A 288358-nucleotide genomic window follows, 5' to 3' on the forward strand; every position below is an offset into this window, starting at 1 on the left:
GCATATCAAGAGTGTGTTCTTACATAGCAGTCAAATTTCATAATGAAAGCTTTTAGAGTGGAAAGGAATATGTGTCGAGGGATAATCAGAAAGATGTTAAAACTTTTATTTTCATTAATCATATCGAAAATGGTCGGTGTCGGGCTACGACGCGGTTTGTATTCAAGGGCTTGTGCCTGATTGGTTTCATCCATGGAATGGTGCCAGTAACAAAAGCTTAACTCAAGTCCAGAAACAAAAGCATATTCATTTAAACCTTGTTGCAATCCATCCAGGTATTCTCAGAAAGAGTTGGCCACATTGCAACAGTGGTTTGGATAAATGCCCTGCGAAGAGTTTTATTACCTCCGCCACCGAAGGTGAAGGAGGTTATGTTTTCACCCCTTTCTCTGACTGTCTGTCTGTCTGTCTGTCTGTCTGTCTGTCTGTATGCAGAATGTCTCAAAAAGTTGGGGACGGATTCGGATGAAATTTTGTGGACAGGTTCAATGTGTGACGAGGAAGAATTTATTCAATTTGGGTGAAACTAGGTGGACAGGTTGGGTGTGTGACCACGACGAATTGATTCGATTTTGGTGAAAATCCGAATCTGTGTCTGGTAACGAGAATTATTTAATTTTTTAAGTGATTCTTCACCATTGAGAGATCGGGCCAAAAACGATAAAGTACCGTATAGCATGATATTTCAAAAATGTATTTGGCCCGATACGTTCTCATGGATCAGGCATTACGTGGTGGATGGATGTGCTCTACCGAGTGCCCTTCTAGTTTAAATATGGATATGAAAGATATTTGAATAGAATCAAGGAAGGTAGAGACATAGATGTTTGAAGCCTGGTCGTGGCTCAACGTTAACATTAAAGTGCTTGGCTTAAGATCTTCAAGTCCTGAGTTTAAACCCCAGCAGTGGCAATATAACACCAGGTAGGTTGTCTCAGCCTGTCATCATTCCGAGGTCACCAAAATGAGCACCAGCTTACCAGGAAAAAGGGAGCCGGTCAAGTATCCGATGTCGGTGTGGTGACCAGTCGAGTATTGTGCCACCAGCCATTGAAACTGTTTAGGCAGTCCAGTGTGGCTGATGATGCAAAAAGGATCAGATATTCTTACAGATGTTTAATTAAATAACTCTGACATGCAATTCCTTCAATTTACACCGACATGTTAGAGTCAACATGACCCTCATAAATTGCTTGAACACTGGTTTCAAATTACAAAAAAAAACAAACAAAAAAAAACAATGAGAACCGAACTCAATCATGGTCCTTATTTTTCGTAATTTGGAGGAAATGTAAAAAAAAAAAAATTGCCAAAATTACGATGTTAAATCCACATTTGAGGACCTGTTGCACATCGCAGCACCATATTCATTGCAAACATCACTTCCACACAATTGGTACAGACTGTTGCACCATCGATGCATACTTTTTCTGCACATTCTTTGTGGGCATATTGGAGACCAATCCTAAAGAGTCCCTACCAATCTGCTTGAATGAAATGCCAGATTTGCCGGCGTTGAAGCAGCTCTCTCGCAATAGCCAGAGAGATGTTGATTTTCACAAGCATATGATCAGATGAACCAATTGGATCAGAGGAAGAGCAGGAGGCATTTTTTTTTTTTGGGGGGGGGGGTGAGAGTTCGTCATCTCATAAGTCCAGAAAGGAGGATTTGCCATTTGGAGAAATCTGGGTCAGAAAGTTCACAGATTGATTCAGTCCCATGGAGTTATAGAAGTGCTTTGTTGAAGTGCCATTGCTGGTGAGAGAGAGAGGTACCAGCAGTCAGTCAATTTGCATGGTTACAATTGAAATCACCACATATGAGGAAGAGAGAGTTGGGATGAGTGGTTAAAAGTTTGTCCATGCTGTCTGAGAGAGATGTATATTAGAAGTCTTCACTGTTAGGAGGATGGTACAACAATGTATGAACAAGAGGAGGGAGCAGAGGAGAAGTCGCAGCCAGAGGAACTAATACTCCTGGAAGTTGGGAAGTTTAAAATCAGTACAAGGACAGTGAGAAATTGAGTTTTTGATGTAAAGTTAAACTCTGCCACATGGGCATAGTTCAGGCCTATCAAATTGGAGGAGACAATAACTGGAGACAGGCACGAAGGAGTCAGGGACATCCTTTGGGAGGAAGGATTCCGTTAAACAGATGATGTCTGGTTTATCGGCAGTGGCCTGGATTGAGAGATCTGTCAGGTTGGAGCGGAGACAAGGCAAAGCTTTGGGTGGGTGGGGTAAGGGGAAGGTTCGAGTTTGTGGGAGTGTGGGGGAAAGTTTGAGCATGTGGGGTCTGGGGGAATGTTTTAGAGGGTAGTGTGGGCTGAGAAGGGATGCAGAAAGGGGGACATGAAGCTTTGAGGGGGTGGATGCTTTTTCTGATTCCAAATTCCCAACTTTGACAAACGGAGATAAAGATCACGGGATGGGAGATACGATGGCTTCTTAAATGCATACATGAGCGGCGTGAGGACAGGGAGTGGGTGTGGGGGGGGGGGGTGAGTGGATGAGGCTCAGAGCAGACAAACACCTCAGAAAAATAATCCTTTTGAAGAAGGAGGGACATAAGTTGATGTTGTGGTGAAGAATAATATGTCACCTTTGTGAATAAGATACAAGGCTTTAAATACATTCTTAAAATTGTGTTTAAAACAAGAAGCATTTATATTTAATGGAGATCAAGTTTGGAGAGAAGAGGGGGTTGGGGGGGGGGGGTTGTGCATTCAGTACAATTTCGAGGAAAGGTGTGCATTCAGTACACCCAATATCCATGATATTGTTCCACATGATGCCCATCATCTCCTCCTCTAGTTTGATTGTCATGAAGCTTGATATCTGGTTTCTCTTTGCGTGTTGCACGCTCAATTGCTGGAGCACCTGTTGTTTTGGGACTCTCCTTCCAGTCCTCCAAGAGTGCTCTGTATCATCACCTCAAGATTTCTCTCAGTCCTGTGGGTGGAGACGTGTTTGTCATGGGACTACCGGTGGACGAGGAACTCCTGATGAGGAAGACCCCTGGCACTGCAAACCTCCTTCGATTTCCCCAGTCTTCGGACTATGGCCTCACGGGCTGACTGTCAATGGCCATTTCTCTCGTCCCCCACACAACAAAAACATTTTAGTCGATCTCTGGGGGGAATTGAGTCTAAGTGGGATGATGATGATGATGATGATGATGATGATGATGATGATGATGATGATGATGATGATGATGATGATGATGATGATGATGATGATGATGATGATGATGATGATGATGATGATGATGATGATGATGATGATGACAGATTTCTCTCATACCCACCCCTGCTATCTTCCATTCCAAATGACTCCGACCACCTACCCCCTACTTTCTTCTCTGCCACTTAACTACTCTTGTGCAATATCTTGGTCTCCCTGGTCCTCTTTGATCCGCCGTCAGCCGATGAACCCGCTGTCCTGTCATTTAATTCCTTCATGAGCCTCGATTTCTGTCCAGGAAAAACAACGATGCAGTGACATTTTCCCACAATAAATTCCTCCATCCAAGGAACACCTGTTGTTACATTGATGACAAAGCCCAAAATCGTTTTGTACAAGGTTATCACAAACAATGCAGCCGATGGATGTCTGCACAGGCCGACACACCTTATCACCGAACGACATTGACACCAACAGGTATTCCATTCATTCCAACAGCTGCTGAGCCACATTCCTTTTCTGCTCACGCTGCCAAAAATAATATTCCTAGTAGGAAAATATTTTCTTGAAACAAAATAAACAAAAAAAACATTATATTACCAGCATTATTATTATTATTATTATTATTATTATTATTATGATTATTTCGTATGCAGCCGATGGCTGCTGGTTGCGTTGCTGGGAACATAGCTGTACCGCTGATGCAGTGCCCCATGTTTCCAGTAAGCTGGTATTCATTCTGCCGACCTCGGAAGGATGACAGGCTGAGTCAACCCACCTGGTGTTATTCAACGGCACAACAGGGGCTTAAACCCAAGACCCTAAGATCTTAAGTCAACCATATTGGCTGTTAAGGCAACACCAAGCTTCTTTGAAAGAAAACAAAACAACCAGGGGGGGGGGTACAAAATGACCCCTATCCATGTGGCATAGGTTTAAGTTAATGGAAAGAAAAGGTCACAAAAGAGTTGGACAAGTTGGGTTATTCAGTTAATGTGATGTCGAAAAAGCAAGTAAAGGGCCAAATGGCAGGCCTACAGTACTGGGGTTGGAGACACAGACTCCTCTAATCGGATGTGTCACGGTTTAACGATACGAGTCCACTTGAAACGTGAAAGACTCGATGGGACCAGGAGGGACTCAATCCTTTGCACCTGCGTTTAAAACTATGGCTAGATCAAATCTTTCTCAAGTCATTGGAAATTAAATTGTACACATTAAATAACATATCCAAAGAAAAGGGGGGAGGGGGGGCTAATGGGAATAAAAAGGGGAGAAAGATCCTCGTTTCCCCTTCTCCCTTCCTGGATGTCACACAAGCTCAGTCACATTTCCACATGCAGGTAATGAGCAGCCTTCCTGAAACCATTCAATAACCCGAATTTTAACCTCGGTTGTAATATGTGACCGAATTGAAAATTTTGTTCTTATAAAGTAAACAACCTTACGAAATGGAAACGCATGGGTCCACCCTTCTCTCTCAATCCCAAGTCACCTCCTCCTGCCTCCTCTGCTCCGACCCCTGGCCATGCCCCGACCATCTCTTCTTGTGTTCCCACCCACCCAGCCCATGGTCCAAACCACACACACCCTCCTCACTCCACTATCCATCAACCCAGATGCCCTCAGCTCACCAACCTGGTGCCCAAACAAACCATTTCCATATTTCCATGTGGGAGCAATGAATATCAGGGGCTAATGCTTCCATCTCATGAATTTCTCCCTCGTACAGGTTGCTGCCTCATCCCCAGATGTTACTGCATCTGTTTAACAGAAACTTTTCATTCACTGGATATCTCAAACCCTCATCTCCATCCCTGGTTTCTCCTTGCACTTATTTGATAGACCAAATGCTGGCAGTGGTGTTGCAGTCAATATCAGATGAGAAGTGACCTTTCCAGTCGTTTCTGCCACTCTCCCTTCTCCCAACTCTAATTCCTACAGAAAATCTCTGGTTCTGCATCACTCTCCATAGCACTGTTATATTTATGTGCGTGGTACACCAACTTCTCAACTGTAAAGAGTTTGTGTACAAGGCTCTATCAGCAAACTTCAACTGCATCCTGTTCTCCCAGCGCAAACCCCCATATTCCCTCTCTGACAACATAATCTGCCACTTCTTTAGTTGGCTTGGCATTGGTCTTTACATCACTGATCACTAAAAGATAAGAGCAAGGACAAAATCCCTATAGGTTTGGCATCCATGGGGAGGAGGAAATCCTTAAAAGTGTCGCCATTGTTGTGACGTCACTGGTACCCAGAGTACCCTGGGAATTGAGGGCACTTCCCGCAAGCTCAGTGGCCGTCTTGTGTTGTGTCGCGTATGTTCATCTGTATGTCCATGGGTTTGTAGGATCGCTTCACTATGAGCCTCAGAAAAAATAAAAAAAAATGCATCAAAAAAGTGATTCTTCACCATTGATATGACCAAAAACGCAAGAGAGCACGCTATTTCAAAAAGTCATGGAGGGATTCAGACGAAACTTGGTGGACAGGTTTTGGGTGTGTGACAAGGACTAATTGATTTGATGTTGGTGAAGATTGGAATCCAGATAGAGTGGGTTTTAAGGGATTCTTCACCATTGAGAGATTGGGCCAAAAAGGACAAATAGCATGATATCTCAAAAAGTTATGGATGGATTATAGCAAAACTTGGTGGATGAGTTGGTTAGATGACAAGAACAAGCTGATTGGATAATGGTTCATGTCCGAATCCAGATGTGGCCGATGAGTGGGATACAAAATGTAAACTGCTCAGTCCAGAGGAGGTATGTGCTCCGCCGAGTGCCGTTCTAGTTTACTATGAAAAGTGCTTTTTATATCAGGGGACAATGAGGCACTGAAAGTCCGGTCTTGGCATTACGGTTAAGGTGGCTGGCTTCAGATCTAAGAGTCTTGAGTTTGAGCCACTATCGCGCCGTTAAATAACACCAGGTGGGTTGACTCAGCCTATCATCCTTCCGAGGTAGGCAAAATGAGTACCGGCTTAGTGGAAACAAGGGGCACTACATCAGCGGCACAGCCAAGCTTCAAGAAAATGATGCAACCATCAGCCACAGGTTACATTTGAAACTAGAGGACTGATGAGGGACTGAGTTGACAATATAACTCGGAGGTCATGCACGCAGTGTGCTACATCAATGGGTGCACCATCCATTGGATGGGGCGTTAAGCCGAGATCCCATCTGCCAGCAGTGGTTGTTGTTGTTGGACATGAAAGATCTCACGCCGTCTTTCACAATGAGTTAGCCATTGCCACCGGCATCCTGGCCAAATTCCTCCCCTATCCTGCAGGGAATACTGCATAAGTGGCATAGTTTTCCTATTACAAAATGATGTAACAAACAGCTAAAGGTTCTGTACAAAAAAAAAATGAAAGAATTGAGATTTTAAAAGAAGATGGTATTCAGAATAAAAAGACAAGAGGTAGTGGAGACAGCAGTTAGAGGCAAAAGAGTTGTCCAGTTGTGGGTGGACTTTCCCATAGACCAATCACAGTCTTCAGCCTGAGTCTTGGTAAGGTGAGTAGAAAAATATTTGGTGAGGGAAGAGAATGAGAGGGTGAGTTCCAGGAAATCAGGACATCAAATTACACAGGAACCTATCTATAAAAGTTCTTACAAAGATCATTATAACATTAAATGAGCTAGAGCTGGTGGAATAGGATCATGCTTACTCACACAGTGCATGAAACCAAGATCTGAGATAAATCCCATTATATTTCACAAATCTACCGGGGTCAGTGGCAGACTTTTGGGTGTACATACACCCATGTATGTAGAAGGCGATGTAGAACATACCAATGATAGATTACGCAAGATGAGATAGTGCACGTGAGTGATGAAAATGATTCATGAAGGATATGACTACTAATTAAATCAACATGGTGAAGTTGTTCACAAATTTGCTTCCGAAGGCGGTCAAAAAAGCCAAAAAGCCAGGAAATAATCGTGATTATAAAATGTGTACATAAAACAGGCTTTGTTAAAAATGACGTCATAATCTTTCTCCAATGTGGATGCATAAATAGATGTGATAGTGTGTGCAATTTTAGTGACCGGTGCAGCGATGTCGAGTGCGACGAGTCTCCGTTGTGCTGAAAAAGACGAAACGGATTCCAAACCTTGCGATGCAAGCGTTTGACAAAGGACTCGGTTGATTTCGATACAGGAATACTAAAAGGTTCATGGATGAAATATTCCGACTTAACACGAGATCATTCCCTCATTAAAACTAGCAAATACAGACTATCTTTAAAAACATCAACTCTTCTTGGCTTTATGTGGGCTGACAAAGACCTTTGTCAATAGGGAATGGAGTACTGCTCTCCACTATGTGGTGGAACCCCAGCATCACATCTCCCCTGGAATTTGTGGAATGTAATGTGAGCACCATTTTGTTTTTGTATCCGGTCAAGGATCATGAAAAAGCTAGAACACAGATCGGATCAGGGTGCAACAGAACAAAATCAATAGCAGAAAGTGAAGGGGGGGAAATGCCACCAGCAGGGTTGAGGGAGAAAATAAACAGACACAGACAAACAAGGGATGCGTCGGTAAGGTTGAAGCGGAAGGAAGAATGCAGGAAGGGGATGGATAAGATGGATGCAGAAGCAAAATTTGGTGGGAGTGGGGTGGGGTGGGATGGGTTTAACGGGTGTCGAAAAGATCATGGTTTTGGATGGGGGATGACCTGAAATGATGGTGGTGAACAGCTGTCTTCAAGACATTATTGGCATCTCCCATGAAAATGCCGAAGCACAAGGCCTGCTGCTATCACATCACTGACTGGTCGGTGGCATGTTTTACCGCCTCTCCTCTGGTCTTGGTTATTTTGTTCTCACAGCTCTCTAACCATTGCCAGCTCCTCCAAGACACTTGTTCTTCCAGTCTCCCCTTTCTAGTTCAACTTAAAAAAATCCCACCCACATTACTTTCTACCATTCCAGAGGTGGTTCAATCCCCCTTTGCCCTTCAGGACTGGAGGTCGGTGGTGTACTACTATAGCAATCAAGTCTCAATCTTTCCCGCCACCCTCTCTGAACCTCACCGAACCCAACACTTGGCAGGTTACTGTATTTCTTTCACTCTTTTCCTGTTCATCAATTCCCTTGTTTCATGTATACATGGGAAAAATTGCATGCCCAGACCAGGAATCAAGCCCATGTCCTCTGGTAAACCATATCAGTGCTTTGCCATCTGAGCTATCTGGGCAACCCACAGGTTTGAAACGCAATTCTCCCACCTATCGATGCCACTCTCTTTCCCCCGCTGCTTCCGGGGCACTCACTGCCAACCATAGGAGCAGCAAGGACCTGTCCATGAGAGGGTCTTCCCCCTGTGGGGGGGGGGGCAATTCCAAAACCACTATTATTCCCTACACTAACACAATTACAAATGAAAAGGAAACAAAGATTATATGGATTTACATGCCCATGCCTAGACCAGGAATCGAACCCCAGATAGCTCAGATGGCAGCGCACTGGTACAGTTTACCAAAGGACCTGTGTTTGATTCCTGTTCTGGGGATGTAATTTTTCCTACATATACGTATAATTTTTGTTTCTGGCTTCCCATGTTAATAAGTCTATGAGTTGTTTGTGAGCTTGAACTCCAAGCCCTGAATCCATATTGTAAGTAAATTTGAAAGGGTGTCATCGAATAGCCAAACTCAGTGAACGACTTCCTTAATGACCACCACTGATCCTCCCTTATTGTGGGGTCGCCCGGTGAAAGTTTTGGGCCCAAGTCCTCCAGGAACTGACTGGCTATGCCCGACGTCCCACTGGAGCTCATTTGCATAGGAAGGTGGAATATGTTGAGGGTGCCAGTGATAACTCGCATACTTTTCGCAAAAGACCAGTGGGACCTTTAACATCACTGAACTTTCGCTTGCGGATAGGACACTGGGCTCAACGTCCGTCGAGTGGGACAGCGCAACCTGCCTTTAGTGCCCCGATCCGAGTTGATAGTCTGGACAGGAATCGAATTCAGTGAGACTCGACAGCTCAAAAGGTAAGTTTACCTTACATATGCACCAAGCTGTATCAGCGAGTTTCAGTTACCCAAGTGCGATGTCAGGAGAACATGAACCAGAGTTTCAGGAGTCCTCCGATTTAAGCAAGAACAAATGTGAGCAATAATGTGTAGTATGGAAGGAAATTGATTTACAGATTTTTAGTAATGTGTGCAATATAGAAATTGCTGGGTTCATAGTGACGCGGTGAATTAAAACCGGGGAAGCAGAGAGATCAAGTGGTGATCAGCAAGTCACAAACTGGTGTTGAAGTTTTTTTTTTTTAAAAAGAAAGAACAGATTAGGTTTTGTTTTCAAAGCAAAGTTTTTGGACAAATAAAACTGGGTTAAAAAAACACAAACAAAAGAGCAAAACGAAGAAATAAGTTCATAGACCTGCGATGTCGAGAGCGAGTGACCGCCAGGTTGCTGCGACAGCCACGCATTGCGGGCATTCATTCTCCGGAGCTCGCAGAAGTAGTAGCCACGCGCTAGATGAGTTCAGGAGCGCAGCCCGAGCAGTCCTGACTCCTGGATCCTCGCCCCAACTTCGTTCGGCTGTGGAACCCACATTCAGCATGACGCGCAAGACCAGCAAGGCAGGTACACAGGCATTTGTGAATCCGAGAAATCGTGCCATGCGGATGAACGACGAGAAGACGGAGGTACGTTGGAGAATCGACGCGTCAGCAGTCCACTGTGCTGAGCGATTCGTGCAACACCGCGTACAGTGCGTGCTACCCAGGCTTTACGCTTGGACCATCACGCCCCCTTGGTGACCACTTGTGAGATGCAATGGATGGAGACATTTTGCACGGCATTTGCAAAGGAAATCAACGCACAAGTATATTATTGTACAAACCACAACACACATGCACAATATAGCAAAACTTGACAGTCGCTACTTGTTTAAAAACAATGTTTGGAGGAATTATGAAGTTGCATTCACGCCATATAATTATGGGGTGTTAGAGTTGTTTGATTTCATTTTTGAATGTATTCTGCAGCGCATTCGCATCTTGCACCTCGTGTATTTGTTCCAGAATGTTCTGCAATTTCCTAGCGACAGATCCTAAAAGGTGTTACCCATTTATTAAGGATGCAAATATGGCTGAAATTTTTGACCTCTCCCAATACACCCTCACCCCTCACCCCCCTGTGCATACCATGCAGGCATCGGCCTGAATCCCCACCCTGTTTCAAGTAGCCATTGAAACATGTAAATAGCTCACCGAAGTAAAAAGGGGAACATCGAAGAGTTGTGAAATAGCAACAACACTTAAGAAGGGTATGAAGGAAGCATGGGAGAAATATCGGTGTGTTCATTTGGCCGAGGTCGTTTATTCCTGATACCTGAAACACCCTGCAACCCATGCGTACAGAGAACAGACTTTTTGGAACGCCGACTGTACTGTTAGACTGTAACTGTACGAGAACAGACTGTAACTGTTAAAAAATAATTATCCATGGATATGCATTCCTATGTTGAAAGTTTTGTGTCAATCACTCAAGCGGTTGCAGAGAAAACTAGAAGGGCACTTGGTGGAGCGCATCCCTACACCACGTAATGCCTGATCCACGAGAACATATCAGCCCAATACATTTTTGAAATATCATGATATACGGTACTCTATCGTTTTTAGCCCTCTCAATGGTGAAGAATCAATTCGAAAATTAAATAATTTTCGTATCCAGATCCATATTCGGATCTTCACCAAAATCTAATCAATTCGTCCTTGCCACACCCCCAGGCTCTCCACCAAGTTTCATCCGAATCCGTACACAACTTTTTGAGATATCCTGTACACAGACAGACAGAGACAGACAGAAAGGGGAGAAAAGATCACCTCGTTCACTCTCGGTGGTGGAGGTAATGAATTAAAAAGCCAATAAAAGGTGAAAAAGTGAGGGTGGAAGGAAAAAAGTGAGGGCATCCGCCGACATTCCACAACATGTCATTGGTCAAGGATGGTTATGGACGCCCTGTTACTAGTTTATCTTCAGTAGTGGGAAGGTATCGGAAACCTTGATTCAAAGGAATCAGAGGAACCATTTAGAATTTAGATGAATGAACATTTGTTAAACATACAATAGTCGGATGTCATTTACTAAAAGGAGATAGTGCTTTAGAAACTCGTTGGAATTCCATGAGGGAATGACTGCATGATTGGACAGGTGAAGGGAATGCTGTAGAGGTAGCACACCGTCACATGCTGCACAGGATGCGAAGCCACACTCCACAGCAAGTATTGCAGTCGTTCTGAAATGTGTCTCCAATCCGGATGGGGTCATGTGTATGAACTCATTGCTGGAGGCCACCAGTCAGGTCATGGACATGGCAGAGACGGAATTGTTGATAAACCTGCAATGAAAACTCATTATGTCGATAGTAACGTAATTTGTAGATGGTTGCAGACGAATATGGTGAAATTGCCCTCAGAGCTCCCACTTGTGATGCATACGTATTATGTCGATGCATTACCATTAGTATTATTATAATTCAGACGCATGTCATTAAATTAAACGGTCCACGAGAGTGGGTTCTTTGCAAGTTAACGGCAGAAAAAAATAAAAAATAAACCAATGTCACCCGCAGGGTGACCCGTATCTTGCCAAAAGGTGACCACGTGTGACTTCTTTAAGGTCACACTGAGGTGAACAGAGCTGCTATCCACCAGGAGCGACTCCTTGAGGAATATCTGCCTACGAGAGATTCCGATGAGAATCGTTCTACAGAGTAACCATGAAAAATATGCGTTTGCCTCATAACGTCACCAAAGACGTCATAATGTCTCAAGCTTGACATATCTAGAAAGCACTCATCGAGGTGTTCAATTTGAGGTACTACACGATATGGTTCCTAAAACTTGAAAATTTGACCTTGGGGTCAAATATGTTTGACCGTAGGCGCTAACCATGAAGGTCACGGCCAATCGCCACCAAAAATTAATCAGCTGAGCGCCAGACCATGAACTATATTCCCATGAAGTTTGAAGACGATCCGATCAAAATTACTCAAAAAATAAGGGTTTCGTCGACACCTCTGATTTGCGACAAAGTGACCTTGACCTTTGACCTTGACCTTCAAAATTTTATGCGCTGAAAGGGACCTCTATACGCCTCTGATATGCGAAGTTACAAAAATTTCCAATGATAAATGTGCTCTGCAGAATTTTTTATACGTGATTACAGACAAACAAAAAAAACAAACATACAAGCTGACTAACATATCTTGCAAAAACTTCGTTTTGGCAAGATAATAATAATAATAATAATAATAATAATAATAATAATAATAAAATAATAATAATAATATTTTAAAAAACATGTTGGGGTGGAATCCCCAAAAAACAACCAAACAAGGTGGGAATGACATCACAATCCTTTTACGAATTGCAATTACATCTTTTGACATTTTCCCCTTATAATCCCAAAACAAATAAAATACAATTACACCAACTGACACTACAAAACCACAACTACCTCTCATATAGATATTGTTACGGCCAAGGGCACCGAGTGTATTATTAAGGGGCTAATCCTCGTTTCCCCTTGGAAGAACCGGACATGGGGCCACTGCTCACAATTAACTTTGTGGTGCAGTGGGTTGTTTTACAACTACGAACACCAATCAGTTAACCACGAGTTCCAGTGTTCACCGGCTAATTTTCCATTTAACGAGGTCATGTGGCCTCCTGATTGGGGAACGCGCCCTCGGCGATGCACCAATCTTATCTTGATGAGATCTTAAGTAGGGTGGCTGAGCGTTTACCGCTCCTGCACGCCGACTATGACAGACTGGGAGGTAATTACCAAAGTAATTAACCTATCTAGGTTCGGACAATGCTGCATCAATGGAAGGAAAGGACAAGCATGGACGGGTTGAAACATCAACAAGGAATTTATTAATAAGAAAAATAAAGAAACTGAAAAACTTTTTATTTCCTTGTGATGTAAATGGATGAATACAAATCAATCAAAATAATCTCAAACAAATAAGGAATTGATAGAAAAATAGACAAAGAGCAGATGCTTATCACTATGCCTTACTTAACAATTAAACACTAGACAAGGGTACCCAGCAGATTATTCAGGGGGGGGGCGGGGGGAAAGAAATCCGGTCTCGGCTTCCCAAGGCAGAATTCGTGCGTCCAATAAAACAACCCAAAAGGTGTGAGCATGCCTTGGTCCGCTGCTAGGGCCCTCCCTACCTTGCCGTGCACACACCCGCAAGTAGGCTCGAACACCAATCGATGTCACATCGTCACAACTAGGAACCAGGTACGCCAAGAGCAGGTAGCAAGCAGAACCAGCAGGAACGGTCCAACCGTCACCGACTGTCAGGAGCTATCAGGAGCCGTAACCAATGGGCAGCAGTAAGGAGCTGAAACTAATGGGCAGGAGCTGTAAGGAACCGTCACCAATGGTCAGGAGCTGTAAGGAACCGTCACTGTCAGGATCTATCATGAGCCGTAACCAAAAGACAGCTGTAAGCAACGGCCAGGAACCGTCAGGAGCTGTCAGCAACCATCAGGAGCTATCACCAACCACCAGGAGCTATCACAAACCATCAGGAAGGCCTATTTCCCATTCTTTTTAGAGGCGACCAGTGTGGGCGGAGCCTCAAACAGACTTCAGCCAAATACAGCTTGCCTATTGGCGCATTGCTGCAGGTGACCTCGAACCATCAATCTCGTGAGCATCCCTTCCTCACCATCGAGCGAGATGCAACCCCCAATCAACACAGGCCCGGCCCATGACATCATGTTCAGGGCGCTGGACGAGCGCCAGAAAGCGACCATATGCTGCTGAGCTGAGCGGGATGTGAAGCCCCCACAAAACGCCTTCGGCGGCAACTGCTACCCACCCCCCTCCCCGCCCCCCACCAAATGCAGCGCAACACAGATAGGGGCCAGCCAGCATCAATGGAGCTGCCGAGTAGAGTACCAAACGTCGACGGATGTAATCGAGTGTAACTATTCAAGGACATACCGGCAAGAAAAACAGATCGTTGGGGCATAACGTCCCGGCTAGGCTCGAGTACGAACCATGCTGGTCCAATGACGGAAAGGACGAAAATGAGCTGGGAACATTTCTATCCAAGCTTTCATTTACAATGGTGAGGAAATGTATGTGGCACAGTGAATTGGGTTTATTGCTATGTACAGCAGGGATAGCAGGGACAGCAAGGAATTTGTGGGGGTGCGGCAAAAGGCAAGCAACTTACAAAAGCAGACACAGAGCAGTGTTATCCCGTGAGAACTTCTACAATCTCAAGTTAGACTAGGACAGGTGCCATCAAGTACAGACACACAAACCCGAGGAAGATTAGACATAGCCCAGAGAGAAAAAGAGAAGATGAGGCCTTGCAATACCTGGCACAGTTGACGGACCAACGGAACCCATTACGCATAGGGAGGTAGGAGGGAGGAATACTGGTGTCTAAGGTGTGGGAGGTGTGCTGTGGTGCAATGTGGGGGTGCAGTGTCATGCCAGAGGAAAATAGGATTGCGAGTCAGTAATGATGCTCTTTTGAGTGTCCAAAGGAGATGTGATAGAGGGGTGGAAAGAGACAGAGGAGAGATGTGTGAGGCAAAATATCCTTAACCTAGTTGTGTATAGGTCTGTTAGTGTAGCGTGTACTTCCATGGAACGCTCCGCCTCAGCGTTCCCACCTCAAGATATGGCGCGTTATATCCGGCTTAGTCACTTTTCCGGGGCTCCTGGCAACGTGCGCTCCACACTGGTCCTCAAGAAGAAGCACATCCCACAGTCGCACACCAACAGCAAGCGAAGGGCAGAGACAACGAAGAGCCGAGAGGAGCAGAGAAGAAGGGGGTGAAGAAGAGAGCGAGCGGCTCCGCGCTCTGGCTTTTATAAGCCCTGGACGAAGGGTTGGGTGACGACCCAAGAGTGATGTGCTGTGACCTGAATCATGCTTCTCTATTGCGCCACAGCGGCCCGAGCCATGCCCTGTCAGGCTCCCAGGGCCGAAATCAGTCTCAATTGCCCATCCGGCTCGGCAAGGCTCGGAGCTCCTGACTCAACATAGGGTATGAGCTGACACCCTGGCCCTGAACGTGCTCCGAATGCAGTCTGAATGCCGAATAGCAATGCACACCCACCACCCACGGGCCCCCTCTCATGAGCCAAAATGCACACCGGCCACGCACAGGTTCCCTCTCATGAGGGAATTGTAGCGATGCAGAGGTACGAGGGGGGTGCGGAAATATATTTCCCGTGTGCGGGAGGCATTTGTGGTCGAAGTGGTGAAGTTTGGTGAGCAAGGTGTGAAACAAGGTGAGATGCTCAATCGAAATTGGTGAGCAGATTTCAATGAAATAATGGCGCACGCTGCAAGTGCGTTTTCGTGTGTGGTGTGCTTATTACTCATCGCAATTTGCATGTCGTGTGTGCTTGCTTGTGTGATTTGTACCATGGCTAAAAAGGAAAGGGTTGGAATATAAGTCAGAATTGGAGACAGAGATATAGTTAATGGACATAACTAGTAGACCCATGCAATGCACTTCGTCCCATTAGCCCACGAGACATGAGGGGAAGGTCCAACTGCACAAAGACTGAATAAATAAATGCCTGGGGATCACTATGTGTTGGGTGCCATTGCCTACGAGGCATGCGGTTTTGTCGAACCACAGCAATACTAAATGGATTTCCCGCTCTTTCAAAAATCTCATAACTGCCTTGCAGAGTCAGGAATTAATCCGGTTCGAATGGACGAAAACGTTTGGCAGATCTAACATGCCAATCACCACCTCTTTAATACTTTGAAGTAGACACAATCTGGCTCTGTCACGTAGAGGGCATTTAAAAAACAGGTTGTTCAAAACTTTGGGTTTCCTACAAGTATCACAGGTCCCAATGGAGTGACACCCTATCCCATGGAGGAATGATTTAAGACAACAGCGCAGAAGGGGGATGCCAGCTTTTCAGAAACACACACACACACACACACACACACACACACACACACACACACACACACACACACACACACACACACACACACACACACACACACACACACACACACACACACACACACACCTAAATGCCATTGTGGTAATACAGTTTATGTACATACACATGTGTAAATGTCCAGTCATCAAGTAAATAAAAACGACCGACACAGATTTTCCTTGAAACAGCATTCTTTGAAAGAGGATTTAAAGTGGATAATTAGCAAAATTCAATTCAAAAATGTGCCAAGCCAGAGAACTCAAAATGTCGATCTTCACTCCAGGCCTTCATAGCAGGAACAAACATGGTGAACACCTCGTCAGATGGACCTCATTGTTTTTTTTTAATACGTGTCGATGCCGAAGTGAGAGGTGGATTACAAATGGAGATCACACAAAACCATCCTTGCACATTTTCAATGGATGACACCCTCTGAGGCACCCACCGCACGGCACTGTGGGACCCAACAAAGGTGGAAACGTACGTCAAATCGATGTGAGATTGAAAGCACGTGTACTTTTTCCTGAAACGAACAACCAAGCTGCTTGAGAGTGCTCACCAAGTGGCTTAAGCATTCAAGCAAGCACTCCAATGAAATGGTCAACATGAAACGGCTCCCTTGGCACACAATTGGCAATCACTGAACCGTCATATTCAACCCACACCTCCCAGAGACGCCCAAAATGTCATGTTTGTCTGAATTGGACAAATTAACACTTTTCTTGGAGTCAGAACTACATGCAAGTTTGATTCTGGAGCTTAAATTTTATAATTCGTGGCGAACACATATGCAGAAATGAAATAAAACAACGAACACTGACGTTTCCCGGTGTTTGTAAGCATTGCATTATATCCAGTGATTTGTAGCTATGATGAACAGCTTGTTCCAAGTTGCAGTCTATTCCAAGTCAAGGAAAGGTTGAGCATTCCAAAAAACATGGTGGCTTCAGACCTCAGCGAGGTTACTTGGGACACCAGACAGCGAGGTGGCCGAGGATCGCCTGATAAAGGATATCATTAAATAAGGCCATTAATTATCTACAAAAGGGGTGTTTTAATTAACCCAAACACAATTTTCACTCTTGCACTTCCTTGGAGTTTTCTTTGTGTGCATGCAAAGTTTCAGGCTACTAGGTTTTATAGTTTTGGAGTTATGCAGGAGAGACACACCTTTTAGTTATGTCTTTTATTTGTGTAGATGAATTTTTATTCACTATTTCACATACAAAACCCGACGCTGTTTAGTTAGTATGCACGTCAGATCAATGATGCCACCAGGAAGTTTATCGGGGTAACTCTGCACCGTCTTCTTTTGTGAACATTTGCATTTCTTTTTCCGCACTCACAAACTCCTTGCTTTACCCTGCTGTACATAATTTGTGAATAAACCCTGTTATTGTGCCACATAAGTTTCCTCACCTAATAAACTGCTTTGTTATAAATGCACCCAGCTCGTTTTCGTCTTTTCCTTCATTCATCAAGCATGATCCGCACATTAGCCTCACCGGGAAGTTATACCCCAATAATCTTATTAGCCAGTGCTTACTTGGCAGCTCCGCTCGTTAAAATCTGACACGGTAAGTTTAACGCAAGTACGCATCGAGGGAGCGATTTCCCGATAAGGCGACTGTGTGTACCAGAGTTAAACAGTATTCAGACGGAGGACACTGTGTCATGTGGACTCGCCGTGACACAAACTTATTCGTGCGTCATCATCACACCATTTGAAAGCCTTTATCCCTGAGCAGGGGTCAGCTTTTTGCAGGCTCCAATCATGGTACCCTTTTTCTTGGGGCAATGTTTTTCAGCCGGATGCCCTTCCTGATGCCAACCCTTTAGTCGCCTTCGACCCTGCAGGGATAATTACCAATAGACTGGTGCTCATTTTGCTGACCTTCAGAAGGATGACAGGCTGAGTTAACCCCCCTGATGCTAACTCAGTGGCCAGCGGGGCTCGAAATCAGGACCCCGAGGATGCCAAACCACCGCCTTAACCACTGAGCCACACCAGGCTCATCACAAACGTATTTGTGTGTGACGGCCTCAATTATCGGTGAGTCCGGGGAGAAACCAGGGATATCCCCCACCCTCGTAGTGACCCCGTGTCCGCAAGAATATCTTTGTAGTAAACCCTGTGTATTTACTGCCCACATATAGTCCATGGGCTGGGGTGGTTTCTGTGTGACTTTTATGTGCCCTAAGTTTCTCTTCATATTATTGAAGTAGACCATGTGGGACATCAAAAAAGTGAGGGTGGATATTTGGGAGCCTGGTCGGATTTGAGAAAATGACGTCACAATATCAAGCTTTTGCGTTCATGAGGCGACCAAAAATTTGGGGTTGGGGAAACTAAAATGCTTATAACGCCACAACCATACATGATATAACTGCAAACTACCATTCAAAATATTTGTTTTTATTCACTCTACATGTGACAATATGTAATTATCTGATTATCATGCAAATTTTCTGTCCAGAGGTCAAAAGGTCATGGAAATCGGGGGTTGCTTAAAATCTGACCCACCGGAAGAAAAATGTGAGTTATAGGCTGCCTGTACTACTTGAGAATGTTTGCTGGCTGTCAGAAGTTGCCAAGACATCTCTCTATCATATGATATGCATTGTATAAGAATTAACCCTTTTGTAATGTAAACATCAACTTTTATAAATGGTGCTATTTCAGAAAAGCTGATTTTCCTTTGCGGCGGAAGACACATGCCACAAAATAAAGTAATCAAACATTTTCATCAGTATGAATATGATCTATCACCAACTACTTATTTCTTTAAGCCAAAATATCACTTAATTTACTAAGTTCTTACAATATTCCCATGTCGTTAACCCACTAAGTCCTAAAACAACCACCTGTCGAGGAGGGGGGGGGGGGGTTCAGAACATCCTCAGTCCATTCAGCAAAAATAAACTGCTGAATTTGCTCAGTTTTAGTAATAGTCTAGGTTTTTATATCCAAATGAAGGTATACTGCTGACTGCAGTCACTATTCCAAATCATGCCTATTTGATAATGGGATAAGGAATGCATGTAGATGCCAGGAGTACATTTCCACGCAGTAAGTGTCACATATGAGTTCTATTCGGTTTTAGATACAACCAGCTGGATTTTTACAGCAAACATTCTCGTCTCCCATACCTTGGCACTTGCAGAACTGGCAACAAGGCAGGTCACTCTTTCGACATGCACATCTCTCTGTCGCACATTTCAAGCAAGTACAGTGCACAGCATATTCCTCGGGAATGGGTCTGATGGCCTTACCTGGATGAAGAAGTTCATCTTCCTCTTCAAATCCGTATAGGAGAGGATTCAACTCTGCATTTCGATGATGACACATCAGACTCTGCTTCGCTTGTCTCCTCTGCATTATCCCCCACACCTACTACCTTACATGAAGAAGCAAATGACTCAGCATCAAAATTATACAAAATAGAAAAGAAACTTAACAGCGGTTCAGGGATCTTTATACTCTCTCAAGCAGTTTTCAAGTCATTCATATCGCAAAACCGATCCTGAAGATCAGTCATACTCTAAAAGACAGTCTTATGCTTTCTGCACACTGACGGATAGGGTCATTAGCGTGAATTGTCTCAGCCATATTATGCTGGACATTGACATCTTTGCCAAAAAACATCACAGATTTATTGGCCTCTTTAGGCACAGAGAATCTAATTCTATCTCCAAAGTGATTAAGTAAGAGTACATTTACTTCCTTGTTAGTTACTCTTTTACAGAGATGCCAACTTTTGGAAATCAGAATTAGGGAGGATTTGCAACCGACACCAAATAATGTGCGCAAAGCGCACATCTCGAGCGCGGAGCGCTCGACCCTTGCGGCGGGGTCCAGGGCCCTAAGGCGGGCCCTGGAAGCTCTGGGGTTCTAGACGCTCTCTAGTGCCCTCTGAGCCCTATTTTGGAGCATTTAACATGTTAAGAATTCCCACTTTTTGAACAAAAAAAGGGGAAAATTGTGCACTTTTTAATGTTACATGTATGTTAATATTAGTAAGTTAGGGGACAATCAAAGATTAACAAAAAGGACAAAAGAAGCAATATTTTTCTTACCTTACTGGCTGGTACTACTGCTGCTTGCTTTTTCCATGGCAGCTTTGCTGAGTGACAGCTGTGTGGCTCTTTTAGCCCTTCTGATTATGTCTTTGCTGTATTCTCTCTGGTAGCAAGGGGTGCTATGAGCTAGTTTTTCAATTAAGAGAGCTTCCAGGGTTTTGACACTCAAATTGGGACGAAATTCAGTACGATTCTTCCGTACAAGACTGAGTGCCCACTCACATGATGCGTTCGAATGAGGAATGACCAAGATTCCCTTCATCACTTTGCTCAAATTAGGATACTTCTTGGCACCAGTGCAGGGATCTGTGAGCTGTGAAATCCGATGCCACTGCTCATCCACTCTCACTGTCTCAGTAGCAATTGTAGCTATGGAGGCGTCTGCCTGGTAGTGAGCAAATTCACTCTCAAGACTGTCTATGTCACTATCACCGCCACTGAACAGACAGGGGAATTTCTTGATGAAAAACTCCACACAGTCAAACCCCACTTCTTGGTGTAGCTTAACATCCAGCACCTGAGCATGCTTGGCTAATTCATCATCTAGCGGCCAGGTTTTGAAGATGTAATTGCAGGCTTTCACATAATATGAGCGAACTGCACTGAAGAAACCTTGGATGTCTGACTCACTCAGAGTGAAGGTGGATTTCTTGAGACTCCTTTGTTCCCTTATATACAGTTTGGCATCGTTCCCAATCATGAGGTCCTCATCATTCTTCTGATGATTTCTGTCAGAGAAGGGTACATTTACCAGAGCAACCGATGACACCGATGGTTTCAAAAACCGTACGAAGATATATTTCAGAAGACCATTCAATTCTCCGTGCAGGAGATGAATACAGGGTTCGTCTCTTTGGAGCAGAAGATTCCCCTTCTCAAAAAGCTTGTTAGCATATCGAAGGAAGAAACAATAGAGTTTTGTTTGTGGAGACAAGAACATCCTGTTGACACGTTTTTCTCTAGATTCCTGCACAGTGTTTGAGGAAGATGCGCTTTTAGTTGTAGAACTCGTAGTACACTTAGCCGCAGGGTGTTCACACTTGCGTTTACTGCCAGCAAAAGAGGTCAGACTCGTAGTACCAGATCCAATTTTACGTTTGAGGAGAGAGCTTGAGGTAGGTGCAGCCAAGGAAGAAGACCTCTGATTCGAAGGTTTTGCTGAGCTTCTATCAAGTGATTTGGCAAAAGCAGAACTTAACTTGGGTCCTTCTTTGCCTGTAGATGGGACTATCACAGTCTTTCTCGACTCTGAAGGGATCTGCTTTGTAGATGAACGTGATGAAGGGCCGGTGATGCTACCTGCTCTCAGCATTGGTTTTGGTGCTGTCCCTGCTGTCTTCTTCGCAGCAGATACTGCAGTGGTAGTGGTGAATGCTGCTCCACTAGTGCTTGATCCTGCAGTGCCAGTACTGGCAGTAGATACAGTGCCGTCCTTCTTGCTCGTTGTTAGAGTCTTGGCTACAGTTGGTTGCATTTTTCTTCGTACTTCTTCTTTGAAGAAGAGGCGAAGTGGCTCCCACTGTTCAATCAGCCTGTCTAGGCACTGACCAAGGGACAGCCACCTTGTTGCGACATGCTTCAGAATCTTGTGTGTCGGGGCATCACAGAGTTCTTGCAGTGCTTTCCACTCCTTTGACGCGTTTACTACTTTTGTCCAAGTAGTAGTAAATATCGATGAGAAAGTCATCTAATTCAATGGGTAAGGCCTGAGCCGCCTTCTTGGCCGTATTGTGCATCATATGGCAAGGGCATCCCATGATGTAGCACTCTGGATTTTGTTTGTGGATATAAGCAGCGACTCCTTTGTGCTTGCCCACCATGACAGAGGCATTATCAGCACAAAAGGAAACACAATTTCCCCACGGAATTTTCCTGTCACTGAACTCATGATCAAGCAGTTTGAAAATGTTTTCTCCAGTGGAATCTTGTTTGCACGCAGGCAAACTTAGCAAACCTTGCTTCACAATCCCAGCACTGTTGTCATAGTACGAAATCAGGACAGGATATAGCTGGGCCTCACCACTGTCATTGCTACCGTCTGTAGCTAGGCTAAATGGAGCTCGTCTAGCAATATCGGCAATAGATGAAGCAGTAACATTTGACAACTCACCAATTATTGCTGAAGTTTTTGTTCTTGCACATCCATACTTTGAAGCAACTTTTGAATCTGGAAACATCTTTTGAAATAGAGGTCCAGCATGATCTGAGACTGATATGGGCAAGTTATGTTCCACAATAAATCCACTAAAGAGAAGTTCCGCTCGGGTAACATCCTCTTCCTCGCTTGTCCCTTGTTTGGTGAAATAATTCAGAAGTGTACCGGTACTTGTGCTCGAAGATCTCTCCTTTGCAATGTCTGTGTGCCGTTTGCTTCCAACGTGCTTCCGAATATCATCGCGACCTCCGTGCTCAACTGAAATATCAACGCTGCATACTGTACAATACGCATGATGAATTCCTCTTTCAGACTTTCGAATACACGGGTATTGGAGACTGTATTCGGTCTTGTACTTCTGAGACCATTTCTTGGTCTTCGTAAGCTTCTTTTCTGCCATTTCGTAATCAACATCGAGGGCTTGAAGCATCGGTAACTTCGAAGTCGATGTTCCACAGCTGCAGCGCGACTCGTAGAACTCTAGCGGCTGTTAAACACCGCACGGTGGTCGCGACCGCCGGGCTGGTACGGGGCCCAGCTGCATGCAGTGAGCATATCGCATGCATATACACTGTGCATACATACCGCATGCACTGTATTGCACACATACCGCATGCACTAAATCTCAGTGCATGATCGCATAAGCGAGATCCAGACCCAATGTTTCGCTGCTCCTCATTTGAATTTGCATTTTTTTACGTACAATTTGGTAGCAGCGAACGTTATGGAGTTACCACATGCTATACGTAGCAGACGATGCTTTTCATTCAATTCTCATACTAGTACATTCTGATTAGTGAACAGTGCAAAAATATCAAAATTTCGGGAGGATAAGGATAGTGATCGTAAGGGCGGGAGTTTGGGTGAATTTTCGGAAGCCTCCCGATGAAATCGGGAGGGTTGGCATCTGTGCTTTTACATGACGTAATTTCACGGTTCACACAGTCTCTTACAAAGCTTAGTTCATAACCAAAGCCTTGATTTATCCCAATCTCTATGTCCTTCACTACTTGTTCCCATGCTTGTTGCTTGTGAGTCGCAGGTTTTTCTGTTTGTCCTTTCTAAAATATACGCTCATAGTTCAGCAAATAACTTTTAATACACAAATTGTGGCAATATAAGTCGGCACCAAATACTGCACTAACACTTTGTATGTAACAAGTGTGAGTGTAAACATCATCCTGAAAGCTTACGGTTGCCTCCAAGAATTTACTGGCCCTGTCGCACTCTGAATATGCGGTATTTCTGATGCACCCCATGGCGCTTCTTGTATCCACAGATGACACATGATAACTCCCTCATGTCCAGTACATTGGAAGGTCCAGTTCTCAGCGAGATGCTTGAGCGAGAGCGGCATGATGATGCCTCATGACTGACTTCTTCACTGGCACTAGAAGTGGAGGCAGAAGCTTTACTGATATTTTCCAACGATTTTTTGTGAGTGTAAGCTTTGTAACACAGATTCTCCATATGATAGACAAATTCTTCATCTTCAAGGGTGCGAAGTCTTTTGGCAACATGGTCATTTCGTTCTGCAGCAGCCTCGCGTATTCGTTTCCGCCCATGTTCAGTGCTTGTGGGTTTTTTTTTCTTTCGAAGATTGGCAAATGATGCAATTATCAAGATCAAGGTATTCACTGTCTCCAGCTCCACCAACCAAGCTGACACTAGTGTTCTGCATCTCATCTGAAACAAACCAGAAACCAGAAGGGCATTTCATGAACATGGGAGATGGCAGCATTATTTTAAGTTATAACACACCTGAAAGGCATACATAATCTGACATCTTGGCAGGATAAATCAACGTTCAGCCCTCTGAAAGCTGTCTGGTGAGAAACATGCAATTGGGATAATGAAGATCGGACAGACGTTTAGTTAGTCTTGCGTTGGGCAGGCGGCGTTACTGCTCGACCATTTGCGAGCCTGTTTACATTCCTGTACTTGATGGGGTATGCATGTGTGCACTGGTGTGTAGTGAAGGCTGATTATACTACTGATTTTGTTTAAGCCTTTTTGTAGTTAAAAACACCTACCACAAGTAGTCTGTGCATTAAAACATGAGAACTGTCTGTCAAATTGAAGATTGTAATGTTGATTCAATTTTTACTTTCACTTTCACCCATCAGGAAATGCACTTATACAGTGCTACCACCAAGCTGTCAATACTAGAATCAGTAGTAGTGCCCTCTAACAGAACCACGTGGAACTACTCTATTGTGGGAATCCAAAGAAGCCTCAAATGACTGGAGATAATGAGAACTGACTAGAAATAGAGGAATCAACCTCTGCCAATTTTAAAACAACTGAAATAAAAGGGTTAAATGGTTCATCGTTGTCACAAATAGCAAGAAGTCTTCTGCTGATATGTATAGTAATAATCTAAAAGAGGTTTACAAAACAATCACCAACCTGTATGGTATGAATAATGTACACTTAGACGATGGAAAAACTGGAATTTCTGACATGTCTGAAATAGCACCATTTATCAAAGTTGATGTTCTCGTTACAAAAGGGTTAATTCTTATACAATGCATATCATGTGATAGAGATATGTCTTGGCAACCTCTGACAGCCAGCAAACATTCTCAAGTAGTACAGGCAGCCTGTAACTCACATTTTTCTTCCAGTGGGTCAGATTTTAAGCAACCCCCGATTTCCATGACCTTTTGACCTCTGGACAGCAAATTTGCAAAATAATCAGATAATTACATATTGTCACATGTAGAGTGTATAAAAACAAATATTTTGAATGGTAGGTTGCAGTTATGTCATGTATGGTTGTGGCGTTATAAGCATTTTAGTTTCCCCAACCCTAAATTTTTGGTCGCCTCATGAACGCAAAGGCTTGATATTGCGACGTCATTTTCTCAAATCTGACCAGGCTCCCAGATGTCCACCCTCACTTTTTTGATGTCCCACATGGTCTACTTCAATAATATGAAGAGAAACTTGGGGCACATAAAAGTCACACAGAAACCACCCCAGCCCATGGACTAATACCATTCCTCACCACTTTTTGTAATAAATGTGCTTTGTTATAGAAATTCACCCAGCTCATAGCATCCTTTCCTCCATTGGTCCAGCATAGTCTGCAGTTTGTTAGCGGGACGTCTCACCCTACCGATTGGCTGTACACGTTAGCTGGTGTCTGTGTGTGTACTTGGCAGCATCGCTCGGCTGCCCATGATCAAGTAAAGATAAGGCAAGTACATATCAAGGGCACAAGCCCCCTTGATGCTGTCAATGCACTGGAAATGGGAACACACAAAGTAGTGAGAATCCTGCCAGGATTGGCAGTACCAATCGGTGTTTGTAGTTGACGAGCAACCCACCGAGCCATGGATTCATCAGCGGCTGGTGGCCTCAGGACCGGGCCTTCCCCTCGTGGCAAACCTCGAACCCGGATCCGCAACAATATGCATAGATAAATGAGAAAACCCGCATTTGTAATACCAATGAACACACAAAGTTACATAAAAGTTTTTATTATTCTGAACACTTCAAATTTTCATCCCATATTTTGGTTCCGATTAACTGCATATGCAGAACCAACCCATTGCATAGGAAGGTAAGGTCACTATTACAATAAAAAAGAAAAAACTCAATTACTCTTAAATAAGCATTAATATGAACCATATGTTAGCTGAACTTGGATTGTACACAATTACAAAAAAATAATAATAATAATTTTGGAAGCGAACACCGGAATCTCGCACCGTGTGTTTGCTAACAAGGCATAAGGGGCAGAGACGTAGCCAAATGACTAAACTTGATTGTAGATAAATTATTCTATTTACAATAATCTTTTGTTTACATATGATTTAGGATAGTTTGAAAAAAATATCTGGAGTTTAACTGATCCTAAATTTACATTGTGCTTTAATCCTGCATGTATAGGCATGTATATACACATGTACATATACATAAACATATAAGCCTCTACACAAATCAATAAACATCTGTACATTATCAATATATTTCACAGTCAATTTATGTATAATCCAAGCCACCAGCCTTTCAAACTAACGAGTATGTGAAGTACGTACAGACTTGATGCCACAAGATAGTTGACAAAAGCAGTTGAGATCCCATTGTTCCTTTCTCTCTTTAAGGCAATATCTTAGGATGACAATCAAGTGTGAGACAATGTGCAACAATTACGAACCCGTTTTAAGATCCCAACTTACTTCTTATGCCAATCATTATGCCAAAGTAACGAGTTGAAAGAGCTGTGACTGCAGCCTGCGTGCTGAGTGGGTAAAAAAGCAGAATAGATCGTATTTTTGTTTTCCTCTTATTAGAGAACATCCAACAAGCTTTACAAATTTGACTTGGGCTTGGTGCATCAGCAGCAGGATGCAAAACCATCTGCTCCTCATTGCTTTACCCATGGACACTCCAGACCACAAAGTTACAAAAACAAACAAACCAACAAAAAAAAAACTATAACGAACAAAATGTGCAAATCCACAGCAAGTCACAAAATGCCCCAATTCTGCACTATTCAGAGCATACATTAACATCCCATCATTAATGCAAAATGAAACATGCCAATTCCTGATGAAAAGAAACATGATAGAAGAGTTGTGACATGTTATCAACCTGTCCTATTACAGTGCAATTGAGGTATGGTGCAACAGCAGCAGCAGAAAATTAACAGTCATGCAGAAATAGTGGCATTATTCGACTTAAATGTGTAAAATAAACAACTTCATGACAAAATGCCAAAATACCCAAAATGGACTAATGCATACAAGTTAGTTGCTTCGTTTTGAAAGGATAATGCAGTAACAGGCATGCAAAAGTATCCCTGCTACATTATTTATTTATTTTTAACTGTCAAAGTTCATCCTCCAAAAATGAAGGAAATACAATCCAAGTTCACACCTACGATACATGTCCAGGAAGGACATAGATCCTGTTAGAGCAGAGCAAGATTCTTCACTTGGAAATACAAGAACGCCACAAGAGGGTGCCAAACGTAGGACACTGTTCCGAAGTAGAAGAAGAAGTGAGGAAAGTGAAAAAAGGGTCATCAGATGCAGCTGGTGGGAAGGCGGCCAGGTTGAGCACACTTGTCCGGCAGACTGTTCAGCAGCACAGCTGTGTCATCCAAAAGGGCTTCAAAGATTGCATCTGCTGTTTGCATCTTCACTTCAACTTCATCAATGTCATAAGTTACCCATTCTGGCTCCTCTGAATGCAGGTCACGTGCCTGTGCAAACAGCACAGAAAGACATATTTACCAAGTCATTTTACTGTGGATTAACCAACATTGTCAATATTAATTATGAAAGACAAATACGAGGCACAATAAATTAATTAAACTGACAATTTTTTTTTTAATCCCCAACAATTGTGACATCAGTATATAAATTATAAGAGTTGTATTCATCACCCACTCAGAGCTTACCAATATTATATCGACTTGATCGCGCAATTTCTTGCCCCATTTGACTGCTCGAGGCAAGTTTGGAGCACCTGAGATACGGTTTATGTCCTCATCACATTCTCCATCTGCCCTTTTACAATCGATATCAGCATCCCCACCTTGCAGACCCAAAGATGTCAGGACCTCATCCAGGATCAACACCTGCCAGGAAGAGGGAATAAGAAAGGTATAAGTTTCTGTACTTTCGCTATGCCATGATGGTAAAGAATAACAAATAAGGGAAGATAATGATTGGTTTTATTCAAGGAACATTGCCTGCCATGCAAGACACTAAACGTTGTGATGGATCTGCTTGGCCCCAATGGTGAAATCTCATTTTTCTTGTAGGCATGTGACCTTCATACGTACCTTTAACTTCACTGCAAAAGTTTTCGTGAGGTTTTAAAAAATTTGTTTATTGCCACTTAAACGTTGCATTTCGAGGAATGCTGGTTATAAAAAATATGGGGTGGTATTCTACAGCTCACAGAGAGGAAGGGTTATCACACTACACTGCTACACTACCTGTAAAAAGTCTACACCCCTACAAATTTTCACCTTTTGGTGCCTTATAGTCTGGAATTAAATTACATTAAACCAGACTTTTCCACCTTTATTTACACATCGTAACCTACAAGTTCCGAGTGAAAAACAAATTCCACAAATTTCAGAAAATTAATTAAAAATACAAAACTAGAATGTCTTGGTTGGATCAGTGTCCACCCAGCCCCGAGTTAATACTTGGTGGAAGCACGTTTGCGGTAATTACAGCTGAGTGGTGGGATAGGTCTCCATCAACTTTGCACACCTTGAATGTGCAATATTTTCCCATTCTTTTGTACAAAACCATTCAAGCTCAGTCAAATTGCGTGGAGAGCGTTGATGAACAGCAATCTTCATGTCATGCCACATATTTTTGATTGGATTTAGGTCGGGGCTCTGATTGGGCCACTTGGACATTTATCTTTTTGTTCCTTCACCACTCCAGTGTAGCTTCGGCTGTGCTGACAGGTGAACTTCCATCCCAATTTCAGCTTTCTTGCACAGAACAGCAGGTTTTCCTCTCAGACATTTCTGTATTTTGCTCCATCCATTTTTTTCCCTTCTATCCTGGCAAGTGCCCCAGCCCCTGCTGATGAGAAACATCCCCATAACATGATGCTGCCACCACCACGCTTCACAATAGGGATGGTGTTCTTTGGGTGATGTGCTGTGTTGGGTTTGCGCCAAATGTAACGTTTTGCATTTCGGCCAAAAAGTTCCATCCTGGTTACGTCAGACCACAAAACTTTTTGCCACATGACTTTAGAATGTCCGGAATGTTTTTTTTTGCATACCTCAAATCGGACTCAAGATGGACATTTTTTGAGTAATGGCTTCCTTCTTGCCACCCTACCATACAGGCCATACTTGTGGAGTGCTTGGGATTTGTCACATGCACAGTGACCAGTCTTTGAAAGAGCTACATGTCCTTATGGCAAAGTTGCCATTGGCTTTTTGGTGGCCTCTCTGATCAATCTCCTCCTTACTTGTTCATCCAGTTTGGAGGAACAGCCTGATATATATGATGGCTCTTGGTGGTACCATATGCCTTCCACTTCTTAATGATTGTCTTGACTGTGCTCCAAGGGATATCCAAGGCCTTTGAAATATCTACTCATCCCCTGATCTGCACCTGTCCACAACTTTAACCCAGCATTCTTTTGAAAGGTCCTTGGGACATATAGTTGAGTCCTTGCTGTGAAATGCATACCCAGCAGAGGAAACCTACAGGAACAGTTGATTTTATTCTGAAAAAAATCATAATCACAACAATTTAACACAGGTGGAGGCAAATTAACTTGGTGTGTGATTTTGAGGGTGATTGGTTACACTTCAGCTAATTTACAATTGCTGTTATAAGGGGGAGGGGGGATGGTGAACACTTACCCAACCAAGATATTCCAGTTTTGTATTTTTAATTACTTTTCTAAAAGTTTTAGAATTTATTTTTCACTCAGAAGTTGTGGGTTACGATGTGTAAATAAAGGTGGAAAAAGTCTGAGTCAATGCAATTTAATAATTCCAGGCCATAAAGCAACAAAAGATGAAATTTTGAAAGGGGGTGTAGACTTTCTGTCGGTACTGCAAATCAAATTTGAGAAATGTCTTTTTGTGTTTTTTGTTTTCTTGACTTCTATAACTCCTGAACTATTGGAAAGAAAACTGCTGGTTGCACTTGGGGTGGGAGGGGGTGGAGAAAGGGTGGAAGATGCACAGGACAATTTTAAGGGGGTGAAAATAAAAAAAATCATAATCCCAGGGGTTCAAGATGGGGTTAGGTGGGGGTTCAGTTCTCAATTTAAACATGTATCGTATAGTGCCAGTTCCGATGCGAGGGGGTATGTTATGCTAACTCGGGGAGGGGGAGGGGAAATCACCCCGTCCGTCACTCTGGTGGGGAAATCGCCCCGTCCGTCACTCTGGTGGGGAAATCGCCCCGTCCGTAACTCTGGTGGGGAAATCGCCCCGTCCGTAACTCTGGTGGGGAAATCGCCCCGTCCGTAACTCTGGTGGGGAAATCGCCCCGTCCGTAACTCTGGTGGGGAAATCGCCCCGTCCGTAACTCTGGTGGGGAAATCGCCCCGTCCGTAACTCTGGTGGGGAAATCGCCCCGTCCGTAACTCTGGTGGGGAAATCGCCCCGTCCGTAACTCTGGTGGGGAAATCGCCCGTCCGTAACTCTGGTGGGGAAATCGCCCGTCCGTAACTCTGGTGGGGAAATCGCCCCGTCCGTAACTCTGGTGGGGAAATCGCCCCGTCCGTAACTCTGGTGGGGAAATCGCCCCGTCCGTAACTCTGGTGGGGAAATCGCCCCGTCCGTAACTCTGGTGGGGAAATCGCCCCGTCCGCAACTCTGGTGGGGAAATCGCCCCGTCCGCAACTCTGGTGGGGAAATCGCCCCGTCCGCAACTCTGGTGGGGAAATCGCCCCGTCCGCAACTCTGGTGGGGAAATCGCCCCGTCCGTAACTCTGGTGGGGAAATCGCCCCGTCCGTAACTCTGGTGGGGAAATCGCCCCGTCCGTAACTCTGGTGGGGAAATCGCCCCGTCCGTAACTCTGGTGGGAAAATCGCCCCGTCCGTAACTCTGGTAGGGAAATCGTCCCGTCCGTAACTCAAGGGGGGGGGGACATCCCGTCTACAACTTGCCAGGGGGGAGGAGGGAATTAACCTCTTCGGAAGGTTCTTCTTCTATTGCAACTGGTCTTATTCATGTCAAGGAAAAAAAATCACTTCTGTTCCTTTATATCTGACTGGCTTTTCCAAACCTTGTGTGTTCTGCACTTGGGTGTGGTTGTTCCTTTTTGTGTGCATGTGTTTAAAATCACTTCTGTTCCTTTATATCTGACTGGCTTTTCCAAACTTTATGTGTGTTCTGCACGTGGGTGTGTTTGTTCCTTTTTGTGTGCATGTGTGTTTCATTAAAAAAAAAATCCCTTCTATGAAACTCAAAACAACAACATGATGTCCCCCACAAACACACAATCTCACATCCACAGCTTGGTTCGTTGCTGAGCATTCTAGGCGTTTCAGATATATTGAAGATCCACACTGAGGTTTCATCCATGGAAGATTATCAATATTAGGGTCTTCAACAAACACCTCCATATAGATCTCCTTTGTGAGATCAAATACAGCCTGAAAAAGGAAGAATAAAAGATGATAAAAGAAAACAGTGATGAGGTAAATAAATAAATGCATGATAATTTTATCAAGGTAAGCATTAAAAAAACAACAACAATAATAATAAAACTCAAAATTTATTGGTTTAAAATATTTCGTACAGAATGTTTTTTTCAGCAAAATTACCACCATCCAAAAATGACAATCATAATAATAACAAGCCGGTAGGTGGACATGGGTAGTCGACTACCCAATAGAACCTGACGTGATGGGCCCGTTCGATGGGGAATGACCTGAGGATTAAGCACAAGAAAATTCATGATTCCAGCTTCAAGGGTTAATGCTGCAGATTGTTTTTTTCGTTAAAATACCCCCACATTGAGGTTTTTCGGCCGTTGCGAGGCAACGAAGGGGTCCATAGCAACGGTTCTTTCTCACACATAACTAGGACATCCCATGAACCTACCATACCAGTTTCATGTATATCTGACTCATAGTCTCTGAGATATAACGAACTTCATTTTTTTATTGTTTTCGACCAGGGTTCATTCAGTCTATCTTCTCCGACAGTTTTCATAGGATCCGGCTGGAAATTTTTGGCAATATGGCTGAATGTACTGCCCAGTCAGTCGTGGCCCGATTTTTGATTTTCGAAAAAATAAATTTTTTATGATTTTTCAAAAATTTCAAAGTCCCGTTGCTAGGCAACCAGAGGGGCGTTAGCAACCAGTACCTACGTGGCACAACGAGGTCATAAACTGGTCCTACCACCCAAATTTCATCAAAATCGAACAACTGCAAGGAGGTCAAAAACCCCCGACGAACACACACACGGACAGACCGACACCATGACCAACAAATAAGGTAGATCAAAAAAAATTTTTAATGGAAAAAAAAATTCGAATTTATTTTTTCGACTCGATCGACGACCCAACAGACCTACACCACGACCAACAAATAAAGGTAGATAGATTAATATATCAAAAAAAAAGTTTTTAATCGGAAAAAAAATTTTCGAATTTTTTTTGACTCGATCGACTACCCAATAATAATAATAATAATAATAATAATAATAATAACAACAACTAGAGGGGGAGCACTCGGTAGAGTGCAAAACCTCCGCCGCCAATACTGCTGGGTCACTTAAGTGAACATGATATCCCATTCATTGTCGGTCAAAACGGATCAGACTCGACTGAACCATGATTAAATAAACTAAACGAGATCAACGCGCATGTGGAAATGCCCAAAAAAAAAAAAAAATCGAAGTTTTTTGAAAAAAAAGTTGCAAATTTTTTTTTTCTCTAACAAATTTTTTTGGGTTGGAAATCACTTAAAACATGTGGAAATGCAAAAAAAAAAATAATCAAATATGTTTCAAATAAAATCGAAATTTTTTTGAAAAAAAAAATTTTTTTGGACCAAGTCCAAAATCTAAAGGCATGATCCTTGGACCATTCCTAATCCCCCACCAAGTTTCGTCGAAATCCGTCCAGGAGTTTTTCAGTAATACTGTTCACAAACAAACAGACAGGGGTGAAAACAGTAACCTCCATCCATCTTCGATGGCGGAGGTTAATAATAATAACAACAACGATAAAGCATCTCAAAATGCAAAGCCCATCCGCTGTGTGCTTTTTTTTGTATACCTTGTCGAGGCTCGTGTGAGAGCTAACACACAAGGCACAGCAAGGGGGGCATGAGACAAGAGGGGAGGGAGTGGGAAGGACAAAACAGTGGGGAACAGAGACATTAGGAGATCTGTGGAAGGGAGAGGGATGGGACAGGGAATAGAAGATGGACATTACATGGACTTTCAGGAAAGGCCCGGTCACACCTTGACGTTTTAGCCAGCGATGGCAACGTATTAAAATGTATCTAAAATGCTGGCTTACGTTGAACTTTTGATGCTTTTTTAAAAAGATTCGGACATATTCATAGCGACTTGGTCTTATGTATAACGCATTGGTAACGGACACAGAACGTTTCGTTGTGTTATAGATAACTTATACCAACGAATGCTGAACCTGTTGTCGGCCTACACAACCGATGCCCAACGATAGTCTAACTTAGGCATAGCGCGTTGCACGCATCGCCGACGATGTCGTGACGTAGCCTATTAAAAGGCTGATGCACAACGATTCGAATCATAACTGCCGTAGAAATGGAAGTGACAACATCGCGGTCACACCTTGGCGATCTTGCCAGCGCATGCCGACCTAAGAAAAATGTGTCTAAAACGTTGGAGCACGTCAAATACTGTATGAGTAAGTTTGGTATACGTGAGTACAACGCTAAAGTACGCTATCATACGTCGTAGTAAGTAGAGTACGTCAAGAAATTTTAAACATGTTCAAAATTTTACGACGTACTCGGCGTATGACACACGTTCCGCATGCGATGGGGATAAGTTTTACACACGATATGTGGACGCTTACACACGTCCACAAAGGCTACTTATAAGCTACTCATAAGTCGAAACACGTCGCCGTAATGTCTTTTTTACGCGAAACTTATTTCTAACTTATGTTTGACGTGCTTTGAACCAATTCTTTACGTAGTCCCAACACACATCGACGTATGTAGACGTATTCCAACGACGTCTTCAGGTCGACAAAAAAAAAAAAATGAACGTGTTTCTAGCTTACAACTGCCATATAAAGACGTGTTCCCAGCGGTTTTGGGAATTGGTATATAAAAATGCTGCTCATAAAAGGGGAACCCAACAGTGTTTGAGTCCTTTTTGAGTCGATGTCCATGTCAGCAGTAACAGCATCAGTATCAGTATTAGTATTAGTAGTAGTTTGTTCATGTTGGCAGTAGTAGGTGAGTGTGAGGGGGAGGGTGTGGGTTATGATGGATCGTCCTTGCGTTTAACGATTTAAATGATAAACTCAACGATTTAAATGGCTGTATCTCCACTATTGAAAGTCGATGCTTGCACTCAACAATTGGATTTTTTTTTACACTCAACGACCTTTAAACGGTACCACTCAGCTATTTTCATTGTTTACAATGAACGATTTAAATTGCTGTCACTCGCCTTTGTTTTTTGACGCTGGCGCTCAGAAATTTTAATAGTTTCTATTGAACGTGCTAAATCGCTCAAACCCCACTATTGAAAGTCGACGCTTGCACTCAACAATTGGATTTTTTTTACACTCAACGACTTTTAAACGGTACCACTCAGCTATTTTCATTGTTTACAATGAACGATTTAAATTGCTGTCACTCGCCTTTGTTTTTTGACGGTGGGGTTTGGAAATTTGAAGCGTTTCTTCTGAACGTGTTAAAACGCTCAAACTCGACTATTTTAAATAGACGCTACCGATGGACAATTGGAATCATAGCCAAGCTAGACATCGAAGTGTGAACATCCTCATCATGCCGAAGAAAAGTTTGAAGAATGCTGCAAATAAGTGTCCTGGCCATGGCCGTGGACGATGATGCAAGGACGATCCATTATACCGACGTCTTTCAGCCTATGAGTAACTTAAAAGTAACGTCTGTCGACGTGTGGCAACGATCGCGTAACGTGCCAACAACACGTTAATCATAGGTTAGAAATAAGTTTCGGGAACGCTAAACATTACCTCGGCGTGTCTCAACTTATGATTAACTTACAAGTATCATGTGTTGACGTCTGTCAATAATCGCAGACCGTGCATACAACTTGTGGCCAGCGTAGCGGAACGTGTGAGTCATACGCCGGCATACGTCGCGAAATTTCAAGCATGAAAAAATTTGAGGACAACCAAAAAGTACAACGTTTAAAGCCAACGTACAACGACGTATGGCAATGTTTTTCAGCGTGCTCTCAATGTTATCAAAACTTACCCATAACGTATTCAATGTGTGCCAGCGTTTTAGAAAAAAAATTCAAAAATCGGCATACGTTGGCTAAAACGTCAAGGTGTGACCGGGCCTGAAGGAAAGCAAGGAATTTGAAAGAGGTGGGCTTGGGTGGATTATCGGGGGGGGGGAATATCGAGGATTTGGATGGGGGATTGGTGGTGAGGTGGTGGTGGTGGTGGTGGTGATGAACAGCTGTTTTGAAGGCCTGGAGGGAAGAATGGGAATGAATAGAGTGAGGGAGTTTATTCCAAAGGCGGGAAAAAAGAGGAATGAAAGAGTGAAGGTGAGCAGTGATTCGTGATTTTGGTAGTGTTACCAGAAGATGGTTGTTGGCGGACCTTGAGCGCCCTGTGGAAATGTGGTGGGGACAAATCGCAGAGAGAGCAGGGGGGCGAGGCTGGAGAGAAGTTTGAAGACAGAAAGACCACCGACCAACCTGCGGTGATTAAGTGAGAGGCCCAAAGACTCAGCCTCATTGCGGGAGATGCTAATGATCCGAAATGCCTTGGTTTCTACAGCGTGAAGCCAAGAAAGGTGGGAGGCGGGAGCACCAGCCCAGAGGGGAGAGCAGTACTCCACCAGGCTGCGGACAAAAGCTTTGTTAGTCGTCAGAAGCTCAGGTGGGCCGAGGAAGGACTTTGCATGACGGAGGATTCCCAGTCGGCGACTGGCTTTGGAGGCGAGGTTTGAAATGTGGCTTTCCCAGGAAACGTCATGGCAGATCGTGAGACCCAGAAGCTTGAAAGAAAGGACTTCTTCCAGAGGATTGTTGAGAAAGTGGATGGGGGGGGGTTTCTAAACGGTTCTTTCGAAGAGACATAGTGAGATTGTGAGATTTGTCTGGATTGAAAGACATGTTCCATGTGTTGGACCAGTTTGTGATTTTATCCAGATCTGCAGTGAGCGAAGAAGCTGCAGCTTGCCGGTCTGAGGGATGACCGATGAGGGTGGAGTCATCAGCAAAGAGATATAGAGGATTAGTCAGAGAGTCGGAGAAATCGTTGATAAAAACCAGAAAAAGAACAAGGCGCAGAACGCTACCTTGAGGAACTCCAGCCTAGACAGGAAGAGGGGATGAAAGAACTCCATTTAGGGCCACACATTGACTGCGACAAGAGAGGAAGTCTGCGAGCCAAGAGTGGAGATGGCCTTGGATACCATAGGAAGAGAGTTTGGTGAGCAGGGCAGGGTGCCAGACCGTATCAAAAGCACGTGATATGTCCAGGGATACGGCTCGGATTTCCTGTCTGGCATTGAGGACCTCCATCCATTGTTGGGAGAGCAGAAGCAGCATATCCAGGGTAGAGTGACCTGGTGTGAAACCAAATTGATGATCGGAAATCAAGCCATTGGAGAAGAGGAAGGATTCAATGTCTGAAGCGATGATGGATTCCATAACCTTGCTGATGATTGGGAGAAGGCTGATTGGTCTGTAGTTGCAGGGATCTGTTTTTGCACCTGTTTATGCAGGGCAGTGATGTTCGCTGATTTCCAAGCAGATGGCAGATGACCTTGAGCAAATGAGAGGGTGAATCGAACAGAGAGAGGGTGAGCAAGTGCAGAAGAGCAGGCTTTGAGGACACGTGGGCTGATGCCGTCTGGACCGGTTGCAGAATCTGAGTCGAGGTTTGACAGCAAGCTCTCCACCTAGTCAGGAGAAAAGGACACAGAGTCCAGGGACAGTTAGTTGTGACTGGGTAAGGTGGGTTGAGAAAGTGATAGGTTTTGGACACAAGATTTAACCGCAAACACCGAGTGTAGGCATTCATCTTTTTCTCGTGCGGTATCAGCAGTGCAGCCATTTGAGGTAAGGGAGGGGATGGAGGGGGAACATACACCAGAAAGATTTGATTTGATGCCACCAGGATTTTGAGGAGGGAGAGAGGCTTGAGAGTTCAGACTTGAGATTAGAAAGATGTTGTTTTCTGGCTCTCCTGAGGGTAGATACACACTTGTTCTGAGCTTTATGGAAGGAACTGAGATTGCCCTCAGTTGGGTTTGCTTTCCATGAGGCAAAGGCAAGTTGTTTCAGGACAACTGCCTCACCACAAGCTTCAGTGAACCAAGGGCGGGAGGAAGAGTAGGACAACTGAAAACGAGAGGGGATAAATCTGTGCATGAGGGAGAGCAAGTTTCTTTGAAAGAATTCCCAGGATGAGTTGATGTTGGAGAAAGTAGCGATCGGAGACCAGTCCATAAGTTTGATGGCTGCTTGAAGACCCTGCCAGTCGGCTTGGATGAAATGCCAGACTCGACGGTGGTGAGGTGGTTCTCTGATAATAGCCAGAGAGATGTCCACTTTGACAAGGACGTGGTCAGAAGAACCGATTGGAGCGGAGGAAGAGCGGCAGATATTGTCAGGGAAAATTTGTCCAAATCAGATCCAGAAGAGATAGAGTACCATTAGTTGAGATCCGGGTAGGGAAGTTGACTGATTGAGTCAGTCCCAATGAGTCGCAGAAAGCTTTTGCTGAGGTGCCATGACAGGTGAGAGAGGTACCCACACCTAGCCAACTGGCATGATGACAATTGAAGTCATCACATATGAGGAAGAGAGAGTTTGGATGAGAAGATAAAGAGAAGATAAGAAGATGAGATGATACTTGAACGAAGTTTGACGAAAACGACAGTTAAAAAAATAAATTTAAAAAATGGACATTTGATGCATGTGTTCTCCACGATCTGATAATAAAGGTTTGTTGAATATTTGATGACGAAAGCTTAATTGGTAAAAATGTTATGGCCTGGACAAACACTGAATTACAATGGTAAAGAAGGATTTTTATTAAAGCATTTATGGCTGGTCTACCACTTCACCGATGACGTCATCCTTACAATCTTCCATTCCCCATTGGGAGTAGAATGACATGTGCCAAATTTCAATTTTTTCTGATCAGCTATTTCAGAGATCTAATGTTTTAATTTTTTTTTTTTGGAAACCTTGTCAAGGCTCATATGAGAGCTAACACACAACGCACAGCAAGGGAAGGGGGGTGGGGGGGGGGGAGGAGACAAGAGGGGCGGGAGAGGGAAGGACAAAACAATGGAGAACAGAGACATGAAGAGATCTGTGGAAGGGAGAGGGATGGGCGGGGGACATTGGATATACAAATTAGACACGACAGGGACTTTCCGGAAGGAAAGCGGGGAATTTGAAGGAGGTGGGTTTGGGGTGGATTAACGGGGGTAGAAAAGATCGAGGATTTGGATGGGGTACGATAAGAGGTGGTGGTGAAGAGCTGTTTTGAAGGCCTGATGGGAAGTATGGGATTGAACAGAGTGAGGGAATTTATTCCAAAGGCAGGAAAAAAGAAGAATGAAAGAGTGAAGGTGAGCAGTGATTCGTGATTTTGGCAGTTTTACCAGAAGGGGGTTGTTAGCGGACCTTGAGCATCCCGCAGAAATATGGTGGGGACAAATCGCAGAAAGAGCGAGGGGGGGCAGGCCGGAGAGGAGACTGTAGAAGACAGAAAGACCACTGACCTGCTTGTGGTGAGAGAGTGAGAGGCCCAAAGACTTAGCCTCATCGCGGGAGATGCCAATGATCCAAAATGCCTTGGTTTCCACTATGTGAAGCCGAGAAAGGTGAGAGGCAGGAGCACCAGCCCAGAGGAGAGAGCAGTACATCAGGCTGTGGACTAAAGCATTGTATGTGGTCAGGAGCTCAGGTGAGCCGAGGAAGGACTTTGCACAATGGAGGATTCCCAGTCAGCAACTGGCTTTGGAGGCCAGGTTGGAAATGTGGCTTTCCCAGGAAAGATCATGGCAGAAATAAGACGCAGAAGCTTGAAAGAAAAGACTTCTTCCAGAGGATTGTTGAGAAAGTAGATTGGGGGGGGGGAGCGGGGGTCCAAACGGTCCTTTCGGAGAGACATAATGAGAGTGAGATTTGTCAGGATTGAAAGACATGTTCCACGTGTTGGATCAGTTTGTGATTTTATCCAGATCTGCAGAGAGCGAAGAAGCTGCTGCATGCCGGTCTGAGGGATGACAGATGGTACAGTAGAGGGTGGAGTCATTAGCAAAGAGATAAAGAGGATTTTCCAGAGAGTCGGAGAGATCATTGATGAAGACCAGAAAAAGAACAGGGCCGAGAACGCTGCCTTGAGGAACTCCAGCCTGGACAGGAAGAGGGGATGAAAGAACTCCATTTAGGGTCACACGTTGGCTGCGACAGGAGAGGAAGTCTGCAAGCCATGAGTGGAAATGGCCTTGGATACTATAGGAAGAGAGTTTGGTGAGCAAGGCAGGGTGTCAGACAGTAAAAAGCGTGTGATGTGTCTATGGATATGGCTCTGATTTCATATCTTGCATTGAGGACCTCCATCCATTGTTGGGAGAGCAGAAGCAGCATATCCAGGGCAGAGTGACCTGGTCTGAAACCAAATTGATGATTGGAAAATTAAAAATGGCTGCCATACCACATGACCTGTGACATCACAACTATCATTAAAATGTTATTCATTTGGGGGGGAGGGGGGGTTGGGTCACTCCTACCCTGAGAAATTGTCACTCAGACAAGTGTTAGCGGGGGAAAAAAAAGAAGAACAACAAAAAAAGGCCAAAAAGGGTCGAATAACACCAATAATAATAATAATAATAATAATATTAATCACAATAATATTTTAACAAAATTATTAATTTGCCTTCTCCATATTCTCATAATAGAGATTCATTGAAAATTTGATGACAAAAGCTCAAATGGTAAAATTACAGCCCAGACAGACACAGGCACATAGAAGTGGTTGCAAAACCCCGTTATCCACTGCGTGGAGGATGGGCCAGTATCATCATCAAGCCTTAATTTTAGGCATCACTATGCAAAGTAAATACATTTACACATCATGTCAACAATGTGTACATGTCATGAAGAGATTTGCTGAACTTCTCAGATCCTACAAGGCTTTTAATGCACATCACAGTGGAATAAGCTTACTCCTGCATAGGTTGTTGGCCAGTTTTCTACCACCTCTCCACTCGAGCCTGCTCCCTCTGCTCTTTCATCCCTACATCCCACCCCAACCCCTGCAGGTTTCACCAGCTCTTCTCAGAATCCCTTCCTTGCAAAACCATAAAATTCAGGTTGACTTAAGCAGGAGAAAAGATGACAAAGGAGTGACGATTGTGTTGTGGAACTGCCTTCACGAGTCACTTCAATCTCCACTCTTCCTTCCCGGGCTTCGAGTTCATTTTCAGTATACCACCAGCTCAAGTCATCCTCCAATCCAACTCGCGATTTTGTATTCCTCATCAACTCCACTCACCCAACATGCTGTTGCAGTTTTTGAAAGACCCCAGCGAGTTACATTCAACACATAAGGAATCCTTGGCGTAGTTATATCCATCATAATTGTGTTCAGTGAAAACACCCCTCCCCCTCGTATCAGTGAAAAGAGGAAGATGCATTGTGAATGCAGTTGGAACTATCGCCTTTGTGCTCTTCCTCATTCTCAGATGCTCACTCCCTAACTTTATGCTCTTCCTCACACTCAAATTTCATTCCCAAACCCTCATTCACCACTATGCAGTTCCCCTCCCCTCCTCCCACCCCCCCTTCTCAAACATTCACAGCTCTATTCTCAAAACAGTGCATTTCACTTCACCTCACTAGAAAAATCACATACCCGTCACCAAGGTGCCACCGTCATGTTTCTGGCACCACCGTCGCCTTTCCGGTGCTGGAAAGGCGACGTTGGTGCTGTCGCCTTTCGGGCGTAAATGTCCGAATAGTCAGCTTTTCCTCCCTTTCATCAATGATTAACATACCCCAATCAATATCCTGTTGATTTCATCAATTGCTCCTTCACAAGCCCAGAGATTATATACAAAAAAGAAAGAAAGAAAAATCTCTCATCTCCAAATTTTCCATTGGACTGCTGTTTTTCGTATTTTTTCCACACACAGGATACACAACATGAAATGACAGATAAAACATCAATGTTATACTGCACGTTATACACACAACAGTCCTATTGCTGATCATGCAAGAAATGAAACAATAAGAAAAACAACAGCAATGTCTACCATCATCTTAATGTGCCCAATACATAATGCAAGCAAGTGGGAGGGGACCATAACTGTCACACGTACATACATACAGGCAGCCCCACCTTCAACACATTAAGTATGAAGAGCACAATGGACACATTTATGCTATACACGTAATCTCTCGGAGAAAGAAGATTTAATGCAAGTGCAAGCAAGTTCCCCACCTGCTTATAGACTCGACGGCTGACACTTTCGACATCATGACCCCGGCAGTCCAACCCCAGGAAGCTGCGTGGTGCCACCACTCCACCTGCACTCTCTCCAAGCTCCTCTAATTTATGTAGCTCCCGAAGAGCTGCGTGCACTAGCGCCTGCACTTCGACTGCTGAGTGTGGCACAAAGAACTGCTGCTCCTCAGACTCGAGATCAGCCTTGGACTCTAAATATATTGGAAGGTCAGCAGAACCTAAGCCAGTTTCCTTAAACATCTCATCTGGCATTGACTGTGTCTTCATAGACTGTATGGACTGGAGAGGAGATATGCAATGACATTACCAACATTACCACAATGAATTAACCTTCAATTTAGAAAATGTTTAAATTCTTCCTGAAAATAATAATCATAAGTGAGATAAATCATGTATTTGCTTAACTGTGTCTCAGGCTCATAAAGCAGCCTGTGCATATAATGACATGCTGGCCAAGGATATTAGAAGTGCACTTTTTGCATGAATTGAGCACCACGAGATATAAAATAATTTTTTATAAAAAAAGGACAAACAAACATTGTATATCATTTTTAAATTGGGATTCCAGCAACATGAGTTCAAGAGGAGAGAAGCTATATTTTCGAATGGGAATACCAAACAGGCCAACACACACTGATGTAAAGAGAGCATTAATTTCAACAGGTGACCCAATGCCTTCATCAAGTAAAACACCAATGTATTGTCCACATATGCCACTCATCTCAAGAGAATGTAGAGCATACATACCAAGATAATAAACAAACAAAACATTGATATATTTTAAAGTTTAGAAAAATGCAATGTCAAAGGTTCAATGCAATGTGAAATACAGTGTCTTCAGAAAATATTCACACCTTTGACTTTTGTCACAGTTTGTTGCATTACAGCCTGAATATAAAATGGATTAAATTTGGATTTTTTTGTCACTGATATACATACATATATATATATATATATATATATATATATATATATATATATATATATATATATATATATATATATATATCACAAAATAACATCAAAGTGGAATTTTAATTAATTTTATTTTCAAATTTAAAAATAATTAATTAAAAATGAAAAACTGAAATGTCTTGAGTCAATAATAGTCCATGAGGCCGACCACTTTGTCGGTACCAAATTAGTGCCCGGTTGTGTTTGGTATCATTGGAAAGCTTATGACCTCTATGTTGTGGAAATGCATGATAGCAAGCAAAACAGAGTTGCTGAAGCGTTTACTTAGTCAAATTCAAAATGACCGACGCTGAATTCATGTTGTTTTTCAATATTTGAGAAATTTTAATCCACATGGCAGAATATGCATATGTAGCTGCATATTTCATTACTATGATGTTATATACACTACTTGAAATAGATAAAGTAAATTGAAACTCTTTCAAAATGTAAAATCCAACATTCCGCAAATACAAAAATTGTCATAACTTTGGAAATAGTCCACATAAAGGAGTGATTTTGTTGTCTACATATATGTTTTCATATATATGAGGATTCCATTAAAACCATACTTGATGTAATCAAACCCTTCCTTGTCAGGCAGCAAAACAAGTGGAATACATCAAAATGAAAAAGCGATATTAGTGTCTTGTGTTATGTTTAAGAATATTTAGTATAGGTGTTAGTATTCAGTGGCTGATCCATCTATTGATGAAATTTGATACTCAATAGGCCTACCAGGACTCAGCCATCACTTGTCTGGTAATCTATACAGGGAATTCCTTTCAGTTTGGAGTATAAGTGATGATTCACTCCATCGTTTTGAGTTGTGGCCTTATCCCTGAACATTTTGAAAAAATTGTACTGGTGGTCGATAGAAATAGATTACGTGTTTTTCTAACATATCTAATCATATTATAGCATATATTCAAAATCGTTCATTCCTTAGTCTGTCTGTAGGCTTGAAATGCAAAAATCTGTACTGTTGCAATGCACTTTTTTGCTTCATGTAGTAATTTGAGACTGCACTCATGCAATAAGTTGCGTTTGTTTTCATTATAACAAATGATTGTTTTTGCTTTATTTCAGGTATCCCAATCAAGCATAAAGAATAATAGCCATGCAATCCTCTAACAGTGGTGAAGGGCCCTCACAGACCGCTTTTCAAACAGATTCGCCCCCAAGCAAAAGATCTAAACCTTTTTGTGTTATCCATTATCCAGAGGAAGATTCCCAAGCTCCGCTCACTTCACCAAAAGATGTTTCATCATGGCAGACATTGCTAAATGCTGCATGTGTACGTCAGCATGCCCCATTGCTGGAGAAAGCTCAAAATCTATCAGAAGGACAGGTGCCTGACATAGTTTACCATAGACAGTGTCAGTCACGCTTTACATTGAAACGCGACCTTCAGCTCTTAGAAAAACATCGAGAAAGGCGTGATGATGGTGAAACCACAGTATTTGGTAGCAGTAAACATCTTCCCAGGTCAAAGCCTTCAACAGCAAGGGTTTACGAAACAAAATGCATATTCTGTGAAAGAGAAAAGTATATAAAAAACATCAAGAACAAGAGAATCAATTGTACAGTGCACAGAGCTGCGATGCGATAAGAGAATACGGGAGTGCGCAATGCAAAAGAGCGACCCGAAGATATTAGCAGTTGCGTCAAGAGACTTAGTTGCCGCTGAGGCACATTACCACCACTCATGCGACCGCATGTACACTAATAAAGGCGGTGAAACTGCAACAACTGATGTGTCTCCTGATGCCGAAGAAGACTGCCTGTACAACGAGGCTGAAAGACATGCGAACGAATCGCTCTACACATTTATCCGTGATGATTTATTCACGAATCCTCGTGTATTAAAGATGATTGATCTCACAGCAATCGTCGTTGAGGTGATGTCAAACACAGGGATCACCATGACCAAAGAATCCAGCAAGAAGTTCCAGCAATCCAGCAATCTTCCAGAAGAAGAATCCAGCAATTCGACGAAATATTGAAAAGGAATTTGCAGATACTTTAGATTTCTGTAAAGATGATAAAGGGAAAACTCGTATTCCCTCACACTCTCACAATCTACGAACTTGTGAAAGAGAACCAGAAGCTCAAGGACAAGATAAAAACCCTTACAGCAGTAACATCTGGTGATTCTTCTGTCGTTATCAAAGCTGGCCAAATAATTCGATCTTCCATAAAAGAGATCCGCCAGGATCAAGTGTGGCCTTTCACGCCCGCTTTGGTGAACTGGAGTGGCTTACGACTACCAGAACTTCTGCAAATCTTCATAACGTGTCCTTTCAGGTGAACCAAGCTATCACAGTTCCTCGCAGAAAATTCAACTGTTCGTGGATTCATATGGCCAAGATCTGGTCTACAGTGTCACCTGTGGTCATGTGAAACCACCGAAGCACATCTTGCTATCAAATGCAATGAAAACACTGACAGGAAACTCGGAAATCATCCAGATAATGAACAAACTAGGGCATGAAGTTTCATATACTGTTCTCGAGGAAATCGACACTGCCTTGAGCCTTCAGAAAATAGCCTCATCCTCAGATGATTCTGTCCCACTTCCTGATTGTGTTAACCCCTACATATATTCCGCTCTCGTTTGGAACAATATAGATTTCCTCGAGGAAACTGCAACAGGAGCAGGAACAAGCCACAGGGTCAATGGCATCATAGTCCAACAAAAGGTGAATGGTCCTAAGCTGGAATCGGCCCGACCTGTAATAGAAAAGAAAAAGCAACGTTCCATTAAATATGAAGAACAGCTTCCAATTTATAACACTGGGAAAAGAGAAGGACCTGGAAGCAAAACAGTTGCTGAAGAATACCACGCTCTTCCTCAAAAATCCATCCGCAGAAAGGACTTGATCTGGATTCTTCTACGGCAAATGCACCCGGAAAACAAAATTATTCCAGAATGGACAGGAATCAACATCATTATGAGACAGGACCAGACAGTTCATCAGCACAACATAGGCTATCTTAACCCAATCAATTTTCCAGCAACCAGCATGGCAACAGCAGCTGAGATTTTGAACAGGTCAATGAAGGTAAAAGAAAGCCTACACCTTCAAGAGGTTGTACTGGTATTCGACCAGGCCCTTTATTCCAAAGTGGCAGAAGTTCTGTGGAAACACAGATGTCAATATCCCGGAGTAATTCTTCGCCTCGGCTCTTTTCATATGGTCTGCAACTTTCTGGGAATACTTGGAAAACGTTTTGAGGATGCAGGCCTGCGTGACCTTTGCATTGAGGCAGGAATAGTGGCAGAGGGGTCTGTTACGAGTGTCATGGCAGGCAGATAGTACAACAGGTCTCTCCGAACGCACAAATACATATATGAAGCCCTTTTCAGATTGCTATGGGCGGGATTTCTGCTATGGCTGAAGGAACAACAACCTACACAGATGAACCAGATCGATCAGTTATTGGAATTACTGAGTGATCAGGTCAGGTCAGGTATGGGAGCATGTGCCAGAACAGCGCGTCGCTGCGTCCACTTTCCGCCGGTACTCCAGGGGCCTCCGTCTGGCCATCCCCCAGGCAGATGCCAGGCCCATCCCCATCTCCTTGAGATGATGGTCAACCTGTTGCAACCATGAGGCATGTGGTCGGCCCACTGGCCTCCTCCACTCACGAGACTCCCTCGCTGAGAGAATCTGGTGAGCAGGATCAGTCAGGAAAACGAGCCACATGTCCATACAGCTGCAACTGACGCTCACGGACTATGCAGGTAACAAATCTCATCCGAGTCTCTCTCAGCAACCGCTCGTTGGACACAAAATCCGACCAGCGATAGCCAAGGATTCTCCGAAGAGACCTGGTACCAAAGGAATTAAGTCTCCGTCTCAGATCCTTGGTCAGAGTCCAAGTCTCGCACCCATAGAGCAAGACTGGAAGTACCAAGGACCTGAAGACTCGGACTTTCGTCCTCCCGCACAGGTACCGGCAGCGCCACACCCCATGATCCAGTGAATCCATGACTCCCCAGGCCCGACCCAGACGTCTATTGACCTCTGACTCGCAGCCAGCAGAGACATGAATATCACTGTCAAGGTAAGTGAATCTCTCCATGACCTCAACATCCTCACCACAAACAGACACAGACAGGACAGCAGCATCCAAGATGTCACCGAAAGCCTGGATCTTAGTTTTGACCCAAGAAACCCGTAATCCCAACGGATCCGACTCCTCATTCAGCACCTCGAGGGCCCCCAAGAGGCTGTCCAAAGTCTCCGCAAAGATGACTGCATCATCTGCAAAATCAAGGTCCGAGATCTTGACATTCCCAAATGATGCACCGCAACTTGATCTCTCCGACATCCTCCCTAAAATCCAGTCCATACAAGTGCTGAAAAGTGTGGGGGCAAGTACACATCCCTGACGAACTCCAGTAACAACTGGAAATAAGTCAGAGATGGTACCACCACACTTCACAGCACTCTCAGTACCAGAGTAGAGTTCAGACATCAGATCGATCAGTTTTGGTGGCACCCCACGAAGACCAAGAATCCTCCAGAGGACATCCCGATTCACTGAATCGAACGTTTTACAGAGATCAACATAGGCTGCAAGCAGCCCCTGCCGAAACTCTTGTCTGCGTTCGGTGAGGACACGAAGTGCAAGGATACGGTCAATCGTTGACCTCTTCGGTGTAAAGCCTGACTGCTCTGGACGCTGGTGCTCAAGCAGATGGTGGCGAACCCTATCAAGTATTATCCGAGCAAAGACCTTGCCCGGCACTGAGAGCAGCGTCACCCCTCGGTAGTTGTTGCAGTCTTGGCGATCACCCTTCCCTTTCCAGAGAGGGACAACAAGGCCCCTCTTCCAGTCAGTTGGGATGATGCCTGTGTTCCAGGCAGAGCACAAAACTGCATGCAACGACATGAGTGCAGCATTTCCACCAGCCTTGAGAAGTTCGGCATGGATGCCACAGATCCCTGGAGCTTTGCCCCGTTTCAACTGGTTCACCGCAGCCTGTGTTTCCACAAGCGAAGGTGGACCACAGTTGATGCGAGGGTCAGCAACAGGGATTGTAACACCCTTGCGTCCAACTCGACAGTTGAGGGATCAGCCTGGTAAAACCGCTCAAAGTAACCAGCCCAGCGGGCCTTCACTTCAGACTCCTCTGTCAAGAGCCTACCACTCTCTGCTCGAACTGTAGTGCTCCGAGGGATGGGCTTGGATGAACGTAATGCGCGAATTCCCCTGTAAGCAGGACGAGAATCACCTGTCCACAGGTGATGCTCTACCCCCTCACAGATTCCTCGCACATAGGCCTCCTTGTCCACCCTCAGTGCACGTAACGTTTTACGCCTCAGCTCCCTGAACAGCTCAGCTCTGCCATTCAGCCTGGCCCTGCGACTCTGGTCAATGGTATCCAGTGTCCCTTGAGAGACAAAATTCTTCTTTGCCCTGCGGTGAGCTCCAAGGCATCCACCGGCAACATCAAGGACGGTGGTCTTGAAGGCGCTCCACAACTCTTCAGGACCCCCCAAAGCACCCAGACCCCCCCAAGTGTCCACTCAGCCTGTTCGCAAACTCCTCAGCTACTCTCTCATCCCTGAGCTTGGCAACATCCAGCCGAGGCTGGGATGGTACCATTCTCCAGGATTTAAGGTGCAGCTTTAGAGTTGCTACAACAAGCCTGTGGTCAGTATTGAGGAACTGAGCACTCCGGTAGACCCTGCAGTTCTGGATCATCCTCCAACGACCGTCAATGAGGACATGGTCAATCTCCTTTGCCACACCGCCAGCGTTGGAATACCAAGTCCAGTGATGAGCTTGTGGGCGCTGAAACCATGAACCAGCCACCCGAAGTCCATGACTTCTTGCAAAGTCAAGGAACTTAGTGCCATTCTGGTTCATAGTTCCTGACCCATGGGGACCAACACACACCTCATAACCATCCCTATCAGTTCCAGTCGATGCATTGAAATTCCCCAAGACTAGAAGTGAATCTCGTCTGGGGCACTGATCAACCACAGACTCGAGTGTGGCGTAGAATGCATCCTTCACGGTGAGATCACTCGCCTCAGTCGGAGCATAAACAGAGACCAGAGAAATGACACCAAAGGAGTGACGAATCCTTAATCTCATAATACGCTCGCTGACTGGTGTTACCTCAATTATCATTGGGGTCAGCTTATTGGACACAGCTACAGCAACTCCTTGGGTATGGTAACCATCAGAGCGACCAGACCAATAGTAGGTGTAACCACCCATCATTATCTCGCCGCAATCCGGTCTCCGAACCTCAGAGAGAGCTGCAATCCCGATGTCCAAACGCTTGAGCTCAGATGATAACAGAGACAGGTGATCATCCTCTCTTAGGGATAGGACATTCCAGGCACCCACCCGAAGGGACTGCCTCAGGTTAACCCAAGGAGACCGCCGTCTGGTGGACGACACCTCAGCACCACTCCGACACACTCTCCCGCAATCTGACCCAGGGATGTTACCCCGTGGTTTCCCTCCTATCATCAAAGATTGGGGGTCCCGAAGGCTTTGCCCCAATCCCGTCATCCGGTGAGCTGCCCTGCGAAGGGAAGCTGCACAGGAGGTACTCCCACGGAGTGGGTTTTCATATTTTTTTGCGTTTTTGCGTTTTGCGGAATGAAGGGTTTTACGGTGGCCGAAGTGCAAATCCTGCCACCAACCTCCTAATAAGAAGTGACCAACTGCAGGAGGACGTCCGCAGACACAGTTGGGCACTAGATATGGATGGCCGTTGGCTCACAAGGAGCTCCTCCGCCCTTTGACAGGTTTTGTTTTTAATCCTGCTGGGTGTCCATATCCAAACACCCTCCTCACCAGAAAACCTGGTGGGGGAGACGGTTTAGTCGCCGACAACCCGACCATGGAACAGGTTAGTACAGGTTTACATGGTACCTGTAGCAGGTCACAGATCAAACCTGACCTGACAGATCACTGAGTGATCTTCTGGACACTTCTCGTCAAAGTTCCAAATATGAAGAGACGCTGAACCATGATTTGTTCTTGCAGATGCTGGAACACTGAGAATATTGTGAACATCGACGGCACACCAATGGACCTCTTTCAGCGTTATGGATGTCATACTTTAACATGGTTGGGGGAGTATTGCTGGCCCTAATTCACTCTTCCAGAGAAGGTGATTGGAATTTGCACATGGCTGCAGTTCGTGGCATGATTGTCTGGTGCTTCGCCTATGACCAACAGAATTATGCCCGGTACCTTCCAGTATACTACGCTGAAATGTCCCAGCTCAGAAATGACCATCCAGAAGTGCTTCAACACTTCCTTGAAGGAGAGTTTTCTGTCCAACTAGGAGAAAAGAACCCCTTTGCTAAGATACCCTTGGACCAGACAATTGAAGAGACAGCCAATCGTGACACAAAAGTTGCGGGAGGAGTGCGCAAGTATAGTCTCAAACCTGGTGCAGTGAGTCGGTTCTTCCTGACAGCAGAATACCAGTCATCCTTCTTGCATCATCTCCGAGACGTGTTAGTCACAGGCAAATCTGATCATGGACATGTAGAGTTACAGAACAGCAGAATTAAAAAGGATGAACTGGCTTTCAATGCTGTTGTAGAAACCCTGCAAAACTGGGTTAATCCCTTTTAAGAAAATCAACAAGAACTAGTCAGTCTGTCTATAGCTGCTGCTGCAACAAGGCAGATTGCCACACAGTTGCTCGAAGCAGAAAAGCATGGTGAGGCAGCTTATCAGAGCTTTAAGTCTGAAAGACTCAAATCAAGTCCACCAGTCGTGAAATTTCATGATCCATTGCCTAAGCTGAGGCTCAAGACCTTTTCAGATATGACCAAGAAGGAGAAGAAAGTTTCTTCAAATGGAAAAGAAATGATTCTGAAAACAGACCGAAAGTTGTTTGGGCAAATGGTACTCATTGCACAAACAAGAAAGAACCTGGATATGAAAGATGTCCTGGCACATCCCCTAGGTCCACTGCCATGGTCGCTAGCCTGTGAAGATGGGAGTATCAGGAAGACAAACAAAGCTGTGTTGGCCAGAGCATTACAAAAAGATGCACAAGCAGAGAACATTCCCACACCATCAGCCACGATTATTGATGGCATGGCTTTGGTTCAAAAGATGAAGGGGGACCAGAAAACATTTGGAGACATTTCAAACACCTTGCTTCTTTCTGCAATTAGAGAAGATGCACACAGTACGAGGATTGACATCGTGTTTGATGTGTATCAACCACACAGCATAAAACACCATGAAAGAGCGAGACGAAGCAAGAATCCAGGCATGCAGTTCAAGAATATAACTTCCCAACAAATTGTCCGTCAGTAGAGAAGTTACCTGCAGAGTAGTGACAACAAGACTGAACTCATTGAATTTCTGTTTCAGGAATGGCAACAACCACATTCAAGGTCATTATTGCAGTCAAAGCATATGTTTGTAACCTCAAAATTACTGACTCAGTAGTTGAAGATGTACCAGAGCTTTGCTGCCAGCAAGAAGAAGCAGACACGAGGGTACTGCTTCATGGAAAACACGCAAGTGACACCGGAAGTGCAGCTGTAATCTTTGTGGTGGACGACAGAGATGTCTTCCTTTTGAGCATGGCGTTCTGTACACAAATTACTGCTCCTCTTTATCAGAAATGTGGGACTAAAACTTGCACACATTACATAGACATCACAGTTGTTGTCAACATGAATGGATCTGATGTCTCAGAGGCAGTTATCGGATTGCACGCTTTCACTGGTTGCGACTCCGTCAGTGCCTTCGCAGGTTGTGGGAAAATGAAAGCATTCAAACTGGTCAAAGCAAATCAGAATTTCCAGAGTCTCTTTAAGGAGCTTGGCCAACAGTGGAGTCTTTCGTCTTTTCTTCAAGCTCGATTGGAACGTTTTGTTTTTGCAATGTATGATGCTACATCTGGAGATGCTTCAGTCAACGAGTTTCGGTATAAACTATTTTGTGCAAAGAAAGGTGAGAAAGAGTCCTACCAGTTACCGCCATGTGCAGATTGTCTTGGAAAACATGCACGGCGAGCAAATTATCAAACCGCAATTTGGAGACAGAGTTTGATGAATGATCCCAAGACACCCAATCCTGCAGGCTATGGCTGGAAATTCGTTGGCGATGGTGATGACAAACACTTAGCCGTAGACTGGATGGATGGTGCACCGGCCCCGACGCTGTTCTTGAGATGCTGTCCTGCAAATGTCGGAAGTCTTGTCGAGTTCCTCAATGTCCCGGTGCTGCAAATGGATTGAAGTGTTCTGACATTTGTAGTTTGAGCCCATGTGAAAACCAACCAATGAACGATGGGTACAGACAGCAAAATGGAGTTGAGCAGCAAAGACGATTATGAAACTGAAGACTATTAGTTCAAATATTCCAAGATTGTGTACTTTCATTATTGTGTTTGAATAACAATAATAATGTGTTTGTCTTATAACATGCCTTATATTTTATTTCTGTGTTGCTGCTACAGCTGCGACATTTGAAATATGGACCAAATGATCAAGTTGATGTCGAAAGTACATAATTACATATTTTCTATGATAGAATTTGTTTCCTATATATGTAAGGTGTCATTTATTGACAAGGTTCAAATTATATTAAGATGTATTCAGGGTACTGTTATTATAGTGCCTGAGTTGAAGTTTTTAATGTCATTCTACATGTTGGAAGACACATTTTTTTCTAAGTGAAGAAAAACATTTGTTTCGCATCAAGGGGTCCGCAGTATTTCATGTCGGGTGTCTGTGAGTGTTTTTATTTTCTTCTTATGTTTATACGACTATAAACTGTACTCCATGAGCTTTCTTTTGATATATAGATTATACACATTAAAGTATATTAACAGTATAAAACGCTCCCAACTCAAATCCATGGTGTATAAAAATTATCGAAAATCTTCGATTTTGTGCAAGAGGGGGTCGCGTATAAACAGTGCCATTACACGATATAAGCTACTGATATTTCCTTGCTACCAAGTGATTTTGATACCTCAGGGGACGTCTTTACAAAAAAAAAAAAAAATAATAAAAAAAAACGACGAGAACAGGGCACTTTGTTTGGTACCAATGACCAAAATTTTGGGCTCGGCCTCATGGACTATAAGTATTCAACCCCTTTGCAATGATACTCCAATTGAGCTCAGGTGTATCCAATTTCCATTGATCATCCTTGATTGGAGTCTACCTGTGGCCAAATCAATTGATTGCACATGTTTTTATAAAGAAACACACCTTTCTCTACGAGGTCCCACAGTTGACAGTGCGGGTCAGAGCAGAAACTCCAACATGAAGTCCAAGGAAATGTCCGTAGCACTACGAGATAGAATTGCGAGGAGACATAGATCTGGGGTATGGTATAAAACAATTTCTAGAGTGTTGAAAGTTTCCAAGAGCATTAGGAAACGGAAATAATATGGAACTACCCAGACTCTTCCTCGAGCTGACCGTCCGATCAAACTAAGTAACCGGGCAAGAGAGACCTTGGTCAGGGAGGTGACCAAGAACCAAATTACCACTCTGACAGAACTACAGAGTTCCTTGGCTGAGATGGGAGAACCTGCCGGAAGGACAACAGTTTCTGCAGCATTTCACAAATCTTGGTTTTATGGTAGAGTGGTCAGACAGAAGCAACTCCTGAGAAAAAGGCACATGACAGCATGCCTGGAGTTTATGAAAAGGTACGTGAAAGACTCTGAGACCATGAAGCAAAATATTATGTGGTCTGAGGAGATGAAAATTGAACTCTTTGGCCTGAATGCAAAGCACTACGTCTGGCAGAAAGTGAGCACAGCTCTTCACCCATCCAATACCAACCCGACCGTAAAACATGCTGGTAGCAGCATCATGCTGTGGGGATGCTTTTTCAGCGGCAGGGACTGGGAGACTTGCAAGGATCGAGGGAACAATGAATGGAGCCAAATACAGGCAAATCCTTGAGGATAACCTGCTTCAGAGTGCAAAAGACCTTAGATTACAATGAAGGTTTATGTTCCAACAGGACAATGACCCCAAGCATGGAGCCAAATCAACACTGGAATGGCTTCAGAACAAGAATGTGAAAGTCCTTGAATGGCCCAGCCAAAGCTCAGACTTTTTTTTTTTTTTTTTTTTTTTTGTATACCTTGGTCGAGGCTCGTATGAGAGCGAACACACAACTCACAGCAAGGAGGCATGAGACAAGAGGGGCGGGAGTGGAAGGGACAAAACATTGGGGAACAGACACAGGTGAACTGTGGAAGGGAGAGGGATGGGGATGGGATGGGGAACATGGCGAGGAGAAGATGGACATTACAGGGACTTTCAGGAAGGAAAGCAGGAGAATTGAAGGAAGTGGGCTTGGGTGGATTATCGGGGTAGAAAAGATCGAGGATTTGGATGGGGGAAGATAAGAGGTGGTGGTGAACAGCTGTTTTGAAAGCCTGGAGGGAAGAATGGGAAAGAATAGAGTGAGGAAGTTTATTCCAAAGGCGGGAAAAAAGAGGAATGAAAGAGTGAAGATGAGCAGTGATTCGTGATTTTGGTAGTTTTACCAGAAGGGGGTTGTTGGCGGACCTTGAGCGCCCTGTGGAAATGTGGTTGGGACAAATCGCAGAGAGAGCAGGGGGGGCAAGGCTGGAGAGGAGTCGGTAGAAGACAGAAAGACCACCGACCAACCTGCGGTGATTGAGTGAGAGGCCCGAAGACTCAGCTTCATTGCGGGAGATGCCAATGATCTTAAAAGCCCTGGTTTCGACAGTGTGAAGTCGAGAGAGGTGGGAGGCAGGAGCACCAGCCCAGAGGGGAGAGCAGTACTCCATCAGGCTACGGACAAAAGCTTTGTAAGTAGTCAGGAGCTCAAGAGGGCCGAGGAAGGACTTTGCACGACGGAGGATTCCCAGTCGGCGACTGGCTTTTGAGGCAAGGTTGGAAATGTGACTTTCCCAGGAAAGGTCATGGCAGATAGTGAGACCCAGAAGCTTGAAAGAAAAGACTTCTTCCAGAGGATTGTTGAGAAAGTGGATGGGGGGGTTTTGTAAACGGTCCTTTCGAAGAGACATAGTGAGAGTGTGAGATTTGTGTGGATTGAAAGACATGTTCCACGTGTTGGACCAGTTTGTGATTTTATCCAGATCTGCAGTGAGCGAAGAAGCTGCTGCTTGCCGGTCTGAGGGATGACAGATGGTACGGCAGAGGGTGGAGTCATCGGCAAAGAGAAATAGAGGATTTTCCAGAGAGTCCGAGAGATCATTGATGAAAACCAGAAAAAGAACAGGGCCCAGAACGCTACCTTGAGGAACTCCAGCCTGCACAGGAAGAGGGGATGAAAGAACTCCATTTAGGGCCACACGTTGACTGCGACAGGAGAGGAAGTCTGCGAGCCATGAGTGGAGATGGCCTTGAATACCATGGGAAGAGAGTTTGGTGAGTAGGGCAGGGTGCCAGACTGTGTCAAAAGCACGTGATATGTCCAGGGATACGGCTCGGATTTCCTGTCTGGCATTGAGGACCTCCATCCATTGATGGGAGAGCAGTAGCAGCATATCCAGGGTAGAGTGACCTGGTCTGAAACCAGACTTGAATCCCATTGAGAATCTGTGGAAAGACTTGAGATTGCGGTTCACCAACGCTACCCATCCAACTTGACAGAGCTTGAGCAAATCTGCAAGAATGGGAGAAAATTCCCAAATCTAGATGTACAAAGCTGATGCAGATATACCCAAGAAGACTCAAAGCTGTAAATCGCTGCTCAAGACGCTTCTACAAAGTATTGACTCAGGGGGTTGAATACTTATGTGCAGTAAATTAGATATTTCTATATTTCATTTTCAATAAATTTGTAAACATTTCTAAAAACATGTTTTCACTTTGTCATTGAAGGATATTTTCTGTAGATCAGTGAGAAAAAAATTAAATTTAATCAATTTCAAATTTCGGCTGTAAAACAACAAAATATGAAAAGAAAAAAAAAAATCAAGGGATTTGAATACTTTCTGAAGGCACTATACATATATGATGCCCATTTTACTTGAAACGTGTACAAGCTCTTCATTGAGCTTGTAGATACAGTAAGTGGCCATTTAGATATTTGGCACTGTGAAACCTTTATGGGTCATTATGGTTCTCGGAGGGAGGCATTAAGTTTTTCGTTTTGGTGTCCGTGGTGTCCTGCTTTTTTAAGAATAATTCCCCCCCCCCAATATCTAATTACAGTATTGAATTTTTAATATTTTTGGCTACATTGGTGTAGCTACACAACACAACATTTTGGCTACACAACCATCAGAAATCTCTGAACGTATGTTAATTTCAGGTAGGTGCATGTCATTTTGAGTTGGACTCGTAAAGCCCTCTCGTTTAAATTAGTAAATGTCATCAGATTCGTTTAAACTAGTCACGTCAAAAGCAGCCATGGTTGACAATGATACTTGGAGAGGACATCATCATGACAGCAATGCACTTTTGCAGAGTTGGTCATTGGATGAGCACAAAACTAAAGTCATTAAACAAAACGATTAATAGCTATTGTACCATGCAAATAATGTTTAACTTGACCTGTGCTACGTCTTCGAGTTACTTTACCATTTTCTTCTTGCTCCACATGAAGCAAACTTCGAGGTATGAAAGCAAACAGGGACAAATCTTTCACAATGGAAACGACACATTTATATCTTACGACATTCACTTAATCAAGGATAAGTACATCATCGTTCAGATAGCTGCAACAAAAATGCATATGGGCCTAAAATGTATAAATCAGATCTGACGACCTTCATACCTTGGTAAGGAAATGGTCAATCAATCCAAAAAGGGCAAACTGCAACCAAGATCAAGTACAATTTGGCAATGAAAATGAGGAATGAAAAATTGGGGAGGTGTGGGGAGGGGGAGGAATGGGGGTATTTCAAGAATCAACATTTGAATGAGGAATGAAATAACTAAAGTTATTCATGGCGGTGCCGCAGTTCGATGTATCACGAACTCTTCACTCCTATTGTATTGTCTGTATCAAATTGGTATTTAAAAAAAAACACTTTTCTTACATTTACTCCTGGCATTAAATAAATTCAGAGTTTGTAAATATGAGCAGTAAAGTCTCAATAATATTTACACTAGTACAAACAGTGTTAGGCTCTTCCCACTTGGCTAGTGTGTAGCTTGGCTCCCCTCAGCTCTGTAGATCCTTTATTGACCTTTGGGATCAGAGTGTAGTTACTCCTCCTCCGGTTCACCCAAATACACACACTTCTTTTATTAAAGGATTCCTTCAATATTGAATGGCATCTCAGTTGACCTGTTAAATCTATATTCACCAGCCTTTGCTCCAAATGATGCATTTGGTTTGATGAGAGAAAATCTGCTCAAGGTGCTTCTACAAAAACGCTCAAGGTGTTTTTTGATGGTTTAGCCATGCCTTGGGTCAATCAATGTCTGTGCCATTTTTGGATGCATAGTGCAACCTTTACAACAAATACCCCCATTTTAACATATTAACAGAAGGCACACTGAACATAATTTAGTATGCCAAATACTGTGATGGTTATAAGGGAAGGGGGCAGTTACTGGTTTAAGGCCTTAATCACCACATGTGATGGCAATGATTTTAGGATTTTTTTTTTATATCCTTGTGGAGGATCTCTCAGTTTTACTCATGTTGTTGTTCTCCATCTTCTTCTTGTGGACTTTTTTGTTTCACAGCCTACAGTTTTCATCGAAACTTCCTGAAACTTGGCATATATATGTAAAAATACCCTGCGCAGACAGTAACCATCTCCGATTTTGAAAATTCCTCCGAGAAAAAAAGTTACGACGTCAAAATATCTCCGCTAATGGCAATCGCCTATACCGTTATCTCCGAAACTAGGCAAGCTGTTTGAATTTTGTTTGCTGGAATCAAGCCGGGCATTAACACAGATAATTTGTCGCAAACCTGATGCATCACAATGATGTCATATTCGTTTTTATGACGTCAGCATTAGGAGGATGAGGATCTGAGCTCATTTGAGCTTGTTATGTACCAAGTACATGTGGATAGGAATAAGATGCCCATTGCTGCATTACTCAGGGTGACAGCGAGGTCAAAAATAATGGTTAGAGAGATTGTGGCCTTGTATTTTCATCACATAATAATGTTAAAGCCTCAGTGGTAATGGTTAGAGCATCCACTCTGAGTCAGAGGTCAGTGGTTAGAACCCCAGCAGAGTCACACCAAATACTTTTTTAAATGGTATGTGCTACTTCCTTGCTTGATGCTCAGGATATTTTTTTTTTTTTTAAGGACAGAGCATGGACAAGCCTGATGTTGACAATCATGGCACAGGCTTTGATGGGACTAATGGCCTCCTGAATTGAAGTTCCTTGTTAGGATAATATATTATTATTATTATTATTGGTTTTGAAAAGGATATTACCATAAAATAAAATATTTGAATGACAAGTTCACAAATCCTTAATACCTGCTGCTGTTGTCGTGCACGGAGCTTGCTACTCAAGCCAAAATCCTCATCGAACCAGTCCTGATCATCCAGTAGTTGCCCAGCATCGAATGGGGCATGACTCAGGCTCAAATAACCGAACGGGCTTGTGGGCTCCTCCTGATTACATGAACCATTCAATATCTGCTCTGGTTGGCAAGACCCAGGACTTTCCTACATGCCAGAAGGGAGGAATTGTAACACATAGATGGATATGATAAGATAAAAGAGCATTTTACAAAAGCAGGCCTGAACTCAAAATAAAACATTATAGAAAGGATGGACACAGTATATGAAAGTAGTTAAAGACCAACAATAATTTACCGGTCTTGGGGAAGTAAGAGGAGATGTACACATTTCTGGGTCAACTTCAATTTCAGGTAGGTGCATGTCATCTTCTTGAGTTGGACTCTTTATGAAATGCTCTTCATCAATTGTGGTACAGTTAACAAGCACATGCTCAGATTCTACAACTTCACCAGGAAGCACCACACCTTCAAATTTATTTTCACCACTTTTCTGCAATTCACAGAATTGTTCCAAAGCCTCGGACAGAAAATTGGACAATAGGCCGTTAGTAATAGCGCAAGCCAGATAATCCTTTTTCTCTGTCTTCTCAGCAGTTTCAGCCTTTGTCAAAGCATCACTACGGTCCATCTGCTCTTTCAACTGGCCCTTCTGGCGGGTTAGCATATCTAAAAGTGGGGTGTAAGGCTTAGATTGGTCAGCCACAGCTATGAACGTTCCATTGAGGGTGGTGTACTGTGCCTTTTGATCATATATTTTCAAACAAGGAGGAATGTCTTTTGAGGACGAGGTCTCAAGGCAAGTTGCAGCATTTGCAAAGGCATCCTGAGACTCTTCACCATTGGTAGATGCTTGTTCAGCACTTTCTTCAGTCACCAATGCTGATGGAACGCCTTCCTTTTTCACATCTGTGGACATCACTTGAGGAATTGTAATTTCTGCAAGTACATTATCCATTTGAGGCTTCTTATCCAAATTGCACACAGTACGAGAGGAATTGTGAAGAACCGCATGTCCATTGCAAATCCCTGAAACCTCTTTTGCTGCTTCATTAATGAGACAACCGACAAACCTTTCAATGTGCTCCTCAAAAGCCAAGTTGGAAATGTCTTTCTTGATACACAGTGATGGTGAACCAAAAGCAACTGAAAAATCCTCTTCTAAACCAACTTCGGCTCTTTGGTCTGGTTTAACTTGCTTGTTCATTTGCATTATGTGGCTTGAGGAGTTGTTGTAGTTTTCATTTACTATTTGACAGTCAACATTCTCAGATGTTAAAGGCTGAATGCAATTGGATGAAGCGTTTTCAACTACAGACTTTCTCAAATCACAATCCTGTGGCAACGATGACGGGACAATGGCAGTCGCTTGTGAAAAATGGTTTCCCCCAACAATCGGTAATGATAATGGTGCTTTCCTAGCAGTATTATCTTGCTCAGAAGCATCATTAGACACCTTTTCTTCAGGTTGTACACTTCTGGATGAATGGTTTTCCAGAACATCTTTAGATGCATTGTCTTTGCACAACTCATTATCCAACAGGGCTTCATTTGATTGTTGCCCAGTTTGAGTGTCCACATTTAACAGTGAGCTGCAATTTTGGTTTGGAGGTGTAATTGAACATGGATATGATGCTTCATCCAAAGGCTTCTCAGAACAGATAGTCTTATCAAATGCCACAAGAGATGCTTCCCTACCAGTATTTTCAGGCAGGAAAGAAAGGGCTGAAGTAAATGCAGAATTATCCTGCATGTTCCTTGTAAAACCAGGATGTTCCTTTGGAGTAGATGTATTTAACTCAAAGTCATATGATGGCAAGACAGAAGTCCCATTCTTTAGGTTAACAGGTGTCTCATGATCCTGATGACCAGTGACAATCAATTCACTATTATTACTCGCTGTGACAAAAGAAGACACACCATTGCTCATGAATGAAGACGCATTAACATTTGTGTCGTCAAGTCTATTTTCAACAGCAATGTTTTTCACAACCATATCACAATTAGAGAAAGGTTCAAGCACTTGTCCTGAAATCTCAACTTCCCTATTTTCACAGAGTTCATTATTTGTGTAGCTATGACCATTTTTTGTGTCTTGTGCTGAATACCCAACATCGAAAATTTCTGATAATGAAGAAATGACAGTGTGATAAGCATCTGACGTAATATTTGTGGTGTCCACAACTCCCAGTGGTTTATCAGACAGCAATGTCTCCAAAGGTCCATTGCATGGCAACAGAGGGAGAATTTCTCTTGGCTCTTTCTCTGCTTCATCACGTTCAATGCTTGTCGATGAAGGGCCCAAAGAAACTTTTCCTCGTTTGGTCATTTGTGTAACAGAAACTGTATGCTGTTCTGGATTCTGCTGTTGCTTGTTAAAATGAGGTTCACGAGCTGCATAGTGAGGTGGAAAATTTAGTGCAGACTCTTCAGTCTTGGCTGGTGCTGCCTCTTCCTCCAATGGCAAAATCTCACTGCGGAATGCCTTGGTGACAGCAATGTCTGCTTCTGTCTGGAAGTCCAAGGTATCATGCTTCTGGAAAAAACAAACAACAATATAGTTTCACAAAGAGTGGTTCCCTCTTAAAAAAAAAAGCAGTGTACTCAAAATCAGTTATATAAAAGTAGAATGGTGACAGAGGCAAATTAAAAGCACACCTCAAGAACCCTCTGTCGCTCATGGCTCCTGCGCTGTTGGTCATCACACAGTTGTTCCACAGTATGAAGCCGATGTTTAAGCTCTGACCTCAGCGCCACTATCCGATCAACCACACCAGCCGGTCCTGTATAGACACATTCCTGAGCTATCGAACACCACTTTAAAAACCCGATGCTGTCATATTATTTTCCAAAAGATCAAAGCTTTAGTACAGAAGTATGTCTGCAATCCTCAAAATTGAAGAAAAAAAACAAACCTAGAGCTAAAAAGCCAGAATCATCCAAGATAATGACTACAATTAAAAAAAAAATAACTGCACTAAAAAGACCTATACAAGGAAAACAGACACAGATGGGGGCCATTCAGCCCATCATGCCTGTGTGAACACCATACTAATTCATTAACACAAGATCCAAAGAAGAAAATGCAAATTTTGAATATATATATATATATATATATATATATATATATATATATATATATATATATATATATATACATATATATATATATATATATATATATATATATATATATATATATATATATATATATATATATACATATACATACATACATACATCTTCTTCTTGTATACTTAACACAGTATGCCACATTAGACCTCTACAAAACAACCAATATTATATAGAAGTTGCTTGCTCGGGTTTAGTTGAAGCATCAACCATCAAAATAATTGGGTGTGAATGTGATGTGGCAAGGTAGGGTGGAGAAGGGTGAGGGGGGTGGGGTGGTGTATGAGGATGGAATTCTCATTTACCATTAGAGTCATGCAATGTGGATGAAGCACCACTCGGTTGTGGTATCGTATATTGGTCAGGAGAGTGAATCTTCCTACAAGATGAAGAAGGACACTCAACCCTCCATGCTGCCAAAGCCTGATCCTCCAGCTTTAATATCTGCCCTTCCTCTTTGTCCAGGCGCTCCCGCCACACAAGTAACTGTTCGACACGGTGCCTTCGGCGTTTCAGCTGCTGCTCCCGCTGTTGCAAGTAACTGCAAAATAAAGCCAGTAATATGTCCGATCAGTTACCTCAAATTAAAAGCAGCCTTAGGTTTTACATAGAAGCACAGAAAAAGAAATAATAACAACTAGAACTGCCACTTTACAACTGCTGGCCGTGATGACCGGGTACCCAGACCTCCGCTTTTGATACGACGTGAGACTTAAATGATAGTCGCAAAGTTTTACGTCGATAGGATAAGTGGTTAAAGAGAAAACAACATTTAATATTGTTCTTGAATCCAACATGGCTGCAAAACCATGTGACCTATCAATTAGAAATTAACAAACTTATATTCCCGACTCGTGCGCAATACGTACGTGAAGTTTCCCCTTGATCTGACCGGCCGTTCTGGAGAAGAAGATGTTTGAAGGTTGCAGGGTAAATTCGAGAATTTCAGGCCGCCAAACCGTATGACCAATCAATAAGAAATTAACAAACTTGAGAAAGGACCTCATGGGGAATGTGCGTATAAAGTTTCGCCTCAATCTGTCTCGCCGTTCTGGAGAAGATTTTTAAAATTTATTAATTTTCAATCCAAGATGGCTGACGAACCATATGACTTTTGACATCATAAGTTAACATCCTGCCTCCTATCCCGGAGTGGAATACGTGTGTGAAGTTTCGTGTTAATCAGATAAGATGCGTTTTTCTATCCAAGATGGCCACCAAACCTTGTGACTTGTGACGTCATAATTTTTACTTTGAACGCAGACATCATGGAGGATGATAGTTGCAAATTTTCGCTTCGATAGGTTATGTGATTCCAGAGAAAACATTATTTAATATTTTTCATGAATCCAACATGGCTGCCAAACCATGTGACCTATTAATTAGAAATTAACAAACTTATATACCCTACTCGCGTGCAATACGTTTGTGAAGTTTTCCCTTGATCTGACGAGCCGTTCTGGAGAAGAAGATGTTTGAAGGTTTACGGTAAATTCAAGATTGCCGCCAAACCGTATGACCGATCAATAAGAAATTAACAAACTTGATAAAGGACCTCATGGGGAATATGTGTGTAAAGTTTCGCCTGAATGTGTTTAGCCGTTCTGGAGAAGAAGATTAAAAAAAAAATTCCCAAAACAAAATGGCTGCCGAATTTCCCTGTAAACGGGACGAGAATCACCTGTCCACAGGTGATGCTCTACCCCCTCACAGATTCCTCGCACATCGGCCTCCTTGTCCACCCTCAGTGCACGTACAGTTTTACACCTCAGCTCCCTGAACAGCTCAGCTCTGCCATTCAGCCTGGCCCTGCGACTCTGGTCAATGGTATCCAGTGTCCCTTGAGAGACAAAATTCTTCTTTGCCCTGCGGTGAGCTCCAAGACATCCACCGGCAACATCAAGGACGGTGGGCTTGAAGGCGCTCCACAACTCTTCAGGACCCCCCAAAGCACCCAGACCCCCCAAGTGTCCACTCAGCCTGTTCGCAAACTCCTCAGCTACTCTCTCATCCCTGAGCTTGCCAACATCCAGCCGAGGCTGGGATGGTACCATTCTCCAGGATTTAAGGTGCAGCTTTAGAGTTGCTACAACAAGCCTGTGGTCAGTATTGAGGAACTGAGCACTCCGGTAGACCCTGCAGTTCTGGATCATCCTCCAACGACCGTCAATGAGGACATGGTCAATCTCCTTTGCCACACCGCCAGCGTTGGAATACCAAGTCCAGCGATGAGCTTGTGGGCGCTGAAACCATGAACCAGCCACCCTAAGTCCATGACTTCTTGCAAAGTCAAGGAACTTAGTGCTATTCTGGTTCATAGTTCCTGACCCATGGGGACCAACACACACCTCATAACCATTCCTATCAGTTCCAGTCGATGCATTGAAATCCCCCAAGACTAGAAGTGTATCTCGTCTGGGGCACCGATCAACCACAGACTCGAGCGTGGCGTAGAATGCATCCTTCTCTGTGAGATCACTCGCCTCAGTCGGAGTATAAACAGAGATCAGGGAAATGACACCGAAGGAGTGACGAATCCTTAATCTCATAATACGCTCGTTGACCGGTGTTACCTCAATTATCATTGGGGTCAGCTTATTGGACACAGCTACAGCAACTCCTTGGGTATGGTAACCATCAGAGCGACCAGACCAATAGTAGGTGTAACCACCCACCATTATCTCGCCGCAATCCGGTCTCCGAACCTCAGAGAGAGCTGCAATCCCGATGTCCAAACGCTTGAGTTCAGATGATAACAGAGACAGGTGATCATCCTCTCTTAGGGATAGGACATTCCAGGCACCCACCCGAAGGAACTGCCTCAGGTTAACCCAAGGAGACCGCCGTCTGGTGGACGACACCTCAGCACCACTCCGACACACTCTCCCGCAATCTGACCCAGGGATGTTACCCCGTGGTTTCCCTCCTATCATCAAAGATTGGGGGTCCCGAAGGCTTTGCCCCAATCCCGTCATCCGTTGAGCTGCCCTGCGAAGGGAAGCTGCACAGGAGGTACTCCCACGGAGTGGGTTTTCAGATTTTTTTGCGTTTTTGCGAAATGAAGGGTTTTACGGTGGCCAGAGTGCCGGAGTGCAAATCCTGCCACCAACCTCCTAATAAGAAGTGACCCAACTGCAGGAGGACGTCCGCAGACACAGTTGGGCACTTGATATGGATGGCCATTGGCTCACAAGGAGCTCCTCCGTCAGTCAGCTGGAGTCACACGGTTTGAAAGTTTTTTTTTTGTTTTTTTTTTTTGGCACGTACGGGTATGCATGTACGGGCCCGCACTAGTAATAAAAATAGGGGCAATACAGCTGACCGCTCACCAGGTAGAACAATGATACTGAAGAGGAAGTCAACGTGTGATGGAGTCAGCAAAATGTACCAATGAATCAATGTTGTGGCCCCGGGTTTTTTTTTTTTTAAAGTTGTGAACAAACTTTGGTGCATCAAGCGTGATGAAGGTTGTGGTCAAGTTCCATTGGAATTGTGTGTGTAGTTTCTGAGAAGAAAGCAAATATCTCTTTTGGGGGCTAACCATCCCACCCACAAAACCCCTCCATCGACCCCCTCAGACCCCGATTTTTTATGCCATGAACAAACTTTGGTACATCACGGGTGATGAAGGTTGTGATCAAGTTTCATTGAAATCGTGTGTGTAGTTTCTGAGAATAAGTTGCAAGTGTTCATGGACGGACGAACTGACGACGCGCCATCCCATAAGCTCCCCGGAACTACGTTTCAGGTGATCGAATAATAACACACAAAATTTGGAAATTAGGATCACCTTTCTTCAAGATTGTACTGGAGAGCCCGAATTCTTTCCAAAAGGAAAGCAACTCCATCCACACCACTTTCGACAGATGTATCAGAAGATGCTGTTCTTTCCTCCACAAGTACTTCTGACAGACGTTTCCCAGCATCACCATCCATAGACAGAGGGCTCCTGTGCAATGGCCTGCAGGAATTGAGGGAGAAGCAAATTATCTCTGCCAATTGGAATATACAACTGGGCAAAAACAGATTTCAAAACAATAATAACGAGAACGGGCACTCAGTAGAGCGCATACCTTCGCCAACGCTACATTTTGCCCCTCCCCCCCCAGAAACCGTTGATTGTGAGGGTATTTAATCCCATACCACATCTGCCATCTCATATGTGTTATGATGGCTTAAAAACATTAAATTTCCTGCCGTTTGACACCGATTCACGTACATTGTACAATTTCTGGATGAACTCCATGACCTTTTTGGGTGTCGGTGTCAAGTCAATCTGATGACAACTGGTCACATTATAAGAAATTATTTTCTGGAATTTTAGGGGAATTTAGCACACACGAGTTTCTGTTTTTCTAAATAAGTTATTTATTGTGAACAAACAAACATTCATTGTACAAAAATGACGATTTTGACCTTTTCATGACCTCGACCTTGACCTTTGTACTCTTAATTTTGTAATTGGTATTAGAGTGTGGGGAACAGAACAGTCAACATTTTGGTGTTGGTTTCATGCAAATCGGATAAGAATTGACCATGTTATGACTAAAACCGCACATTTTGCAATGTTGTGACCCCCCCCCCGACCTTTGACTCCCAACCGCTAAGAAGGGTTATTACATCATTGTGTCAATGTCATACATCACAAGATGGGGCATTGAATTCTGAACATTTTGGCATTAGTTGCATGCAAATTGGATACAAATTGACCGCGCTATGGTAAAAAGACGATTTTGACCTTTTCATGACCTTGATCTTTGACCCGATCGCTCCCAAAATCTAATCAAATGGTCCTCGGATAATAACCAATCATCCCACCAAATTTGCTGCAATTCAGTTCAATACTTTTGGAGTTATGCGAATAACAAACAAACAAGCACACATATTCACAAATAAATAAATAAATAAATAAATACACAGCGATCAAAACATAACCTTCGCAACAAAGTTTGCGAAGGTAAAAATAGGACCACTGGACCTGCAGCTTATCTGTGCCCTGGCCTAATGTTGTCACTCAAATTTGGTAGCATTGTCCCTGGTGGCAGGGGGAGGAACAAAGTTTGGGGGGGGGGGTTGCAAAGAGGGGGAGGTGTGATGAGAGGAAAGAGAGAGAGAGCAAGTTTCTGATATTGTGGAATCTACTGAATGAGAGAGTTAGACATTTGTTAGGTTGGAACGGAGCACATGGATGTTTGAAAACAATACAGTTTGTGATACCAGAGGGGAGCCATTATTAAAGAAGTGGGCAATGGAGAGGAGCGACGAGAGGAGGTAGCTATGGGGGGTCAACATGGGAAGAGTAAAGAGGAGGTATGACAGGGGAGGAGTTCGGAGGAGGTATATTTTAGGAGTTGGGATGAATTTGCACTGAATTTGAAAAAAAAATAACGAATGGAAGACGACCTAACATTGCAAAATGGGGTTTTATTTAATTTGTCGGTCAGAGATTCGATTAAATACATTGAAGGATGGATGGAGTTCAGAATTGAGAGAATGAAGGAAGGAAGCGTTGTAATGATGAAAGATGAACGAAAGGTCAAAAATAACTCAAATGTTTGAAGAAGAGGAAGAGCACAGCAGAGACAGGAAGTCAAAACATTTTGAGACTGTTTTTTTTTTGTAGGTTAGGGAAGAGGGGGGCAGAGCAAAGGAAGAGTTTGAAGAACAAAAAATTGTGAAGGTGAATGGTGAATACCCTCACGATCAAAGTGGGATTGCAAATGTGAAAGGGAAAGAAGAAGGAAGAGGAAGAGTCCATAGGGGATGCCACATGCTTACGGGGCAAAGGTGAGAAGGGGGGGAATTCTTTTTTTTTAATATTTTAAGACATGCAACAGAGGATATAGTTGGGAGGAAATGAGGGAGTGATGGAGGGATAGGGGGGGAAGAAAAAAAAACTGAAGGTGGTAAGAAGAAAAAAAACAAACAGATCGTGCACACAGACGGGACGAAGAGTCGGCTTCAAGGAAACCGGATATAAAAAGATGACGAAAACTCAACAATTAACACAGGTTTTAACACAAGACCAAACAAGAAACACACAGTAAACACAGAGATAACAAAATAACAGTAAAAGCACGACAAAGAGGACTGAAAAAACCTGAAAAGGAACTTATATTTGACATCAATTAAATGTCATGAAAAATTTAAGGTTATATGCTTCCTTTTTCCAGGTTGCTTCTCTTGGTTCTCCGAGTGGAAGTGCAACTCGTGGAGGATCAAGGATGGTCCTCTTGGTCCTTCCAAAAAGTTAAGGAATCATTCCATTTTCATCTGTGCTGCCGTCGATTTTGTGTTCTCTGTTTGCGTCGATTGCTTTTCATATTGAGCGCAAACGCTGTGTATTTTTTAATGCTCATTCTATTTATTTTGATCCTGCGTCTTAGGCTCGGGTAGTTATTTTTTGTCCAACTGTTTCTCATACTAGCTCACCATGTCTCCATCCCCTCTGTCTCATTATTCACCACCCTCGCTTTAATTACTCCTGCATACTCCAATTCCCAAGTTATTATGATATATCTCTATCTCTCTATCTCTCTATCTCTCTATATCTCTATATCTCTATATCTCTATATCTCTATATCTCTATATCTCTATATCTCTATATCTCTATATCTCTATATCTCTATATCTCTATATCTCTATATCTCTATATCTCTATATCTCTATATCTCTATATCTCTATATCTCTATATCTCTATATCTCTATATCTCTATATCTCTATATCTCTATATCTCTATATCTCTATATCTCTATATCTCTATATCTCTATATCTCTATATCTCTATATCTCTATATCTCTATATCTCTATATCTCTATATCTCTATATCTCTATATCTCTATATCTCTATATCTCTATATCTCTATATCTCTATATCTCTATATCTCTATATCTCTATATCTCTCACTCTCACTCTCACTCTCTCTCTCTCTCTCTCTCTCTCTCTCTCTCTCTCTCTCTCTCTCTCTCTCTCTCTCTCTCTCTCTATCTCCACCTCTCTCTCTCTCTCTCTCTCTACTCTATTTTTATTTATTTTTTTAATTGTCGATTGCTTTGTTCCTTTCCTGTTTCACCCCCGCATTCCTCTTCCTCTTCTTGCTGTGTATAAACTTGTTCACCCCATGTGTCCTTCTCCCTCTACCTTTGATCTCTCTAACTTCTACTCTGCTGTTGGTGTTCTCCCCCCCCCCCTTTCCATTTCATACCACTATAGCTCTTCCAGGAGCCTCGACAGTTTATAGAAACAAAAAAAATCATGAAATATTAAAGGTCACATGAGAGAGACAGCATGAGAGGAATAATGAGATAAGTAGGAGAGAACAACAAATGTTTCCAACATGAGTTATGGTCTACAAAATTATTTTAAAGGGTGTGTGACCTTTTACCTTTCACCTGATAATCCAAAATTGCATCAGTTCATCTTTGTATTACAGTCCACGCTTGCGCCAAATGTAGTTGAAATCGCTTCAGTGGTTCATAAGTTATCATGGTAACAAAATGATTTTCAATTAGGGAGCACATGCACTTGATCTTTTGAACCCAAAATGTAATCGGTTAGTCTTTGTATTACAGTCCATACTTAACTTGTGCTAAGTTTGGTTGAAATTCCTTCAGTGGTTCACAAGCTATCATGGTAACAAAAAAGGACAAGAAAAAGAGCAATCAGAGATCGCAGACCCTTGCCAGGACTTGTTTTGTGTGGTGTATTTTGTGTGGCGTTTGTGTACGGGAGTGTTACGTAATTAATGAGACAATTAGAACTGCCACTTTATAACTGCTGGCAGGATGACCGGGTACCAAGACGTCCCTCTTTGATTGGACACCTAATCCTGACCCATAATGTTTTATATTATTGTTCAATTGAATTCAGAATGAGATTAAAATAAATTCAATTCAAATCAAATGGAAGACCAAATAGGAACAGTCCTGCATTGGAGTAATCAGAAGGAATTCAAACAAGCAAAAAGAAAAGATGAAGTCATCAGGAGGAACCTGGATAGGACTCACATTTCAGCTGCTACTCCTCTACCCTCAAACCCATCCAGGCACAGCCAAGTGAGTGGTATTCAAAATAAATAAATCAATAAAAACAAAAAAAAACCCAAATCAAAAAAAATCAAATAATCCTGGCTGCCAGATCATGTCTGATCACGTTGAAATTTAAAACATGCATTCCCCACCACTACGAGATCACATTTGTGAAGTTTCACATCAATTGATTTAGCAGTTCCAGAGAAAACATTATTTAATATTTTCTTAAATCCAATATGGCTGCCAAACCATGTGACATCAATTATTTCTTAACAACCTTGCACAGGCATGCCTTGGGGAACATGTGTGATGTGTCCCCTCGATCTGTCCAGCTGTTCTGGAGAAGATTTATATATGTTTTAGGGTAAATCCCATATGGCTGCCAAACCATGTGACCAAACCATGCCATATGTGTCAACCTTTTGTTCCTCGTGGATAGGCTGTCATGTGTAAAGCTTCACCTCGATCTATTCAGCCATTTTGGAGAAGATGATTTTTGAAGATTAAAAAAAAACAATAAGGCTGCCGAATCACGTGACCAATGACTTCATCAAAAAAAAAATTATGGACCATTGTATCCCAAGATAACCCTGAAAATTTTTCACACTGATCGGATGTAGAGTTCTACATATGCAATTATGACATCATAAAGAAGGTACCGATCACATCATAAAAAAAAATTATACTCATTCCCCATGACAACTGCTTTCCGTGTGTGCCGTTTCTATTTTTTCCTTGGTGGGGTTTCAGAGATATAGAGGTCAAAAGTTTTTTTCGTTTTTACAAAACTGGCTGCCACACTAGGTGACCTATGACATCATAATTATCATTAAAACATTCTGCATGAGTAGTTGCACTAATGATGAAAATTTCATCTCAATCTGACAAGTGGTTGCGGAGAAAAACACAAAAGTTCTGAGCGGCAACCAAACAAAGAAAGATAGACAGACAAACAGAACAAATGGACCCAAATGCAATACCCTCTCCTTCGGCGTGGGCAACTATAAAGGACAGACAACCCAAAAACATAATGCCTCTGACCTTCAACTGCATAGGCACAGAAACAATGCACTAAACACGATTCAGATGACTGCATTATCACAAGTTATTCTTGTTATAGAAAAGAAAGAAACATGTCTCCCTTAACACACCTACCCCAACCTTCCTTCCGAAGTTCTCACCTGTCTTCCTGTAGACACTCTCTCCCAAGTTGATGTACACACTCAGCATCATATGACTGCCCGGAATCTTTATCGAGAGCAACGCAGGCTGGGTTTCCACACTCAGCACCCACGGTGCAACCTGCAGCCATGCAGGTAGAACGTTGCTTGCTCTTGCGTGGTATATGCTTCCCCGATCTCTGCCAGTGACTACGTGTTTGCCACTCTGGTGGCTCAGCTTTGCCCACTTTATCCTTATGCTCTTGCAAAGAGGAATTCTCACCACCTGCAAATCAAAAAATTCCTGTTGCTTGGTCAAATAAATGTCCATCATTTAACAAGCACTTTTTTTTTTGGAGATCAAAATGAAGTCATGGCCGATTGTGCATAAAATGCAAGAGCCTCAGGGGCGTTCAAAGCTATTATAAAAATTTCTAACTTGTACATGAAGGATGAGCAGAGAAATTAAACCGAATATCAGTACTGTATTACAAAAATGACAAACTGATGAAAAACGAAGTGGACAAAAATGTCTAAGAGGCTATTCCTATGCACTTAGTTTTCGATATCTCCATATTAGATGTGCAAAGACAGGTGGGGGGTTTGAAAAAAAATTACATGGTAGGAAGATATGGAAAAGGCAGGGTAGGGAGGCTGAAAAAAAAAGAACATTAAAATGAAGATGGGATTGGGAGGACCGTAAAGGAAGTGAAGGGAATGTGTGGGGAGGCTGGCGCGGCAGGAGAGGAGGACATCAGAATGCCTCCATCTTTGACTATGTAATATCTAAATGGCCATTAATTTGTTGTCCTCGAGATAAGAAAAGGGACCATCAGGGCTCCAGGGTGGGGTTTTATATTTGGCATCACAACATAACACGCTGCAACAAAAACTGCACAGCAATAAGAACGAGAACGGCACTCTTCGAAATAGCGACGTCGACAGATATGCATCTGCCCACATTATTACATCATTGTAAAATTTGTTCCAAATTTGATTTAAATCCCTTCAGCTGTTCTCAGGTATAACATTTTGACCTGACATGACCTCTGAACTCTTGATGCCAAAATTTAATCAGTCCGTCTTTACATTATTATACATACGGAGACGTTAACTTCCTTGAGGGATATCGATGGAGGAAATCTGCTCCTCAGCTTGTTCTTGAGAATTGACCACAATGGCTCAATAACAATTCAATCTGATGATCGAGCAGACCATGGAAGACTTTTACTTTACTCTCAGGTTCTTTGAACGAGAATTTTATATTTACAGCAGTGTGTATTGTAAGCTCATTTACCTCTTAGCTGTCAAGCCTGATCTTTATTCCTGACCCAGATATAAACTCTCAGTCTAGTGCTTCATCAATGTATGTGCCGTCCCTCGGATGGACGTTAAAATGGCATCCCATCTGCCGGCATTCATTGGTGGATGTGAAAGATCTCGCTGTGTCCTTCGCGAAGAGTAGGCGAGCTATCGCCGGCACCATGACCAAATTCCAAATTCCTGCCCTAACTAGTCGAATGTCAGTCCTGGCCAGCCGGTTCATGAAGACTTGGGGCAAGCTTCCCCCAGCCGACCCCCACCCCCTAATAAAGGTGGGATAATAGTGGCCGTTAAAGAAGAAGAAGATACATACATGTATCAAGTTTGGTCAAAATCCAATCACTGGTTCACAGGTTGGCATGGTAACAGAATTTTTACCAAACATGACCTCTAACCTTTTGTCTCCAAAATCTAATCAGTTCATCATTGCATCATTATACATACTTGTGCCAAGTTTGACTTTGATCCCTTTAGCCGTTCTTAAGTTATTTCAGGAACGAAAACCCATCACAGATGGACAGACGCACAGACAGATGGACGGAGGCACGGATAGCTGGACGGATAACCTGAAAACATAATGCCTGCGGCGACTTGGTCGGCGGAGGCATAAAAACACTAGATCAATATAAAAATGTGAAAAATCCCAATGGTTTATGTTGAAAAACACACAAACTTTGGAAGAAAACCTCCACCCTATCCCTCCTTTCATTATGTATGTGTCACTCAACTTTACCTGCAAAGTGTTCAGGTTGTCCTTGTAACAGCAGAGGCGGCGAGATAGAAGACAGGGTTGAAGTTGAAGAAGAAGAGGAGCAATCTGAAGAAGGCTTGACGACATGCTCTTGAGAAACACTATTCTGAAGATTGGAAGAGTATGACTCCTCCAGATACAGGTCCATATCGCTATACAAAGACAAAGACAATCTTAAAACTCCATGCACTTTATACTTGGATGAAACTGCATTAACCTTGCAAAAAACACATGTGCATGTGTGCACGTGACAAAATTTTGCTTTAAAAGGCAGCAAATTGAGTTCTACAGTGTTTAAGTGTGTAATTCAATTGAAATAAAATTAAGGTTTTAACAACTGGAGGAAAAAATATATTTTTCAGAAATATACCACTGTTAATGCAGCATCTTTTACGCCACACTGTCAAACACGTTACATTAGTTATTTATACCTGTTGAGTGTGTGCTTTATGACACCTTTAAAAACAATGTTTCCTGTTTGAAATGATTTTCAATTTTGTACAACTGCTGGACAGACAGATGGAGTAAAATAAATATCTTACTCCTCTTTGCACACGTGCGATCGAGACAAATTCAGAGACAAAGTACTGTAAACTGGCAGGTTTGTTTTCCAATTCATGTTGAAAATATAACATTCAATTTAAATAAGTTGTTACTCGATCATAAACTGACATTTCAAGACAAACAGACGGAGATGAACCAATTGCTTAACCCCACTTTTCGCTTCATGTGCATGGGGTAAAAAAAAGTAAAATAAATATATAATAATAATAATAATAATAATAATAATAATAATAATAATAATAATAATAATAATAAAAAATGGTTTATTCAATTCCACATATCGCAACATTTAAATTTAATGTCGATTTTATCATTAAATGAGAAGAACATGAGGTAGAGCACATACTTCACCTGGATCCAGATCCGGATCCACACCAAAATCAAATCAATTCATCATCGTCACACACACTGGTGTATGTTAAAGAAACATACTTGACAAGATCATCGTCGTCACGCACTCAATCTGTCCACCAACTTTCGTCAAAATCTGTACACAAATTTTTTTTTTGAGATATCGTGATGTATATCATTTCTGGTGCTCTCTCTCATTGGTGAAGACTCAGTAAAAAAACATAATAATAAATAAAAATCGTATTCGGATCTGGAACTTCAAAATTGATTCAAATCATCCTTGTCACATACCCAACCTGTCCATTAAATTTCATCTGAATCCGTCCACAACTTTTTGAGACATCCTGCACACAAACAAACAAACATATAAGAAATAATAATAATAATAATAATTGGAACTATACTCTGTACATAGAGTGTTGGTGCCGCCAAAGCAGTTTCCTGGGCTATTGGGCACAATCCTGGACAGGTCGCCACTCCGACGCAGGATACTCGAATGGCTCAATTATCCCAGCAAGCTGGGACTCAATTTGCCGACCTCAGAAGGATGACAGGCTGAGTCAACCCCCTGGTGTATTAATTCAGCGGCCAACGGGGGTTGAACTCAGGACCCTAGGATCCCAAGCCGCCACCCTAACCGCTAAGCCAACACCAGGCTTAAACATATAAGAAAGATGTCATGCAAAGCACGATACTTGTGAAATCCCGAAAACAAATATGACCAAAAATAATAATAATAATAATGATAATAATAATAATAATAATAATAATAATAATAATAATCGGTGGTTGAATTCAGTGACCTGATATGCAAATTCTCTTCAAATTTCAAGTCAATCAGATGAAAATTGATGATTTTAGAAATTTGACAAAGCTGTTAACCTTTTGACCTCAAAATGGATAGGCTTTTTCCTTATGACCAACTCTACCATTTCGTGAAGATCGGTTTAAAATTGTGACCTGTAGGCAATTGACATACAAACAAACAAATTGACAGGTAACACATGCGACCAACCAATACACTTGAAAACTTCAATTTTCACAATTAACAAACAGATAGACAGGGTGAAAACATAACCTACCTCTATGCACCTTCGATGGACGGAGGTAAAAATAAGATAATAAGACCATAAGAAATGGATCATTGTTAAAAGAAAATAATAAATTAGTAAAATAAAAACAAAAACATTTTATCTGTGAAGATACTGCCAGAAGTGAGTGCTGTTGACAGTCTTTGGTCTTTTTATAGACTCTTCTGGTTCGGAGTTATCTGATCCACAACCGTCATAGTCGTGAGGCGTGGGATTTGGAGCACTCCACCGGACGACCATCGCAATATTTTAAAGGGGTGTATAATTATCACGGTTAACTTTGAAATTGTATTATTATGACCAAAAATTTTTTTTTAAGTGGGTGTTTTTTTAAATACTGGGTAACAGGAATTACACGTGGACACGAGACAAATAAACAAGTGTTGAGACAGTAAAATAATCATGCACTGGATAAATAAGTGCCATCTTGGTTGAAGGTCACACATTTTTTGGTGAAAAACTGATTTTCTTTGTTTATTTTTCTCTATATCCATGCATGCTTGCAGGTGGCGTTTTATCACTTTTTTTGTATTGCACCTTACAGTACAGCATTGCCTCTTTCAGGTAGTTATTGCAGGCCTTTTCTACAAGCTGATTAAATTTATTTTGTAATGGTCTACACTGTAAGGTATATTCCACTATCAGAAAACTTCTCATCCCATAAAGAGTTTCACTTTTTTAACCCAATGACAAGATGATTGATGATCCAGGTCTATATGTTGTGTAACTTGGAGGTGGCTTTTTTTAGGATGACATCACAAACTACTATAGATAAGATGCTACACAGTGAAATTTTAGACAAATAGTGAGAAAGGAGGTGTTTTGTTTTGTTTTTTAAAACAATTATGCACATTAAAGATTCTTGTAAACCGATCAAGTGAGATTTCTTCTGGACAAAATGCAGCTTCTTGGAGCTAGTGTAAATAAGGCTAAGGCCAATTAAGCAACTCATGGAGGATGGCCAATGAAATGTGGAGTTTCACATTGTATTAACTGAGGAGCTGAAAGGAGCAGATAGATACAATATATATTGTAATAAAGTTTCACATTGCTTGATCAATCAGGGATAGTAAACCTGTTGGTGAGATCCAGGTTGAAAATCTGGCTGACTGGGTGACAGTGGCAGTCCCGTAGGTTTTGGCCGCTATGCCAAGCATGTATATCACAGGTAACATACCCAGCCATTCAATATGATGAGAGTTAAAATCACCATAAACGAGAAACAAAGTGAGGATCAGTGCCATTTTCCCCCCACTAGTCCCTCCAGGGCTTCAAGCAGGCAGTGCAATTTCACCTAATGTCATCCTCCATCCTGACCCATGATCTTCATTACCCCCATGAATCATTCCTAACCCAACCCTTTCCACTTGCTCATTTCAATCTTTCCTCCACTCCATCTCTTCCTTTCCTGTTCGTGCCCATTTGTTGCCCCACTACCCCACAAGCATCGCTCTTGCAGAGAAAAGAAGACTGGAAAGAAGAGTGAAATCATAAAGGGGATTACAAACACACAGCGATTTCACATACAGTGAGTGCATGGAAAATGGTGGTATAATAGACATATCCATGAAGATAAAAAAGGGAATCTGGTACATCACTTGTGAGGAAGGTTTAACAAAAACAAATTACATCAGGTAATGATGAAATGACCACTTCAAATTGGCATTGGCTTATATAGTCTGGAACAGCCTGGTTGGTATTCCCATCAAATAAGTGGCACTGATGCAAGAATCCCAAGATTTAAACCACGATCAAAAAAAGTGTTGATTAGACTTTTCACTCATAAAATTCTTGTCTGCGTACGATTGCTTGGTCCTCGATTCGTTTTTCAAATCATTCTCCATGACCCAACTAAGCACATTAGTCACTGAAGGTTGGTGGCAGTAGAGTGCAGTCATGCATTGGCATGACTTGGATGCTCCTTTGGCATTGTGATTCCTTTGTGCATTATTTGGATACACCGTTAACCTTGAGACAAAAACCTCACGATGACAACCCCAATTCACGTAAACAGGCAATTCCAGCACCAGGAATAACATTTGAATCAAAACAGGTTTCTGGCTTTGACAGATATTTCAGGTTATAGTCAGTTGGTACTGGCTTCCTGAACAATTTGGATCCAAACAAAATAAATTCAAAATCAATGCAGCACTGGAAGAAAAAATAAATTCTATGTATTTTATTTCTATACAAGATCGAGGTTCATGGTGAAGTGAGTTGATTTAAATTCAGCTTGTGACCGTTTCATAATAAACATGCACAAACTCTCTACATGCACTGAATAAATACATTTTGGGGTACCATGCTCATGTGTGTGATATTATTACAGTCTCTCTTAAACTGTTTATGTTATGTATTTTGTATACATTGTCGAGGCTCGTATGAGAGCTAACACACAACACACAAGGGGGGAGGGGGCAGGAGACAAGAGAAGAGGGAGAGGGAAGGACAAAACAGTGGGGAACAGAGACATGAGATCTGTGGATGGGAGAGGGATGGGGCGAGGAACACGGGGTATACAAGATGGACATTACATCTGTTAATAGATTTAACAGTTTTCATGTTTAGGCAAAAAGCCAATTTTTGGGATTGGTGTCGTATATATATATATATATATATATATATATATATATATATATATATATATATATATATATATATATATATATATATATATATATATATATATATATATATATATTTCTTCTTTTGGCTGCTCCCGTTAGGGGTCGCCACAGCGGATCATCCGTTATGATCCGCATAATGATTTGGCACAGGTTTTACGCCGGATGCCCTTCCTGACGCAACCCTGGTCGCCTCTTACGACACAGGGATCTGGTACACCTATTCTATCCGGGGTCTACACCGGCCCAGTACACATGTACTCACTTCGCCGACCTCGGAAGGATGACAGGCTGAGTCAACCCCCTGATGTATTAATTCAGTAGCCCAACGGGGCTTGAACTCAGGACCTTTTGGATCCCAAGCTGCTGCCCAATCCACTGCGCCAACACCAGGCTAATATATATATATATATATATATATATATATATATATATATATATATATATATATATATATATATATATATATATATACATATATATAGATAGGAGAACAAGTATTTGATACACTGTCGATTTTGCAGGTTTTCCCACTTACAAAGCACGTAGAGGTCTGTAATTTTTATCATCGGTACACTTCAACTGTGAAAGACGGAATCTAAAACAAAAATCCTGAAAATCACATTGTATGATTTTTAAATAATTAATTTACATTTTATTGCATGAAATAAGTATTTGATCACCCACCAACCAGTAAGAATTCCGGCTCTCACAGACCTGTTAGTTTTGTCTTTAAGAAGCCCTCCCATTCTCCACTCATTACCTGTATTAACTGCACCTGTTTGAACTTGTTATCTGCATAAAAGACAGCTGTCCACACTCAATCAATCAGACTCCAACCTCTCCACAATGGGCAAGACCAGAGAGCTGTCTAAGGACATCAGGGACAAAATTGTAGACTTGCACAAGGCTGGGATGGGCTACAGGACAATAGGCAAGCAGCTTGGTGAGAAGGCAAACTGTTGGCGCAATTATTAGACAATGGAAGAAGTTCAAGATAACAGTCAATCTCGCTCGGTTTGGTGCTCCATGCAAGATCTCACCTCGTAGAGCCTCAATGATCATGAGAAAGGTGAGGGACCAGCCCAGAACTACACAGCAGGACCTAGTCAATGACCTGAAGAGAGCTGGGACCACAGTATCAAAGAAAACCATAAGTAACACACTACGCTGTCATGGATTAAAATCCCGCAGCGCACGCAAGGTCCCTATGCTCAAGCCAGCGCATGTCCAGGCCCGTCTGAAGTTTGCCAATGACCATCTGGATGATCTAGAAGAGGAATGGGAGAAGGTCATGTGGTCTGATGAGACCAAAATAAAGCCTTTTGGTTTAAACTCCACTCGCCGTGTTTGGAGGAAGAAGGATGAGTGCAACACCAAGAACACCATCCCAACCGTGAAGCATGGAGGTGGAAACATCATTTTTTGGGGATGCTTTTCTGCAAAGGGGACAGGATGACTGCACCGTATTGAGGGGAGGATGGATGTGGCCATGTATCGCGAGATCTTGGCCAACAACCTCCTTCCCTCAACAAGAACATTGAAGATAGGGCGTGGCTGGGTCTTCCAGCATGACAACGACCCGAAACACACAGCCAGGGCAACTAAGGAGTGGCTCCGTAAGAAGTATCTCAAGGTCCTGCAGTGGCCTCGCCAGTCTCCAGACCTGAACCCAATAGAAAATCTTTGGAGGGAGCTGAAAGTCTGTGTTGCTCAGCGACAGCCCCGAAATCTGAAGGATCTGGAGAAGGTCTGTATGGAGGAGTGGGCCAAAATCCCTGCTGCAGTCTATGCAAACCTGGTTTAGAACTATAGGAAACGTCTGATCTTTGTAATTGCAAACAAAGGTTTCTGTACCAAATATTAAGTTGTTTTTCTGATGTATCAAATACTTATTTCATGCAATAAAATGCAAATTAATTATTTAAAAATCATACAATGTGATTTTCAGGATTTTTATTTTAGATTCCGTCTTTCACAGTTGAAGTGTACCTATGATAAAAAAAAATTACAGACCTCTACGTGCTTTGTAAGTGGGAAAACCTGCAAAATCGGCAGTGTATCAAATACTTGTTCTCCCCACTGTATAACCTCTCCTCTGGTCTAGCTCCTCCTGCTTTCTCAGCACTTTTCAACATATGTACAGTGATTCCAGCATGTATAGGTTATTCCAGTAACTTCTAAAATCCTGGAGGTTAAACTTCCAAAAACCAGGTTGACTGCACACCTTAACTCTTATTCTTCACTTCTCATATTTGTGAAACCACCTTCCTCAGGTTGTTCTATCCTGCCCATTCCTAAAGAAAGCAGGCAGTGCACTGCCACTTCATATAGTCCCCTATTTTTGACCACAATCATTTTTTAAACCCATTGATCCTGCCTCATCCATCCTTACTGGAAGGTTTCCGTGTTTCCACCCAGCCCATTGGATAAATTATTTTTGGCCACGATTATTCAAATGGTGATATAAGAAGCAAATTTGGGAAGTGTATTCTTTTTGGGTCACTTTCTCAAAAAAAAAATAATAATAATAATAATTAAAAAACAGCCACCAATATATCCAAGATGGCCACCATTTTTTCAAGATGACTGCCAATAAGAGCCTTAAATTACACTTTTTTTGTTTTTACATAAAAATTGATAATTGTCAATAGTAGTAGAGGTCATACTTTTGCTTCAGCAGTTCGCCACATCTCTAAGATTTCTGATGGCATTAGTCCTCACTGCTTAACTGGCTCTCACCTCTGGCTCCAAGAATTTGCTAGTGGAGAGCAACTGTCATACACCCCAGTAAACCTCAATGGCTCACAGGTTAAACTAGGTGAAGGTAGCATGCAGAGGGACTCTGTTTGTGAAAGAGCATGTCCAGCTCCAACATAATGTGCATGAAGTCAGCAAAAAGATATGGATATTTGGAGATAATGATTAACATAAAAGTCATCAGAACAGTAGCCACATTCAGAACTATGCTATGAAGGAATGAATGCGAGTGCACTCCCACGGCACACTGATGACATCCCTGCTATGCAACCTATTTTTCATGAACAAATAACCATAATTTATTGTCCCAAATATTATCAAATTAGCCCCATAACAGTAGGATAACCATACCTGAATCAACAAGATGTGCCAGCGCAGCAGATCTGAGACAGGGATGATGGAGCTTTAGTCATCTGGGTTGTGTACAGATTGCTTGGGACTTAAATTACACTGGATGAATGATCAGACTAAGTGTAAGAAAACCGCATGGACCGAGTTGAATCCCATATCAGAAAGTGCATATGGTTAAAGGTAGTAAAAGGATAACCCCTCAGCCTAAAACCATTTATCTTCGGATTCTGTAAGATGACCACACAGTCAAAATAGAAAACTGAATGGAGAAAATGTTGCCTTTGTCAGGACAACAAAATAAATGAATAAATATCAATAAACACCTGAAGTCAATCCCAAGCTCTTTCGTCCAAATTCTGATGGGTACAATAATATTGCAACAATTTTTCCTACATTTCAAGCCATAAATGCTCTAGTAATCGTGTTGGATCCAGCAAGACTAGATTAAGGTGATGGGATAAAAGAAACTTTGATCAGGGACAAAACAAAATACTACAAAAGTTGTCAACTGATGTTCAACAATTCTAAGCTCAAAAGATGTAGAATGCCAGACATGCAGCAGTAGAGGGAAACAAGGTCCTTGTGATCAAAGCAAATGATACAGACATTATAGCCATAGCAATTGCTGTACCGTCATCCCAACAACAGCTAGGACTGTCCAATAAATGGATTACGTTCGGCAGGGATCCAGTCTGAAATGGATTTCAACACGCGACATCACATCTGCAATTGGCCCACACAAGATGAGCGGAATTCTCTTCTTTCATGCCTTCACTGGTTGCGACAAAATACCCTGTAGTGATGATCTACTTTTCATGGCAAGGGAAAAAAAGTCTGCATGGCTGATATGGGATTTTGTATGTGCAGAGGCATCAGATATCTTCACTAATCTCAGCCAATATACACCAACAGTTAGAGATAATGACCTGCAGATTCTGGAGAAGTTTCTCATCGCAATGTATGATGACATGTCCAGTACAACTACTAACGTTAATGATTCACAGCTGGACCTATTTTGTCAAAAAGTGGAGGTCTTATAAATCAATCCCACACACTCAGTTTGCCCTTCTGCAGCATTCCAGGAATGATGCATAAGGAGTCGGTTAACAGTGTGTCAGCCAGAAGCTCAAAGCCCTGCCAATTAGGGAAGGATTCAACAAAATTAAATGTGGCAGATCAGCTGGACCCCTGTTGCGGAATGTTGCCAGGAACTCACAAAATGTGAATACAAAATAGAATGCCATGGGAGGTGCAAGTGTTATCGATTTGGCCTCATATGTACAGCACTATGTCGTTGCACATATCAAAACTAATTTTGTACAATAATCATGGACATTAAGTAGGTTTTAGATATAATTGTTGAATCAGCATTGGCACACTCCATAGTCATGCTCCTACTTTCACAAGATGGGCATTTTTGTTGCACCAGTTACATGCATGATACCTGTTGAAAATACACATTCATGTAGAAATAAACCTTCATCTTGAGGTCATTGCTTCTTAATCTGGATTTAAATTTTACTTCAGACATTACTGAAACTGCAACTTTATTTGTAATCTGAAGTATAATCAAGATTAATGTCACAATACCAGTCATAGTTGCATGAGTGAACAAATGTTACATTGGAAGTTGCAAAATTTCCATCAAAGGGACCAAAAATATGGTGAAAAGAAGTATCAGAGAGCTCTGAAAGGTTTAAAATCAAATTCAGCATCATTAAAATCATGTGGATCGATACCAAGATAATTAAAATTGAACTCTGTCAAATATTATGCACAAAACCATAATTCAAGTATCATTGGCAGCCACCTTGAAAAATGGCAGGCATCTTATAATTTTAGGTGGATGACTTTACCCCCCCCCCCCAAAAAAAGTGACCAAAGAAGAAAACCTGAAAAATTTGGTGCTGACATCATCATTTGAATGATAGTTTCAGTTATCTGAGTGGGTTACCCCTTTATTTTTTTTTTCCTGTTCAATCATTCCCTTATTGTCAAACTACTGCTCTACTGTCAGATCATATCTTGCTCTTCCACGAGCCTCAATAATGTGTTATGTATATATATATATATATATATATATATATATATATATATATATATATATATATATATATATATATATATATATATATATATATAATCATTTTTCTTGTTATAATGCTTAAGGTAAGTGTTGAGTGAGTGAAAAAGGCATTCTGTTGGAATATATGTGTTAAAGTGAAAGTGAATCTTCATTATATGGATCAAAATACCCTGCAGGGATGTGCAAAGTTAGATCAATGCAAAAAACGCAAACTTTAATGGCGATCCCCACTGATGTGTGCAGACCGAGAAGGTATATAAATAATTTAACTTATAGGAATAAATGATTGCATGAAACTAGTGTAAGAAAAAAAAAAATCCTGCCTCAACCCTAGTTCCAACCCCAAGGACTTCATCGCTGATGCAGCGACAGACCACTGAGCTGTTGAGTCTTCGGGACAACCTCAGGAATTGCTGACACAAAGCAAATATAATATTATATATATATATATATATATATATATATATATATATATATATATATATATATATATATATATATATATATATATATATATATATATATATATTGTTGCAGTTCAGCAAAACCGCATGCCTCTAAGGCAATGGCAACCAACATACAGTGATCCCCAGGCAGTTATTTTGTTCATCTTCGTTAATAAATAATCACTACAAACCAAAAGCAGACATTCACCCAAGACAGTGATGTGATCAATACACAAATACACAAGCTCGGTTTTTAATGAAGGAACAATCTAATGAAAAGATGAAATGTTTTATGTGTAAACTTTTGGCTAGCAAACAATCGGGACAAATTTTCATCGGGCCAACTGTACATTTGGGATGAACTTGAACAGGCTCTGCTTCCATTTCTAAAAACAAAAACGAAACTCAATGGCGTGCTCAAAAGAGCCAGGAATGCAAGCAAAGCTTCAAAATTGTTCCTTGGATTTGCTTCTTTATGTCATGCAACATCAGGAATTCCAATTAAATGAGACATGGATTATTTTAGTTCCAAGGCACTCTCAGTTCCAATGAAAGAGCCTTTTTACATGTTGCCAACAAAATGGATCCAAAAAATAATTCCTTCAAGAGACAGCACAAACATCTTTGCGTGATATAGTCACAGATAATTAATGCTTCTTCAATGTGAATACGAAATGTGCCCTCTAGTGGGCTTAAACTCAACTTGCAGGTCAAACTCAATGCAAGGAAAACTATATGTTTTAGCAGAATTGATGGTTAAGTTGTTTTTCCTGAAAAATTACATTTTTTTTACTTCATATTATATGTTGTAACATATACACAATGTCTGTATTGCAACATATACACAACATCCTCCAGTTTGTCATTCACTCATTAAAAACTTACATGAAGGCTTGTTTAATATGGCATTAGTCTCATTTTTTCTGACATTGCTTCATTAGTGTTTCTGACATTGCTTAATTTCTGACATTGCTTCATTAATATGGCATTAGTTGTTTCGGACGATAATCTAGACGTTTGCCAACTTAAAATTGAGCAACTGTGTGTCATCACATTTTTATGCAAATAAGGTGCCAGCTCAAAATAAATCAACAAATACAGTGGAAAACCTATTTACTTTTAGCAAGCAGTTGATTTAATGCATTCACTGATTGAACCCTGTCCCCCAGAGGGACTGCTTATCCATAGCGTCTGCCCAATCTGTGCCGAGATCTTCGGAGATTTTGCGAGGAGTTATGCGAGGAGTTAAAGCAAATCTGGTGAAAAACGGACGTTTTAAAATAAAGTTATAACGTTTGTGCAGACCATGAACCGATGTACCATGTGACGCGTGCACAGACGAGCAGGTAACATGGCGGATTATCTGCAACCTTCATTTCACAGGCGATTAAAAACTTTGCGGTCTCCAGGGTTGTTCCACATTACATCCCCTAGTTCATCTCCGGAAGTGTCCGGGCAGTGTTCCTCTCCGGGCGGTATTTATAGTATGACTGGTAGAAAATGGATTTCAGGCATTATTTTGTTTCCATCTTCACTGTTATTCTATGCAGAATCATTTTGATGAGACTGTATGAATCGTAATTGACGCTCCACCACACGTCTGCCTTGCTTTCCCCAACCCCTCCTCACTCCCCCACCCCTCCTCACTCTCTTTCCCCCACCCGTCTCCCCCCCCCTCTTCTGCTCCCCTTCCCTCCTCTTGTATTTCCATCAGCGAAGCGATGGGTGGTATTTGTTAGTAAATAAATACAGCAGGCCATCAATGACAAATTCTGAAGGAATGTTGACCGAAGGTGTGTTCACCCTTCACGTAAAAATGCCTCTGAATAAGGCCTGTGTGCTCCAACTGATGCAACTACAAAAAAAATTAAGGTATTGAAACAATTTTCTTTATCAACATAAACAACATTCCTAAGATGGCCAATGCTCTGGGTGCCATCATTGTATACATACAGCATGCCACACTCACTTGTGACATACACAACCATTTTGTCTTATTGCACAGAGTACTGCCTAATATCAAAAGGCTTCCAAAATATTTTAAAATCGACAATTGATGAAAATAAAATGTTTTAAAACAAAAGTTTGGAGAAAAAGATACAAATATTTGCATGTCCCATTATTTTTGGTGCAAAATGGATGGTTTATAGCTCAGACTTGGACCCAATTGTTAAAGCTATCGGATGTTGTCAACTTGTTTGCATTTAAAACAACTCCATATGACCGCCATTTATCAGTTGAGGTACTCCTCCATCCAAGTCATCCACAGTAGTTTGTAAGCACTCCCATGGAATTGTCTGGACAGCAGCTGTGACATCTGTGCCGGGAAAGGTCAAGTGACGGTTTCGTTCTGTCGTAAGTGATGTCGCTTTGGTTCATCACACTCGAACTGACAAGAATACTCAGCCACTTTTTGGGGGTGAAGTGGAATGTCCCCATGAGAACAAATCATCAAAAGACCGTAGTCCCAGAATGGATAAATTTGTTGCAACGAGACAACTGCCTCTCACTACTTTCATTGGTCTGTCCAAAGTGCTATGAAGCAGTCTGTCTGACAGCACGGTGCAGGTGCAGAGGTAGCACACTTGCCTTTGAGCTGTTTAGTCCAAGGTTTCACTGTTGGCCTGACTACACACAATCTCAATGATGCTCCACAAGCGGGGCATTGCATCACCAAGTATTCCAACACTCGAATGGACGCGAAGCTTGCGACCCATCTGCCGACATTAACTGGTGATGATAACCCACGTGTTTTTCGCAAATGTTAGGCAAGTTTTCACTCGAATCCTGTACAAATTAAAAATTCTTGCCCCAACGCCAAGGGGGAAATGCATCAACGGCACAACTGCAGGCCTTAGAAAATGGTCAACATCTGCGGGTCTAACTCGCAAATGATTTTCAGTCCAATGTGCATATGAACCAACAACGAAAATCAATGTACACGTTGGGTGGTTTGTGTCACCTTACCTGAGGTAATAATTGCAGTCGACTGGAATTTTGGATTTACAGGTAACCTCCAGCGCACCTTGAAGCAAAAACAGCTGCTCGATGTCTGTGTGGTGACGAAACAACATTTGTTGAGTCGTGCATGATTTGCGTTTGTTGTATTTTTCTCTCTCAATTTTCAGAAACAAGACACAATTTGGTTCTTAACTCTGCATGATGAAGTTTAAGCACAGCTCTGCCTCGTGATTTAAACCATCTGAGAGTGGAATCTTTAACGTCTATAAGCAGAAAGTTAATGCTGGCAGGCAGACTCCAAGTATAGCGTCTTGTCTGACTGAGTGCACACCTATTAATGCAATGGCCTGCGTGTGAAACATCAATGACAGAATATAGTCAGGTTGGGAATCAAACCCAAACAGGACAGCTGAAAGGCAAGTGACCTCCCTCTCATCTGTCCTACCAGCATTTCAATACTAAATACAATACGAAGAATAATGCTGAAATCCAATGCTCGTACATCAATTAGTGAGAGGGGTTGGTGTGGATGGTTGGGGGATTTGGTGAGTGGAAGGGGGGACGGGGCAGAATATACCAGGAATTACAGGTCCGAGCTCATTAATCAATTAATGACAACATATTTCATGGATTTGTAATTTCTCACTGGGGAATTTTCCTACAGGTCGAATCACAATTTTCGTGCCACTGCTCAGGTCACAAGTTTGGCAAAGATTTTTTTGCCAGCTTGTGACAACAAATAGCATTGCTCGGGAAAGGTTATCAAAAGATAAGATAACGATTTTTGGCAAAGTGCAAAACAAAGCAGTTGTTCAATTCCATCAATTGCACAAAGTTTTTCTGACTGAGACCTGCCTTTCCCCTCCAACTCCCTCTCCCAAATACGTATGTCCAATGATTTTTCATTACGAGTAAAACAACATTTGGGCAAATTATTTCACAACTCGAAAATAGAATTTGATGAAATACAACAATGGATATGCTTCTGCTCATGGTAGATGTAAACCCACTGTTACATTTGATCTCAATTAAAGGTCACATGAGAGAGGGGGGGTGGGAAAGATAGAGGGGAAAAGGGGGGGGGGACGGGGGAAGAAGAGAGACAATGTCAGATGCTTTGAAGTCGAGTTATGTCTGCAAAATTATTTTCAAAGGGAAAATGGCCTTTGACCTGTTCACTAAAATTTAACTCGTTCATCTTTGTATTGTTGTCCAGTCATGCATCAAGTTTTGTTGAAATCTTGAATGGTTCATAAGTTATTTCAGCAACAGTAACACAGATTTTTCATTCAAGGATACCTAATCATAGGCCTTTGACCTTTTCAACACAAAACATAATAAGTTCATCTTCGTGTTACAGTCCATTTCAGTTATGCCAAGTTTGAAAAAACAAACAAAAAAACAACCCTTCAGCGCTTTACAAGTTGTCGTTAGCAACGGTATCATCATGGAGAGACGGACAAACCGAAAATATAATACCTTCGGCGTCTTTGAAAAGGGAGGCATAAAATAAAAATAAATAAAATATATATATATATATATATATATATATATATATATATATATATATATATATATATATATATATATATATATATATATATATATATATATATATTGTGCTACAGGGCTGGCAGGATGGCCGAGAGGTACACACACTCGCCTCTAGGCTGTCTTGCCTGGGTCCGATTACCAGCCAGGCTATAAACTGTCAGCCTGATGTGTCACAGGCAGGGTGATTCATCAATGTGTGCGCCGTCCCCCGGATGGACGTTAAACAGGCATCCTGTCTGCCAGCATTTGTTGGTGGACATTAAAGATCCCATGGTGTCCTTCACGAAAAGTAGGCGAGCTATCACCAGCCCAATTCCCAATTCCCAAATTCCTGCCCTAACTAGTAGAATGTCAGGTTTGTGAAGACTTGGGCAAAGCTTCCCCCAGCCAACCCCACAACAAAGGTGGGATAATGGTGGAAGAGCAGGAAGAAGATTATGCAACAATATTTTTGACATATCATTTTCACCGATTGAGGTACCATTGTCCAAGAGTAAAAATGCGTACAAAACAATTAGGCAGGTCGACTAACCATTGGGAGCATCATGGGATGCCCTTCCTTTCCTCGGAATAAGTGGATAAGTTTACTGGCAGGAAATGTGGTACTCCTGCATACAAGTAGCTGCTATAGCTCAAGAGTCCAATCTGCAACACACCTTGCTTCCAACCTTTCTCTCTCTCACTCAACTGGAGGAAATGCATCAAAAGTTGAAGTGAGATTGTGAATAAATTTCTTTCTGAGCAAGCAGTGCAGTGATCGATTGGCCAAGTTTTTAACTACACAGAAATATCTGCCCACAAAAGAAAACCGAGATCAAGCAACTTTGAAGACTGAAAATTGCAATCAAAAGAAACATTTGGCTAAATCACTCAATCTGGCCATAAATTTGACTCAGGTGGTTTAAATCATGAGGTAGAGCTTTGCTTAGACTTCAGCCTGCAGATTTAAGAACCAAATTGTGTTGTCTTGTTACTGAAATTGAGAAAAGAAAACAACAAAAGCAAATCGTGCACGACTCAACGAAGTGTCGTTTCATCACCAGACAGACATCGAGCAGCTGTTTTTGCTTCAAGTTGTGACAGAGATTACCTTCACTTTTCGTTGCATTTTGCAGCAACTTTACAAACCAGGCCAAGGAGCGATGAAGTGCACTTAGCACAACACAAAAGTGGCTGCTGGCACAGGATTAATCACAACCCAATGAGAAAGAACATACTGTACTTTTATCAACAAGCTTTCGACACGCTATGCATGAAAAGTACGGCAAAAGATAAAATGGCAATCAGAATAATAGGCAAAAAGGACACAACATATTTTTCAAAATGGGCAGACAAAATACTTCCTTAACGCTCGGATTGTAAACTTTTTTAAATTTTGTAATGAAGTTTTAACTTTAGCCTTTTTGGTTGAGTTATGGCACCAATTTCTCCTTCCCTAAAGGTTCACCCTTTTAAGGCAAAAATCTCAGTTCAAGAATACAGAAAATACAATGGCAATTGCAGACACAAAAACGAACATATTAACAGAGGTCTACAGTGTGTGTACCTGTGCTGGGTGTGGTTCCTGAAAAGCTGGTGAGATTTTGAGGAGCATGGTGAACATCTTGCAGAGCAACAAGGCTTCTGGGAATGAAAGAGGACAGAACGTTCTTCAAATTCAATGCTGCGGTTGCTTTCGGTGCATGGGGATGCTGTGTGGCTGACTGGAAGTGAAATGGATGACTCGTCAGAACAGTCCAACGACGAGGAGAAATCGTGAAAATTTGGTTTCCACTTCTGTGCACGCAGGCGCTCCACTGACCGCTCCACACCATCCCTTGCATGTCTGTAGCATTCTCTCTTTCGACCCTCATTCCCTGGACCACAAGAGTCTCTTTCAGAATCCATTTCTTGTTTACGGCAGTGCTTTTTGCTATTCTGTTGACAAATAGTCATCAGCCCCTTTGAACATTGAGACTGTGGGCCCTTCCGGAGCCTGCCTTTGTAATTTTCATCCTCACAAGCATCTACAATTTCATCTTCTTTCACTTTTCCATCCGACTTGACAAATCTTTCCATGGTTGCACGAGCTTTCTTCAAATTATTAGCCTCGACTTGTAATCTCCTCGTCAGTTCAGTGGCCGTTGCTCGCACCGTTTCTATCCTGTCCTCTTCACCTCCACAACAATTTCTTGATGGTCTCCTTGCAGATCCAGCACCTTGAGCCCCAAGTTTAGATTTAGAATCAGAAATTTGTGACAATGAGGTGTGGGATACATCTCTCTGAGGTGTCCCTGTGTCGTTCTGACGAAGCTGAATGCCATGCTGCGAGTGAGAGTGAACAAATGCACTTCCTGGAAGGTGCCCATTCAATGTCCCAGGAGCTTCTACAAACATTGATTCAGGACAACTGCCAAAAATAAAAAATAAAATATATTTTACTCCACACCATGTTAATGCACTTTTCACTGCAGCAAATCACCAACAGAACTTCAAAAGAATGAAAAAAGCCCAAATTGAAGACAACATGGAAACAATCTACAGGATTTATTTTTAACAAAGCAATTACCTACATCTTATCTGAAGTTTCATCATTGTACAAAGAATCAAGTGCCTGGATTTTAAAACATCAAACTATACCTGTGCAGTAGTTGCCGTACAGAGTCCTTGTCAGTCGCTCTCTGTGCACATTGCTGGTGGTAAGGAATCTCCATCTCCAATTCTTTTGAACACAGGAATGCAGGTTTCGTCTGACTCTGCAAGCACATTATATCCAGGGAAGGAGCATCATAAGTATATGCTGTTGACATGTGCCTGGCTAAAAAAAAACACCATTCTGGAGCTGAGCAATCACATAATTCCAATGAACTCTGGAACTGGTGCCTTGAACCATCAGAACAGCATCTCATGGCTGAGTACTTAAAGGTGACATTTAATTAGCATAATGGTAAAATATTGTTGCGGTATTCGCGCCCGCCGGCGTGCTGACGGCCACGTAACTCGAATCGCGGCACGTCGCCCACCGGACGGACAATCCGGTCGTGACCCTCTCGGACTAACGCCGGGAACCAGTCACGGGTGGACCTTTCGGTCTCACCGCGATCGAGCCAATCAGCCCCCGCGTGGGATAGGGTTGCTCGCCAAATTCGACCTACCTAAGTACCCACGCGGAGGGTAGACCGGGCGATCGCACCTCGCCGCAGGTCGACTTCGGACACGGGCCACTTAAGCGACCCGTTCCGTACTATCAGAATAACCGAGCGGTGTTATCGTCGACCTCGACGGTTCGATTAATTATCGGGCGTATTCAGCCCACTACCAACCCTTTACGTGAAGCAAGATGAGGATTCAATGGGAGAAATGACGAAGCGAAGCGGGAAACAGTTCAACACAAAAGCACATTTATTCGCGGCACACGGGAAGCACACATATACAATTCCACCAAATGCACACAGAAAAGACACAATGCAATTTACACAACAAGCAAATGTAAAAGTGAAAACACAATGCAGAGCTAATACCGACTACCGAGCACACGGCAACACTTATACAATTCTACCTCACAGACGGCGCCGACAACACATACCCAAAACCAAGGAAAAGAATACCCCCAAGAATGAGGCGGGCCTGAGGCCGAGACCGGGTCGCGCCTACCCGTCTGGTGATGAGACGCGGAGCGGCGATGGCGCCCCAACCCCGCGGGCCTCGCGGGCAGTGTCTGGTAGGGGGTGGGAAAGGGGCCCCCTTGGTCGCACTATCTCAGCGCGGGGGGAAACAGGAGGGGGTTGCTGATGCTCGGGGTATAGAGGATCTTTATTATCCCTGGTGTGCGTCTCCACCTCGGCCAGGTCGCGCTGTCGGCCTCCCTCGGGTGCAGCTCCCTGCACGACGCGAGCACCCCCTCGTCTGGTGTCGCCGCCTTTCCACAGCTCGTCCCCTCCGTTCCGACTCCAACGCACACGACGAGCAGCTCCACCGCCCGCGAAGTCTTGACCCTCTGCTTCCGACTCTCCTACTCTCCGCCTCTGGACTCTCCGACTCTCCACTCTCCTGACTGACGAACACGGTCCTTTTATCCCCCCGTAGCTTCGCCTTTGACCCCCTCCCTTTGACCTTTCACCTCGCTCCCCATTGGCCCGAGAAAAAGTGGGCGTGAAGGCTTTTTGATCCACAAATTTGCATATATCGATCGTCCTGGAGGTGGGGCCAAATCGCCCCTCGCTCACCGATTGGACGGCAAAAAGTGGGCGTGTCGTTTTTGATCCGTTTTTGAAGCACAAAATCCGTGATTTTGTACACGCTGTTCGACGCGCGCCCTGCACGAGTCCAACACCGGTACCCACAGCGGGGCAAGAACGGTGGCGATGCTACGGTTGCGAGGTGTGACGGGAAGGTCGTGGCGGTTGTGGTGAAGCGGCGTTGTGGTTGGTGGTTGATGTTGTGGTTGTGGTGGTAATCATGGCGGTTGGTCCAAAATAAAGATAGTAAAAGAAAAACGGCTATCCTGAAGAGTCGCAGCTCGCATAAATGACATGTATTCCCACTAGACAACGGGTTTGGGCCTAACTACACATGTACTTACCGAGATACCTCACCTAAGGGACCTGAATGGTGGTTTGCGAATTTGGTAACCACAACACTACCCCCTCCCCTTTTTACAGACTCGTCCCGAGTCGTCAAATTTTCGTGTGCCATCATGTGTAGTTTTCCCCTAGTACAGGGGTCAGGAACGTTTTTGACTCAGAGAGCCATTAAAGCAAAATATTTGGAAATCTATTTCAGTGAGAGCCATATAACATATTTTAAGACTGAATTCAACTAAATGTGAGTATAATAAGCCTCTGAATTTATTCTTTTAAATAATGTTGTTATAATACTCACCATTAATGGGACTTCTGGTGCTGCATGGATTTGCTGATGGCTTTGTAGTCTGGTTGGTACTTGGTGAGGTTAAGCTTCATGCAAGCGTTGAGGCTTTCATCCATTAGACGTGATGTTTTTAAGATGTGAGAATGACTGCTCACATGCATACGTAGATCCAAACAAGGTCAATACAGCAATACTCACACGCTGCAGTGTGTGGTATGTGACAGGAAGCGCGTTCCAAGTTTTGATAATCAGCTCGTCTTCGGGTTGAAGTTTTTTTCATTTCTGTCTACATGTGCTTGCTCGCCAACTCCGCTTTCTGTCGTGCGATTCTTTCCAAATCTTCATTCAGTGACTTGAACTTATTCACCCACATGTCTGAGGCCTTCAGGTCAGCCACTTCTGCTTCAAAATCTCTGACGGAGACACCAGGAATGTAACTCAGGTCGGCTGTGTTCAGTGAACACTCGTTTGGATGGGTGATGAACTTAAAAAGACGAGTGTGCTCACGAAATTCTCCAAAGCATGCTTTGAATGACTGTAGGAGACTGGATGTGAAGCCAGCTAACTGGTGGAGATCAAAGTTTTGAGTGGGCTCACTTGCTGTGCATGCATCTTTAAATTGTCAGTTTTTCAAAATGTAGTAAACGACCTGTTTCAAGATCCATGATAAAGAGCTCCAGCTTGTTTTCAAAAGCAAACACGGCTTGTTGAAGGGATAACACTGTATTTCCAATGCCTTGCATTTTCACGTTGACCTGGTTCAGATGTTCAGTCATATCCACGAGATAGTAAAACTTGAGGAGCCACTCAGTTTCGGCAAGCTCAGGATGCTCAATCCCTTTCATTTCAAGGAAAGTCCGGATTTCGTTCAGGCAAGCCGCAAAATGGCTAAGCACCTTCCCTCTTGACAACCAACGCACATTGCTGTGCAAAAGCAGACCGTGATAGTTATTTCCAACTTCATCCAGCAGTGTTTTAAACTGGCGACCATTTAAGGCTCGGGCAACAATAAAGTTGATCACACGAATGACCAGCGACATCACTTCGCCAAGCTGCCCATCACACATCTGAGCACAAAGTGCCTCCTGGTGTAGAATGCAATGGAAACTTAGGATGGGTCTATTTTCATGTTCACGGAGAAGCGCCACAAATCCTTTGTTTTTCCCCACCATACACGAAGCACCATCAGTACACACTGAGATAAGTTTATCCATAGATAGATTTTTTTTCTTGAGCAAACTCCATGAAAGACTTGAATACTCACCTCTTGTGGACCCTTTTATTGGCAGAACAGCAAGACTTTCTTCGTGCAGTGTATCACCAGCAGCATATCTTGCAATCACACTGAACTGCGACAAATGGCTTACGTCTGTTGACTCATCCAAAGCCAGGGAAAAGAACGGCGCTGTATTTATGTCCTTCACTTGCGTTTCCTCCACTTGGTTTGCCATCATGATGGTACGATCATGAACAGCTCTTGCCGACCGAGGCATGTCTTGTATCTGTTTGATTATCTTGTCTTTGTTCGGAAGATCATCAAAAAGTTCATTGGCGACATCCAGCATGAACGTTTTTGCATACTCGACATCTGTGAATGGTTTTCCGTTCCTCACTATTGCTAAAGATCCAGCAAAGCTGGCGGAATTATAGTCACCTTGCCGGGTCCATACGCGGATTGGCTGCTGGCTGGCTTGTACCCTGCTCAGTAGCTCTTGGTACCCTTTCTTTCTGCTGTCTCCCGCAGGGTATTTTGATGCAAAGGTGGCATGGCGCGTGTCGAAGTGCCGCTTTATATTCGACCATTTCATCGATGCAATTTTGTCATTGCAAATTAGACACACCACAGAACCTGCTCTCTCCACAAAGGCGAATTCTTCGGCCCATTCGTCCTGAAATGTACGATACTCCTCATCTTTTTTATTTTCGCCATCTTCTTCGTCGAAGGGTTAGCTTTGAGCAAATGAGAGAGAGGGAGATGTTGACCCAAGTTAGTCTGGCTGGCCTGTGCACGGGCTGACATACTCGAGAGGTGCGGCGCGGCCGGCCGACTCTGGGATGCTGTCGCCTCAGCGGTGGCGCGTGATTGGTCGAGATGAATTCCGTGACGCGTCTCGGCGGCGGCACGTCATTGGAGGAACCGAAATCACTACTCGCGTCGGCCGCATGACTGGACGAAACAAAAACCGCTTCAGACAATTCGGAGGCATTTTTTCTTCTCTCCTTCTGCCAAGTTCAGCCCTGCACGTGAATGAAGCACGACACCATTCAAACTATAGGTAAAGCTTCCGCGAGAAATATTGGGCTTTGAAAGTTTCAAATTCCAATTTTATCTGCGAGCCAGATGCAATCATCAAAAGAGCCACACCTGGCTCGCGAGCCACACGTTCCCGACCCCTGCCCTAGTACATTTTACCTACGGATCCCTGAGTGCGACATTCATGGTATTCGTGTCCCCAAAATAAATAACCTGAGGGCTGCGTAACTATCTAAACAAACTCACTCACACGGACGACTTAAATAAAATTGCCGGCGCTAAGACAAACATGCCGGGGGCGCACTCATATTTACAGTACATCTTAACCTTAACTTACAAATTTTACACTAAACCATGGCCCAGGATCACTGAACTCTGCAAAAGAAAAGCAGTTAACAGGCAGCCAGGCTGCCCGCATGCAGTCTCTGGCTCAAACAATGCAGGTGACAGGGAACGTGGCTGGCTGCTCACACGCAGTCCAAGGCCTTCCCTTTTGAACTGAACGCAGTGAACCACAACGGTGCATGGGCTGCACAAACGCAGTCTCCGTGCCAGCTCAAGCGGCACACGCAATGAGCACAACGAATGGATGCATGAATGGATGGACGCAAACACGGTGCACGGGCCGCCACTGCAGGCCCGTGTTGTAGCTGCCAACAGGGCAGTTCTCGCAGCTTGCAAACTGCTGCCTTGCGGATCCTGGCGCACATGGAAATGAACAGGGGGGGGCAAAGCAAAAATTGAACGGGGCTGGTGAACGTGGGCAGTGGGCATGGCATGGCAAAGGTGAGCAGGCAAACAGCCCGCAGAAGAAGGCCGCTGCAGGCAAACATAGCGGGCAGATGAACTGGCCGGCACAGGCCTTGAAGCAAACACGGCCAGCCGATGGCACAGGCCTTGCAGCAAAACAACAGCTGCCGATGAAGTTGGCCGGCCTCCGCCTTGAAGCAAAACACGGCCAGCCGATGAAGTTGGCCAGCTCTTGCCGTTCAGTGGAGGTTGGTGGAGGGAGTGCGGTGGTGCTGGCCACTTGGAGGGCGGGCTCGGACCTACCTACCTGTCTCCCTCCCAACCTATCGCCTTTGCCTGTCACTGTACATACCCACTCCCTTAGTTTGTCAAACCCCAATTTAGCCCCAACTTATTTTTTTGTTGTTTTTATTTTTACTTCCCCTCTATAAATCGTCCCCTAACCCCCTTTATCGTCTTTGTTCGGCTAACCTATCCTGTCACCTAGCCTACTCCCAACCCCTACGTTCCCTTCCCGGAGGGGAATAAGGGAGAGCTAACGTCCTGTGTCGAGGCCCAACGAAGCCTCAGGATGGCCTCCCCAGAGTTCAGCGATCTATAACCAAAGTGGGTCCAGCGGCCCACAACGACAGCGAGGGGATGGATGGTGCGGAGGGGTACATCTCCTAATCTACCCTAACCATTTAACTGTTAAACTACCCCGGGGCTTTCAACAAGCGCCTCTCGCTTAAACTATTGGTTCTAACAACCCAGATTCCCGTCGCCTGTGTTGGTGTCCTCACAATTTCGGGCCTCGCCCCCCAATTTTCTCTCCGTGCCCTCACACGGTCTCATGGCTGGGACACGTGGCTCCCTTTGGCAGGCACGACCCTCTGCCAATTCTCCGACGATGGCACCCCCGGGCACTACACTGCCTCCGAGCCTACCAGCTCCCTAACACTGGGGAGTGCCCCCCATGGCACCTCCCCTGAAACGCACACGTGGCAGGCTGGCTTCCCAGGCCCCTTTCCGAGGGTCACCCTTGCCCACAACACTGCCCACGTGGCTAATGGCGCCCCGGGCCCCCGCCCCGGGCCCCCGCACCAAGCAGGCGCACCCGTGCCCACTACGCTATCCCGGCCCCCCATGGGCCCTTGGCCTACCACGGCCGACTAGCCTGGTGCCCGGGGTACCCACTCAGCGATACTCACCTTTCGCAGCCACGTTCCCAAGCCCGTCAACAGGGCTCCTGCACCCCTCCAAATGGGTTTCGAGCCTACTTCCCCACCAACAACAAAACGACTTCCATTTTTCAATTTGACTAACCCCCTAACTCACTTTATACTGACCCCGGGGTCCCTTGGGCGGGAGTCACTCCTCCCCCCAATCACTCATCGCACCATGCATTCCCCATTCGCTCCACTCACACAGACCCGCTGGCCTCACTCACTCACCAAGTACTCACCTCACAACTCACCAACTCTTCAACACACACACCGCTGAACTCTGCCATCCTCCTAACTACCTCCCCTAACTAACTCGTGCTCCCACGTCGTCCCTTAAACTAGTAGCACGTTCCTTTTAACACTACGTAGCTAAACTACGTCAACTCTCCACATTCACAAGTCTGTCACTGTCTCCTAATAATCTCATTTTATTTCCCAACCTAAATCTGGCTACAATCCCTCCAACTAATCCATTCCACGGACTCCATGAGGAGTTACCCCTGCCCCATGGAGTCGGTCTAACTAAGCTGACCCTTCCCCCTAACTAGTTTCCATCCTGTGCCCAGGATAAGGGGGTCTTTCACCCCTTGCCCAGGAATCCTGTGCACCCGAAAGTGAGGCTTGCTTCTTTTTTTTTTTTCTTTTTTTTTTTCATGCGCAGCACCTGCGCGGCAACTCGCGCACTTCGCACCTGCCCGTGACGTCATGCAGCTGCACGTGTACCTCGTCCCTCCTTGGACGGTACCATCCGGCCGAGATACCCCTCCTGCCGGATTCCAACCACACGTGCAGCCATGACGTCACCGTGCGCATAAAAAAAAAACAAGCCCCACGTCTCGAGGGGTTCCCCACGCGAACACATGTGCTTTGCCCGTTGGAGCTTAACACACACGATCGCGTGGAGAACCCGTCCGGTCCAAATCCATTTCCTGCCTAAACTTTGTCCGTCCGCGGGATCGGCAAATCCACCGCTGGCGTTTCCGGACCGGGACTTCACTCTCGCAAGCGAGCACGTGGCGGTCTCGTGCGTTGCACAGCACGGACCGCGTGCTCACTGCTGGGTGAACCCGGCACGGTCCCCGAAATAGCTACAGCCGCTACTCGGCTTTCTCTCCTCTGTCGCCGTCTCCGTCTCCATTCCACACACGCATACCTGCGTGTTACGACGCACACAGTCCACTCCATCACATTCACACCGGGAGACGCGGCTGCGTGCTCCCGCATGCCAACCGACATCTCCCTCACATACCGCTCTCTCACACACACGGTCTCCCTTGCACACAGCGACCTTGCACACGGCCGTTCACTCACGCGTGCGGGGGCACTCACCCGCGGTGCCTCACTCACACTCCGTGCCTCATCCACACACGCGGGGGCACTCACCCGCGGTTCCTCATCCACACACGCGGGGGCACTCAACCGCGGTGTCTCATCCATACTCCGTGCCTCACTCACACACGCGGGGGCACACACCCGCGGTGCCTCACTCACACTCCGTGCCTCATCCACACACGGCGTGCTGGGAAGCACGTACTCCGGCACCATCGCCACCACACCACTCACACACGGGGTCGCTTCCACACACGGGGACGCACTCACACCTTGCACCACACACACAGGGACAACCACACTGGGGATTCGTGTCCCCACAAGGGTCTCCGGGGCCTCTATACCCCCCAAGCTCTCCAAGCACCTGTCCACAGCACCCGTCCTCTCAACCTCGCAAAGCACGACCGAACTCACCTGGTCGTGACTCGCCTCAAGGGGGCAGACTCCCTCCCCTCGTTCCTGGAGGAGGTCATCCAGGTGCTCGCACTGGGTCTCTACCCAGTCCGCCAGCTCACCCCCATTATCCTCCACTACCTCTGTGTGTGTGTGTGCGTCACTTACCCCGTCTTCCTCGTGTAGTCTTTCCTCTATTTTTTCTATCTCCCGTGTCTCTGCCAACTCTTCACCCTTTACCTCCCTTGTCTCAACTATTATTTCCTTTGTCACGGCCTTCATGCCCGCCTGCAGGCATCGGCCCATGTTCTGCGTCTCACCCCGGAACTTTTTCATTTCTTCCTTCATGTTTGCTTCCATTCCGTTTATTTGCTTGTTCATTTCGTTTTTCATTTCATTTGTATTTGTATCCATCTTTTCGTTCATGCCTTTCATTTCGTTTGTATTTGTATCCATCTTTTCGTTTATTTGTTGTGTATTCGCATCCATCGTCGTTTTCACTTCATTCATTTGCTTGTTCATGTCTTTCATTTCGTTTTTTATTTCATTTGTCATTGCCGCCAGCATGGCGCATAGCTGGGCCACGTCGGGTGCGCTTGAGTGAGCCGTTTCGGCAGGGGTTGGGGAAGGGTCTTGGTGGAGAGGGGGGGGGAGGTGTCATACACCGCGGCCGCTGCCGCACCCACCTCGGGCCCTGGGTTCAGTTGGGCGAGTCCGTGTTCCTGCACAATCAACATTTCCTGCTCGGGGATTCCATCCTGAACCATGGACTCTACATTATTACACATATACATTTCTAATACCCCCGGCTCCCGCTCGCCTTGAGACGCCATCTTGCTTCTCTTAAAGGGTTAATTTCGCTCGCTCGTAATTTGGAGGGAATCGGTGGTCGCTTCTCTCACCCCTGGACCGATTCCCGTGAATTTAATTGGAGACAGGACAGCCCGTTTTCCTGTTCTCCGATTCCAGTGCCGCGAGGAGGGCGATGAATTTGTATCCCACGACCTGACACCAGTGTTGCGGTATTCGCGCCCGCCGGCGTGCTGACGGCCACGTAACTCGAATCGCGGCACGTCGCCCACCGGACGGACAATCCAGTCGTGACCCTCTCGGACTAACGCCGGGAACCAGTCACGGGTGGACCTTTCGGTCTCACCGCGATCGAGCCAATCAGCCCCCGCGTGGGATAGGGTTGCTCACCAAATTCGACCTACCTAAGTACCCACGCGGAGGGTAGACCGGGCGATCGCACCTCGCCGCAGGTCGACTTCGGACACGGGCCACTTAAGCGACCCGTTCCGTACTATCAGAATAACCGAGCGGTGTTATCGTCGACCTCGACGGTTCGATTAATTATCGGGCGTATTCAGCCCACTACCAACCCTTTACGTGAAGCAAGATGGGGATTCAATGGGAGAAATGACGAAGCGAAGCGGGAAACAGTTCAACACAAAAGCACATTTATTCGCGGCACACGGGAAGCACACATATACAATTCCACCAAATGCACACAGAAAAGACACAATGCAATTTACACAAAAAGCAAATGTAAAAGTGAAAACACAATGCAGAGCTAATACCGACTACCGAGCACACGGCAACACTTATACAATTCTACCTCACAGACGGCGCCGACAACACATACCCAAAACCAAGGAAAAGAATACCCCCAAGAATGAGGCGGGCCTGAGGCCGAGACCGGGTCGCGCCTACCCGTCTGGTGATGAGACGCGGAGCGGCGATGGCGCCCCAACCCCGCGGGCAGTGTCTGGTAGGGGGTGGGAAAGGGGCCCCCTTGGTCGCACTATCTCAGCGCGGGGGGAAACAGGAGGGGGTTGCTGATGCTCGGGGTATAGAGGATCTTTATTATCCCTGGTGTGCGTCTCCACCTCGGCCAGGTCGCGCTGTCGGCCTCCCTCGGGTGCAGCTCCCTGCACGACGCGAGCACCCCCTCGTCTGGTGTCGCCGCCTTTCCACAGCTCGTCCCCTCCGTTCCGACTCCAACGCACACGACGAGCAGCTCCACCGCCCGCGAAGTCTTGACCCTCTGCTTCCGACTCTCCTACTCTCCGCCTCTGGACTCTCCGACTCTCCATTCTCCTGACTGACGAACACGGTCCTTTTATCCCCCCGTAGCTTCGCCTTTGACCCCCTCCCTTTGACCTTTCACCTCGCTCCCCATTGGCCCGAGAAAAAGTGGGCGTGACGGCTTTTTGATCCACAAATTTGCATATATCGATCGTCCTGGAGGCGGGGCCAAATCGCCCCTCGCTCACCGATTGGACGGCAAAAAGTGGGCGTGTGTCGTTTTTGATCCGTTTTTGAAGCACAAAATCCGTGATTTTGTACACGCTGTTCGACGCGCGCCCTGCACGAGTCCAACACCGGTACCCACAGCGGGGCAAGAACGGTGGCGATGCTACGGTTGCGAGGTGTGACGGGAAGGTCGTGGCGGTTGTGGTGAAGCGGCGTTGTGGTTGGTGGTTGATGTTGTGGTTGTGGTGGTAATCATGGCGGTTGGTCCAAAATAAAGATAGTAAAAGAAAAACGGCTATCCTGAAGAGTCGCAGCTCGCATAAATGACATGTATTCCCACTAGACAACGGGTTTGGGCCTAACTACACATGTACTTACCGAGATACCTCACCTAAGGGACCTGAATGGTGGTTTGCGAATTTGGTAACCACAACAATATATAATCGACCTTATGACAAAATCAGCAGAGGTTTCCACTAGTCCATTAACAATGAGGCAGCTCTAAACCTTGGAAGCCATTCCATCATCAGTGAGCAACTCTATATCATGGAGGTACTATGGTACATCATGCCATTGTTAAAAAAAAATAAAAAAACTGGTGCTCAGATGCTATGCCTACAGAAAGACGGCATGATTTATTGGAAGAACATCTTGATAAATCAAATTATTCATTCAAAAAAATGTTCAGATAAGTGCTAAGTTGTAAAGCTTATAAAATATTTTAGTACAGTTGTTCAAAAACACTTCAACTGCTAGGGGTAGTACACTGTCTTTCATTGTTATCTGAGAAAAGATGCATTTGAATGCTGAGCACAAGTTGGAGGTTGTGGCCTCTCCTTTTAAGGAAAAATATAAAAGGTGGGATAAGTTTGGCAGGTTTTTTTGTTTATTTTCCATTTCCATGCCTGTGTGACAAACACTCGAGAAAGGCAAAGAGAACTGGTCAGCCAAAGGAACACACTGGTGAAACTTTAAACCTTGTGCTGATAATAATGGTACTATAATAATATTCTATAACCAGCAGACATAATATTTTTGTATATCGACGAGACGAGTAGAAAAAGTGAATGTTCATTTCCTTTGCTGTGCCAGGCAAGCAGTCAAATGATGTCACCAAGTCAAACCACCATCTGAAGGCAGCTCAGCATCTATCGCAGAAGATCAGCAAATATAACAGACAATGCCGCCTCAAGCTGTTGCAAAAGGTAATGACTTAAGGTGGCCTGACCTGCACTGCTCCTTTCACACAGATGAGCTCCAGTAGCAAGAATCGATATGAGTACCGAGCATAAAAGCCCTGAAAGCAAACACTACGGATGTGCTTGAACCATAATGGGAAGGAAATGGCTAAGACGTGGCCTACTTACACCCACTCTGGTTTCCCATAACAAGAGGCAACAGTAAGATGTGGCCTACTTACTCACACCCACTCGGGTTTCCCATAACAAGAGGCAACAGTAAGATGTGGCCTACTTACTCACACCCACTCGGGTTTCCCATAACAAAAGGCAACAGCGAGATGAATGCAAACTCCATTAATAGTTCCACATATAGCTGATGGGTCCTGGGTAAATGAGAAGGAGCAAACACATTCGATAGAAAAATCCATTTAAAACTAAAGTTCGTGGAACACCTTACCTCTTGCAGTGTTCAAATATATAATTCAATTGAAATAAAATAATGTTTTCAAAAGGCCGTATAAAAAATATTCGGAAGGTTTAGCACCTTTGATGCCGTCTTATACACCACTTTATTTAAAATGTCCAAGTGCTGTTAAATGGAAGAGTTTTGAAAGTGGCAAGAAGGCAATTTGTGTTCTTCAGTGTTCAAGTATATAATTCAATTGAAATGAGAGACTTTAAAGATTGTAGAAAAAAAAAAATCCAGAAAGTTTACAGCTGTAAATGCAGTGCTTTATACACCACCTTATTTAACACACTACAACCGTTATTTGTGCCTGTTGTATGTGTCCTTTTAGGCTGTGGCCATTCCCCATAAGGGCCTCAAAAAGCAGGGTAACCCCTCCCCAAGGTAGAACAAACCACAACCATAATTTTTTGGTTTATTGGGATGTCTGAAGTAGGAAATGGATGGTTGTGAAAAAATATATTGTGGATAGCATGTATTTTGGTCATGATTTGTGTTCGTAGTCTCCAATAATTTGGTGAATGTTGCGAAATCACGAAAATGACTGTTAAACCTGCAATTTTCAACCGATTTGCACAAATAAGGTGTCATTTTGTAGGAAATCTGAAAGGGCAGTACATAATTAGGTTGTGACAGTATTGTTTTGCCTAAAAAAAAAAAATAAGAGTGTGTATGTGTCAAATCCAATTCCGAGGAACATGTTTTTAGTCCCTGTTATTTTACCATTCCTTCTTTGTCTTTGTAGGGCAGATAAACTTTCATCATTGAATGCAGTACAAGAAAAGCATAATGGACGGTGAACCTCCTGAAAAGAAACCTCATTTGAACACTAAACAATGTATATTGTGCTTCAAATCCCTTACAAAAGGAGGTGCTGTTGTCAAGAATCCAACCCAGGATGGCCTTAGGACTATCATGAATGTATGTAAGAAACGCAAAGATGATGTCTATGAATTATTTTCCCCCTTAGAAGACCAAATTCTCTCCAGCGAGATTCATGCGAGCTTCCACAAACTTTGCCGTGCAAAATATACATGTTCCTCAAACAATTACATGTATGATGATGCCGCAGGTCCATCTACAAGTAGTCCCTCATTGTGGCAAAGCAGTACATCACATTCCTCCAATTTCAATATCCGTACTCAATGTTTTGTTTGTGGCAAAGGAGACAAGAAATCAGAAAAATTGACTTGAATTACAACTGGAAGTGGTAAATCCACCAGACAGAGTTCTGGAAGCAGCCGCCAAACGAAATGATGAATAGATTCATACTCGAATGCTTACACATTCAGACCTCTTTGCCTTTGATGCAAAGTATCATCGGAGTTGTTATGGACATTATATCAGTGATCGCAACATTGAAGCAGCATGTTCGAAGGCAGCCACATCTGACAAAGAACAGACTTGTCACGAGAAAGTATTCCACGTTGTTCAGAATGAGCTTGAGAAATCAGAGCGATCCCAAAAATTGACTGACAAGCCTCTCTCTCCTGAAAGAAAAGTATGTCCAAGCATTGGTTGACATAGGGGTCAGTGTGACCACTCCTTGGCTTTTTTCACAAGATCTTGGCTATTTGTTGTTCACCTTGGCGTCTTGGTTTTCAATAGGTTTTCTTGGCGTATAGGTTTTCTATTATCATCGCTTTTCTGAAACCTTGTGAATTCTTGGCTTTTTTCATTTGCTCACCTTGGCATTTATGAAAATGAGGAGTGGTCACACTGATAGGGGTGACTGATGCACAACAATATTAGTCCTAGAAGTTAAAGACAAAGCTAAAAAATTATTATGGAAACAGACTAATCTTCGTGCAATGCCGTGGAAAATCAGACTTGGTCTGTTCAGGCAACATGACAATTGGTGATGCATTCCAACAAGCATCACACATGGAAACTGATGATGACATTGAGTTTTCTGATTTACATTCAGCAAAATATCAGCTTGATGAATATCAGATCTTGCATATGGCAGCAGCAATCCTGAGAAGCCATATGAGTAATATAACTGAAAGTGACAACTACATATCTAGTTTTGGTCTGGAGCTAGAGGAGTGTGGAAAATTTGTGCCAGATTGTCTGTATGATTTTCTATCATGGTGTGTGAGCAAACAAGCATTTGACTCTGTATCTTGCTTTGCCAATGGTGACTCTCAAACTTGGGAGCTGAAGATCATTGCTATATGCCAAAATATCATTGCTCAGAGTCGGCGAATATGGACACCAATAAGTCTAGTTTAGGAATCTCTGTGCATCATTTGTTTGGGAGTAAGAAACTGGTTGATTATCTTCATGACTTGGGCTACTCTGTGTCCTACGATGAAGTATGGAGGTTTCTTACATCAGTTGCACTTAACCAAAAAGGGACAGACGTGTACATACCTAGTGGACTTCAAAGTGTGAATGACCTTGTTATGGTGGATGCTGCCATTTATAATTTTGACCAAAATGAAGAGACCCTTGATGGCAAATCCACAGCCCATGCTATGGCTGCAGTCCTGTACAAGTGCTGCCTGATAGATGCTTCAAAATGTCAAGTAAAACGAGTCAAGGAAAAGTCACTCTCTTCTGCCAATGCATAAACACTCGATGATGACATACGAAGGTAATAATATGTATTTCATCCAAAAGCATCCAGCAGTGTGTTGCTGGGGGTGCTAAATTTACATAATTTTGCTTGGTTATTATAACAATAGAGTGACATAATCTTAGAATGTGTTAGTGCAATGCTTTTCTTAATGCTATTTAACCAATTAGTGTAAGGTGTTGGTTTGCTCTACCAATGTATTTATCATGTCATGTAGTAATGAATGTAATGCATACATGTTCATCTAGTGATCTTGTAGAATATGGTGGTGGGTTGCATGCTTGTCTTTACTGTTTTTAGGTATGTAAAACCTGCACGCAGACCTGAGCCATCAGAGGCCCACGTAACAGTTACCGATGTTCGCCAGAATGCGGACAGTTACAGAAAAGCAAATCAGAAAGACCTCCTATGGCAACTCGCTCGTCTACAGGAACGAGATGCAGAACAGTCAATACCAGCCTGGAATGGGTTTAACTCCATCATCTGTGAGAAGACCATGCCAGTGACTACTATTAGATACATGCCCTTCCTAAGGGCCCTGTCACACATTGACGTTTTAGCCAAACGATGCACCGCAGCTTGATCTCTCTGACATCCTCCCTAAAATCCAGTCCATACTCTTCTTCTTCTTCTTCTTCTTTCGGCTGCTCCCGTTAGGGGTCGCCACAGCGGATCATCCGTATGATCCGCATAGTGATTTGGCACATGTTTTACGCCGAATGCCCTTCCTGACGCAACCCTGGTCGCCTCTTACGACACAGGGATATGGTACACCTATTTTAACCGGGGTATACACCGGCCCAGTATACTGGTACTCATTTCGCTGACTTCGGAAGGATGACAGGCAGAGTCAACCCCCTGGTGTATTAATTCAGTGGCCCAACGGGGCTTGAACTCAGGACCTTTTGGATCCCAAGCCGCTGCCCTAACCACTGCACCAACACCAGGCTTAAAATCCAGTTCATACAAGTGCTGAAAAGTGTGGGGGCCAGTACACACCCCTGACGAACTCCAGTAACAACTGGAAATAAGTCAGAGATGGTACCACCACACTTCACAGCACTCTCAGTACCAGAGTAGAGTTCAGACATCAGATCGATCAGTTTTGGTGGCACCCCACAAAGACCAAGAATCCTCCAGAGGACATCCCGATTCACTGAATCGAACGCTTTACAGAGATCAACATAGGCTGCAAGCAGCGCTTGCCGAAACTCTCGTTTGCGTTTGGTGAGGACACGAAGAGCAAGGATACGGTCAATCGTTGACCTCTTTGGTGTAAAGCCTGACTGCTCTGGACGCTGGTGCTCAAGCAGATGGTGGCGAACCCTATCAAGAATTATCCGAGCAAAGACTTTGCCCGGCACTGAGAGCAGCGTCACCCCTCGGTAGTTGTTGCAGTCTTGGCGATCACCCTTCCCTTTCCAAAGAGGAACAACAAGGCCCCTCTCCCAATCAGTTTGGATGATGCCCGTGTTCCAGGCAGAGCACATAACTGCATGCAACGACACGAGTGCAGCATTTCCACCAGCCTTGAGAAGTTCATCATGGATGCCACAGATCCCTGGAGCTTTGCCCCTTTTCAACCGGTTCACCGCAGCCCGTGTTTCCACAAGCGAAGGTGGACCACAGTTGATTCGAGGGTCAGCAACAGGGATTGTAACACCCTTGACGTCCAACTCGACAGCTGGGGGATCAGCCTGGTACAAGCGCTCACAGTAACTGGCCCAGCAGGCCTTCACTTCAGACTCCTCTGTCAAGAGCCTACCACTCTCTGCTCTAACTGCAGTGCTCCGAGGGATGGGCTTGGTTGAACGCAATGCGCGAATTCCCCTGTAAGCCGGACGAGAATCACCTGTCCACAGGTGATGCTCTACCCCCTCACAGATTCCTCGCACATAGGCCTCCTTGTCCACCCTCAGTGCACGTACAGTTTTACGCCTCAGCTCCCTGAACAGCTCAGCTCTGCCATTCAGCCTGGCCCTGTGACTCTGGGCAATGGTATCCAGTGTCCCTTGAGACAAAATTCTTCTTTGTCCTGCGGTGAGTTCCAAGACATCCACTGGCAACATCAAGGAAGGTGGTCTTGAAGGCACTCCACAACTCTTCAGGACCCCCCCAAAGCACCCAGACCCCCCAAGTGTCCACTCAGCCTGTTCACAAACTCCTCAGCTACTCTCTCATCCCTGAACTTGCCAACATCCAGCCAATGCTGGATGGTAGAATTCTCCTGGATTTAAGCTGCAACTTCAGAGTTGCTACAACAAGCCTGTGGTCGGTATTGAGGAACTGAGCACTCCAATAGACTGGAGTTCTGAATAATCCTCCAGTGGCCATCAACGAGCACATGATTAATCTCCTTTGCCACACCACCAGCGTTGGAATGACAAGTCCAGTGATGAGCCTGTGGGCGCTGAAACCATGAAACAGCCACTCTAAGTCCACGACCTCTTGCAAAGTCAAGGAACTTAGTGTTAATCTGGTTCACAGTTCCAGATTAATGGGGACCAACACGTCTCATAACCATCCCCGTCAATGCCAGTCGATGCACTGAAATCCCCCAAGACGAGAAGAGTATTTCACCTGAGGCACGAATATAGCACAGACTTGAGCATGGCATACAATGTATCCTTCACAGTGAGATCACTCGCTTCAGCAGGAGCATATACAGAGACCAGGGAAATGACACCCAAGGAGTGATGAATCCTCAGTTTCATAATACTGTTACGGATCTGGAAACCATATGTATTCAAACATACAGATGTCCCAAAAGTCAGTTATTCCATGAAGTACATGTGAAGACAGGTCCCTTCCTTTTGTCTAGTGGGAGAATCAAAGATGTGCATTGCAATGATTTTTTAGGTAGGTTATTGAATATTTACATCCAACAACCATCCCATCCCCCATCACCATCCACGACCCACCCGCTGTCTACTCGCACTCTGACATGCCGAGGCAAGATCTTGCAGCCGTTCCTTGCCGCTTCCACAAACGTTCCTTTTCAATGTTGTAACTCTTGCTCGACGAGTGCAAACACGCGTGGAGGGGGGAAGGGGTTCCCCCAACAAGGCCGAGACCCCGCCCAGAAGGGGCGGATCCATGGAGGCCCTGTCCAATCAGGGCGGACAGTGACGTCTGTTCCATCAAGCCCCCGCCACGTTCGGGGAGGTCCATAAAAAGACGACACCATCCTCAGTCTTGAGGGGAGTTCTTTGGAGGAGTGAGTTGGTTGGTGTGTGTCGTGTGTTCTGAGCTGAAGTCCAAGTTCAGTTCACTTCAGGAGTTCAGCTCTGCGTGGGGCATTCGAGGGCGTTCGTCGGAGGTTTATTGGAGACGGGGCGTTCGTTGCTGGAGTCTGGGGCATTCGTTGAAGTTTTGTTGAGTCCTCTCCACGACCCTGACCCCCGCCCTGGGACTCCGACTACTCCTCTCAAGTTCCTCCGCGGACACAAGCCCCACGCGTGTGACTGTGGCCCGGGCTTCACGGCAATTGGCAGGTGCCGCACCATGGAGCACCCCACCCCTCCAACGTGCAGGTACCCTGCCGAACCGTGACCCCAGCTCGTCTCTCTCCCAGGCTGCGGGTGTCCTAAAAAAACACCTGGGTTTTATTTTCGTGTGTGTGCGTGTGTGTGTGCGTGTGTGTCTGCGTGTGTGTCTGCGTGTGTGTCTGCGTGTGTGTCTGCGTGTGTGTCTGCGTGTGTGTCTGCGTGTGTGTCTGCGTGTGTGTCTGCGTGTGTGTCTGCGTGTGTGTCTGCGTGTGTGTCTGCGTGTGTGTCTGCGTGTGTGTCTGCGTGTGTGTCTGCGTGTGTGTCTGCGTGTGTGTCTGCGTGTGTGTCTGCGTGTGTGTCTGCGTGTGTGTCTGCGTGTGTGTCTGCGTGTGTGTCTGCGTGTGTGTCTGCGTGTGTGTCTGCGTGTGTGTCTGCGTGTGTGTCTGCGTGTGTGTCTGCGTGTGTGTCTGCGTGTGTGGCGCCGTCTCTTAAGTAGAACTGCTTCAGTGTTTATTTCTGATCATTGTGAATTCTTTCTTGCGTATTCCACGATAAGTCTTGATCTGTGACTTTATTGTAAATAAACCATTATTAGAAATGTTCCCAGTTCGTTTCCGTCCTTTCTTTCATTGGTCCAGCATGGTTCGGATCTGAGTTTTAGCCGGGTCTTTGTTCCCGTTAATCTGCTCATCCTAGCCGGGACGGCTTTGGCAGCTCCGCTCGACTGCAGCCGAACCGGAGTTGGTAGTTGGAACTCTACCGCAGTCGGTAGAGTGATCCGGTTTGAGCAAGACATGCCGAGGGCGTGGATCCCCGGTAGCCGAGACAGCGTGGTTACTTAGGTGAATTGGTTCCAGACAAAAAGACCCTACGCCACGCGGTCGAGATATTGGCGTTCCACTGTCGGTTCAGTGACCCGCCGGCTCACGGAATTATCCGAGAGCGACGGCCTACAATTCCGGGGAGTCTGGTGGGAGACGACGTAACCTCCTCCACCTCGTGGTCGTTCTCGCCACTGGTCGCCGGCCCACAACAATACGTTCAGTGACCGGTGTTACCTCAACTATCATGGGAGTTAGCCTATGGGACACAATTACAGCAACTTCTTCGGCATGGTAAACATCAGAGCGACCAGACCAGTAGTAGGTGTAGCCATCCACCATGATATCACCACTGTCTGGTCTCAAGAAGCTCAGACAGGGCTGCAACACCGATGTTCAAATGCTGGAGCTCAGATGATAACAGAGAGAAGTGATCATCCTCTCCTCAAGATAAGACATTCCAGGCACTCACCCGAAGGGTGAGTGACATGAAGAAGAAAAACAAATCTATCCCAATCAAAACCTCAGGTTACCCCGAGGAGACTGCTGTCCGGTGGATGACATCTCAGTAGGACCCCGACACACCACTGCAATCCGACCCAGGAAGGTTACCCCGTGTTTTTCTCCCATCATCAAAAAATGGGGATCCCGAAGGCTTTGCTCCAAACCTGTCACCCGGTGAGCTGCCCTGTGAAAGGCAGCTGAACAGGAGGTACTCCCACAGCATGTGGTTATGACAATAGTATGTGGTTATGATCCAGTATGTGGTTACTCTCACATTCCTGACTATTTAATCTGCAACTAAACCATAAAAGAGCTTTTTTGGAACGTTTTTGTCAAAGAAAGGCATTCCTGAATGGGTGCGCCCTGACTGTCTGCTGAGGTATGCTGTTGATCTTTCCCCTTATTTCCATACATAAAATGTAAACAACCGTTTGTAGTTATGTTGTTGAGGGGAGGGGGGGGGAGGAGTTATTAAATAAATGACATATTTTAGAGCGCTGGAAAGACGGCCTAGATGTACACACATTCACCTCTGATCTCTTTACTCTGTGTTCGAACAACGACCCAGCTATAACTATAAACACATCCCGATGTTTCACAGACAGGGTGATTAATCAATGTGTTAAGATGGACATTTGGATGTTAGGATGGACATCATTTGGATGGACATTAAACTGGGCTGTCTGCCGGCATTAGTTGGTGGCTGTTAAAGATTCCCACGGTGTTCTTCACGAAGAGGAGACGGGCAATCACTATCACCACAAATTCCAAAATCCTGCTCTGGGTCGAAGTGGTGACTCGTCCAGGATTGGAAACCTCGCCAAGAAACTGCTTCGACCGAACAGACGGTCTTGACCCCAAAGCACGGTAAAATCATGATGGCATATTTTAGCACAGCCTTCAGCACAGCAAAATAATTTTGAAGCATGAATTCGGGCCAGAATTTTTTTTAAGAAAACATTTTAAGAACCCCCCCCCCCCCATTCCATCCCCAAAGATTCAACTACTAGTTGCACCCTCTCAGCTCGATCAACAGAAGATGGAGAGAAGGTGAATCAGAACTTTTAAAATAACTGTTGAAGCATCTGCACAAAAGCAGACCAGTGGCAGAGAGAAAACACAGGACATGGGCTGCACAGACACCACAACAGAAGCAACAATAAACGCAAAGCAGACACCTACAACCTACCAGATTTACAAAACTTGATTCAGGCCAACACGCCATTTTGAAGAGAGAATGTTGATGCTGTCAATGTAGGATCGATGACAAACCAGCACACTGCTAATAAAACAATTATCCTCATGATAAGACTATTCTTGAACAATTGTGTTTCAATGCTACTTTCGCACTCTGCTCTTTTTTAAGAAGGCTAGCAGGATGCCTTGGAGGTATGCACCCCCCCCCCCTTGGAGATAATGTTGTGAACCCGGGGTCGGGGGTGAGAAGACTACGAGGGGTGAGCTACCTCGGGATCCCACGAGGCTCTCCGGAATCGCAGGCAGTCACACACAAATAACTTTGTGATGCACCAGGTCGCTCATTGACCGTGAACGCCAATAACTCGACCACGTGACTTTGCGTCCGCCGTCTGATACCGTTTACCTCAAGGTCACATGATCTTGTTACCCGGGACAAACCCTTGCTAAAACCGGATCACCTTACCAGATAAGATGCAGCTGAGCATAACTGCCAAGACCGTACCGGCAGGGGAACAGATCGTTGGGGGATAAGATCCCGGTTAAATTAGAGTGGGAACCATGCTGGACCAATGAAGGAAAAGACAAAAATGAGCTGGGAACATTTCTATACAAAGCATTTTTTTACAATGGCAAGGAAAAGTACGTGGCACAGTGAATTGGATTTATTTGTATGTTAAGCAGGGAAAGCAAGGAATTTGTGGGGTATGGCAAAAGGCAAGCAATCTTACAAAAGCAGGCACAGAGCAGACCTATCCCATTATAACTTCAACAATCTTAACTTAAACAAGGACAGGCGCCATCACGCATGCACGCACTTAGATATAGCCCAGAGAGAAAGAGAGCAGATGAGGATAAACGGCCAGAAAATACCTGTCACGGTCGGCGGACCAACGCAACCCAGTACGCTTCGGGAGAGAGAGGGAGGAATACTGGTGGTGTATAAGGTGTGGGAGTGGGAGGTGTGGTGAAGTGTAGTACAATGTGGGGGGGGGGGTGCGGTATCATGCCAGAGGAAAATGGGATTGCGAGTCAGTAATGATGCTCTTTGTGTGTCCAAAGAAGACGGGATTAGATCGGGAGGTGGATAGAGAGAGACAGAGACAGAGACAGAGACAGAGACAGAGACAGAGACAGAGACAGAGACAGAGACAGAGACAGAGACAGAGACAGAGACAGAGACAGAGACAGAGACAGAGACAGAGACAGAGACAGAGACAGAGACAGAGACAGAGACAGAGACAGAGACAGAGACAGAGACAGAGACAGAGAGAGAGAGAGAGAGAGAGAGAGAGAGAGAGAGAGAGAGAGAGAGAGAGAGAGAAGATTCATGAGGCGAAAGATCCTCAACCGAGCCATGCATAGGTCTGTTTGTGTAACGTAAACCTCCTTAGAACGCTCCGTCTGAGCGTTCCCACCTCGAGATGTGGCTCGTGATCTTCGGATTAGTCACTTTGCTGGGGCTCATGGCAAGGCGCTCAGAACTGGTCCGTCTGGCTGCACGGGGGTGGCGAAACGCTACAGCACGGCAAGGAGTCTTGGCAGTCGCCTCGGATCAGGCTCTCAAGAAGAAGCACGTCCTGGCAATCGCACATAAACAGCAAACGAAGAGCCAGCGAAGGGGAGGTAGCAAAGAGCAGGCAACAAAGAGAAGCCAACGAAGAGTCAAGAGGAGCAGAAAGGAAGAGTGAACGGCTCCACGCTCCGCCTTTTATAAGCCTGGGGCGAAGGACGGGGCGAAGACCCGCAAGCGACACGCAGTTACCTGAATCCTGCTCCTCTATTGGGCCAAAGTGGCCCTGGCCATGTCCTGCCAGGCTCCAGGGCCAGAAACTGTCTCAGTTGCCCATCCGGTTTGACACGGTTCGGAGCTCCTGACTCAACATAGGGTATGGTCCTTGAGCCAGCACCCTGGCCCTGAACGTACTCAGAGTGGAACCTAAATGCCGAATCGCAACGGACTTTCCCCGTCACCCACAGGACACTCTCACGAGCCAAAATGCACACCCGAGCCCCGTACCAAACTCCCGGATCGCCCTTCCCGCGACCCCTCCCCACCACCCGTCTTGCCGTGGTCTGGTGACTGGATGAGGGTCGTATCAATTCCACGTGCTCACCATGGACAACTCCGGAGAGATGCGGTCGACTTATTCACGTCTGTTGCTTGGCCCCACATTGTGCGGTCCCGAGGACAGTCCGAGTCGTGCAGCACTCATCAATATAAAGTGACGAATTGTAGCGATGCAAAGGTACGAGGAGGTGTAGGAATATTTTTTCCCATGTGCGGGAAGTGTTTGTGGTCGAAGTGGTGAGGTTTGGTGAGCGAGGTGTGAAGTAAGGTAAGATGCCGGTTGGAAATTGGCATGCAGAATTGAATGAAATAATGGTGTGCGATGTCTGTGTGGTGTCGGTGTAATGGCTTTTGGTGGTTCCAACCCAAGGGGGCATCGTGGTGTGCTTATTATTCAATCACAGATTGAATGGCGTGTGTGCCTTCTTGCTTATTTTGAACTACGGCTGAAAGGAAAGGGTTGGAGTTGAAATCAGAATACGAGTTAATAGACCGACCTGTGAGACCCACGCAATGCACTTCATCCCGTTAACCCACTAGACATGAGCGGAGGTCTAACTGCACGAAGACAAACAAAATAACTGCCTGGGGATCACTGTATGTTGGGTGCCATTGCCTTAGAGGCATGCGGTTTTGTAGAACCACAACAATATGCTTAGAGGTCTGCAATGAGCACTCGCTTCTGAGTCGTTTAGCCTGGATTTGAATCACAGACGAGCTATAAATGGTCACCTGGTGTTTCACAGGCAGAGCAATTCATCAAATGAAAGAAATTTGGAGGAAACCCGACATCCCTGAAGCATTCTGTGCATATCGCTTCCATCACAGACTCATGGATCTGAGCTTCCTCGACGAGTGGGACGCAATGATCTTTAGCTCATAAAGGTGCTTAAATGAGGCTTTACGAATGAATGATGTATCCCATTGCCTGACCAATTTTTCTAGCCATGGGATTATATGTGCACTATATATATATATATATATATATATATATATATATATATATATATATATATATATATATATATTGTTTATAACATATAGTATCTTGGGGCCTCGTATGTGATTTCTCCCAGTCATGGCTTCAAGTGTGACGTGTGATATTGACCCAGACACCCTTACGGCCAAATTGTGACCTTTACTCGATACTTCACCCCATTCCTACAGTCAATAGCATTGTTCAATCATTGCCCGAGCGAAATTTGGACGTACATACACATGGGAGGTGTTTAGGCTGAGTCACAGGTCTGCCAACATACCAAAATAAAAGTTATTATAGCCAGTTATCATGGTTTCATGCAGGAAGGGGCATGATAGAGGCAATTGCAGGAAAAATATCTGGAGAAGAAAAAAACAACAGCACTTTATATTTGTGGATTTGGAGAAGGCGTTTGATAGGGTGCCTCGGGAAGTGGTGCAATGGTCCATGAGAAAGTTACGTTGGAAGATTGGTTAGTTGGGGGTATTCATGGCAATGTATGATGGCGCAAAAACCTCTGTGAGGGTAAATGGAGTGCAGAGTGAGGATTGTGAAGTGAAAGTGGATGTTCATCAGGGTTCACTCTTGAGCCCAATCCTGTTCATTATGGTTATTGAGGCTATATCAGAGGAATTTAGAGGAGGCTCACCTTGAGAACTCCTGTATGCTGATGACCTAGTGCTGATAGCTGTCACTGTGGAAGAATTAATGGGTATATATGCAGTATAGAAGGAGCGTATGGAGGACAGAGGACTGAAAGTGGATTCAGGGAACACGAAAGTATGGTATGGGAAAAGGAAGTGTGGGGGGGGGGGGAAGAAAAATAGGGAGGTGACCCTGTGATGTCTGGAGAAAAGGTGTAGGTGGCAATTCAATATTGTATAAATCCAGCAACTGCTGGGTGCATAAGAGGTGTAGTGGCATCAGGGGTGGACTGCAGGTGGTACCAGACTTCAAATGTGCTGTTTGCACAGGTTAACAAGTGACTCCAGTTAAAGTGGAAAGGTTAGTTTATGGGGATATATCTCTGGAATGTGTAGATAAATTCTGTTACCTTGGTGATATGATTAGTGCAGGTGGTGGTGTGGAGACAGCAGTGACTGCAAGACTTAGAAGTGGCTGGAGGAAGTTCAGGGAGTTGTTACCCCTGTTGACATTGAAAGGGACCTCTCTCCAATTAAAGGGAAAACTTTATGCAGCTTGTGTGAGAAGCATGATGTTGTATGTCAGCGAAACATGGGTGATTAAAAAGCAGGATGAAAGGAGGTGTGAACAAAATTAAATGAGAATGGTGAGGTGGATGTGTGATGTGACACTGAAGGATAGGAAATCAAATGTGGAATTAAGAAATAGGTTAGGTGTAGAAAGCATTAGTGAGGTTATGCATAGGGGTAAGTTGAGATGGTTCAGACATGTGGAAAGGATGGGGGTGGGCAGCTGTGTGAAGAGGTGCATAAATATGAATGTGAATGGAAGGAGAGCTGGACGCTGTCAGAGGAAAACATGGGATGTGTTGCTGAGAGATGATCTTAGAGTTAAAGGCTGAACAAGAAGGCTAGCAAGGGATCATGCAGCCTGGAAAGCAGCCATTAGGTGAACCACAGCTTACACATGCAAGCATGGAAATGGCCATAAAATGACGATGAGGATGATGATGATCCAGCTCCGTCAAGTCGTGACCAACTTCTTGTGACATTCATGATCAGATTTCTCCAAACATTCCAGCACTTTCTATCAAGCAGCTCTGAAATTTTTATCAGATATTCGTGGATAAACGATCAATCATCAAACTTTTCACAGCAGCCATTGTCAGACAAAACACATTTTAGTGAGGTTGGTGAGACTTACAAAAATCTCAAATATATGTATTCGAAAGCGAGTAGCCCTCAGGTTTCTCCATGTTGTGATGATGGACAGAGGAGCTAACAGAATGTACAGTGAAAATCTGAAGATAAAACATTTCAAAAGCAAATATAATTGGGAACATGAACAACTCACTTCCAACAGAAACATTTAGATCTCAACTCAAAGAGCAATGACAGGAAGTTAAAATGACTGCTGCCCAATTTCCATGAACAACAAATACATTTTTACTACAGCAAAACAATAAGTCAACAAATCAAAGTTAAAAAGCCACACACACACACACACACACACACACACACACACACACACACACACACACACACACACACACACACACACACACACACACACACACACACACACACACACACACACACACACACACACACACACACACACACACACACACACACCTGTGAATAATTAAAGTAACATAATTTAGAATGTACCTTTGATGACAGTGGGCTGCAAGACCCATTCGTAGAAGGTTCAAGTTGAAGATCATCCAGAATATTAAGCAAATGAGTTGGTAGTCCACAATAATCCATGGAAGAAACTTCATACACTGCGTCAGCACAACACTCGCTCAGACGACTCACACCCGGAACAGGTGACTTCACTCCGACACCTAGAAAAACAGGTAGGGTTAAAACGTCATGAAGAAAAAAAAAAAACCAGTTTGAGAAAAATATGCCTGATTCTCAGCAATACAAGCATTCCATTCACCTAGCAAGTATTGCATTACAGTTTGGCACAGAATTCACACACAGGGTATGCTGTATACATAGTAGGATTTTTAAAAGCACAACTAATTTATACTCATTCCCAAAAAACACCAACAACCTCAAACCTATAACACTCCATGCCTATGCAAAGATCAGTGATCAGCACAGTTAAGATACAAGCTTGCCTGCAGGCAGGGTGGCATGCTAAGCATACCATAACCCCACGTGGAGTGACTTGTCTATTTATAAAGCAAAGTGAAGGAACGAAATGCCTGCATCCTTTCCACACTATGTATTACGAGCCAACAATTACGATTAGTCCAACCATGACTCGAGAATGAGTGCATTAACAATTTATGTCAAATGAAGGAATGTTTCATTTTATGCTATGTTCAATACGTAATTGAAATAGGACAATATCAGACACAGCAAACACACACACCAGCTAAAAGACAATTCGTACTTTCCTGATTATTTAGGGTAATTGTTTATCAATCAGGACTATGCACATTTGGGTTCATTAAAAATTGAATTTTTTTTTTTTTTTAAGGATGAGCTTTTGTCACAAGAGCAATATGAAATCCAACAAATTGCCCATACCTTTGCAATTCAGATCTGGAGTCGTTTCCATTTTCTTTTGGTGTGTACTTGACCTATTACCCTGTTCATGATACCAGCTGCCACAAAAAGAAGGGTCAACCACAACTTGGCCCTTCATTTTCGGCTGAAGTGCCTTATGAATGGGAGCAATATCTCTCTGGCACGCAAAACTATCTTGGTTCCAAAGATGGCCTCGAGACTGGCTGGCATGTGATTTGCTGAGTCGGGATGGCCTTTTATCCTGACACGTGTCCTGCACATGAAGGGGAGATGATTCATCACTACTGCCAACTTTATGTTGAGGTGACCCATTACAGGTCAATAATCGAAAAGCCTCTGCTGCAGCAGGATGGTCAGAGCGAAGCTGAGGGGTCATATTAATTTGGCTGTCATGGCCACTCCCTATTTCTAGATGGTGCATACTGCATTTCCCTTCCTTCCCAACAGCAAGAGTTTGTGCACATTTTCCAAGTCCACAGCAAATGGTTGACACAAAACCATTGCAAGCCACTTCAGCATGTCCAGTTGGGTGCAACCCCATCTCCTCATTCAGGTACTGAACTTGTGCTTCTCCCGTTTCAGGAGAAGCAGCATCTTTACAGGTATAGGTCTTCGCATGCCTTCTATGTCTCACACTTTTCAACCTATCCTGTTCTGACATCAGCTGGAATGCCTTGAGCCGAGTTGCATCCATGTCACTCCAAATGTCTTGGCACCTGGGAAATATAAATAAATTGTAAATGATTCATTTCTATCCACAACAGCAACATTATGTGTGTATATGTGTGTATATGTGTGTATATGTGTGTATATGTGTGTATATGTGTGTATATGTGTGTATATGTGTGTATATGTGTGTATATGTGTGTATATGTGTGTATGTGTGTATGTGTGTATGTGTGTATGTGTGTATGTGTGTATGTGTGTATGTGTGTGTATGTGTGTGTATGTGTGTGTATGTGTGTGTATGTGTGTGTATGTGTGTATATGTGTGTGTATGTGTGTGTATGTGTGTGTATGTGTGTGTATGTGTGTGTATGTGTGTGTATGTGTGTGTATGTGTGTGTATGTGTGTGTATGTGTGTATGTGTGTATGTGTGTATGTGTGTATGTGTGTATGTGTGTATGTGTGTATGTGTGTATGTGTGTATGTGTGTATGTGTGTATGTGTGTATGTGTGTATGTGTGTATGTGTGTATGTGTGTATGTGTGTATGTGTGTATGTGTGTATGTGTGTATGTGTGTGTGTGTGTGTGTGTGTGTGTGTGTGTGTGTGTGTGTGTGTGTTTTGGAATATTTGCAGCCCAGAATTCATATTAGTAAAATGATAAAATGATGGCTCACACTCAGACACACCCAAAGAAATGGACCCCGTCAGGTCTTTTATTGCCCCCTTCAGCTCGGAGGGAAGACGAGCTGAGGGGAGAGAACGTGCTAGTTACATGGCTGCGTTCGCGTGGCTCGACGTCCACACCTTCCCAGACCTCCAGTCGCCAAAAAACACAGACCAGCGCAGCCGAACCCAAAGGAGGCGAGACGAGGTGGTCTCCCTTGATGAGATGGTCAACTGCTATCGCCATGATCCACGATCCTCCAGAACGCACTCTTGTCGACAACCACTCACTGGCTTTGGATGCCAGGTTGGAAATGTCTAAATTGAAATGTCCTTTCCCACAAGAAATATGTCTCACACACGATGACAGGCTGCTCGGCAAAAACCACGATCTCCGTCTCTCGAACGCTGGTCCCGACAACCACTCATCCTCTTTAGGAGGGAGGGGCTTCTTCTCAAGGCCACTCGCCTCCTGATTGGTCGGACCCATCGCACGATTCCCTGGCTGTCTCCCATTGGTCAGGCCCACGATGGACGGGGCAACTCCCACCATTATGGGTGGAGTCCCAATCGGAGGCGTTTGTAGCTCCGCCTACCTCCTCACCTCCGACCACGTGCGTAACGGCGATAGTGTTGAGTGGGGGACGGGGCAGGTGAGATGCCCGCTCCTTGCCGATTGGCCAAAGAGGGACGCCATGCCCATGTTAAACTCCACCCACGCACGCGCTCGCTCACCGGGGAGCAAAGAGCGTGGACAATGCCAAAAGCAGAGTTGTTGGGAGTCATTGGTTGGAACGTAAAATCCTAACTATAAAATAATTGCGCAGCGCACGTACACTTAATCACCCATTAAACATAGGACGGGACCCTACCTAGAAACACTTACTTACCAATATAACTGATCTATAGGACCTGGCTGTTGTGTGCAGTCAGCTTCCAAATTCGTAACAAAATAAATCGTACACACCTCTGCAGAAACTTGCACGGAAAATCCAAAAGTTACATACTTCGTATTAAATAATGATCACTGAAAATAATCTTCAGCATGACAAAAATATTTTGAATGCGACCGCAGTTTGACCCCAGAAAAACTTGAACCTGGCCACACCAAAGCTACCACTCCCCAAGATGTCCAAACACAATTACGAATCTACTAGAGCGTGCCGAATCGGGCTCAGGGTTACAGTTACACAAGGATACATGAAGAACTTTGGAGCAGAAAGAGGATTCGGCCAATCATGCCTGTGTTGCACCAATTCCAGTATCATCCCACATCCCACACAAGCCAATATGTAACCCCATATCCCTCTATCTCCATGCATCCAGGTACCTATCTAAATCCCATTTAAACTTATCCACCCCCTCCGCTGCCACTACCTTTTCAGGGAGGCCATTCCACACATTAACCACTCTCCGATTGAAAGAACCCTGCCTTAAAACTGTTCTGTCATCTTCTTTACCCACAAGCTATGACCACTGTCCACTCTGCTGAAACACATCACTGCACCTATCTTGTCCACACCCTTCGTTATCTTAAGCATCTCCATTAACTGTTCCTCATAATCAATCAAACGGAAAATTAAATACTGCATTCGTGTCATCAGAAGGAACCCGAAGAAGTAAAGAGCAAAGATGGAGCCATCAGGAGGAACCTGGATAGGATTCGAGTTTCAGCTGCTACTCCTCTACCCTCAAACACATCCAGGCACAACCAAGGGAGGCTTCACAAAAAAAAAAAAAAAAAAAAAAAAAAAAAAAAAAAACTTTCTGCAATAATTCACTTGTCCAAAGAGAGATAGATAAAGAAAGACAGAAATAAAGTGTAAAATATATAAAAGCAAAGAAAAACCAAGAATTGGAACCAACAAAGAAAAATGTGAAAAAGCAGAAGTCGAGCTGGCCCTGGAATCGATGTAGTAGTTCAAAACTGTACCCTCTCTATGACAGCTATGTCCTTCCCCAGATGTGGTTCATTGAAGATTCCAGATGAGGCCTCAGTAAATTCTGATATAGTACAATGTTAACACAACCACTTGATTAAATATTTATCCCCCCCCCCGATAAATACAACCTAAAACCCTGTTTGCTTTACCTATAACTGCCTGACACTGTGCTGTTTGCTTAAGGGGCTGTCACACCTTGACGTTTTAGCCAGCATATGCCGACGTGTGAAAAATTTGGCGAATACGCTGGCACACGTCGAATAAGTTATGGGTAAATTTTGTATACGTTAAGAGCATGCTGAAGCACGCTGGCATATGTCGTAGTATGCCGAGCTCGTCGACAAATTTTGTGCATGCTCAAAATTTTTCAACGTATGCCAGCGTATGACTCACACGTTCCACATACGCTGGCCATAAGTTGTAGGCACGTTATGCGATCGTTGACACACGTTACTTGTAAGTTCCTCATAAGTCGGAATACGTCGAGGTAATGTCTAGCATACCCAAAACTTATTTCTAACCTATGAGTAACGTGCTTTGAACCCATGTGTAACGTATCTCGACGTATTTGACGTCTTCCGGATGACCACAGAACTTACTGAACGTTTCTAACTTACAGCTACCTGTTATGACGTATTGGCAGTGTTTAGGGGAATTGGCATATAAAAAATGGGCTTCACAGGAAGAACCTGTCAGTGTTCCAGACTCCATGTTTTGTTTTTTTTTTATTATCATTATTTTTTTCTTCGGCATGACGGTGATGTTGACACTTAGATGTCTAGTGCGGTTATGATTTGAATCGTCGAGAGGCAGCCTTTTAATAGGCTACGCCACGTGATCGTCAGCGATACTCTGCCGCATGCTATGCATAAGTTAGACTATCGTTGGGCATAAGTTGTGAACGCCGACAACACGCTAAGCATTCGTTGGTATAAGTTATCTATAAGTTATCGAAACGTTCTGTGTACGTTACTAATACGTTATGCATACGTCCAACTCGTTAATATCTGCCCAAAACTGAAAAAAACATCAATAGTTCAAGGTATTAGATCAATTTTGATACGTTGCCATAGGCTGGCTAAATCGTCAAGGCGTGACAGGCGCAATACCTCCAATATCTATAACCATCCCCATATCCTTCTCCTGTGTGACATGCCCCAAGACTGCCCCCCCTGCATCATGTAATCTCTATTTTCATCATTCCTACCTATCCCCAGCACCTTAAATTTCTTTGTTAAACTACATCTGCCAATCCATTAAAGAATCCACACTTTCCTGAATCTGATAACAACCCTGCCATCGACAGAGTGTGTATAAAAAAAGAAAAAAGAAAAAGGAAACACCTATGTCAAGTCAAGTAATATGATGTTGGGCCACCACATGCGGCCATTATGAGTAGGGTAAGAATACTGATTCTGGCTCACTTTTCCCCATGTAAATGAATGGGGGATTTTCAGCGATTTATATTTTTTTTTCCCTAAAAATAAATCCCCTTTTTATCCCAAGGTATATTTATTTGTCCCCCCTTTTAACTTGGAGGTTGAACCTCATTGAATTGAACACCTGGGGGTTGAACAGCTCACTCATTGAACCTATAAAGATTTGTTCATTCTCAAATTCCTTCAATAGTTTAATTTTCTTTGCACAATAATCCCCATCTAAAATATTGACAAACAAAACATTTGAATCTTTATATTTTTTAAGATACCCCATTTGTGCCATTACGAAATGATAAACTTCTCTTAATGCTCTCATCTGACCACCTGCTGAGCCACAGGTTATTTTTTGTTAAGCCCCGCCCACTTTTCTTTAAGCCCCGCCCACTTTTGCTAAGCCCCGCCCACTTTTGCTAAGCTCCGCCCACTTTTCATGAGGTATTTTTTCTAAGCCACGCCCACTTTTCCTAAGCCCCGCCCACTTTTGCTAAGCTCCGCCCACTTTTCATGAGGTATTTTTTCTAAGCCACGCCCACTTTTCCTAAGCCCCGCCCACTTTTGCTAAGCTCCGCCCACTTTTCATAAGGTATTTTTTCTAAGCCACGCCCACTTTTCCTAAGCTCCGCCTACTTTTGCTAAGCCCCGCCCACTCTTACATCATTTTCCAGTTCATCTCTGACTCACAAAGAAATCACTAGAAAATTACAGGATGTTATGGTTTTTGAAAAATTTCCCAATGAAGGCTTGCCTAGGCTTGCCCAGGGAATTTCCAAAGGAAACCACACCCACCAGTCTTTCTCTATAAAAGCTTCAAACCCAGGCTCCATTTTAAACATTTGTTCTTGCTGGCAATGGTGTTCTGTGTGCTTGTCTCGAACTGTCTGTCTTCTATGGAACTAAACCTTCAAGTTGATGAACTGGATTCAAACCTCTTATCTATTGAGGTAAGATTTTTTATTTTCCTATTTTCAAACTTTGATTGAAGCATACTCATTTAATAATTAAATAACTTAATTAATACATTATTATTTTCTCTCACAGGAAATTGTGTCTGAAATACGAAATGAAAATACTGCTTTTGCTACAACTTTGGGGAAATTGTTGGCTTGGTTGAAGACCTTGAGTGGGATGACTTTGGTGTTCCTTGGAACTCTCTGTCTTGTATGGAACTAAACCTTCAAGTTGATGAACTGGATTCAAACCTCTTATCTATTGAGGTAAGATTTTTTATTTTCCTATTTTCAAACTTTGATTGAAGCATACTCATTTAATAATTAAATAACTTAATTAATACATTATTATTTTCTCTCACAGGAAATTGTGTCTGAAATACGAAATGAAAATACTGCTTTTGCTACAACTTGGGGCGAAATTGTTGGCTTGGTTGAAGACCTTATGAGCGACCAAGACCCACAGAACGAGTTTGTCCTTGATGACCCAACCAAAGAGTTATACCTTGGAGACCAGCAAAATCCTGAAAAAGAGTTTTACAGCAATAGTACTCATTGTGAGTTATCAAGACAATACCCACTGAACAAGTTATACCTTGATGAGCCAGAATACAAGTTTTACCTTGGAGACTCACAAATTTTGAAAAAATCAGTAAATGAGTTCTGCCTTGATGGTTTAAATAACTACCTTGGAGACTCAGGAAAAGGGTTCTGCCAAGATGGTTCTAAATATGGGGCCTACCTTGGAGACTCACAAATTTTGAAAAAATCAGTAAATGAGTTCTGCCTTGATGGTTTAAATAACTACCTTGGAGACTCAGGAAAAGGGTTCTGCCAAGATGGTTCTAAATATGGGGCCTACCTTGGAGACTCACAAATTTTGAAAAAATCAGTAAATGAGTTCTGCCTTGATGGTTTAAATAACTACCTTGGAGACTCAGGAAAAGGGTTCTGCCAAGATGGTTCTAAATATGGGGCCTACCTTGGAGACTCACAAATTTTGAAAAAATCAGTAAATGAGTTATCCTTAAGAGACTTTGTAAGTTGGTTTTACTTTGAATACTTGAAATGTGGGTTCTGAATTGATAACTCACAATGTGATACATATCTTGGAAACTCAACGGGAATGTGGTTATACCTTGAAGACTTGGAAAGTTGGGTTTATGTTGGACACTTGAAACTTTTTTGGGGGCTTTTATTTATTTATTTATTTATTTATTATTATTATTATTTTATTTATTTATATTTTGGAGACTTTTGGAGTTGCTATCACTCTTTGGGATCTAAACCTATCGATGTAGTTCTTTGTCGGATGGTGCTTGATGGGAGCAAGATCAAGAAAGTTCTGGGAAGAAAGTGCAGGCTTACTCCCCCTTTCTACGTCATCAAACCTGAAAGCCTTAAAAGACAGAATTGGAAGAAGAAAAAAAAAACGTAAAAATATATATATATATAGGTGGAAATCTCATTTTGAAAAAGACATTGTGTTGGGCGAGGATTGAGTTGGGGTTGAGATTTTGAATGTGAGGGTTGGTGTTGAGATTTTGAATGTGAGGGTTGGGACACACACACATACACATCAACAAACAAAAGTTAAGCCTTGACTATTCAGTTGAGGATTCTGTGTTTGGGGTTCACAGATCTAAGAACGTCCCCCTTGACACACATTATATACTGTTATACACCTCGGACTTGGCCCTCGAGTGTCCACAACGGTGTATAGTAGGAGGGAGTGAAGCGCCAACCTATTGCTCCCATTACACACACACACACAAACAAAAGTTAAGCCTTGACTATTCAGTTGAGGATTCTGTGTTTGGGGTTCACAGATCTAAGAACGTCCCCCTTGACACACATTATATACTTGTCCCTCTAGTGTCCACAAAGGTGTATTATCTGCTTAGTTTTGTCTTTTGTAATTCCTGTGAATAAAATGAACCTAAAATCTCTTCCCCTTCCAAATCATATATTTTATAAGTCCAAGGAACTGTATCTATTACATCAACAATTTTAAAAAGTTCTTTCGTCCATTGTTCAGTAAAACCCTTTTCAAAATGAGATTTCCACCTATATATTCTTACGATATCACCAACTTTGAACTTAGGTTTTCTGACATTAATCTCTTTTTCATATTTTAATTTTGTAAATGTTTCTGATGGCTTCATATTCGTTGATGTGTGAATCGTGTCATTATACTTATCCACAATATCCTGAATAAAAGATGACCATTGTTGTGAACCGAGTTGTGTGAATTTTTTATATAGTCTCTCTTTTAAGGTACGATTAAAACGTTCAACAACAACTGCCTTCCCTTCATTAAAGGTACTGTATAATGTAATACTGTTATTTTTAGAAAATTCATAAATGTCTTGTTATAAAACTCTCTACCCTCATCAGTCCACAATTTCTTAGGTTTTCTCTTACTTTTATTAAATATCTGTTGAAAAGCTAACATAAGAGTATTTGCTGTTTTGTTTTCTAAAGCGACACGCCACCCATATCTACTCCTCAAATCAATAACGGTTAAAGCATACTTGTACCCCTTATCATTATTGAGTTCAATCAAATCAGCAGACCAGATATAATCAACTTCCTTGGAATAAACTTTCCTTCTCTGAAACTTTGTGAATATTGGTTTATGTAATTCATCAGCTAATTGCTCTTCAGTCTTAATGGCATCATTAGAGCCTATAAGTTTTTTGAATTTCCAAGTCCAAGTTTCAATTTAGCACTAATCATCTTCTTCACGATGAACCTATCAACTTTTTCTCTCAAGGTTGGATTTTGTATCAGAGACAAATTATATAACATTTCTCTATCGGCTTCATGCTTTTCTTCCAACGTTGTGGTATTCCCATAATCAATATCGTGTCTCATGCACACTTCATCAACTCTATTGATTGGTTTACTCCAGGATTTAGGATTGTCTGCCTCATCTAATCTTTTATCTAAGTTTGTGCCTGGACCACAGAAAGAATAACCTGGAAGATGTAATTCCCCTGGTATTCCAGTAGTTGTAAATTTACTTCCTGATAAAAACTTTTGTATATCTCCTCCGAGTTTGTGTTTGGAGATAAATTGATTTTTTTGAACCACACACCAAACATATACCTTTTTGTATAACCCTGTTATTTTTACTTTTAATATATGAAATATTTTTAGTATTAGTTTTCTTTTTACATTTGAGACAATAACTCATTTATTTATGAGAAAAATTTCTGCAGAGTGCAAAAACCTTTTTAGTTTCCAACATGCACATTTGAATCTTAATTTTTAAAACATAAAGAATCCTTAGAAATGCCTTCACTCTCTCCTCCATTTATTTAAGAAAAAACTTGAATTAAAATCTATATCTTGTCGATGCTAATAGTCTTGTCGAAAGTATTGCAAATAGACTTGTCAATTCTTTGTTTTCCTCCTCGGTGGGTTGAGTTATTTTCTGTAATACCTCTATTCTTTTTTGAATCTCACTGGTTTCCATATTTTGATATTTATTCATTCTCTCTCTTTCCTCCCTCTCTCTCTTCTCCTTTTCCTCCTTCTCTCTCTTCTCTCTTTCCTCCTTCTCTCTCTTCTCCTTTTCCTCCTTCTCTTTCTTCTCCCTCTCTTCTCTCTTTCCTCCCTCTCTCTATTCTCTCTCTCCTCCTTCTCCTTTTCCTCCTCTTCCCTCTCTTCTTCAACTCCTTCCTCATCCCTTACTATACTTGAATCGTTTACACCCCATAGAATATTATACATATATTCATCAGGATTTCTTGTTATTCCTGTATCCAAAATAATTTTTTACAACAGGATACCAATAAAATTTCTTTTGAATTTCTAAAGAGCCTTACCTTTTCTTAACCTTATAATTTTTTCATTATTTAACATTCTAATTAAATCTAAAGTTGTTGGTTTATCAACATCAGCATAATGCCAATCTTTTATTGAAAATACCTCATTCTTATGTTGTAGAACATATTTATTAAAATACCGAATACCCTTTTCTTGAAGGTATGCTTGAACACAGAAATGATAATTTTCTTGAAGCCTTCTTGCTGTCATTTATGTATTAGAAATATATGTTAGAATAATATTATGGCACGAAACACCTCCCCATCTTCCCATAGTTAAATCATTTTGTATTTCCTTACTTATTATATATAATCCTGTTTTTTCTGTTTTCATGAGATAAACAAGGGCAAAACCATTATTATATTTACCCTTATTAAATTCTTTTATTTGTTGTTTACTAATCGTGGCTCCACAAAACTCATTCTCGATACCAAGTGGATAATATTCTTCCTTACGAGACTGATTTAATTGTTCCAGGTCTTCGAGGTTAATTTTAAATGACCAATTATACCCTAAATCATTCATATCATACCCGCATTGTTCTATTCTCATACAAACGATACGCCCTTCTTTATAAAAATTTATTTTAATTCGAACTGTGAATTCTGTATGACCTGGAGATAATATCAACACTTCTGTATCTTTAGAATACACAGCCGTTTTATTTAAGTATATATATTGTGATAAATCGCTTAATCTCACCAAGTCATTCGCGTCAGTCGGGCTTGGATAATTTTTTAATTTATAAGCATTTTTCATGTTAATATTTTTGTTTATATTATATTTATGTCGTTCAGCCTGTGCCTTTGTGTAATAATTTGATAAATCAATATCCAGTTCTTGAGATACACCAAAGATAGAACCATCTTTACCAACATAAGTCATTTATATTAGATTAAAAATAATATCATAAAATTTTTTATTTTTGTTGAGTTGAAATAACACATATAGACATAATTGACCACAACACTTGGAATTTAATTCTTGGACTTGAAATGTTTGATAAACACCATTCTGTAAGAATTTTATGACTTCAACAGGTGGTGGAAGACCAAAACTATCAAAATAATATTTGTCTTGACTATTAAAAATACAAACCCAATGAGAACCGTTCCCATCATTATCTTCTAAGTTCATAATAATATTCTTTGTATGTTTCGACACATTTGTTAATTCATCTCTCATACAAATAACCACATTATGAATTTTTAATTTCTTACAATATTTGGCAAGTTGTAAATTTGATGTTGTATTCTTTCCAAATTCTTTCAACCACTCATCAATGCTCATTTATTTATTAGAAAGATATAATCCATTACCTCTTTTCGTTAATTTTACACCTGCTTGTGCTATAGAAGAAAGCATATCTCCAACTAACAATCTCGCTTTATCAGGCAGACCTTCAAGTTTTTCAGCAAAATCTACAATTACACCACTTCCACTAATTTGTTTCTCCAACTCTTTGTTATGTCTTTCCAATTCTTTTTGAGCCTGGAGTTGAGCCTTCCTTTCGTTGGCAGTTTTGACCGCTGTTGAAATACCACCCGTCAATGCTCCAACCGCACTTAAACCAGCAAATAAAGGAATTAGAAATGGGAGAAATCCTCCACTCGTCTCTCTTATTGAATATTTTTTCAACATTGGTTTTGTCATTTTAATTTTAAGTGAGCCAGTGTCATTCAAGATTTTAACCTGTTCTCTTGTGAGCAAAACATCAATTCTTACTGCTCCTTTTCTCTGAATTGTATTAACGTTAATCGTACAAGGCTTTTGATTTTGAACACAAGATGATAGTTTATGAAGATTGATTTGATTAACATATACCCCAGTTGGTACTTTGCCACTCATTTATTTAACAAAAAAATTATGTGAGACTAATCATCACACCATTATCTGTATTAATCTGCAATTCTGTTTCTTCCAAAAGCAAACAATATGTATCAACTTCTTCACTCTCTCCTCTTTCAATGTATAGGGAAGTATCCACTCGATTAGACTTTATAGTTTCTTTTTGATCGCTCAGGTCAAACGTATAGATTGTATACAAACTTTTAAATGCTGTCATATCCAAAATAGGTTCTTTATTTCCATTACTTTCACACACCTTTTGGTAAGACTTGTATGCTTCAGCAAAATCATTTTTTTCCCAATTAATTTCCAATCTATCTCGTGGATAAAATGTTCCATCTAGAGAAACGCGAAGTTGTTTCACCTTAGCATTATCACTCAATGCATTATTCTTATCAGTCGCAGTATCACCATCTGGCTTTTTAAAAATCATCCACAGATATCGTGGCTTTCCTTCCAGAACACCCAAATTCCACGTGTAAGTAGTTTGATTGAGTTTAACGTGTTGACATCTTCTTTTGAGGTATGATACACTGAGTGGTTTTTTTGAGTTAAGTCTTCGATTCAACATCTCTTCTGTTTTAAGATTAGGAGTATATTCACTGATATACCAACTCATCTCCTCAATTACAAATTTATTCTGATCACCAAAAGCATTACCAACACCAAAAAGCAATCTATTTTCATTATCATTCCTTTGTAGTTGAAATCTAATTTTAAGACCATACAGAACTTTATCATAATCACAAAATCCAAATATACCTTTAAGAGGAACTGCCACAGTAAAACTATTTTCTGCTTTTGTATCATCATTATACATTCCTTTCCTTTGAATATATCCAGGGTCTGTGTTTGTTCCGTTGACATATCAGGAATAAAACCTTCGACAGACCCCTTTCCCATTCTATCACTGAATGTATAGAGTGTAAATTTCATCATTTCAGATACAGCAGAGACATAATCAACCGCTTCAACTTCTTGTGTTCCAATATACAATCGCACACTATCAAACATTTTCCAGAAGAAATCATTTACAAGTGTAGCGTTTGTGTTATTCCCAGCCTTAGTGAATTTAAATTTACACAACAAGAAACTTTCGGAGAGATTCAAATAGGTTTGTTGATTATTTATTTCAAAACTTTTTGTACCATTTGTATTCCAGTCTGTTCCAGTTATTGCATTTACCTTGAAGTAATCTTCTTTTTTAGTGGAGTTTGAGATAATAATAGTATCATCCAAATCATAGATACTATCAATTGCTTCCATACTTGTATTTATTTAGGAAAAAGATGTTAAAACTTTTGAAACCCTGATCCAAGTATTTGAATTATTTTCTGTCGTTCTTGGGGGGACAACTGAGTTTTACCTTTCTTAATTTCTTTTATTGCTTGTAATTTATGAGATTCTTTCTGAGCATCTTTTATACTCTTTACAGCACCTGCTACATTTCCCACAGCAGAAGCAGTTGAACCAATTAGGTCTTTATGTTTAAGAATAGTTGAACCAATACCCATGAGAGTATCAATTATCCCATCTCCTCTAAATTGATGTCCAACACCCCTTTGTCTCTTAGGTTTATAGTATCCTCTACCAAGATACATACCTTCACCCTTGTAGTACGGGGAAAGGAACATCCCATCCCCTGTAATTATTTTATATTTTCCCAACTCGTGCTTCCTCACAATAACCATCGTATTTATTTATTGAAAAACTTCACGTAGGTGAATTCTGATGGATATAACTTCTCCATTAAAAGAGATCACACGATTATCTTGGTCGGTTATCCTAAAATTTACTCTGTGTATGGTTTTTCCTGACACAGGTAGATAAACCAAATTTTTAGGCTCCATATTGAATTTATAACCAATTGGGGTTGAGTATGCGCTGAATGAAAATATTGTATTTGTTTTTAATCCATCATTATAAGCACCATCAATCAAATCACAGTGAATTAACACCGAATTTATTCCTGAGGATATTTGAATGACATTATCACTGTAAAACGTCCCATTAGTTTCAATCTTTTTTGAGGAGAAACCTAATAACTCTCTAAATGAATTATCAATTGTGAAATCAACCTTGTAGTTATTTTTAACTTTAATCGTTGATTTTGAAGTATGTTTTTGAATGTTTATAATAATATTTTTTGGTTCATCACCCTGTTCTTTCATAAGACGAGCAATTTCGGAAGATATTTGAGAAATCTCGTATGCTCCGGAGTGAGACTGTTATCGTTTTGTATCCACTTCCCGGATTATAACTAAACTTGTCATTTTTCTCGGTTATATTAAATAAGGTATTATAAGTCTCCATGGACAATAAAGATGCCTCATATTCTTTTGTTGTGTCAAGTTGTAGTGGGTATGGGAATGAAGATGTGTGGTCGCTTGTTGTGAAATTAAAACTCAGGATTGTGCTTCTCATCTTATTTAATATGAGATAAAATGTCTTTATATTGATATTTCTTAATTATTTTCATGTTCATCAACTGGTCTAAAATGGCTGATGCTTCATTAAAACAATTGTTATTTCCACCTTCTTACTGCCAAACAACAATAACAGTCTATTAACTAATTGCGATGGGTCATTTTGGAAGAAAACTAATACCTGAACCAAGGATACTTAAAGCCTGAATAATGTGTTTCTCCTTCTCATTCTTCCTACTTTTACCAGAAAGAATAACCTTATAATTTAGAGTGTTCAGCAAATCAATATATACTCTATCATCATTATTTTCCATATCCAATGGTTTATCAATATACTTTGATTCATCCCTCACAGTTGAACCTTGCCTTCCATCTTTTGTGAGAAGAAACATTAATCTCGGAGTTAGTTTAACAGGGGGTTGAGCAGAACTTAAGAACCTTAATTCATCATTAAATATCAATACCTTTTCTTGAACAAGAAGAAATATTGCTGGTTGTTCTGTTGGAATGAGTCCTGCTTTGGTTTTTGAATCCGCTGAATATTCATTGTTTTGAACAGCATTCACAATATAATCAGGGGGTTGATTAATCTCTTCCAGTTGTTGAAATAAACCTTCATCATCATATTCTAATTCTCCTAAATGCTCTAATTCTTCCTCCGTCATTTGACTGAAATCTTTTAACATTTGAAGCTTTCTAGGAGTATATTCTACTGTGGGAACTGTGGAAACATCTTTCATTTTTCTTGGGAAGTTTTTAAAAGTGGTTTAAAAATTTCTCTTGTTTTTTTTCAAATGCTTCTTCGCCCGTTAGTTTCTGTCTGCGTTTCTTCTTTATGTCTTCCTGTTGTTTTACAACTTTTGAAACCAACTCTTGATGTTCCTTAAATCTTCTTGCTCTTTCTTTTGTATCCATTTATTTATTGTAAAATATCATTTAATGAATTGTAAAGATCAACAGGGAAATTTTCCTTTTCTTCATCATTCAAGTAGATGTGTTCAAATAAATCCTTTTCTTTAAATATTTCATCAAATTCTTTATTAACATTAATGCGAGTTGTAATTTCTTCTTCACTAATCCTTGCATCTCTGCTTTTCATACGTTTGTGTTGAGTTTCTTCATCAACATCAAAACCGAATGATAAAATCTTCACTCCGCTCAGATATTTAATAATTTGTCTCGTTCCTTCTGGATTAGTTTCTAATATCCCAACACCACCAGATTTTAGTTTCTTTAACTCACTCTTACAATGTGAATATTTTGTTGTACCAAGAGAAACCTCCTCAAATATTTGTCCTTCATTCCTCAATCGCATATGTTCCTCCACTGAAATATAGTGATAATCTTCACCTTTTACTTCTCCAGGTCTTATTGCTCTAGTTGTTGTTGATACAATGCGTATCACGGGGTGTTTTTTAAGTAAATTTACAATATTCTCATTTGTACTACAAAGAACCTTGATTTATGAAAGTTTTTTCCAGAAGCAGATTTACCCACAAGATTTATAATAATAGTTGTCATTTATATATGTAGTTGTTTATAAAACAAAAAATATATCCCTTAATATCTCATCTTGTTTCACAACAATATATTTATATTTTTCAGTCGTGTGCTTCATATAATCCTCAAATTTCTTTTACTACATAATGTAGAACAATTATCTCTCCAAAAATTATTGATATCTATTGAATTTAACTTGAATAAAATAAAAGTATTAGCATTGTTTCTGATGGAACGACGAGGAAGTTGAAAGTACGATTGACTAAGATAAATACAATTACAAGAAGAATGTCTCCCTCTTGTGTAGTAGCTGTCCATTACCGTTTGGTTTCTCTCATTAACACAATCATCAAAGATAACGAGGTTCTTTTTTGATTTATCCAAATCTTGGGGAGACGGTATATCATCCGTATTATCACTAAGAATACAAGTTATAAGATTTGATTTCTTTTTACATCTCTGTGTATCACAAAATAGTTGAATTATATCTTCAATGTTATAATCATTTAGGTTTTTTGACGTTTAAATAAACCTATTATATCTTCTTTTTGAAGACCAGCATTAAAACCTTGTGAGAGTAGTTGATACTCTGGTTGAAAACTCGACTTTGTGAAAATTATTAAATTATCATAATCTAAAAAGTTGGGAGTGAGGAGCATTTTTAAAAGTAAGCAGGTTTTTCCACATCCACTTGAACCAACTATGAGACATCTTAATGAATTTGGGAGATTTTTATGGTTGTTAAATTTTATCTTATTTTCCCAAATAGGTAAAAAATCATTCATTTATATATTTGAAAAACAGGTTATTTAATTTATTATTGGCTTTTTTAGAAACTCTATATTTTATCCTAAGTTCAGGTTTAATTTCAAGATAATCCATTATTTTATTTATACAATATCTTGTGTTGATATTTCCCTGAAAATTACATCCATGAATAATATACAACAACAATCCTTTGAACATTTCTCTTATACGTTCAGTTTCTTCCCTTGTAAGGAAAGGTGTGTTATCATCCTCATACTTTACATTCATTTCTCTAATCAATCTTGTAAAGTAATTCATTTTTGGTGTAAATCTAAAAGAATTATTTTCCTTTTTATATTTTTTATTATCATTAATTAGAAGATAATCACAGAATATACATTGTTTATAGGCTTTTGACTCTGTGTTTAATCCCTGTCTTTCACACGCAGGACAATTCTCAAATTTGTCATATGGAGAATCAGGAAAGTCTAGCATATTTATAAAGTAAAACTTTACTTAAACTGAAATTCATCTATACTTTCAGTTGTATATTACCATCGATATCGATATACTTTTTTCATTATCAGATTCAACGACAACATTTTTTATATTAAAGGTAATTTTAAAATTATCGTTAACTACTATTGAAGCGAAATGTCATTTCACCTGATATATTAACATCCTTTATTTCATCAAGATTTACATCTTTAAGGTTGTTGAAAAAAATACAAATTTCTCCTTGCATATTACAGATGGTCTTATCTTTTCTTTCTAAAGCTTCATCCATAAGGTTTTTGTTCTTTGATACTTTTTCTTGTTTCATTGCTTTTTCTAGTTTTGAATATATTACTAGAAGGAGAGGAGAAACTTTTGTTAGAGATACTTTAATTGATGTTCTACCAGGTATACTAAAAGCCCTTCCACTGAAGGAAATTGAAGAACTCATATTATTTACCATAATAGTTTTTATCCAATAGTTGTTATATTTATCTTTGTTCAATTTTACATCCTTGACATATTTCTCAGTATCTTTAACAGATGAAGAGATTGATTGAAACTTGTCTTTTGTGTCTTGAAACATTGTATTTATTAAGTGAAAAAGTTGGAGGATAAAATGTTTTTAAGCACAGATTCACCTATAAATTAAACGAAATTTTCATCAAGAAAATTTTAGTTTAAGCAAAGTTTTATTCTATAAATATGGTGAATACAACGTACTGCGATGTTTGTAATCACGAATATAAACATTATAGAAAACACCTCCGAACCAACAAACACACATTTAATCTATTTCATCAAATATCTCCTCTTGAGTTGGAAAGAAAACATTGTGATATCTGTTCAAAGGATGTTTTGAAGAGTAGTTATAATCAACATCTTCAATCACAAAAACACAAGAAAAATGAGTTTAAAGTAAAGGGAGACTATTATATTAAAAACACTGATGAGGCATTTAAAGGGCATATAAAAATAAGGATTTTTCAATTTGGAGAACCCAGTCCATCATCAATAGCTGAATCAATTGAAATAGTGAAACCCGATGTTGAAAAATTTATTAAAAAGACATTAAAAGAAATAAAAACTTTAAAGTTTTATATGGGAGTGAAAATGAATATGAAAAGACAAGATGAAGAACAAACTCCTTATATGAGAACAGATCTTCATTTTATAACATCATTTCAAGATTTTTTGAATAGTGGGGTTTATGAAGAACTATCAAGACAAAAGGAGGATGTTGATAATACAGTGGTAGGAAGTGGATTCAATATTAAAAAAATCATCTTTTTAGATATACACATTCTAAAATCAAACCCTCTTAAAGCTTCTTCTTATATTGAATTACCAAAAGAAATAAAACTAAAGAAGGCAGTTGTTAATATTAAGAACAATGATAATAAATGTTTTCTCTGGTCTGTTCTTGCTCACTTACATCCACCAAAATGTAATTCAGAAAGAGTAAAACAATATATGAAATATGAGAATACCTTGGACATTAAAGATTTTAAATTCCCAATGCCATTAACAGATATTCCTAAATTTGAGAAAAAGAATAATCTTTCTATTAATGTATATGGATTAACGGATACAAACAAAATTCAAATATTAAAAATTTCAAACAACTATAAAAATGAAGAAACACACATTGACCTTTTATATTTTAGTGTTGGAAAGAATTCACATTACACATACATCAATAATTTATCAAGATTAATCTCTTCTCAGGTATTCAGAACAGCAAACAAAATATATCCTTGTAAGCGATGTCTTAATTCATTTCATACAAAAGAACGATTAGAACAACATTCAAAATATTGTAGTAATCATAAATCAGCTGTAATTACAATGCCTAAACCTGGTGAAAAGATTTATTTTGAAGATTATAATAAATCTATCATGCACCCATTTGTGATATACGCTGATTTTGAATGTATCCTTAAAAAGATAAACACTGCTTCTCCTAATCCAAAAGAACCATATACAAATAAATATCAAAAACATATTCCTTGTGGTTTTTGTTATTATATCAAATCATCTGTTGGAGAAAAGTATAACAAACTTGAACATTATCGTGGAAAAAATGCTTCACAAGAGTTTGTAAAACGATTAGAAAAGGATTGTATAAGACTCACTAAATTAATGAAAGAAACAAATGAACCGATGAAATTAACCAAAGAAGAAAAATTAGAATTTAGAATGAACAATATCTGTCATATTTGTGAGGGGGAAATTAAGGAGTTTAAAGTTAGAGACCATTGTCATCTTACTGGTAAATATAGAGGTCCCGCTCATTCCTGTTGTAATCTTAATTATAAATTACCTTCTTTTATTCCAGTCTTTCTTCACAACAGCGCCAACTATGATACACATCTATTTATAAATGAACTTTCAAAAACACCAGGGAATATTTCTGCTATAACAAACACAAGTCAAAAGTATATTTCATTTTCAAAAATGATATTCACAAAACCTATAACTCGTATTAGGTTTTTAGATTCTTACAAGTTTATGGGAACACCACTAGCCTACCTCGCATCAAATCTAAGCTCCACGGACTCTTTTCCAAATCTTAATTCATTCTTTCCAAAAGAGGAAATTCTCACTAAAGAGGAAATTCAGATTAAAGAGAGAATTCAAAGTAAAGAGGAAATTCTAACTGAAGATGAAATTCTAATTATAAAGAAAATTCGAACTAAAAGAGGAAATTCAGATTAAAGATGAAATTCTGATTAAAGAAGGAATTCTTACGAGAGAGGAAATTCAAACAAGGAATGAAATTCAAAGTAAAGAAAATTCTTACAAGTAAGGGAATTTATCCTTATGATTATATGGATTCATTTATGAGATTTAAAGAAACACAACTTCCTTCAAAAGAAAGTTTCTATAATAACCTTTATGAAGAAGAGATAAGTGATAAGGAATATAAACACGCACAAGAAATATGGAAAATATTTAAGATAAAGAACCTTGGAGAATATCATGATTTATATCTAAAAACAGATGTTTTATTGTTAGCTGATGTGTTTGAGGCTTTTAGAACACTCTGTCATAATAAAAATTGTTATGGATTAGACCCTGCCCACTATTTCACAGCTCCTGGTTTAGCTTGGAGTGCAATGTTGAAAATGACAAAACAAGATATAGATTTAATCAGTGATGTTGATATGCTTTTGATGATTGAGAAGTCCAAGAGAGGTGGAATATCACAAGTATGTTCAAAAAGATATGCTAAAGCAAATAATAAATATCTTCCAAATTATAATAGTGAAAAAGATAGTAATTATTTGATGTATTTTGATGCTAATAATTTGTATGGATGGGCAATGTCTCAATCTCTGCCTTATGGTAAATTAGAGTGGGTGGAAGAAAAGGATTATGAAAAGGCTTTGATGAATATTGTTATTTCTTCTCAAGAGGAATTGAATGACGAAGAAGAAGGTTATTATTTTGAAGTTGATTTGAGGTACCCGAGTGATCTTCATAATAAGCATAAAGATCTTCCTTTTGCATGTGAGAAAGAAACTCCAAAGAAAGAATGGTTAAGTGATTATCATAAAAGTTTTAATATTAAAGGTAAATCAACAGAAAAGTTATTAACAACATTCTATGATAAAGAGGGATATGTTTTGCATCAGAGAAGCTTAAAACAGTTTTTGAGAGAAGGATTGAGAGTAGCTAAAATTCATAGAGTTTTAAAATTTAAACAAAGTCCTTGGGTGAAAAAGTATATTCAATTCAATACAGATATGAGAGCAAATACAAAAGTAAAATTTGAAGGGGACTTTTATAAATTAATGAATAATGCTGTATTTGGAAAGACTATGGAAAATGTTAGAAACAGGCAAAACATTAGATTCGCAACATCTTGGAAAGAAGCTTCGAGATTGATAAATAAACCAAGTTTTGAGAGAGAAGAGGTTTTTTCAGAGAACTTTTCTGCAATTCATATGAAAAAGGAAAGTATTGTAATGGATAAACCAATTTATATTGGAACAGCAGTTCTTGATTTATCAAAGATATTGATGTATGATTATTTGTATAATGACTTAAAGAAAGAGTATGGTGAAAATGTTTCATTGTTGTATATGGACACTGATAGTTTTATCCTAGATATAAAAACTGATGATGTTTATGAAGATATGAAGAAAAATATTGGAGTATATGATACAAGTAATTTCAGCAAGAAGAGTGAGTTATTTTCCAAAAAGAATGAAAAGGTTATTGGTAAGTTTAAGGATGAGTTGGGTGGAAAAGTAATGAGTGAGTTTATTGGATTGAGAGCAAAGGCATATGCTTATAAGTATGGTGAACAGATTGATAAGAGGTTAAAGGGAATAAAGAAATATGTAATAAAGAAATCAATAACTTTTAGAAATTATTATAATTGTTTGATGAATAAGAAAGAAGAATATAGGAAAATGAATACAATAAGAAGTTATAAACATAACATATATAGTGAAGAAGTAAATAAAAAGGCATTAGGAGCCTTTGATGATAAGAGATTTATTTTAGATAATGGAATAGATTGTGTTCCATATGGATATTGTATGATAGAGTGTATAAAATAGATTATGTTTTAACGATGGGAAGATGGGTTAGGGTTTTTTAAGGGCTACCGCCGGTTTTTTTCATAATATATAAATGGTTAAACCAAGTATTAATCAAACTAAAGAGTGGAGAAAATCTCAGTCTTGGTATATAAATGGAAAACATAATGAATGTGAAAAATATCAAATAAGTCTTATTGAAAAAATAACTAAAACAAAGGTAAATAAAACAAATAAGCGAATTAATTTAAAAACTAGTAAGTTAGAGGATGTAAAGAAAAAAATGAATATCCTTGAATGGACTGAAAACTTTGATGGTTATCAATTGAACAATGAAAAAACAATTTACTATAATCTCAAAATGATATGTGGCTCAGGAGGTGGTCAAACAAGAGCATTAAGAGAAGTTTATCATTTCGTAATGGCACAAAAGGGGTATCTTAAAAAATATAAAGATTCAAATGTTTTGTTTGTCAATATTTTAGATGGGGATTATTGTGCAAAGAAAATTAAACTATTGAAGGAATTTGAGAATGAACAAATCTTTATAGGTTCAATGAGTGAGCTGTTCAACCCCCAGGTGTTCAATTCAATGAGGTTCAACCTCCAAGTTAAAAGGGGGGACAAATAAATATACCTTGGGATAAAAAGGGGATTTATTTTTAGGGAAAAAAAATATAAATCGCTGAAAATCCCCCATTCATTTACATGGGGAAAAGTGAGCCAGAATCAGTATTCTTACCCTACTATTATGGCCTGTATGTGCCGTGACAGAGTCCTACAGCATCTGGAACTCTGCAGGAGGGATGCAGAAACAATCTTCCAAGAGAAAGTCAATCAACTCACACCTGTTCAATGGAGGTGGAAAACGCTGTCTCAAGCACCATAACAAAATATCCCATAAATGCTCGATTGGGTTCAGATCTGGTGACTGAGAACGCCATGACAAATGCATAAAGTCAGTGTCGCGCTCATCAAACCATTGGGCGACCACATGTGCTCTGTGCATGGGAGCATTGTCATCTTGGAAGACACCGGAACCCTTCACTGTTGAAACCAAGCACTCAGGGTTGTAGAGTTATTTAGGTTGGCGTCACATGTGCACTCGTCCGTTTGTTGAGAACATGGTGAAGAATGATTCATCGAACCATATCACATTCTCCACTGCTCAGTAATCCATTACCTGTGCTCTTTGCACCACTGGATTCACAAACATGCATCGTCAGGTGCGATGAGCGGTTTGTGCACTGCCACCCAACTATGGTATCCCGCTCTGCGGAGTTCTCGGCAGATCTTTTCTGATGAAACTGACTGCTCGTGCCATAGGTTGAAATTTAAAGTCAATTGATCTGCAGTTGCTCGCCTGCTTTGCCTTGCACTTCAAATTAATGCATGGATATCACAATCCTGGAGTATACGATTCCACCCACTGTTGTCCTTTGCTGATGATGTCTTTCCCTCAGAGTTCCATGCCGGCATCACATGAGACACCGTTGCTGATGAAACATCAGCAAGTTGAGCTGTCTGTCACGGAAACTGCGACCAAATGTGCCCCAACAATAACCCCTCTTTCAAGGTTAAGTCAGGTCAGGTATGGGAGCATGTGCCGGAGCAGCGCGTCGCTGCGTACACTTTCCACCAGTACTCTAGGGGCCTCCGTCTGGCCATCCCCATCAGTCTCCATGAGATGCCAATCAACCTGCACCAACCACGACGCACATGGTCGGCCCATTAGATTCTTCCACTCAAGAGGCTCCCTCTTTGAAAGAATCTGGTGAGCAGGATCAGCGTCAGGAAAAGGAGTCATGTCCATACAGCCACAACTGACTCCATTGCATTCCATTGCATGGGATGTGCAGGCCACATTCCTTCTACACACGGTGTAACAAGGTGGGGTAGGGGTGGGGGGAAGGGGGAAACGGGGCTCGGTGAGTAAAATCAACACACTGACACTCGGGTGACGGATAGTTCCTGCTCCTCTGCCATGATGTCCTGCAGCTCGGTGCAAGGGTCCCACTGTAATATTACTGAGACTTGACTCCATACCTGTCAACCGCTTTAATTTGTCACCTTTATTACGACTAGGTGTAATCATCAGTGTTTATCACGACATCACTATCATAATGTGGAAATGAAAAAAAGAACACACCCACGCAAAAATGCACGAATAGTTTTGATAAAAAAAAAATCAATATATCAAATCAATTAATGGAAACAAAATGATGCTTCGAGTGTCTACTCCTACTTTCACAACTGGATTGCAGACCAAAGAATAAATGCACATCATCACAAGTTACTCATTTTCTGAAGCGTTTTCAGTCACCAAAGATAAGAAACCAAGAATGAAGAGATATAGAAAAAAATATATATCACACAACAGAACAAGTCCACATGACTGTTGTTGTATTCATTGGTGGCTGACTTTGCTTTTTATAACATGTCAGGCATTGCTTTTGCATCAAAGAAAAGGCTGTCACTGTTGATCTTGCAGTGTCGGAAAGCACTCGGTGTGTCTGCTTCATACTCTTCCTGAGCTCAGTTAAGATTTTGTGAACCATGGATAAGGAACACTCACAGTCAACATTGCTGTTGGGGAGGCAGAGCAAGAAAGTAAACAATTTGGTCAGCAGGAGAAATCTTGGTAAGCTCAAAGATGTCGTTAAAGGGCAAAACTTCCACCCAGAATATGTCGATCCTTTTCTGCTGAACACCACATCGCCATTAGCCATGGACAGGTTGGACACTGTCATCATAAAGAGGATGAAAGTCCTCCCACTTTTCATTTGGATCTTCAGCATCAAGCTCCCACCCAGTTTTATATGAAACTCAGCAGTTAAAAAGAAAATGTTGCCATTTGGGCGCTTTTTATCACCCATCCATTCCCCTCATGCTGCCTTCCCTTCCCTTCCCTTACGCTGCCTTTCCTCTCCCTCACGCTGCCTACCACCCCCCACCCCCCTCATGCTGCCTTCCCCCCCACCCCACGCTGCCTCCCCCACATGCTGCCTTCCCCCCCACCCCACGCTGCCTCCCCCCCCCACGCTGCCTCCCCCCCCCCACGCTGCCTCCCCCCCTGGACAGAACCTCTACACCAGTCTCAAAATATGAATGTAGTCTGCGTCTGCTTTCTTGGTGTGCTCCAGAACAATAATTTCTGGCAACATGGGCTCATTGAAGGCAAACTTCTATGTCATCGTCAGCACAGCGCCAACATAAAATCTCCTGGCATTAATGAAGAATCTTCTTCAAATGTCTAGAAAAATGAGGGACACACCATAGAGATACTGTATGCCCTAACAGTCATCCCCACAGACATTTTGTCATCATCATGCTGAAGCTCTCTGTCAAACACAATCATTCTCTGGAGGTCCATCCCGTGGATGCATTTCATTTGAACAAATTTTACAAATCAACTTTCGAAGAAGGTGATCCATCTCAACCAAGAGAACTCCATTCTTTGTTTCATCAGTTTGAAACACTAATGAAAACATCCAACACTGACATGATGTCCTCCAAGAAAAGTAGTCAGCTTTATGAGTGGATCTTGTAGTCTTCCGTTGATCCATTTCACTCTCCCTGGTTTTGCAACATCAAGATGGCTGGCAAAGTAGCTCTTCAGTGCAGCGGACTGACTTGTAGTTCTGTTGCACACCTGTCAAGTAAAAACCATCGAGTTTAATGGTGCTTAAGAATTTACTGCTGGTCAACCTCAGCAAACAAACAGATGAAACTACTCTTATTTTCCCTTTTTGAGCCGTGTCCCACCAAAAAAGTAGAAAATGTCCACAAATAAATCATCGACAAGGAGACATTTTCTTCTTTGCAGATTACACACACAGGTTTACAAAATTACAGATGCACCCAATGCTGAACATCTTGTGATTATGTTCCTTTAGGTAGGAAAGGACAGAATTGTTGGCTCCCACATGACATTGCAGTTGTTTGGCACTGACAAACCCAGGTATGTTCTCCCATGGCATGATGTGTTGGCTCAAAGAAAGAAAATAGTAAAACCAAACTAAACAGTGTGGTGACGAATTAATAAAGGCAAAGAAAATTTCTGAAAGAGTTGTGTTCAAAATTTGATTATTATTCAAAGACAAGAAATAAAAATCCTGTTTAGTACTTCCATTACTCACCTCATGTGTGAAGACACAATGTAGGTATGTATGTATTGTCGGACCCGACTATTCGCGGGGGATATGTTCATGAAAAATGCCGTGAATGTTTTCTTATTAAATACATGGTCTAGTCTCATGGAAAAGCGATTACACAGAACAAATCAGGACACAACATAATAATACACCCGAGCGGGTTTGACGGTTAGCTCGGAGATAAAAGTTGATGCAATTGAGTGTTAATCAACCTTAGCGACTCCGGAAAGTGAAAACAGAATTCAAATTGAATTTAAAATAAATGTGTGAGGCCGCTCGAAGCAAAATCTCCATAATCTAGGAATCATTCCCACCATCATTATACAATTTTCAAACCCGCGTTTATGGCCGTGAAATAAATACTCTAAGTGTGTGTATTTAATGGCTGTATCCAGGACAGAGCTGGATCCCAACTAAAAAGGACACTCGGGCCACCGAGAAGCTCAATCACTCGCTACCTGCACGTTGTCACGTGACCAGCCAGCTCACTGTCGGATGAAATGCCCTAATAAAATCTTAAAAAGGTCCGTTTTTCACTGGAATTCTTTCAGATACTTGTACAGCACATCCCCAAACCATCTAAAATATAAACATTAATCTCACAGATGCTACGAATAAGCAGTCCCTCAGGAGGACAGGTTATGAGGTGAAGCAGTGAACGGAAAGCATGTGGTGTCCAGTCCAGTCTCACGGTTATTTTAATTGAATATATTTTCCTCATATGAAAAATGTGTTTCTGAGCGGATTTTCACGGAAATTATCTTCAATAAACGCGTAGCTACACCAGAAGGTCCCAAAAGTGAAAACAGAAATCAACTAGAACTTAAGGCAGCCTCGTTATATGGCATGGAAACGGATGGAAGCCCATGGAAGCTCTCCCTCGCTGCAATGCATTCCACACAGACCGAGGATATAAACATTCAATTTTCACAAAACTTAATGCAATCGAGTGTTAATCGACCTTAGCGACAATGAAAAGTGAAAACAGAATTTAAATTGAACTTAAAATAACCGCGCGAAGCCGTGTTGAAGTCAGCGGACCTCGTGTTGCCCAATAAACAGAGCCAGACGACAGAGTTAACAAGAAACTAGTTGGTCGAATTAAATCTGAACAATCCTTATGAAACCCATTATACATTATAGCCGTCCGATGCTTCCTTATAGGCCATTCGACCAATCGGTCATTTTGCACTTGATGACCCTGTAACCTTGACCCCGAGGCGAAAATGCGAAAAAGGGCTCAGACGATCTATAGAGAGCAACTAGTATTATCATCGCGTCAAGTTAGAACTCAATCGGCTGAGACGTCTGGGAGGAGATAGAAAAATAAAAATTAACAGACGGATCTGAGGACATCGAACGGTTATAGGTCAGCGAGCTGACCTAACAAAGGGAACAGCAGGAGAAAGGGAACAGCAGGAGAAAGGAAACAACAACAGCGGGGCAGAGGGAGAAAGTAGATGGAGAAGAACAAACAAGGGATGCAGGTGACGATGAGGAGTGAGGGAAAACGCAAAGGGTGGACAAGATTGATATAGAAGCAATGCTGTTTGACAAGTTTGTGATTTTGTCAAGGTCTGAGCAGAGGGAAGAGGCTGCTGCCTGTCAGAAGGATGAGATACATCAAGGCAGGGAGTGGAGTCATCAGCAGAGAGATAGAGGATTTTTCAGTCAGTGAGATCATTGATGAAGATGAGGAATAATACAGGGCCAAGAAAACTGCCTTGGGGTACTCCACCCTTGACAGGAGATGAGATGAAAATGCTCCATTGAGAGCCACACGTCAACTATGAGAGGAGATGAAGTCAGCAATCCAAGAGTGGAGTTGACCTTGAATTCCAGAGGCAGACGGTGTGGAGAGCAAGGCAGGATGCCAGACTGTATCAAAAGCTCAAGATATGTCCAGAGACAGTCCTGATCCCATGTCTGATATCGAGGGCCTCCACCATTGTTGGGAGAGCCGAAGCAGCATGTCCAAGCTAGAGTGACCAGGTGTGAATCAGAATTGATGAATTGAAATGAGGCTGTTGGAGAAAAGGAATGATTTTATGTCAAATGCGATGATCAATTCCATGACCTTGCTGATGATTGGAAGTAGAGTAAGCTAATTGGGTTGTCGTTAAAGGGATCCGTTTTTGCACCTTTAGTAATGCTGTGATGTTAGTTGATTTCCAATATCCCAGGTGGATGTCGGAGACCAGTTCTGAAGTGTAAAAATAAAATATATATTTTTTAAAAAACGCCAATACACAAAGCACGAATGTCGAAGTTGGTCACACTTTATGATCCTCGAATAGCAGGGTCCTACAGTATGATACATTGCTGTGTACTAGCAGGCACTCCCACCCTCTGGGCTGGGATACCCTTCTTGGCCCAAGGCGCGAACATCTTGCCATTGTAAAATAAGGGTTCTAAAAACAACATATAAAAATTACCCCCGTGTGGGGGTGACGGTCATCTCTATAATGTTTTTTACGATCATAATCGATGAACCGTTGCCAGATGTCTCCTAAAATGACAGACTAGATAGGTTCTCAAAATGGCGACTTACACAACTTTCGTGACCTCGTGACCTTGACCCTGACCTCGAATCCGGGAAAAACTATGTCGTTGGGTATCACTCATTGGCCTCTACCCACATACCAAATTTCATCAAGATCGGAAGTAAAAAGTTTTTTGTACCAGGAGGTGTTTTTGACCATCTTCCAGGTTACGTGGCGGCCAAACGGGACGGAAATTCAAAAATCTGTCCGGTTAGATACAAGATAATATTTTTTTACTATCATAATCAATAAACAGTTGCTGAATATCTTGTAGAATGGCAGAGATAGGTTTTGAAAATGGCAATTTTTATAACTTACGTGACCTTGACCCTGACCTTGAACCCGGACAAAAGTTATATCGTTGTACAACACTCATCGACCTCTACCCACATACTAAGTTTCATCAAGATTGGAAAGAAAAATTGTTGACGGACGGACGTACGGACATTTGGTCCGGCTTTATTAGGTCATCTCGGTGGAGATGACCTAAAAAGGTCCACATTGACGTACTTACGCATGATTATTTTCCCCTTGGTACTCAAAAAGCAGGTTCGCGGACCGTACCAGGCCTTGAGTTTATCGGAGCTTGGATCAGAGTACATGCTGGAATATGAGCAAGGCTAAAGTACGTGCGGTCTGCTGGCCTTGGGTGGCACTTAAGGCCAGTATTAGGGTTGGTACCTGGGGTAGAACCGGGTATGGAACCTCTACGTAGGCCAGAGAACTGTGAAATGTCAATTTTGGAGTTTTGGTGAGCTCCATGTTTTCTCCATCATAGCAAATTAGGTTTTTTGTTTTTAATGTCAAGCAGTTAATTATCAAGTGGTAAGAAGATTGAAATGTTATGCACCGGTAATATACAACCGATTCAATAGCATTGAAAATTTTCTGGGCTGTTCCACCTGGTACTGCTGGCACGTTCAGGATTCTTTTCTTGGCACCGCTATCCTCTTTGAACACAACGACAAAGATGGCAAGGTGATTTGTCTCATTGTTGTCATTGCTTTCATCCATCATCAGACTACATGGTCCTGACTTGCACATGTCTACAACAGTGAGCTGAATGGGTAGGTGCATGGCTGTCTTTGATTAATTGGGTTGCCTCTGTCCACTTGCACTCTAAAGCTTCTGCATCTTCACACGTTGTGTATTACACCTGTGAAGTGTTCAGCAATGGATTGAGGTAAGATGTGCTCTGCTATCAACTGGCAAACCTGCACTTCTGACTCTGTCAAGTAAACTTCTGTTTTTTCAGTGCTTCTTGTGGAAGTGTTCAATCATCATTCTGAATGTTTTGGTAGTTGTGACACACAGTTTGTCTGGTTGTTTCTAAATGGACCACAAGAGCGAAGACACCTGAGGCGAGAACCTTCACACTTTTTGGCATGGAACACACAGTATGCATGTCCTGGCTGTTTCCTGCATACTTCTCCTCCTACTCATTTAAATAGCGACCAGTTGCCTTTTTCTACTTCTTTGCTGGAGTTGGTGGCATTTTGATAGTTCACTTGAAGTCAGAGAATGTTGCATCCTTTCATTTCTGCAGTGAAATTGAACAAGCTATAAACATTTGGAAGTGAAAGGGGCACACTGTATGCAGAATCATTTGGAAGTTCTCATTTTCAACGAGAGAATAACTTTCAGTGTGTCGTGTGCTAAGCCTTCAATCGGTTTATTAAAGATTCATTGATCGAACTTAAATTTACCGATTTGTTTTTTCCCATCATCATAATATCAGTTGCTCATACGAATTCTGCAATTTGGCCACATTGGCTGAAAACCTCGGAAAAATTAGTACCAAATCATATGGGTTGACAGAGCCCCACCTCTCCAGCATGAGAACCCCACAGCGGGACCTGGGTAAACTATTATTTGGCCCTGCCACATGCTGTTGCTACTTACAGGGTCCTGACTCTTCCAACCAGGGATGCTGGTTCAAAACTCCCGCCCACGTGACATCATGGCGTGTGTCGATTGATCGGCTGGTCCTGGGCACAGGGCTAATTCGTCTGTCCAGTGAAGGCTTCACTTACTAAATACTCATGGTCGAAGTACTGGCAAGCTTCTCTTGCAAAAGAGCATAGAGTACCTTCTGACATCATGCAGACTAGAACATTTGATATCAGTTTGTCGCACAGGCCAGCCAAAGTTAAAATAAATAAACCAGAGAAACGAGAACAGGTATTTCGTAAAAAATACAAAGGACTGGAAGGGAGACGGTGGTCCAAACTAAACACCCAATCATGGAGGTACTAATGGGGTGGGGGGGGAGCGGGAAGGGAGGGTGGAGTACAATCCAACTAATCGCACACACATATGAATAGATAACTAAATTAACCAATTTATGACGAGTTATCAGTGATTTCCATTACAATAGCATCGCTCGATTGTGAAGCTTCCTTACATTTATATATGGAGGAAAAACTTCACTGCCAGGTTTATGGTGAATGCACAACGAAACCTCGAGGACAAAAAAAAAAAAACCCCAAAGTGTTTGTGGTGTCATATTATCAGAAAGCCAACTGTGATCAACATCCCGAAAGCTCACAACAAACCTTACAGTTTACGAAGTCGTCCATCGTCAAGTCAAAACTGAAAAAGCAATGGTCGGTAATTCCTGCAAACCAGGTTAATCAACGTTTTGACGTATATTGTACACAAATCGCTTCATCAAGAGGTACGACAAAACTTACACGTTCGCTTGAACGTTCACCTTTGTACAAAGCATTCAAAGTTGGATGGATTTCAAATTGACAACGAATCAAAACCGATTCAACGCAGCATGCAGTTCCATGCAAATCAATTAAAGCAGCAAGTTTCTTCTTGCTTGCACAGCGATGGCTTACTCAGCATATGCAATTATCTGGCATACACAACATGTACATTTTGATCTTGCTGAATTATTTCATATTTTACAAATTCACCGATTTGGAACATAATTATCACTCCTTTGGCTCTTCAGACAAAACAAGCAACAAAGGCAAAAAATAAAAATAAAAAAAAGCCATACAAATGAAATGAAAACCTGTTGCTGCTGCTTGTATCTTAGCAGCAAGAAATAAGACTGCATTAAAACCAGGAGAAAGCAAAAAAAATAAAAAATTGAATAAGAACACACTATGCTGCATTCCACAGAGCAAATGCAAAGATATTCTGCAAACCTTAGCCAAGCAAGATAAATCAGGACTTTAACCAAATAAATGCACCTGGCAACCGTATGATGCTTTGATATGCCATTGGGTCTCTGTCTGAGGTCTAAAGACTTCTCCTGTTCCTTGCTTGTTCTCGAGTATAGAATATCAGGGCTCCTGCTGGATCCATCCTCTGCAAACAACAGAACACAAGCACAAATGTCGACAAAGATCTGATCTGATTCCAATGTGCCATACTCTGTTGCAGAGCATCAGTGCTGCCAAAGCAGTTACGCAGCAAGGGTTACACTGGGTGATTTGCCATTGCCTTCCCAGCAGTAGTTAGGGTCGGAATTTGAAATTTCTTCATAGCTTTTAACAAAGATCATCATCACACTATTTTAAAGCCTCCCCCCCCCCCCGAGTAGGGATCAGCTTTTTGCGAGCTCCAATCGTGGTACCCTTTCTTGTGGCAATGTTTTTATGGCCGGATGCCCTTCCTGACGACAACCCTTTATTCGCCTTCGACACGCAGGGATAATTACCAGTATACTGGTACTCATTTCGCCGACCTCGGAAGGATGACAGGCTGAGTCAACCCCCGATGTTAATTCAGTGGCCAGCGGGGCTCGAAATCAGGACCCCGAGGATCCCAAGCCACCACCCTAACCACGAAGCCAACACCAGGCTGCGAGCTTTTTACAAAGATACAGATCAGAAATAAAATGAACAACCGCTTGCCAGATGTTTTCATCTTCGTCAACACAATATATGGCAGGCTAGAATCAACAGAAGTACAGTTTGGAATTACTAACAACAAATGGTTGAAGTGCAGGCAAGCTTCTCTTGCAAAAGAGCGTAGAGTATCAGCACATTACCAGTGCTGCTCGATGCCATTACCTCGAGTGCGAAGCATGTGTGCACCGCTTTGCACCTCCTGCCGAGGTTCAACGTCGACCGGCCTCTGCTCTTGTAAAAGCTTCTCAACGTGACACGGCTATACACAGTAAGATGCAAAAAACACCCGAGTCAGCACTCCAAAAATAACCGAAGCACCACTTCAACAGAGCCTGCCCTCCTCATTTTCACTTCGAAACCAAGGTGTATTCCAACAGAAGGTGAAAAAAAACAAATGTGCAAACTGTGTGAAGGGAACCAAAGGATGACGAGAAGAATACCATTTCGCAAACCAAACACAGAAACAGGACTATTAATGGATCTACAGTTCACTTACATACCTAAGAAGCAAGGAAAGTGGACTTACTATGAATTTGGCTTTGAGAATATCATTCCAGGTTGCCAAAATATCTGCAAAAAATAAATAAATAAATAAATAAATAAATACTACTCAAAAAACAAAAAGTTGCACATGGGACACTGGACACTCGCTCTTTTATAACTATAAGAAAAGTAAAAAAGGGAAGGATTCATGGAGAGCAAGCCAGTTTGCTCCAGAGCTTGTATCATTGTTCCAAAACTTGGACAGCTCACATTTGAAAGCCTCAGTCAAAAAAATGAAATAAATATCAATGAGAAACTGGTCGAACATGGTACAATAGATAAATAGGCCACCAAATGTGCAAACAAATCATGAGATATGGAAACAAGGAAACAGGAAGTTGAAAGAGTGGCACACGTCTGGAACAAGTTGAGCAAGCACTCCCACGTCTGTTCCTTCACCTTTTCGAGAAAGAAAATGCTGTGAACGCTCCACTTGCAGCAAAGACTTTTCAACCCTCTCCCGAGCCCCCATAACTCAAAAAACGGCCACTCTGGAAAGACGGGAAGAGGACACAATGACAAGACCTATCCAACACACACACACACACACACACACACACACACACACACACACACACACACACACACACACACACACAAACAACCATGTATTTACTTTGTGTGGAGGGTATCCAGTTGTATCTCAGACAGAGCAGTACAAAGGGTGCATCACATGGGTCACATTGCAACTGCATGGCTTTCTACGATAGGATTCATAAACGACACAAAAGGTGCATACACACGTCTCAAAGAAACTAAATCCAAAATAGCTTACTGGCCATGGCGAATGCTAACTTGCATCCGAGGGCAATTTGTTTTGAGCAATTATCCATTTGTGATCAAACCAAAGATGACATTCACATTTCACAACAGATGCACAAGAACCGTGCAACCGGAGAGACACGTTACCATGGTGTTATGGTGTAAACAAATGTATGTTAGGAGGAAAGAGACAAAATTTGTCCAATCCGGCAGCAAGGCAACCAATACGAGCACATGATAAATTTAGTGGAAGGCACGGATCACCCCCGAGCAAGGATTCAATCCAGCACAAGCTGGAGTCCCCTTGGGCCTTTCTGCATCTAGAGTTACCTGGTACTGTACACTTTAGCTGGGAGAAGAAATTATTTAATCACCAAATTCTAATGAGGAACTGGGGGTTTCTAAATGCAGTGACGAAAAACAAAGATATTAACTTCCCCTTATATCAAGGTTTCAAACAATGACCCAGATTTCAACTTGACAGCTGCGAAACGATTCTGGATTGGTGGTGCAATAGCTCAAACAATCTGACAAACAAGTTCATTTTAAGGTGTAAACGGAATGTTTATTCGATTTTGAGCATTCATCATATTGTCATCTTCATTTTTTTAACGGCCCAATTTATTGCCACCTTTTTGCGGGGTCAGCCGGGGGTAACAGCTCTCACCAGAGTCTGAACAGGACTGATCTTTAACTGACGGAAGTTCGCAATTTTTTTTTGGAAGGGTGTTAGCGATAACTCGCCGACTCTTCGGCAAACACGCTGCAGAATATCTATTGTTCTCCAACGGCTGCAGTGTCGGCAGATGGGTCCTCCGGCTTAACGTACATCTGAGGGATGGAGCACACACAATGATGACTCGACCGGCATTCAAAAACACCAGGAAGAAAGTTTATAACTGGGTATGAATTCAAACGCAGGCGAAACAGCTCAGAGCAAGTGGGCACAAGTTATCCTGGCAAGCCCATTTACAACTGGAAGGGCACTCGGTGGAGAGCATACCTCCGTCACGTCATGCCTGATCCACGAGAACATGTCGGGCCCAATACATTTTTGAAATATCATGCTATACAGTACAAAATCGTTTTTGGCCCCATCTCTCAATGGTGAAGAATCACTTTAAAAATAAAATAATTCTCATATCCAGATCCGGCTCGTCACCAAAATGTAATCAGTTCGTCTTTGTCACACACCTAACGTGTCCACAAAATTTAATCCGGATCCGTACACAACTTTTTCAGATATCCTGCACACAAACAAACAAACAGACAAAAAGGGGTGAAAAACATAACCTCCACCTTCGGTGGCGGAGGTAATAATATGCTGACACGTTTGAAGGTATCCCATGACGTAACTGATAAATGGATGCAAACAGCACATGACTCACGTCAGAGTGCTCAGCACGCTCTTCTTCAAAAAAATTAATAATTCAGTTTCTCCAGGCAACGTCGTCAATATTTTGAGGATCACTCCCTTGAACTCAGGGGTCCAGTAAACAGCCAGGTCCAATAATAATAATAATAATAATAATAATAATCGAATATGAACTTTAATGTAGATTTTCAAAATAAAATAAAATAAATTTCTTCTTCTTCTTCTTTAACAGTTACAATTATTATTCCCACGTTCGTGCGTCATCGGCCAGGTGAAGTGAAGCTCACCCCCCCAACCCCCCCGCCTGACTTTCACGAACCGGGTGGCCAGGCCTGACGTTTGATTGAAGTCATAGCGAAAATTTGTAATTTCTTCATGATGCCGGAGACAACTCGCCTTCCTCCTCGCGAAGGACACCGTGGGATCTTCAACGTCCCCCCCAACTAATGCCAGCAGACAAGACATCCGGCTTAACGTCCATCCAAGGGACGGCGCGCGCACGCACACACACACACACACACACACACACACACACACACACACACACACACACACACACACACACACACACACACACACACACCATGAGGACGGTGGAGCACTGAACAACAGTTGAACAGCGAGCGGGAATGAGGAAACGATGACGCTCCCGGACATCCTGACATTGATGTGGGACTCGCCCCGAGCCCCGGTGTTTGGACGCACCTTGTGAAGGCCGGACAAGGCCAACATCCTGAACAGGGCCTCACACTACCGCTACTAGTCCAGGCCGTGTGAGGCCAACGATCGAACACCGACAGCACTGCACGAACGCGTCCACACGGCCGGGACTGAAAGTGAAACTATGGCGACCATCGAACCTCAAAGCAGTCTTCCATGGAGTATGGCCACCCATTAAATCAATCCCGAACCCCCATTCCCACACGGCACAAAATCTGACCCCGAGGATCTAACGTCGCTTCAAAAACCCCAAATATGTCTTTCATATTACAGGAGGTATAATCTGACAACACCACCGAAGTACCCTCTCAACCGTCCGTTGATGTTCAGCAACAAGGCACCACCACTCACCTGCCAACGGGGGGTGCGACCCGAGATCCAGAAATGTAGCGGAAAAACGAAGAACGAAGGGGGGAAAAAGAAAGGAAAGAAGAGTATTGTGAAAAGAGGATAACCGGTTGGCTTTATTATCGAGATTAGGAGAACGCAAAACCCGCGCCCTTGTGTGGGCCGCAGCTCTTTCAGATCTCGCGAGAACTGTTGCGAAACGTACCGTGACGTCATGGTGACGCGGTGTATAAACGGACCTCTTTCACCAGGATGTGCGAGGAAAGTTGGGCGCATCGACGACTCGGCGGAACTTTAACCCATGACACGTTTAACATCACACCCTTAATCCATCGGTTTACTCCTTCATCATCACCATCGATCGTACAGACCTAATGTTGACCATTGAAACCGAAATTTCATCAGGGGAGGGGGTGTGTGCAGGAGAGGGGGTTGTGGGAGGGGAGGGGGTTGTGGGAGGGGAGGGGGTTGTGGGAGGGGAGGGGGTTGTGGGAGGGGAGGGTTGTGGGAGGAGGGGGTTGTGGGAGGGAGGGGTTGTGTGCAGGGGAGGGGGTTGTGTGCAGGTAAGGGGTTGTGTGCAGGGGAAGGGGTTGTGGGCAAGGGAGGGGTTGTGGGCAAGGGAGGGGGTTGTGTGCAGGGGAGGGGGTTGTGTGCAGGGGAGGGGGTTGTGTGCAGGTAAGGGGTTGTGTGCAGGGGAAGGGGTTGTGTGCAGGGGAGGGGTTGTGTGCAGGTAAGGGGTTGTGTGCAGGGGAAGGGGTTGTGGGCAAGGGAGGGGGTTGTGGGCAGGGGAGGGGTTGTGTGCAGGGGAGGGGGTTGTGTGCAGGGGAGGGGTTGTGTGCAGGGGAGGGGGTTGTGGGCAGGGGAGGGGTTGTGTGCAGGGAGGAGGGTTGTGTGCAGGGGAGGGGTTGTGGGCAAGGGAGGGGGTTGTGGGCAGGGGAGGAGGTTGTGTGCAGGGGAGGGGGTTGTGGGCAGGGGAGGGGGTTGTGTGCAGGGGAGGGGGTTGTGTGCAGGGGAGGGGGTTGTGGGCAAGGGAGGGGGTTGTGGGCAGGGGAGAGGGTTTTGTGCAGGCGAGGGGGTTGCGTGCAGGTAAGGGGTTGTGTGCAGGGGAGGGGGTTGTGTGCAGGGGAGGGGGTTGTGGGCAGGGGAGGTGGTTGTGTGCAGGGAAGGTGGTTGTATGCAGGGAAGGGTTGTGCATGCAGAGGGTCCAATGGCACATCACCAGGATGCACTTTTATCAGCTCCGGCACCGAAGCTTATTTTCACCCGTCTTGTCTGTCTGTCTGTCTGTCTGTCTGTCTGTCTGTCTGTCTGTCTGTCTGTCTGTCAGCACGATATCTCAAAAGGTTACGGACGGATTCGGATGAAACTTGCTGGAGACGTCCGACGTGTGACAAGGACGAAGTGATTTAATTTTGGTGAAGATCCGGATCGATCCGGATACTGGAATTTTCCTCAGTGATTATTATTCACCGTTGAGAGACGGGACACAAAACGATGTCCAGCACGAGATTTCAAAAAAAAAAAAATTGTGGACGAGTGATGACTAAACGAGGTGGACGAGTGGGTTCGGTATCTCGATGCGGCCTATCAGTGGTGTACAAAGGGTAAACTCATCAACCTGGCGGAGGTGTGCGCTCCACCGAGGTCCGATCTAATTTATTTAATTTTTTTCGGGAAGGACTAGTTTGTGGGGTGCTGGAACGAACAAACAATGACGGCACAATCTCCTTTTGAGGAGACAGTCTGTCACAGACGTCACAATCAATCACCCGTGCATACCCATCAACTGCTTCTATGGACTTCCAGTTTTTAAATCGACTATTTCTGCTGATGCTGCCGTACTTTTACAGTTTTCAGGGAGGCCATTGCGTGCATTACGACTCTTGAGAGAAACAAACCAAAATAAAACCGTCAGAATGTCACGTCGCGACGTCGTGACGTCATTGCGTCGGTGAGCGTGCACGTTGGCTGCCTTTGTTCACTGACTGGATCGTCGTGCTCAGAGCATCTGTTGCTCATTAAAAGCCGCTGCACTGTACTGGAATATTGGACTTTCGAAATGACGTAAGAATGTGAGAGGCATTTGGCGCATGCGCTGTTTGTGCGTTTTCAGTGACTCACTTCTGCCCGGTGGGTGCTTATCACCTGTTGTTGCGAGCGTGAAATCTGTAATTTAAATACACAAGGAAACAAGAAGGGCACTCGGTGGAGCGCAGACCTCCGCCACGTAATGCCTGATCCACGAGAACATGTCGGGCCCAATGACATTTTTGAAATATCATGCTGTACAGTAATATATAGTTTTTGGCCCCATCTCTCAATGGTGAAGAATCGCTTTGAAATTAAATAATTCTTGTATCCAGATCCGGATCCGGATCTTCTCCAAAGTTGAATCAATTCTTCCTTGTCTCACACCCAACATGTACACCAAGTTTCGTCCGAATCCGTCCACAACTTTTCGAGATATCATGCTATATATGATTTTTGGCCCTATCAATAGTGAAGAATCACTTTGAAATTAAATAATTCTCGTATCCAGATCCGGATCCGGATCTTCTCCAAAATTGAATCAATTATTCCTTGTCACACACCCAACGTGTCCACCAAGTTTCGTCCGAATCCGTCCACAACTTTTCGAGATATCATGCTATATATGATTTTTGGCCCTATCAATAGTGAAGAATCACTTTGAAATTAAATAATTCTCGTATCCAGATCCGGATCCGGATCTTCTCCAAAATTGAATCAATTCTTCCTTGTCACACACCCAACGTGTCCACCAAGTTTCGTCCGAATCCGTCCACAACTTTTCGAGATATCATGCTATATATGATTTTTGGCCCGATCAATGATGAAGAATCACTTTGAAATTAAATAATTCTCGTATCCAGATCCGGATCCGGATCTTCTCCAAAGTTGAATCAATTCTTCCTTGTCACACACCCAACATGTACACCAAGTTTCGTCCGAATCCGTCCACAACGTTTCGAGATATCATGCTATATATGATTTTTGGCCCTATCAATAGTGAAGAATCACTTTGAAATTAAATAATTCTCGTATCCAGATCCGGATCCGGATCTTCTCCAAAATTGAATCAATTCTTCCTTGTCACACACCCAACATGTACACCAAGTTTCGTCCGAATCCGTCCACAACTTTTCGAGATATCATGCTATATATGATTTTTGGCCCTATCAATAGTGAAGAATCACTTTGAAATTAAATAATTCTCGTATCCAGATCCGGATCCGGATCTTCTCCAAAATTGAATCAATTATTCCTTGTCACACACCCAACGTGTCCACCAAGTTTCGTCCGAATCCGTCCACAACTTTTCGAGATATCATGCTATATATGATTTTTGGCCCTATCAATAGTGAAGAATCACTTTGAAATTAAATAATTCTCGTATCCAGATCCGGATCCGGATCTTCTCCAAAATTGAATCAATTATTCCTTGTCACACACCCAACGTGTCCACCAAGTTTCGTCCGAATCCGTCCACAACTTTTCGAGATATCATGCTATATATGATTTTTGGCCCTATCAATAGTGAAGAATCACTTTGAAATTAAATAATTCTCGTATCCAGATCCGGATCCGGATCTTCTCCAAAATTGAATCAATTATTCCTTGTCACACACCCAACGTGTCCACCAAGTTTCGTCCGAATCCGTCCACAACTTTTCGAGATATCATGCTATATATGATTTTTGGCCCTATCAATAGTGAAGAATCACTTTGAAATTAAATAATTCTCGTATCCAGATCCGGATCCGGATCTTCTCCAAAATTGAATCAATTATTCCTTGTCACACACCCAACGTGTCCACCAAGTTTCGTCCGAATCCGTCCACAACTTTTCGAGATATCATGCTATATATGATTTTTGGCCCTATCAATAGTGAAGAATCACTTTGAAATTAAATAATTCTCGTATCCAGATCCGGATCCGGATCTTCTCCAAAATTGAATCAATTCTTCCTTGTCACACACCCAACGTGTCCACCAGGTTTCGTCCGAATCCGTCCACAACTTTTCGAGATATCATGCTATATATGATTTTTGGCCCGATCAATGATGAAGAATCACTTTGAAATTAAATAATTCTCGTATCCAGATTCGGATCCGGATCTTCTCCAAAATTGAATCAATTCTTCCTTGTCACACACCCAACATGTACACCAAGTTTCGTCCGAATCCGTCCACAGCTTTTCGAGATATCGTGCTATATATGATTTTTGGCCCGATCAATGGTGAAGAATCACTTTGAAATTAAATCATTCTCGTATCATGATCCGGATCCGGATCTTCTCCAAAATTGAATCAATTCTTCCTTGTCACACACCCAATGTGTCCACCAAGTTTCGTCCGAATCCGTCCACAACTTTTCGAGATATCATGCTATATATGATTTTTGGCCCTATCAATAGTGAAGAATCACTTTGAAATTAAATAATTCTCGTATCAAGATCCGGATCCGGATCTTCTCCAAAATTGAATCAATTCTTCTTTGTTACACACCCAACGTGTCCACCAAGTTTCGTCCGAATCCGTCCACAACTTTTCGAGATATCGTGCTATATATGATTTTTGGCCCGATCAATGGTGAAGAATCACTTTGAAATTAAATAATTCTCGTATCCAGATCCGGATCCGGATCTTCTCCAAAATTGAATCAATTCTTCCTTGTCACACACCCAACGTGTCCACCATGTTTCGTCCGAATCCGTCCACAACTTTTCGAGATATCGTGCTATATATGATTTTTGGCCCGATCAATGGTGAAGAATCACTTTGAAATTAAATAATTCTCGTATCCAGATCCGGATCCGGATCTTCTCCAAAATTGAATCAATTCTTCCTTGTCACACACCCAACGTGTCCACCAAGTTTCGTCCGAATCCGTCCACAACTTTTCGAGATATCGTGCTATATATAATTTTTGGCCCGATCAATGGTGAAGAATCACTTTGAAATTAAATAATTCTCGTATCCAGATCCGGATTGGAATCTTCTCCAAAATTGAATCAATTCTTCCTTGTCACACACCCAACGTGTCCACCAGGTTTCGTCCGAATCCGTCCACAACTTTTTGAGATATCCTGTACACAGACAAACAGACAGAAAAGGGGTGAAAACATAACCACCTTCACCTTCAGTGGCCGAGGTAATTAGACGCAGGTGGAGGTCGTTCAGCTCATCATGCCTGCGCCACATCAACGCCACACCAATTTATCAAACAACACCAATCAAATTATATAAAAATGCAAAATGTTTTTTATTTTAATTATGTTTTTTTTAACCTCTGCCACCAAAGGTGAAGGAGGTGATGTTTTCACCCTTTTCTGTCTTGTTTGTCTGTTTGTGTGTACAGGATATCTCAATAAGTTGTGGACGGAACCGGATGAAATTTTGTGGACAGGTTCAGAGTGTGACAAGGAAGAACTGAGTAGATTTTGGTGAAGATCCGGATCCGGATCCGATAATTTTTCAAGTGATTCTTCACCATTGAGATATATGGCCAAAAACGCTATATTGTTGTGGGCCGGGGTTCGTTGGCGATAAACGACCACCAGGGGGAGCAGTAGGGTCGTCTCCACCGAACACCCTGGAATTTAGGTCGTGACTCTCGGATAAGTCTGAAAGGTCACGGGTCCCTTAGCGGACCGTGGTCGCAAATATTTCGACGGCGGGGGGGTGGGGTCGGGTTAATTGCCTAATTTCAATATACCTAAGTTCCTATCGTCAAATTACCGGGGAAGTCACACCCTCGACGGACTCTGTCGAACCAGGTCACTCTAGCGACCTCGGTCAGGTGTAACGGAGCGGAATTACCAGAGTCCGTCGGTCAAAATGACAACTTACGGCACACGGCCTCCCTAATTCTCAATATGCATTGTGCTGGGTCAATGGTAGAAATGACAGGCAACGAACTGGAACATTTAACAGATATTTATTTACAATAGGGAGGGAGACACAGAGCAGAGTTATCCGAATATGAGAAATGCAATTTACAAGGAACACAGGCACTTAAACAGTTTCTACTTACAGATGGGGCCCACACACACACACACACACACACACACACACACACACACACACACACACACACACACACACACACACACACACACACACACACACACACACACACACACACCCAAAGAAAATGGACCCCGTGGGTCTTTATTCGGTCCACCCACCAAGGAAGATAGTTCAGCTGGGGGACCAGAGCCTGGCCGGGTACCTTCCCGCCTCGTGCGGTCACACCGGACTTCAACCACCACCGTGGGACTCGAACCCACGTTCCGAAATGCATGGGCCCACGACCCTGGCTGCTCGGCCTCCACCACCACGATGAGCCACCGCAAAGGACCGGAGACCATGACCGAGACCAAGCCACCACTCCAGACCAGAAATAATCGGCCACGCTGACTGTAGTACACTCGTCCTGACAACCACTCTACTCTTCTTGTCAGATCCGAGGTATTTCTTCCCCTCCTACTCGCCTCCTGATTGGACGAGGGGTTGTCGGGCGACCAGTGGCCTCCCCTCATTGGTCGGGCCGAACACTCCATCTGGCGAAGGCAGAGCCGGCCCTGAGGTGATGATTTTCCTGATTGGACAAGGGGTGGAGTCGGAGCTGAGGCGATGAGCGAAGAACGAAGGAGATTTGTTGGCATTGTGCAGCTTCAAGATGTAAAAAAAAACCTGACTATAAAAGAAACCTGCAGCGCACACATGAAATTCCCATCAGACATAAGGGATGGGACCTGAACGATAACACATACTTATCAAAATAACTGAACTGAGGGAACTGCTGACTGTCTGTGTGCACAAGGTTTCCAAATACGTAACAATATAACATGATATCACAAAAAGTTATGGACGAGTTATGAGCAAACTCGGTGGATGAATTGGTTAGGCGGATTCGGTTTTGGTTGAGGTTCGGATGCAGATCCGGCATGTCAGTGGGACACAACACGTAAACTCTTCAGCCTGCGGGATGTATGCCCTCAACCGAGTTTCGTTGTGGTTTTCCATGTTTGGGCATTTCATTATCCGATCGAATTGAAACTTGCCAGGTATATTGCTGGAGACCTGAGCATGTGCCTTTTCAAGGTTTGATATTAATCAGACAAGTGGTTCCCAAGTTATGGCCATTTATTTACCAAACCAATGATAGGACACGGTGATATGACGTCACGATTGACGTCACAATTCTTCTTCTTTTTTTTCTTTTTTTTGCACGTACGGGCCCGCACTAGTTATATTAATACGCTGAGCCATATTTTGTGGACGTATCTCCGTATCTGCCGGACGGATTGTCGCCACTTTCGTCATGCGGGTGCTTTGTGGTCTCATGTACAGGTTTGGGAATTTTGGGCGATTTTCTAATTTTTTACATTCGTTTGCATGGAGACGTGTGACGTCACCGCGGAGGCATAATGACATCGTCAGTCATTCGCTGACGTCATTACGTCTGTCGTCGACAGACCGTCACCGCTGAGAGGCGTAATGCCACTCCGAGAAAACAGGGTCTGCAAATGTAAAACCCTCTTCTGCACATGCTGACGACCTCAGAAGGTGAATTTGACACAAAAAATGTAACAAGAAACATTGTACGTAAAGAAATTCTACAAATCACATTGTGAAGACTGGATATATTGACGTCCTAATGAACCCTCACTTTATAAACCACACGGAGCGCGGGTTTGGCTCGTTGATAATTAAATATGAGTAATAATCAACGTTTTGGTATCAGTGTTCATGTTAGAGTTAAAAAGCCTTTGTCTAAAGACTATAACTTGTGCAAGAGCACAAAGCAAACAATCACGCATGGTTAAATGTTGAGATAATGCTGGTTTGTTTGTCCTGCTGAATCACATTGAGCTCCAGGAGGAGTTTTGGGTGGTGACATTATTATATTATTGATCAAGATCAGTCATGGCCCAAAGGATCAGCTGTCCGAGTCTCTTTACCAGTGCCAAACCCCACTCCCCCTCCAAAAAAATAAATAGATGCACTGCTGCCCTCGAAAGATTCATTCGTAGCAGAGACAACGGAGAACAAGTCTGAAGACGACGATGGTTCACGAGCGGTATTTGACGATGTAGATTGTTTCAGAAGTCAAGGATGAGTCAATGTGATAATGTTTGACCAAGTTATAAAAATGATCAACATGATGTGGTACAAGTGACAGGTTATTAGCTGCAAAATGTCGAAAACCCGGTTTCGTTCAACAACTTTCAAAATTTGACCTTTGCATAACCTTTAAAGGTCACAAAACAATATTGTGGACGTTAAAATAAGGAAACAGGATACGTGCTATAGCTTATTGGAGTCAGTTCGTCGAAGAAGGTCGAAAACCCGGTTCAATTCCCACAACTTTGAAAATTTGACCTTTGCATAACCTTTAAAGGTCACAAAACAATATTGTGGACGTTAAAATAAGGAAACAGGATACGTGCTATAGCTTAATGGAGTTAGTTCGTCGAAGAAGGTCGAAAACCCGGTTCAATTCCCACAACTTTGAAAATTTGACCTTTGTGGCCTTTAAAGGTCAAAGGTCAAGGATTATGACCTTTGGTGCAAAACTTCCTCTGGAACATTCCAGGAACAATATAGCGTCATATAGGTTATATGGGATTTCGCACTCCTCGGATTATCCATACTTTGATGAAATCAGCAAAAAAACAAACTTGAAGGGGGCGCCACGGGCAAGGTGTTCGAGATAGAGCAAAATGGTTTCAAGACTTTAGGTGTGGAATGACCTCAAGATTATGTATAAAAAATATTGTCATCCAAGCTCTCAAAGTTTGGGCGGTCGTATGATTTTTATATCAAAATTCGCAATTTTCTAAGTTTTTGACCTTGCGACCTTGACCTTGGGAAGAAAATGAAAAATCGGGCAACGACAAGTTTTAGATAATTCATTTTTCTATTCAAATACCAAAGAGCCCATTCCATTCAGTCATTTCCCTCGGAGAAAATAGATTTTTAATCCGACTACCCCCTAAAAATGGCTATTTTTTGGGCGTGGCTCTGCCAACAATGGGGGGAGCCACGCCCTCATCCAGGAAAACACAACTAGACATTGATATCGAACACATAACCAAGTTTCATCAAGATCGGATCAAAGTCCACGGAGTTATGCTCTGGACAGACAGACACACAGACACACAGACAAGCCGGTAGGCGGACATGGGTAGTCGGCCGTTGCTGGGCAATGGAGGGGTCCATAGCAACGGTTCTTTCTCACACATAACTAGGACATACCATGAACTTACCACACCAGTTTAATGTATATCTGACTCATAGTCTCTGAGATATAACTAACTTCGTTTTTTTTTAATTGTTTTCGACCAGGGTTCATTCAAAGTCTATCTTCTCCAACAGTTTTCATAGGATCCGGCTGGAAATTTTTGACAATATGGCTCAATGTACTGCCCACAGTCGCTCGTGGCCCGATTTTTGATTTTCGAAAAAATAATTTTTTAATGATTTTTCCAAATTTTCAAAAAATTTCAAAGTCCCGTTGCTCGGCAACGGATGGGTCCATAGCAACGGTTCTCATTTGCACACAACTAGGTCATGGTATGAAAGTACCAACCAAGTTTCATCGAAATCGAAAAATTTCAAAATATTTCAAAGTCCCGTTGCGAGGCAACGGATGGGTCCATAGCAACGGTTCTCATTTGCACACAACTAGGTCATGGTATGAACCTACCATCCAGGTTTTATAAAAATCGAAAAATTTCAAAACATTTCAAAGTCCCGTTGCTAGGCAACGGATGGGTCCATAGCAACGGTTCTCATTTGCACACAACTAGGTCATGGTATGAAAGTACCAACCAAGTTTCATCGAAATCGAAAAATTTCAAAATACTTCAAAGTCCCGTTGCTAGGCAACGGATGGGTCCATAGCAACGGTTCTCATTTGCACATAACTAGGTCATGGTATGAACCTACCAACCAAGTTTTATCAAAATCGAAAAATTTCAAAACATTTCAAAGTCCCGTTGCTAGGCAACGGATGGGTCCATAGCAACGGTTCTCTTTTGCATACAACTCGGTCATGGTATGAACCTACCAACCAAGTTTCATCGAAATCGCCATTGTATTAACGGAGCACTGGATCGAACAGAGAGACAGACATATCGACGGAAATACTGATAATAAGGGTAGAACAAATTTCAAAATTTTTTTTTTGAAAAATTGTTTTTTTTCGACTAGATCGACTACCCAACATAACGAATATAGTGGTCACTCTGGCTGGTGCTTGTTAACCAACACTATTGAAGAACATAGATTCATCAACACGGTTGCCTCCAAAGCCGAAGTCGGCACATGTGACATGGGAATAACCTGGGAATATGAATTTGTTTAGAGAGCAGAAGCTGCTGCTCATCCACAACCACACTCAAGGATAGAAATCAGAGTAACCTGGTGTGAAGGCAACGTCCAGAAGATTGTTTTCGGCAGGAATTTGGAATTTGTTACATGGTAATGGTGATAACTCACCTACTCTTCGCAAAAAAACAAACCCATGGGATCTTTAATGTACAACCGAGGTCCAGCTATCAGAGCCCTAGCTTTTAATACGGATAATGCAGACTGCTTCGCTAAGCAAAGTTTTTCCACAGGTAAATACAGGCACTGGCACGGACAGATCAAGGCATTGGAGGCTGTGGGTAGTACTGTGATTGGTACATAAGAAACCAGAACGGTACTCATACTCGGTCGAGCACAGACCTCCACCTGTCTGAACAGCTTACATTTTGTATCCCACAAAGGAACCGGATCTGCATCCGGACCTGAACTAAACTCGAATGGGCTTGTTCTTGTCACCTACCCAAGTCATTCACCTCGTTTTGTCATAACTCGTCCACAACTTTTTGAAATATCGTGCTATATGTCGTTTTTGGCCCTATCTCTCAATGGTGAAGAATCATTTCAAAAATCAAAAAATTCTCAGACCCAGATCTTCAACATAATTGAAGCAATTCGTCCTTGTCACACACCCAACCTGCCCACAAAGTTTCGTCCGATTCTGTCTGTAACTTTTTCAGATATCCTGCTGGATATTGTGTTTGGCCCTATCCCTCAACGATGAAGAATCATTAAAAAAAAATCATAGTATCTGGAAGCGGATCTTCACCAAAGTTGAATCAATTGGTCCTGATCAAACACCCAACCTGTCCACCAAGTTTCGTAGGAATTCGTCCAGAATATTTTGAGATATCCTTCCCCGTGTCAGACAGACAAACAGACAGGGGTGAAAACATAATTCCGTAATAGTTGCTCCTCGGTTAAGAGACCACCTTACAGTCATGCTTTTCTTTGGTGCTGGCAACCCAAACCGAGAGGTGACTGCATCCTCAAGCTTACTGTGGTCATAGTATATTACGAAACTGTCGGACCCTGATATTCGTGGGGGATACCTTCCTGAAAAATGCTGAATCCGTGGATGTCGAGGCATTGTTTCAATGGGAAAAAGGGTGATAGGTTCCCGGCGGTTCGTGATTCATTAATGAAAATCAAAAATCCCATGAAAAACCGCGAATACGTGAAGCACAGGGCCGCAAATGTAAAAGTAGGTCTCATTTTATGAACCACGAATATGTGGAGTCCGCGAATAGCAGAACTCTGAATGTCAGGGTCCGGCAGTACTTGTGTCTTATTGATCATAGCATGGTAATTCAGATTTATTTCTTGTGTTGTGTTTTGAATTTGAGTAATCCCTTGCTGATCCTGATCTCAGCTGCGACATTTGCCACATATTCATTTAACCCAGTTGGCACATGTTAAAATTGTGGGTAAAGATTGAAGTAATTTCATTTGAATGTGTTAGGAACCATACTTGTTCAGAACAGTTCAGAACAGAGAGAACAGGGTTGCATCATGCAAGTTAGTTTATACATTTGTTGCAAAAAAGACCACTTTCCTTACGTCATGCAACACGTACATCTTTCCTTACGTCACATACACCTGCTCGTAGCACATCTGACCATAGCACTTCCCCATCTGTCTGTTTTTCTTCCTCTTTCGACTGTAATTCCCTTTTGGGATTGGCTGCTTAACGGTTAGGGTGGTGGGCTTGGGATCCTCGGGTCCTGAGTTCAAATCCTGCTCGGCCATTTAATTAATACCAGGTGGGGTTGACTCTGCCTGTCATCCTTCCGAGGTTGGCAAAATGAGTGCCAGCTTGCTGGTATCCTGTGTCGGAGTGGTGAGCTGTCCAGAATTGTGTCCAATAGAGAAGGAGACTGCTTAGGCAGCACCAACGCTCTGCGCAGATTATGGTCCCGATGGATGGATGGATAGTTAAGTAATAAACAATTTCTTACAATAAGTAAGATAAACAATTTCTGGATTATTTGTTGACGTAGTTGATTACTGACAGACTACTAATAAGTGTCACAAATTGTGGGTTATAATCAAGACAGCAAAGCTATGCATATGTATCAATTAGCATTGAAACAGGAGTTAATGGCCCTTGCACATTATTCTGACATAAATATATAAATTCTGAATCAGATGGACAATCAATCCCTTTATTAAAAAAAAAAAATCCTTTTCACAAAGCTCAACAACCAAATGAGACGTCGCAACCAACTAATCAAGCAAGAGCCCATAAACTCCATAAAGTATGTGATACTGAAAGGCAACAGAGTCTGCAAAGCCTTTTCCCTTATTTTACATCTGAGACTTATCTGAAGTCAAATTTACCAGGAAACAAACAAAACGAGAGCAGTGATTGTCAAGTTCAACCTGCAGTTGCTGAAATCAGAACATTATGAGCCCTGTCCTCTGTCCAAGACTCCTGATCCTGAAACCATACTCGGTGGTTTTAATGGTTAGAGTGTCTGCTCTGAGCTTGGGAGGGCAGCAGTTTGAAACTGCCTTGGATGAGGCATACCAAAGTCTTTAAAAATGGAACGTGCTGCTCCCTTGCTCGAGGCTCAGCATGTAAAAGGATAATGCACCGACCAACACCCATGGGTTGGCAACCTTGGCGCAGGCTTGATGGATCTAATGGCCTCCTCCGGCATTGAAGTTCCTCGAAAGGAAACTCATAAAATTACAAGAACCGAATGAAATTTTCTCATATGTCAAATACTTTTCTGATAGATTGCATACATCCAAGTCTTGCTTTGAACAACATTCGATCCCTTCCATGCATCACTGTGTAAGCAACACCTCAAAAAAGAAAAAAAATTGTTTATCAAAATCCTGTTACCCCTCACATTCAATTGAACTCTGCAGATCTACAATACTACTACTCCTTCAATGGCTACTATTATTTCCACCTTATTGTGCGGTTGGCAGGAGAGCATCTTTGGCCCAAGTCATTCACAAAACCGCCAAGCCAGGCCTGATGTTAGACTGGAGGTGGCATGAACGTGAGATTTAACCAGGATGCTGGCAACAGGTTTGCCTTCTCATCTTGAAAGACAGCGTGGGATCTTTAACATCCGCCAATCAATGTTAACAAATGGGACGCCGTGTTTGACATCTATCTGAGGGATGACACACACACACACACACACACACACACACACACACACACACACACACACACACACACACACACACACACACACACACACACACACACACACACACACACACACACACACACACACACGCACGTAGTCCTGGGGAGGGTCTGCAATTTCTGATTGCTCTTTTTCTTGTTTAAATGTCAATTTTGAAATGTTTACTCTTCCGACACTCTCATTTCCTAAAGTCTTCTTCTTCTTCTTTCGGCTGCTCCCATTTGGGGTCGCCACAGCGGATCATCCGTATGATCCGCATAGTGATTTGGCACATGTTTTACGCCGGATGCCCTTCCTGACGCAACCCTGGTCGCCTCTTACAACACAGGGATATGGTACACCTATTGTAACTGGGGTATACACCGGCCCAGTATACTGGTACTCACTTCGCCGACCTCGGAAGGATGACAGGCTGAGTCAACCCCCCCCCCCCTGGTGTATTAATTCAGTGGCCCAACGGGGCTTGAACTCAGGACCTTTTGGATCCCAAGCCGCTGCCCTAACCACTGCGCCAACACCAGGATGTGACTCTCATTTCCAAAAGTCCTTCTCGCATAATACTTCATCTTATTCCCTTCCTCTCTGTTTCATTTCTGGATCGCTTACAAATCCACATCCCATCACCCATTGCATCCATACAGCATGTCTTTGTTCGTGCCATTAATCACTCTTCCATCAATCCCAATCCTGGTATCATTCGTCATCTTTCTGACCTTGGGATTCTGAAAGCAAATCTGTTTTATCATGAGTATGGTGTGGGATTCCCACCTGGGTCTTCTGGCCCCCGCTCTGGGTCCCCCCTGTCAGACTCCACATCGCCCCAATTTCAGCCCTGCTATGTGTCCCTGTCATTCCGTGTCCCCCACATTCCATGTTCCCCAATTCCATGTGCTCCCCACCCTACATCCCATGCCACTTCTCCACATCCAACTGCCCTTTCTTCACGTCTCCCAGCTCCCTCTGCATGTTCTCCACCCTGCCAACTCCACCTCCTCATCTTTCCCAAACTGCATGTACCTCCACCACATGAGGCTTATGCTCTAATCTGCCAGATATAGTAATCCAAGCCACTGCTGCTGAATGCAACATAATGCTCTTAACAGAATCCTTCCTCCCAGAGGATGTTCCCGATTCCTCTTGGTCTCTCCCCAACGATTGTCTCCTCTATCTTGACAGACCTGACTCCATCTTAGTGGTCTCGTGGCAGCTTATATCAAAACCTCCACTTCTCACAGTCCATTTACTGCCCTGTCCCTTCCAAACCCTGAGGAGTACCTTTGCATGCACTTTCCCCTCCACAACCACCTCTTGTTTGTCTGTGTGCTATACTGCTATACCATCCTCCTAATGGTGGCAACCCCCTTAACATCCATTCATCTCTATCTCTGTCAACATGAACCAACTCATCCCAACTCTCTTACTCATATGCAGCAATTCCAACTGCTACCATGCCAAGATGTGACTTTCAAAATGACATAATCCCCCCCCCCTCCAAAATGCTCGGTACGCATGCACAGAAACCCCAGGAACTTAATGAGTTTGGGGCAAAATATAATGTATTATGTGTCCTTGATAAGGATTGTTACTTGGAATGGCTCACCAAGCTTCTGAAAGAAGCAGAAATTACTTGGAAAAGTACCCGAGAGAAAGGTTTGTGCCACTGCACAACAAAAGACTTGGAGAACTTTCTCAGCTTGCCAAATGTGCAGCTGTTTGTACTGTAAACTCACGACCATGTGGGTCGTGCATGGCCTGAGTGAAAGGACACGTCTTACACAACCCTCCGATCATTACCAGTGAAGGGACTGTGTGTCTGGATTAGGTTCTTCTGAACAACGATGGGAAGGACATATCTGGAACTCGTGCATGTATAGGGTAAGTTTATATACTATCAACCTTAATCGTGTTGGGTGGGGAGGTAGGAGGCTATGAGGGCTGTTATAAATATATTGTTTCTTTGGCTCCAGACACAAGAAATTATACTGGATTTTTGCATCTATTGCTAAAAGTTAAAGTGTGTGAGTGTGTGTTATATCCACAGCCAACACGAGAATGTACTCACAGTATATGGTACGAACCAGACACCTCTCTCAATCAAGGATATTTCTCGTATTCCTATGTTTCCGCAAGTTCAATTTGCGGTCAGGAACACAACAATTGTCCTTAACCATCTTGAAATTGCTGCCCTTTTGTTTAAATGCTGAAAATTATGTTGAAAAGACGATTTTTAATCACACATTTCGCGTTAGCATCGGCATGTTAAATGTGCCCGGCGAGCAGAACCGAGTCAGTGCAAACACGCATACAGCGCATGCGCAATAGGCCCTATTGCCCCCCCCGCAATAGCCCCCCCCGCAATAGCCCCCCCCCCGCAATAGGCCATTCATACGTCATTTCAAAAGTCACGTATTGGCTGGCAGTTTGTACATCTTCAGTCAACCACAGCACTGCAGCCGAGGATGTCTGTGAATCCATGGGCCTGACCCAATTCATAAATCTTCTGATCTGGATTTCTGCCAATGGCAAATCCTCCTTTCTGGATTTGGTACTGACCAACTTTTATTCTAATATCTACTGTTCCTCTACTGCTCCAATTGGTTCATCTGATCATGTTCTGGTAAGATTTCACATTTCTCTCAGTGTTGTCAGAGAGCCTTCTCATTGCCACAGTCTGGCAGTTCACTCATGTCGACTGACAGGGCCTGAAAGCTACCCTCTCACTTCAGGATTGGCTTTCCCTCTCTGCCAGCTCTGATAGTCATGCTACCTGGGAACCATTCTCACTTTCAAGAGAGCAAGAAAAGAAGATCTGGCAAACCTCAAGACCAATGGAAATGTCAAAGGGCCACAGAGGACTCCACTCGTAAGAAGGACAAATATGTCTCAATATTGTGTACGATTCCAAATCTCACATACCCAATCCTTTGCTCTGTGTACCCACCCGACCCAGTCGCACCCAACTGCTCCTGGACAATTTGCACCTGAAAAAAGTGCAGAAGATTCTGACAAACCTCAACTCTGATTCTGCTCGGCCCCAGGTGACATCAGCGCCCGTGCCCGAAAAACCTGCTCCACCACTTTTGCAATCTTCTTTTTGCTCCATTCACCCTTTAATTTGCTCTTGGTCATCTTTCATTCTTCCCCTCATCAATTCTTCCTCCAAATGTCCCTCCCCCCCTGCTGCTGGGGTCTTTCCCCGGTTTGCACTGTGTTCTTTCTGTTCTGTCATGTTATCTTCCATGTAACACTGGCTTCGACTTTGTATACATGTCATTTATCACAAGGATGGAGTTTGGAAATGATATCCACAGAATCCATGATACGTACTCCAACCTCTAGTTGTACCACATGGCTCAACGTTTTGGCCAGCAACACGGGGTTTAACCGTGCCTCCAGCAGCCTTTGTCAATAGCGAATTTACTTTTAACCTCCTCCCAGATATACCCAGAATGTATACCATTAAGGAGGTTCATTAAGATTGCTTCATGTGAAACCTCATTGGTCGCTGGTGTTTTTTATATGATCCATTGATAACCATCTTACTTTGTCTCTGTCCTCCTCCCCCCCCCCCCCATTGGAGCATCAGTGTGTTTCTGTTTTGGAGATCTCTATGCCTGTGCTGAGGCGACAGTCTCCTCTGTTAGAGGCGAGCTAGTTTGCCCAGTCTGCCACACCTCTAATATTCTTCTCCTGGCATGGTTTGAGGATGCAACCAGAACATTTATTTGCATTATCCCATAGGGGAGGGAATATGGCCAGCCCTTAACCCATGCTTGACAACAGCAGACCTTTCCAGGTGGTTGCATTCAAAGTCTTGCACTGTTATTTGATGCACTGGCCCAAATTGCTTCAGGTTTCTCCTACATATTCCGCACCACAGGTATAGGGAACAATATATACCACACATGTGCAGTCATTCTTATTTATTTTGTCCTTGACATTTATTAATGCTCGTATCATGGTGTATCGTGCTTGATAGTTCAACTTCAACCCTACTGATCTGAAAATGCTGCCAATCCTTTGGGCTAATCCTGGCACAAAAGGCAGAACAGAGAAGCCTTTAGGTGGTTCCTGTGGAATTTCCTGATGTTTTGAAGCTGCTAGTACCATTTTTTTTTTTTTGTGCTGACGTGGTCTGGATACACCCCACCGAGCCAACGCCGTCGTGCCCACTCCACCAAGGTGCGTCCCTCCCTCTCGTCACCCCAGCTGTGGGACAATTTTGCAAGCACAAAGAGCAGGGAGACCCCAAAGACTTCGCCGGGTTTGCGACCGTTCTTTTCCTGTCTGGTGATTTCCCTATGTCTATCTACTGTCGAATAAGTGAAGGCCTTAGGGACCGAGGTAATTAAGATTCCTGTGATTGTTTGGTTTGTGGATGCGTACGGAGTTTTATAATTGTCCATGTTATTGCTTCTTTTTGTATCCCCGCCATTATTGCTGTTCAATACACCTGAAAAACCTGACTTGGTCTCTGGGTGAATCCTGGTTGCTATGGTGGCTTTGTCTGATGGTTTAACAAATCCTGCAAAAGAAAAATTGGTCCCAGTCCTCGTACCGCCAGACACGCTCACGTCACATGATCAAGGTTTGCTCGGCCTGATAACATCGGTCAAGTGATATCTGTCGGTGTGACACTCCTCCGCTTTAAGGAGTCCAACCTGCACGATAATGCGGTCTTGAGACGCAAATCCGGCAGGGGGTCTTTGAAGTGGGTTACTGTTGCGGTTGTTTCAACCGGATTCGAACCGGGAAACCAGAATGGTCTGGTAGCTGTATAAGCGTAAACAATATATGTTTATCAGTGTTATGAAGTAGCAAACATTTATGGCCAAATGCCACACACACAGCAACTGTCTAATGATTAAAAATTATGCGGTCAGGCAGAAATTGACATGGAAGTCTTCTTTCCTGTGACCTCATTGGCTGGAATATGACACAGTTAATGAAGTATGACATTGGGTCCATGTTTTCTTATTTATTTATTTTTTTTCAAATTCTACTTGAATAATTAGAACTTCATTACAAAGATGGGATACATTCAAATACATAGGCCGAAAAGTATATATTCATTCCTCCATAGATGTGAATCCCATTCATCTTACATTTTAAATGTCCTGTACTGTTGTTAGTTACTCCACATCATTCGGCTTGAGTCACACCCAAAGAAGCTACACTGTAGCATAGCTAAAATGGGGGACATGTTTCTCTCGTGACAGACAGCTGCTCCACCTAAACCCTCAAATTCTCTTGCACTTACATCATCCCTGATCGCTCTCCCTGAGGGAACACACTGAATGAATGAACCACATTTTTCATGTTTAATTCAAATATAATGTATATATTATATATAATAGATGTGTCTTGGACTATTCTGAGTGTTCATATAAACTTCTTGAATACTCCATCTTTGCCTTCAGTGGTGTCTTGTGTTTTTCCAACTGCACATTAAAACAATAAAGTGTTGATTTGTCATTTTTTTTTACCCTCCTTTCTTTCCCAATAAATTAACAGCATGTATTAATTTAGCATTTCACATGTAACATACTACTGTTTAACTCGTACACATGAAGCACACACATTTAGAGTAAACATGTTTTTATGTAATCTTTGCAAATGATTGTGTATGTGTGTGTGTGTGTGTGTTTTTCTATGTGTGTTTTGAGTCACCTTTTCATTTAATAAGCATTTACACACCCCAGAAATGCTAACATCAAATGTTTAAATGCTTACTCATCATATTTATTATTTTCAATTGTTATCATTTTTAATTATTTTTGAATGTTGTCATTACCTTACTGAACATCATTTGAGAAGTGTCTGTTTGTGTGTGCGTTTGCTTCACTTATATGCACTCTTGAAGCACTGGACAGAATGAAAGAAAAACTCGTGCTTCGTACTGAAGGTGTGAGGGGTGCAGGGGAATGTTTTAAGCGATTAAAATAAAAATTCATCATTCTCGGGTGTTCAAGGTGGTGAGAACGCAAATTCTCTCAATGTAAATATCCATAGTGTTGTATAGCGCCACCTGGTGAAAAGGGGTACTACAAGTCATTACTGTAGAAAACCACACAAGTGGGGAAATTATAATTCGTGTTTTTTATTTCTAATGTCAACATTATACGAGAACACAACAAAGCGGAGATGCTGAGCATGACGGACATCGTGAAGAGCGACTTGCCAGAAATAAATTAATCTTCCCAAAAGTGGTGAGCTTCATGTTGGCTTCATGGTTAAGGTGGCTAGCTCAAGGTCATAAGGTCCTGAGTTTCAATCCATGTCATGCTGTTACATAACACCAGGTGGGTTGACTTAGCCTCTTATCCTTCCGAGGTTGGCAAAATGAGTACCAACTTATTGGGAAGAATAAGCCATTCGAGCGTTCTGCGTTGGAGTGGTGACAGGTCCAGGATTGTGCCCCCCGAGTCAGCGGAAAACTGCCTTGGCACTCTGATGCATCTGAAGACGTGAAAGCACTGGCTTTTCTTCTTCGTTTTCTTTTTCTTCTTGTTCTTCAACTTCTTTTTCAAAAGTGGTGAGGAACTGGTTTTACAAATACAGTAATAGCAAGAGCGAGAATTGCTTTGCAATACATGTCACCTACTGATGTGATATTTTCGAAGTCGAAAAATGGCATAACTGTGAAAAATTGACGAAACTCCCTGAAACTCGAACTTGTTCTGCAACTTATCATAATAAAATGATGCACCAAGTTTCAGTTGAATATGTTAAAGGGTGTGGGGAAAATGTCTGAAAATCCACAGGTGGGTCGAACGGACGGACAGATGGAGAGTTAACCTATAGTCCCCTCCGGTGAAACTGGTCGGGGACCAATAAAATACACCACAGACATCATGCAAGTAGGGGGAGGAAGGGTTCTTTCCTAGTTACTATAACTATTATTAATATTTTGTTCTCCAAAGTCTCAGGCTCATGGAGGACCAAGTAGATTCATCACTTTCTCCACAAGGACATTTAATCGGAGACTGCAGTGTACTTTTGAATGACTACAGGGACCAGAGACAAATGAACACAATTAATGGCATTTAAACCTGATGATGGATGCTACGTGCTCAGATAAGAAATCTAACACAGTCATGAAAGACAAAAAAAAAAGATCACAATTTAATGATCTTACTAAAACCAATATTTTTGACGATTTAGTTTGATTGTAAGACTAAATTATGCAACTTAAAACTTATTCACTTATTACCTTCGCATTCTGCGAAAGGTTATGTTTTGGTCGGCGTGTATTTATTTATTTATTTATTTGTAATCTTGTGATTCGTATAACTCAAAAAGTATTAAACCGAATTGCATGAAATTTGGTGGGATGATTGGTTATTAGCCAGGAAGCATTCGATTAGATTTTGGGATCGTTCGGGTCAAAGGTCAAGGTCAAGGTCACGAAAAGGTCAAAATCGTCTTTTTACGATAACACGGTCAATTTTTATTCAATTTGCATGCAACTAACGCCAAAATGTTCAGAATTCAACGCCTCATCTTGTGATATGCAATATGACACAATGACGCCCATACTCTTGTTACCGGTTAGGGGTCAAAGGTCAGGGGGGTCACGACCTTGAAAAATATGCGGTTTTTGTCATAACGCGGTCAATTCTTGTCCGCTTTACATGAACCCAGCACCAAAATATTCAGAATTTAATGCCCAATCTTGTGACACAATGACCTCATAACACATGTCACCGGTTGGGGTAAATGTCGGCGGGGGGGGGGGTCACGCCCTTGAAAAATATGTGGTTTTCGGCATAACTCAGTCAATTCTTATTCGATTTGCATGAAACCAGCATCAAACGAGATTACCTTCTCTTGTTGAAACGTTGTATTCACCGAGCTTGCGAGTGAAGACTCGCCAAAACGACGTGAGTTGATTGTTGTTTAGTCCGTAGCCCCCGAAAGTCGGGGGGGGGGTCATGACATTATAGATATGTGGTTTGTGTCATGAGACCATTCATATGAAACCAGTTCCCCACACTCATACCAAGAACAAAAAAAGTAGTGGCGGCGAAGGTATGCGCTCTATGAGTGCCCGTTCTAGTTTGCTATGCAATACCACCATAATTCTGTAGTAGTGGTGTAGGAAGCATGATTTTCTTCGTCATCTGGTAGTAGCCCTCTCACTTTACTGGAGTCGTTTGCTGATCAGAATAAATTAATTTTTAAGCCATCAAAGCTGATTAATCATGAACAAGACAAACAATGTTTAAATACTTCATTTTTTAATCTTTGTTTCACTAAAACGTATTTCTATTTTTTTGTGGGGGGGGGGCTGGGAGGGGGACATTGATGTCAGATTGTCTGCAGATCAATTTTCGAGCTGTAAATGTTGACATCTATATTGTGTGCCTGTGTTCAGAGTGCAGACAATGAATGAGTGGCGCAGTTATGGATTACCAGACGATACTCTACTCGTCGAGTCCAAGCATTTGCCTTGTGATCTTCCGTTCATCAACTCCCACCAGGGCTACTCCAACAATAATGTACATGTGATGTTGACATGTGTTCCATTTTTTGTCGTCGTTTTACTTGAGTGTTTTTGTAGGATCATTACACTGTTTACTATGTATACGTCACAAAAATTCGATGTAAATAAATTGACACCGCCACTTACTCCAAGTTCTACAAGCCACCTAAAATTCCTCAATTGTCTCAACTAGCAAGATCGTGTTGCACCTGTACCCATTTTATGGCATCTCCAATCATCAGAATTATGTGCGAATCCCAGTTGGAACACTCAAAAGCCTCCAGAGATGTCTACTGGAGTCACAAGGATGAAGATTGTGCTTTCTTGACATCGACGATGTTCTAAATTGCCATATTTTGTCACAGCTATTACTTAAACCGCTATTTCTCATGACAGTCAGATGCTACTGAGTTCCCCGTTAGTTTGCTATGGCATCATGTGCCTCAAGAATGCAAAACTCATGAAAAAAGAAAAACTTTGGAGACTTCATCGTCTCACAAATACAGCCTAGGCACAACAATTCCTTTTGTAGCCTTGCCCACAACAATTCCTGGTTCACACAAGTTCGCATTTAACGGAAACTAGAGATAATGCAAGTGTTGCTGGCTTTGGTTTGTTGTACTACACCTGAGCAAAAACGATAATGTAGGACTTTCCACCCCAACTCTTGATTTAATGTTTATCTCTTACTTGCATCAATGTTATTGGGTGGCCATGATGATGTTATTAGCAGCATTTCTGGTTTTCAGAACATTTTGTATGTTTGAAATTCAACAAAGAATGGAGGTATATGTTGTCTGTCGCACTTTGCACCATACTAATGTACACTCGTGACAATACAAGCTTTGCCCCTTGCATGGCTAAATGAAGCATGCTTGAGTAACAAAATGACGATTCGAGTGCAGTACTCTTTTAATCTAACATCGCAGAAATAAGCAGTTAGCTATCTGGAGCACAAGACCATGCTATTTAAGATAAAGTTTCACAGAAAACTGGTGTCATGACCTCAGTTAGCCCACATTTTGCACCATGAGCCACATTTTTAAGGAGGCCGGAACGTTTAAATAAGCCAGCTGCCCTGGAAGCCCTCGCCCTCACACCACAGAAACGTGGCCAACAACAGATGTCATCCAAATATTGCACTGCATGGTGTAAAGCAAGACGACGAAGTGCAACATAGCCTGTGTAGCCATCTGCTGGTGCAGGTTGGCACGTGTGATGCGATTGATATGTTTCATGCATGCTACCCAAAGATTGTGTAATGTCATAACATTTATCGATTTCGTATGTTATAATTGAGAAAAGTTGAAAGAATGAGGGAAGACTTTTTGTATACAGAGTCAAGGCTCGTGGAAGAACGAGAACACAAATCGGATCAAGATGCAACAAAACGAATGGAACAGCAGAAAGAGAAGAGGGAGATGCCAACAGCAGTGCCAAGGGAGAAAATATATGGAGACGGACAAACAAGGCAAGCGTGGGTAAGGTTGAGGGGTAGGGGAGAATTCAGAGGGTGGCTGCGATGGACACAGAAGCAAACTTTGCATGGAAGGAGGGGTGGGTGGGTGGGTGGGTGAGGGGTAGTTTAATGGGTGTAGAAAATATCATGGTTTTGGATGGGTGGGAGGGGGGTGATTTGAGATGGTGGTTTACAGCTGTCTTGAAGACCTGCAGGGAAGGATCTTGCACCCTGGAGTTACATAGAGGGGACAAAGCATGGGGAGGAGAGAGAGGATGCAAGACCAGAAAGGAAGCAAGAGAAGACAGAAACCACTGACCTGTCGGTGATGGTAAAATGAAAGACCCAAAGGCTCAACTTCAGTGTGGGAGATTACAATGATCTTGCAGGCCTTGGTTTCCATGGCGTCAAGCTGAGAAAGATGTTACCCAGACAAGGCTGGTGCAATCATTTCACCGATGACATCGTAATCACCCGATATACCCCATGGGGAGTTGATGACATATGCCAAGTTTCAATTATTTTTGTTAAACGGTTTCAGAGAAAATTATGTTCATTTTTTCCCCCCTTTAAACCAATATGTGCCATCCCATGTGACATACGATGTCAGAGTTATCAATAAAATGTTCTCCCTCCTATGTTTAAAGTTTTGCATTAATCGGACAAGCTGTTGCAAAGAAAACCATTTTTAAAGCAAAAATATAAAGACATGGAGACACACACACATGCACGCACATGCACACGTACACACACAGCCATTGCAGTAGTCTCACATCCCCCGTTGCGGTGGGACTAACAAGGAGACTATGTGTTTTTCCTTCAATATGAACTGATATGTCAATTGCCAGCTCCGCACGCCAGGTGAAACTGCCCCAACTACCCCCCCCCCCACACCGGGAGATGCCAGTTCGTTTGTATGCAGCACAAGGCTGTGGCATCGCATCATTGGCTGAGTGTGCTGCTGATGCAGTGCCCTCTGCTGGTTCGGGCAGGAATTTGGCCATGATGCCAGCGACAGCTCAGCTACTCTTCAGGATGCTCGTTTAATGTCAATCTGAGGGAAGGTGCCCACATTGATGAATCTCCCTACCTGTGAAACACCGGGATGACAAGTTTATAGCTGGGTCGGGATTCAAACCCAAGCTCAACAGCTGAGAGGCGAGTCTGAGTGACATCTAGGTCTGGGGCTCGAGGCCATCCTGTCAGCCGCTGTGTTGAAGTAAGAACCACAAACACCACCTGAAAACTGCTGGTAACAGAAGGTGTGTCACCGGCTCAAGCAGCCCAGGAGAGAACTAATGGCACACAATCTCAAGGTAAAAATAGCGAAATGGCAGAGTTATTTGGTGGAGAGAAAGCTCGGCAGTTTGCACGAATCGGTGGAAGAATTTGTTGGAAACATCAAGTGAATTGCGAGCCATTGCGAGACAACTTCTAAAGGAGAAAAGTTTGAAAGTTCAATCTTGAGGTTGAACAGATGTTGTTTTCTGGCTCTCCTGAGAGTGGACACACACTTGTTGTGGGGACTATGGAATGATCTGAGGTTGCCTTCAGTCGGATTTGCCTTACAGGAGGAGAACAAGTTGTTTTAGAGCAATTGCCTCACCACAGGATTCAGTGTACCATGGGTGAGAAGATGGGATAACTAAAGACAAGATGGGATGAGTCTGCGCATAAGAGAGAGCAGGTTTCTGTGGAAGAAGTCCTAGGCTGAATTAATAACAGGTGCGGAAGATATAAGAGACCAATCCTGAAGTGTGATGGCTGTTTGCAGTCCCTGCCAGTTTTCCTGAGAGAGCTGCCAGCCTCCCTGGTGCTGAAGCGGTTCTCCGAGAATGGCGAGAGAGATGTTCACCTTCCTAAGCACGTGAATTATCAGATGAACTGATTGGAGCATGAGAAATTGGTCGGGAAGTTTGTCATAACCAAATCCAGAAGGGCGGATTTGCCTTTGGGAGAAATCTTGGTCAGAAAGATTACAGATAGAGTCAGTCCCATAGAATCACAGAAGTCCTTTGCTGAAGTGAAGTGCTATGGCTGATGAGAGAGGTACCAACATCCAGCCAGTTTGCATGGTAACCATAGTTAAAAGTTGATCCACGTCATCTGAGAGAAAGATGTAGATGGAATCGTAACTGTTTGGAAGACAGTACAACACAAAGACAAACATGAAGTGGGAGCGGAGGGAAAGGAGAAATTTTTATTGGGGAAAAGGTAACTATATAGGGTTTTAGGAGCAAATAGTGATGGCTTTGGGATATATTGGGCCGACACATATCGGTTGGAAAGAGAAGTCAGAACTTCCACCACATTGCAACCATAATACCATAAAGAAGCACCTTAAGACAGGTGGCAACATAAACCAGTCACCATATACGAATAATATTGTGATGTAGGTTGTTGTCATAATTATTACTTTTATTGCTCACTAATACGGGCCCGTAGGGGCGGGCTCGCAGGGGCGGGCCCGTAGGTGCGTAAATGACGACTGGATTGGGGCATTATTTCAATTAGATCGGACCAACCGTATCATAAATGGCCAGAACTTGGGAACATACTCAGGTCCCCAGCATCAATTGTGACGTCATATCAAATGAAGAAGAATTGTGACGCCCCCTCTCTCTCCCCACTAGTCTCGCCCCTCCTCTCTTTCCCCTTCCTCTCTTGCCCCTCTCTCTCACCCCCACTCTCACCCCCCTCTCTCGCCCCTCCTCTCCCCTCTCTTGAATTGTGATGCCTCCTCTCTCTCACCCCCTCTCTCCCTCCCCTCTCTCGCCCCTCTCTCTTGCCCCCTCTTTCTCCCCCTCTCTCCCCCATAGTCTAACCCCTCCTCTATTCCCCCTCTCTCTCCTCCCTCTTTCTCCCCCTCTCTCACCCCTAGTCTCGCCCCTCCAATCTCGCCCCTCCTCTCCCCCTCCTCTCTCTCCCCTCTCTCTCGCCCTTCTCTCTCTCCCCTCTCTCTTGCCCCCACTCCCACCCACCTCTCACACCCCCTCTCACAACCCCTCTCCCGTCCCCCTCTCTCGCTCTCTCTCTCGTCTCCACTCCCATCCCCCTCTCTCCCCGTAGTCTTGCCCTTCCTCTCTCCCCCCTCCTCTCTCGCCCCTCTCTCTTGACCCCACTCTCATCCCCCCTCTCCCGTCCCCCTCTCTCGCAGATATTGGTCGACAGATAAATGGCATAACTTGGGAACCGCTCATCCGATTAATATCAAACCTCGAAAAGGCACATCCGTGGGTCCCCAGCAATATTCCTGGCAAGTTTCAATCAGATCGGACCGTCAATCGTGCAAATAAATAAATAAATAAATAAACATTACTTGTGACGTCATTCGTGACATCATAGCACCGTGTCTTGTCATTGGTCGACAGATAAATGGCCGTAACTTGGGAACTGCTTATCCAATTAATATCAAACCTTGAAAAGGCACATCCGCGGGTCCCCAGCAATATTCCTGGCAAGTTTCAATCAGATCGGACTGTCAATCGTGCAAAAAAAAATAATAATAATAAATAAATTATCATTAATTGTGACGTCATTTGTGACGTCATAGCACCGTGTCTTGTCATTGGTCAACAGATAAATGGCCGTAACTTGGGAACCGCTCGTCCGATTGATATCAAACCTCGAAAAGGCACATCCGCGGGGCCTCGGCAATATTCCTGGCAAGTTTCAATCTGAAGAGGAAGCATTGTGACGTCATTCGTGACGTCATAGCACCGTGTCTTGTCTGGTTGACAGACAATATATAGGTCGTTATTGGTTGACAGTCATTGGTCATTGTATCACGTTATTCTTTTTATTCAATTATTGTGTACTGCCAATTATTCTGCTATTATTATTATTATTATTATTATTATTAATATGCTGTTATCATTATTCTGAGAAAAAATGGCATGATAAGGTGATAAGATGGAACGACACTTCAGCTGCCATATATACACCTTTTCAACACTGAAAAAAGCAATAAAATGGCCGTAACTTGGGAACCACTCGTTCGATTGACATCAAACCTTGAAAAGGCACATCTGCGGGGCCCCGGCAATATTCCTAGCAAGTTTCAATCAGATCGGACCGGTGGTTGGCGAGAAACGGCGGTCGCAGACAAACAGACAGACAGATACACACAGAGATTGCTGGAATTACAGATCGATTATGCCTGGTGTTGGCTTAATGGTTAGGGTGGTGGGCTTGGAATACTGGGATCCTGAGTTCAAATCCAACTCGGCTGTTGAGTTAATATCAGGTGGGGTTAACTCTGCCTGTCATCCTTCCGAGGTCGGCAAAATGAGTGCCAGCATGCTGGTATCCAGTGTCTGAGGGGTGACCTGTCCAGGATTGTGCTCAATAGCCAAGGATACTGCTTAGCCAGCACCAATGCTCTGCACAGAGTATGGTCCCAATGGATGGATTGCTCATTGACTAAAGTTAGTCAGTTCTCTATTTCCAAAGTGTGATCACACGCTGAACCTATTCTATATTTAACAAATCATGTTTTTTGGAATGATACCTCATTCATTCATTCGTTGTAGTCGTTAATCCTATGAGCCCAACACATTTGTAATTAATCTTCTTTGTGGACCAAAGAAAAGCCAATGACTAATGGCACATGTATTTCCAGATGTCAGACCTCCACTAATTTGAAGATTTCCTCTTGTTTGCCTCAAAATTACCTGATTATAGTTTAACGATGGGTTTATTTCCTGGAGGATAATGTACAGAAATCACACGTAGGACAGGCATTACCAGACAACAGTGCACTTTTGCATGAAGTACGAGAATATTAATAAACAATACTGGAAAACGTACGGTATGTGCGATTTGAACTTCGGTTCCATGTGCCAAAATACACATGACAACACACACATCACAAACCGAGATGGTTAGCACCAAAATGCTCTGTATTTTCTTTGCAAATTTGGCTGGCTATTTCTCCGACGTTTTGCAATGTTATGTTTTACATGATAGCATTATACACACTGTTGCAGTTCTGCAAAACCGCACGTCTCTAAAGCAATGGCACCCAACATACAGTGATCCCCAGGCAGTTATTTCGTTAGTCTTTGTGCAGTCAGACCTTCCCCTCATGTCTCGTGGGTGAACGGGACAAAGTGCGTTGAGTGGGTCTTATAGCTAGGTTTAATTATATCTCCATCGTCCATTCTATTCTGATTTCCATTCCAACCCTTTCCTTTTAGCCATGATACAAATCAAATCAAGCAAGCAAGCAAACACACACGATATGAATAACAAACACCCGTGCGGCCTCCCGTGACTTGGAACCAACAAACTTACTCCACTATAAATACTACACACTGCCTGGCGTGAGTGTGTCGCCAGAACATGGCAGGACGGGCGGTGAGTGTGTGTGTGTGTGTGTGTGTGTGTGTGTGTGTGTGTGTGTGTGTGTGTGTGTGTGTGTGTGGGGGGGGGGAGGAGGGGTCGGGTAGGTGGTGTAGCGGGAAGAGTGGTCCGGGAGTTCGGTACAGAGCTCCGGGCCGTGTCGTGCCGGATGTGTGAATAAGACCGCTTCTGGCCCCAGGCGCCTGGCAAGGTGTGGCTGGGATCGCTGTGGCCCAATAGAGAAGTGGGATTTGGGTCACTTCGGGTCATCACCCCACTCTTCACCCGGGGCTTATAAAAGGTGGATCGTGGGGCCGTCCACCCTCTTTTTCACCTGTATGCCTCGCCCTCTCCTTCGCTTTTCTGCTTTGCCCTCTTCTTTACTGCTCCTTGTTGTCTGCTCATCACTGGACTGCTCCTTGTTGTCTGCTCATCACTGGATCTACGCTCGGGGTTGGTGTGCGACAGATGTTCTTCTGGGATCAGTGTGGAGCACACGTTTCCATGAGCCCCGACAAAGTGACAAAGCAGGAGAATACACACCGACTCTTGAGGCGGGAATGCTCAAGCGGAGCGTCACACGGAGGTACATGCTACACTCACCGACCTATACACGACTAGGCTCGGCATCTTTTACCTCACTCATCGTCTCTCCCCTCTCTCTCTTTCCACCCCTCTATCTCGTCCCCTTTGGACGCACAAAAGAGCATCCTACAAATTCGCAATCACCGTTTCCTCTGGCATGATACCACCCCTCCTGCCCATATTGCACCACACCACACCTCCAACTCCCACACCTGAGACACCAGTATTTCTCCCTCCACCCTCCCTCAAAGCGCACTGTATTGCATTGGTCAGTCGACCACGCGAGGTATTGCGAGACAGTTTCCTCTCATCTGCTCTCTTTCTTTCTGGCTACCTAATCTTCCTCGGGTTTGTGTGTGTGTGATGGCGCCTGTCATAGCATAAGTTAAGATTGTCGAAGTTCTAACAGGATGAGTCTGCTCTGTGTCTGCTTTTGTAAATGGCTTGCCTTTTGTCGCACCCCCACAAATTCCTTGCTATCTCTGCTGTACATATCAATAAACCCCATTCACTGTGCCACATACCTTTCCTTGCTTAATTGTAAATAAATACTTTGTATAGAAATGTTCCCAGCTCGTTTTCGCCTTTTCCTTCATTGGTCCAGCATGGTTCGCATCCTCGCTGAGCTGGGACGTTATCCCCCAACGATCTGTTTTTCTAGCCGGTACGTCCTTGGCAGTTACACTCGGCTGCATCTGAACCGGTAAAGTGATCCGGTTTGAACAAGGCGTACCAAGGGCATGTTCCCCAGTAATTAGACCACATGACCATTTTAGGTCACTGGTTTCCATTAGATGGAGGACCCTAAGTCACATGGTTGAGTTATTGCTGTTCACGGTTGATTAACGACCCGCCGTGTCACAAAGTTACGCTTGTGTGACGGCCTGCAATTCCGGAGAGTCTGCTGGGAACCCGAGGTAGCTTCCCCCTCGCAGTCTTCTCACCCCCAACCCCGGATCCGCAACAATACAATGAAATTATCCTATTCTTTTTTTGTTTATTTCACAAGTCTGTGTGCTCATGTGTTTTCTTTAAAAAAATTCAAATGCCTTGCACTAAGCGACTGTAAACAATAAGCATAGAAAATGGAACAAAATAGAGACTGCGATGAACTGACCAAAGTTGGTATTCGATTTTCATCGTTATATTACCGATTATTTGAGACCATTTCAGGAAAGGGAATGAAATTGGAGATCATTCAATCATTTATGGGACCAAGACACTCTTCTCCTTGGTTTTAAGTTTTGCATATCTTAATCGAATAATAAATGACTATTTTCTGACCTACTAAAAAATTTGGGTCGAACACAAAAAAGTCAAAAAAATAGCATTCCAATAACAGGAAGAACTAGAGGGGGAGCACTCGGTAGAGTGCAAAACCTCTGCCGCCAATACTGCTGGGTCACTTAAGTGAACCTGATATCCTATTCATTGTAGGTCAAAATGGATCAGACTCTACTGAACCACGATTGAATAAACTAAACTCGATCAACGCGCATGTAGAAATGCCCAAAAAATAAATGGAAATTTTTTTGAAAAAAAAGTTGCAAAATTTCTGGGTTTTTTTTCTCCAACAAAATTTTTTTTGGGGGGGGGGGTTGGAAATCACTTAAAACATGTAGAAATGTAAAAAAAAAATTAAAATATTTTTCAAATACAATCGAAATTTTTTTGAGAAAAAGTTACAAAATTTTCTGTGTTTTTTTTCCTCTAACAAATTTTTTTTTGGTTGGAAAGCACTTAAAACATGTAGAAATCCAAAAACAAAAATTCAAATATTTTTTCAAAATGGCCACAATTGCGGCCATATTGGACTTTGGTCCAAGTCCAAAATCTAATGGCATGATCCTTTTACCCCCCACCAAGTTTCGTCAAAATCCGTCCAAGAGTTTTTCCGTAATACTGTTCACAAACAAACAAACAAACAAACAAACAAACAGACAGGGGTGAAAACAGTAACCTCCGTCCATCTTCGATGGCGGAGGTTAACAACCACAAAAATTCTTAAGAACCAGAATACTTAAATACTAAGGCCTTCATAAAAATGTTTTAAAGCAAGCATTGCTCCGAACCGTACAATGGCTTCTCACCCCAAATACTCACCAGTTGTGTTATTTTATTCGTACCTTTATTTGTTTTTTTATCTGGCAAAACAGCATTCCATCAAAAAGGCCATATTGTCAAAGCCCCAAATAATAAACAAGAACGACACCTGGAAGAGCAGATACCTCCACCAGGCTGAACAGTTTACGTTTTGTTTCCCACTGATAGGCCGGATCTGCATCCGGTCCTCGACCAATGTCCAATAGGCTTGTTCTTGTCACCTAAACAACTCCTCCAGAACTTTTAGAAACATCATGCCATAGTCTCCCACCTCATCCTGCCCCCTATCAACTTCCACCTTGTCCTGGCCGCCTTTCAACTTCATCCCCCAGCTCCTCCGCATCTCTGCTTCACCCCTGCCCCTCCAGACTTCACCTCCTATCCACAATCACCCCTCCCTCACCAGCACCCATCCCTCCTCGAATCTTGTCCTCGTTCCTTTCCACATCCAGACATCCTAAAAGTAGCTCCTCTCCCCATGACCCTTAGTGTGTGCACCTCACACACACATATACACATATATGTATACATATATATATATATATATATATATATATATATATATATATATATATATACATATTTATATTGTTAGGGCTGTGGAAATTCGCAATACACCATAAAGGGTCCTTAGATCAGTTATGACGATAAGTATGTGTGTAGTTAGATTTGCCCACCGTTGTTTAAAGGGAATTGTAGTGTCCGGAGGGCAGCGGGACTCGGTCAGTCGTGAGGATTCTCGAACACTGTTTATTGTCCGTCCAGATGCACACTACTACAGACTACCCAGGCTCCACAGACTACACAGGCTACCGCCACGCCTCAGGCGGCGCGCACTCCTATATCCCGTGCAAGCACGTGACCACTCCAAAACCACTCCTCCACGCCTCCACCACGCTCCCCGCATCATGCCCTGCCCCCGCAGGCCCAATACACCACACTCCTCCCTCCTAAAACTATGATTATAAAATGACCATCATCGCAATAAGCATAATCGGCACAGAATACCATGATATAAAAGCAGAGAGGTACAAAAACGATAATAACCAAAAAGCATAGGCACATCACACCATATCACGTGTCGATGTGAGCGAGTTGAACTGCAACGGACAGGTTCCGAAGACTGAGTTGTACGACGAACCCACAAAAACCCTGACCGCGTTACAGATATCAAGAAGCAAGGCGGGAAGCACAGCATCACTACGTAGCAGAAGCGCCCCCAGGCGGCTCATGCCTACACGCCCTCCGGCGAGGTTGCGACGACCTCCCGAGCAAACCTTCCCCGGCACCATCAAATGCCCCCCGGCCGACAAGGCGGCACATCTCCCCCAGACAGACCCGAATCAGATAAACATTCCGAGCCCGGAAGCTCGTTGTCTGGACTCCGTGGAGCCAGCGCAGTTTGTGCCGCCCGGCGCCAAACCCGTCTGACCTTGGGCGGTGACGCTGAACAGCGCAGTCGGCTGGGCGCATTATCAACCCCAAAACAAACCCACGCATTACAATCAGTCGAGATTCCAACGTACGTCCAAACGGCATTGGCAAGAACAGAGAGTTGCGCCCCAGGGCGCCAGGCACGTCTGACCTTCGCGAACCCAGGGGTGGGCGTGACGCTGAACAGCGAACCAGCCCCGGCTCCGAGTCGACCTCGGAGTCCCACACGCGAGTCTAACCGGCAATTAGTCGGCTGCAGTCCCAGCAATCCCATACAAAACCACACATCACATCCAGTCATGCCATAAAGCAACAAGAACATCGTCTGCGCAGATGCAAACTCCCCTTTTCGTACAGCGCATTCTCCCAATATAATCCCCACACATGACAGGGTAACGACCCGTGGACTGCCCTCGCAGCTGGAGACCAGAAAGACCTCTTTATTTTCCACGATCGCCCCCAAGGCCTTCATATCACATCGGTCATATCGAACATCCGATCGATTGACCCCAGGCAAACATTCTCACACACGAACTGTCGGCATTTATTTTAACAATGCTAAACTGCATCACTCGAGCAATGAAAATCAAATACGCAATGAACAGCAACCCATGAATCACATCACGTGTCCGTCTCTCGGTCGTCGTCGCGACGTCGCGATGACCTGCTTGTCGGCGATGATCGCGATCCGCGAACTTCTTGAGCGCGACTGACTCGCTCCAATTCCCCACTGAAATCGCCTGAACGACACGGGTGCACATTGTATCATGAGCGCAGCCGAAGCGCGAGAGTTCCTCGCAGCTGGCATGGCTCCCGTTGCTCCAGAACCGTACATCATCGTCGCAGGAAGCAATGAACGGCAGCCCACACTGCATCGTCGCGGCCCCCGTCGCCGGAACCTCACCCTCGCGTCTCGAGGGAGGCCCGGGCCCAGACGGAGGAACGTGCCCCGAAGGAGGCACAGGTGCACCTGGAGGTACGAACTCCGAAACAGGAACTGCGATCCCCTCCCCTCGCACCACGAACCGCGGGAGCGCAACCCGCTGACCCTGATGGGCAACCAAGACGTGTGCCCCGCCAACCGCCAGCAGCGCTTCACCGGCATAAGTGTGCAATGCGAGGGTAGCACGAGCGGACTCAACTCGACACCCGATCAGTGCCCCGATCATCTCGACCTCCACTGGCATTGGTCCTGTCACCTCCGGACCAATTGAAACCAGGTCCAACATCGGCAGCATCAGTGCCCCGATCATCTCAACCTCCACTGTCATTGATGTTCTCACCTCCGGACCAATTGAAGACAGGTTCAACATCGGCAGTATCTCCCGCTCTGGGTCGCCGGGATCTCTATACCCAGGCTGCAAGACTCGACCCGGGGCGTAAACGTGTACACCATGCACCGAACACCGTACCGGCAGTAGGTCTCGACCCGGGACGTAAGGGTCGCTTCGCACACCGCCATCCATGACTGTTATGATGGGCAATGACTCTCGGCACACACACCGTAGACGTCCCCGAGTGCTCAGACCGCTGTCCGATTGACTGCATTGCAACGCTCGGTCCCGACCCGTGCCGAAGACCGTGCGTGCAGCTGTGTGCGCCTGGACCATCGCGCTGACCTCCGAATCATCCACTGCGCACCGACCATCGAGACCCCGGACATTCCTCGGAGCTTGTGCGACGCCCGACGCCGCGTCTGAGGTGAACTTCATGCCCGTGTCCTTTAGCTGTGGCCTCGCAGAAACCATTCCCGAGGTTTGCAAAGCAGAAATAAAACGAACTCCGAGCGCGGCCGTCATCCATAAATCACTCAGCAGCCGAAAATGTTCCGTCGATAGCGAGGCGAGCAAGATCGATTCGCGTTTGCTTTCATCGTCCACATCATTCGCGTGGAAATAGCAGCCCAACTGTTCAGAAAACAATTCGAAGTCGTCTCCAATGAAGACGGGCACGCGTCCGTGTGCCGTGCCCCGACCTTCTGCCATGCTCGAGCCATCCGTGACGGCGAGACGCCTGGCCCCGAAGCCTGTGCGTGCGGCGCGAGAAACTCGCGATGCGCTCCTCCGGGACCCTCGCCTGGTGTAGACCTCGAACCGCGCGAGATGCGCTGAGTTACTCGCTGCCGCGATCCAATAACCCAACCACTCTGCACACGCCGATCCGAACAGATTCGTCGCCAAATGTAGTGTCGTGGTAGAGGTGCGCTAAGGCAGACACGAGCGAGGGAACAGCACAACCCTGCTTTATTGCCACGAGCGGGAGTGTGAGCGTACGATGCCCGTAACTCCACTTTATTACGTACTCGATGCACTCTACAGCCACACGACGTACAGGCTCCACAGACCCCAACGGCTACAACCACGCCTCAGGCGGCGCGCACTCCTATATCCCGTGCAAGCACGTGACTACTCCAAAACCACTCCTCCACGCCTCCACCACGCTCCCCGCATCATGCCCTGCCCCCGCAGGCCCAATACACCACAGGAATTTCCATTTTCACAGGGCTGTGATCCTTTGAGTTAGCCGTTTTTCTTTTCTCTATCATTATTTTGGACCAATCATCCCCCAACAACCAAATCGCCACCACCAACATCATTCCCAAACTACAACTCAAACACCACCACCTTCGCCTCTTCACTGCCACAACTCCATCCCGCAAACATCGCTTCACCGCCATTCTCAAACGACGCCCGCCAACAACCAAACTCCCACCACCTTCGCCTTTCTACCACGCGTCATGCCATGGGCTGTGAATGCGTTCCTTTCGCCTCAAAAAGAGGATCAGGAATGCTTCACGCTCCCTTTTCATCCGCCCAATGGCTGAGCATCGAGTGGTGTGGCCCCGCCTCCGAACGCGCTGTGATCCAGAAATTTGCATAGACGCCCCTCCCCCGGGCGATATAAGTGCAAGCACGGCGCAGCTCGCGGCAGAAAAGTCAAGTCTGGAGGGCCTGGAGAGCGCAGAAGACTGGCAGTCTGGAGGGTCTGGAGATCACGGAAAAGTGGGAGCAGTGGAGTGGCAGCTGCAGTGTCGGCGGGGCAGTCGAGTCTGCAGTGTCAGCAGGGCAGTCGAGTCGGGAGACGGAGCTTGAAGCCGACGGGAAAGGCAGATGGGGAGTGCCGGAGAGAGCTCAAAGACCACGCCAGGGGCACGAAGCCAGGCGCAGCTACGCTGACATCGCGGCTTGCCCGCCATCGCACCACGAGGGCGCGGATAAGACCCTTCCACCCACATTAGGCCCACGGGCCCAGTCTGACTCCCTTGTCTATGAGGGGGTCTTTTCTTGCTTTTTCTTTGAATGCGTGTTGTGGCACCGTGTTTTGTAACGTAGAAACTGTTTAAGTGCATGTAAATATACATTGCTTTATTCGGTTGTAACTCTTGCTTGTAAATTGCATTCCTACTGTTATGGCTGTGAATACGTGCTTGCCTTGTCTGAGTGCGTAATAAATGTGCTTGTCAAACTGTTTCCCGTTTCGTTGCGTCCTTTCCTTTGTTTGAAAGCTCCATCTTGCATCACGGAAGGAATTGGTAGAAGGGTGTAAGCACCCGGTAAATAATCACGTCCGTCGGGTCCGGCGATATCACCACTCGGTTATCACTGAAGCACGGAACGGACCGCTTAAGCAGTTCGTGTCCTAGGCCGGCCAGCGGTGAGGTACGATCGCCCGTTTAACCACCCGCACAGGTACTTAGGTAGGTCGAGTTTGGCGAACAACCCTATCCTGCGCGGGTGGCCGATTGGCACGATTGTGGTGGGGTCGAAAGACCCACCCGTGACTAGCTCCTGGCGATAGTTCCAAGGAGGGTCACGACTGAATTGTCCGTTCCGGTGGGCGACGCGGTCGCGATTCGAGTTACGTGGCCGATCGCACGCCGGGCGGGCCGAAATTCGTAACAATATGAATATAAATATATATATATATATATATATATATATATATATATATATATATATATATATATACATATATAAATCTTCTTCTTCTTCTTCTTTCGGCTGCTCCCGTTCGGGGTCGCCACAGCGGATCATCCGTATGATCCGCATAGTGATTTGGCACATGTTTTATGCCGGATGCCCTTCCTGACGCAACCCTGGTCGCCTCTTACGACACAGGGATATGGTACACCTATTTTAACCGGGGTATACACCGGCCCAGTATACTGGTACTCATTTCGCCGACCTCAGAAGGATGACAGGCTGAGTCAACCCCCTGGTGTATTAATTCAGTGGCCCAACGGGGCTTGAACTCAGGACCTTTTTCATCCCAATCCGCTGCCCTAACCACTGCGCCAACACCAGGCTAAATATATATATATATATATATATATATATATATATATATATATATATATATATATATATATATATATATATATATATTGTTGCGGATTAGCGCCCGCTGGCGTGCGACGGCCACGTAACTCGAATCGCGGCACGTCGCCCACCGGACGGACAATTCCGTCGTGACCCTCTCGGACTAACGCCGGGAACTAGTCACGGGTGGGCCTTTCGGCCTCACCACGATCGTGCCAATCGGCCCCCCGCGTGGGATAGGGTTGTTCGCCAAATTCGACCTACCTAAGTACCCACACGGAGGGTAGACCGGGCGATCACACCTCGCCGCAGGTCGACTTCGGACACGGGCCACTTTAAGCGACCCGTTCCGTACTATCGGGATAACCGAGCGGTGTTATCGTCAACCTCGAAGGTTCTGATTAATTATTGGGCGTATTTAGCCCACGACCAACCCTTTACGTGAAGTAAGATGGAGATTCAATTAAAGAAAAGACGAAGCGAAACGGGAGAAACAGTTCAACATAAGGAACATTTATTCCGTGGCAAACGGAAAGCACACATATACAATTACAACAATTATGCACCAAAAGCAAATGTAAAAGAAACACAACAATTATGCACCAAAAGCAAATGTAACAAAAGAAACACAATGCAGATCTACTACCGACTACGCGAGCACACGGCAACACTTACACAGTTTTACTTTACAGACGGCGCCGACAACACATATACTCCAAAGCAAAAGAAAAAGGGGCCACCCTCTACGACCAGGGGGCAGACGGGCCTGGGGCCGAGACCGCGTCGAGCCTACCCGTCTGGTGATGAGCCACAAAATGGCGGCGGCGCCCCGACTCCGCGCTCCTCCGCGGGCCTCGCTGGCACTGCCTGGAATGGGGTGGGAACGGGGCCCCCTTCTCGCACTATCTCAGCGCGGGAGGAAACAGGGGGGGTTGTTGATGCTCTGGGGAAAGAGGATATCTGGCTTGCTTGGATCCTGCGACGAGCGACTCCACTGCGACCTCGACCGCGTTCCCGGCCTCCCCTCTCCGCAGCTCCCCGACAGACTCCGAACCCCGTCTTGACTGCTGCTGTTGCCACGCTTCGCCGCCGCCACAACGCGCCCGAGCCCGAAACAGAAACTCTTCTCTCTGCCGCTGCCGCTGCCGCTGCCACACCTCTCCCGTTGGTTCGGAGCCCGAAACAGAAACTCTCAACTCCCGCTGCCGCTCCAACTCGCCCGAGCCCGAAACAGAAACTCTCAACTCGACCCAATTTGCTCCGCGCTCGGCGCTTTATAGTGCGACAGGAGAAACCATATGCAGATTTTTGGATCAGGATCGGCTCGGGGGCGGAGCCACGCTCCCCCATTGGACGGAGGAAAAGTGGGCGTGAATCATTCCCGATCTGCGAATCTGCATATATCGATTCTACTCCGACGTGCCTGGAGGTGGGGCCAAATCGCCCCGCGCTCGCTGATAGGACGGAACAGAAGTGGGCGTGAATCATTCCTGATCCGACTTCCCCGGAAAGGCCGCTTTTTGCACCTGCTGCTCGGCGCGCGCCCTGTACGAGTCCAGGATCGGTGCCCACAAGCGGTGCGGGAATGGCGGCAGAAGGAGGACAGGTGAAGGTGGTGGAGGGTTTATTGTGGTGGTCCTTGGCCACGGTGACGCTTGGCATGGCGGTGATGCGATGATTGCGAGAGCGAGTTGTGACGGTAAAGGTCGTGGCTGTTGGCGTTGTTGTTGTTGTGAAGCGGCGTTGCGGTTGGTGATTGTTGTGTGATGGCTGTTGAGACGTGGTTGGTTCAAAATAAAGATAGAACAGAAAAACGGCTATCTTAAAGGGTCGCAGCCTGAATGAATGACATTTATTCCCTCTAAACAACGGGTTTGGGGCTAACTACACATGTACTTACAGAGATATCTCACCTACGGGACCTGAATGGTGGTTTGCGAATTTCCTCAACCACAACAATATATATAAAAATATATATCATCTCGAGAAATATAAAGTTGAAAGTGTGTTTCTCTGTGACCTATGCACGCGAAAAGTACTGGACTGATCCACACCAAACTTCACATGCTGACAGAACATGTACCCGGGAGTGTCGCGATGTAAAATAATTGTACTTCCGGTTTCCTAATTATGACGTCATCACCTGATTTCGTAACGTTAATTTTTCAAGTTCAGCCGATTGATATTGCCCAATGCCATATACAACATATCTAACATATGATTTTAAGTTTTTCTTTGTCTGTTTGTTTGTTTGTCTGCACGCGCTAATCTCCTGAAAGATGAAAGATAGGAGCTAACCACTGAAACCAAAAATGTCGGGATGGGCCCCGGAAGGTTATCAGCTATGTGGCAAGGCCCCACAGCCGGGGGGGGACAGGGTGTGTTTCCCCTTCACCAACCCCCTTTGCCTATGACTGCCATGGCCCAATAGGGAACTGATACTGTGCTCGCGTCAAACATATGTATAGAAGATTAAATTCATTCAAAAACAACCCGGGCAGTGCCTGGTGCATTCACCTAGTATATATATATATATATATATATATATATATATATATATATATATATATATATATATATATATATATATATATATATATATATATATATATATATATATATATATATATATATATATATATATATATATATATATATATATATATATATATATATATATATATATGTATATATATATATATATATATATATATGTATATATATATATATGTATATATATATATATATATATATATATATATATATATATATATATATATATATATGTATGGTGTAATTGCTGTCAAAGGTGCTTCCACCAAGTGTTAACTCAGGGGGGTGGACACTTATCTAACCAATATATTCCAGTTTTGTATTTTTAATTAATTTTCTGTAATTTGTCTTCTTCTTCTTCTTTCGCTGCTCCCGTTAGGGGTTGCCACAGCGGATCATCCGTATGATCCGCATAGTGATTTGGCACATGTTTTACGCCGGATGCCCTGCCTGACGCAACCTTGGTCGCCTCTTACGACACAGGGATATGGTACACCTATTTTAACCGGGGTATACACCGGCCCAGTACACTGGTACTCACTTCGCCGACCTCGGAAGGATGACAGGCTGAGTCAACCCCCTGGTGGATTAATTCAGTGGCCCAACGGGGCTTGAACTCAGGACCTTTTGGATCCCAAGCCGCTGCCCTAACCACTGCGCCAACACCAGGTGGAGGGAGTGTGGTGCTCTGGGCAATGTTCTGCTGGGAAACCCTGGGTCCAGCCATTCATGTGGACGTCAATTTTACACGTGTCACCTAGTAAACATTGTTGCAGACCAGATACACCCCTTCATGGCAATGATATTCCCTGATGGCAGTGGCCTCTTTCAGCAGGATAATGCACCCTGCCACACTGCAGAGATTGTTCGGGAATGGTTTGAGGAACATGATGAAATGTTCACGGTGTTGTCCTGGCCTCCAAATTCTCCAGATCTCAATCCGATTGAGCATCTGTGGGATGTGCTGGATCGACAAGTCCGATCCATGGTGGCTCCACCTCGCAACTTAGAGGACTTTCAAGTCAGGTCAGGTATGGGAGCATGTGCCAGAACAGCGCGTTGCTGCGTCCACTTTCCGTCGGTACTCCAGGGGCCTCCGTCTGGCCATTCCCCAGGCAGATGCCAGGCCCATCCCCATCTCCTTGAGATGGTAGTCAACCTGCTGCAACCACGAGGCACGGGGTCGGCCCACTGGCCTCCTCCACTCATGAGACTCCCTCGCTGAGGGAATCTGGTGAGCAGGATCAGCATCAGGAAAACAAGCCACATGTCCATACAGCCGCAACTGTCACTCACGGACTATGCAGGTAACAAATCTCATCCGAGTCTCTCTCAGCAACCGCTCGTTGAACACAAAATCCGACCAGCGATAGCCAAGGATTCTCCGAAGAGACCTGGTACCAAAGAAATTAAGTCTCCGTCTCAGATCCTTGGTCAGAGTCCAAGTCTCGCATCCATAGAGCAAGAATGGAAGTACCAAGGACCTGAAGACTCGGACTTTCGTCCTCCCGCACAGGCACCGGCAGCGCCACACCCCATGATCCAGTGAATCCATGACTCCCCAGGCCCGACCCAGACGTCTATTGACCTCTGACTCACAGCCAGCAGACACATGAATATCACTGCCAAGGTAAGTGAATCTCTCCATGACCTCAACATCCTCACCACAAACAGACACAGACAGGACAGCAGCATCCAAGATGTCACCGAAAGCCTGGATCTTAGTTTTGACCCAAGAAACCCGTAATCCCAGCGGCTCCGACTCCTCATTCAGCACCTTGAGGGCCCCCAAACGGATATCTAAAGTCTCCGCAAAGATGACTGCATCATCTGCAAAATCAAGGTCCGAGATCTTGACATTCCCAAACGATGCACCGCAACTTGATCTCTCCGACATCCTCCCTAGAATCCAGTCCATACAAGTGCTGAAAAGTGTGGGGGCCAGTACACACCCCTGACGAACTCCAGTAACAACTGGAAATAAGTCAGAGATGGTACCACCACACTTCACAGCACTCTCAGTTCCAGAGTCGAGTTCAGACATCAGATCGATCAGTTTTAGTGGCACCCCACGAAGACCAAGAATCCTCCAGAGGACATCCCGATTCACCGAACGCTTTACAGAGATCAACATAAGCTGCAAGTAGCCCCTGCTGAAACTCTCGTCTGCGTTCGGTGAGGACACGAAGAGCAAGGATACGGTCAATCGTTGACCTCTTTGGTGTAAAGCCTGACTGCTCTGGACGCTGGTGCTCAAGCAGATGGTGGCGAACCCTATCAAGAATCATCCAAGCAAAGACCTTGCCCGGCACTGAGAGCAGCGTCACCCCTCGGGAGTTGTTGCAGTCTTGGCGATCACCCTTCCCTTTCCAGAGAGGGACAACAAGGCCCCTCTTCCAATCAGTTGGGATGATGCCTGTGTTCCAGGCAGAGCACAAAACTGCATGCAACGACACGAGTGCAGCATTTCCACCAGCCTTGAGAAGTTCAGCATGGATGCCACAGATCCCTGGAGCTTTGCCCCGTTTCAACTGGTTCATCGCAGCCCGTGTTTCCACAAGCGAAAGTGGAACACAGGTGATTCGAGGGTCAGCAACAGGGATTGTAACACCCTTGACGTCCAACTCGACAGCTGGGGGATCAGCCTGGTACAACCGCTCAAAGTAACCGGCCCAGCAGGCCTTCACTTCAGACTCCTCTGTCAAGAGCCTACCACTCTCTGCTCTAACTGCAGTGCTCCGAGCAATGGGCTTGGATGAACGCAATGCGCGAATTCCCCTCTAAGCGGGATGAGAATCACCTGTCCACAGGTGCTGCTCTACCCCCTCACAGATTCCTCGCACATTGGCCTCCTTGTCCACCCTCAGTGCACGTACAGTTTTACGCCTCAGCTCCCTGAACAGCTTAGCTCTGCCATTCAACCTGGCCCTGTGACTCTGGTCAATGGTATCCAGTGTCCCTTGAGAGACAAAATTCTTCTTTGCCCTGCGGTGAGTTCCAAGACATCCACGGCAACATCAAGGACGGTGGTCTTGAAGGCACTCCACAACTCTTCAGGACCCCCCAAAGCACCCAGACCCCCCAAGTGTCCACTCAGCCTGTTCACAAACTCCTCAGCTACTCTCTCATCCCTGAGCTTGCCAACATCCAGCCTCGGCTGGGATGGTACCATTCTCCAGGATTTAAGGTGCAGCTTTAGAGTTGCTGCAACAAGCCTGTGGTCAGTATTGAGGAACTGAGCACTCTGGTAGACCCTGCAGTTCTGGATCATCCTCCAACGACCGTCAATGAGGACATGGTCAATCTCCTTTGCCACACCGCCAGCGTTGGAATACCAAGTCCATCGATTAGCTTATGGGCGCTGAAACCATGAACCAGCCACCCTAAGTCCATGACTTCTTGTAAAGTCAAGGAACTTAGTGCTATTCTGGTTCATAGTTCCTGACCCATGGGGACCAACACACACCTCATAACCATCCCTATCAGTTCCAGTCGATGCATTGAAATCCCCCAAGACTAGGAGTGTATCTCGTCTGGGGCACTGATCAACCACAGACTCGAGCGTGGCGTAGAATGCATCCTTCACGGTGAGATCACTCGCCTCAGTCGGAGCATAAACAGAGACCAGGGAAATGACACCGAAGGAGTGATGAATCCTTAATCTCATAATACGCTCATTGACCGGTGTTACCTCAATTATCATTGGGGTCAGCTTATTGGACACAGCTACAGCAACTCCTTGGGTATGGTAACCATCAGAGCGACCAGACCAATAGTAGGTGTAACCACCCACCATTATCTCGCCGCAATCCGGTCTCCGAACCTCAGAGAGAGCTGCAATCCCGATGTCCAAACGCTTGAGCTCAGATGATAACAGAGACAGGTGATCATCCTCTCTTTGGGATAGGACATTCCAGGCACCCACCCAAAGGGACCGCCTCAGGTTAACCCAAGGAGACCGCCGTCTGGTGGACGACACCTCAGCACCACTCCGCCACACTCTCCCGCAATCTGACCCAGGAATGTTACCCCGTGGTTTCCCTCCTATCATCAAATATTGGGAGTCCCGAAGGCTTTGCCCCAATCCCGTCATCCGGTGAGCTGCCCTGCGAAGGGAAGCTGCACAGGAGGTACTACCACGGAGTGGGTTTTCACATTTTTTTTGCGTTTTTGTGTTTTGCAGAATGAAGGGTTTTACGGTGGCCGGAGTGCAAATCCTGCCACCAACCTCCTAATAAAAAAGTAACCCAACTACAGGAGGACGTCCGCAGACACAGTTGGGCACTAGATATGGATGGCCGTTGGCTCACAAGGAGCTCCTCCGCCCTTTGACAGGTTTTGTTTTTAATCCTGCTGGGTGTCCATATCCAAACACCCTCCTCACCAGAAAACCTGGTGGGGGAGATGGTTTAGTCGCCGACAACCCGACCATGGAACAGGTTAGTACAGGTTTACATGGTACCTGTAGCAGGTCACAGATCAAACCTGACCTTGGAGGACTTTAAGGATCTGCTGCTGATGTTTTGGTGCCAGATTCCACAGGACACCTTCAGGGGTCTTGTAGAGTCCATGCCCCGGCGGGTCGGTGCTGTTTTGGTGGCACACGGAGAACCAACAGCATATTAGGCAGGTGGTCATGATGTTTTGGCTCATCAGTGTGTGTATATGTGTATATATATATATATATATATATATATATATATATATATATATATATATATATATATATATATATATATATGTATATGTATATAGTCGCTGGTGCAATGGATGAAGAAGTGTTGACAAATTTGTAAGAAAACGATGATAATAGGATACCAACCTGAGAAAGGAGCGAAGTGGTGGGACATCTTCAGGCTTTGTTGCTTCTTCCATCGTCTTTACTTTGCTGGATGTCTTACTGGATGCCTCTGTCCCTTCCACAGTGATTTCAATCATTTCATGCATGCAATAGATTAGCCTTTCTTTGAGAAATGGACATTTGTCTGGGTTTATCCGACAGTTGTGCTGTTTTAGCCTCTGCAAAACCAGTCCAAAATTTGCAAATGTTCTCCATCTGAATTCCCAGTGATGATTATATCATCGATATAACCATCACTGCCAAACCAAAACAAATTCATGCCAAACCCCGATCCATGGTACGTTGCCACACTGCAGGGGCTGATGCAACCCCAAACACCAGTCTGTTGTACTGGTACAGACCTTTGTGTGTATTGATTGTTCGGTACTCATTGGAGTCTTCTTCCATTTCCATCTGAAGATAAACTTGGAGAACTTTGTTCATCCTGCCAATGTTTCCCATATATCCTCCACAGATGGTAGTGGGTGTTGATCCACCTGAAGTAAGAAATGTGTCAATACATTGAAATCCCCACAAAGCCTAATATCTCCATTTCACTTTACAATGGGGACGGCAGGCGAGGCCCATTCACTCCATTCTACCTTGGGGATAATACTTGCCTGTTCCAATCGTTGAAGCTCAGCGTCTATTGTTGGACGTAATGCACATGGAGCTGGCCTAATCTTGTGATACACTGGCTTAGTGTTCGTCTTTAAGCTCAACCTTGCTTTCGTGCCTCTGAGAGTTCCAATTTCATCCTTGAAAACCTCAGAGTACTGGTTGAGCAAGTGTTTCAATTGAGTATCAGTGGTTCCAGAAATGGTTGAGTTGACATGTGTTGACTTGACAGTGTGCCAGTCAAGCTTGATCTTCTGCAACCAGTCTCTTCCCAACAAGGCTGGGACCTGAGTGTCCACAACATGCAAATCCAGCACGTGGGATTGCTGATTGTACTGTACCAGCACACACAGCTTGCCTTTTGGCTTAATTTGTTCGTCGGTGAAAGTACGAAGTACAGCTCTAGTGTTCTTCTACTCAGATGTTTGTGCAGTTTCGAGTACTCGCACAATGAAATGACGGACACTGCTGTGGAAGAAAATAATTATATTAATGTACTCTAAATTGTAATTGTGCTGGTGTTTTATAAATTTAATTTTTATGCTATAAGTCGAATTGGCTGTCAGTGTTCCTTCCCTTTAGCCAAGAGTCTTTTGCCCTAAATGTTGATAAAAGGAATGTCTTGCTATGGAACGGGGTGACCTGGGTTGATAACACCAACTTTGTTATGACTACATCGTTTGCTTTTCACCTCGAAGACACGTATTGCATTTTGGGGTTCTTTGGCTAATGTTTAACAGCCTCTTCCACTCTCCCATGAAAGCATTGTAAATACCAGAAATTGTAATCTTGTTTTAGTGAAAGCACGTGAGGATGTATACCATCTCAGTGGGTTGCACTCCTTGGGACTGGCCAAGTACCAAGTATAATAAAACTCTCTGATGTAATGTACTTTCACGTTGCGGCAAGTGAATTGATCGGTGTCTGTCATTTGAATAACAGGATTTGCATCGAATCGGTTAAACGATTGATTAAAAGTAAATACAGGACAAAATAAAACGTTAGGCGAGAACTTCCACAACACTGCCCAGCCAGTGTCCAACTCCGTACGCAGATTTCTCCCCGCCACCTTAAGGTGAATGCAGATGACATCCAGCTTGTTGACATGGTTGGTTCCAATGTTAGCTACAAGCGAGTCTTCCTGGTCACTGTTACTACGACTCACACTATGTACATTTGTCTTCATTTTCTTACCAGGCTTCCGGCATCTTCTTGCAGCATGACTCTTCAAGTGACAGTTCTTACACTCCTCGTGCTGGAAATAACAAGTATCAGGGTGGTGTTTCCTTCTGCATCGGAAACAAGATCCCCTGTAATTTCCATCACTCTGGGCACCAGATGACCTGGAAGCTGTGGCCTCAGGCTTCATCGTCATCTTGTGGTCCTCGGGTCCTCCCTTATTCCGTAACTCCACAGTCATTTGCAGCGGTTTCCATGGCAATCACGAGTTCAACAGCTCTCTGGAAACTAAGCTCACATTCCGACAACAGGTGCTTCTGATTACTCTCACCAATCCACAGAGGAACCTGTCTCGTTATGTCATTTAGATTGTCTCCAAAGTCGCAGTGCTGAGACAACCTTTTCAACTCGGCGATTATATCACATATCGATTCTCTGTCATGCTGATCACATTTGTGGAATAAAAATTGCTGCACAATTATGCTGGGTTTTGGGCATAAATGATCCTGGAGAATTTTCACCAATTCCCCATAAGGCTTTGTGTATGACTTGTCTGGTGCAGTGAGATTCCGAAGCAGCCCATACATTTTGCTGCAAACTACACTAAAAAATACTGGCACCTGTCTTTCATAAGCAATGCTGTTCACCAGAAAATACTGCTCCAGCCTCTCCGAATATGCTAGCCAGTCTCCCCCCTGCCACCCCCCTTCATCAAATGGCTCGATGCTACCGATATGGCTTGCCATATCTTCGTGATACAACACAAATGGTGCGAACTCAGTCTGAGTTCCACGGCCTTCGATGCTCCAGGCCCCAACGATTGTTCTTGCTGTTCCAGTGAAGCTCAACGCGCCTTGGACTTGCACAGCAGCTTAGCGTAGTTCAAATAACGTTAACGCAGCAAATAAATCCCATCTTCGTCACCAGTTTATTACGTATGGAATGGGATTAAGTGGAGCTTGACAAAATCATGTCAGGCAAGGGAAATGGCGGGCCAGGAACTATTTTATTCCACACTGCATATCAATGTGCAAGGCTGTAAATACACCACAACTGTCACCACTCATGTCATTTCTTTGTTCATACAAAAAAGCAACAATTCAAACCTCGCCTCCAAAGCCAGTTGCTGACTGGGAATCCTCCGTCGTGCAAAGTCCTTCCTCGGCCCACTTGAGCTCCTGACCACTTACAAAGCTTTCATCCGCAGCCTGATGGAGTACTGCTCTCCCCTCTGGGCTGGTGCTCCTGCCTCCCACCTTTCTCGGCTTCACACTGTGGAAACCAGGGCATTTAAGATCATTGGCATCTCCCGCAATGAGGCTGAGTCTTTGGGCCTCTCACTCAATCACGGCAGGCTGGTTGGTGGTCTTTCTGTCTTCTACCGTCTCCTCTCGATCCTCGCCACCCCCCCCCCCCCGCTCTCTCTGCGATTTGTCCCCACAACATTTCTGCAGGGCGCTCAAGGTCCGCCAACAACCCCCTTCTGGTAAAACAACAAAAATCACGAATCACTGCTCACCTTCACTCTTTCATTCCTCTTTTTTTCCCGCCTTTGGAATGAACTCCCTCACTCTATTCATTCCCATTCTTCCCTCCAGGCGTTCAAAACAGCTGTTCACCACCACCTCTTATCATCCCCCATCCGAATCCTCGATCTTTTCTACCCCCGTTAATCCACCCAAGCCCACCTCCTTCAAATTCCCTGCTTTCCTTCCTGAAAGTCCCTGTAATGTCCATCTTTTATTCCCCATGTTCCCCACCCCATCCCTCTCCCTACCACAGATCTCCTAATGTCTCTGTTCCCCACTGTTTTGTCCTTCCCCCACTCCCATCCCTCTTGTCTCATGCCCCCCCTTGCTGTACGTTGTGTGTTAGCTCTCACACGAGCCTCGACAAGGTATACAAAAAGAAATTCACTAATTGTGTACTTGTGACCGGTAGCAGGTAATATTGTGTACTTTGCCACATAAATGCTGGTTGATTGCATCACGGATTGAGCCCTGAATATAGGCTATCGTGTACCTCTCCGCTTCGCCATCATTCAACAAAGTTTGGTGTTGGCTTAGTGGTTAAGGTGGCTGGTTTAACATTCTTGGGTCTTGAGTTTAAGCCCCATTTAATCGTTGAATTAATACCAGGTGGGGTTTACTCGGCCTGTCATCCTTCCGAGGTCGGCAAAATGAGCACCAGCTTACTGGTAACAGGGCATCGCATCAGTGGCACAGCTGCATCCCCAGAAAATGATGCAACCAGCAGCTACAGACTGCACATAAATAAAGAAATCGTTCAACAACACTGCTGATGAAAGATGCTGCCATCCACTACACCACCATGGCCACCACCACTTCAGTGTTTATGAAAAGTATTTCTCCAATTTAGATACATTCCTTCACAATTGTACACATTTATTCCCGCCAATAGTTAAGAAACACTTTCTCACGACAGTATTCTTAAAACGTGCACAAGAAGAAATTTCCTGTCATTTTCCCAGGCATGAGATTTCGACATGATGTCATCAATTGATGAGAAGCAACTGCTGCACAAGGAAAAAAAAGCCAACTCAGCCTTGACCTTTTATTAAACAAGGTTAAATCTTCACCATTCCTGTGGTTATAACTGGACAAGCAGATTGAAACCAGAGCATGAGATATATGCACTTAGCAGGGGGTAAGGCCGAAACCTCGTGCAGCTTCACTTTACAGAGTTCACAGTCAGCTGTCTTTGTCATCCTTTGTGACTGTTTATGCTTTGTTAAAGTTTTACCAAGCACATCAATGCTTCACATCATTTGGTATCTTTGTTTCATATTAGTATTAATTTCTTTGTTCACTTTAAGTGTTGGGATATGTTGTGTGAAATCATTCTTCGAAATCAAGCAACTTCTAAAAAATATTCAGAAAAAAACAAAAAGCATACAAGGAGAGGTCAAAAGTTTGTTTCTTTGTGCTTAAAATCAAAGCATTTCAGAAGAATGTTACATTTTAAAATAACATCAGGGAACTCATCCACGGTTGAGAAAAGTAAGACATCGGCTGAAAACTTCGCAGAAATGAAATAACATCTGTGCTGAGTTCCGCTGGCGCAGGCAGGGCCGTTGAGAGCCTATTTGGACCCAAGGGTAGACCAACAATGTGGACCCTAGCCTTGACCTTTTATAGTTCAGCGAAAATACTACTTTGCGTGCTTTTATCACAAAGTAATGAATCACTTTCTAAAATTGAACTCTTCGTGCCAGGTCATTTTTGATAAGCATCAAGGTAAGGTTTCATCTATCCTGAGTCGTGCTGCACAACAAGTTTTTGAGAAGCTTTGAGTTTGTTGAATGATTTATTTACCGATGCAACTGAGATTCCATCCATCCATCCATTTGGACCATACTCTGTGCAGAGCGTTGGTGTTGCCGAAGCAGTCTCCTTGGCTATTGGGCACAATCCTGGATGGGTCACCACTCCGACGCAGGATACCAGCAAGATGGCACTCAATTTGCCGACCTCGGAAGGATGACAGGCAGAGCCAACCCCAGCTGGTATTAATTCAACAGCCTCGAGTGGGATTTGAACTCGGGATCCTCAGATCCTAAGCCCACCACCCCAACGCCAAGATATTGCTGAGTATTTATTATAATTTGAAGCACAAAATCTTATTCAGAAGATGCAATCACCCAAGAGAATGTGCTCCAAAATTGGAAAATGGTGAATGAAGAGAACGAGTCCTGCTCGTGGCTCGTGTCAAGATACATCAGCTGACAGGTAGAATGATGGATGATGTTTTGTTAATTGAGGTATGCTAACCATCGCAGGAAGCAAGAAACTGATGCTTTAGGCATTATTCCTTCATCAAAGCAAAAGAGCGACTTTTCAAGAATTAACCCTTACTTTTTTTGCTTTGACGAAAGGTTAACACCCGAAACGTCGGCTTCTCCTTGGTGTCAATGGCAGGTGGCATACCTCAACAAATGTCCTATTGATTTCATCCTCCTTTAAAATGTCTAATCTTCAGATGGAGCATTTTTTTTTCAAATCTACCCAGATTAATATGCATCATTGTTGGACTCAGTTGCAAAATTACCACCTAAACTTTGAATATCGGCTTCAAACAACTCTTGCTATCTCCTGAAAAAGTTGAACAGGTTCTTGATATTGTGAGCAGCAACGTCATGGGTTGTTAGTCATGTGATCACAGAATCAATAATGGTATACAAAAAAAAAGTACTTCATTTGAACTTTGTCTCTTGCTCCATGGCAACACTGGCAACATGCTTGGCTTCATATTCAAAATAGCAGTCAAGTCATCGCGTCTGCGAATGAGTGCCAAAGTCAAATTGTTGGAAGAGTGAAGGAAGACTTCTATGGTTCACAACAATTCAATTGATGACTTGTATCGAGAGTCAAGTTGAGACAGTTTTTCTGATGCTTCCTAAATGAGTTGCGAGGGTTTTACACTACTCAATCAAACTATCCATCCTCCAACTCGAGATTGCAAACTAGAACACAGTGGGGATTTTTTTTAGCGGTGAAGCCACTTCAATATTTAGCTATTTCCTTCCTTCCCTCTCTCCGTCCGTCAAAAATGAAGAAGAACCATTCTAATCAAATGTGTTTAATGCTAAAGAGTTCCAAAGTGTAATTCCAGAGGGTTCTTCGGGGTCATTCCACATGGATGTACAGTGTAACTCGAGAAGGTTCTAAAGTGTAATTCTAAAGGGTAATTCGAAACGGTAATTCCAAAGAGTATTTTCTAATGGGTAATTCTTATGGATTTTAAAGAGTAATTCTAAAGTTTTTTTTATTTTTATTTTTTTGTAGCTATGGTGTCTTTGAGATGGAGGAGATCTGTGGAAGGGAGAGGGATGGGACGGGGAACATGTGGAATAGAAGATGGACATTACGGAGAGGGATGGGGCGGGGAACATGGGGAATACAAGATGGACATTACAAGGATTTTGAGGAAGGAAAGCAAGGAATTTGAAGGAGGTGGACTTGGGTGGATTATTGGGGGTAGAAAAGATCGAGGATTTCGATGGGGGATGATAAGAGGTGGTGGTGAACAGCTGTTTTGAAGGCCTGGAGGGAAGAATGGGATTGAATAGTGAGGGAGTTTATTCCAAAGGCGGGGAAAAAAAGAGGAATGAAAGAGTGAAGGTGAGCAGTGATTCGTGATTTTGGTAGTTTTACCAGAAAGGGGTTGTTGGCGGACCATGAGTGCCCTGCTGAAATGTGGTGTGTCCGTGGACCAGAACAATGGTGACATGGTGTTGCGTGAGGAAATCCCAGCCAATGACGATAGGATAATTAGCAGTGCAGATGACATGGAACACATCCTTCAATGTGTGGCTTCCCATATGCAGCTGCAAGCATGTCAAGAAGCTGAGAGAGCCAATCATGCCAAGAAGATGTCCCGTTACATCAAGGTGATGCAACTATAAAGGGCTTAACTAAGGTTTGTGATCACAGGGTTGGAATAGACCGGTGACATGTTTCTATAATGAGTGAGATGCCAGACTCCGTATTCAGAAGCGCACTGACCTCTGTTCCTTCTGAAAGAATCAGTTGAATGAAAGATGTGGAGGCTGTATCGGTTGACAGCTTAGAGACATGATGATGGACCAGTTGCATTGAATAAGCTGGCATCTGGTTCACAATGTCAGCTCATGGCTGTTTCCCTGATGAAGGTTCCTTTTCATCGAAGTCGTAGTATCTCTTGGGAGTGTCAAAGCGCACTCTCTGCAAGGGCAAGTTGAACCATGGATGTGGAGAATCCCTCATGCAGGAGTACCTTGGAGGACTGGAAGACCGATGGGAATGTCGTTGTTAAGGTGAGTAATGAGAAGAATGCCATGTGTGTGAAAACTCATATCAGCGTGAGGGACAGCTGCTGCAGTGTCTGTCGGCAGCCGATGAGTTGGCGGAGTGATTGGCATGATGCATGCTGTGGTCACGTGAAGGAGAGTGGAGAGGCAATGGTGAGTAGCCATGGTGTCTCTGAGATGGAGGGTCAAAGCGCATAGGACTGCGCCCCCTGCTGTAGGCATGGCTGTCTGTGCTGTGTTGCACAAGAGGTGGATGTTGTGCAATCACTCCAGCATCACAGTGCAGGCGAGTGAACCGCTGTGTAAGAAGATCAATTTTGCCTTCAGTGTTCTTGGTTTGATATTAAATTAGAATTGTGGGATATCTGTCATGGCAGCTGGTGATTCAGCAATGTGTGTTGGAGGTGCAGAAGGATGTTGCTATCAAGGGGCTGCAGCAGTCATTGAGTGAGTAGGTTGCGAGTTGTAATATTCAGAGCAAGTTGTGCGTGCTCACATTGGGCAGCAATCTTCAAGGCAGCTTGTATTGTTGGTACTCGATGCCCATGCACTTTAAGCTGAAGTGCAGAATCCAGAGCAGCCACAAATCTCCTAAAAAAACTTCACATTTCTTGTCTTCAGGGCCATGTGTTGGAAAGGACTCATCCACGAGGCTTCCAACCTCTGCAGCATAAACCTCCAGCGGTTGGTTGGGTGTGCGAGGACGAGCATTCAGATACGTTTGTAATGTTGCCAAGTAGTGTCAGGTCAGGTATGGGAGCATGTGCCAGAACAGCACGTCGCTGCGTCCACTTTCCGCCGGTACTCCAGGGGCCTCCGTCTGGCCATCCCCCAGGCAGATGCCAGGCCCATCCCCATCTCCTTGAGATGATGGTCAACCTGCTGCAACCATGAGGCACGTGGTCGGCCCACTGGCCTCCTCCACTCATGAGACTCCCTCGCTGAGAGAATCTGGTGAGCAGGATCAGCGTCAGGAAAACGAGCCACATGTCCATACAGCCGCAGCTGACGCTCACGGACTATGCAGGTAACAAATCTCATCCGAGTCTCTCTCAGCAACCGCTCGTTGGACACAAAATCCGACCAGCGATAGCCAAGGATTCTCCGAAGAGACCTGGTACCAAAGGAATTAAGTCTCCGTCTCAGATCCTTGGTCAAAGTCCAAGTCTCGCACCCATAGAGCAAGACTGGAAGTACCAAGGACCTGAAGACTCGGACTTTCGTCCTCCCGCACAGGTACCGGCAGCGCCACACCCCATGATCCAGTGAATCCATGACTCCCCAGGCCCGACCCAGACGTCTATTGACCTCCGGCTCACAACCTGCGGAGACATGAATATCACTGCCAAGGTAAGTGAATCTATCCACGACCTCAACATCCTCACCACAAACAGACACAGACAGGACAGCAGCATCCAAGATGTCACCGAAAGCCTGGATCTTTGTTTTGACCCAAGAAATCCGTAATCCCAACGGCTCCGACTCCTCATTCAGCACCTCGAGGGCCCCCAAGAGGATGTCTAAAGTCTCCGCAAAGATGACTGCATCATCTGCAAAATCAAGGTCCGAGATCTTGACATTGCCAAACGATGCACCGAAACTGATCTCTCCGACATCCTCCCAAAAATCCAGTCCATACAAGTGCTGAAAAGTGTGGGGGCAAGTACACATCCCTGACGAACTCCAGTAACAACTGGAAATAAGTCAGAGGCGGTACCACCACACTTCACAGCACTCTCAGTACCAGAGTAGAGTTCAGACATCAGATCGATCAGTTTCGGTGGCACCCCACGAAGACCAAGAATCCTCCAGAGGACATCCCGATTCACTGAATCGAACGCTTTCAGAGATCAACATAGGCTGCAAGCAGCCCCTGCCGAAACTCTCGTCTGCGTTCAGTGAGGACACGAAGAGCAAGGATACGGTCAATCGTTGACCTCTTTGGTGTAAAGCCTGACTGCTCTGGACGCTGGTGCTCAAGCAGATGGTGGCGAACCCTATCAAGAATTATCCGAGCAAAGACCTTGCCCGGCACTGAGAGCAGCGTCACCCCTCGGTAGTTGTTGCAGTCTTGGCGATCACCCTTCCCTTTCCAGAGAGGGACAACAAGGCCCCTCTTCCAGTCAGTTGGGATGATGCCTGTGTTTCAGGCAGAGCACAAAACTGCATGCAACGACACGAGTGCAGCATTTCCACCAGCCTTGAGAAGTTCAGCATGGATGCCACAGATCCCTGGAGCTTTGCCCCGTTTCAACTGGTTCACCGCAGCCCGTGTTTCCACAAGCGATGGTGGACCACAGTTGATTCGAGGGTCAGCAACAGGGATTGTAACACCCTTGACGTCCAACTCGACAGCTGGGGGATCAGCCTGGTACAACCGCTCAAAGTAACCGGCCCAGCGGGCCTTCACTTCAGACTCCTCTGTCAAGAGTTTACCACTCTCTGCTTGAACTGCAGTTCTCCGGGGGATGGGCTTGTATGAACGTAATGCGCGAATTCCCCTGTAAGCGGGACGAGAATCACCTGTCCACAGGTGATGCTCTACCCCCTCACAGATTCCTCGCACATAGGCCTCCTTGTCCACCCTCAGTGCACGTACAGTTTTACGCCTCAGCTCCCTGAACAGCTCAGCTCTGCCATTCAGCCTGGCCCTGCGACTCTGGTCAATGGTATCCAGTGTCCCTTGAGAGACAAAATTCTTCTTTGCCCTGCGGTGAACTCCAAGGCATCCACCGGCAACATCAAGGACGGTGGTCTTGAAGGTGCTCCACAACTCTTCAGGACCCCCTAAAGCACCCAGACCCCCCAAGTGTCCACTCAGCCTGTTCGCAAACTCCTCAGCTACTCTCTCATCCCTGAGCTTGGCAACATCCAGCCTAGGCTGGGATGGTACCATTCTCCAGGATTTAAGGTGCAGCTTTAGAGTTGCTACAACAAGCCTGTGGTCAGTATTGAGGAACTGAGCACTCCGGTAGACCCTGCAGTTCTGGATCATCCTCCAACGACCGTCAATGAGGACATGGTCAATCTCCTTTGCCACACCGCCAGCGTTGGAATACCAAGTCCAGCGATGAGCTTGCGGGCGCTGAAACCATGAACCAGCCACCCTAAGTCCATGACTTCTTGCAAAGTCAAGGAACTTAGTGCTATTCTGGTTCATAGTTCCTGACCCATGGGGACCAACACACACCTCATAACCATCCCTATCAGTTCCAGTCGATGCATTGAAATCCCCCAAGACTAGAAGTGTATCTCGTCTGGGGCACTGATCAACCACAGACTCGAGTGTGGCGTAGAATGCATCCTTCACGGTAAGATCACTCGCCTCAGTCGGAGCATAAATAGAGACCAGGGAAATGACACCTAAGGAGTGACGAATCCTTAATCTCATAATACGCTCGTTGACCGGGTGTTACCTCAATTATCATTGGGGTCAGCTTATTGGCCACAGCTACAGCAACTCCTTGGGTATGGTAACCATCAGAGCGACCAGACCAATAGTAGGTGTAACCACCCACCATTATCTCGCCGCAATCCGGTCTCCGAACCTCAGAGAGAGCTGCAATCCCGATGTCCAAACGCTTGAGCTCAGATGATAACAGAGACAGGTGATCATCCTCTCTTAGGGATAGGACATTCCAGGCACCCACCCAAAGGGACCGCCTCAGGTTAACCCAAGGAGACCGCCGTCGGGGGGCGCGCACCTCAGCACCACTCCGACACACTCTCCCGCAATCTGACCCAGGGATGTTACCCCGTGGTTTCCCTCCTATCAAAGATTGGGGGTCCCGAAGGCTTTGCCCCAATCCCATCATCCGGTGAGCTGCCCTGCGAAGGGAAGCTGCACAGGAGGTACTCCCACGGAGTGGGTTTTCAGATTTTTTTGCGTTTTTGCGTTTTGCGGAATGAAGCGTTTTACGGTGGCCGGAGTGCAAATCCTGCCACCAACCTCCTAATAAGAAGTAACCCAACTGCAGGAGGACGTCCGCAGACACAGTTGGGCACTAGATATGGATGGCCGTTGGCTCACAAGGAGCTCCTCCGCCCTTTGACAGGTTTTGTTTTTAATCCTGCTGGGTGTCCATATCCAAACACCCTCCTCACCAGAAAACCTGGTGGGGGAGACGGTTTAGTCGCCGACAACCCGACCATGGAACAGGTTAGTACAGGTTTACATGGTACCTGTAGCAGGTCACAGATCGAACCTGACCTGACATGGTGGCGAACCCTATCAAGAATTATCCGAGCAAAGACCTTGCCCGGCACTGAGAGCAGCGTCACCCCTCGGTAGTTGTTGCAGTCTTGGCGATCACCCTTCCCTTTCCAGAGAGGGACAACAAGGCCCCTCTTCCAGTCAGTTGGGATGATGCCTGTGTTCCAGGCAGAGCACAAAACTGCATGCAACGACACGAGTGCACCATTTCCACCAGCCTTGAGAAGTTCAGCATGGATGCCACAGATCCCTGGAGCTTTGCCCCGTTTCAACTGGTTCAATTTTCAAACGAAAATAACACCAATTTGACAATGCACAAGTAGTGTGTGCATCTGAAAACGGCACTCAGACTATTCCTAGTTTGTTCGTAGTCATTCTTAATTACAGTTGAGAGGCTCTGCCAACAGGAAAGGCTCTTCCTGGTAACAGTTTTTCCTTATCAAGGTGGACCGCATCGGTTGTCAGCTCATCAAGGTGGACCGCATCGGTTGTCAGCTCATCAAGGTGGACCGCATCGGTTGTCAGCTCATCAAGGTGGAATGAAGAAATATTCCGAGCGACTTCAGAGTTCATTATCCACGAATTGAATGACTCTGTATGTTGTGCCATCTCAGGTAAAGGGTGGAGGAAGTTCAAAACGAAAAGGCATTCCATGTTATGCCTGGTGTTGGCTTAATGGTTAAGGTAGTGGGCTTGGGATCCTAGGGTCCTGAGTTCAAATCTCGCTCAGCTGTTGAATTAACACCAGGTGGGGTTGACTCTGCCTGTCATCCTTCCGAGGTCGGCAAAATGAGTGCCAGCACGCTGGTATACTGTGTCGGAGTGGCGACCCGTCCAGGATTGTGCCCAATAGCCAAGGAGACTGCTTCGGCGGCACCAACGCTCTGCACAGAGTATGGTCCTAATGGATGGATGGATTCCATGTTGAAATGTGTCCGCTCTTGTGGCCTGTCCTGTTCACAGTGGCTGCTCGCTGTTCTTTGTCAGATATTTGAGTGATATTTTTAGATCCCCGTGGAGGATCTCTAAGTCTTACTCACGTTGTTGTTCTTCTTCTTGTGGACTTTTTTAGATCCTCGTGGAGGATCTCTAAGTCTTACTCACGTTGTTGTTCTTGTGGACTTTTTTGTTTCACAGCCTACAGTTTTCATCGAAACTTCCTGAAACTTGGCATATATATGTAGAAATACCCTGCGCAGACAGTACCCAACCCCGATTTTGAAAATTCCTCCTAGAAAAAAAGTTATGACGTCAAAATATCTCCACTAATGGAAATCGCCCAAAAAATTATCTCCGAAACTAGGAAAACTTTTTGAATTCTGTTTGCGGGAATCGAACAGGGCATTTCCAGAGATGAATTACCGCACATATGACACATCACTATGACGTCATATCAATTTTTATGACGTCATTTCTATTTTTTGACATTTTTAGATTCTCGTGGAGGATCTCTAAGTCTTACTTACGTTGTTGTTCTTCATCTTCTTCTTGTGGACTTTTTTTGTTTCACAGCCGACAGTTTTCATCGAAACTTCCTGAAACTTGGCATATATATGTAAAAATACCCTGTGCAGACAGTAACCATCTCCGATTTTGAAAATTCCTGCTAGAAAAAAAAGTTATGACGTCAAAATATCTCCGCTAATGGAAATCGCCTAAAAAATTATCTCCGAAACTGGGCAAGCTTTTTGAATTCTGTTTGCGGGAATCTAACAGGGCATTAGCAGAGATGAATTACCGCACATATGATACATCACTATGACGTCATATAAATTTTTATGACGTCATTCCTATTTTTTGACATTTTTTGTTTCACAACCCAGAGTTTTCATCGGATCTTCGTGAAACTTGCCACGTATATGCAGAAAGCCCACGCGCAGGCAGTAACCATCTCCGATTTTGGAAATTCTTCCTAGAAAAAAAGTTGACGTCATAATATCGCCGCTAATGGAAATCGCCTATACCATTATCTCCGAAACTAGGCAAGCTGTTTGAATTTTGTTTGCGGGAATCAAGCCGGGTATTAGCACAGATAATTTATCGCAAACCTGATACATCACAATGACGTCATATTCGTTTTAATGACGTCATCATTAAGAGGACGAGGATCTTGAGTCATTTAAGCTTGTTTTTTTTTCCAAAGGGGAAAAAGCAACAAAACATGGGAATTCCTCCAAATTTTTTGCAATCGAGTCAGTCTAAAGCAACTTCGGCTTATCGCGAGTGCGAAAATAACACCAATTTGGTGGGGACAAAATAACAAAAACGAGGCCATTTTTGGGGCCAAAATATTTTTGCTGCCCAGGGCCCCAAAAATCTTATATTAATCTGACAATGCATCGGAGGGACAGGAGTGTCACACACACACACACACACACACACACACACACACACACACACACACACACACACACACACACACACACACACACACACACACGCACACACACCAGGATGAGAGTTTTTTAGCTGGGTCCGGATTCAAAGCCAGGCGACACAGCTCCGAGGCCATCCTGCCAGCCCTCTCGATGTCACAAATATGTGAATTGTTGTTTAATTCTTGTCCTTCCCCTTGTACAGTGCATGGAAAAGTAAACGACTCGTAACGGGAGAATTGTTTTTTAGCGGTGTAAACGGAGGTGGTACGCAAGGTGTTTTTGAATCGTAATGCTCTTTTATTTTGAAATGTGTCTCTTACAAACACCGTGTATTGGACAAAACTGAGAAGCAAACGTATTGACGTTGGAATGTCTTATTGAAACCACCGACGCATGAACTGAAACTTGGCAACCATTACGAATCGTCACGAATCGACTTGACGAACTGAAACGTCACGCATCGACTTCGTTGAGGTTCTGCCTGTTGGTGATGTGTTCCACATTAGATCCTTGTTAATAATCCGTTTCCTCAGATTTTTATCTTCCTCCGTTAATTTTATTTGTAATGTTCGGATGAACAATAACGTCTTCGGTTTTCTTTATCTTTGCCTTCACAATAATTCTTTCCACTGAGACGTCGGGGTAGGTAAGGATGTGCCGGACGGACGTGGATAAAGTAACTCATTGCAAAGCGAAGCATTCATTGGACGTAAACTGAGCCCGGTCCCCGGCTTGCTCCGAGCCCGGTCCCCGGCTTGCTCCGAGCCCGGTCCCCGAGTTGCTCCGAGCCCGGTCCCCGGCTTGCTCCGAGCCCGGTCCCCGCTTGCTCCGAGCCCGGTCCCGGATTGCTTCGAGCCCGGTCCCCGGCTTGCTCCGAGCCCGGTCCCCGGCTTGCTCCGAGCCCGGTCCCCGGCTTGCTCCGAGCCCGGTCCCGGCTTGCTCCGAGCCCGGTCCCCGGCTTGCTCCGAGCCCGGTCCCCGGCTTGCTCCGAGCCCGGTCCCCGGCTTGCTCCGAGCCCGGTCCCCGGCTTGCTCCGAGCCCGGTCCCCGGCTTGCTCCGAGCCCGGTCCCCGGCTTGCTCCGAGCCCGGTCCCGGCTTGCTCCGAGCCAGGTCCCCGGTTTGCTCCGAGCCAGGTCCCCGGTTTGCTCCGAGCCCGGTCCCCGGCTTGCTCCGAGCCAGGTCCCCGGCTTGCTCCGAGCCTGTGATCTGATCGGTAAGCGAAGACGAGTACTGTATTGGTCTGATGTATAAATCGAGACCCAAACTCATGCGAATGTTGTTTGTGAGGACTTGCCCACATTAGGACATGTCATTGTGTCGTTCTTGATTTTGTAATAAGTTGGATCTCTCAATTACATCTAATCGTCCGGGAGCAAGGTGAGATTTGTTCAACATGGAAGGTGCAGAAGGTTTCGGGTGCCAGTGCTGTAGAATTAGGTTCGGGGACCCCAAAAACCCGATTCTTAAGTTACGCCAGTGGTGGGTGGGGTGGGGGTGCCACCCCAAAACGCACCCCAAATTGTATTTGTTCAACATGAAGGGTGCAAATATCACACCAGTGTCATTTGGTCGAGGAAAGTACACCGAATGAGAAAATTGAACTTAAGAATGGGATTTGTGGTGGATAGGGTACTTAAGAATGAGGTTAATTAACTGCTAATTAGACATTTATTTAACATAAAAGGTGCAAGTCTAAAACCAACATTAAAATTTACCCTTGGACAATATAAGTTTTATTCATCAACTTAACAATGTGATTGGTGGTGGAAAGTGTACTTAAGAAAGGTCAAAGGTCATGGATGAACCATTTTTGACTTAATGACCCTTTTTGCAGGTTTTCAATTCACAAGTTCACAGAAATGTTGTTTATAGAAAGATGCAACAGGGTCATATACAAAGTCAATAAATCTTGGGCCACCAGTGTCAGTAAAATGTAATTTTATAATGTAAATCACACTCTTTTGACCCCTTCAACCAATTAAAATTTTAATTAACATAAAAAGTGCGAGGATGAAACCTTGCATTTAATGTGGATTAGAATGATACGATGTATGAACACTAACTTAAGAATGATATTTCTGGTGGTAAAGGTACATAAGAAGGGGTTGAAGGCAAGTTTGCACCGAGTGACCCCTAATTAAAAATGCAATCAACATGAAAGATGCAACAGTAAAACCAGTCGCTAAAGTTTGAAATGGGTACATAGATTAGTATGGTGGTAAAGGTACTTAAGATGAGTAGATAGACCTGTTGGCATGATTGACATCAACTCAACATCAATAGACCATTTGGCATCAATCAATGACAGGTAGCAAACTGGTGATGATATTGAACATCCCTTATGATATTCTGAAAAATTCTTTAACATTGCTTGTGAGCTCAGTCACTCTGTACCGGGCGAAAGGTCAATTTACATTGTATTACCAGCACTGAGGGTAAACATGGCGTCATGCATTTGGCAGAGCTCAGACCTGGTGTTTGTTTCATTTCAGCTACCGCACAACTAATCTTCATCAGTAGATAGGCCGTCTTCATCATCAGATGAAGAAATGCTGAAGTCGCTGTCATCAGAGCTTTCTGGATCCAAGGCATCATCTTCGTCTGGGGTCAAACAATCTGGAAGTTGACGACCGTCGAAACCAAGTGATTTCATATTGATCATCCACCAACTCCCATCCATCAGCTGATGATGGATGCTGGCAGATTTCTGATTTGTCAGCATTGGCCCACATCTTTACCACGAATGATGATCTACTTATGTGTTTGGAAACCTCGGATTCACAGGGAGGAATCAGGCTGGCATCAATGCCTTTCAGCTTTGCTAGGCAGTTCTCAGCTCTGACCTTTGGTCTTTATGTCTTTTCAAATATGTTGTAGCGATGGTCATTGAGTGAGACATCTTTTCCCTTTAGACCGTACATCTTGGTTGTAAATTTGTTCAGGGTGTCTCTGTCTTCATCGGTTATCGTTCCTTTGGTCATCTCTGAAAATGCTTTCTGGGCATCATTGTCTTTCACAAGCTGTGCAAAGGGGCGAACTTTTCCCTTCTGGAAAGAGGAGGTATAGTCTGATCCGGTGAACGCATGGAATCCTGGTAAGGCAGAGCAGAGAGGCTGTCCGATGCTGGCACCAATGGCAGTGATGTCAGTGTATCTGCGACTATTTCCTGATGATGTTCCAACCATTTGATTAATCTCGAGTTTGTGGGGTCTTGTTCTGATAGAGTATACCCATGGTATCATGGAGAGTATCGGCACCAGATAGTGTCCCAGTTAACTCATCAAAATTGTCAAATGCAAGCCCCATTGGTGTCCCTACAACAGTACCCTCTGGACATGCCATCTGTCTAGCCTGTCTGGATTCCCCCAGTGTTGTCTCAAGTTCTTCAAGTGCATGATAATTGACTATGTCCAAACCTGTTCAATATTCTTACCAGCTTTTTGCTGCCTGTCATTGACTTAATCGCCATGCCAAGAGTAATATGTTTACCTGGTTTTATATTGCCATTTCTCACAATGAAAAGTGCATCTCGACTGGATGAGGCAACATATCGTTCAACCTTTTCACTATATTTTACAGAATTTGCACCACCATACAGAATGCTGTAGAATGACAGCAAGAGATCTGGAACTGGAGCTTCACCAGTCTTCAGATCATTCAGACTAGGATTGTCTGGGAAGGGAGTTCTCTGCACTGCTTTGATCGATTCACGCAAAACTAATGCATCCTTTCGAATAGCTGCCTCTGATGAATGAATGTAATCAAAAGCCGAACAGAGAGCAGCTTCACCCAACCCTTTCACAAACACATCACCTCTTTTTGAGTGATTTACCACAACGCATTTCAATTTGATCGAATCTTTTCAGTAGATTCTTTGACGAGTTTTGAGCAGATGTAATTGGCTCCACATCGGCATCCTCACACATTTCTACATATCGGCTGTAAAGAGATACAAGGTATTCTGGCCTACGTTTTTTGATAACCCACTTTTCCATGTATTCTTGTATACCAAGGAGTGCTTTATTATTGGACTTCTTTTGTCCAGTTTCACAGCTGGTTGATTTTACAGATGCCAAATTGATATAGAGACGTCTGCAGCTATGATGATATTTCACTTCCTTAGCCACAAAGTCAATGTCTGCAACTTTTCCTTGGAGTCTAAAGTCATTCCTTGCAACAGCAGCAGCTTTGATTGTTGATTCTGCTTGCTTCGTTTCACATGCAGTGAGGGTTTCCTCTGTGCTACCTTTCTTGCGTCGTACTTTCCTGCAGAAAAGGCACTTCATGGGGAAAATACCCAATGGACATGAACCTGGTGGCGACTGAATATTTGAACGTAGTTGTTTTGGAGCAGGGGTACTCACAGTCACACCAGTCTGTGGAACAGCAGTAAAGTTCTTGTTGCATTGGACGTGGTATCCTTGAGATATAGCAACGTTATTTGGCAGCGATTGGACGACTTGAAAGTATTTTGAGCCTTTGAAGTTCTTCTTGAGTGCCCTCTTGGATGCAGCTTCTTTGACAACGGCCCATTTTTCAGGATTGAAGGACAAAACATCAGGGCTTGGTTGCTCACTACTGGTACTGGTAGATGGTTGTGTTCAATGTGAAGGATGCATATTCTGGCGTCTGCCACTCGAGCACCAGATGTACCAGGTTCTGATGGATTAGATGAATCCATTGTCAGGGCTCTGGAATAAAAGGAATGTTGGTTTTGGTGGTAAGCAAAGCATATCGTAAAACAATTGAGCAGTCCCTGAAACATCCACTCAGAACATGATAGTTGATACACCCCATCGTCGGTTTGCAACTAAAGGGAAAGGATCAGAAGGGGTAAAATAGTTCAATAAATCAGGTAAGGGTACCGGTACGTGGGTGAACCGTGAAGCCAAAAATGATATATTGGGAAGTGGGGCGTGTGGACGGACCCGCTGTCCTCTTCTGCCACCTGCATGCCAACCACACATGTATTGCTTCAGTAATACACAAAACACTCAACTAGATTATTGTACACTAGGCATCCCATTAGGCTGCATACATTGGATCAGAGTTATGCAATAGGAGCCAGCCTGATGGCATGGCCTACAGTCCAACTTCTGATATCGGCCTACATGTAGTCTACTTAAACTCACCTATAGATTCTCATATAACATGCAAAAATGGATGTAACCTCTGAAATTGGTCAGCAGTTTTTCTTCATTACTCTTCTTGGCCCTCACAGAGCCTGTACATTTCAGGAATCTTTGAAAATAGGTGGCAGCACTGACTTGAGCTATGGAATGCCAAATCATTAAAAAAAGAAATTGATATCAATCATGCCAACTGGTCTATCTCCTCATCTTAAGTCCCTTTACCACCATACTAACCCTTCTTAAGTTAGTGATGAATCTATGCACCCATTTAAAACTTTAGGGACTGGTTTCACTGTTGCATCTTTCATGATGATTGCATTTTAATTAGGGGTCACTCGGTGCAAACTTACCTTCAACCCCTTCTTATGTACCTTTACCACCAGAAATATCATTCTTAAGTTAGTGTTCATACATAGTATCATTCTAATCTACATTAAATGCAAGGTTTCATCCTCGCACTTTTTATGTTAATTAAAATTTTAATTTGTTAAAGGGGTCAAAAGAGTGCGATTTTCGTTATAAAATTACATTTTACCGAGACTGGTGGCCCAAGATTTATTGACTTTGTATATGACCCTGTTGCATCTTTCTATAAACAACATTTCAGTGAACTTGTGAATTGAAAACCTGCAAAAAGGGTCATTAAGTCAAAAATGGTTCATCCGTGACCTTTGACCTTTCTTTAGTACACTTTCCACCACCAATCACATTGTTAAGTTGATGAATAAAACTTATATTGTCTAAGGGTACATTTTAATGTTGGTTTGAGACTTGCACATTTTATGTTAAATAAATGTCTAATTAGCAGTTAATTAACCTTGTTCTTAAGTACCCTCTGCACCACAAATCCCATTCTTAAGTTCAATTTTCTCATTCGGTGTACTTTCCTCTACCAAATGACACTGGTGTGATATTTGCACCCTGGGGTGCGTTTTGGGGTGGCACCCCCACCCCACCCACCACTGGCGTAACTTAAGAATTGGGTTTTTGGGGTGCCCTAACCTAATTCTACAGCACTGGCACCGAAACCTTCTGCACCTTCCATGTTGAACAAATCTCACTGAGCTCCTGGACTAATCTCAAGACTTCTGTTCTTTGATGGTGTTAACAGCTGTCTGGTTGATTGAACGATCAAAGGTGATTGATTGTCCGTGAGTAGGTTACCTGAACAAGCAACGTGCATAATGAAAGATGTTGAGCCATCATCAATGATTGAGCTGTTTTATTGTTTTGAAAGTTTATTCTAATCATGTTTCTTCATTTTAATTAGAAGTCCTTTTTAAGTATTATTTGAAGCTGTCCTTGAAGTATTTAAAGTGAAGTTTTATTTGAAGAAAGGGGAATAATGTGTGCCTTTAGGGGGCAGGGGGAGTGTGGTGGGGATGGCTTGGGGATGCGGATGGGCGAGTGTGGCCCTGGGGCTGGGTGGTGCGGCGGGATGAGTGTGGCCCTGGGGGGGGGGGGTTCGGTGGGACGAGTGTGGCCCTGGGGCTGGGTGGTTCGGCGGGACGAGTGTGGCCCTGGGGGGTTGGCGGGACGAGTGTGGCCCTGTGGGGGTTTGGCGGGATGAGTGTGGCCCTGTGCGGGTTTGGCGGGACGAGTGTGGCCCTGTGGGGGGGTTGGTGGGACGAGTGCGGCCCTGGGGGGGGGTTCGGCAGGACGAGTGTGGCCCTAGGGGAGGTTCGGCGGGACGAGTGTGGCCCTAGGGGGCGTCGGCGGGACGAGTGTGGCCCAGGGGGGTTCGGCAGGGACGAGTGTGGACGTAGGGGTTCAGCGGGACGAGTGTGGCCCTGGGGGAGGGGGTTCGGCGGGACGAGTGTGGCCCTGGAGGGTGGGGGGTTCGGTGGGACGAGTGTGGCCCTGGGGGGTTTGGCGGGACGTGTGTGGCCCTAGGGGGTTCGGCGGAACGAGTGTGGCCCTAAGGGGGTTTGGCATTACGAGTGTGGCCCTGAGGGGGTTTGGTGGGATGAGTGTGGCCCTGGGGGGTTTGGCGGGATGAGTGTGGCCCTGGGGGGTTTGGCGGGATGAGTGTGACCCTGGGGGGTTTGGCGGGACGAATGTGACCCTGGGGGGAAGGGGTTTGGCGGGATGAGTGTGGCCCTGGGGGGCGGGGGTTCGGCGGGACGAGTGTGGCCCTGGGGGGTTCGGCGGAACGAGTGTGGCCCTGGGGGGTTCGGCTGGACGAGTGTGGCCCTGGGGGGTTCGGCAGGACGAGTGTGGCCCTGGGGGGTTCGGCTGGACGTGTGGCCCTGAGGGGTTCGGCTGGACGTGTGGCCCTGGGGGGTTCGGCGGGACGAGTGTGGCCCTGGGGGGTTCGGCGGGACGAATGTGACCCTGGGGGGGTTTGGCGGGACCAGTGTGACCCTGGGGGGAGGGGGTTTGGCGGGATGAGTGTGGCCCTGGGGGGGTTTGGCGGGACCAGTGTGGCCCTAGTGGGGTTTGGCGGGACCAGTGTGGCCCTCGGGGGTTCGGCGGGACCAGTGTGGCCCTCGGGGGTTCGGCGGGACGAGTGTGGCCCTGGGGGGGGGGGTTCGGCTGGACGAGTGTGGCCCTGGGGGGTTCGGCTGGACGAGTGTGGCCCTGGGGGGTTCGGCAGGACGAGTGTGGCCCTGGGGGGTTCGGCTGGACAAGTGTGGCCCTGGGGGGTTCGGCGGGACGAGTGTGGCCCTGGGGGGATTGGCGGGACCAGTGTGGCCCTAGGGGGTTTGGCGGGACCAGTGTGGCCCTAGGGGGTTCGGCGGGACGAGTGTGGCCCTAGGGGGTTCGGCGAGACCAGTGTGGCCCTCGGGGGTTCGGCGGGACGAGTGTGGCCCTAAGGGGGTTCGACGTTACGAGTGTGGCCCTAAGGGGGGGGGTTCGGCGGGACGAGTGTTGCCCTGGGAGGGGGTTGGCGGGACGAGTGTGACCCTGGTGGGGGGTTCGTTGGGACGAGTGTGGCCCTGGGAGGGGGGTTGGCGAGACGAGTGTGACCCTGGGGGTTGGTCGGTGGGATGAGTGTGGCGGTGAGGGGTGTGGTGGCGGGGGTGTTGTGGGTGCAATGTGCCTGGGGGGGGGGAGTTGTGCAGTGTGCTTGGAGGGGGGGTTGTGCTGTGTGCCTGGCGGGGGGGGGATTGTGCAGTGTGCTTGGGCGTAGGGGTGGTGCAGTGTTCCCTGGGGGAAGGTGTGGTGTGCTCTGGGGGGAGGAGGGTGTTAGGATGAATGACGTAGTGTTTATTACCCGTGTACGTGAAGCAAAAAGCAGTGTTAAGCAATTGGTTCACATCCACCTGTCAACTTCAGTTTATGATCGAGGACAACCTATTCATATTGTTCTATTTTGAACACGAATCGGAAAACAAGTCTGTTGTTTTACTGTGCTTTGGCTTTGAAGTCATCCCGATTGCACATGCACAGAGAGGGGTGAGATAATATTTTTCGGAGGTGTATCCGCTTCAATATTTGGTATGCCCATCCGTCCATCTGTGAAGTTATTTTTTTAAGCGTGCAGATGCCGAATTAATACAAGAGGGAGCTTTAGCTGCCTTGCATCATGAAAAGGAAATGCCAAACTACATCGCTTCCTTCAGGCACGGTTGTAATGTTTTTTTTTTGTTGTTGTATTTTTTAATACTCTGCCTGTCTCGCAGTCAAACAAAATTGAAAATCATTCCAAAGAGGAAACTTAATGTTTTTAAGGACTTCATAAGGGACACAAACAACAGGCCCGAAGAACTAATGTAACGTGTTAGATTGGGTGGTGTAATCCACAATGCGCCAACGGAGGAAAATACCGAAATTTATTTATACGACTTTTACAATCTTTATTTTATTTAAATTGAATTATATACTTGAACACTGGAGAACACAAATTGCCATCTATGCACTTTCAAAACCATTCCGCTTAGCACTACTTGGACATGCTAAATAGGGTGGTGTATAAGACTGCTTCAATAGCGCAAAACCTCCGGAATTTTTTAGCGATCCTAAAAATCATTATTTTATATAAATTAAAGTACATCATATACTTGAACACTATATGGTGTAATGTGTTCTATGAACATGAGTCACCTCTGCCAAGGAAGGTGAAGGTTATGTTTTCACTCCTGTCTGTCTGTTGGGTAGTCGATCTCGTCAAAAAAAGTTTTTTTTTTTCAAAAAAGATTTTTTTTGAAATTTGTTCTACCCTTATTATCAGTATTTCCTTCGATATGTTTGTCTGTCTATCTGTCTGTCCCTCTGTTAGGTCCAGTGCGTCGTTAATACAATAGCGATTTCGATGAAACTTGGTTGGTAGGTTCATACCATGACCTAGTTGTGTGCAAATGAGAACCGTTGCTATGGACACACCGTTGCCCAGCAATGGGACTTTAAAATTTTTGAAAAATCATAAAAAAATTATTTTTTCGAAAATAAAAAATCGGGCCACAAGCGACTGTGGGCAGTACATTCAGCCATATTGTCAAAAATTTCCAGCCGGATCCTATGAAAACTGTCGGAGAAGATAGACTTTGAATGAACCCTGGTCGAAAACAATAAAAAAAACGAAGTTCGTTTTATCTCAAAGACCATCAGTCAGATATACATGAAACTGGTATGGAAGGTTCATGGTATGTCCTAGTTATGTTTGAGAAAGAACCGTTGCTATGGACCCTTCCGTTGCCTAGCAATGGCCGAAAAACCTCTAAATGTAGGGGTATTTCAACGAAAAAACAATCTGCAGCATTAACCCTTGAAGCTGGAATCATGAATTTTCTTGTGCTTAATCCTCAGGTCATTCCCCATCGAATGGGCCCATCGTGTCAGGTTCTATTGGGTAGGCGACTACCCATGTCCGCCTACCGGCTTGTCTGTCTGTCTGTTTCTTTGTTTGTTTGTCTGTTTTCAGGACATCTCAAAAAGTTGGGACGGATCCGGATGAAACTTGGTTGACATGTTGGGTGTGTGACAAGGAAGAATTGATTTGATATTAATGAATATCCGAACGTGGATCTGGACACAAAAATTATTTCATTTTAAAAGTGAGTCTTTGCCAGGACCAAAAACGATACATATTTCAAAAATGTATTGGGGATCAGTTCTCGGGGACCGATATGTTCTCGTGGATCAGGCATTGTGTGACGGAGGTACATGCTCTACCGAGTGCCCTTCAAGTTACCTCTGTCACCGAAGGTCAGGTCAGGTGTGGGAGCATGCGCCAGAGCAGCGCGTCGCTGTGTCCACTTTCCACCGGTACTCCAGGGGCCTCCGTCTGGCCATCCCCCAGGCAGATGCCTGGCCCATCCCCATCTCCTTGCGATGCCGATCAACCTGCTGAAACCACGAGGCACGTGGTCGGTCCATTGGCCTCCACTCAGGAGACTCCCTCACTGAGAGAATCTGGTGAGCAGGATCAGCGTCAGGAAAACGAGCCACATGTCCATACAGCCGCAGCTGACGCTCACGTACTATGCAGGTAACAAATCTCATTTGAGTCTCTCTCAGCAACCGCTCGTTGGACAAAGTTTGACCAGCGAGAGCCGAGGATTCTCCGAAGAGACCTGGTACCAAAGAAATTAAGTCTCCGTCTCAGATGCTTGGTCAGAGTCCAAGTGTCGCATCCATAGAGCAAGACTGGAAGCACCACGGACCTGAAGACTCGGACTTTCGTCCTCCCGCACAGGTACGGGCAGCGCCACACCCCATTATCCAGTGAATCCATGACTCCCCAGGCCCGACCCAGACGTCTATTGACCTCTGACTCACAGCCAGCAGAGACATGAATATCACTGCCAAGGGAAATTAATCTCTCCACGACCTCAACATGCTCGGCACAGACAGGACAGCAGCATCCAAGATGTCATTGAAAGCCTGGATCTTAGTTTTGACCCAGGAAACCCGTAATCGCAGAGGCTCCGACTCCCCATTCAGCACCTCGAGGGCCCCCGAAAGGATATCTAAAGTCTCCGCAAAGATGACTGCATCATCTGCGAAATTAAGGTCAGAGATCTTGACATTCCAAAACGATGCACCGCAGCTTGATCTCTCCGACATCCTCCCCTAGAATCCAGTCCATACAAGTGGTGAAAAGTGTGGGGGCCAGTACACAGCCCTGACAAACTCCAGTAACAACTGGGAATAAGTCAGAGATGGTACCACCACATCTCACAGCACTCTCAGTCCCAGAGTAGAGTTCAGACATCAGATCAATCAGATTTGGTGGCACCCCACGAAGACCTAGAATCCTCCAGAGGGCATCCCAATTCACTGAATCAAACGCTTTACAGAGATCAACATAGGCTGCAAGCAGCCCCTGCCGAAACTCTCATCTGCGTTCGGTCAGGACCCGAAGAGGAAGGATACGGTCAATCGTTGACCTCTTTGGTGTAAAGCCTGACTGCTCTGGACGCTGGTGCTCAAGCAGATGGTGGCGAACCCTATCAGTAATTATCCGAGCAAAGACCTTGCCCGGCACTGAGAGCAGCGTCACCCCTCGGTAGTTGTTGCAGTCTTGGCGATCACCCTTCCCTTTCCAGAGAGGGACAACAAGGCCCCTCTTCGAGTCAGTTGGGATGATGCCTGTGTTCCAGGCAGAGCACAGAACTGCATGCAACGAAACGAGTGCAACATTTCCACCAGCCTTGAGAAATTCAGCATGGATGCCACAGATCCCTGGAGCTTTATCCCATTTCAACCGGTTCACCGCAGCCTGTGTTTCCACAAACGTAGGTGGACCACAGTTGATTGGAGGGTCAGCAGCAGAGATTGTAACACCCCTGACGTCCAACTCGACAGCTGGTGGATCAGCCTGGTACAACCGCTCAATGAAACCAGCCCAGCGGGCCTTCACTTCGGACTCCTCTGTCAAGAGCCTACCACTCTCTGCTGTAACTGCAGTACCCGAGGGATTAGCTTGGATGAACGCAATGCGCGAATTCCCCTGTAAGCAGGACGAGAATCACTTGACCACAGGTGATGCTTTACCCCTCACAGATTCCTCGCACATAGGCCTCCTTGTCCACCCTTAGCTCACGTACAGTTTTACGCCTCAGCTCCCTGAACAGCTCAGCTCTGCCATTCAGCCTGACCCTGCGACTCTGGTCAATGGTATCCAGTGTCCCTTGAGACAAAATTCTTCTTTGCCCTACGGTGAGTTCCAAGACATCCACCGGCAACATCAAGGACGGTGGTCTTGAAGGCACTTCACAACTCTTCAGGACCTCCCAAAGCACCCAGACCCGTCAAATCTCTACTCTGCTTGTTCGCAAACTCCTCAGCTTCCTTCTCATCCTTGAGCTTGCCAACATCCAGCCGAGGCTGGGATGATACCATTCTGCTGGATTTAAGGTGCAACTTCAGAGTTGCTGCAGCAAGCCGGTGGTCAGTATGGAGGAACTGAGCACTCTGATAGACCCTGCAGTTCTGGATCATCCTCCAGCGACCATCAACGAGCACATGGTCAATCTCTTGTGCCACACTACCAGCGTTGGAATACAAAGTCCAGCGATGAGCTTGTGGGTGCTGAAACCATGAACCAGCCACCCTAAGTCCTTGACTTCTTGCAAAGTCAAGGAACTTTGTGCTATTCTGGTTCATAGTTCCTGACGCATGGGGACCAACACACGTCTCACAACCATCCCTATCAGTTCCAGTCGATGCATTGAAATCCCCCAAGACTAGAAGTGTATCTCGTCTGGGGCACTGATCAACCACAGACTCGAGCGTGGCTCGTCTAGGAAGCATCCTTCACAGTGAGATCACTCGCTTCAGTCGGAGCATAAACAGAGACCAGGGAAATGACACCTCAGGAGTGACGAATCCTTGGTCTCATAATACGCTCGTTGACCGGTGTTACCTTAATTATCATTGGAGTCAGCTAATTGGACACAGTTACAGTGACTCCTTGGGAATGGTAACCATCAGAGCGACCAGACCAAAAGTAGGTGTAACCACCCACCATGATCTCGCCGCAATCCGGTCTCCGAACCTCAGAGACTGCTGCAATACTGATGTCCAAACGCTTGAGCTCAGATGATAGCAGACAGGTGATCATCCTCTCTTAGGGATAGGACATTCCAGGAACCCACCTGAAGGGACCGCTTCAGGTTAACCCAAGGAGACCGCTGTCTGGTGGACGACACCTCAGCACCACTCCGACACACTCTCCCGCAATCTGACCCGGGAATGTTACCCCGTGGTTTCCCTCCTATCATCAAAGATTGGGGGTCCCGAAGGCTTTGCCCCAATCCCGTCATCCGGTGAGTTGCCCTGTGAAGGGAAGCTGCACACGAGGTACTCCCACGGAGTGGGTTTTCAGATTTCTTTGTGTTTTTGTGTTTTGCGGAATGAAGGGTTTTACGGTTGCCGGAGTGCAATCCTGCCACCAACCTCCTAATAAGAAGTAACCCAACTGCAGGAGGACGTCTGCAGATACAGTTGGGCACTAGATATGGATGGCCGTTGGCTCACAAGTAGCTCCTCCACCCTTTGACAGGTTTTGTTTTTAATCCTGCTGGGTGTCCATATCCAAACACCCTCCTCACCAAAATACCTGGTGGGGGAGACGGTTTAGTCGCCGACAACCCGACCATAGAACAGGTTAGTACAGGTTTACATGATACCTGTAGCAAGTCACAGATCTCATCTGGCCTGAACTGACTGACCTGACTCACCGAAGGTGAAGGAGGTTATCTTTTCACCCCCAACCCCCCACCATGCGTTTGTTACTTGCAAAATCGAAGATTTTTCAAGTATATTGGTCAGTCAATTTTGTTATTCTGTCTCTATCTGTCTGTCTGCCTGTCTGTTTTTCGCCGACAGGTCACAACTTTTAACTTATCCTCACGAAACCTCACCACATGGTGGAGTTTGTCATCAGGAAGAATCTTGTTTTTGAGGTCAAAATGTCAAAAGGTCAACACCGTAGGTGAGATTTCTAAAATGCGATTGACTTGAAATTTGAAGAGTATTTTTATTTCACATTACTGATTTCAACCAGCAATTATTTTTGAGATGAACATGGACCAAAAGGTCAACATAGGCCCAAGGCCAACAACTAAGGTGGAATTTCTAAAATCCTCAATTTTCATGCGATTGAGTTGAAATTTGAAGAGGAGTTGCATATTTGGTCATTGAATTCAACCACCAATTATTTTTGAGGTCAAATGACTTTTATGGATTTTGCAAGTATCGTGCTCTGCACGCCGCCGTCTTGTTTGTTTATCTGTCTGTTTGTGTGCAGGCTATCTCAAAATGTTGTGCACGGATTCGGACGAAATATGGTGGACACGTTGGGTGTGTGACAACGAAAAATTGATTCAATTTGGTGAGGATCCGGATCTGATAATTTTTAAGTGATTCTTCACCATTAAGAGATGGGGCTAAATTGATATATAGCACGATATCTCAAAAAGTTGTGGACGGATTTGAACGAGACTTGGACAAGTTGGGTGTGTGCCCACAACGAATTGATTCGATTTTCGTGAAGATCCAAATTTGGATCTGGATACGAGACGTATTTAATTTTTAAAGTGATTCTTCACCATTTTGAGATGGGGCCAGAACGATATATATCACGTGATATTTCAAAAATATATTGGGCCTGATATGCTCTCGTGGATCAGGCATTACGTGGCGGAGGTATGTGCTCTACTAAGTACCCTTGTAGTTGTAAATGTGCTGATAACTTTAAGAAGAGATATTTTTTAAATTATGATTTGGTACAGAATTTCCTGAGCAGCCCAAGAGTGCTGATGAGTTGTATGTGAAAAGACTGGTTGGTGCACATTATTTGTGGTGTTTGCAAGGTGTGCCTTCTGTATTTTACATTATGCAGGAAGATTTTGAATCCCTTCCGTTTTGCTTCATGAAGGAAAGATGGTTTTAATGCCATGAACTTTGGAGGATGGTTTCATCCACCCTCCAAAGTTTAACAGTTTTGCATTTGATCATTACCTCCACCACCGAAGGTAAAGGAGGTTATGTTTTCACCCCTCTCTCTGTTTGTTTGTTTGTTTGTTTGTTTGTTTGTCTGTCTGTCTGTGTGCTGGATATCTCAAAAAGTTGTTGACGGATCTGGATGAAATTTGGTTGGCAGGTGGGGTGTGTGATAAGGATGAATTGATTCAATTTTGGTGACGATCCAGACCCAAATCTACTGAATGGAATTTTTTAAAGTGATTCTTCACCATTGAGAGATAGGACCAAAAATGATATGTTGCATGATATTTCAAGAATGTACTAGTTCCGATATTTTCTCGTGGATCAGGCATTATGTGCTGGAGGTATGCGCTCTGCAGAGTGCCCTTCTAGTTTCCTTTGTTTTTGCTGGTTTGAGTGATCTTCCTTCAGTTTGGCTCGATGTGAATTGAATAGCTTGAGCAGTAGTTTTCTCATCCATGAGCTGTTTGGATTTGAATGTTTGATTTGACCGGAAACTGCAGAAAATGTTGTGAGGCAGCATGCCCTTCCTTCAGGATAATAGATGTAATCAACAGAACGTTGATTGAAGTATGCGAACCTCCATGGGATGTTCGGAGAAGCTGATGTTTTGACAGTGCACCCTAATGTGATTCTCCGAACATCAACTTCTCCTTGCTTCTCTCGGAGGTTATCATTCTGTTGATGCTGTTCATCGTTCTTCTCCGGCGATGTGGAACAACACGAGCGTTCATCATTAAAACTGTTTTAATTCTACTTCATAGAGGATACTTTCATTGCTCTAATATCTCATGTTATGTAAATATACGATATCCCTGTCACTGTGCTATTTATTTATATTTTTGTCCAAGAGTACGCGTTTTTTGGTGTCTGCAATTATCACATTGGTTAAAGGCAATAAATTCGATCAACCGAGTGTACCATCCTCTTTCTGTCATGCTGGTGCTGCCAAAGCGGTCTCCAGGTAAAGGTTTTGCTGGGTAGTTTGCTGTTGTTTTCTCAGCAGTCATTCAGGGTGTCGATTCTAACTCTCATCCTGTTTGTGAGAGACACCATAACGTAATTAACCTCCACCAATGACACCGGTGCTGGCAAATGAGTTGTTTGGGTTAACATCCTTCTGATGGACGGTGCACGTATTCAAGTCCTGCCCTGTGTGCGAAACACCAGGGTGACAGTTTATAGCTGGGTTGAGATTCAAACCCGGGCATGACTGCTCAGAGGTGAGTGTGCATACTTGTAGGCCATCCTGGCAGCCCAGTCATTAAGTAGCATAATTATAAATGGATAGATTCGGTAAAATGGAATAGATGTGTGACTGGTGTGAATGGCATTCAAAGTTGCCTTGTATATCGATGTCGTGATGAGGTTGTTGATTACCTCTGCCACCGAAGGTGGACGGAGGTTATGTTTTCACCCCTGTTTATTTGTTTGTCTGTGAGCAGGATGTCTCAAAAAGTGGGTAGATTCTGACAAAACTTGTGGACAGGTTGGGTGCATGAAAAGGACAAATTGATTAGATTTTGGTAAAGATCTGGATCCGGATATGAGAATTAAAGAAAAATTTTTTAAAAAGTGATTCTTCACCATTGAGAGATTGAGTCAAAAATGATATTTAGTATGATATGTCAAAAAATTATTTACGGATTTTGACAAAACTTGGTGGATGATTTAGGTTCAGGTCGGATCCAGATCAGTCTGTCACTGGGATACGAAACGTAAACTAATCATGCCGATGGAGGTACATGCTTTGGAGTACTGTTTTAGTTTGATCTGATATTCTAATCAGAATTATCAGCTATTTTGTCGTCAGCCATTGGAAGAACGAACATGTTTGAAAGACTTGTGACCTTTATAAATATACAATATGCATGCATGGGTACTAAAGGCCCAGTCACACCTTGCCGTTTTAGCCAGCTTATGCCGATTTTTGGAAAATTTGTCTAAAACGCTGGTACACGTTGAATACGTTATGGGTAAGTTTTGATAACATTGAGAGCACGCTGAAAAACACTGCCATACCTCGTTCTACTTTTCGGTTGTCCTCAAATTTTCCATGCTTGAAATTTTAAAACATGCCAGCGTATGACTCGCACGTTCCGCATAACGCTGGCCATAAGTTGTAGGCACGTCACGCGATCGTTGACACACGTCGACACACGTTACTTGTGAGTTACTCATAACTCGAAACACGTTGAGGTAATGTTTAGTGTACCCGAAACTTATTTCTAACCTATGAGTAACGTGTTGTACTCGCGTTACGCGATCGGTGACACACATCGACACACGTTACTTGTAAGGTGCTCATAAGTCGAAACACATAAAGGTAATGGTTAGCGTCAGTGTTCCTGACTTCCTGGTTTTATTTTTTTTATTTTTTATTTTCTTCCTTCCTTTGGTATGATGGTGATTTTGACACTTCGATTTCTAGTGCGGTTATAATATAATATAATTAATAAGCTGCCTCTCAACGATTTAAATCATAACCGCACTGTACACTGAACACCATGATACCGAAGAAAAAAAAAAAAAAACCGGGAGTCTGGAACACTGACGCTAACCATTACCTTGAGGTGTTTCGACTTATGAGTACCTTTCAAGTAACGTGTGTCGATGTGTGTCACCGATCGCGTAACGTACGTACAACTTATTCCCATCGCATGCGGAGCGTGTGTCAAACGGCAAGTACGTCGTAAAATTTTAGGCATGTTTAAAATTACAAGACGTACTCCATTTAATACGACGTATGATAGCGTACCTTAGCGTTCTATTCACGCATACCAAACTTTAGACGCATTTTTCAGAGGTCGGCATACGTTGGCAAGATCGCCAAGGTGTGACTGCGATGTTGACACTTCCATTTCTGCGGAGGTTATGATTTGAATCGTTGTGCGGAAGCCTTTTAATAGGCTACTCCACGTGATCGTCGGCCATGCGTGCAGCGCGCTATGCATAAGTTAGACTATCGTTGGGCATAGGTTGTGAAGGCCGACAACAGGCTCAGCATTCGTTGGTATAAGTTATCTACAACACAACGAAACGTTCTGTGTCCGTTTCTAATACGTTATGCATAAGACCAAGTCGTTATGAATACGTCCGAATCTTTAAAAAAAACATCAAAAGTTCAACGTAAGCCAGCGTTTTACATACATTTTAATACGTTGCCATTGCTGGCTAAAACGTCAAGGTGTGACTGGGCCTAAAGGTTGAAATGACTGTGGAAGAACCTGAATTGCAGATACTTCGTGTCAAAGGTTGAGACTGTTCACAGATGGAGATATTTGCTTTAGTTTGTATGTGGAAGGGTTAGGGTTAGCGTTATGGTGTGGAGGAGTTCGGATTAGGGTTAGTGTGAGGAAGGTTGATTGTATTTTATAAAGTGATTGGACCTACAACAGGTCGCATTCTGTTTTACTGTCTCGTCATGAATTTCAATTTTTTTTTTTCCCCCTCATGAAAGGAAAAAAAATATCACTGACACCGTGGCAACATCAGGGCTGACAGGGTGGCCTGGAAGTATGCACACTTGAAGGTGGAGTGGAATAAACTTCTCTTTGAAAAATAATAATACCTGCTCCCTTATGGAGTGAGATGTGTCATCAACACACCCTCCCTCAGGGCAGGGATTACTGGTTTTGCCATTTTCACTCTTCTGTATCTTCAGGCGAACATTGCATTTGATATTTGGACCTGAACTAAAATTGAATCGGCTTGTTCTTGTCACCTAACCAACTCGTCCACCAAGTTTCATCTGAATCCGTCCATAACATTTTGAGATATCGAGTTACATATCGTTTTATATTAGCCCTATCTCTCAATGATGAAAAATCATTGGAAGGGCGTTAGCCTGGATTACCCATCTGAAAATTGCACGTCGTCTTCTATATGTTCAGGCGAAAATTGCATGTCGTCTCCCCAGATTGGCCCAGCCATTTTTTATTTTATAATCGGCAAAGTACACACGTGCAGACAATTGTCTTATCTTAATATAGCTAGAAACAGTCCCTCTCCTCAGGAGTGTCCTAGAGAGAGAGGGGGGGGGTGGAGGGGCGGTGTTCATGGAGGTGCAGCAATATATTTTGTGCCTTGGCTAGTAATCACACCTCTCTCCAGCAGGGAGACCACTTCCACTATTCCACATGCACAGGCGAATGGGGTCGCCAGGGAGGGAAAGAGGGGTGGGAGGTGAGGAGATTACTCTGTTCCCATGACCTGACCCTGGGTATCTGGAGCACTTGTGCAAGATTTGGTGCAGATTGGCCTTGCCGTTTTCTATTCATAATTAGCAGATGTACACACATAGAGACAATTGTCTTGTTTCATGTCATAGGATAAAATAAGAGGACTTGTAACTGATTGGATTCTGTTTTATTTATGTTGTCATAAATTTCAACATATTTTTCCTTTCTAATTAAAGGAGAAAATATTTCTGACCTCATAGCAACATTATGTCTGACAGAATGGTCGAGACTAGAGGTATGCATGCTGCACTCACCATTGAACTGTCTAACCTCGGTTCGAATGTTAACCCAGCTGTGAACTTTCACACTGGTTTTTCACATTCAGAATGATATATCTTTGTGCGCCGTCCATTGGAAGGACGTTAACCTGGATGACCCATCTGCCAACACTCGTCATTGATGGACGTCAAAGATCCCATGGTGCCTTTCGTGAAAAGTTGGAGAGGTATCGCCGGGACTGAATACATTACAAATTCCTGTCCTGACCGACTGCTGGGAAGGCAACGTTAAACCTTAGTAGTGCGGGTAGTACGAACCAGGTTTGTGTGAAGGATAGGATTCTGAGAGATTCGCACAGAATGGGGCTCATATAGAATGGTGTTAATTTCTGGGGACATAAGAATGATATATATTGTTACGGATTCGCGCCCGCCGGCGTGCGAACGGCCACGTAACTCGAATCGCGGCACGTCGCCCACCGGACGGACAATCCAGTCGTGACCCTCTCGGACTAACGCCGGGAACCAGTCACGGGTGGACCTTTCGGTCTCACCGCGATCGAGCCAATCGGCCCCCGCGTGGGATAGGGTTGCTCGCCAAATTCGACCTACCTAAGTACCCACACGGAGGGTAGACCGGGCGATCGCACCTCGCCGCAGGTCGACTTCGGACACGGGCCACTTAAGCGACCCGTTCCGTACTATCAGAATAACCGAGCGGTGTTATCGTCGACCTCGACGGTTCGATTAATTATCGGGCGTATTCAGCCCACTACCAACCCTTTACGTGAAGCAAGATGAGGATTCAATGAAAGAAATGACGAAGCAAAGCGGGAAACAGTTCAACATAAAGCACATTTATTCGCGGCACACGGGAAGCACACATATACAATTCCACCAAATGCACACAGAAAAGACACAATGCAATTTACACAACAAGCAAATGTAAAAGTGAAAACACAATGCAGATCTAATACCGACTATGCGAGCACACGGCAACACTTATACAATTTTACTTCACAGACGGCGCCGACAACACACATTCCCAAAGCAAAAGAAAAGAGAACCACCCTCCAGGATGAGGGGGTAGGCGGGCCTGGGGCCGAGACCGTGTCGGGCCTACCCGTCTGGTGATGAGACGTGGAGCGGCGGTGGTGCCTCAACTCCGCGGGCCTCGCGGACAGTGTCTGGTAGGGGGTGGGAAGGGGGCCCCCTTGGTCGCACTATCTCAGCGCGGGGGGAAACAGGAGGGGGTTGCTGATGCTCGGGGAAAGGAGGATTTTTACTCTGTCTCGGGTCCCGCGACGAGCGTCTCCACCTCGACCAGGTCGCGCCGTCGGCCTCCCTGGTGTGCAGCTCCCGGCACCGACGCGAGCACCCCCTCGTCTGCCTTCGCCGCCGCCGCCTCTACACAGCTCCGTCCTCTTCGCTCCGACACCAACTCCGAACTCTACCTCCTGCGAACTCCTTCCAACGCACACACGACCCTTTTCTGACGAACGCAGCCGCTTATATAAGCTCCGTGGCTTCGCCTTTGACCCCCTGCCTTCGACCTTTCACCTCGCTCCCCATTGGCCCGAGAAAAAGTGGGCGTGAATGCTTTTTGATCCATGAATTTGCATATAGCGACCGCCCTCCAACGCCCTGGAGGCGGGGCCAAATCGCCCCTCGCTCACCGATTGGACGGAACAAAAGTGGGCGTGAGTCGTTTTTGATCCGTTTTTCTGCGGAAAGTCCGTGATGTTTTGTACACGCTGTTCGGTGCGCGCCCTGCACGAGTCCAATACCGGTACCCACAAGCGGCGCAAGAACGGTGGCGATGCGACGGTTGCGAGGTGTGACGGTAAAGGTCGTGGCTGTTGTGGTGAAGCGGCGTTGTGGTGGGTGGTTGATGTTGTGATGACTGTTGAGACGTGGTTGGTGGTGGTAATAATGGCGGTTGGTCCAAAATAAAGATAGTAAAAGAAAAACGGCTATCCTGAAGAGTTGCAGCACGCATGAATGACATGTATTCCCACTAGACAACGGGTTTGGGCCTAACTACACATATACTTACGGAGATATCTCACCTAAGGGACCTGAATGGTGGTGTGCGAATTTCGTCAACCACAACAATATTAACTGTAATAACCTGAAAACATGAATGTTCACGATTAAATGAATAAATATAAGGAACTATAAAGGTACTCGGTAGAGTGCATATCTCCGCCAGGCTGATCAGTTTACGTTTTGCATCCAACTGATAGGCCAGATCTGAATTTGGACCTGAACTAAAATTTAATCGGCTTGTTCTTGTCACCGAACCAACTCGTCCACAAAGTTTCGTCTGAATCCCTCCAGAACATTTTGAGATATCGAGTTGCATATCGTTTTAGCCCTATCTCTCAATGGGGGAAAATCACTTTATAAATTCTCGGATCTGGATCTGGATCCGGATCATCACCAAAATGTAATAATTTCGTCCGTGTCATATCCTCAAGCTGTGCACCAAATTTCGTCCAAATCCGTCCACAACTTTTTTAGATATCTTGCTCCCAAACAAACAAACAGACAGACGGGGCGAAAACATAACCTCCATCCACATTCGGTGGCGGAGATAAATATTTGTACATTTACCAATCGTCACCCAGGTCTTTCAGTTAGATTTCCAGCCGACAGGGAGATGATTTTCTTGTAACCCTTCATGACCTGTGGCAACTCGGAATGGTACATGAGAAGGGGCTTTAACTTCACGTCTCCTGTAACATTGCCGCCAAGGAGGAATGTCAGACAGTCTTTTGATACCTTGGAGCTATAGAGGCATGCCATGCTTCCTTCAAAATGAATGTATGGCACAGCATCCCCTTCCAAAGAAAGCTCTGTTTCGTTGACATTAAAAAAAATAGCTGGGGATGGTAAACTTCCACAAGGGCCTTAAACTTGGATGGAAATTCAGCTGCTGCTTGCTCGTCCGTGCTCGCAGCTTCACCAGTTATGCAAATGTTATCCAAATTGCTGTGCCGCTGAAATCTATCAAACCACTTTTGACTGGCCAAAACATCTCCTTGGTAGATCTCTCTCCTTCCTGTTCTTTTGCTTCATATAAGCTCAGCTTAAATGCATATTGCTGATTCATAGCCTCAATCCAGGAGGATAAAAGTCTCTCCATCTTCAGCATTGAACTGATCCGAGATCTCATTAATTTTGTTCCATCGACGGGTGTCTTGGACTGACTAGATGCTTAAATTTTTTCTTTGGCCTTTACAATTGTCTTTGCAGACAACTTCCATGAACAAAATTCACACCCAACAGCGGTGGCACCAACACCCGATTCCATCCGTTTTAACACTTTCAATTTCAGCTCCAAACTGGTGCTTTGTCATGATGTTTTTGGCACAATTACCACTATGGTGCCACACAGAGCAGGAAGATGATGACATGTCCATTGATTGATTGAGAGGATATGAGCTCTGAATGGCTGCCAGTGATGTTAACACCCGTGGTCACATTTATGGTGACGGTGTTTAAACTCGTAACTTTTGACTCACTTGATGGATAAATAAATAAAAAAGAAGTAATCAAAAATTGAATACTTGATTCGCGCGAAAGCAAATTCATGCAAAGCGGGGTCGCACATTGTGGGGTATCACCGCATTCTAATTTTTGGTGGCTTGAAATGATTGCAGGTTTAACGGTGGGTGAAGCTAAAACTTTATTTCCCCCACATCCAACCTCATCACACATAGTTAAAATACTATTTATTATTTTTTTAATGTTAAATGCATTCAACGTAGAATTCCTAATTCTTGCTTTAAACCTACTCAGTCGAATGTCAGGCCAGGCCCACATGTTTGTGATAGACTTGGGCCAAAAAACATTCCCTGGCCCACCCTACAAGGTGGGAATAATTGTGGCAGTTAAAGATCATCATCATCATCATCATCGTCATCTCCATCATCATCATCACCACCACCACTCCATACAGCAAGGTAAGCTCACTACGCTTCTCCAATCCCTGAGATGCACTTCAATACCAAACTTAAACAGAGGGGGCCTAGGATAGGTGGCTAAGGGAGATTTTGTATTGCCAAATCATATTATTGGTCACTATGTAACTAATTTATCGCTCTTGGTCGCCATTACTATTAACACAACGCACTAGAGAAAAATACAGGGTCCTTTTTAATTAAGAACGATAAGTTCTGAGTCATAAGTAATGAGCTTTCTGCTGGATAAGCCCCGTTTCTCCAAGGTGTGGGGCAGTGTGACCCTGACCTTACACTGCTTGTGAGGTTTTTCAAGTGCAATTCAAATTTTAGACAAAAACTTTCCCCCCAAAGTGAAGCAATTCTTGGATTGTCCCTTTTGGCCTCAGGATAGCGTTAACCATTAATAATGAGGGGTGGGGAGGGAATTTGGAGATGAGGGAGGGAGATGGTGGTGACTGGGCTGCTGACCTTCACTTAAAGACTTGAGACACTCACTGGTAGCTAAAAGTTATGTTGGACAAAAATTAGCTTTTGAAACAAAATAATCGTTCTTACTTATAGAATGGCATACATGCATATCATAAGATCTCAAAGCGAGTGATTTAAGGACCGAGGAATATGCATGGTTTGGGAAGGTTTTAATGCCTTGTAAAGTTGTACTCTATCTTGATGCACATGTTTTACTCGATTGTTGTGTTGTGCCAGTTTGTGAGAGGTGTACGAAGTTCTTTATTTTCATGCAGGATGTTATGCACAAGTTCAAGCTGCTTGTTGATCTTTTATAGTGTTAACTAGACGAACCGTGAACCCGTTGGGTTCCAGTTGTGACAGCGGTTGATAAAAAAAATCATTTCAAAAAAACCAGAAAAAGATAGCTCCAGTGAACTCCACAGTTGAGGTTGTTTGCATTGATCAAATTCTCCTGTAGAGTACTTGACTGAATCGGGAGTTGTTTTTTAATATTTTTTTTTCCGTTGCCCGATTTGAACGAAACTTGATACTGCACACCGCAGGAGAATGGTGAGTAAGATGGCCCTAAAATGTTTGCGTTGTCGTCTACTGTTTTGGCTGCATTTCGGGAACATACATACATACATACATACATACATACATACATACATACATAATGAGAGTTTTAGTCACTAGTATGTGCCCGTAAAAAAAAAAAAAATAAAATAAACCACACAGGCCGTTTCTTCGCTCTCACGTGCCCGTACGTGCGTGACCCGGAAGTTCGATATTATTCGCAATTTATTTTTAATACCCAATTATTCAATTAACGCCAATGTATTTTACCTTTTCGCAACGTCGTGGCAAGGAAAAACAAAAAGAGAAGAGAAGAGAGAGAAAAAATTTACTTCCTGGTTCGGAGCATACCAGCACTCTGATGTTCCCGAAATTTATACACCGTCTAATATGAAAACGATCATAACTTGGGCTATTGTGTTTATCAATAAATACGCATAAGAAATCGAGAAATTATTAGAATACACGAAGTCATCACTCTCCGGAAGCCCGTACGTTGTAACCCGTAATGGGGAACGTGGCTGTGCTTCCCTTCCCCATCGGCCACGCCCACGCAACAACGTGTCTTGCCATTGGTTGGTAAATAAATGGTCATAACTTGGGAAGCACTTGTCCGATTAATATCAAACCTTGAAAAGGCACATCCTCAGGTCCCCAGCAATATACCTGGCAAGTTTTAATTAGATCGGACCAGTGGTTGTCGAGAAACAGCGGACACACACACACACACACACACACACACACACACACACACACACACACACACACACACACACACACACACACACACACACACACACACACACACACACACACACACACACACACACACACACACACACACTGCTGGAATTATAGATAGATATACAGATAATTTCTAAAATATTTACCCAAAAGTATGAAATAAACGAATAACTAATCATGATCTCAACAGTGAGGGCTGTCAGAATATCTTAGAGGTACGCACACTCGCCTTTGAGCTGTCTATCCTGGGTTTGAATCCCAACCCAACTTTGAAATGTCATCCTGGTGTTTCACATGCTGGGCGACACCATCAGTTTGTGTACGACATACTTCGGTCAGACCTTAAGCCATAGAACCTACCTGCCAGCACTGGTTATTGGATGCTAAATATTCTACAGTGTCTTTCACAAAGAGTTTGACGAGTTATTGTCAGCACCCGGAACAAATTACAAGTTTTGCCACTTTCAGTCAAGTGTCCTGCATCAGATTGGTGAGTCATTCAGGATTTGTTATAATATCGAAATGTTCTGCGATGAGCCTTGTTAAGCCTTTGAGCTCTGTGAAGAGTGTGGACCTCGAAATAGTTATCGCAAACAGTTTGGACAACACACAGTCTCAGTTGATATTGTTGCAGGCCGGGCGTCGGCAACGAGCACCACCGCTATGTGGAGCAGTAGAGTCGACTCCGCCGATCACCCAGAATTTAGATCGTATCTTTTTGCAAAACTCCGAAAAGTACGGGTCCCTTATCGGACCGTGAAGCGTCAATATTTCTACCACGTGGTACAGGGTTATTTGACAATTTTCAAAATACCTATACTAGATGTCCACGTGGCGATTTACCGAGTCTCCACACCCTCGACGGCACCCGTATGGAACAAGCCGCTAGCGTACTCGAACAGAGTGTGACCTGAGCAGACGGTCACCAAAGTCCTGTCGGTCCAAATGTCCCCCTTACAGCAGCACAACGGCCTTGCTAATTTTCCAACACGCAGCACGCTAAGCCAAAAGAGGAAATGACACGAACGAGCTGATACATTTCACAAATGGGGATATTTATTAACAATAGGGAAATGAGGGGAGCACGTAAGGGTAGAGTTATCCGAATATTAATAAATGCAATGTACAAGCAAAAAGCACGGAACAGTTGCTACTTATAGACGGGCACACACACACACACACACACACACACACACACACACACACACACACACACACACACACACACACACACACACACACACACACACACAGACATGGACCCCAATGGTCTTTATTGAAGTCTTCCAGCGACGTCTTCCAGCTCGAGGAAAGGGAGCTGCAGACCAGAGCCTGCGCTTGGACCTGTCCACCTCGTGTGGTCTTCGACGATCCGGCTCGACGGGACTCGAACCCGCAACACGATGCCACTCCAAGCACCAGGGACGGAGGAAAAACGTCGGACGCCAGGTGGACGAGTCGAGAGACGACCCAAGCACTGCCACGCCGACCAGACCAGACGAGTCGCTCTCCGGCACCTCAAACCCGATCGCTGCCAAGCCAACCAGACCAGACGAGTCAATCTCTGGCACCTCGAACCCGATCGCTGCCATGCCGACCAGACCTGACGAGTCGATCTCCGGCACCTCGAACCCGATTCCCCAACCCTGACGCTCTTTCCAAGGCCCTGGCGTTTCTTGTATTGTATTTCTCCTGCGAGCTGGGGTGTCGTGGGGAGGATCGCCGTCTGAGACGTCTCGCCTCCCATTGGTCCGGGGTTCGTGAGAAAGTCGATGCCTGAGACGTCTCACGCCTCCCATTGGTCGAGGGTTCGTGAGAAAGTCGATGTCTGAGACGTCTCATGCCTCCCATTGGTCGAGGGTTCGTGAGAAAGTCGATGTCTGAGACCTCTCACGCCTCCCATTGGTCGAGGGGAACATTCCATCTCTCTGGGGCGGAGTCGGAGCTCTGTTAGCCGAGGAAACTCCGCCCACGTACGTGGTCGAACACACGTAGACAATGGCGTCAGTGTGAGGAAGCGAGGTGAAGGCGTGTTGTTGTTATAAGGGGTGTAAAAATCCTAACTATTAAAATAACGCACAGCACACGTAGATTTAATTCCCATTAGACAAGGGAAAAGGGAGCTATCTATCCACATTTACTTATCGATATAACTGAGCTATAGGACCTGTATGTTGAATGCAGGAAACTTCCAAATTCGTAACTAATTCATGAAAGGTCTGGCAAAGTCAAATGCAGCATGTTTAAAATAGAAAAATTAATCTTTTTTTTATTTTTTATTTTCCTTTTCATTCCTAATTTATTGATTCATATTAAAGGTAAATATTTACAGCCATTTTTAAATGTTACCTTCATCTGAATGAACAATGAATGCCAGTGGAATATCCTAGTTGGCTTCCTCACCCATTTCTAAAGAGTCAATCCTTGTGTCGGTGAGAGACCTGGCACGCAGATCTACTTTAATATGGATAGTTCATTCTTCGATTTACTGCAATCTCTATCGATTTAATCCTCGTCACATTATCGTATATTGCTCTCTTTTGATGACGCCATTACTGCGGTGTCCTGATTCTTTGCTTGCTTATCCTACTCGTCCAACTCTAACGCTGCCCTACATGGACAAGCATGCTGTGTCTGTTATACGTCTGTAAATGCATGGACTGTGATGGGGTGTGACCAATTGCAGCTCTTTTAAAATATTTGAAAGATCATTTTGAAGTTTCTTTTTAAGATTATATGCAAGCTAAGTTCTCAAGAAAAATTAATATTATAGTTGCATGATATTTGAGCTGAAAACTTCAGTCATTAAATTCTTTTGTTTGACTCGTCATACTGTGCATCATCTATACGTGGTGCATGGAATTGTTCTGTTCAGCACATCCTAAATTTCATTTTAGAATTGCTGAATTTTGATTAAGCCTCGGTGAACTCGGTAACTATGATAACATCGTGCTCTATTACTCACCGCAGCTTTCGGTTGAGATGCCTAATTCCATTGTTGCTTAATTCCAACTTGTGTGTATGGGTTGGGAAACGACATGGTCACTATGGCTGAATGCATGGACAATCACCACGAGTTTTGCATTCTGTTTTCTTCCAATTTTGCTGCTTTTTTCTTCTTCTTTATTTTTTTTTAATGCCTCTGCTGACAAAGTCACTGGAGGCATTGTATTTGGGTTGTCCATTTGTCCGTCTGTCCATCTGTGATAGATTTTTGTTTCAGTGGTAACTTAAGAACAGCTGAAGGGATCCAAGTCAAACTTGGTTCAAGTATGGAAAATGATGTAAAGATAAACTGATCAGATTATGGGGTCAAGAGGTCAGAGGTCCCATTATATAAAAATTCTGTTGCTGTGTTAACTTGTGAACCAGTGATGGGATTTTGACCAAACTTGGTACAAGTATATATTATGATGCAAAGACAAACTGATTAGATTTTGGCATCAAGAGGTCAAAGGTCTTGTCAGGTAAAAAAATATGATGCTTGAGAACAGCTGGAGGGATTTAAATCAAATTTGGTACAAGAATGTGTAATGATAATGATGTAATAATGTGGGCGGAGGCATATCAATGCCAAGACATCAAATTATGTCTAGTTTTTTTTTGTATACCACAGAGATCACAAATCACAGAGCATGGGGGGGGGGCGATCACAAACAAATCACAGAGAGAGCGGGGGGGGGCGAGGCTGGAGAGGAGACAGTGGAAGACAGAAAGACCACCGAACTGCCTGTGGTGAGAGAGTGAGAGGCCCAAAGACTCAGCCTCATCGCGGGAAATGACAATGATCTGAAATGCCTTGATTTCCACAGCGTGAAGCCGAGGAAGGTGGGAGGCAGGAGCACCAGCCCAGAGGGGAGAGCAGTACTCCATCAGGGTGCGGACGAAAGCTTTGTAAGTGGTCAGGAGCTCAGGTGGGCCGAGGAAGGACTTTGCACGATGGAGGATTCCCAGTCGGCGACTGGCTTTGGAGACCAGGTTTGAAATGTGGCTTTCCCAGGATAGGTCTTGGCAGATAGTGAGACCCAGAAGCTTGAAAGAAAGGACTTCTTCCAGAGGATTGTTGAGAAAGTGAATGGGGGGGGGGGTTCTAAACGGTCGTTTTGGAGAGATAGTGAGAGTGTGAGATTTGTCCGGATTGAAAGACATGTTCCACGTGTTGGACTAGTTTGTGATTTCACCCAGATCTGCAGAGAGTGAAGAAGCTGCTGCATGCTGGTCTGAGGATGACAGATCGTACGGCAGAGGGTGGAGTCATCAGCAAAGAGATAAAGAGGATTTTCCAGAGTCAAAGAGGTCATTGATGAAAATCCAGAAAAAGAACAGGGCCCAAAACTCTACCTTGAGGAACTCCAGCCTGGACAGGAAGAGGGGATGGAAGAACTCCATTTAGGGCCACACGTTGACTGCGACAGGAGAGGAAGTCTGCGAGCCATGAGTGGAGATGGCCTTTGATACCATAGGATTTCATAGGATACCATAGTTTATACATTATCGAGATTTGTGGGAGAGCTAAAGCAGAATGGAACAAAATGGAAAGGGGAAAGCACCAACGACAGAGTAGATAGAGAGTGAGATGAAGGAGAGAGTAGAGGAACACATGGAGGGTGAACAACCTGAACGAAACGCAGCAAGAAGAGGAAGGGGGAGGCAGTGATGAAACAGAAAAGGAATAAACCAACTGCCAACTTACTAACAAACTTAAATAAGTGAGGAAGAGGGGTGGGGGGAAATCACAGTAAATGCAAAAAACCAGTGCTTGGGAAGTTGGGGGAAGAATAGATCCATCCATCTATCCATCCGTTGCGACCATACTCTCTGCAGAGCGTTTGTGCTGCCTCAGTAGTCTCCTTGGCTATTGGGCACAATCCTGGATGGGTCACCACTCTGACACAGGATACCAGCAAGCTGGCACTCATTTTGCCGACCTCAGAAGGTTGACAGGCAGAGTCAACCCCACCTGGTATTAATTCAACTGCTGAGTGGGATTTGAACTCAGGATCCTCGGATCCAGAGCCCTCCACCCTAACCATTAAGCCAACATCAGGCATAAGAATAGATCGTATGGATTGGAGGTGGAGGTGGGGTGGGGGAGGCTGTGTTCAACAGCCATCTTAAAACCAGCTGTCTTGAAGCCCTGGAGGGAAGAATGGGACTGAACAAACTGTGAAAGTTGGTTCCACAGGTGAGAGAAAAGAGGAACAAATGAGTGGAGGTGAGCAGTGAGCCTGGATTTTGGGGGTTTAACCAAAAAAGGGGTACTGGCAGACCATGTGCACCCTGCAGAAACCTGGCAGAGACAGAGGCAAGAGAGGGTAGAGAGTGCAAGACCAAGAAGGAGGTTGCAGAATACAGATAGGCCACCAACCTTCCTTTGATGCGAAAAGCCTTGCTATCCATGGCATCAAGAATGGCAAGGTGTGAGGCAGGGGTACCAACCCAAAGGGGAGAGCAGTACTCCATAAAGCTGTGCATGAAGACCTCATAGGTTGTCAAAAGTTGACTGGCTAAGGAGAGACCTTGCACAATGAAGGATGTATGGTTGATGGTGAGACGAGATAGAGGGATAGTGCTTTTTGTCGGGGTTGAAATACATATTCCAAATTTTGCAACAGCTCCTGATTATATCAAGTCTGCAGACATGGAAGAGGCTGCTGCCTGCATGAGTGAAGAATGAGAAATGATACGGCAGTGAGCGGAATAATCAGCAAAGAAATAGGCAGGATTTTCCAGAGAATCAGAAATATCTTCGATGAAGGTGAGTAACAACACTGGGCCTAAACACTACCTTGAGGAACTCTAACTGTTAAGAGATGCATGCTGATTATGGAAGCGGAGGAAATATGTGAGCCATCAGAGAAGGTAGTCTTGGAGTCATAGCCAGAGAGTTTGGAGATCAAGGTGGGGTGTCGGACTGTATCAAATGCTCGAGATCTACTGCTGGACCCAGAATGGCTTTATTTATTCATTTTATTTACTTATCTACCTTTGTATTTCTTTTTTATACCAATCTGACACATACTTTATTGATGAAATGGTTTCATCAATTTCACATTTATGTATTACTGGAAAAAATTGATTGTGTTAATGAATATTGTTGTCTTCCTTCCCACATCCCTTTTAGTGATGGATCATTGTATGTGCATCCTATATTTTCATCCTTGCCAAAATGAAGTTGCCTTCTGGAGTTTACCTCACTTGATCGAGCAGCCAATAGAGGAATAAGCACGGAAGTTTTTTTTTTCCCAGAAAAGCGCTGCCTCCTCTGATCTTTTGTGATGATTGCTATTGCCCAACATGCATTGCTCTGAAGGGTCCAAGGCAATGACTCAAACCAGGACAGCTGTTTTTTTTTTTTTTTTACCCCTTTCACAACATTCATTATGCAATTATGACATTGACCAGTGTTTTATATTAAATGTGTTGGTGCTCTATTGAGAAGTGGAAGAAAAGACGTGGATTTCTACAACACTGGATACAAAACAGTGTCGCAGAATGAAGTGTCTACAGTTGGTGTTAATAAATGCACTGACTGGTGGTCTTGAGATATGTGTGGCTGCCTGTATCACATATGTACCACCACTGCTGCTGGAATCTGGTGTTGAGGAACGTTACATGACCATGGTGCTTGGTAGGTCTTCATCGATTTTTGTATAGCAAATGTAGTAAGTACAATGGATATTTCAGAATAATATGATCCTGGTTACAGTGTGAATTGCGAAAAAAAAAATGGCTTGGCTTGTTAGTATTCCCATCTGGCCCCTTGGCTCGTGTGGTGATGAACCCAGGTTAAAATCCCATATACCATATGTTTGTCCATTGTCCTCTGATGTCCAATTGTAATTCATGTAGAAGTACACAGGTGTCTCCTCATATATTTGTCCCGCATGTGATTTATGTAAAGCTCCACAACGAACATTAGGTTTTATATTACAAAAAGGAAAAGCATCTGTCCAGGTGTCACGCTTCATTCTAAAGGGTTCCTGCTGTCGAAGAGTTATAAAAAATTGATCGTTTTAAAAGCAAGTCTTTCCCGGTTGAAGAAGAAGCCGGACCTCTAGCTTTAATGTCGCACTTCTTGCTGTCGCAGAATAATAACCAGAGTTGGTGTTAAAGCCACTCAATGCTCGCCTGTTTATACATTTATCGTTTTAAAAAGACGTCTAATAATATTTTTTTTATAAAGCATTGCAGTAAAGTCTGATCCAAATAATTTTAAAGCAATATATGTATTTGTACATTGTAATCAGTAAAAAATAGTGTGGTAGATAAAAACATTAGAAAGGAAATAACTTGCACCAAAAACTTTAACATTTTCATGCTCACGCTGACGCTGACGCTCAAAGACCAGTCTAATAATATTTTTAACCTCCGCCATTGAAGATGGACAGAGGTTACTGTTTTCACCCCTGTCTGTTTGTTTGTTTGTTTGTGAACAGTATTACGGAAAAAATCCTCGACGAAACTTGGTGGGGGGGGTGAGGTATGGTCCAATGATTATGCCATTTTGGACTTGGTCCAAAGTCCAATATGGCCGCTATGGCGGCCATTTTGAAAAAATATTTGAATTTTTGTTTTTGCATTTCTACATGTTTTAAGTGATTTCCAACCCCCCCCCAAAAAAAAATTGTTAGAGAAAAAAAAACAAAATTTTGCAACTTTTTTTTTTCAAAAAAAATTCGATTTTTTTTTTTTTTTTTTTTTTTTTTTTTTTTGGCATTTCAACATGCGCGTCGATCAAGTTTAGTTTATTCAATCGTGGTTCATGACGGATTTCGACGAAACTTGGTGGGGGGATTAGGTATGGTCCAAGGATCATGCCATTAGATTTTGGACTTTGTCCAAAGTCCAATATGGCTGCTATGGTGGCCATTTTGAAAAAATATTGGAATTTTTGTTTTTGCATTTCTACATGTTATAAGTGATTTCCAACAAAAAACATGCCAAAATTATAATTGCGGCTGATTTTGGAACTTCAGGTGGATATACCCACGTAAAATCAATTTCTGTCTCAAGGAATCTAGTTATGACGAATGAATTGAGTATGTAAAAGTTAAAAGTAAAAGGGAAAGTTGCAAACTATAACTCTGTGAGCACTGTTGACGTCAAATTGAATGAATAGGATATCAGGTTCACTTGAGTGACCTAGCAGTATTGGCGGCGGAGGTTTTGCACTCTACCGAGTGCTCCCCCTCTAGTTTGTAAAGCATTGCAGTGAAGGCTGATCCAAATAATTTTAAAGCAATATATGTATTTGTATATTGTAATTAGTAAAAAATAGTGTGGTAGATAAAAACATGAGAAAGGAAATAACTTGAACCAAAAAACTTTAACATTTTCATGCTGACGCTGCCGCTCATGCCGGGGGTATCGCTATAGCTCTCTGTTCTTCGAACAGGCGAGCTAAAAATGGCGCAGTTGGAAAGCTAATAATTGATTTACTTGAAACAAAAATTTGCCTTTTATCATAGGGATGCCCGTTTTAAAAGCCCCCTTTCTGTGATCGAAGAAGGGTGAATGGGAGCTTAACATAGTGGTTTCACCGGTAACATTTATTATTCTACGACAGAAAGGCAAGGAACCCTTCAGAAGGACACGGACAGAGCAAACAACAATAACCACAGCCACCATGACAGCACCAACAATAACAAAAAAAATACAAAAGAACATTTTTTTGTGTGTTTCACTTCATTTAATATCCTCGGAGATTCACAGACAGGAATGCAATACATTTGTGAAGTAAAACATGTCTTTTGATTAAATCCATCGGTGAAGTGACGGGTAGGAATGCCGAGTGTTAAAACGAAATTACCTGTCTTTTTAAAATTATTTTTGCCCTAATTTTAACAATGTTACCATTCATAATTACCTTCTGACTGATTATTTCATTGAGTTTGTGGGATGTGGAATTGCTTGCCATTGCATTATTCGGCATTATGATTTTTGGATAAATAGTTGTGCAAAGTGATTGAATAAGTACTTTTCTTTAATAGGTTGTATAATTTTATGAAGGGTTGGGTTGGCTTATTCGGTGTTCCCTATTCCAGGACCAATGACCATATATTGTGTTGATTTTACCATGTCAAACTACGTCATATAACAGTGCACTGATGTGCACTTGTCTTTGTCCCAAATTTGATATACTGTATCTGCAGTGCCTTCAGAAAGTATTCACACTCCTCAACTTTTGTCGTGTTTTGTTGTTACAGCCTGAAATTAAAATGGATGAAATAAAAAAAAAATTTCACCAATCTACACAAAATACCCCATAATGACAAAGTGAAAACGTTTTAAAGAAATTTTTACAAATCAATTAAAAATGAAAATCTGAAATGTCTTGTGTCTAAGTATTGAACCCCCTGAGTCAATACTTTGTATAAGCACCTTTGGCAGCGATTACAGCTTTGAGTCTTCTTGGGTGTGTCTGTATCACCTTTGCACATCTGGATTTAAGGATTTTTGTCTCATTCTTCCTTGCAGATTTGCTCAAGCTTTGTCAAATTGGATGGGGAGTGTCGGTGAACAGACAATCTTTATCTTTCCACAGATTCTCAATGGGATTCAAGTCTAGGCTTTGGCTGGGCCACTCAAGAACTTTCATATTCTTGATCTGAAGCCATTCCAGTGTTGCTTTGGTTATATGCTTGGGATCATTGTCCTGTTGAGATGTAAATCTTCGCCGCAGTCTTTGGTCTTTTGCACTCTGAAGCAGGTTCTCCTCAAGGATTTGTCTGTATTTGGCTTCATTCATTGTTCTCTCGATCCTGACAAGTCTCTCAGTCCCTGCCACTGAAAAGCATCCCCAAAGCATGTTGCTGCCACCACCATGCTTCACGGTAGGGATGGTGTTAGATGGGTGAGGAGCTGTGCTCGGTTTCTGCGAGATGTAGCGCTTTGCATTTAGGCCAAAGAGTTCAGTCTTCATCTCATCAGACCACTGAATATTTTGCCTCATGCTCTGAGAGACTTTCACTTGCCTTTTTGCAAACTCCAGGTGTCCTATCATGTGCTTTTTCTCAGGAGTGGCTTCAGTCTGGCCACTCTCCCATGAAGTCTAGATTTGTGAAGTGCTGCAGAGATTATCCTGGTGGGTTCTCCCATCTCACCCAAGGAAGTCTGTAGTTCTGTCAGAGTGGTCATTGGATTCTGGATCACCTCCCAGACCAAGGTCCTTGTGTGGTTCCTCAGTTTGGTCAGACGGCCAGTTCTCGGAAGAGTCTGGATAGTTCCATATTCTTTCCATTTCCTAATGATGGAGCTCACTGTGCTCTTGTGAACTTTCAACACTCAAAATTATTTTATACCCTTCTCCAGATCTATGCCTCCTCACAATTCTATCTTGTAGTTCTACGGACATTTCCTTGAACTTCATGGTAGAGTTTCTGCTCTGACATGCACTGTCAACTGAGACCTTACAGAGAAAGCTGTTTCTTTCTAAATTATGTCCAATCAATTGAATTGGTGAAGTTGGCGAAACATCTCAAATATCTATATATTACTAAAACTCTCATCATGTATGTATGTATGTATGTATATTCCCGAAAAACAGCCAAAACGGTACATGATAGCGCAAAAATTTTAGTGCCACCTTACTCGCCATTCTCCTGCGGCGTGCAGTATCAAGTTTCGTTCAAATCGGGCAATAAAAAAATTATTTAAAAAATCGATTCCCGATTCAGTCAAGTACTCTTCGGGATTATATTATCAATGCAAACAACCTCAGTGGTATAGTTCGCTGGGGCTATCTTTTTTTCTTGAAATGTTTTTTTTTTATCAACCGCTGTCACAACAGGAACCGAACGGGTTCATGGGTCGTCTAGTGATCAAATGAAATTGGATGCATCTGAGCTCAATTTGGCATGTCATAGCAAAGGGGATGACATAGCAGAGCTAAATTTGGAAATACTTATTGATGCAAGACATTTCAGCTCTTCATTTTTAATTAATTTGAAACAAAATTGAAAAACATGTTTTCACTTTGTCTTTATGTGGTATTTTGTGTGGATCAGTGTCAAATAATTTAAAATCAATCCATTTTATGTCAGGGCTGTAACACAACAAAATGTGAAATAGTCGAGGGGTGTGAATACTTTCTGAAGGCACTGCACAATGATCACCCTCCCCTCCCCTATTCTCACCCACAATATTCTCTATTTTAGAGAATATTCTCTTTTAAAGAACAATATTCTCACAATATTCCCTATTGTCAAGGGCGAGAGCCATTGCGAGATTGTGCTAAGCATTGTATGGCCCATGTCATCACGTGGGTTATATTTACCATCTCCAGAGGAGAGAGTATTGCATTTGGGTCCATTAATCGGTTTTTCTTGTTACTTGCAAAGTCGAAGATTTTTAAAGTATTGTTACGAATTCGCACCCACCGGCGTGCGATCGACCGCATTTTTCTAATAGCAGCCGCGTCGCCCAACGGACGGACAATTCAGTCGTGACCTTCCGGAACAACGCTGGAACCCTGTCACGGGTGGGTTCTTAATCCCACCATGGCCGAGCTAATTTTCTACCCGCGCAAAATAGGGTCAATCGCCGAATGTCGATATACCTAAGTACTCGCGCGGGTAGCCTACCAGGAGACCGTACCTCGACGCAGGTCGGCTTGGACACGAACCGCTCAAGCGGTCCGTTCCGTTCTTCAGTGATAACCGAGCGGGTATTATCGCCCGACCTCGCCGGATCCGATTCTATTTAATGGGAATTTAAAACCCAACTAATATTCCGCAATACGAGATGGCGTACGAGAAAGATGACACGACGAACAGGTTTAACATTTAAATCAGCACATTTATTATACACAGCACACATGCACATATACAGCCATGCAATGAAAAACACTTATACAGTCAACGAAAGCACTACAACCGATTATAAGCAATTACCGATGTACGGCACTTACACAGTTCTACTTATAGGACACGGCGCCACCAACATTCATTCAAAAGAAAAGAAAAGGCTACCCCCAAAGACCAGGGCGCCAGACAGGGTCCGTAGACCTTTATGGCATGGAGCCTGGATGACCAAACGGGCCCCACGAGACCGTTGCAGGTTACATGCAACCTCGTGGTGCGATGGTGGGCGAGTCGCGACGTCTGTCCCCCACGGCAGCTAGGACAGCCGCGGCTGAGCTCGGCCTTCCACGGGTGCCGGCGAGCTCTCTCCGGCGCTCTCCACACGGATGCGCAGGCTTGCGCGACAGAGCTGGCAAAGCGGCGCCTCCCATCCGTGTCCCTGGTGCCACGCCCGGACTCCCCACCGACTGCGTGCTCCGACGAATGGGTCGTCCCACGGACCGCTTCTCCGCAGACAGGCCACCACGAGCCGAAGATCCCGACCAAGAAGACCACCAGAAAAAACCACCAACACTCTCAAGACAGACAGACTTCCACCCGACCGACCAGCGGTGAGAGACGCACATAAGTCCAGACCTCCACTGACTGCAACGGACCACAAGCTTCACTCCCGGCGCGGTGCTCCGCGCGCCCTTATATTTCCACGGCTCCTCCCCCCTCCCCCGCGGCACGCGGGGGAAGAAGAATTCGCTGCCCTGGCCCAAAGGGGGTGGGGCGCCGGGCCCATCTTTCACCCAAAATCAGGCCCCCACCTTTTTTCACCTTTGACCTCCGGCTCAAATCGCACCTCCCCCATACCACAGCACGGGAAAAAGCAGGAGGGAAAATCCGTGCGCCATCGGAACTTCTTATTTCCCATGGTGTTCTCGGAATCCCTTGTTCCTTTCGCTTTGTAGAGACGGTTTTTATGAGCGGAGAGGGTTGCCGCGGGGTGTGTGGAGAAGGGGGATCGGCAGTTGGTGTAGCGGGGAAGGTGGTTAGGTGTGGTTGGTGGTTGAGGCGATCGTGGTGGTTGAAACGTGGTTGGTCCAAAATAACGATAGTCAAAGAAAAACACTATCTCAAAGGATCACAGCCCTGTTAACACGAATAAACCCCATTAAACAACGGTGGGGAAATCTAACTGAACACAGACTTATCGATCTAACTGAACTAAGGACCTTTATAGTGTTCTGCGAATTTCCACAGCCGTAACAGTATATTGGTTTGTCGATTTTGTTATTCTGTCTGTTTGTCTGTCTGCCTGTCTGTGTCATCTTCAGGTCAAAATTTTCAACTGATATTCACGAAACTTCACCACATGGTAGAGTTTGTCATAAGAAAGAAGCCTATTGTTTTTGAGGTCAAAAGGTCAACATAAGCCAAAGGTCAACAACTGAGCTGAGATTTTTGAATTTCTCAATTTTCATCCAATGTCTTGAAATTTAAAGAGGATTTATATTTGAGGTCACTGAATTCAACCGACCAATTATTTTTAAGGTCAACAAAGACCAACAAGTAAACATAGGCCCAAGGTCAAGAACTAAGGTGGTATTTCTAAAATTTGAAAAGGATTTTCTTTCACGTCAGTGAATTCAACAAGCCTATTATTTTTGAGGTCAACATGGACCAAAAGGTTAACATTGTCCCAAGGTCAACAACTAAGGAGGTACTTCTAAAATCCTCAATTTTCATTTCATTGACTTGAAATTTGAAGGAGTTGCATATTTGGTCACTGGAATTCAACCAGCCAATTATTTTTGTGGTCAACATGAAGCAAAAGGCCAACATAGTCCCAAGGTTAACCATCTGATTGGCTTCTGTTTCATCTGTTGGCAATTTTCATCTGATTGGCTTGAAATTTGAAGAGAATATATATTTCAGGTCAATGAATTCAACCACCAATTATTTTGTAGGTCTACACAGGCCTAAAGGTCAGCATAGGCCAGATTCTAAAATTGTCAATTTTCATCCGATTCACTTGAAATTTGCAGAGGAATTGCATATTTGGTTATTGAATTCAACCACCAATTATTTTTGAGGGCACATTTGTTTGATGGATTTTGTAAGTATCATGCTCTGCAGGACGTCTTCTACTTCTTTGTTTGTTTGCACAATGTGGGGGATGGTGTTTTTCTCTGCAACCGCTTGACGGATTGACACAACATTTTCACCATCGGAGCGATTACTCATTTGTTTAACGATAATTATGATGTTATAGGTCACATGGTGTGGCAGCCATGTTGGAAAAAGGGGAAAAAAATTGGACCTCTGTATCTCTGAAATCGCATCATGGGAAAAAGTTGATAGTTGACATGTGGGAAGTACTCCACATGGGGAATAAGTATGATTTTGTATGATACAGGTGCCTTCATTATGATGTAATTGCCTTGTGTAGAACGCTACATCTGATCAGTCTGAATTTTTGATGGTCATTTTGGGATAAATTGATCGACGGAAAAAAATTGATGACATTATCGGGCACGTAGTTTGGCAGCCATATTTACAAAAAAACATGAAAAAAACTTTCAAAAATCTTCCCTGAAATGGCTGAACAGATCGAGGTGAAACTTTTCAGCTATGACCGCCTATCCATGAGGAACTAGAAGGGCACTCGGTAGAGCGCATACCCTCCGCTGCGCAATGCCTGTTCCACGATAACATATCGGGCCCATTACATTTCTGAAATATCGTGCTATATATCGTTCTTGGCCCGATCTCTCATTGGTGAAGAATCACTTTAATAATTCTAGTAGTTGGATCTGAATCCGGCTCTTCACCATAATTTAATCAGTTTATCGTTATCACACACCCAACCTGACCACCAAGTATCATCGGAATCCGTCCACAACTTTTTGAGATATCCGACAGACAAACAGACAGAGAGGGGTGAAAACATAACCTTCTTCACCTTCGGTGGCTGAGGTAACAAAACGATCCCACCTATGATGTCACAGGTCACATCACTTGGTTTGGCAGCCATTTGGATTTACCCTAAACCCCTCAAAATCTTCTTCTCTAGAACAGCTGGACAAATTGAGAGGAAACTTTACACAAATGTTCCTCAAGCGTTGGGGGTGCCAGAGTGTGCACAAATAATTAATAGTTCACATGGTCTGGCAGCCATTTGGATTGAAGGAGGATATTGAAAAAAATATCTTGAACCGCTTCATCGATCGATGTGAAACTTCACAATTATGATCTAGTTGTGATGGGAAATATGTTTTTAAACCTTTCCAATTTCAACCTGATCGGATGCATGGTCTGGCAGGCAGAAGTATTGAATTTTTTTAATCTGGGTTCTTTTGGATTTAAAAAAAAAAATAAAAATAAGGCTCACTTGGTTGCACCTGGATGGGTTTGAGTGTAGAAGAGTAGCAGCTGAAACTGAATCCTATCCAGATTCCTCCTGATGACTTTGTCTGCTTTTTGCTTGTTTGGGTTTCTTCTTCTTTTTTTTTTTTTTTTTTTTTTTTTTTTTTTTTTGTATACCTTGGTCGAGGCTCGTATGAGAGCTAACACACAACTCACAGCAAGGAGGCATGAGACAAGAGGGGCGGGAGTGGAAGGGACAAAACATTGGGGAACAGACACAGGTGAACTGTGGAAGGGAGAGGGATGGGGATGGGACGGGGAACATGGCGAGGGGAAGATGGACATTAAAGGGACTTTCAGGAAGGAAAGCAGGAGAATTGAAGGAAGTGGGCTTGGGTGGATTATCGGGGGTGGAAAAGATCGAGGATTTGGATGGGGGAAGATAAGAGGTGGTGGTGAACAGCTGTTTTGAAAGCCTGAAGGGAAGAATGGGAAAGAATAGAGTGAGGAAGTTTATTCCAAAGGCGGGAAAAAAGAGGAATGAAAGAGTGAAGATGAGCAGTGATTCGTGATTTTGGTAGTTTTACCAGAAGGGGGTTGTTGGCGGACCTTGAGCGCCCTGTGGAAATGTGGTTGGGACAAATCGCAGAGAGAGCAGGGGGCAAGGCTGGAGAGGAGTCGGTAGAAGACAGAAAGACCACCGACCAACCTGCGGTGATTGAGTGAGAGGCCCAAAGACTCAGCTTCATTGCGGGAGATGCCAATGATCTTAAAAGCCCTGGTTTCGACAGCGTGAAGTCGAGAAAGGTGGGAGGCAGGAGCACCAGCCCAGAGGGGAGAGCAGTACTCCATCAGGCTACGGACAAAAGCTTTGTAAGTGGTCAGGAGCTCAAGAGGGCCGAGGAAGGACTTTGCACGACGGAGGATTCCCAGTCGGCGACTGGCTTTTGAGGCAAGGTTGGAAATGTGACTTTCCCAGGAAAGGTCATGGCAGATAGTGAGACCCAGAAGCTTGAAAGAAAAGACTTCTTCCAGAGGATTGTTGAGAAAGTGGATGGGGGGTTTTGTAAACGGTCCTTTCGAAGAGACATAGTGAGAGTGTGAGATTTGTCTGGATTGAAAGACATGTTCCACGTGTTGGACCAGTTTGTGATTTTATCCAGATCTGCAGTGAGCGAAGAAGCTGCTGCTTGCCGGGCTGAGGGATGACAGATGGTACGGCAGAGGGTTGAGTCATCGGCAAAGAGAAATAGAGGATTTTCCAGAGAGTCCGAGAGATCATTGATGAAAACCAGAAAAAGAACAGGGCCCAGAACGCTACCTTGAGGAACTCCAGCCTGCACAGGAAGAGGGGATGAAAGAACTCCATTTAGGGCCACACGTTGACTGCGACAGGAGAGGAAGTCTGCGAGCCATGAGTGGAGATGACCTTGAATACCATGGGCAGAGAGTTTGGTGAGTAGGGCAGGGTGCCAGACTGTGTCAAAAGCACGTGATATGTCCAGGGATACGGCTCGGATTTCCTGTCTGGCATTGAGGACCTCCATCCATTGATGGGAGAGCAGTAGCAGCATATCTAGGGTAGAGTGACCTGGTCTGAAACCAAATTGATGATTGGAAATCAAGCCATTGGAGAAGAGGTGGTTTGGAGAAGATTCTGATGACTCCATTGCTGTACCAATTTGGTCTTTCATTTGATTTGAATTGAATTGAATTTATTTTAATCCCATTCTGAATTTGATTGAATAATAACAAATGTCATGGGTCAGGGTTCGGTGTCTAATCAAAGCGGGACGTCTTGGTACCCGGTCATCACTGCCAGCAGTTATAAAATGGCAGTTCTCGTTATGTCTTTTATAATAATGCAACGCACCAGTACACCAGACCAGTACACCAGACAAAATACACGACACAAAACTACACAAATGCCACCTAAAACAAGTCCTGGTGTGGGTCTGCAATTTATGATTGCTCTTTTTCTTGTTACTCTTGTAACAGAAAAATTGTCTCTATGTAAGTCATGTTGTTGAACGTGCACTTAGGAGGTAGTGAATATTTACTTCAAGACAGTATAGAGTAAGTTTGTGGTGTAAAACCCCCTGTTTTTGAGTGAGAATGTGTGAGAACTTGGATAGGAAGACACTGAAAAGTGCTAAGCAGTTTTAAATTCAGCTTTGCAGATTTGTTGGCCAGGACACTGTGGACCATGGTGGTGCGGTTGGCGAAAGAGCCCTGGCTGAGGAGGGAACACTTTTTCTAGGGCCCACCCTGCAGGGTGGGATGGCTCGAACAAAACCGCCGCCCACAATAGTGGATGGCCAATGAGATGTTCTCACCATTTCGGAGGGTTGCAGCTTCGCTGTGTGTGGCAGTTGGAGCTGGACCTTTAGATAAGCAGCATTCCTTTCTTCATTACCTCAGCTCATCACCAGCTCTGTGCAACACCAATCTTCACAGGCCATACTGGACCCAAAACCAACCCGTGCCTTGCTCAAGACCTTGCTCCTTCCCCATTGTTTTGTGATTCCCCGTATTTATTTTTGGTGCCATAGTCAAATATTTATTTCCTTGTACATAAGTTTGTATGCCCCCTCATCCCTACTCGTGTCAGTTGACCGCTTGGTTTGTCCATTTTATTGATGGCATCTTCTCTACCCTTATTATCCCCATATTTGTTTTTGCACAAACCCATTTTTAGGTCATCTCTACCGAGATGACCTAATAAAGCCGGACCAAATGTCCGTCCATCCGTACGTACGTCCATCAACAATTTTTCTTTCTGATCTTGATGAAACTTAGTATGTGGGTGGAGGTCGATGAGTGTTGCACAACGATATAACTTTTGTCCGTGTTCAAGGTCAGGGACGAGGTCACGTAAGTTATAAAAATCGCCATTTTCAAAACCTATCTAGTCTGCCATTCTACAAGATATTCGGCAACTGTTTATTGATTATGATAGTAAAAAAATATTATCTTGTATCTAACCGGACAGATTTTTGAATTTCCTTCCCGTATGGCCGCCACGTAACCTGGAAGATGGTCAAAAACACCTCCTGATACAAAGAAAACTTTTTACTTCCGATCTTGATGAAATTTGGTATGTGGGTAGAGGTCGATGAGTGATACCCAACGACATATTTTTTTCCCGGATTCGAGGTCAGGGTCAAGGTCATGAGGTCACGAAAGTTGTGAAAGTTGCCATTTTCAAAACCTATCTAGTCTGCCATTTTAGGAGATATCTGGCAACGGTTCATCGATTATGATAGTAAAAAACATTATAGAGATGACCGTCACCCCCACACGGGGGTAATTTTAATTATAAGACGTTTTCCCACCTTTTACCTCCCACGCATTGCAACGCCTGGTTTTGGCTGCCATTTGGGTGATCCTTGAGGGATCGTGTTGTAAGATTGAACACCATAAGCTAAATAAACTATTTTGGAATCCGCAGGAGTTTTATACTTCCAGCTCAGATGGATTGTGTTGAGGGACGATTCTGACGTGACAGTATGTTTATCTGTGGGTTTGTTTGTTTGACTTTGATGCACTCGAAGACTGCTGGATGGAATGAGCTGAATTCTCTCTGAAGTTGTATCATATAGTGCCACCTGGTGGAGGTCAGGACACTCTTGACATCATAAAAGTGTTAGATTTAACCCGTCCATCTGAATGGGTTCTTTGCTCGTAACTGAAATTTCATGAGTGAGCACACAGCTTCATCCCCATATGCCCTCCACATATTGATCCTTCAAAAGAATATGAAGTGACACTATTTTGGATGAAACCTTACAAAATGCTTTTCGTTATCAGAAAAACCTCTGAAATTTTTTTTAATTTTTTTCCTGATAAAGGGATAATGCGAAACGTCGGTTTCTCCTTGCTTTCCACGGTGGTTAGCACACTTCAGTGATAATTTGACCACTGCAAGTATGCTTGGATGTGTCTCAGTGGAAGTCTTGTACAGTGATGAGGACAACGAGCATGGATCCCTGGCATTACGGAGACACCTTGAGACTATGTTGACACTTATCCTGTGAGGTCCAGGCAGTGCGTTTGCAGTACACTGATCAGTTTGAAGCCGATTGCATAGATTGGATATGCGAGTTTTTATACTGTGATGTCCACTTCTTGACATATTTCTTGTTGATCCAGTGTCTTGATAATGTCTTCTGAGCTCATACACTTCCTTTGCTCATGTTAAATAGCCTTCAACATGGCTAATGGAAGACCTTACTTGAAGGCATCCAAAGATTGAATACCTCTCATTTTCAAACAGATGTGGCATTGCAATGGATTGTTAAAGAATGTTTTTTATTTATTTATTTATTTAGCTGATCTACGTGCTGGTGTCTTGGAAAAACTCAAATTTGCTCAGAATGCCTCATGTTGCCTCTAAAAACCCAAGGGTGCATGAGTTGCATGTGCTGAACGATTATTGGATGAGGCAATTACGTTCGTTGGAAACTTGCACTCAGGTGTTCTACACATCTCTCGTGCCAAAATGGCATTGCAATGAACACTGGAACTGTCGTTCAATAATTACATTATCATTTCAACATGTTTGGGTTTTTCATGGTGAAAAGTTTATTTTCTTCATAAAAAATACTTCTATAAATACATTAAAGCAATTACACCTGTTACAACAATCAATATCATATTTCGTTTTTTTTTTCTTTTTTTCTTTTTTCGAAGCCAGGACATTTGATTTGTATGATAATGTTACTGTATATCGGTTTTCTGATGCATGATTTGCATTGCACTTGCTCATTTGAATGAAATTTGCACTTACTCTTGTAAAGCTGAATAATATCCACTCGGTAATAATGAAGACATACCGTATGTGTGACTTTACTGCTGTGAGGAAACAGGATAAAGCGTGGGAAACTTAAAATGATAGCTTTGCTATAAATATATGAGGTGTTCAAATAGCTGGATGAATGAGATACTCACAATAGTCCAAAACACTCCAACTTGTTTATTTTCCATTGTAGTATCTTCATGGCTGTAGTTGCTCAATTTGTTGTTCAAAACATACACATTAGCAAAAGCTAAGTTTTCAGGCTTCTTCTTCAGCAATATACTTGGTTGCTTCAGTCACTTGCAAGTCAGCAAATTGGAGGTCCTGCAGGTAGGACTACAAATATTGAAACATAGAGTAGTCACTTGTGATAGGTCTGGGCTATGTCGGGGAAAGGGGAGAGGGGGGGGGGTTAGGAGCTAAAGGGGAGGTGGGACATGGTAATCCAGCTTCTCAAAGCCAAAGCCATGAATATGCAGTCTGCACTGTCTTATGAGCAGGTGAATTGTTGTGAAGGAGGAGCACACCTTTTGTCAACATTCATTGGTTTTTGTTTTTGATGGCTTGTTGCAATTTTTGTATGGGGCTAGTGTAGTATTCCTCTGAATATAGTTTTGTGAGGCAGAGAGTCATTCAACAGGATTCTCTATGCATCTAGAAAAAAACGATCTTGCTGGTTGATGGTTGGGTGTGAAATATATTGGACTAGCGATACCCGTGCACATGCACGGGATAGCAGTACAACATAGCTGGAAGCAGATGACAGACCAAACACGGGGAATGATAACAATACGCATTGTGCAAAATGCAAGTGGTAATATGGAACGCCAAGACTTCTCCAACATTTTCGGCATGTCCGCTAAGTGCCACAGCAATTTCATAGGGATCGTGTGACGGCGAGCCGAGTTTTTAGTGTGCAAGCTTGGTATTATAATAGAGATGGTTTCAGGATCTCAGTGGTGAAGCCACATTATTTTATTTTTTTCCTACCTGTTCCCAGATGTGATAGTTGGTTGTATTTTGCATTTAACACTTTGAGAAGCTCATGATATGCCAGCCATTGCTTTTTATCATGAGCACTTTGGTTTCAAGAAGGGAACCATCTTTATGCCACCTTGGGCATGCTCAAGTGTTTGTGAATGATGGAGAAAATGCTGCCTTGAGAAATTCGAAGTTCTCTGGATATTTTGACTTTGATTCAGTGATCCTCTATTATTAATGCCTTGAACTGAACCACAGTTAGTGGGTCGTTTATATCTGCTGGTCATCTTAACCTGGGGTCATCCTCAATTGATTCTCATCCATGCTATCGGCCAATATGACAGCACATCTTTTCAACCACGTATTCGTAAATATCTTTGTGTGGAAGGAGATGCATATTGAAAAGAAGCATACCAAGACTGTAATATAGACTTTTGACATATTCACGTTCCGAGACTTGCGGGTTTGTAAGCATCCAGTATCAACTAAAGCTCAGACACTTTATTGCTCTTTATGTTTTGGCATTATACTTGAAATTATCTGATTTTGTACGACTTTTTTGTATTAGTACCGTAATCTTTTTGTCACCTTTCACCTTCTCCTGGCAGGCATCGGACCAATCTTGGCACTGCTGTTTGTGCCACTGCTAAGTGCATTAAGTGACCGCTGGGTTGGATCATATGGCCGTCGCCGACCATTTATTATTGGCCTATCTTTTGGTGTCCTGCTGGGCCTGCTTGCTATTCTCATCTCTGCAAATGATGAAAAGGTTTGGTTTGACTTTCAAAGGAGATAACGACATACCGGGCTAGTTCTAGTGAAAGTGATACCAGATAAAATGAAACTTATCATCTTTCACTCAACCCTGCAAATAACTAGAAAGCATCTGAAAACGCAAAGCCTCTTTGTACTCAAACTAATTTGATGACGACGACAGTTAAAAATTGTACGTTTTATTAATTTGCGTTCTACACAATCTCATAACAAAGATTTGTTGAAGATTTGATGACAAAAGCTCAACTGGCAAAAAATGTTATGGTCTGGAAGCGTATTTTGAAATTCGAACTGAATCTCGATGGTAAACAATGATTTTGATTAAAACATTCATGGCGAGTCTACCACTTCACTGATGTCATTCTTACAATCCTTTATTCCTCAATGGCAGTGGAATGAAATGTATCAAGTTTCAAATTTTTTCGATCAGCTGTTTCAGAGATATAATGTTTTAATTTTTTTTGGTGTTTAAGCCAAGATGACTGACATATCACGTGACCTATGATGTCACAATTATTAAAATATTCTCCATGGGGGGAGGCGGGATCGCTTCTACCCAGCCAAGTGGTTGCTGAGGAAAAAATAATAATAATAATAACACTGGTCAACAACAAATTTGTTGTCTGCATTTTTTAAGCTGATTTAGGACGAATCTGATGCGCTGAATCCAAAACTCACATTAGTTTTGTTCAATCAGGTCAAGTTTTTGAGATATGGCCACATGTCGTTTTTTACATTTTTGTTCACATGTACGCATATGTGGAGCATTTTAGAAGAAGTTGGTGGGGGTAAAATGTCATGTCAAATAATTGTTTTGATTGGAAATAATTATTTTAATGACAATAAGTATTCAGGTACGATAGTTCTGGGTGATTATGTTGAAAAGGGATCAGTTTGAAGTCATAAAACCTCAAAATCTTCCAAAAATTGGTGAGGCAAAGCATAAAGTTCGTGGATCAAAACTAAAGTTAATGGGGCAGATTTTGTAATAATGTGATACAAAAAAGTTGTATTTCTTGAAATAACGAACTCTGAAGAATGTACAATACCTACATGCGCCAATTTATGACATGCGCTTCTGCTCAAGCTTGGAGTGCCACAGTACGAACCCAAAGATTGGAGACTGTTCATTGACAGCAGCAAGCGATCACTGAAATGTGTTCTGCTACACAACGGCAACCAGTTTGCCTCTGTACCCATCGCTCACTCGACTACACTGAAGGAGAAGTATGAAGCGGTGAAGTACGTGCTGGAGAAAATTGGTTATGATCAGCATAAGTGGTTTATTTGTGTTGACCTGAAGATGGTGAACTTTTTGTTGGGACAACAGTCTGGCTTCACCAAGTACCCATGTTTTCTGTGCATGTGGGATAGTAGGGACCGTGCTCAGCATTACACGAAGAAGGACTGGCCTGTGCGGGAGGAATTGGTGCCATGCAAAGAAAGGAACGTCATCAACGACCCTCTGGTGGACAGAGACAGAATACTCTTCCCACCGCTGCACATCAAGCTCGGCTTAATCAAGCAGTTCACCAAGGCTCTGGACAAAGATGGTGACTGCTTCACTTACTTGTGCCAGGCTTTTCCAGGATTGACCATGGAGAAGTTGAAAGTTGGCATCTTTGATTGTTCTCAGATCCGTCAGCTCATCAGAGATCCAGAGTTCACAAACTCAATGAACGAAGTGGAACTGGAAGCGTGGAAGACATTTGTTTTCGTAGTGAAGAACTTTCTTGGCAACAATAAGGCCAGAAACTACGCAGAACTTGTCAACAACATGCTGACTGCTTTCAGAAACCTGGGCTGCAACATGAGCATCAAGATGCACTACCTATTTTCACATATGAACCGGTTTCCTGAGAACCTGGGTTCAATGAGTGACGAGTAGGGGGAGAGATTCCATCAGGACATGAAGGAGATGGAGACCAGGTATCAGGGTCACTGGGACGCAGTCATGATGGCTGACTACTGTTGGAATCTGAAGAGAAACCTCCCTGCCGCTGAACATTCCAGGAGTTCGAAGAAACGGAAGTTCAAGCCCTGAAGTTTGAACAGTGGTGACGCAACATGCAATTTACTTGTACTTACCTTTATCAATGCCCACCATTCAGATGACAGTAATCGATGTTTCTATCATGTAATCAATAAATGTTGTTGGCAAAACATTTTTTTTTCTTAAAAACATGTTTAGGATGATATGTGTTGACAAAAATCAGCTGATAATGCCACAAAAATGTAATTGATTTTGTCACAAGATCTGATTTTTTCAAATCAACTTAGCACAAAAACCTGACCTGATGGAGAGAAACGGATGCCATTTCCTGATTCAACAGTGCCAGAATACCCTAATTCACTTGTAGAAATCTAGACAACATTCAGAAAGTAAAAAATTGTTGACCAGTGTAATAATAAGAGCAAAAAAGGGTCAAAGAATAACAATAATAATGAAAATTATTTTAACAAAATTATTAATTTGTCTTCTCCATATTCTACTAGTCTCACAATAAAGCTTTGCTGGAAATTTGATGACAAAAGCTCAAATGCTAAAAAAAGTTATGGCTCAGACAGACGGACACACACACACACACACACACACACACACACACACACACACACACACACACACACACACACACACACACACACACACACACACATACACACACACATACACACACACACACACACACACACGATTGCAAAGCCCCGTCTTCCACTGCATGGGGGATGGGCTAACTAAAATGGCACTCCGTATAGCACATACCTCCACCAGGCTGAACAGTTTGCGTTTTGTATCCGACTGATAAGCCAGGGCTGGATCCGGACCTAAACCAAAATGGAATCTGCTTATTCTTATCGCCTAACCAACTCGTCCACATATTTTTTGTCATTGCTTGTCCACAACCTTTTGAAATAACCTGCAAAATGTCGTTTTAGCCCCATCTCTTAATGGTGAAGAATCACTTTAAAAATTACCGGATCTGGATCGAGATCTTCACCAAAATGTAATCATTTCGTCCTTGTCACACACCAAACCTTTCCATAAAATTTCATCAGAATCTATCCACAACATTTTGAGATATCCTGTTCAGTGACAGGGGTGAAAACATAACCTCCGTCCACCTTAAGTGGCGGAGATAACCAACGAGAATGGCACTCGGTCATGTGCGTACCTCCGCCAGGCTGAACAGTTTACATTTTGTAGCCTACTGATGGGCCGGAAACTGGATCCACACCTGAGGCAAAATCTGATTCGCTTGTTCTTGTCACCTACCGAACTTCTCCACCAAGATTTGTCATAACCCATCCACAGCATTTTGAGATATCATGCTGTATATCGTTTTTGGCCAAATTTATCAATGGTGAAGACTCACTTAAAAAAATTATAGTGTTCGGATCCCGATCCTGATCTTCACCAAAATCTAATCAATTTGCTCTTGTCACCCACCCAACCTGTGCACTAAGTTTTGTCCAAATTTATCCATAACTTTTTGAGATACCTGACTTGCAAATATACAGACTAAACGTACTGATGGGTGAAAATATAACCCCCGTCCACCTTTCGGTGGCAGAGGTAATAGCTTGACCACTCGAAATGCTTTTAGTTTTGCTGTTTCCTTGGACTAAAATGGTGGCAAATACAATTGAAAACATTTCACTCTCTGTTCAAACTCTTTGTCCTGTTATTTTTGGAAAAGAGGTACAATAAGTGTGAACAGAAATAAATATTGATGATATACTTGGAGTATTGCATTTGACACTATATCCAAATTAGCAAGATTCATGATTATTTACTTTTAACAATATTATGGTTTTAAATAAAACTCCCATCTTATCTCCTCGAGGTGTGGTTGCTGATTCTGGGAGTGGCACTGCTAGACTTTTGTGGGCAGGCATGCTTTACTCCACTGGAGGCACTTCTCTTTGACCTACAAAGTGAAGGCCATAGTTGCACTCATGCTTATGCCGCCTTTACCTTCATGGTGGGGGCTGGTGGATGTGTCGGGTATCTTCTACCCTCTCTCGACTGGACACAAACGCCACTGGCATCCTACTGCAGTAACCAGGTGCATTGCCTCTTTTCTGTGCTTGTTGTCATCATTTTGTTGAGCTTGGTGGTGACTGTGATTGCTGCGCGAGAGTCACCAACTACAGAATATGCACTTTTGGACTCTGAAGCGGCACTTTCACAGCGAACGGCCACTGCCACAAAATGGTCTACCCAAGAAGTGACCATGACCTCAGTTAAGGTAAGGATGATCTGTAATGATGAAGAATTTAACAGCATTTCCATTTTTTTTCTTGTCAAAAATAACACTTTTCTATTTCTCTTCATTGGTCAGTCCAATCTGATGTTGGGCTTGACAAAGAAGGCTTATTGCTTCCTGTCTCTTTCTTCTTACATGGTGTCGTGTGTTTTGTAACCCCTGGTGGACAGCTGTGCATTTTGAGTTGATATTCTCTTTGCCGATGATTAACAGAAACACATGTTTAAGACATTTAAAATGCAGGCCTGCAAACTTCCCCTTCATTGTTTTGTTATTGGTAATTTATTAGAGCAATCTCCTCTCAGTTTTCACACCAGTTTTCCAAAGCTATTGCAACAAAAATGGACTCCATAGGGTTAATTAGCGAATTAATTATATCATAATTACATTTATTAATTTTTTTCTGCCTCTGCCGACAAAATAGTTGGAGGCATTGTGTTTTCAGATTGTCCGTCTGTCTGTCCATGATTCCCTTTTAAATCCATTTTCTCTGCAACCGTTTGACCGATTAACATGAAATATCCACCATAGGTGTGACATGTATGTGTATGTATGTATATACTGTATATATATATATATATATATATATATATATATATATATATATATATATATATATATATATATATATATATATATATATATCCTGGTGTTGGCGCGGTGGTTAGGGCAGCGGCTTGGGATCCAAAAGGTCCTGAGTTCAAGCCCCGTTGGGCCACTGAATTAATACACCAGGGGGTTGACTCAGCCTGTCATCCTTCCGAGGTCAGCGAAATGAGTACCAGTGTACTGGGCCGGTGTATATCCCGGTTAAAATAGGTATACCATATCCCTGTGTCGTAAGAGGCGACCAGGGTTGCGTTAGGAAGGGCATCCGGCGTAAAACATGTGCCAAATCACTATGCGGATCATACGGATGATCCGCTGTGGCGACCCCTAAAGGGAGCAGCCGAAAGAAGAAGAAGATATATATTTTGAAACATGTGGAGTGTGATGAGCCGTCAGGAGGTGCATCTGATTTATTTATTCATATACAGTATATATATATATATATATATACACAGTACTTGCAGAGCCAACCCCTCATTTCGCTGACTGATCAAATTGGTCGTCCAGTTTGCCAAAAATTGCGATATTCGTCACTTTGGCATCACTTTGCAGATTCAAAACAGCCTCTGAAGCCACATAGCTCATGTTCCCTCAGAAAGTTTTATCTACACCGTGAGTTTGGAATTTGTAGCGTCCACCTCCTCTCCCACCTCACTCTGGCTGCACATCCCTTTCTGCTAGAAATGTTTCCTTCACACAATGTCCCCGGTTATTTTTCCCACTTTAATAGGGCTCTATTTCGTGCAAGAAGGAAAGGAAGATAAATTTACCCGTGCATAGAGTGCTTTAACCCCACCCCATCCCCTCCCTGTTCCTGTCTCATGTCCCTCCCCCGTCCCACCCCCCCTTTCTCCCTGTTTGTCCTGATGTCCCTGTCTGCAAGAAATGTGTCACACATGATGACAGGTTTTGCCAGGTGCCTCCACTTTGGGAGGGGTTGAAGAGGAAGGAAAATTTACGCAGAAGAGTGCTTCAACCACTCCATGTCCTCCTGTCACGCTCCCCCCCCCCCGCTTCCCCTTTGCCTCCCTTTCATCCTGATGTCCCTTCCTGCAAGAATTGTCTCGCACAATGACAGGCTTTGAAGGCCCCTCCGTCTTTGGGGATTGGGGGTGGGAGAAGTGAAGGATGACAAATTTACCTGTGCGAAGATTGCTTCAACCTCTGTTGCCCATTTATAAAAGGAAATTGTAAAAAAAAACTGCCACCACCACGAGGTGGCACTACACTGTACACATTTAAATCGAGAATTTACCCACCCCCCTCCCCAGCACCCTTCACCCCCCCCCCCCCGCGTGAGGCTGTGGCCACATCGCCTATGTTTACCGCCCCCCCCCACCAATTATTTCCCATCTCCACACAAATACAAAGAGTTATACTTGTACCCTGAGTGTGGACTTGGAGGGGAGAGAGAGAGAGATAAGAGAAGTTATGCTTTTTAAACACCACACGCACACACATACGTGTGTGTGTGTGTGTGTGTGTGTGCGTGCGTGTGTGTGTGTGTGTGTGTGTGTGTGTGGGTGTGTGTGTGTGTGTGTGTGTGTGTGTGTGTGTGTGTGTGTGTGTGTGTGTGTGTGTGTGTGTGTGTGTGTGTATATATATATATATTTCCAGCAATCTGTGTCTGTCTGTCTGTCCACCTGTTTCTGCAACCGCCGTTTCTCGACATCCACCGGTCCGATCTGATTGAAACTTGCCAGGAATATTGCTGGGGACCCGCGGATGTGCCTTTTCAAGGTTTGATATTGTTCTTCATCTGATTCAGCTGTTTCCCAAGTGTTTCCCAAGGTTTGAAAGCTGTTTTTTTTCCCAAGGTTTGAATTAATTGTTCAAATTATTAATTAATCCCAAGGTTTGAATTTTCCCAAGGGAAAGAGCTGTTTCCCAAGGGTTTGAAAGCTGTTTTTTTCCAAAGGTTTGAATTAATTGTTGTGCTTGGTAGACATTTGTGAATACATTTAAAGAGAGGGGGTGAGAGAGGGGGTGAGAGAGAAAAGGGAGGAGAGGGGGGTGAGAGAGAGGGGGCATCACAATTCAAGCGAGGGGAGAGGAGGGGGCAAGAGAGGAAGACAGGAGAGGGGGTGAGAGTGGGGGCGAGAGAGGGGTGAGAGTGGGGCGAGAGTGGGGCGAGAGTGGGGGCGAGAGTGGGGGCGAGAGAGAGGGCGAGAGAGAGGGGCGAGAGAGAGGGGCGAGAGAGGAGGGGAGAGACTAGGGGGGAGAGAGGGGGGGCGAGAGAGAGGGGCGTCAATTCTTCTTCTTCTGCGTTTGATATGACGTCACAATTGACGCTGGGGACCTGAGTATGTTTCCCAAGTTATGGCCATTTATGATACGGTTGGTCCGATCAAATTGAAACAATGCCCCAATCCAGTCGCCGTTTACGAGAGCGAAGGAACGAAGCTGCACATACTGGCATGCACCTACGGGCCCGCACTAGTATATATAATTGTGTGTGTGCTTGGCCAATATCGGCATTTTTGGGGGGGAATCTTCAGATTGGAGTCGGTGTGATTTCCAATACCGTTGACACTACGTACTGTATATTGTTGCGAATCTGGAAGCCATGAACACACAACAGCCAGGTCCGATAGATCAGTTATATCGGTAAGTACGTGTTTCTCGTTCGGGTCCCATCCCTAGTCTAATGGGAATTAAGTGTATGTGCATTGTGGGTTATTTTATAGATAGGATTTTTTACATCTTCACTTTCACACGGCAACACTCTGCTCGCGGAATTCTTCGCATGCTCACCAGCAAGCGCACGCGTGGGCAGAGTCTAACAAAGAGATGGTGTCCCTCTTTGGCCAATCGGCAAGGAGCGGGCGTCTCACCCGCCCCGTTCCGACTCAACACCATCGCCATAACGCACGTGGCTGAAGGTGAGGGGGTGGGCGGAGCCACAAACGCCTCCGACCGGGACTCCGCCCAGAAGGGTGGGAGTTGCTCCGCCTACCATGGGCCTGTCCAATGAGGGACGGCCAGCGAATCACGCGATGGGTCCGGCCAATCAGAAGGCGAGTGGCCAGGAGAAGAAGCCCTTCCCTCCTGAAGAGGAAGAAGTGGTTTTCTGGACCAACGTCCAGGAGAGGACAGCAGTTCGAGAGATCGTGGCATTTTGCCAAGCAGCGAGGATCGCGTGTGAGACATTTCTGGTGGGAGAGGACATTTTCAGTTTGGACATTCCCAACCTGGCATCCAAAGCCAGTGAGTGGTTGTCGACGAGGGCCCTGCAGACGGCCGTGGTCGTGGGTTCGAGTCCCACTGTGGTGGTTCGAGTCGGTGTGACCGCACGAGGCAGGACAGGTACCCTGGGCCGGCTCTACTGACTGAAGACCTCGAGGTCCATTTTCTTTTTGGGTGTGTGTGTCTGTGCGCGGGCCTGTCTTGTCTAAGTAGAACTGTTAAGTGCTTGTGTGCCTTGTACATACCTGCCTTGCTATAGTCGTGATAACTCTGCTCTGTGTGTTCCCTTCCCCCCATTGTAAATAAATTCCCCTATTGTTGAATGTATCAGCTCGTTTCTGTGTTTCTTTCATTTGCTTAGCACGGTGCGTGTTGGGAAATTGGGAAGCAGCAAATTGTGTATTTGGTCCAGTGGCTCTGGTAACTCCGCTCGGTTACGCCGGATCCGAGCCGTTACCGCGACTCGGATCGGACAGTCGGCTGAGGGTGAATTTCCCCGGTAGTTGTACGGCGTGAGTACTTAGGTAAATTGGAGTTAGACAACTACCCTGTCGTGGACTTTTGCCACGCCGTCGAAATATTGGTGACCACGGTCCTGTAAGGGACCCGTGCCTCTCGGAGTTCTCCGAGAAGCACGATCTAGATTCCGGGTGTTCGGTGGAGCCGACTCTACTGCTCCATCTAGCAGTCGAGCTCGCCGCCGAAGCCCAGCCCCACAACAATATAACCCAAAAACTTGAGTAGCTTTCACCCTTGTTTTGGGGAACTTTCAACAAACTAATTTAAAAAATATTTTAAAGTTGCATTTTAGACATTTCAGGGAGATGTGCATAAACATTAATTTTTATATACCGCAGCATGTGACGGGTCGAAAAAATTTGGCTCTATAATTTGGAAAACACGTTAATACGGCAAACAGCTCGGAAATGAGCTGTTTTCAAATATATTTTGCTTTGAAACTCACAAAGAGAATCCATATAACCTTTGTAAAGCACACCCGAGTCATATAATAACATGTTGCTTTGGAAACAGTCATGAGGACAAAAGGAAAACATGATCATTTGTATGCTGCTAAGGTTAAAAGTTAAAACCTCCACCACCCATCATCATCACCATAAGATACGGTAAAAAACTTTTCCACCATCCATAACCAAGCATACAGGCATGCGCACACACCCATGGAGAGTCCCTTTACAGATCAAAATCTACCCACATGTACCTCTCTCTACCTTGCAGCAGCTGCCAACTATACATTACATCCCCATTGTGACACGAACTGTACTGCTATCAACTGTAGGGTGCTTGGCAAGTGGCTTAAGCACTCAAGGAAGCACTCCAATTAACTGATTGATAAGGAACGGCTAGCTTGGCAAGTGTGGAAGAATTCTCAATTCCTCCTGTACATTTGAGTCATTTATTAAAAACATACAAAAACTTATGCACATATGAAGAACCATAGGTAACACAAACAAGGAACACACTCTTCCTCTGATTCTACAGTACATGGAGACTTTGAATTCTTATGTAATCCTAAGTAAGACAATGTCTGGTCATCCGCTAGACATAATGGGGCCAATGCTGACGTTCTGGGGTTCAGGGGAGGGATCACTTATAGCCTTATTGCAGCAGCAATTCAGAGGTTAGCTTAAATTCAAAGGGTTGGGGAATATTTATGACCTGAAGGTCGATAGGAGTTCTGTATGTTATCTTCACACACATTCCATTTAAGCTCGACTCCTGCTTCCAGCAAGACTTTCAGACACCAGTATATAATTATTTATATAAGAATCCCTTAATAAGCTAAATAGATGATTCTATTTTATTGAATGTAGATTAAAGATGAGTTGGAAGGCCAATCTGTTTTGGGCCACAGGGGTATGTTACTTATCAGACTGTTAACCTTCCAATACAGCCAAGAGATTTAAGGTAGTTTTTAATGCAAATGTATATTATTAAGATAGATACATATTCAAGCACATAGATGTAATAATCATGTTGTATGTAAATACATTCCCATTCAAGGGTTATAACAGTACATTGTTCTATATGCTAAGACATTTAATTTTTCAAGTTAGTTTTCAATGAAGTTTAATTGGCAACATTTTATATATTTTTATCACCCTTAAACCCACTATGCTAATTTTGGAGAAACTTGCATCCACACAAGCAATAGCAAACTGATTAGTAATGACACATACCCACAAAAAATAACGAAACATTGCTGATTTCTTATCATTTTCAGATTTCACTCAAGATTTCGAGTTATTTGGTCCACGTAATCAAATTATATTTCTATTATATACTTGAATTGGTCTGTGAGAGTGGATTGTGGAAATTCGCATCATGTTGTCGTGGACGTGGCAGTTAGGTTAATCCCCCGATCCAAATTGTGGTGGACGAGCGTTTAACACCAGCCAGCCCGAGCAGAGCGGTTTTTCTTTGGAGGCAGACACATTGATCATCAGAGATCATGGCGCCCACAGGAGGCACATTCAGCACTGGCGAGCGATGGAACAGATGAATGCACAAGGGGGTTTATATTCTAACCCCATGACAAACATACAGACATCGCAACTTAAAATATACACGGTGGATTTAATAACAATGGAAATATTTACAAGGATAATTCAAAATGTAATAATAATATGTGAAGTAAATTAAACCGAAGTTGAGGTGCCTCTACACACAGATTTAAATACAGGCAAGGTGGAAATGAAATAAAAGAAAATCCTCCCTTTATTCTGGCACTTAGCTTGGTCCAGAGATGGGCTTTATGGAAAATGGAATTGAGGGGCTTCGTCCTGCATATGTAGACATGCCCAAAATGGTGCCAAGCTGCTTTCTCACAGCGGGAAATGTACATCAGGCAATTTGTGAGGCGACATTCAACACCAGGGCTCAGAGACCGCCATCCAACTTCTTCGTCGATTGTCCTCACCGGTGCCACGGCTTTGCAGAATCTCGCCGTCTCTTCGGTGATATACACGAGGCTTCGAGGTCTGTCGTATACGACCCAACCAAGAGTTAATGGCCAGCGTCTTGCTCCACCATGCAAGCCAATTCGCCTCAGCATGAACAGGAGAATCGTGCCATCTTCTTCATGCGTTGAAGGAAAGCCAGCCGTAAAGCCCTCTTCTTACAGACCATCTCCAAGCTATGTTCTCTCTCTCGACCACAGTTGTCCCTCACTCCCAACTCGTGTGTTCGATCTCGATCTCGATCTCTCTTCGACGTCACACCGAACAACCGTCCACCTCTGGGGCATGGCTTGCTCACACGAAACCCGGGAAGGCGGGGCCTCTTTCCTGCTCGGCACATCTGGCTTGCTTGTGGTTATGGTTGTTGTTGGAATAAAAACTAAAAAGCTTTCAAATGAAAAAACGTAGGAATAGGTCACAGGGGGCAATCCTTAATCCCAATCGAATTAACACCACACCACCCCCCACACACCCCTCCCCCCCCCGGTTTGGTGACACATCACACTTCAGCTCACAGTTTCCTCACTTAATTTGCATCGAGATGTCTCCTACACGTCCACGGACCAAACAACTCCATTCAATCCTAACTTTTGTCTGAAATTCCTCAATATACCCCCACAAACGTAACAATATAATGCACGATATCGCTCCGAGCTCATTTGAAAATTATAGCACTTACAAAAGCGATGTATGCAGCGATTTGTTGGTATGTAGATGAGACATCCAATGAAATGAGTGAGGAAAGTGGAACAAAACAAAAAACATTTTGAGCCCTTTATCATGAATAAACCCTTGTGGCCTGTTCCAACTCATGGCAATGTTGAGCAGGCCAAATAAAATGGTGAATTAAGATCCCAGTGAGAGCGAGGTGTCAAAGGATGCGCATAAATGGATATAATTAAATAAGGCCATTGTCTTCAAAAGGGGTGTTTAAATTAACCCAAACACCCATTTATCACTCATGCACTCCTTTGGGGTTCCCCTGGTATGCATGCAAAGTTGCATGCTGCTAGGTTTCATGATTTTAAAGTTATGAGGATGCACACACGCACACACACACACACACACACTGAAAGAATGTACATGCTGGTCATTTCAATTGGGGGCAAGCGAAACTCGTGGTCGCCATCTTGGAATGTGTAATCGTTGCTGCAGGGTTCCCAGTGGTCCCACATTTCCCACATTTTTCAAAATGTGTCCCACATTTTTGAAAAAATCCCACATTTTTGTCAGACCTTTAAAAATTGTAATGGCTACAGCAGATTTTTTAACATTGTTGAGCCCAAAATTCTGACAGGGTTTTGCACCCCTGGCCCCTGGAGCATTTTTTTAGGTGTCATTTAATGCACTTTCAATCTTTCTGCTGTAGTAATAAATATAAACAATTGATGGATATCATGGTTATTATAAAATAACACATTTCTCTTCATCATCATGTTCACTGTGTCTGTGATGGTTTTTTAATGCAGAAAGTGTAAGACAACACCATATTGTGATTGCATATTTATAAATGGCTTTTTAAAGATGTACCATTTGAGGTACTTATTTGGAATACTGGTAATGCTGGTACATGTAATGTTAACATTCACAACAATTTAACTTGCATATAAGGTGTTCTTTCTCCCGTTCATGATGCATGTATATTGGATTGTTGCTTGGCATATACATGTATATACAATTCCTTAACCCATTTGCTTTCCTGCTTACAGGTGTAGCTGTAGAATCTGTTTTACAAGCAAGAGAACATATTATTAATTCATCAAAATGCCACGACATACAACAAAATTTAATGAAAATTGGATGAATAGTGTGGACAAGAATGGGCATGCGCTTAGCCAGTGGGTGCAAAAGAAATCAGACCAGGAAGCTCATTGAGTGTTATGCAAGAAAGACATTGATATTAGCAATGGTGGTGTTTATCAACTGCAAAGACATGCTGAAGGAACAAAGCATATTGGAGTGGCTAAAACTGCAATTGCATCTGGACAGTCAAAGCTGAAAAGTGGGTCAGGTGTGGTATATTTGTCACAAGCATCAACCTCTGGAGCATCCCAAAAATGGACTCTTTCACACCAGGACAAAGTTACAAAAGCAGAAGCTATATGGGTCATGAAAGTTGCACAAGACAATTTATCTTTCAGATCATGTGATAAGATAGCTGAAACATTTCAAGAAATGTTGCAAGGGATGTGAAACTTAACTGAAGTAAAGTATCAGATGTAGTCTCACATGGACTTGGTTCTTTCTTTCATGAAGATCTTGTTACAAAGATTAGGAACACTTCTACATTTTATGCCATCTTGTAAGATGAAACTACTAATGACTAGATATCCATATTCGTTTTTGGAATGATGGATTGATTGACACACGCTACCTTAAGTCAAAGATGTTGGGTCATGCAACAGCTCAAATTCTGAGGGACACCCTTTCAGATGCATTGGAAGAAGATGGTCTTGATTTTAAAAACATGATTATGCTGGGAATGGATGGACCTAATGTAAACAAAGCATTATGGGAAAAAATGGATGCAGACTGCAAGGCTGCAGGTTCCCATGGGCTTGTTGATGTAGGATCATGCAACATACACACAGTACACAATGCATTTGGAAAAGCAATGGGTGTTCTAGAATCGTGGGGGCAGAGACAGTTTTCTTGATCAGCTATTCAAGTTCTTCCATCAAACGGCATCACGTAAAGAGGACTACTCCCAAATTCAAGCTTTGATGGAGGTGGAGAACCATGTTCTTCTACGCTATGTTAGCAATCGATGGTTGAGCATTGGCCCTGTATTGGCAAGAGTGATAGAGCAATGGAAAAGTTTGGTTGAGTACTTCACTGTCTTCCTCCCAAAAGAAAATGTGAAGCTGCTGATCTCTAGTCAGAGATACAAAGACGTTAGTAAACAGCTGTGTGACCTGACCCTGCTCAGATTGCACTTCTTGCAGTACCTTACCAGTGCATTTAATGGGTTCCTCACTCTTTTCCAGTCTCAAGAGCCACTCATACATGTCCTTTATTCAGAGCTCTCAGATCTCGTGAAGAACATACTTAAGAAATTTCTGAAATGTGAAGTCATAAAAGACAAAGAAGGCCAAGATTTGCTTGATACTGACATTATGAAGAAGGACCTGATGTTATCCAATGACTGCATTGCCATTGGTGAATCAACAAGACAGCTTCTGCCAAAGAAGAACATCACTCCATTGGATAAAGTTGGTTTCTTCTCAGATGTCAAGGATGCATATGCTGCTGTAGCAAAGCATTTGATTAATCGCCTTCCACTGGCCGATTCTTTGCTGAGGCGATTATGTTTCTTACATCCACTGATGAGACAGCAGGAGAAATCAATTGATTCTATCAAAGCAGCTGCCTGGAAATTTCCTCATCTTTTCTGATAAAGACATACATCAAATTGGTGATGAATGGATGCTTTACCAGGCTGAGAATGAAATCAATGAATCCTGGTTCATGGAGGAAGGAGGCATATATCAGAGAGTTGATAGATATTGGGCCAGAGTGTTGGATGTGAAGACCTCTACTGGCAAAGAGAAGTACCCCATTCTTGGACAGTTTGTGAAAGTTGTTTTGGCCATATCACATGGACAGGCTGATGTTGAAAGGGGTTTTTCACTGAACAAATATACAGTCACTTCACAGAGAACCCATCTGAGTGAAAATGCTATGAATGGTTTGAGAACCATTAAAGATGCAGTGACCCATAATGGAAAGGGTGAACCATGCCAAGTTCCAGTTACCAAATCGATGCTGGAGAGTGTGCGCCAAGCACATAGGAAATACAAAGCAGATAGACATGCAAAACAGGAGATGGAGAAACAGAAGCTAAAAAAAGAAGCTGAAGAAAAAGAGGAGAAAAAACTCAGGGAACAGAAGGACAGACTTCAACTAGACCTGAAAACAGCTGATAAACTTGTGGCTGAAGCGAATGAACATCTGAAGAAAGCTCTGGCATCAAATGTCAAAGAATGGTAGAAATTTGTGCAGCTCAGGCCCTCCTTGAATCAGGACATAATAAGCTGTCACAAACCAATTCCAGCTTGGAAAGATTGGAAAAAAAAACTCAGTGCAGAAAAAGAAAATTGAAATGTGGGTGATCAGTGTGATCTGCCTCTCACGTCAGGGTCATGGTGTTAGTGGTGATGGGAAATAAATGGAAACAGTCCTAATGTATTATATGTTTGAAGGAGTTAATCTGTTAAATCATAAACCATGTAAATAAGTTTCATTGTAATAAAGTTTTTTTCCAAGGGTGCTATGATGACTTTGCTTTGTTCAGCCATTGAACCTGGCATCATGTATGGTATCACATTTATATATTATGTTCTTTTGCATATGAATAGGGCTATTTTCACTTTGTAGCATTAAGGCCCTCACCAAAGTAAGACAGATTTTTTTTCACATGTTATTTATAATTCAATGCTAGGGAAATGATTTTATGATTTTTTTTCTCCATAATAGTAATACTGTTTATATTTTATGTTCTAAAGCCCACTTGGCACTGATAGTTGTACTCTAGAATGTAACCAGTTTGAGTTATAACATCTTAAATAAAAAAAACTAAAGTGTTTTGAAAGTCCAATATTAATGTGTTATATTTGCATTGTGTACACTCCTGAATTTGTGCATTTTAATTAAGATTACATATACTGTTATATATATATATATATATATATATATATATATATATATATATATATATATATATATATATATATATATATATATATATATATATATATATATATATATATATATATATATATATATATATATATATATATATATATATATATATATATATATATACTGAAACATGTACAATAGTATAAAGGCTTTCATCAATGCTAATCTAATCATGAGGTATACATGATATTTATGCAACCAGAGGCTATACATGTACTAAGATGATGTAACCATACAGACACTATATTGCTTCATGTAGTAGTTATTATGTATATATTTTAATTCAAATAGGTGGATATAGGATGTTTACTGCTTATAATGTTGATACCATACAATCTGAGCACCCGAATTAGTTTGATAGCTTTAACTGCATTCAAATTTTGAAATCCCACATTTTCCCACAAAAAATCCCACATTTTTTTTGGCAGCCACTGGGCACACTGTTGCTGTGATGTCATCGATTGAGCAAGTTTTGCAAGCTGTTTTCCATCCAAAAACATCCAATTGTAGGGATCATGGCATCAATATAAACCCTAACTGGCATTGTGTACCACTCTTGATATCAGATGCATGGGTAACCCATCCAGTATTTGCGTCGCATTTCACTCGTTATTGTTCGTGAAATACTTTCACATGAATACTCCATTTGTGGCCCATTGGATATAAATCGAATGCTCCAGAATTCTCGTGATGTTCTCCATCTATATTTCGATAGGAAAGCCATTAAACTGCTAATTAAATAATGGATCCGAGTGCCTCTGGACAACATCTCTCTTCAGAGAGATTTCTGCTCATTCCGCACTCCGCTCCGTAGGCACTGTTCCGCTCCATTCTGCTCACCCCATCAAGCTCTGTTCCTCACCACACAGTCACCCCAACAACAAGAATGCCAGAGAACTAAGTCCTTTTAAAATTTAATTTGTTTTTAATGTTCACCTGGTGGGGGGGGGGGGGGTGGCTCCCAGGAGCTTGTTAGGCAGAGTGATGGGTGTTCTCCAGTGCCCTCATTGGTGTACAGACTATTACCCCGGCGCAAGCTCCACCCATGTGAAGTTTGACGGCGGAAATGGCCAGGGTTGCTCCGCGCTCTGCCACATGATCCATCTCTGAGATTAACAGGGTACCGGGGTATTCGGTTGTGCTTTCTGGCCATGAACATGTGGTGGACACCCAATGAGGGCCATAATTGAGAGGAGCGCTCGGGCTAGCCACATGTTAAATGGAGTCTCATTCTTGCGCTCCAAGTTAGATGCTAGAACGTCGACCGGAGTATATACTATGGTACGCCTGTTCCCTGTTGGTCCAAAAGGGAGTGGTGGTAATCATCGGTGGTAGTGACTGTGGTTGAGTCATTTGTAGTGGCAGCGTAGCAGTGAGTTATGGTGTAGTGGTTGTGGATGTTAATAGCGAAGATAAGCGAGCTTGGGTTGTGGTCTAATGGTGTGGTGATTTTAATAGCACCAGCGTCCATCTGCTTGAGCACCAGCGTCGAGAGCAGTCGGGCTTTACACCAAAGAGGTCAACGATTGACCGTATCCTTGCTCTTCGGGTCCTCACTGAACGTAGACGAGAGTTTTGGCAGGGACTGCTTGCAGCCTATGTTGATCTCTGTAAAGCGTTCGATTCAGTGAATCAGGATGTCCTCTGGAGGATTCTTGGTCTTCGTGGGGTGCCACCAAAACTGATCGATCTGATGTCTGAAGTCTATTCTGGTACTGAGAGTGCTGTGAGATGTGGTGGTACCATCTCCGACTTATTTCCAGTTGTCACTGGAGTTAGTCAGGGGTGTTTACTGGCCCCCACACTTTTCAGCACTTGTATAGACTGAATTCTAGGGAGGATGTCGGAGAGATCAAGCTGCGGTGCATCGATTGGGAATGTCAAGATCTCTGACCTTGATTTCGCAGATGATGCAGTCATCTTTATGGCGACTTTAGATATGCTTTTGGGGGCCCTCGAGGTGCTGAATGAGGAGTCGGAGCCGCTGGGATTATGGGTTTCCTGGGTCAAAACTATGATCCAGGCTTTCAATGACATCTTGGATGCTGCTGTCCTGTCTGTGCCTGTTTGCGGTGAGGATGTTGAGACCGTGGAGAGATTCACTTCCCTTGGCAGTGATATTCATGTCTCTCCTGGCTGTGAGTCAGAGGTCAATAGACGTCTGGGTCGGGTCTGGGGAGTCATGGATTCACTGGATAATGGGGTGTGGCGCTGCCGGTACCTGTGCGGGAGGATGAAAGTCCGAGTCTTCAGGTCCGTGGTGCTTCCAGTCTTGCTCTATTGATGCGAGACTTGGACTCTGACCAAGGATCTGAGATGGAGACTTAATTCCTTTGGTACCAGGTCTCTTAGGAGAATCCTTGGCTATCGCTGGTCAGACTTTGTGTCCAACGAGCGGTTGCTGAGAGAGACTCAAATGAGATTTGTTACCTGCACAGTCCATGAGCGTCAGCTGCGGCTGTATGGACATGTGGCTCGTTTTCCTGACGCTGATCCTGCTCACCAGATTCTCTCAGCGAGGGAGTCTCGTGAGTGCAGGAGGCCAATGGGCCGACCACATGCCTCGTGGTTGCAGCAGGTTGATCGGCATCTCAAGGAGATGGGGATGGGCCAGGCATTTGACTGGGGGATGGCCAGATGGAGGCCCCTGGAGTACTGGCGGAAAGTGGATGCAGTGACGCGCTGCTCTGGCGCATGCTCCCATATCTGACCTGACCTGACTTGATTTTAATAAAGGAATCTTGATGGTGCATGAAATGTTGCAACGTTGGGGTTCGAGTGTGGTGAAGTCTGAGGTGGAACGTCTGTTTAATGGCACGCAGTTTGAATGGGAAATGGTGCATGCATGCATATGAACTGCCTCTGTTATTATGGTCCTTGGTGTGTATGCATGCATGAAGAAAGGTTGTGTACAGCAAAGCAAAATAATGTAAAGAATGGAAAGAAAAACACAACCAAAGTGTAGTTTGAGGTTGACTGCAAAAACACTACCAAAAACACTACAAAGTGAGGTGCTTAACCAAAGTGAGGGCTTGTGGAGTGGCTGGTCAGGTAGCTCATTGGATTGCAAACTGGCTTCGTGATGGGAAGCAAAATGTGGCTGTGAGTCAGAGGATGTCTTGCTGGGAAGATGTAAGTAGTGGGCTACCTCAGGGATCAGTACTCGGACCATTACTGTTCAGTATTTACATAAATGATTTGGATAATGGGGTAAAGAGTAAGCTTTCCAAATTTGCAGATGACACAAAGCTTGGAGGGAAGGTGGATAGTAGAGGGAGTGGTGATCAGCATCAGGAAAGTATTGATACTTACATAGATTGGGCAAAAGATTGGCAGATGGAATTTAACCTGAGCAAGTGTAAGGTGTTGAGGATGGGAAAGAACAATGAAAATAGAGATTACAGGATGCAAGGGTGTAATTTTGGAGCATGTCACACAGGAGAAGGATCTGAGGGTGGTAATAGATATGGGAGGTAAGCAAGCAGCACAGTGCCAGGCAGCCATAGGTAAAGCAAACAGGGTTTTAGGCTGTATAAGGAGGAAGATCATTTATAAATCAAAAGAGGTGGTGTTTTAACATTGTACAGGAATTTAGTGAGGCCATATCTAGAATATTGTGTGCAGTTCTGGTCACCACAATTGTGGAAGGACATCGATGCCAAGAGAGGGTTCAGCGCAGGGCTACAAGATTGATTCCGGGCCTTGCTGGACTCAGCGATGAGGAGCGGCTGAAGGAGACAGGGCCTTATACACTAGAAAGGAGGTGGTTATGAGGAGATCTGATAGAGATGGTTAAGATAATCAAAGGTGTACATAAAATAAGTGCAGATGAATTATTCAACAGAGCAGACAGTGATTGGACCAGGGGCCATAACCTGAGAGTATAGAAGAGGAGAGTGAAGATGGTAGTTCGGCAGGGGACTTTTACTCGGAGAGTTGTAAATGAATGGAATGGTTTCCCTGGAAAGGTAGTGGCAGCACAAAAAGTAGATAAGCTTAAATTAGAATTAGATGGGTACCTGGAAGTGATGGAGATGGAGGGGTATGGGGATGTTGACAGGACTTTTCGGTCGTTTGAGCATTGATGGGTGATTGTGTGCATGTGTACGTAGTACTGTTGGTGGGAGTCTTGTCAAAGGGCGTTGTGTGGTTGATGTGTGTTTTTAACCAAGCCCATGCCCTCTCCCCTCAGGGAAAGAAAAAAAAACCAAACAAACAAACAAAAATATTTAGTTTATTAATTAAAAACATTTTTTTTTGTATTTTCTTCCTAGGATCTTGTGTTGATAAATTAGTATGGTGTTCATGCAGGCATGATGGGCTGAATGGCCTCCACCTGTGTTAAATTTCCTTGTACCTCAAGCCCTTGGACATAGATGCCATGGAGAGGGTTCAGCGCAGGGCTACGAGATTGAGCGCAGGGCTACTAGAGTAACAAAGGAATCTTGATAGTGTATGAAATGTTGCATATTGTCACATAAACCCTCTACACATAAGGGAAGGGCTATCTAAAATGAGCACTAATTAAATAACTGTCTTGGAACTGCTGCATGTTGTGTACCTTTTGCCTCGGCGTAGTGGCAGTTTCGCAGAACCGCAACAATCTATAATTCCAGCAGTGTGTGTGTGTGTGTGTGTGTGTGTGTGTGTGTGTGTGTGTGTGTGTGTGTGTGAGTGTGTGTGTGTGTGTGTGTGTGTGTGTGTGTGTGTGTGTGTGTGTGTGTGTGTGTGTGTGTGTGTGTGTGTGCGTGTGTGTGTATGTATGTGTGTGTGTGTGTGTGTGTCCGCTGTTTCTCGCCAACCTCTGGTCCGATCTAATTGAAACTTGCCAGGTATATTGCTGGGGACCTGAGGATGTGCCTTTTCAAGGTTTGATATTAATCGGACAAGTGCTTCCCAAGTTATGGCCATTTATTTACCAACCAATGGCAAGACACGTTGTTGCGTGGGCGTGGCCGATGGGGAAGGGAAGCACAGCCACGTTCCCCATTACGGGTTACAACGTACGGGCTTCCGGAGAGTGATGACTTCGTGTATTCTAATAATTTCTCAATTTCTTATGCGCATTTATAGATAAACACAATGGCCCAAGTTATGATTGTTTTCATATTAGACGGTGTATAAATTTCGGGAACATCAGAGTGCTGGTATGCTCCGAACCAGGAAGTAAATTTTTTCTCTCTCTTCTCTTCTCTTTTTGTTTTTCCTTGCCACGACATTGCGAAAAGGTAAAATACGTTGGTGCTAATTGAATAATTGGGTATTAAAAATAAATTGCCAATAATCGTAACTGCGAATAATATCGAACTTCCGGGTCACGCACGTACGGGCACGTGAGAGCGAAGAAACGGCCTGTGTGGTTTATTTATTATTATTATTATTATTATTATTTTTTTTTTTTACGGGCACGTACTAGTATTGCTAATCCAGCCAGTGCTTCGTGATTGTTACGATATTGAGTGAATAGTTTGTGTACGGTTCTTATTTTATTTACGTTTTTCCCTGTTGTTTATGCTTTCAGCACCTATCACCCTGGATTCCCTCTTTTTGCTGTTGTGGATCCAAAGCCAGCCTACCTTCAACACCACAAAAGCATTGCACAAGCACTTTGTGTCTATTGGCTGAGGTGTATGGGAGTTACATCCATATGCCAAGTGTACTGCTGCGCCTCTTCCTTGCTCAGCTTTCTTCCTGGATGGCTTTGGAGACATTCATGCTATTCTACACTGACTTTATGGGTGAAGGGCTTTATGGAGGTGTTCCCAGTGCCACCATTGGTTCAGCACCCCGTTATCAATTTGATGAAGGTGAACACTTTTTGCTGCCTTGTGTTCTCGAAATATTTTTGACCATGCATGCATTAAGCTAAGCATTAAACATGACCATGGAATTACCCTCACATGATTGTCTTTGTTTCCTTGTATTCCTATCACCCACCCATTCCCTCTCCATTTTGAAACTTTTCCTCAGGAGTGCGAATGGGCAGCTGGGGACTCTTCTTACAGTCCTCCACTGCGATGTTTTGCTCCGCCGCTATGGACCGGTTGATAACCCGTTTTGGTAACCGCAAGGTGTACCTGGCAGGCCTCGTCTGCTTCACGGTAGCCATGCTGGTGATGTGCTTCACCCCAAGCGTGCCGCTTGTCACTGCCATGGCTGCACTAACTGGCTTTACCCTGGCCACTGTGCAGACTATTCCTTACATTCTCGCAACTCTTTATCACCAGGAAAAGGAAGTAAGTGTGCCGTGCATCGATGAGGAAGTCATTATGGAGATGTGAAGTGGTGTTGAATTGATCTTACCAAATGTTCACCTATTTTATTTCCTCGTCCTCAGTTCGTAAAAATGTTAGTTGAATCAATGGAATTATACTTAACCCTGTCCTTTTGTTTTAGGTAATCAAGCGACATAAGGCACATGCAAACAGCTGTATGGTGAAGCAGTCAGCAGGCCCACTTCGGCCTGAACTTTTGCCAGCCAAAGAGAACCTGGCTGAGCGTGGTATCTGCCTCGACCTCGCAATTCTGGACAGTGCTTGTCTTCTGTCTCAAATTGTGCCTTCATTGTGCATGGGCACAATTGTGGAACTCAGCCACTCTGTCAGAGCCTATGTCACTTGTGCGAGTCTGCTGGGCTTCGTGTCAATTTTCTTTTCCACACATGTTGCCTTTGACCATAAAGAGCTTGACAGCTTGCGTCATCGACTCTAAGCAATGGAAATGGGCACCAAAACTGCCTTCCTTCTTTCCTTGCTGCTCTTTGGTCTCTCTTCAACCTCCTCGTGTGATAATGTGAGCACTTTCTTTTGCAAAAAAAAAAAAGACTAATTATTAACCGAATCATTGCCTTCAACATGAAGGGGAAACTACATAAATTAATTGGTCTGATAATCTGATTTTACCGACAGCTTTTTGATCAATAAATTATTTATCCGTCTACTCTTAAGATGTAATGCTTTTGGTGTTTCTTGCATACAATGTTTTCTTTTTCTGCACCCCTTTCTGACCTTTTCTACCTCCTCTTGTTTTACGACCACCGCTCTTTTGCCATCCAATACTTTCTCTCCCTCTCTATATCTCTCCACCAAACTCCCCGTCTCTGTCTCTATCTCTGTCTCTGTCTCTCTCTGTCTCTGTCTCTGTATCTCTATCTCTCTCCCTCTCTTTCGCTCCTTCTGGCTGCCTTTTTCTTCAGCTCACATTCCCTTTTTTTCCCAGCAATGTGGCTTAAGCAGGCTACACTGAGCTGCACGAGTGTGATGTCTGGATGAATTTAAGTGCCTAGTATAAAATGATGTACCTACACAGCCAATTGGAAGAAAAGCCTACATTTTGCTGCATTGACCATTTTGCACATAACAATATGCAAAGTACGATACGCTCTTCTCATGTATAAAACTTGACGATAACTGTTTCTTTTAAGGTACATAATTGTGTTTACATGTTTAAGAAAAAAAAATCTCACTGCTGGGAAGGCTCACGTGCATCTTTTGGTTGTGAATTTTGCTGCAGGATAGATTTTGCGTTTAGGGTTCATATTTTGATTTTGATTCCTTATGTATCCACCCTTTTTCACTGGTGTTTGTGTGATTGTCAAAATGAATACACCACCATGATGTGGTGTAGTTTCCCAATCTCTGAGACAAAAATTTCTTGTTTATATACAAAGTCAGAAAGCAGCTTTATCGATGCCAGTGGTTCCCCAAACCTGTGGTCTACAGACCCTTTGGGGTCTGTGCGGCCATCGGCAGCAGTATGCAGTGGAAGAGAAAGTAACATGAGTCTCCTTGCATCCACAAATGACATCACAGGTTGTAACTCACAGCACATCAGAAGCAACATTTCATCCAAGGCTGTGGTTCATCCTGTTTGTATCATAAATTTTGTCACTAGGACGGTCACACATGGTGGTCCACATAATGTTTTGAGTGTTCGGAAGGAGTCCCCACACCCAAGAAGTTTGGGAATCATTCACGTAGTCATCCTTATGGTTGTGGACTTTGTAGTTATAGGGGGTACTTCTCAACCAGCTGTTCTTTTCAGCCATATCCTGCTTCTGAGGTAGTTGTGCCACTTTAATAAGATAATTATTTTGTTGTATTTTATTCGGGACAATCTGCATTCCTTTACATTGATGTCACTATGAAATTGAAGGTTATGAGCTGAAAAATTGTGCCAACAGCCAAAGTATATTCAAACTGCTGGAACAGATCATACTTGTCTCTTCCTGTCTTTTTGTCATTGTACACGCACTATGCGTGTGTATTTTAACTGAAATGCTTGTGCATTTAAAGTTATCTACTTGCATGTAATGTTGTACATGGAGGTATTTATTTTGAATCATTTCAATGATATTGTATTTGTCTTCCTCTACAAAATGATGCCATACCCACACAAGTGCAGTTCTCGTAACATTTCCAGGATTCTTGTTTATTTTTACTTCCTGTTAAAGAAAATGCTTTACGTCGTCCGTCGATTAATAAATTAGGTGAAGGATTTTATTTTTAATCGAAACCCGTTTTGGACTTCGTCAGGAATTTAGCTTTTGACTGAGTGCAATCTTATGATCAAACATGTTTATAGTCTTTGTAATAGTGCATTCTTTAATTAACCTGCAATACAAACTGTGTTTTAATAGCTTTTACGGTCTTCTGTGCAGTCTCAATGGAAACCCAAAGCGACAATTTTATCAGTCAGCCAGGCTTTCATTTGAGGATGTGAATAGCTTTCACGTAGGGTGTATTTACTCTTACCTGCCATACATTGCAAACCCCTTTTTTATGACAAACTCTCGACGTGGTGGGCCTGCCTGATGATTTGTCTGTAAACACCACCTAAAAAGCAGAAATGGAAATATAACTTTTGAAGTTCTTCAGATCCAACGATGAAATAACGGTTAATGGTTCGGAGCATTGTTTAGAGATGTTACCGAACACCTGCTATCTGCTTAGCTCTTAAGTGGAACCAAAGCTCATGTGGTATTGTGATTAATGGGATTAAAATGCTGTGATGAACCTCCATTGATCTTTAAAAAAAAAAGAGTTTTCGAAGGTGTACATTTTGATGCCCATTCAGCCAATACTGCCACAAACTTCCCTCCTCATGTCTGTCGTTGTTTTGGAATGTTTTCATGTACTCGATTGGTCTCGGTTTTATCTGTTGGTAAGTTCCTGTTTTGAATTTCTGAACATTTTTTTTGTCTGCTGTTTTTGTCCAACGTAATGCATGTGCAGGGGATTTTGTATTCTATTTTTACAATGGACTTTTCTCTTGCCGTTGTGCAAAAGCTGCAAACGTATAATAAATCTATGATCAACTTTTCTTGAAAGGACCGTCTTCAAACCGTCTTCCGATGATGAATTTTATTTTTCCATCCATTGTAAGTCCAGAAGTTCACTCTTTTTGCTTTGGACATTCAAATGTGCTTTAAATGAGTAGAAACGGTTTTTCTCTTTTTAGCTTGTTGTACTTAAAAAAAAAATTTATTATTCCTCTTTTTCCTGCACAAAGAGATCTGAAATAAAAAAAACTATGCAGTTACATTCCATGGTTTCAACGCCAACAAAGAAATAAACATTGATGAAGTGTTTTATAAAAATAAACACCGTTGCTGTTAACTTGTGTTGTTTTGTTCATACATGATGATTTTGATGTACCATAATCTTTCCAGAGTTTTGGTGCTGCTGAAGCAGTTTCTTGGCAAGGACTCTATTGGGTGGTTTGCTATTGCCTTCACAGAATTGTTTGTCTGTGCTATCCTTTTAAATGTGCATCAAACAAAGAAGCAGCACGTACCATTTTTGAAGTATTCAGTGCGTCTCAGCTGGGGTGTGAACCACTGACCTCCCAGACTCGGAACGGATGCTCTAACTATTATATGTGATGTTTTTCGGTCACGTTGCTGACAGGTTTCATTAAAGGATGGCATGTTGTATTTCACAAACATTCTGGTCTATCGTTAGCACGAGGTCATTCATCTTCCATCTGCTTGGAAGTTGGCTGTCGTGGTGAAAGCTTCAAGGTCCAATTATGTTCAGCGCAGCAAAGCAGAATCTTTAATATTGTTGCGAATCTGGAAACCATTATCACACTCATCATTCAGGTCCTTTAGCTCAGTTATCTCGGTAAGTACATGTTCTATAGATAGCTCACCTTCCATTGTTTAATGGGTAAAAATTGATTAAATGCACTGTGATTCATTTTAATAGTTAGGGTTCGATCAGAACACAAAGAACGACCCTCCCCCTCCTCTGCAAAGAGGAAGAAGAACCCTCCCGTCCCGTGATGCAATGACGTAAACAATTCCCTCCCACCTGCGGTTGTGTGGGGGATGGCGCACGGAGGCATGAGTCATGCCGGAGCGGGGGAGGGGGCAGATAGGGATAAAAAAGGGACACTGCTTGGCTTGAGTTGGTTCTGGGGTCTTGTTGGGGGGGCCTTGTTCTTGGTTCTTGTTTGAGAGTTGTTCATCAGAGGAGTTGGTTCGGGTTGTCGTTCTTCTTTGGCCTGGTGGTCGAGGAGTGTCGGCCTGGTTCAAGGGTGGTCGAGTTGGTTCGAGGTTGTTCTGCTGTTGCTTCTTCGAGTTGGCTGTACAGTCGGTGGTTCAAAGGGTCGTGCTGGTTCTGAGTTATCTTGGTTCGGCCTTTGTTCTGCTTCGTGGCCTCATCTTGGTTCGGCTGGCTCTACTTGGAAAGCGACGCATCTTCGGGAAGGCTCGGTATTTCGTCTCACCAGCACGTGGTCCGGAGCGCGAGGGGATCTGCTGGAGTTCGGGAAGGATCGCGGTTCACGGCGATTGGATCCAGCTCACCCTCGCTGGAGCCCGGGTCCGAACAGCTTGAAGACCACACGAGGTGGAGAGGTTTGAGATAGGTTCTGGGTTTCAGCTCATCTGTCCCTCCGAGCTGAAGTCCTTATTAAAGGCATCAGCCACCATTTCTTGGGTGTGTGTGTGCATACGTGTGTCCGTGGGTCCGCCTAACAAGTAGAGAACTGTTAAGTGCTTTGGGTGCTGTAAATGATTGCATTGCATTTCATATAGTCGGTATAGTGCTGCTCTTTTGTGTTCCCTAGTTCCCCATTATTACTGTATAAATAAACCCCGATTGTTAAACGTATCAGCTCGTTTTGTGTTTCTTCCATTGGCTCGACATGATGTGTGTTTGAGGATTAGTGTTGGTAACTTGTTCAGTTGGTCCGGCCCGACTTTGGTAATTCCGCTCGGTTACGCCGGATCCGAGTCGGCGATAGCGACTCAATTCGGACAAAGTCGGTCGAGGGTGAACTTCCCCGGTAGTCGGACCACGTGGGTACTTAGGTAAATTGAAGTTGGCAATCGACCCTACCCCACGTGGCCTATCCATTGGCGAAGATCGGTCCGATAGGGGACCCGTCAGTTCCGGAGTTATCCGGGGTGACGACCTTTACGTTCCGGGCGATTGGTCGAACCGGCTCGCGGCTCCATCTTGCGGTCGTGCTCACTGTCGACCCCCCCCGGCCCCGTAACAATATGTACGTACAGAGAAAGAACAAAGAATACCATTCAATGAACTCTGCCTAAAAGCTCGAGTCTGAGCCTTTTTATACACAAGCAAGTACAAGTGGGGATACAGAGGGTAAGATAGAAATAGCTGTGGTCAGCCTTTGTTTTGGAAAAGTAGCTTGCTCAAGGCTTCTAATCTGGGGTGAAATTCAGGTCCATCCAATGGGAAATGTAAAGGAGAGTCAAACAGGATTAAGCTCCAAGTGGTCCAAGCAAAGTCGAACTAAGGTCAGCCAATGACAGAAAATCACAAACTATTACTCATCATCCAAAGAAAATAAACCAGGCTTTCAGCAGTACGAAAGGTCAAACAACTCCCCAGAGCGACCAGTTACTCCTGCATATTCCTAGCGCTGATGAGGATAAACTGCATTCCTAAAATTGCCAGTGTCCTTAAATGGTGCCACAGGTTACTTTAATGCCCTCTTACATGCAAAGCCATGTTCTTTCGTATTTTTTAAGTTGAGTTAAATCAGAATGTGTAAAAGGTATCAATCATGTTGTACTTCATGCATTTAAGTTTCTCTGGAAGTTATGTGACATTTCCAGGTAATTACATAGTCTTTGTTACTTTATCTACAACATAGCACATTGACATCATGAAAGCAAATACATGTTTCACAGAAAAGCAAATGTAACAGAGGACATGGATAAATATGCTTCCAATGGAATTTTAACGGCAGAAAGCGCGAATCTGCCATTAAGGTTTCGTAACCATAGTATCGCAGGTTCGTGGGAGATCGTATGCAGATATGGACATAAGGAGTAGTGTTTATACAGAAGTCTTCGGCCGTTTATTCATTCCCAAAGAAACTTAGAGTTGTTTAATTGCTTCGTAAAACTGCAAAGGAAGGAATGATGTTTTGTGACAACAATGCTTCAGAAATGCATAACAGTTCCACTATAAATCAAACAAACAGGAAACAGACCTCAAATGGTGTCCAAATACGTTCTGCAAATGGCACGAATATGCGTGACATGCAATACGCTTACATGAAAACGCATACAAAATACATTACAATCTTTCTCACTATGTGTAGTCTTACAATTAGCTACATAGAGAGATATACTGACCACTTTAATCCTCCTTGACAAGTAGTGCTTGTTAGTAGATAAAACGTAGAATGGGCCCGGTCACACTGATGGCCTTTTGTGGCTCGATATGAACCTTACAACGCAGTATAATGCTTTACAACACAATGTAAGCTTCACAGGGAAGCAAGCTTGCAGCAGCTGTAAGCTTCGCAGATAGCTCAAGCTTTTGGCTTCCCAGAATGCATCTGCATCTGTTCTGAGCTATGCCCAGAACCTTCGCTCCAAACTCTGTTCAGAACATTAATGGTATTGAAAATCTTTACTAACTGACAAATGTCATGACTGACATGAAATACCTCAAATTAGCTTCTCCAATTTCTAACAGGCACAATATACTTTAAGGACAACAATCATTTTCATAGATTTACACAAGCTTGTGTATCGGTCATTCAAGTGAGATGGAGACCTTTCGCATTCTGCCATCTGTTACCAATGGTCAGCCGAACTTTGTGGGCATGCTGGTCTTCATCCAGGCAGGTCTCCATAACTCAGCTTAACTGCCAATAGTTACGTGTCAAGTTTTTGACTTTCATCAGTAACACATCTCCAATCTGCAAATTGCAGTGAGGAGCAGTCTTCTTCTGTCTTGAAGTTATGCTCTGAAGGTATTCTTTCTTCCATCTTGTCCAAGACTGGTTTGCCAGGTACTGAATTCTTCTCCATCGCTTATGGGAGTACAAGTTGGCATCTTGGCTCTTGAACAGAGTACAACCTCTATATACTCTCTTTCGCATGCTTTACCAGATAATGGTAGCTCTGATAATGCTCATCTTGAGAGAAAGCGATTACTCACTCCAATATCATCAGTGTCTAGAGCACTTGGGTCCACAATTCCTACTCTTCCCCAACCCAGATCAGTTCTCTGACCACATGGCTTGTTAGTGGGAGGACTTATGTCTGGAGGTGTTAAAGCCCTTGCACAGTTATAACCAATAAGGAGACCAACTTCAGCATTTTGGACCAGCTCGTTCTTGGACCAGTACCAGCTCGTTAGAAATTTTATACAGGTGTGGCCATTTCCTCGCAACTTCTGGTGTTGGCATTGGAGACATTGGTTTGCATAATCTCACGAGAGTGTCGTTGGAAGTGAGATCTGCAATCAGCCATTGTAGCCTCCAACCCGCAAGCCATCAATCCTTTGACTTTGTACCAGATGGTCCCTGACAGACATTGTAGATAGGATTAAATTCACTGGGGTACTCTTTAAGTCCAATGCAGCAGAAGTATCCTCAAGTATGAAGGTGGTGTTCGGATTGAGTGTCGAGTCATGCATACATCCACCTTTCAACTTCTGGCTTGTGACGGTGCAACCATACAGGAACTATCATTGAGCATTTACTGCTCTGACCTGTGTCACTGAGGACTCAATTCATTGTGAGCATTGACATAGTTGTCTCCAAACTTATCAGTGGTGTCTCTTGATACTACTTTCTGAACAGTGTTCTTTTGTGACATGCTTATCTGTCTGTTATCTCCATGAAGAGCAGTTGGGTGCCATCCTTTGCACGTTGTACAGGCCTTTCTCTGCCGACATGCCTTGGCTAATTCTCCTTTATCAAGGCAGCCAAAACAAAGACCTTTTTCTTTGGCAAAGATCTTTCTGTCCAGTAAAGTTTTGGCTCGATACACGATCAACAGTCATCAATGTGATGCTCACCTTCACAGAGAAAGCACAACTTGCCATCACAATACACCGCCATGAAACTTCATGCTTCCACTCACACAATGCATTGTTAGAGCCTTATTTTGTATGCCTCACGTGTGAATATAAAGATAGTGGAAGCATTAGTAAGGAGTCCTGCATTCCGTTTGGAAGTTGATTTGTTGGCAAGGGAATTCGATTGTAAGGGAATTCAAATTGGGTTTTTTGGGGGGGTTTTGTTGTTTTTTCTCTCCCATTTTCCTTTGACAGCATAATAGTCACGAACTGTTACGACTGATAAGGTTTCTCGGTAAAGTAAATTGATGGAAAGGTAATTATATGTTTACAGAATTTACTGGATAGTTTGTGGTTATATTATTATTATTATTATTTTTACTTCTGGAAGATATGCAAA

At 43.7% G+C, this 288358-nt stretch overlaps 3 protein-coding genes and 3 long non-coding RNA genes across 19 annotated transcripts in view; 3 read left to right on the top strand and 3 right to left on the bottom strand.

The window, feature by feature from the left end:
- The window catches only part of LOC147026323 (sulfhydryl oxidase 1-like), a 143421-nt gene extending 133501 nt beyond the window's left edge, over positions 1-9920 (bottom strand). The window contains exon 1 of one of the 3 annotated variants that reach the window (XM_085881621.1): positions 9595-9910. In XM_085881621.1, the coding sequence (XP_085737747.1) occupies positions 9595-9838 (244 nt within the window). In that variant the 5' untranslated portion in view covers positions 9839-9910. Of the gene's footprint in view, positions 1-9594 lie in introns of all 3 variants that reach the window. The other 2 variants (XM_085881622.1, XM_085881623.1) reach the window with 2 other exon arrangements.
- Positions 9921-25880: 15960 nt separating this feature from the next.
- LOC147026324 (uncharacterized) lies at positions 25881-152333 on the bottom strand. Of its 7 annotated transcripts, XM_085881628.1 has the most exons (22): positions 152106-152284; positions 150327-150490; positions 149297-149388; positions 148881-148924; positions 148517-148613; positions 147692-147809; positions 116727-117442; positions 115851-116029; positions 89832-89947; positions 88759-89601; positions 72407-72576; positions 70372-70636; positions 64947-65117; positions 61462-61697; positions 60683-60807; positions 58323-60560; positions 57981-58172; positions 56303-56341; positions 41573-41875; positions 31374-31520; positions 27825-28004; positions 25881-27626 (listed from the first exon to the last, which is right to left on the bottom strand). In XM_085881628.1, exons 3-22 carry the CDS (start codon positions 149367-149369, stop codon positions 27447-27449), a joined length of 6432 nt encoding a protein of 2143 aa, XP_085737754.1. In that variant the 5' UTR covers positions 149370-149388; positions 150327-150490; positions 152106-152284; the 3' UTR covers positions 25881-27446. The 7 variants fall into 7 exon arrangements, with proteins under 7 accessions (XP_085737754.1, XP_085737750.1, XP_085737753.1 ...); XM_085881624.1 differs by lacking the exons at positions 148881-148924; positions 150327-150490 and adding an exon at positions 149514-149598 and having other exon boundaries at positions 152106-152333; XM_085881627.1 differs by lacking the exon at positions 150327-150490 and having other exon boundaries at positions 152106-152293.
- LOC147026325 (uncharacterized) lies at positions 122091-124621 on the top strand. Its single transcript, XR_015058286.1, has 2 exons — positions 122091-122655; positions 122753-124621. It is a non-coding gene; the product is annotated as an uncharacterized LOC147026325 (long non-coding RNA).
- A 17486-nt stretch (positions 152334-169819) lies between the features above and the next one.
- LOC147026326 (uncharacterized) lies at positions 169820-175698 on the top strand. Its single transcript, XR_015057916.1, has 3 exons — positions 169820-170014; positions 174048-174171; positions 175494-175698. It is a non-coding gene; the product is annotated as an uncharacterized LOC147026326 (long non-coding RNA).
- Positions 175699-211364: 35666 nt separating this feature from the next.
- On the top strand, positions 211365-283281 carry SLC45A3 (solute carrier family 45 member 3). 6 transcript variants are annotated; one of them, XM_085881634.1, is made up of 8 exons: positions 211482-211634; positions 225317-225400; positions 242336-242842; positions 257757-257917; positions 261768-262172; positions 279186-279471; positions 279635-279900; positions 280061-283281. In XM_085881634.1, exons 3-8 carry the CDS (start codon positions 242707-242709, stop codon positions 280373-280375), a joined length of 1569 nt encoding a protein of 522 aa, XP_085737760.1. In that variant the 5' UTR covers positions 211482-211634; positions 225317-225400; positions 242336-242706; the 3' UTR covers positions 280376-283281. The 6 variants fall into 6 exon arrangements, with proteins under 6 accessions (XP_085737758.1, XP_085737763.1, XP_085737757.1 ...); XM_085881632.1 differs by lacking the exons at positions 211482-211634; positions 225317-225400 and adding an exon at positions 211365-211475; XM_085881637.1 differs by lacking the exons at positions 211482-211634; positions 225317-225400 and adding an exon at positions 211401-211462.
- A 1955-nt stretch (positions 283282-285236) lies between these two features.
- LOC147026328 (uncharacterized) overlaps positions 285237-288358 on the bottom strand; it is a 79000-nt gene continuing 75878 nt past the window's right edge. Inside the window, exon 3 of the long non-coding RNA XR_015058288.1 lies at positions 285237-286047. This is a non-coding gene — a long non-coding RNA (uncharacterized LOC147026328). The remainder of the gene's footprint in view (positions 286048-288358) is intronic.

The sequence above is a fragment of the Eptatretus burgeri genome, chromosome 5, assembly GCF_056783735.1.
Source record: "Eptatretus burgeri isolate ZD-2024b chromosome 5, Ebu_testis_v1, whole genome shotgun sequence".
NCBI classification, from domain to species: domain Eukaryota; kingdom Metazoa; phylum Chordata; class Myxini; order Myxiniformes; family Myxinidae; genus Eptatretus; species Eptatretus burgeri.

Coding starts and splice junctions, on each gene's coding strand:
- SLC45A3 (XM_085881632.1), top strand. CDS start 242,707: ATGAAGTGTCTACAGTTGGTGTTAATAAATGCACTGACTGGTGGTCTT. Junction 242,843..257,756: donor TTACATGACCATGGTGCTTG/GTAGGTCTTCAT, acceptor TTCTCCTGGCAG/GCATCGGACCAATCTTGGCA. Junction 279,901..280,060: donor TTTATCACCAGGAAAAGGAA/GTAAGTGTGCCG, acceptor CTTTTGTTTTAG/GTAATCAAGCGACATAAGGC.
- LOC147026324 (XM_085881624.1), bottom strand. CDS start 152,318: ATGACGTCACGGTACGTTTCGCAACAGTTCTCGCGAGATCTGAAAGAG. Junction 60,808..61,461: donor CACATTGCATGACTCTAATG/GTAAATGAGAAT, acceptor GTGTCTATACAG/GACCGGCTGGTGTGGTTGAT. Junction 60,561..60,682: donor AGCGACAGAGGGTTCTTGAG/GTGTGCTTTTAA, acceptor TGTTTTTTCCAG/AAGCATGATACCTTGGACTT.